Source organism: Lissotriton vulgaris, chromosome 1_1 (assembly GCF_964263255.1).
Source record: "Lissotriton vulgaris chromosome 1_1, aLisVul1.2, whole genome shotgun sequence".
Lineage (NCBI taxonomy): Eukaryota > Metazoa > Chordata > Amphibia > Caudata > Salamandridae > Lissotriton > Lissotriton vulgaris.
The window spans coordinates 840,332,027-840,620,384 of NC_141685.1; the positions used below are offsets into that span (position 1 = coordinate 840,332,027).

At 45.9% G+C, this 288,358-nt stretch overlaps 2 protein-coding genes across 2 annotated transcripts; one reads left to right on the forward strand and one right to left on the reverse strand.

Moving 5' to 3' along the window:
- Positions 1 to 3,884: 3,884 nt before the first annotated feature.
- Positions 3,885 to 119,446, reverse strand: ITPA (inosine triphosphatase). The gene is made up of 8 exons (XM_086957630.1): positions 119,316 to 119,446; positions 90,576 to 90,633; positions 59,194 to 59,258; positions 42,989 to 43,062; positions 22,973 to 23,004; positions 16,687 to 16,802; positions 7,029 to 7,105; positions 3,885 to 4,646 (listed from the first exon to the last, which is right to left on the reverse strand). Exons 1-8 carry the CDS (start codon positions 119,376 to 119,378, stop codon positions 4,538 to 4,540), a joined length of 594 nt encoding a protein of 197 aa, XP_086813756.1. The 5' UTR covers positions 119,379 to 119,446; the 3' UTR covers positions 3,885 to 4,537.
- A 348-nt stretch (positions 119,447 to 119,794) lies between these two features.
- On the forward strand, positions 119,795 to 224,540 carry METTL13 (methyltransferase 13, eEF1A N-terminus and K55). Its single transcript, XM_086957641.1, has 8 exons — positions 119,795 to 120,027; positions 127,031 to 127,790; positions 143,394 to 143,593; positions 145,533 to 145,728; positions 194,453 to 194,620; positions 195,828 to 196,040; positions 197,961 to 198,092; positions 224,169 to 224,540. Exons 1-8 carry the CDS (start codon positions 119,875 to 119,877, stop codon positions 224,441 to 224,443), a joined length of 2,097 nt encoding a protein of 698 aa, XP_086813767.1. The 5' UTR covers positions 119,795 to 119,874; the 3' UTR covers positions 224,444 to 224,540.
- The last annotated feature ends 63,818 nt before the right edge of the window (positions 224,541 to 288,358 follow it).

Below are 288,358 nucleotides of genomic sequence, written 5' to 3' on the forward strand. Positions count from 1 at the left end.
TATATTTCTAATACCGGTGGGAAAGCGAAGTCTGTGCATGAAAGCCTAAATGACACAATAATCACTGCCACAGAATGACATGGTCTACAGCAATGAGTGGAAGCAGAGTCATTCAATGTAAGCCCAAGAGGACCTAATCAATGACACCTCTTCAGGCTACTCAAATACCATCCATGTGCATAGTATTAATATAAATGGAACCTAATTACATATTCTGCGATTATCCTGAAAATATGGCATGGATCTATTCTGTGTGGACAGATTGGACACTCCTGGTATATGCTACTGTGCAGTATAATAGTCATAGATGACAGTTAATCTTGAGCCACAACTCTTCAAAGCTCCTCTATGATGTTGTTAGGGGTGGTATAGCTGTTGTGGACAGATTAACTATTGCTGGACAGTCATGCAAGAAGGTAACTTCATACAGTGGAATCAGTCAGTACCATACCTAGTCAACCATTCTTTTTTAGGAGTTTGTGACAGGTAGGAGAGTTTGAGGAGTTGTTAATATCTCTCTTTGTTTGCTTCAGTAGTGGAATGGATCAGGCCTTGGTTAAAGCATTAGCTGTAGTATAGTGTGATATTAGAGTTGGGGCCTCGTTATCTATTCTTTGATGCCCCTGGTTGGCCCTTTCAATTACAGTGTACAATTTCTTGATGTCCTTAGTGTGAATTATGTGAAATAGGCCACCTTGATCAAACTCTGATTTCCACCACATATTTTTCTTTCACCAGTTTGTTATCTCTTTACTGAACTATTATTCTTGACTTTATAGTTCTGTCTCTTTAGTGAATACAGGGCCACTGGCTAGGGATTTGCAGATTTGGCTTGGACTGTGTGCAAGGGAGGGAGGTTGACTGCCACATGTCAAGTACATGAAAAAGTCAGACTACATCTGTCATAATGTCTTTGTGGTGGCCACAGTCATGATACTATGTGCAACAAAAGATCCATTAGCCTGATTGGTCAAGTGGGAGGTTACCATGAAGGAGCGGTCACAAAAGGAGAGGGACTTTTGTTAAGTTTATAGATGGTGGCCATGAATGTAGATTGCAGCACAGACACACAACTAAATCACCTCCTAGTCCTCAGCTCAGGAATGGGCGCCAAAGCCATGTTTCTCCTGTGGCAATAAATGCGTCAAACTGCCAGAGATTTGATTTCCAAGTCTTACGCGTGTATTTTCCAGACTGGGGCAAAGCCAAGCAGATTACTTTTGATGGAGCAAGGATTCAAGAAAACAAAACTTGCTCGGATCAAAACCTTCATTAACTTTTACTAACCGCTAAAAGCTGTAAATAAGACTAAACTAATACACACCAAACACGGACACGTTGGAAAGAAGCTTTAAGCATGCTTAATTAACGTGGAATAAAGTGCAACGCAACTAAAACCGCTTTTATTTGTAAAAAAGCTTTAAGCATGTGCAAGCTAGAATTACGTCTAGAGATAACGTGACTAACTTGTTTTTGGAGGGAAATCTTTGCGCATGCGCAAAAAGGACTAACATGTGGTCTTGCGGAACCGCATGCCCGCCGTCTGCTTGCCTGAACTAAAAAAAGAAAGCTGCTTACATTAATGCTTTTGCCCAGAAAAACAATAATAACATGGGATAGAGTAGAAGTGGGTGAACAGCGAGAAGTATATATATTTGAGAAAATAACATCTGTTTATGATTCTTTTATCAAGTGCACATTTGGGCCTGTTTCGCATATGACATGGAGAGAAATGGAGTTGAATGACGATGAGATTGCGCATGCTCAGTAGACTCGGAATATGACCCAATGACCGAAGAAATGAACGGCTGCCAAATATCAAGGACAGAAGACGTGGGAAAGTTAAGACGTGTATGCCTCGTCTATGGAGACTGCATCGAAATTGTTATTTAAATTTGCAACAATATAGGACTGTGAAAGAAAGCATGAATGAGGTAAAGGGGAAGGGTTTGCAAAACAATGATACCTTAATAAAAATGAATATGTCCGCATAGTGTGATGAAAACTCCCCTAGCCATGTCCAATCGCATTCCGTATTTTATTAATAATTGCAACTATTGAGGGTGGGACATGCAAAAATGAAGACTATAACTAGAGTGACTTTAGAATGTTAGAGAGAGGATGGAGAGAGATTGGTGATGCGATTTCCAAATCAAGAGAGGCTTGCTGCTGCTGGGCCGAGAGAGGAGAGAGCAGTTTAGGAAGATTCAGGTCCGAATGATAGCCTGATTAGATTTGAAGATTCCGAAAAAACATCGAAGAGGGAGAGAGTGTAAGAGAGGGATGCGCTGTGATACGTCGGGTTTATAGATAAGTCTAGTAGTTTCTGTGATGTCCTGATGCTGTCCTATAGTCTTTGTCTCCTGATTCTAACTCAGGGGACCCCTACCATTCCTCTGGCCAAAGGGGTGGTTTTCAATATTTCAAATAAGTAAATATTACTCTGACTCATATTTCGCATATTTCGGTGCAAAATTTAATTTTGCCTCTGAACTCTTTTGTCTCTTCATCTATCCACTCCTTTTGCATGGATTTGTTGAATGAGTTTGTGTCATTGGCTGTATCTGCTTAATGATTTGGCTCTCCCATGTGAACATGATGACGTTTGCATTGTGAATTTGAATTTGAGAGAGTTCACCTTTATGTTTGAAATTTAGATAAAACTTATGAATCTTACTGTGAGTCTGTGATTATTTCACTAAGATATATGAATTAGTTAGAAAACTGTTAAAATCATCATCAACTAACTTAACTAATGGTCCATCGACCAGAGGAAACAGTGTTGATCCGTGAAAGATTAGTTAGCCTATATATTTTGTTTCGAAAATTTAAGAGTACAAGAAACTAACTAATCAACATCTGAGTTAATTACAAAACTTGACCCCCAGCGGGTACCGGGAAAAGTGACGAAAGATTGGGTAAATGTGTATGTGCCTTGTTGATATTTTGTGGAGTATTTATACCTGGTGCACCCGCTGGATCATTTTCACAACTTGATATGCAGCTTCTATAACCCTAATCATCCAGACTCACAAGGCAGCCTTTCCTGCCTCCCAGTGCTTTACCTTCAAGAAGTCATTCATGAGTTATGTTATTGACTCTGCCAAAGGTGAGGGTAATAAATGGAAGAGAGCCGACACTAGTGAAGCACATGAGTGCTAGCAAATGTCCATCTGTCAAAGTACGCACTTAACAACAGAAGGAGGCAAGAACAAAACCAGTCTCTTTGTAAAAGAGCCATTTTACTCTAATATGGTAGGTGTGTGGATTTTACTTTCCCATGTATTGAATTGAATACGTTTATGAGCTTAGTAAATGTATAATTGTGAGGATGTAACGCTGGGTGCAGAGGCAAATGCTACTACACTTCTGCCACCTATGATGAGCAAGCATGACTAACTGCAGGCCCTAATACAGCGGTCTCCAAATGGTTCCCTTGGGCGTGATATGGTGAATTGCATTGGGCACAGTCACATAAGAACACCCAGTGCAAGTCCCACACAGAAGACCTGCTGCAAGAAAGGCATAGGCAGAAGCAATGCCTGGCCACACTCCCAGCTACCATGCAAACATTCTGTTGTAGATACCATCATGGGAAAAGTGCAGTCTTAGTCCAATCACTTAATGTAATTCATAGCAAGGGCTAAATTGGCGATATGCACGCAGCCTCATTTGAGTGGATGCATCGCTTCTTAGGAGGGACTGATGAGAGAGCTACTGCCCCTACTTGGCACAGTGGTTGGCTGTGCACATCAACCTTCCCTGCCATGCTTCACTTAATTTAGGATTCATTTAGGATTTCTCTTGTGCTGCACAAAAAGTGATGACTATTTTTTTTCTATTGTACACAATTATAATAATTGCACATAGGCAGATTTAAGGAACCTGTTAATAAGGACATGATTTTATTGTCAACACAAAGAAAAAAAGTCTCCCGCCCCTCCCCCTTCCCTCTCCAATATGATTTTGTGGACTGACCGTTCTTCTCGAAGGTTCTGGATGAACTGCGCTAGAGGGAGGTCTCCCATTTGTCCACAGAGCAGAGCCTAATGCAGCCTTGGTTCTGACCCAAGGCATTGCTCCTTATTGATTTGAGGTGATAAAAGGCAGCCAATTATAACAGAAGATGTTGGTGATTGTGACCACAAATGAGAACTGAGCCCAGGCCAAAGCATTTTGCAGAGGATAATGATTCATTCATCCCTAACTTGAGTTTGGTTTCACTGGGTCGGCTTCAGAACTGAAAAGGCTCTATCCCATACCATTTGTTCAGCCATCCTCTGCCGCTACAGACAATTAATGTCTCAAAGGCGGATTTTGTCTTAATTCTCTAAAGAATCTATTCACCATGACCGCTACCAAGTGGCAAATTTAAATCTTGACATGAAAGTGCTGGTGGACACCACCTGCTTGGGATGCTATCTGTACTCAACAGTACTGTGGCAAATGGCTGTAAGGTAATGTTTCCATTGAAATAATGCCCGAACCACAGTGATCCCTTGTTATTCTGCTGGTGTCAACGCTTCCTCCGGTCCTATTATGACTGGGTTGGTCCATTCTGTAGAGTGAAGTAGTCAGACATCTCCTTCAGTGCTCGGTATCGGTGAGAGATTGTGTTCTTCACTGCTTTCGGCAGTTCTGCATACCTGAGGGTAAAGAGCAAAGACACAACAGTGTGAAACTGCAAGATTCAGGCAGCCAGTGTGGATGTGCATAATTCCTGCATAAAGCATCCACCGATAGCCATCATGCATGGGCACAGGGTCAGCTAGCAAAGTTGCTGACAAGTATACGCCACCTAAAGTTTCGTGCAGAATCTGCAAAAGAGGAGACCAAAAGAGAAACACCATACCCTGACACAAACACTTCCACAAAATGTCCTCAAAACTACCACACTACCGAGAAAGAGAATTTGCAAAAATAAAAAGAACTGAATGATTTTCGCCATAGAAGAAAACAATGTGGTGGAAAAGACACCAGTAGGACATTCCCTTGACCTCATGTTGTTCCCACCTAGTCCTTTACTTTGCTGGGAGATCACGAAGAAGCAGAGACTTGCTACTGTCATCAGAAAGGCTTTCCCTCGCTCTTCGTGTGGAATTGCTTGGCAAGTCTGGTGTTCTATCACCACAAAAACAGGAGAAATGCCAGCCAAATCCCAAATTCAGCACAGACTCCAACCGCTTCAATCCTGAAGCCTGGGATTAATCTTCCAGATAAAACAGCGGACACACTAAGCAACACTGCATGAAGAGCGAAGGAGAAACTTCCTGACAACGGTTTGGAATATGTATCCTGTAAGGGCCAATTATTTCACACCGTCTTTTCAATTAACTATCCTCATGAAAATGCAAGACATTTGACGCTAAAATATTGCAAAAGCGAGTCGACTACTCAACTGGAGTAATTCAATGGACAGATATGTCTGTGTAGTGCCCTAATTCATGGTTTTTCCTTGCCTTCTCATACACGTTTAATGAACTTGGTTTGTCCAGAAATGGATGACATCTATAAACAAATGTGTGATTATACAAGTATTTTGTAATTATTTTTCGACATACTGTAGATTTTTCCACACTTTTGTTTGGACTCTGTGTAAGATGGCGGAACCCCCAGACCCATAGCATGCCACCAACAAGAAGGGAGTTAGATAAACAACAGTGCTATGACAAAGAGGGAGATTTAAATCTTTGGGCAACGCCATAGGGGCCTCAAACCTGTGCCCATAGGCTAGGCCCCATTTTATCTTAAAGTTGTGATATGCATCTTCGTCAACTCCAGATGGATACTCAATTATTCTTGACTAAGATCTTTTCTTTTTCTCCGATTATGGGGTTTTAAATGCATGATAATAATAGGTGAATGGATGGTGGTAATAAAAGTTATATTACACCATTTAAAATCTTAAAATATGAAGGTGTTCTACTTGCTACCGGCTTTTTTGGTATTGATTGTAATGGTTGGAGAGTGGAAGTAGTGAGAATTCACCTCCATCCCTTCAGTTTGAAGAAAAGTACTAGAGATCCCCGCTTCAGAGCTCTACCCAGTGGGGTCACCCTGCTTTATCGGATATATACAATGAACAATATACTGAAAACCTGCTACAGAATTTAAGGTTGTACTATAAAATAATATGAACCATAAGCTTAACACATATGTATGCAAGGACAGAGCTATGCCCTCTGGGATTCCCTTTCTACTATTCAAACCTTTCATAGATTTCATAACATTTCAGCGAGGCCTCCGGACTTACCTCTTCTAAATGGCCCTTTATCTGTAACAATTCTGCTCCACTTGGTCCTCGCTTGAAGCCACCTGCTATGTGGATTTAATTCCGGCTACTCATCCTGCGATGTTGATATTCTGTCTTTTGCAGATTCCCAGCCTCGAATGCTCTGCATCCTCTGGTGAACATGTGAATGGACTGCGCTGGCATGCCCATATTCTCACTCTCCCGATAAGTGGAGGAAAGGAGTTCGAATAGTACGTTATTTTGTCCTCCCATATTGGCCGTTTTTCTGTCCCCTTTGGGAAGCCTATAAATACGGCTACTTCTATGTGGATAATGGAGAAGGGGAGACATACACGGTGCATCAGCTTTTTGACCACTGACTACCACCACCAGCAAAACCAACATCAAGCCCCACCTTCAAGCCCCCCTCACCTCCTGCCCCCTCAAAAAACACTGCCTTAATTCCTTAAACTTTCTTCATTATTAAAGCATTCAAAGGAATCTAATTACAACAATTGAATCACCCGGAGGCAGGGCCTCCCCACCAAAGATCTCCCAAATTCACCTACGCTTCAGTGCATACCACTGCTTAATTGAATCCCCTCTCCACCACATATTATGCTATGAGGCAGTGAGAACGTGGTGTCCTATGCTTTAAAATAACCAAAATACACCTAAATGAAAAAAACAAAGGTGCTCCCACCACATGGAAAACTATTGTGTGTCAAGTAAATTATTATTTTGGCGCACGCCTTTTGATCTCCCAAGAAGCAGAAGGCCAAAAACACAGACTTACGTCTCGTCAAAACCATCGGGCTGGAAGCAGGGATCCCAGCCGAAGTCCCGTGGGCCACGCGGCTCCACAATCTGCCCCTACAAATATGGCCAATGGGTGTGGAGGTAATGGAAAGAGAAAAAGGAATGCATGAGCAGCTGTCGTTGTGCTGTCACACCACTAAGTGGTGGAAATAGAGTTTATGCTTTTCACATTTCACAAAAGAGGCATTACGAAGTCTACAAAAAATGTTCATTATGCTGGCATGATCTTGTGTAATACATCATTTTCATGTTGCGCAAAATGTGCAACATTTTCAACATTTTGCACAAAATGAATCTTAGCGTGATATTTGCTCACAGGAGACTGGTTTGAGCAGAAAATCTGTTATAAAAGAAACATTTCAACCTTGAATCAGGCATTTTCTCCTCAAACTAATCAGAAGTTCAAACCTGGTACCCTACATAGCTTTGCTGTGTTAGGTATAACCTTGTAAAGAAAAGTTACCTAAGATACTGTTAAAAAGTATTTTAGATAACATGCATAATGTTAAAATATAATGGTATAATTAGGCACCTTCTCAAGTATACGCCTCAAACATGAAATGTAATTTAACACCAAATTCAAAATAAAGGGGGAAGACAGGAAAGAAAAGAAATACTGGATAACATGGACACAAAACTGAATAGTGAAAGCGATGAATTATAGAAGCAAACATTATGCAATTTTCAAACAAAAAATATTGTTGAGGGATCCCTTGCTGTTCTCAATTGTCATAATGGGTCGTATCACCAGGTAGGCGAACAGAGAAAGCACAACCCTCAGTAAAATTTTAAACAAGTTTAAGTATACAGGAAACTGAATATAGTGGTCTTACGTACCACCAGCATGCACCAATAAAGTATTCAGGATGCCAAAGAAATGAAGGACAACGTTTGAGCCATGGTGGGGCAGATAAAATAAGTGGTGTTGAGGACAAGAAGCAGGTAAACAGGGAAAGAAAGAATGGACAGGGGAGGGAGGGGGAAGAGAAGGAAAACAGAGGGAGAAAGAAATTGGAGAAAGTCGCAGGAGACCAAGAAGCGAAATGCGGAACGAAAATGGGAGAGGGAAAGTGGGCACAGTGGTTAAAAGGGAAGAAGAGAAATGGCCAAGAAAGGAAACTGAACATTTGAGATGGAAGGGGAATTGGGAAAAAGGGGGCAGAAGAAGCATCTTTATGAGAATTTGAAGCCTGCTACTATCTGAGCAGTACACGCTGGGAGGCGGGGCGGGTTAGTGCTTACTGTGATAAAACATGCTCACAAGCATGCTGTTGAGCTGTTCACATATAAGTAAATGTAAGACAATCTTTGAGGATTAGTCCAGTGTTTGTGAACGCTCCTACAGACCCTAATGTTGACCGAAAATGCAATTCTCTGCACGTAGTCGCTATTATAACATTTAGGGTCAGATCTGTGGCTAGGAAGGCCCTACAGCATTCTGGTTTCCTTCGTTCTTCCTTATTGCAGATGCAGTAGTTTATTTCATGTGAGCTACAGTACTTTTCTTTTGACAAAGTAAAGCACCCAAGGGGTAACCTTACTTAAATTTACTAGAGTCTTTTAGTCTTTTATTGTTCTCTTAAGTGTATGAGACTCATCCTCTTCTTAAACAAGCCTTGAACTGCTTTTGCTCACTATGGTAAGAGAATCAAGTTTCAAAGTAGGGTTCCCTGGTAGTCAGGGTTGGGTACTCGTACTGTGGCCCCAGGACAACAGTGGTCAACAGCTCCCCTCACAAATCCAGTACTATAATCTGATTGACTGCGGCCACAGGAACCAGGTTTCACAGTGGTAGAAAAGAGGAGTACAACAATCACTGCAAGAAGCACAATATGAAAGCCGCTCACTTGCAACCCTACAGTCCTTGCACAAGTAGGATTAACACTTGTGTCTTTTACCTGCGTTAACTGGGGAGGGCAGTCTTAGTCACTGTTAATCTTTGAGAGATAGCTCTTCGTGTATTGGTTTATTGTGAATTGATGATTAGAGAAACTTGGGGCCTTATCGGAATCTACTCCAAAGGAACAGACCCTTTAATTTAAATAGATTCATGGACTGTGGTAGAAATATTCAGAGTAACAAACTGGAACGAGGTGGATAAGAGAAGGTTTCCAAGGTACCATACGTCTTGGTTCAGTTTCACACACACAATATTTTTTATCTTGACTTCGGTGTCCCTGTTACTTGACTTCCATTGGTTAAGGAAAGCCTGCAGTGGAAGTGACGTACGCGTTGCCCATGTTCTTCCATCTAAGATTTTGTGGTTCCCTATGGCCATGGACCAGCCCCTACCCAAGCAAATTGACAGGATGTCAATTCATATTGCCTGTTTAGCTCCTCCAGCAAGGTCAATGCTGCCAGCTTGGAATCAGATCTTTGTGCAGGCTTTCAAGCTTCCGGAAGGCTTCATATCCTTCTTACCACTTTATTTAGACGTTATCTTGGGCTGCTGCCAAGCCCCATTAATCCCTACTGGTTCCGCTTGATGGGGCACTTCCCTCGCCGTGATTTGCTGTATTTACTCTTCTGGCCGGGGGACTACACATTCCTAGCCACTCTGCAGGAGTCATTTGCTTTGTGTAATATTTTGTCAGTGCCGATCCTGCGGCCATCTGTTTTACATTCTGAAAAACTAAAGGAATTCAAATGCACAGTTTATAAAGTTTGATTTACTGCCTTTTTTATCAGTGTATCTATTTTCATCAGTTTGAGCACAGTCCTAAAATAATGAGTCTTCAGGGAGGAATAGGGGTTGCGGTGGATTGAGGCAGACTTAAATAGAAACTGATCTGTAGGATAGCTGGGCAGCCTTCGCATCATGTGTGAGATACACTGACAAAGCTGTGTGCAACAAAGAGGTCAGCTGGCCATTAAGAAGTGTCTGGTCTCAGTACCATGAAGCATGTACCTCAGTATTATAGAAGGAAGGGGTTCTATATTTGGTTAGTGTTTCCAGGCTGCAGACCAGGATGAACCATTGGAGAAGTATGGGGCGGGCGCTGCTGCAGGGTTAGGACCTGGGACCCACATAGATAAATCTATTATCAGGTAAACAAGTATCTGCCCCACAGGACGTCTAGTGTGTTCAAATATAGTGAAAAAATATTTTATCTGTGTACATCATACAATCGAAACATTGATACAACGGTTAGCAAACACAACTTTATTCCTGGTACGAGCTTATAAAGCAGTTTTCCCTTTCTTTCCCCTCAGTGGCCCTCCATGGTTAAAGATGACGGCCACCATCTTACACATAAAATGTTTGGATATGGCCTTAAGAATCCTGCAATAGCAGCTGTCCCAAAAGTCCCTTCTTCCCGAGTCAGGCCAAACCTGCTCAGAACACTATCCATATCCCAACAGAGAACGGGGTTCTAGGACTGGGCGGCAGTGACCTGTGATGTCAGAAAACATCCTCCACAATTGCTAGACAAGATGATCCAAAACAACTATGGTTCACCCGCAATTGCAGCAGAAGGGGTCACTTTAGTGGATTCAGCACATAGCGGAGGACAGGCGCAAGGGACTTGTGAGAGGTTTTCTCAAGCCAAACCTAAACAAATTGACTCCATCTGGCGTAGCTATTGTTCGATCATGGACACGCTGCAATAAGAAACCAAATCCCAACTTTAAGGAGCCAACTGCTACCTCCACAATAAGCTAATTTGCTCTCCAATTTGCTCTTTTCAACACATTGCTTGAACAGTACAGATTCCCCTTTTCTGATCAACCTGCGTCCGTGGAGATGAGTAGCCCAAAGATGTGTCTTTTTAAATAAAACCTGTAGTTTTGATTTAGGAGTGAGTTTTTATTATTAATCTGCCCTCTTGGACAGTGCTCGCCTGGAAGGTCAGATATTTACCTCCAGTTTTCGCTGTGTTGTAATCGGCTCTGAAGAGATCACATTTCTCTTTCTCCCTAATCCCTTTCTACAGGCTATTCCCTCCTCCATATCTCCTTTACTCACCCAGACCTCAACTTACTACTATGATCTCTCAATTAACATTGCTGGTTTTCTTCCCTCTTCTATCCTTACATTACTCTATCCAATTCAACTAACAAACTCACATGTCCTCCACTTAAATTAACTTGTACCTCCCTCTATAAATATTATACTCATATTTCCCTATACTAATCCACCACTAATCCTTTTGGGTTCCAGAGTAGCACGCTACTCGCTGAAAAGCGCTTTGACGCCTCGTCAGGGGTAGTAAGCGCTATATAAGGAATATGCTACTTACCAGTATGCATCTGTTCTTGGCATGTAGGGCTGCTGACATTCATATCTGTGCATCGATCGCCGCCTAGTGTTGGGTCCGGATGATTGCACATTGTTGTCCTGGAAGAGTCTTCGAAGTATCACAAGATAGGTGGCTCCTCCCCTGGACTACAATGCGCATGGGCATCCTCTCCATCCGCAGATTGTTTTTCGCCATTGTGGCAGAGATGGAGTAGGGTACGGTAAGAGATGTCCATGCAAGAAAGTAAGAATGAATGCTACAGCTGCGACAGGCACCGGGGAGGAGGGTGGGCGATATGAATGTCAGCAGCCCTACATGCCAAGAACAGATGCATACTGGTAAGTAGCATATTCCATTCGAGGCATGTGGGCTGCTGAATTCATATCTGTGCATAGAATGTATAGCAGTCTCTCCCCTAGAGGTGGCTACCTGTGCCAGCTGCAGCAGTCTGAAACAGAGTTTTTAGAACAGCCTGTCCTACAGCAGCTTGCTGTTTGGAATGTACATCAACACAATAGTGTTTTGTGAAAGTATGTATGGTAGACCATGTGGCTGCTCTACATATTTCCTCTAGAGGAATGTTTCCTAGGAAAGCCATGGATGCCCCTAGTTTGTGTGTAGAATGCGCTCTTGGGGGAACTGTTAAAGTGCGTTTTGCTTTTAGATAACATATTTGAATGCACTTAACTATCCATTAAGTATGAGCGCAAAATCCGTACCGCTCGCGGATTTTGCGAATTTTCGGTAAATTTGCGAACTCCCGCGAATTTACCGCGAATTCGCAAATCCGCGAGCGGCGGATTCCGGGGGCAAAAGTTGAAGCCTGGCTGGCCTGTCAACTTGTAACTATTTTAGGATGGCGCCGGCAAGCTGCCAGCGCCATCCTAAAATAGTTACTAAGTTAGCTTCAACAGGAAGCTCTAATAGATAAAATAAAGCAGGTGCTCGCACCTGCTTTATTTTATCTATTAGAGCTTCCTGTTGAAGCTAATTTAGTAAGTATTTTAGGATGGCGCTGGCAGCTTGCCGGCGCCATCCTAAAATAGTTACAACATGCCCTTCCTGTGAGCCCAAAAACAATCGTGAGCGTCGTTGAGGCAGGTGTGCCTTCTTCACAAATCTACCGTGGAAAATCAGCTGTGATGCTGGATAGAGGCTTTTGCATCCTTGACTTTCACGAGCGCAATACCCGTGCTGTTTCTGTGACCAGGAGCTTATTTCTCTTCATCTGCTGAACTGATCTTTCTCTGACCTTTTATACACACTAGAAGCATGTGTGAACTCGCATGGTAGCCCTGCCCGTTTGGCCCCGCCCACACACTCGCGGTTTGCACCGTCTGCCCGCCATTCACCCACTATGATGGACAGCTCACTCAAGGGACCCCTGCGCCCGTCGGGGCGATTGCATAGTAACACACACATGGTCGCTCGAACTAGTTGATGCTCAAATTCAGTGACTCATTCATTAGCCCAAAAACAATCGTGAGCGTCGTCGAGGCTGGACAGGTGTGCCTTCTTCCCAACTCTACCGTGGAAAATCAGCTGTGATGCTGGATAGAGGCTTTTGCATCCTTGACTTTCACGAGCGCAGTACCCGTGCTGTTTCTGTGACCAGGAGCTTATTTCTCTTCATCTGCTGAACTGATCTTTCTCTGACCTTTTATACACGCTAGAAGCATGTGTGAACTCGCATGGTAGCCCTGCCCGTTTGGCCCCGCCCACACACTCGCGGTTTGCACCGTCTGCCCGCCATTCACCCACTATGATGGACAGCTCACTCAAGGGACCCCTGCGCCCGTCGGGGCGATTGCATAGTAACACACACATGGTCGCTCAAACTAGTTGATGCTCAAATTCAGTGACTGCACTCGCATGGAAGCCCCGCCCCAAATTCGCGGATCCGCAAATCCGCGGATTTTGCGGATCCACGATCCGCAAATCCGCAAAATCCGCGGATCGTGGATCCGCAAAATTCGCCCATGCTTACTATCCATCTGGCTAACCCAGATTTAGAAATGGGGTTACCTTTGTGTTGTGGTGAAAAGGCAACAAACAACTGTTTAGTCTTCCTAAAATCCTTAGTTCTATCAATGTAGTATAGAAGAGCTCTTTTGACATCTAGTGTGTGTAGAGCCCTTTCAGGTACTGACTGTGGATTTGGAAAGAACACTGGCAGTTCTATTGTCTGATTGATATGAAAATGGGATACCACTTTTGGCATAAATTTAGGGTTCGTTCTAAGAACTACCCTATTTGCATGTATTTGGATGAATGGCTCTTGAATAGTTAGGGCTTGCAGCTCGCTAACTCTTTTAAGCGAAGTAATCGCTACAAGAAAAGCAACCCTCCATGTTAGAAATTGTAATTCACAGGAATGCAACGGTTCAAATGGTGGTCCCATTAGTCTGGTTAAAACGATGTTTAGGTTCCAGACAGGTGAAGGTGGGTGTTTGGGGGGGATTATTTGTTTGAGTCCCTCCATGAATGCTTTAATTGCAGGCACTCTAAACAGCGAAAGATGCTGCCTGTTCTGAAGATAAGCTGCAATGGCAGCTAAGTGTATTCTTATAGATGAATAAGCTAGATTGCAACGATGTAGGTGAAAAAGATACAAATGATATTTTGCATTGAAGCATCTAGTGGGTTTATGTCATTGTTATTACAGTAAATGACAAAACGCTTCCACTTTGCAGCGTAACATGCTCTGGTAGTAGGTCTTCTTGCCTCCTTGATAATGTTCATACAGTCAGGAGGTAAGTTTAGGTACCCAAACTCTAAGACTTCAGGAGCCAGATTGCAAGGTTCAGTTGTTGCGGATCTGGGTGCTGTATGTCTCCATTGCTCTGAGTGAGAAGAGTGGGTGTTAGCCACAGTCTTTGATGAGGCACCACGGAAAGTTCTAGAAAAGTTGTGTACCATGGTTGCCTCGCCCATGTTGGAGCAAGCTGGATTAGTGTCAGTGAATGCTGCCGTAGTTTGCGTGCCACTAGCGGTATTAACGGTGCTGGGGGAAAAGCGTGTTAGGCATAGTTGGTTTTATAGGCTCAAATAGAATAGGTTAAGTAGAACAGTCCCTTTTCTTTTTGAGTGGGATGATATAAGTCTCTTTATCAGTTTCTGGTCTGATTTTTCTCTTGTAGAGAGTGACTTTGCCAGAGTTAGGGTCAATGTAAAGTTTTGACTGTTCTTCTGATGAGGGGTCTGGATATAAGATCTCCTGCTCAGTAGTCCTTGGCTTTTTTCCCAATGTCTTTGGCTTTGTTTGTTTTGGTTCGATCCCGGTCTTTTGGTCGACCGCCTTTGTTTTAAAGGAAGTTGGTAGGCCAAATTTGATTGGTCCGAAAGCCCTCAGTGTTAAAACAGTCTTTGTAGGTTGTGCCTGTTTTTTTTGGAGCCGATGTTTTTATCGTTTCGACGTTCTTTGTCGGGTCGATAGTACCCTTATGACCTTGTGGCGTCTTCGGAACCTGTGGTTTTGGACCGATGCTTTGCGGTCTCGGCTCGATGGCCTTCTTCGGGTCGATTTTCTTCGGCTCGATCGTCTTCGGTTGCACAGCCATTGCTTTTTCGACTCTTTTTGGAGTGGATATAGGTGCGTTGGCCCTCGGCTCGACGACCCTTGTGTTCGACTCCGATGGATCGACATAGTTTGGTCCGAAGACCGTATTGTCGACGATCTTCTTTGGGATCGACTCCGATGGATCGACGTAGTTTGGTCCGAAGACTGTGTAGTCGATCAGTTTCGGTTTTGTTTTTGGTTCCATAACTTTCCGTTTCGATATCAACAATTTCGGGTAATGTGGATACGATGGCTCTTTTCTAATATTCTTCGCCGAGCAGTATCGCGGGGCTATAGAATGGATTTCGAGATCTTGGCTAAGGCCTTCCGGCGATGCCTCGACCTGAGCCTGTGGAACCATAGAAGTGTATGTTTGGGGCGTCGTACTTCCGGTTGGCCCCGTTTCATCACTGGAGTCGTCTTCGATGGCTCCGATCCCTTGTTTGTCATCTCCTACCTCGACAATGTCTTCTCCTTCGTCGACATAGTAGTTGGAGTCATGCTCTGAATCTTGATCCGACTGTTGATCTGATTCTTCGGCTTCGACGAGATCTTCTTCATCGTCAAAGATATTTTTCGGCTCTGGTGCTGGTTTCTGCATGATTAGCCTAGCGGCCCGTCGAATCCGAAGTGTCTTTTTGGATCGAAATTGGGCACAGGCTAGGCAGTCGGCTTCATTATGTTCCGGAGATAAACACTTGTTACATACAGGGTGTTTATCTATATGTGGGTATTTAGAGTTACAAGAAGGGCATCTTTTAAATGGACTTCGTTCCATCGACGACTGGTCCCTTTGGCGTCGAGAAGGCCCGCGGCCCAATTCGACGTCCTGAGTTGAATAAACTGTAAATAAAGCTGTCGGCACCGATCGAAAACAATACCGACGAGTCCGAAGGCCTTTTAGAAAAGTTTTTTTAGATTCCGAACTTCGAGTAAAGGAAAGTACATCCGAACCCAATGGCGGAAAAAAAACAATCTGAGGATGGAGAGGATGCCCATGCGCACTGTAGTCCAGGGGAGGAGCCACCTATCTTGTGATACTTCGAAGACTCTTCCAGGACAACAATGTGCAATCATCCGGACCCAACACTAGGCGGCGATCTATGCACAGATATGAATTCAGCAGCCCACATGCCTCGAACATAAAATTACAAAACAAATCACATAAGTCCCTAATTGTATTACCCAAAAAGAACCTTGAAGAATAACTACATTTGAGACAACTTATATATGTTTTGGGGTTGCTGGATGTGTGCAGTTCGCCATGACCATATGAGCCTGCTCAGTGGATTGCAAAGCTGAGACTGACATTCTAACACAGGCGACATGTCTCAAATAGGATGTCTTGCTATATAAAGATGCTCAATCGTGCAGCCTGATCAGTCTTATGGTAACTGGGAGGGATGCAAAAGGGGTTTAGAGCTGGAATGCACTGCAGATCAAGGCTGGCAAGTGACCAAAGTACAGTGTGTGGAGGAGAGGAGGGTCGCAGTACTGACATGGAAAGGCCTGCAGGTTTTGACAGGTGATAGTTGGCCAGTGTGGGAGCCTGAGTCGGAGATCAAAAGGGGGGGATTGCTTTCTAGGGACCAGGTGAGCTAGAGATATTATACAGAGCTTTAATGCTGAAAAGAAAGGTAGGGACCATTGCCTGTGGTCTTTAAGGGAGGTTGGGTTTGAGACATGAACAATAAAGTGGACTGAAATAGTATTTAGAGCCAACCGGCTTCCTAAAGCTCTACGTACTATTAAAACATATACATGGTGCAATACATGGTGTATTAATGGTAGACAAAACTAAGTTTTAATGAAAAGGACAGGCTGTTTATACATACCAGAGTTTTACCTCTGAACAGCTGCACAGGGTCCTCCATCTGTCCGCTGCTGTATGCAAAAGTGCATAGTGCATATGCTGATTTATCTTCAAATCCCGCTAGCAGCTTGTGCAGACCTGATAAGAGGGCAAGGTTTAGGAATTTATGCTTGAAAAGAAAGCCTATCCAAACACGCAGCATTAGTGGCACAGTAAAACAGAACCCACCCCAACTTGATAAAGCAGAGACCTGAGGCTCACCAGTGCCTATAAGCACACACTGTTCCACCAGCCGTGAGCTCTCATGTGCCAACAGGCCAGGCCTTGCTCCATCTGCGCAGATGGACAACGGCTAATTTCATCTCTACAGACTGCCTAAGCTCCACCAGTGAAAGTACGCTACTTTTTCTTTCACTTAATAGAATGGCCAGCCAGTGACCTCCAACTATTTCCAAGGGAAGTCTATAAGTGTAGATCTAGAGTGGGATAGACATTGGTTCAACTTCTGCAGACACCATGGTCACCTGAGAACCAGAATGATTCCAATTGCAACATGCGTAGAAAGTGCCAATAACTCAACATCAATGATCAACCTAACTCATGTGCATAATGTGTGCTATTTCTCACCACCTGTACTCATACACCACACTCATCACTTAGTATTTGTCCTCTTCACTCATCTCTGGTCTTGCACCTTACTCGTCCTCCTCGCTGATCACCTGTCTTCAGTGGTCGTCTGGTCATTGGCTCTCACTCATTAGTCCAGAACTTCGTATGTCCTCATAACTTATCACCGATTCTCCTCATTCATAGATTTTTGTTTTCCTAACTCTGTCTTATGTGCTCTTCCAACCCATCCTTTCCACTTGTACTTCTCATTCTCCATACCTGGAACCCAATTGCACGCTGCACACAGTTGTGGTGTGTGGAAGGATTCATGATTGTGTAAGTATCACTGGGGTTGCTGGGAACATAAAGTCCTCTACATAGTTCAGTTGCTGGTAGCAGGGGAAGGTAGGAGGTTCTTTAGCAATGACAAATGAGATGCTCCTTGAAGAGACAAGTTGTTATCCGCTTTAAAAAATGTATGAACAAGCATGATCAGTGTAGGTTATTCTGGATCATGGATGCTGACCTCAACTGAACTAGCCTTCAATAATTTCTTTTTGAGGTCTCACCTACCAGAGATTTTAGCGGTCTGTAGACGAAACCCTCTTGTGGATAAAACTAGCCCCTTACAGTAGTATTAGATCCCAGCCCTTGCTTACTATTGGCAGGCATTATTGTCAATCAAATCCTTGTTCCTTAATCAATGGCTTGACTTGATCTTCTTATAGTTTGTCTCTCCCACTGAGCATTGCTTCTTTGCCAACCTTTTATAAGACAACTTGTATTCTTCCACTGCTCACATTTAGGAAACTGCTTTTTTCAGCACTGTATGAGTGCACGTTTTCTAGCTCACTCTCTCATGCCTGCTGTGTCACCCCCTACATCCACACACCACAATCTGGGTTGCTCTTTCTTCCCAGCCTCCCATGGTTGTCCATTGCTTTCCACCCACTTCTCCCCACCAACCAGAGTTTTCGTTATAAGATTTTTAAAATTCCTTCCCGTAGGAGCCCAGCCCCAAGGCCCTCCATTGCTCCCCGCATTTTATATGGTGTGGTGTAAGGACTTAGCTTTAAGATGAACATTTTTGTACAATGCCCCGATGTGAATTTATACTATAATTAGTTTGTGATTATGAATAAAACCAGATTTATTTCCAATACCTATCTGTGATAATGCTACACACTGAACTATAAATGTACGGTGAATTGATGACTACAGATTATATACACAGGAGTTATTCCTTGGTAGTTGCAATTAATAAGCTGTTCTTTTATTCCTTGAGGTAATTTCTTTATCCCTATTAGAGGTTTCTTTGTTTCACATAGCGTCATTTCATAGGCGCTTGCATACATCATCATGCATGCACACATGCATGAAATGAAAGCAACCACCAGCAGTAGCTGCATCATAGTGCCATTTCTTTTCCTTTTTTGTCTTTCTTTTGGGCGATGTACAGCATTGACAAAAAGCGGCATTGGCAAACAGCCTTGGCAAAGCCAATGGGTCCAAATGGCGAGTACTGATGACTTAGCCATTACATGTTCCAACCTGTGATTTCTCTTACAGCAATGTCTTTGCTTTTAGTGCTATGCTAGCCTCATGGAATGGAGAGGTTTTCTTGTCACACAGGGTGGTGCCTAGTTTGTTACTGCCTGTGGATAACACATACATTCTTGAATATGATGCAGACCTTCAGAGACAGCCAGGACAGGCTGTGAATGGTGTTTCCATTTATGAGTCGAGCGGAAGCGCACAAGATGCTCTTTAGTAAGGATCAAGAATGTGGATGAGTGAACCGTTATCATCTAAGAAAGAGAGACTCGAAGCCTGGATTCTGTTTCTGAAGACTTCGGCAGTGGATGGTTTTACTTTAACACGAAGTCTCTTTCTGGCAATGTTTTCTCCTAATTTATCCTCATTACTGATTGGTCCTCTTCACTCGCCATTTGTCGTCACTAATCGCATATTGCTCTAGCTCATCACTGAACACTAGTCCTGCCCCCTTTCCACTCGTACCCCTCTGGCACAGACCGGACATGGGACAAAAAAGGAAACACCATTCCCAGCCACGCCCATATGAATGAACTTAGCAACACCATCTCAGAAGTCCTATTACCATTCTGCTGGATCCTTTACACTAGAAGACCCTGGTGATATGCTCTGCAGGTGCTCCTCACTGGACAAAAAGAAAAAGAAAAAACTACCTTTGGCGAAAGAGCCATTTTTAAGTGATGTGATAAGCATTTGAATAGTATAATTTTTTCCCCTTGGTATGGCCTCAAAGCAAGTTTACCAGTCTGATGACTTTTCACATGGTTACTAGGGCACCATCACCGTCCCGGATTTAGCAGGTAATGATGTATTACAGGTAAGTACTGTGTATTGGTCACATTCTCATTAGATCTCAATGTCTTATTCATTTGATTTTGGGTGCATGACTGTGTTCCATCAGTATTATGTGTGGGGGAGAGGTGTGTGTGTTTTGCTGGATAGCAATTACTGTTAGATACTGTGATAGCCGTGGTGTTTGGGTCCTGTTAGATGTACGTTTTGAGCTCCATCCAATGTGTTCTATTAGAGGCCGAGTGCGGCATATCATGGTGGGAAGCCAGCTATATGGCAAGTGCACTGTGATGGATGTATCCAAGGTGTTCTGTCTAACATGTTCAGTTGAATGTTTGAATGCGTATGCGGTCTCACACCACTGAGTACTATTGTTACATCTGCAATAGCTGGCTAAAGAAGGTCATCTTGGCTGTATCGGATTATGTGACATGATCCATCTAATATGTGCTGTTTGTATCTTATGGGACCCATGCAGATAGTACAAAATAGAAAAGATGGCTATTAATGCCTTATGAACAGCACTGAATACATACAATTATGTACAATACCAAGCCTCAGTAATAAGCACATATGATATTGCTATCTCCTAGTGCACCTACCCAGTGATGAGGTGGGTCGCTGTTTGATATTTTTAATCATTTGACACACATAGTTCTTCATAATTAGGTCACTACAGTACCAACAAATATCTAAATTGGCATAGCCCTACTCGCTCACTCTAATTTCCCCGTGTTAGTATCAAGTCCATAAATTACGTTTGAAACGGTTAATTTTTAGTCCTGCCAGTTGGGGGGTTATTCCCAAAATGTTTTTTTTAAATATGGGTTTTAAATTTCACTGATCCCAGAGAATAAGACGTTGTCAGCATCTAGGAGTGTACTTTGTTCTGATCTCCAAGAACAAGAACTACAGAATGCCAAAAATGCTGCAGCCGGATTGGTCCTCGACATCCCCCGCTGCAGCAACATAACACAACACCTCCGACAAGTCTACTGGCTCCCACTGAACAAGAGAATCACCTACAAGCTCCTCACACATGCCTACAAAGCTTTCCATGAAGTAGGACTAGCATATCTGAACCACTGCCTTGCGATCCACGTACCCGCCAGACACCTTCCAAGACCAGAACCAGAGGAAGATCCTTCTCCTACCTCACTATCAAGACCTGGAACACCCTACCCCTCCACCTCAGGCAATCCCGATGACCCAATTCAGGAAGGACCTCAAGACCTGGCTCTTCAACTGAACTCCCACGCCCAGACGAATCAGCAGCCCCCCTGAGCCGTGAGACCCTCACGGGTAAGTATTTGCGTTATATAAACTCCTGATTGATTTATTGACAACAACAACAGAAATGTGGTGGGGGACTGCTTGAAATAATCTCACCACTGGTAATCCCTCTTGGTCACATTCAAATCCATCCTTGACTTCCGTCAGAGGGTTCCCCTCCCAAAATTGCTCCTCTTATGGCAGTGGAGAAATGTCTGCTGCAGTGACAGTAAACTCACATTGCAACATAATTTCTTTCACCACAGTGACAGACACAAATTATGCCCAACTTTATAGATCACCCTTTCAGTCACGAAAGTACATTGGAAAGTTTCGATTTTATAATTGCCCACTGACAGTGACTTAAGCAACAATCTTCTGTTTTTTTCCCCTCCAAAAATGTCTTTATTTGTATAGGATGGAGGATTACAAAGATTTGGATTTATTTTTGACATTAGTTACCAACAACGTATCGCAAAACTGTTACTCAGAAAGATCTAGAGTCTATCATCAAGGCTCTAGAGACTGCACAATTTGGGACTGGAAAGAGGACTGCTTTGGGGCTCACCTCCGTTAACCCTCAACACTGTCATATGATTGACAGTTAGCACCACTTAAGACCTGCAAGGTGGGAGATCAGAGACAGACGTGCAAGGAGGCTCTTCTCCAGGTAGAGAAACATTACAGGATGACTTAATGCCAAATTTGCATTTCTGTCATTGAAGATATCGCTCGTGAGCAAGAAGGAATTTGACTTAACTGTTATGGACATGCCCATTTTGGCTGATTCCAAGTGTACTTGTGGCAAGGCTTCTTTAAGTTGTGCAGGATTATATACAACCTCAGTTATTCAAGAGTGAGTTTAATGCTCTGACCCCATAGTCACTAGTGCTAGGTTACTTCCAAGAATAATCACTTTTTTTAAAACTATGTGACGAGACATGGGGTCCAGGAAGCTAGCAAAGGAGGGCCGAGAATAGCGTTCTGGCAACCTACAAGACAAAAGTCTCCCCGGGAATCCGATGTCAATTAACTGCAAAGAGGCATTGCACCATTTATGAGATTGTAATCCATACTGCTAAACTATAAAATGCTCCCCATGCTTGAACACATGGCCTTCATTACAGATGGATTCACTGCCAATGCAGCTTTGAGAGAAAGCTGGTGTACGTTATACAATGATTACTGACCACCACTGTAGGAAAGTGCTCCAGGTATTGGACGGTATGTGGTGTTTCATTCGTAAAATAAGTAGTTGTGTATATTTTAGGAATGAAGCCAAATGTTTAATCTTGTGGAACCACAATGATTGGAAATTCTCTGCTGCAATGAGCCACATTATATAGGGAATTCTTTTGGGTTCTAGTTCCCCAGACGCATCGTTTGTCCTCAACCTCTCCAGGCCCATTTCCAAAAACTCACCACCTCAGTGCCACTTTGATCTAGTCTCATGGCCCAGAGGGCAGATCTGGCATTGGGCTGTTGGTCCCTGTCCATCTCTGGCCTCGAAATATGAACAGCATACTAGATCTGCAACAAACTTTGGTTTACAAATGTGTCTGTGCCACAACCTCTGGATGGAAAATGCAGTCTTGTCCCTAGTTTCAGGTTCTAATCTAGACCATAACTCTGCTCCGTGGTCTGGGTTCCAGATCACAAATTTGTCATCTCTGGATAGCAAACGAACAATGTAATATTTGGCCTACTGCAACCTAGACAATACTTGAATCTCATGGTTCTAGAGGCTCTTCTATGCCATTCTCTCAGATGCAAACTTCTCTCTTCTATATTTTGCATTTGTAATTATGGTCTCATTTTGCTCAATTTTAGGGATCCATCCTCCATTTTGACATCAGGTTCTGGGTTCCCAGTGCCTTTTTATCCCCGTTAGGTCTTCTGCATTGAAAGCGGAGTTCTAAATTCTACCTGTGCTAGCCACTTGGTTATGGATCACTGCCCCCTCTCTCCACTCCTAATTGATCAGAGTGTGGGGGATTTACAGGAAGAGAGTAATCGTTTTAAACAAACTAAAGACGAGGAACATTAATGTAAAAAATAATGTGTTGAAAAGCAGGGCTTACCTTCTGGCTTCAGCTTTTCTAGGAACCATTTTCTGAAAAAAACGAACAGGATATTTTGTTAGCATACAACACAACTTGAATAATTACTTTTGAATTTATTTTACCAATAGGAAGAATATTTATTTTTCTATAATGCTCACAACAAATATTCTTTTTTACAACCTGAAACTGATGCTGGACAATACTGCAGAAACAGACCAAGACAATTGTATTTCCACCATCAAAGAGGATTAAATAGATTAGCAAATCCACTCTCGCCACCAAGCACATTTAAAACCTCACTAAGCTCCTAAATTTGAACAGCAGAGCATAAGCGCATGCACCTAACGTACTGCTTTGTTTATGAAACACTTTTTTGGTAGAGTTCCTATAAAGATTAGATTTTTTTACGTCATTTATTATAACATTTTATTGAACGCTGTTAGCATTAGACTGAGCATAGTTCACCTATATATTCTACTCGACCATAGGAGCTGATGGTGTTCTTTAAAGTTCATCTAAGGCAGATATCCCTACCACCAACTCTATAAACGCTCTTCATACTAGCGGATTGCAAGATGCGAGGGCCCAGAGTAGTCAGATCTGTCAAAGTAACAATTTGCTCAAGGCCACATAGATACTCCTGCATCATTAGAAGTATGGCAGTATCTGCAAAAATGTCCAGTAACTTGGAGACTTTACTAAGGTATCCAACTAAATAGCCAAATGTGACTAATTTAATACCTTTGTGACGGAGGACAGCTGTATTTTGTTAGTAGCCCTACACTGCAGCTATGTGTTTAATTATACATGAAAACAGCACGTTTCTTGTCCCAGACACTAAAGTCAACCTGCTCTAGTACTCACCTGTGGGGCCGTACACATTGGCCGAACCTTTTTTAAAACAGTTTAACTGTGTGCATGCATTGCAATGAAACTCAGAAAAAAAAAAAAACACCCCAACTGGCAGCAATGTTGGCACCTCAATCAAGCCATAATCCAGGGAAGATTGTAAGAAGTTGGCATTCGCGGACTGGCTTTTTGATGGGTGGGATCATTCAGTCTCATGGGCCTCAAACAAACAGTCTTCCACCATTTACTTCACATCCCAAATTCCAACATTGGCACCTCACTGTTGGCCCATCAGCTAGATATCTACTTTGAGCCGTGGCTCTTCTGTTTTGAAGGCTTCTTTTTTTTATTAAATGCATGTGGCCAATACCCACATAATGCTTCGTTTGGATCAGACAGATGTTCTGGGAACTCGCCTGCAGCAATCCATGAGAGATGTCAGGGAGTTGCTGAGGGTTCCATGGTAGACGCTCAATTTATACAAGACAGAGGCGATTAATGGTGGACAGAGCCACTTCTGACCTAATGAGCAGATATGGGTTCATGCCCGGTTTAGACAGAGATCATAATGAACTCTACCAGTGAAATTTGATTTTGACCTCAATGAGGGTCTACTTTAACGCAATGACAGCATCAATCTGCTTAATATAGAGAGCTGATCATGGCCGTCTTAGCCATTACTACTTCACACCGGATTACAGTAATGCTGTGAACGTGGCCCTGCCCAAGGTTCTCATTACAAACATCTAATATATTCAGAAGAATTGCCTTAGAGGCCTCCACGTCCTGTCATATAGCTGCTGCATACTATGCACAGGCTGCCTATTGATACCAGCATTTAATTTAAAACCTTTTTTGGTGCAACGGTGTGCTCCTGAGCAGGCGCCTTTATTTCTGAAAAAGCAGATCAGAAGATATGTGGTGGTATGAGGATAGTGTCCATCGGAACTTTAATTGCTGGTACTACTGAGGTTTCTAAGACTAAAGCTGGGAGGGCATTTTTTTCTGTATTCACGTCAACTCTTTGAAACTCTCTCCGGCAGAATTTAAGAGCACAGATGCCCCCATATACTATCACATTTTCCCATAGACACATAATAGATACAACTATTTGTTACATCAGACCCTTTCTTTCTTTGCACAAAGCTATAAAAACTTGATTATTCAATTATAGTCTCACTGGGTAGATGAGATGACCAGACTCCTTTGCATCAGCTCATCGACATGAAACCTCCAGAGGTGGGTGAGCACTTAAGAAAGAATGCTGGAGCACACAACTTTAAGCTCAGTTCCATAAAGCCATCGGCTACATGACTAAGAGCACAAGGTTACCAATGCCATATATAAATTGTGGAACCTTCAACACGAAGTTAATTTTGAATTGAGGAAAGAATGCAGGCTGTGGAGAGTAAATATTACGGTCAGACGTTACACATCTATAACAGACGTATTAGCACTCTCAAGTCAGTTTCAGGAAGACCGCATTGTAAAATCAAATTTTCGTCCCTTATAGGTTTTAGAGGATTCAAATTCTGATTTTATTTCTTAGGAACGTGCTAGATACAAACCACTTTTTAAAATATTAATTTAGGTAGATTTGTACAAATCCCTTTCTCAAAAAAGGGGTCCTGGTGTTGACAAAAAGAAGCTGCTGGAACAAACCATTTCAAATGAACTGTTTGGGGGTACTTTCTATCTAACAAAAGATTAGAATTCACCACAGTGCACAAGGAAGCTGCTCTAACAGGAGGGAGGTAACGCAGAGAAGGCTATTTTTTGCAGGAGATGAACCCTCAAAGTACACTATTTTTGAGAGCAAAGACTTTTCGCAGATGGACAGTTTTTTAAAGAAATATTTCATTGCTTTATTATTAACAACAATTCAGGCTGACAGTAAACTGGCTTTAAAGAAGCATTTGCAATGCAATAGGTCTCGCATTTCTGAGAGTTAAAGCTATTGGCATTGTAAATGGCAATGCCTTTTATCTGTTTTGAAAATGAACACATAAATAAAAGCCATTGTCATTTTAAATGCCAATAACTCAAACTCTCGTTAATGCGAGACTGATTGCATTGCAAAGAAGCAACCGCTATTGTCCCGGGCTGCTTGGAAAGTGAAAAAGCGCATTGCGCGCTGAATGTTGCAGGACAGCATGTCATGTATGCAGTAGGACAAAACTCATTAAAGAAAATAGTGCTTACAGACTAAAGACTTCCTGAGCCGCACGGCCACTGAGAAGAGACCCTGTTTTTTGATTAAGTCTTTGCTTCTGGTGATTAATTACCCCGCAAGCAACCACTGCTGCAGAATTTTCAGGAGCTTCTGGAGAGCCCTTGGGATCGAATGATGTCTGTCCTTCCCTTCACAAGTGCTCTACCTAACCCTGTCCTGACGAAGACCCCGTCGTGAGGAACTAATTATCCTCCTGTACATAAGGGTCGAAACGTAGACAATCTACCACATGTCCGCAAGCTCATAGAATGGAATAACTTATTAAATATGTATCTATGAGCTATGTATATATGGGAACAACTGACCTATAATAGGCTGGAACGGTCGTCTTTTATGTAACAATAAATGTGTTCATGTCACCATACCTTTACCCTGTCCCTCACTCACCGACTAACTACCATTTACCCTACCCTTCCTTCTCTTCACAATAAGAGCACTGTAAATACTGAATGCACTACCAATGTTTGGAGAAACTGTGTTGCAAACTATTAATGCTTTGATTTAATATTGCATTTAATGCCTGCATAATTCATGGAATTAAATTCCAGTTTTTTTAAAATCAGATTCAAGCTCTAAGTGGTGAATGTTTTTTCACTATATGTGATTTAAGAGAAGCAGTACCACGACTACTCCTGTAGCATACTACAGACTAACTAAAGCATCTTGTGTAACAACGGAAGTAAAAGGGCCCGTCCTCATGGTAGGTTACAAATGAAGACAAGGCGGTACTAAGGAGAGACTAACAAGCCTACTAACGAATCCAAAGTCAGCATTTACAAAGGACAATGACACAAGTCAATGAAAAATATAGCCAGGGAGTGGGCAGAGCTGCAAATCCATATTAATACAGCATGCCCCGCAGAGCATGCACTGCTCAGGCTCAACCTAAAAAAAGACACCTGGGTCATTTTGTAGGTGTGCATGTGTATTGATGAATGTGCACGACGTAATGACGCATGCTCTGATCTTCAAATTGACACAGTAGCGGTGGTCGCATCATCAGACCTATTTTACACCTCAAGGTTAAGATCAATCATCACAATATCTTTCAGGCTTATTCCATTTTATATTGCACTCCACAGGACTGCCAACCTCCGTGAGGCATTCCAACATGAGACAGCACTACAACCCAATGCCCCCACACTTTTCCCCATACTGCCACACTGCCAGCCCACCATCATCATACGATCATCCCAACACTACTGCCCATGGCCTCCTCTCTTCACCCCTCTCAACAGCACACCACCATCCCATCACTGCACTGCTAGCTGCCACTACTAGAGGAACACCTCACAGTAAGACTCTACCACCCCTCGCACTGCCACATACCACTGCTATATTGCCTTTCCCATTCTTACAGGACCGGTTGAAATAATCTCAACACCATCACACCTAGCACATACACTGCCACCTGCAACCACTCTACTCCACCCTTCTGCACTACCACCCTCTACCACTGAACTACCACTGCAACGTGATGTCCGTACCACCCACATCAACCAATAACATTCCAGCTAAAATACCGCCATGAACCCCTCCTCCCCCGCACACAACACCACATGATCAAGCCACCAACGCACGTCACAGAACCGCAAGTTCATCCACCACACCGGGCAGTGAGGTCTCACTACTAAGAGACCCAAGGTCCCACCCACACCGCTGTGCTACCACCTCCTACCACTACATTTGTGTTTAAAACCTTTTTTTTTTTACAGAGTTTTATATAGTGCAAACTTCACCTGAAGGTATTGGGTATCAGAGCGTTTTACAAAGCACCAGTTGGGTTACATGAGCACACATTAATTTTTGTTAGGCACAGGGAGATTAAGTCATTTGGCCAGAATCACAGGATGTTCAGCATCATTGCTGAGACTCAAACCCGGTTCCCCAGATTCGAGGTCAACCTCCCTAGCCGTTAGGCCAACTCCTCTCCCCACATTACATTACCACCACAAAGGCACTATCATCTAACAGCAGCACACGATCAGCCCCCACCACCACCGTGCTACCCCCCTTACCACTGAATGACCAAGTCATAGCAGCAAATGACCCCCACCGCTGCTCTACCACCCCTGTCAGTATTCTGTGGCCCCCATACTGTACTTCAACCCCACAACACAGGCAGATTGAGCTTGAGGTATGTCAAAAAACCAATCACAGCATTCCTATATTACATTACCACAACAACAATAAAACAGTCCAAAACATAACACCAATATCACAACCACTCCAATACAACCACAATGCCATTACAAAACATCAAATATAAGAACAGAAAATAAAAACAAAATACAATGAAATAAGGACAGAGCAATACGTCACAGAAGTAACACAATAATAACAACAGAAAACACACAACCTGTTGAAAAAAACAACACAGCACAAACATACAAAACAATAATAGACAGCACATGTCAACAACACAAAATGACAGAATACAATAGCAGCAACGCAGTATACCAACAAAACCCATTACCACAACACACGGCTACAAACACAAAAGTGAAGCAATAACAGCACAAGAGCCACACAAGAACACAACAAAACAGGCAATATAAAACAGCAACACAAAAATGCAGTTGTGTTACATTGCGATGCTGTGTTAGGATGTTTTATTCTGTGGTGCGTTTTTCTGTATTGTTGCGTGCGTTCATGTTGTTGTTGTGCCGATTTTGTTGCTGTATTTTTGTATCAATTTGATGTATTATTGTATTGTGTTGAGGCTGCAACTATAATTCTTGTGAATGTTTTTGAAGGATGATGAATCAGTCGCTGTGTTGGAAGGGAGGGCATTGAGTCTAACATGCCTTGTGTGTTTAGCAAGGCAGTGGGACTGAGTATGCAGGCGTTTGCTGCAGACACATAATGTTGCGGTTGTTTATTTATTTATAAAGTTTTATGCGCTTGGTGTGTGCTTATAGTGCTCAACGCACCATTGTTTGCATGCATGTGGAGGTATATATATATATATATAATATGGGTGTCTGGTGCATGAGGGTGACTCCCCCATAAATAATGCAGGCCCTGGCATCATAATGGCAGTTTTTCGCACAGTGGTGGTAATTCTTGGCAGAATGTGGCATCCATTTCAGGTGTGTGCTCACCATGAGCACGGTGCTGGCTTGCGCACACTGGCAGCAATTCTTGGCATAATGTTGACTCTGGTGGCGTGAGAATGGCCACTTCTGCATAATGCCCACACTGGCATAACAGTAGTGGTAATTCTGTATAGATTGTGAGCAGTTTGACACGACGGTAGCCAGCCACGTTGAAAGAGTCCCACTGGCCTTATGTTAGTGATTTGTTCTGTTTTATTGACATTGTCATTTCTTCCAGTAAGGTTGGTGTAACCTATCTGCATCCATGCATGTAGTCGCTCATTCGCCCACATTAGCATTCTTCGAGGCACTCACTCATCCGTTCATCTATGGACTCACTTAGTCAACCATCTGCGGACTCACCCACAGATTCAACGATCCATCCATGCGCTCTCTCCGTCAGGCATAAATGCATCAAGTCACCCATCCAAGTTTGTACACATTCTCCCATTCATCCACTCGCACTCTTTCCAATCCGTGACGAAGCGAGTACAGTCAGTTGATAGTGACGCCAATTAGGTGCACCTGTCGCAGCTCCTGGAGTCCCTCGGTTGAAGCAGGTTTGTACTTTATTGGATGCACTGTAAATGAAGTCGGAAACAGAAGGTTTGGGTGTATTTTACCCACTTAACGTTTACCCTAGGGTGGTCACTGGTCACAATTCCTCCCTGGGCCTCGGGGGTGAGTCGCGGCTCACCACAGCGTCTCCCCGTATGTCCCTGTGACCTTGGCCGGATCACCATTAGCACTCCGATGGCAAATATCCAGTGTCGCCCTGGAGAATGCGACCACATCATTGGGCCTTCATGGTGGCACTGTGCCAATCAAAGCTTCTACCCGGTCTCTGAGTGTGATCCTGAGCTGACCATACAACCCACTTGGTTTAATCACCCCCTCCTTCCCCGGCGAGGCTGCGCGCCCTACACAGCACCTTGCTGCGGGCTTTGGTCTGACACTTAAGACAGTCACTCCGACTTCCTGGTCTCGGTGGGGACGGTGAATAATTAAAGACTCACTATGACCATTGGTCGGACGCTTGTAGCATCCCTGACCTCAATCTTCCTTGACACAGCGCATACTCTGTATTCCCATGGTGATCCTGGGCTAATCCCAGCGTCACTGGGGTTTTACGGTGTGATCGTGGGCTAATCAGCCTTTTTGCTGTAGCTGTGTGAAGGAGTTAATCACTTGTTTCGCGATGTGATCAGATGCAGTCGTGACACTTATCCCGATTTGTCTATGGGCAACTCACAGCGCCGCATTGTACTTCGTGTACAATGATTACTCCCCTCCGTCTCATGGATGCAGCGCTACATTGACTATGTCCAGTTTTAGAAGCATCTTTCTTAACAAGCATTTACAATGCAATGGTCTCTGCATTATTAAAGGTAGAGCTATTGGCATTGCTCATGACATTTTTTTTTTAAATCATAAATAAATGGCATTGTCATTTACAATGCCAATAGCTTAATCGCTCGCAAATGCATGACCTATTGCATTTACACCCACACAGAGCCACACACACAAAGCCACCCACACACAGATACAGAGCCACCCACACAAAGCCACCCACACAGTCATTCACATAGAGCCACCTACACAGAGCCACCCTCACACAGACAGAGCCAACCACACACAGAGCCACCTACAAAAAAAGGTATCCACACAGAGCCACACACACACACAGAGCCACACACACACAAAGCCACACACACAGAGCCACACACACACAAACAGAGCCACACACACACACACACACACACACAGAGCCACACACACACAGAGCCACCATTCCCCAGTACTTGGTGGCTCCCCATCCCCCACGGTAATCCCTCTGACTTCTTGCCAATAGGCCCAAATCTTAGTGTGTTCATTATGGCAGCTTTTGGACTTATAGATCAGTAGTTGGATAACTATGCAATGACCAATCCCTTCCTTAGGCCACTTCAGGAACCAACATCCAGAGTAATATGTCTACTTCTGAAGAGTGGCTCTGGTGGTATGATGACCAGATTTGGATATCACCTGTGACGTTTTGTGTTCAGTTCTGGGGGCCACCTCTGGCATTTTGCATCCAGTTTTGAGGGCTACCCTGAAGTACTGCCTTCAGTTCTATGGGCTACTTCTAGAATATTATCTCAAGATTCTGGGGGCCTTTTTGGCATATCACCACAACTTCTGGAGTCCACATTTTAAGTTCTTTCTTTAACTGTTAGTTTGGTTATTGATTGGTGAATGTGGGCGAGGTTGTGAGGATGTGTTAATTGGTGGATGCACAGGGAAATAGGTGGATGGAAGAGTATGGATGGATGAGTGGGTAGCTGAATATGTAAGAGTCAACCGTAATTAAGGACATGGTCAACAAGTGCAGTGATGAGTGAGTGCATTGCTCTGCTAGTTGATAGACAGATGTGTATGTGAATAAGCGGATGAATTTGTGAGTGAGTGTGTGTGTGAGTGAATGAGTGAGTGAAAGAATGAATGAGGGATATACTGTAGGGCAAGAAGGTGAGCATGTGGATAGCAGATCTAGTAGCGTGTGAAGTGATGTGCCTGGCCCAAGTGTTGTGTTAACGTGCTTGTTTACTGATGCTGAAATTACATATGTGTCTGTTTGTGAAGATTGGTAAATGAGTGGCTGAGTAGGTGGGTAAATAGATGGCAAAATAGATGAGTCAGTTATTTGAAGGTAATTCACTATCCCAGGACAGTCCCGCAAATTGCACTTCCAGCCATGCCAAGTGTCTTGCAGCGAATTGTGATGGGAATTTTAAACTTTAGGCCAAAGTAGCCGAGTTGGAAAAACTCCCCAATGTAGTTGAATGGGAACATTTTTCCAACTCAGCTACTTTGGCCTTAAGTTTGAGATTCCCATCTCAATTCCCAGCAATTCTCTCTTGAGGAGACCTTATAATCTGCTCTATGATAAAAAAAGCAGATTTTAATTATGCTAATTATGTGGGTTGGGTAGGGTGGGCGGAGCTTAGGGGCAGTGGGTGTGGTACATCTTTAATTAAGTCTGTGCTGCAAAATGTCCCTGCAAAACGTTTTTTAAAGTTGGCAACTATGCAACATACACCAAGTCCCTTAGAAAAATACTTAGCCTCTCTGTCATACCCCCCTCCCACCCCATCAAAATAAGGAATCTGTGAACCTACCTCTGACCGCGGAGACCCAGCTTTTTGACCGATGCCCGGTGGAGCTATTTGATAGCTAAAGAGGAGATAGGCTGTGGCTACCCCTTCCGCCGTCACCTACCCAGCCGGTCTTTGGACAGAATTTACTTGTCTCTCTGTTGTATTCTCCCTCCTACCCCTTTACTCCACCCCTGTTCTTCCTTACGCTCCATTTATCCCTCCTCTTTGCTCTTTAATTGTTTTTCCGTTGAGACCTAGCTGTTTGGCGGATACCCGGTGGAGCTACTTAATAGCTAAAGAGGAGGTGGGCTTGTGGACTTCCCCCTCGGCCGTCACCTACCCATCCGGACTTTGGGCAGACCTCCTTTCGTCTCTCCATTTTATCTACCTCCAACCCCTTTACCCCACCCCCTTATCCTTCTCCGCTCCATTTATTTTTCATCTTCTACACTCTTTAAATGATTTTCTAGTAACTGATGTAATGTGTAACTGATGTAATTTTGTAATTTCTGTGGAACCTTATGTAAAGCGCTCTGATATCTCCGGGTCTAGCCAGCGCTATATAAAGCTCTAAAAAATAAATGCATTTCCAGACAGAAAATGCACTAAAGCCTACGGGGAGCAACAGCCTCTTCCTCGTTCCTCCAAAACGAAAAAATGGCGGCCTCAAGCTTCCGAAATTTTTCGCATTCGGGGGCGTGTTTTGCTGCCCTGAGTGACGGACGACATCACGAGCTAAAGAACAGCAAAACTTACGCCCCCGAATCCGAAAGAGACGGGGCTTGTTTGGAGTGACTCCCTTCTCTTCCAATGGCTGGCCTCCGATTAGGAAGCCAGCCAATGGAAGCGAACGGAGCAGAGATGCGGGTTTAAACTGCCCTACTCCAAAACATAAGATCTGCGGACCGGAAGCTGCGCTTTGCGCAGCTTATAGGTCCCTCGACCTAAAAATAACAAGCATTGGCCGTGCAACATCGCAAAGTCAGGCAGCCTTTGTTGGGACGTGGGCGGGGCCTGCACAAGAAACAGGAAGGAACCGCCGGGAGAAAGTCCGGAACCCTGCAGCCTGAATGCTGAAGTCTCGGCCCCATCAGAGGAGCTCCCATGAGTGAGGGAAGCCCCGCGTGTGTGCCAGGTGATACGGCTGAGATACCAGGGGAGTCGCGACAAAGGAGCCCGGTGAGTGGGTGGGAGGGTGGCTGTGTGCGTGCATGCGTGTGTGTGTGTGTGCACGTGTGTGTATGCAGTGTATGTATGCAGTGTGTGTGCATGCGTGTGTGTGCCTGCGTGTGTGTGTTTGTGTGTGAATGGTGAGTGTGGCAGTGTGTGTGCGCGCCCGATTGAGAGAGGCGAGAGGCTGACTTGCGGTGAATGTTGAACAGGAGATGTGCACGGCGCCGGGCTGGGCGTGCGCGCCCACGACATGAAATCGCCGAGGGAAATCGCGTACCCTTCCCCTGTCCAACATTCCCGGCAAGTGCACAACATAAGGTCTTTCGCTTGAGGCAACGCTTCGCGCTGCTAACACCAGCGAGATTTAAAAAAGAGTGCGCTTATACCAAAGATAGCTCGATCAGAAATTCACAGCATGTGATTGAAAGCCAGTACAAGTTTATCACTGCGGGCGCAGGACCAAATTTGCCAGTGCCAGTGGCTAAATTGACTTAGACATTCTGATCAATCTGCAGCCTATTTGTAACATATCTGGGACCCAGCAGTCAGAGTTAACTGCCATAGTCCATCCTGGAGGCAACTATCTAAGACACAGGGGGTATTTTTTTTTAAATATTTAGCGGGTATGAACCAATACTATGGATAAAAAGATGAAAGCTGTATTGGGCTAGGATCATGTACCACTGAGTGGAATGTGAACTTGTCTCATATGAACTGTATCTACTTCAAGGAAAGTAGCAAATTGTGGAAATTGAGTAGGTGTGAGATTGCGGCTGAGTCTCTTGGGCGCAGGGTAATTGCAAAACAATTTAGCCTAACTCCAAAGGAAGGAATTGAAATAGAGGCAAAGCTTTGCATTGTGCAGAGAGCACTTTCTAATCTAGAATCACAGCGAACAATGCTGAGGAGAGGTGTAACGGCCGAAAGTGAAATATCAACTCTTCTTTCACTCGTATTGTATTGCAGCATCTGCTTAGCTGCCCTTTCACTAGCCATCGTCTCACGCTTCCACAGGACCACAACAGGTGGAAAGTCCTCCTCCTACCTCGCAGCCACGACCTGGAACAACCTCCCCCTTCACCTCTGGCGAAGCCCGACACTGCACCAATGCAGCCACGACCTGGAACAACCTCCCCCTTCACCTCTGGTGAAGCCCGACACTGCACCAATTCAGGAAAGACCTCAAGACCTGGCTCTTCGAATGACCCCAACGGCGTTGCTCACACCCACCCTCAGCGCCTTGGGACCCTAACGGGGACTAGAGCACTCTACAAAACCCTGATTGATTGATTGATTGATTGATATAGCGCTTACTACCTCTAAGAGGGACCCTGAAGGGCTTCAGTTGTGCGTGTATAAAAAAGATGCCCAAAGTAAAAAAAAAACTGTTTAGAAAAAGTTTTTCCGGGAGCATACAGTTATACACCGCTCCACTCGTGTCCACTAACTGGCAGGTTTTTTTTCCGTCCATGGTAAAGGAACGTGTTTTGATGCCTAAATAAACTTTTCCTTCACTTCAAACCTCGCAACAAACTACAGTACCAGAAAACTTTACAAACAAGCATGCACAAGAGAACACTGCCATCTGCTGGTGAAAAAGAGCTAAAATTGAGTGAATGTGTATGATGCACGCCTCTCCGGAAAAGCACTGTGCTGTTTGATCCACAATTCTTGGGAGTTCGTTTTAAAGTAAGAACAATACGGCAAAGAGCGAGGAAGCAAAATAACGCATAGGCAGGGCTTTAAGTGGGATGAAAAAAACTGCACTAAAAATCTGTGTTTAGCATAGTGTGCCGCCCCACTTGTATTTTGCTGTTTCTGTCATTGCATCCTGATATGTGATACAACAAGTAACATCATACCTACAAAAAGTAAGGACTATTGGCCTTGTCAATGGTTATTAGTTGCATACGATAAATAAGCTGCAACTATGGCTTGTTACATATAATATTGAAAAAGCTTCCAATTAAAGCCCTGGTGACCCTACAACAATGTCGCTGCTCTAGCCTTTCTCTAAAGAGAAGGGAAATCTTTTGACTCTTTAAAAGATTTCCCTTCCCCCACAACGCTGACCTGGCATGACATCATGCCGTAACTTTTCCACTAGTGAGAAGTGAGCAGTGTGCGCAGCACACATCGATGTGCCTGCCGTCTCGAAACGGGCCTCTATCGGCCTGTTTTGCGCCCTGGAGATTTTTTCCGGACTGCAGTGACAGCAGACTGCTTTCACAAGGGCCGGACTGGGAACCAAAATCGGCCCTGGCAAAGTGCTCGGCCGCCCGCCGAGCTCTTTGCCAGGGCCGGTTTTCGGACGATTTTGTTACAGGGACGATTTTTCAACTATGCTGCAAAAAAAGTCCCTGTAACAAAATCGGCCCCTAGGGGCCCAAAACCGGCCCCCACCCGTGCGGCGCACCGGGGGATTGCCCGGTGCCCGCTGTTATGTTCCCGGAGGTCCGCCCCTGACACCCCGGGCGTGGGGCGCGCTAGTCATGTGACTCCTGATAATAAAAAGAGGTCTTGCACGCACGCAGGCATTCAGAGGCGCGCAGACCGAGCAACAAAGTTATTCCCAGTGTCCGACTGAGTTTATTATAAGGCCACGTGTCAGGCCTAGTTAGGGTTAGATGCCCCGGAGTGTAGGTCCCAGATTGATACCCCTAGGGCGATCACTTCCCCACTACAGGGCATAACAATTGGCGACGAGGGTGGTTGCCGACCCCTCGCTTGGGGTGTGTGTGTGCCCGCTTTCGGGTGAGAGCGCTGCCACTCGCTCGTGGTGCTCGTGCCTTGCTGTCCCACACGCCCCGCACAGCGCGCCTGGAGAGACGACGACTTCCACCCCTGGCACTTTGGAGGTGAGCGGCGCTGCCCAACGCTACCCTGCTGCGCATCAAAGCACGATTGGTCGTGTGCGGCCTGTCCCCCGCAGGAGCTCCCCATCCGGTGCCGCACCGTGCTCGGTGGCACGTGCGTGAAGCGCACCTCGGCCCGCCTGGCGAGACAAGCTGGGCGGCGTCCGGTCCTGCCTGGCTGCTCGAGGGGACGCAGTGTCTGCCTGCCCCAAGGCGCTACTTTGCCATCCGAATCCGGAGTGCCGGTCGCACGCGCTCCGCTGCGTTTGCTGAGGGACACACCGCGGTCATTGTCCGCACTGCCGGTGGGCATCGACACGTCCGTGCAAGACCCCAGTCGTCAACGACCTCCTCGGAGTGCCACTTCGGACTTCACCTCGGCCGGCCACGGGCCTGATCAAGCGCGTCCTGGGCGATGGCTACCATTCCGCCCATTGAACCGTTTGTGGTGGAGGGTGCGCCCTCCACTCTCGCTCCGAAATGGAAGGAGTGGGTGGACAGGCTCCTAATATTTTTTGCGGCCACAAAGGTCCACAAGGAACAGAAGCGTGCCATGGTTCTCCACCTTGGCGGAAAAGACATTCATTCCATTGCTCGGACCCTCACTGAGGCGACCCCCAAGACTCATCATACCCTGATTAACGCTCTCAATGCGCACTTTGAGCCCATGGCGAACCAGGACTACGAACGGTTTATCTTCCGACAAGCACGGCAACTGCCGGATGAGTCACTGGATGCATACCACACCAGACTTAAGAAACTGGCACTTACTTGTGGGTTCCAGGATGTAACGGAGGAGATCAGGGGACAAATAATACAGGGGTGCGCTTCTGCAAAGTTACGGGAGAGAATCCTGGAAGAATCGGGGAAGCCTCTGCCCGACATCCTCACCCTTGGCCGCACGAAGGAGCTGTCCAAGGCCAGGGCGGCACACATGGAGGCTGCACTACAAGCCAATGTGAAGGTGGAACCGATCAATAAGATACAGGTCCAAACACCGTCCAAATGGCCCAAAAGAACGACAAACCCCCAAGGCGGGGCACCAGGACAGTCATGCGGTTACTGTGGAGGCCCGAGACACCCGGCACCAGAATGTCCAGCACGGGGCAAGAGATGCTCAGGATGTGGCAAAATGAACCACTTCGAAAAAGTGTGCCGGTCCAAGAGGTTCCGCAAGCCACGTCAGACGGTGCACACGGTCGTGGAAGGTGAGCCCAGCAACAGCGACATGGATGACGATGACGAAGAGGAGCGATCCGTACACAAGGTGCACATGATCGGCACCGCCACCAGACGCACCAGGACACTGCCCCAATGCTCCATCCAAGTGGCGGATCAGGAAATCATGGCGGTAGTGGACACCGGTGCATCTATAAACCTTATGAGTGCGTCTCTCTACAGAACCATGCCTACACCTCCGAGCCTCAGCCCCACCCCCATCACTGTGTTTGCCTATGGTCAAGACATTCCGCTCCGGATCCGTGGGAAGTTCAGGGCGGCAGTCCGCCATGGGGACAAAGTCACAAGAGCCAACGTCTTCGTATCGGAAGAGGGTCAAGGCATGCTCCTGAGCTGCAGAACAGCCGAGGACCTGGGGGTGGTCACATTCGCCTTTGGAGTACATGAAGAGTCGGTGCAACAACTGATCATGGACTTTCCAGATCTATTTGAGGGAATTGGGTGTCTCAAAGGTCGTGAAATACATCTGCACGTGGACTCCACAGTGCAACCTGTGGCCCTGCGACACCGTCGCATTGCATTCCACCTTCGGCCACTAGTGGAAGAAGAACTGCATAAGCTGGAAGCAGCCGGAATAATCGAGAAGGTATCAGGCCCCACCCCCTGGGTTTCGCCCATCGTGGTCACGCGGAAACCAAAGCAGCCGGGAGCAGTCCGGATCTGCGTAGACATGCGCCTCCCAAATGCTGCCATCAAAAGGGAGCGCCATATCACCCCCACGATAGACGACTTAATCGGGGAAATGGCTGGAGCCTGCTGGTTTTCCAAACTTGACCTGCGTGCGGGGTATCACCAACTGGTGCTAGACAAAGAGTCAAGAAATATCACAACCTTCTCCACCCACATTGGACTTCGCAGATACACTAGACTTAGTTTTGGGATATCCAGTGCGGCTGAAGTCTTCCAAAATGTCATTCAGGAGCTGATTGCTGACATACCTGGAGTGATAAATGTCAGCGACGACATCATGGTGCATGCCCGAACAATCACAGAACACAATCACCGGTTGGCGCAAGTATTCCGCAGGCTCCGCAGTGCGGGGCTCACGCTACACCGAGACAAGTGTGAATTCTTGCGGACCAAAATAGGGTTTTTTGGATATGTTTTCTCAGCTGACGGCGTCAACCCCGATCCTGACAAGGTCAAAGACATTAAGGATGCGCCACCACCCACGACGGTCACGGAAGTCAGGAGTTTTCTTGGCATGGTAAACTACTGTGGTCGTTTCATCAAGGACTTGGCCAACCTAACCCTCCCGCTGCGTGAGCTCACTAAGGACTCCACTCCGTGGAGCTGGGGACCGGAGCAGGAGAAGGCGTTCCAAGACATCAAGAGCTCCCTCTCCAGCAACACCACGCTGGCATTCTTTGACCCGCGAAACTCCACACTAATCGCGGTAGATGCCGGACCGGCGGGGTTGGGGGCCGTGCTGATGCAAAGGCCAAGAGATGAAATAGACTGGACCCCAGTTGCCTTCGCCAGTAGGACCCTCACGGACACTGAACAGAGGTACTCACAGATTGAAAAAGAAGCAATCGCAATTCATTGGGGATGTCGACACTTCCACCTGTATGTCTATGGTAAGCCATTTACGGTGGTGACCGACCACAAGCCGCTGGTGGCTCTGTTCTCAGGGACTTCATCGAAACCACCCCCAAGAATTGAAAAATGGCTATTGCAACTGCAGGAATACAACTGCAACATTGAGTATCAACCAGGAGCTAAGAACCCGGCAGATTATTTATCGCGACATCCCAGGCCCGCGACTCCGGAAGAGATGGATGAGGCGGAAGAAACAGAAGCGTATGTGAAGTGGGTAGTGGCCAGGTCATGCCCGCGGCCCATATCCCTGGAAGACGTTGTGAGCGCCACGGCCCAAGACGCCTGCATACAGCGGGCCAAGGACCTCCTTTGGACTGCCAACTGGCACAAAGCCAAGGAGAGCTGGAAAGTGCTCACCCCGGAGGCTCAAAAAATTATGGAGAGTTTGTACCATGTTAGGGCTGAACTTAATGAAGATGCGGCAGGATGCCTGCTGCGAGGACATCGCCTAGTAATACCCACGGCTCTCACGGGACAAGTGATACAACTAGCCCATATCGGTCACCAGAGGATGGTCAAGACCAAGGCCCGGCTGCGAACCAAAGTATGGTTCCCCCTCATGGACGACATGGTGGAAAGCGTGGTGAGGTCGTGCACTGCCTGCCAAGTCACGGGAGAAGCCTCCCGGGAAGCCCCCATCATTGTGGAGCCTCGACCACAAGGACCCTGGGAGCGGGTCAGTATGGATTTTGGCAGTCTCCCGGACGGAAGACACACGCTGGTGATGATAGATGACCATTCAAAGTACCCCGAAGTGGAAATCGTGACAAGTACCAGTGCAGACTGTGTCATCCCCAAGATGGAAAAGATTGTCGCCACTCATGGTGCCATGAAGGAACTTCGAACGGACAATGGACCACCATTTCAAGGGCAGGATTTGGCTACCTATCTGGCATCTCTTGGGACACGCCACAGGCGCATAACACCTCGGTGGCCTCAAGCCAATGGGGAAGCCGAGAGGTTTATGAGGACACTGAACAAAGTTATCCGCATTGCTCACGATAAGGGACAGTCCGTGGAAATGGCCATTTTCACGTTTCTTCGAAGCTATCGCCAGACACCTCACTCCACAACGGGGGTTGCCCCGGCACATCTTCTCCTAGGGAGAGTGATGACGGACTCCATTCCACATCATCCACAGTGGTCACCTGAAGTGGTAAATGAAGAGGTGGTCGCGAGGAGAAGAAAAACCACGTTTGCCAAGATCAGCCAAAGACGATGGGCAGTGCCATCCCAATTCAGACGAGGAGATGTGGTGCTTCTTCGCAATCGCGTAACCAGTGGCAAGTTCAGACTCAATTATGAGAAAAGACCGTGGCGAGTGGTTGGGGTGAAAGGCACCCGTCTCACAGTGATCCGAGGACGAGAGAGGGTGACTCGCAATGTGTCTCACTTCAAACTGTTTCACTCTGCAGCCCCAGAGTCAGAGCATCGGCAGGGTGTTGAACAAACTGAAACTGCAACTAATTCACCAAAGGTTGAATCAACACCCAGTCACACGGTCAGACAAAGTAACCATCCACAAGCTGCCAGTGAAGAAGTGGGAGGTGACGCGGAGGCATCTGAGGAGGCCCCAGATCCGGAGGGGGCCGACAGAGAGGCGCCAAGTCACGAGTCAGAGGCTGGAACGGAAATGCTGAGTCACAGGGGGTCGCAACGTCAATTAAGAGACAATCCCACCCCCTCCGGCTGGCTACGAGACTACTTCACGTAAGACTGTTCCCATTTGAATATGCATATAGCCGGGCAGGCCAGCAAGTACAGTGGTGCTGCAATTAAAGGACGCTGAAAGTATCGGTCCTAATGTTCACTGAGACTGGGTGAAAATGTTTAAGTGTTGGTTTTGTTGTGTTTTGATTTTTCCTTATTTTAGGAGGAATGTTATGTTCCCGGAGGTCCGCCCCTGACGCCCCGGGCGTGGGGCGCGCTAGTCATGTGACTCCTGATAATAAAAAGAGGTCTTGCACGCACGCAGGCATTCAGAGGCGCGCAGACCGAGCAACAAAGTTATTCCCAGTGTCCGACTGAGTTTATTATAAGGCCACGTGTCAGGCCTAGTTAGGGTTAGATGCCCCGGAGTGTAGGTCCCAGATTGATACCCCTAGGGCGATCACTTCCCCACTACAGGACACAACACCCGCTACGGCCAGTCCGGCCCTGGATTTCACTGCAGTACGGGGAAAAACGGACCGCCTGTGCCAGGGCGCAAAACAGAGCCCGATAGAGACCCGTTTTGAGTCCCCCTTTAAAAAACTGCTGGTGCTCAGACCCCTTGAGACCCAGCCCACTTAAAGCCCTACGCATAGGGATAAAAATAAACAACAACAGGCTTTAAAGGACACCATCTATTGCTTGCTTTGAAACAAATACCATGTTTCAAGAGAGACGGGTCCTATCTATTGTAGGGCCTGTTTTAAGCCCCTCAACAAGTATTGTTAACGCCAATGTGACTAGCGTTGCCTGCCCAGAATTCTGCAAACGTTTCTTGTTTCTGTTCACATTAAAGGGTGATCATTTTCTGCCCCAAAAGAGGCCATATACTATGTACCCACCCAGGCTCTAAGATCAGGACTTCTGGTTTACCCTAAAGAGTGGAAATACCTTGTCGAACTACACAGCGCCATTGACACACAGTTCTTTCCCTCATGTTGAACGCAGCCGGAAGGTTTCCTTATTTGGTAATCGTAGAAATGTATACTGCGGATGTTAGTTCTAAACATGGCATCAATTGTGCCTTATATTTCTGTCCTGCATGTTTGTTGGTTTTGACACTGCCATTAGCAGATGCATATCTGATTGTGGACTCCCACGCATTTGACAGCATTCCCTTATTTTCCATATGTCCCATTTATGATGTTTAACTGGCGTTTTAGTCAATGTTTAAAAAAAAATTAAAAATCTAGTTTTTTTAAATAAATAAAAAAATCTTTGAATGGTTTAGAAGCCCATTTACAAAGATGGCTGCCCATACATGCACACGTGCATACAAGGGTGGCCTTCTTTGAAAGGGACGGAAGCCAACTGCCAAAGATGGCCACTGCAAGCAGTGTGCACCCAGAATGTGGGCTGTCCAAATGCTCCATGTTGCATTGTGTGGTGGGCAGAAGCAAATTATGAATGGCACTAAAACAGACCAATAGATGGCGACGCCAGCCTGAAGCCGCTACAAATAGGTACATGTATCTTTTTTGTAAAATAAAGTTCTTGATTTACATCAGACCTACAAGTAATAAAAATTACACGGTGAGAGCTAAATTGTACGGCAAAAGGAATTGCAGTGATAATTTAAATTTAAAAAAAGGTATGCTGGTATGCTCTAAGCGCGATTGGACGACAAAAGATAGAGACAGGAACAGCAGAGGGCATTAATGGCAAATTGTTTAAGTGAGTGATCACCATGAAAAGTCCCGTATGTGCCTCTCAGAAGCTTTAGTGGAGTCAGGTTATGGACTTCATGTGGGCCCAGCTCTACTTTTCTAAAAAGGATCACCTCACTTTAAACCAAAAACATTTCTGAATAAACAATTACATTTTTTTTGGCAGCTCCAGCCTTTGGTGGTACTTCGGGGAGCACACTCCATGCTGCTACATCATCATCGAAGAGGCTAGGCCTGCTTTATATTCTCTCTATATATATAGTTTTTGCATGAACACATGTCCATGAAAAGTGCCAAGTCGGGGGAAAAGAGCCAGGCCTGGCCTTCCCTTGTGAAGGTCCGGGTCCCAGACATCCTGCACCTGGCTACAGACAGTATTACTGATGCTTAACGTTTCACCTACACCCAGAAAACAAGACACAAAAGGCTGATGCTCTCTCAGTTTTCACTGTGGTAGGGGTGCGTACTTACATGTAGGGTCCAGGAAGTCCCCCTAGGGCGTTAAAGCAGAGACAGGTGTCCTCCACAATTACTGGTCCTTGAATCTGAAACCACAGGGACAGCAGACAAGGAGATAGCATAGTTTAGTGTTTATTTAAGCAGTCCATGAGGCTTCTGGATTAAAACAAAAAGGACTGTGAGAGCTCATAAAACTAACAGAATGGGTCAATGCACAGAACAGGTGCCACAGGACAGTCTCAGTAGGTGCAGGCTCATTCCTGTTTTGAATGCTTGTAGAACTGTTTAGTGCCAAGCTCTGTCGTCTGCTGACTATTTAATACATTAGTCAACATTTTAGTCCCAGCTTAAAGAGAGATATGTATTGCTGAGAGCACAGATCACTCCAGCAACTCATTTGTTTGATTATACACCACAGGCATCCACAGAATCCAGTATTCCTACCAGTCCTCCTGCCCCAATGTCCTAATTACACCCCAGATCATTATTCCTCAAACCCTGGTGTTGCTGAAGAACAAAAAACAAACTCCAAGTTATCGCCCCCTGCCTGTAGAATGCAGACAGTAAACAACAAAACAGTATTGATCTCCGATCACTTTGACATTCACTCCCATCTTCTGCACTTCACTGATACAGAATAATGACTCGACCACAAGAGCATCTCGCGTCTGCCGGCAACGCCTGCAGAGAGGCGGTATCACTTCAAGAGTAGCATGTCTTCAGCACTTTCCCAGTTACGCAAGAACGCCATGTCCATGGCATACAGATGTCTGCCACTTAATACTCCCCTCTTTCAAGGACTCCCTCCCCAGCCTAACAGTCACATAATTTGAAGAACTCAAAAATGTTCTATGTTCCATGCCCAATATTAGCATTGTTTTCACCAAATACTCACAACACTCTACTTCTTCAGCTTATTTAAGGTCATATCGTCAAAAACAATCACTTTGTGCCCACCTACCCACTCCCACAGCAGGCCAATTGACTGCATCCTACTCTCCAATGCCCTCTGTCATTAACCCATATATTTCCCTGAGCTCTCCACTGGGGCCAAGCTTCCTCCTCCTTCACATCTCTTCTTTCTCAGTTTCAATAAAGAGATACACATTTTACCTGACTTATCCTCCCTACATGAACCTGGCTAGAAAGAATTGCTCTTTCATCCCCGTCATGCCAATTCCTTCAACCGTGGGGCAAAAAATCCTACGTTTTCTTTTTAATTCCTCCAGGCACCTTCAACTGCAATATGAATGAAAAGCCTAAACCCAAAACACCTTGCAAGCTCCAAAGTACCACTTGCTCCTTCATCTTTGCTTTAGAACAGTAAGTATATATGTACTTCTAGACATTCATCTGTTTTCTGGACTTTAGACTAGCACCACTAAAATACCTTACTTCCCTCCAATCTTCACTTGCCTCACTCAGTCCATACTCGCAGTTAACTTTATTGGACTCTTTCTGACATCAGAAATCACTGATAACCAATAAACACTGAACATCCTCCAAATTGTCCACTAAAACTGCCTTCCCTTCCCCCAAATCCCTCCCACTTTGTAGTGATCAACATAATGGCACCCTCCAGCCAATCAATACTTGCTGCCCTTCAAGTGTTTAAAGACAGCCATGGTCATCTTCCTGCACCAATACCCGTCACAACCCAATATCTCTCTCAAATTAGTGCCCTATCGCTCTTTTTTTCGAGACACTCCGCCACTTACTTTTGAACAGATCCTGCCTCCATTTTCGTACACATAACTTCTTTACTACCCTCCTTTCAAGGGACACATGATAATACTTAACTGAACCCATACCCAACAATGTACTAAACACCTGCCCCATACTCATTCTCATTATTGCTTTACAGCCTTTGACATCTCGAGCTGCAGCGTTTACATGGTATGTATTGAAATAAACAGGTTTTTAGTGGTGTGCCAGTCAACATTAATGTGGGCAATACATTCTTAATTGATGTCTCAGTATGGTAAAATACTTCAATCCTTTAGGCCGAGAATTAGTTTGAGGATGAACAACCATCAAGATCCTCTGCTCGCCAGGGTTGAAAAAAAGTATAGAAATATACCTTATTCTTATGGCAAGAAGGTCCATTCTTGCATATCCATTAATTCAGTAAAAAGCTTAGGAGTCATTAGTAAGAACCTCTCTATGAAGCCTCAAATTAGTGCTGTGGTATCCTCCTGTTTTTTTTATCTTCGGAAAATCCGGAAGATCTCTCGATTCCTAACTTCGGAGGCCTTGACCTTGGCTTTGCTGGCCCTGGTAGTTTCTAGGATTGATTATACCAACTCCCTCTATGTTGGCATCCCGGCATACCAGCTGAATCGTCTTCAGCTGGTGCAAAATCAGTTCGTGAGACTAGTCTTCCATCAGCCCAGACACTGCCATGTTCGTCCCTTACTCAAATCCCTTCACTGGCTCCCAGTGGCCAAACGCAGCAAATTCAAACTTGGCTGCATTATTTTTAAAGCCCTGGCCGGCCTTGGTCCTGTTTTTATATCCTCTCTTCTCCACTGTTACTCTCCTCTGCGTCTTCTCCGCTCTTCTCACTTGGCCCTTCTCACCACCCCCACATTTAACCGTAAAAAACATGGTGGTCTCAGATTTTCATTTCTCGCCCTATCTCGGTGGAATGCACTGCCCCTGGAGCTGAGACTCACTCCTTCTTATCCCCACTTTAGATCCCTTCTGAAAACTTTACTGTTCTGTCAAGCTTATACATAAAAAAAAATTCTTTCTGATCTTTCCTAAATCCACTACACTGTCTTAATGTTTTGCTCACCCTGTGCTCACAGCGCCATGAAACCGTTCGGTGTAAGTGCGCTATAAAAATATTTTTAACATAACATAACATAACATAACATAACATAACATAACATAACATAACATAACATTGGCTGTGGAAGATATTTTGAACAGGATACTGCTGGTAATCGGGGTGCCAGGGAGAGCCTGAATGCTCTTGCACAGATGGTGTCATTGGTTTAGTGCAGTTGTCTGAACTACAAGGCCATTGGGGTTCCTGGGTGGATCACTTTATCAAGATTATCTCCATGCGGACTTCAATTAGTCAAATGTTTCTATTTATCCTCCTGGCCTGTTCTCAACTAGTATCCACACACAAGGCAATACTGCTTCCTCTATTTGCAAGAAGGTCACAGGAGTGGGGCACCATGCAGAGTTCTAGACATGTCCCTAGATTTATCGAAAACAGCAAATTTCAGACTTGGGCTACTGGTCATATGTCCACCTGTGCTAAAGCAAGATCGCTTTGCCTGAAATCAAGACAAATACAACCTTTTTCTCTTGCCAGGGGGTGTTTTTTGCATCAAACAGGGGTACCACGGGAAAAAAGTCATAACCTCAGTCAGTGAAAGAGGAAAGCATCTTTAGAGAAGGAATATGCTACTTACCAGTATGCATCTGTTCTTGGCATGAAGGGGTGCTGACATTCATATCTGTGCATATCTGTGCATAGATCGCCGCCTAGTGTTGGGTCCGGATGATTGCACATTGTTGTCCTGGAAGAGTCTTCGAAGTATCACAAGATAGGTGGCTCCTCCCCTGGACTACAGTGGGCATGGGCATCCTCTCCATCCCCAGATTGTTTTTCGCCATTGTGGCAGAGATGGAGTGTAATACTGAAAGTGATGACCATGCCTGAAAATGCTTCTGAGAGCTGCAGCTGCGACAGGCACCGGGGAGGAGGGCAGGCGATATGAATGTCAGCAGCCCTTCATGCCAAGAACAGATGCATACTGGTAAGTAGCATATTCCGTTCGAGGCATGAGGGCTGCTGAATTCATATCTGTGCATAGAATAAATAGCAGTTACCTCCTTACCGGCGGGTGCCCGTGCCAGCTGCAGCAGTCTGAAAGAGAGTTCTGAGAACAGCTTGTCCTACAGCAGCTTGCTGTTTGGAGTGTACATCTACGCAGTAGTGTTTGGTAAATGTATGTATGGTGGTCCATGTGGCTGCTTTACAAATGTCCTCTAGAGAAATATTACCCAGGAAAGCCATGGAAGCCCCTAACTTGCCTGTGGAATGCGCTCTAGGGGGAACTGTTAATGTGCGCTTAGCTTTTTGATAACAGATCTGGATACATTTAACAATCCACCTGGCAATACCCGACTTGGAGATAGGGTCGCCTTTATGTTGTGGAGAGAATGCAACTAACAGTTGTTTAGTCTTTCGAAAGTCTTTTGTCCTGTCGATGTAATACAGGAGAGCTCTTTTGACATCTAAGGTGTGCAGTGCTCTATCTGCCACCGAGTCTGGGTTAGGAAAGAAAACTGGCAGTTCTATATTTTGGTTAAGGTGGAACTGCGAAACCACCTTTGGCATGAATTTAGGGTTGGTGCGAAGCACTACCCTATTCGCATGAATTTGCAGGTAGGGTTCCTGAATTGTGAGAGCTTGCAGTTCACTGACCCTCCGCAGCGATGTAATAGCTATTAGGAAGGCCACCTTCCAGGTGAGGAACTGTATTTCACAGGAATGGAGTGTCTCAAAGGGCGGCCGCATGAGTCTGGTGAGAAAGATATTCAAGTTCCAGACTGGTGAAGGGGGGTGTCTGGGAGGGATTACTCTCTTAAGTCCTTCTTAAAAGGCTTTAATGGCTGGTACCCTGAAAACGGAAAGGTGTTGCCTGTTTTGAAGGTAAGCGGCTATGGCCGCCAGATGGATCCTGATGGAGCTGTACGCAAGGTTGCATTGGGACAGATGCAACAAGTATGTTATGTTATGTTATGTTAAATTAAATTTATTAAGCGCACGTACGCCCGTAGGCTTCATGGCGCTGTAGGAAGACTGGCAAAAACATAACATGTAACAGAAAGAAACGGAGTTAACTAAGGGTAAGCTTGCTTAAAGAGCCAAGTTTTAAAAGCCTATCTAAAGGCTAACAGGTCTTCATGAAGCCTTAACGTCAGTGGCAGAGAGTTCCACAGGGAGGAGGCCAAGAAGTGAAAAGATCCGCCTCCCTGGCGTTGTTTCCTGATCCGAGGCACCACTAACAAGTTCTTTTGACCTGAGCGGAGAGCACGAGAGGGGGTGTAACTGACAAGCAGGCTGCTAAAAAATCCAGGGCCCTTACCTTGTAGAGCCCTGAAGATAATGCATCCCGCTTTAAATGCTGCTCTCTGCGCTACTGGCAGCCAGTGGAGACTGGCCAGTCCCGGCCTGATGGACTGCCACTTGGGAATCTTACAAATCAACCTGGCCGCTTGGTTCTGAACCAGTTGAAGTCTCTTGAGCTGCCCCGCTGGAAGACCCAAATACAAGCTATTGGAATAGTCCAGGCGGGACAGCACAAGAGCAATGATGACCTGAATCAGAGCAGGGTGGGTTAATAGGTGGGCGATCTTCTTGATCTTACGAAGTTGGAAGAAACTTGCAGATACCACGGTCCCTACCTGACTTTTAAGCGAAAGATCTTCATTAAAAGTGATTCCTAGGCTTTTTACTGTTTGGGACTTAGCTGGAGGGTTTCCCATTTCTGGAGGCCAGAAATGTGGCCCCCAGTACAGTTCACTCTTCCCAGGCAAAATCAATTCAGTTTTGCCTGGGTTGAGTTTCAGGTGATTTAGGCCCATCCATCTTTGAATGTGGACCATGGCCTCCCGAAATTCGGTGGCCGCACCAGGGGAGTCCAGACGGAAGATCAGTTGCAGATCATCTGCGTAGTTAAAAATTAAGGCTCTAAACTTTTTTAATGAAAACAGCAGGGGTCGTAAGTACAAATTAAATAAAAGTGGGGACAAGGACGAGCCCTGAGGGACTCCGCATTCGTTTTTAATTTTGGGGGCTGTAAAGGTTCCTAATCTCACTGCCTGGGTACGTTCAGAGATAAATGACTTCAGCCATCTCAGTGCCGAGCCTCTCAGGCCTGCCTGTTCGACACGGTCGACCAAGATGGTATGGTCGACCGTGTCGAATGCGGCCGACAAGTCAAGAAGTACCAGTGCTTGGTGAATGTCCTTGTCTGCATTGCATCTTAGTACATTCTGGACCGCCAGTGTCACCATCTCAGTAGAGTGCCCCGGTCGAAACCCTGCTTGATTGGGCTCTAGGTATCCAGTGGTTTCAACGAAGCTAGAGAGACAGCTAGCAACGTGTGCCTCCAGGATCTTTGAAAGGAATGGCAACAAGGATATCGGGCGATAGTTTGAAGGATCATGAGGATCAAGACTGGGTTTTTTAATCAAGGAAATAAGTAGAGCATGTTTAAACCCTGCAGGTACCTTTCCCTGATCGAGTGAGTCATTAAGCAGAGGAAGGATCCCATGAGGGATAGAGTGCCCTATCTCTGTGAAAATGTAGGGTGGGCAGATGTCGTCGGGTGAGCCAGACTTGACCCGTGCCAAGAGAGTAGAAAAAGTTTTAGAGTCTATGGCCGGAAGGGCATCTAATGTAGTAGGGTTATTAAAAATATCATCCAAAGGAGAAGATTTAGGAGAACTAGCAATGTTGCGTTTTATGGTTACAATTTTCTCTCTGAAGTATTCATTCAGAGAGTTACACAACTTCTGGGTGGGAGCTATTGAGGGAGCTGTCCTATCATCGTCACAGAGCTCATTGACTATGTTAAAAACATCTTTAGTTTTGTTGGAAGAAGTTAAAAAATGTTGGGAAAAGTAGTTGGTTTTATGTTGGAGCAAGATTTTTTGGAACTCCTTTCTTGCGGCACAGTACACTTTCCTGGCTTGAGGGGAGTAACTTTGTCTCCATTTCCGTTCCTTTTGTCGTAGCCCCAGTTTAAGCTCTTTCAGTTCTCGGGAAAACCATTTGTGGGCTTCATTCCCTCTAATACTAGGGACCAGTACCAGGGGGGCTGAGAGATCAGCTGCGTGGCGTAGCCAATTAGACAGCGCTCTCTCGCCAGTGTCCAGGTCATCGTGCGGCAAAGGTACAGTTTTACTTAAAACATCAATGAATCCCGGAAGGCCCATAGATTTCCATTTGCGGAATTCTTTGCTCTTGCATGGTCTGGACTTGACATTCCCTCGTATTTCTAATGTGAAGTAAATAATAAAATGATCCGACCATATACATGGACTGATAACAGGGTTGGGTAGTGATAAGTTGTGCGTCCAGATTTGGTCAAGGCTATGGCCTTTCTGGTGGGTAGGTGAATAAATGTGCTGGTTTAAATTAAGATCTGTAAGCAGGTCTTTTAGTTCAGCAGCTTGAGTATCTGTGTCTGTGCTGTCGAACCAATAGTTTAGGTCCCCAATAAGGATGATTTTAGAGTAGCTGACTACGTATGAAGCCAGCTGCTCCGCCAAAAGAGATGGATACTTGGCCATGTATTGGGGAGGCCGGTATATCAGTACCAGGATGAGGGACCCACTTTCAGTGTCAAGATTAATCACCAGGTTCTCGGTATCCGGAAGGATCAGAGAAGGTAGTTCCCTAACATGAAGGGATTTTAAGATTATAGCTGCTACACCACCTCCCACCTTCCCGGATGTACGGTTGGCTGTCAAAATATAATATTCTGCGGGAAGTGCTACAAGTATATCGGGGAGGGAGTGAGGGGTTAGCCAAGTTTCAGCCAGTAAGAGGATGTCGGGTTTTGCCTCCTTCAGGAAAAGAAAAATGTCTATCTGGTTTTTAACCAAGGACCGAGTGTTGAGGTAATAACAGCGCAAGCTGTGCATTACAGAGGGGACAGTTTGAAGCTCAGAGATAGATGGTAGGAGAGGCTGAGCATGAGGCGCAGGGATGAGGAGGGGAGAAAGTCCTAGTCGTTGGATGCAAGTCAATGTGCACGGAGCTAATGAGTGCTTGCAGGGACCATGGGGAGTGTGAGGACGTAGGTTTGAAAGTTCCAGAGACGAGTACTTGAAAAAATGACCAGGGGGGGGTAGGCCCGGGTCCCGGTCGGCCGCGGGCGCAGACGGGCTTAACTCAGGCGCAACTCCAGCGTGCCTCCGTCGCGCCCGCTGCGCTCGTAACATATACATACGATGTTTTGCGTAGACGCGTCCAACGGATTAATGTTATTGTTGGAGCAGTAAATAACAAACCGCTTCCATTTGGCTGCATAGCAGGCCCTGGTAGTCGGTCGCCTTGCCTCCTTGATGATGTTCATGCACTCAGGAGGCAAGTTTAGGTACCCAAACTCTATGACCTCAGGAGCCAAATCGCAAGGTTCAACTGCTGGGGATCTGGGTGCTGAATGTCTCCACGGCTCTGAGTGAGGAGGCTGGGAGTGAGACGCAGCCGTTGGTGAGGCACCACTGAAAGTTCCAGGAACGTGGTGTACCAAGCCTGCCGTGCCCACGTTGGAGCAACTAGGATGAGCGTCATGGAGTGTTGTCGCAGTTTGCGCGCCACCAGAGGTATGAGGGGGGCTGGCGGAAAAGCGTACGCAAATCTGTCTGACCAGTTCATCCATATCGCATTGCCCTGAGACTGCGGGTGTGGGAACCTGGCTGCGAAGTTTGGGCATTTTGCGTTCTCGCTTGTGGCGAAGAGGTCGATGTCCGGATGACCCCACTGTTGGAAGAACGGATGGAGAACTGACGGGTGGATCTCCCACTCGTGCATCTGATGACTGTGCCTGCTGAGCAGGTCCGCCATCTGGTTGTCGACACCCGGGAAATGCTCCGCCATGAGGAAGATGTTCCTTTGAATGGCCCACTTCCACATGATCTGGGCTAGGTGAGACAGCTGCGGGAAGTGCGTGCCTCCCTGCTTCTGGATGTAATACATGGCGGTCATGTTGTCCGTCCGGACTAACATGACCTTGTTGCAGAGGTGCAACTTGAATGCCTTCAGTACCATGAAGATCGCCATCAGTTCCAACACATTGATATGCATCCTCTGCTGTTGTGCTGTCCACAGTCCCTGCACTGTGTAGTGGAGGACATGCGCTCCCCAACCCAGGAGAAATGCGTCCGTCGTTAGCACTATTTGTGGGACAGGCTCTTGGAACGGTCGTCCCCTGCAAAGGTTTTGTGGGTTCCACCAATGCAGAGAGCTGTAAGCACGACTGGTCACCAACAAAAGGTCTTTTAGATGGCCATGAGCCTGGTTCCACTGACGGGCTAAGCATTCCTGAAGGGGTCGCATGTGCAGCCTCGCGTGCGGGACAATGAATATGCAGGATGCCATCATACTGATCAGTTGCATGAAAACTTGCGCTGGGAGGGATCGCTGAGATTGGAACCTCCGGATGAGCGTTTGCATGCTGTAGACCCTGGCTGGGTTCGGCTGCGCCGTAGCCAACTGGGTGTTAAGTGTCGCCCCCAGGTACTGTTGCACATGGGCCGGCTGCAGGTGAGACTTTGCGTAGTTTAGAGAGAACCCCAGACGGTGAAGGAGGGGAATTGTACGTGACATGTCGCGACCGCACTGCTCGGCAGATTTGGCCTGCACGAGCCAGTCGTCCAGGTAGGGGTACACGTGAACACCTTCTCTGCGAAGGTGTGCTGCCAAAGTTGCTAAGCATTTGGTGAAAACTCTTGGAGCAGTCGTGACCCCGAATGGCAGAACCTTGAACTGGTAATGCTGACCGTTGATAGTGAACCTGAGATATTTATTGTGACTGGGGTGAATGGGAATGTGGAAATACGCATCCTTGAGGTCCAGGGTGGCCAGGAAGTCGCCCTGACGGAGCAGCGGCAGGACTTGTTGTAAAGTTAGCATGTGAAAGTGCTCCGAAAGGATGTATTGGTTGAGGGGTCTGAGGTCTAGAATGGGCCGCAGGGACCCGTACTTTTTTGGAATCAAGAAGTACAGGGAGTAAACCCCTGCACCCCTTTTCTCGGCAGGCACGAGTTCTATGGCTCCTTTTTGCAGCATGGAGAGTACTTCTTGCTGCAATAAGAGCAAGTGCTCTGCGGACATAGGACGGTTTCTTGGGGGTATGTTGAGGGGGGGGGGTGGAGGTTAGCTCTAGACAATAGCCGTAACGGTTAAGTTGTCTCACCCACCTGTCTGTTGTGATGTTTTCCCAGAGTGGCAGGAACTGCTGGAGTCTCCCCCCGACAGGTGTTAGATGGTCGGGGGGCAGTGACATGAAGTCACTGTTCGTTGGGAGTGGAGGACCTGGCGCCGTTATTGCCGCGGCCTCTCCCCTTGGTGTTGTTCCCCCGGTATCCACCTCTGGTGTTTTTAGTGTAGGCAGATTGCGTGTTGCCTTTGCCGTACTGTGAATGCTGTTGAGCCTGTCCTCTTGTTGCTCCCCTGTTACCGGAGCGACGAAAGGAACTGCCCCGAAACTGCTGTGACTGAAGAGCCCCCATGGATTTCGCCGTCTCAGTGTCTTTTTTCATTTTCTCAAGTGTTGTGTCCACTTCGGGTCCAAACAGGAAGTCCGGATTAACCGGCTGATTGAGAAGAGTAGTTTGGATCTCGGATTTAAACCCTGAGATGCGCAGCCAGGCATGGCGCCGCAGCATCATGCTAGTATTGACTGCCCTTGCTGCAGTGTCAGCTGCATCCAGTGCGCATTTGATGGACGCATTGGAGACTAGTTTGCCCTGTCGTACCTAGCCAACAGGGCTTGTGTATTGGCTATTCTCCAAATGTTAGCGGCTTGGGCCGCCACACGCTTCCCAGCCGCTTCAAAGATTTTTGACTCTTTGTCGGGAGGGGGAGCGTCACCAGTTGATTGAGAGTTAGCTCTTTTGCGTGCATTAGCCACCACGAGGGAGTCCAAAGGGAGCTGGCCTTTGATATAGGTTGGGTCCACTGGGGCAGGCCTATATTTTTTGTCCATCCGGGGATTTATAACCCTGGCTTTGGTCGGCTCCTTGAAAATGGCTGTGTCATGCTTGAGGACCCCCTTAAGCATGGGCAGAGTTTTGGTGTTGCGTTCAGACGTGGAGAAGGTATCAAACAAGAAATCCTCATCCACTGGCTCAGCATGCATCTCGACGTCATGGTTGAGGGCTGCCCGCTCAATTAAAGCGTTGAATGCAACAGTGTCCTCAGTTGGTGATGGTTTCACAATGTAGGACTGAGAGTCTGGTGCGGTTTGGGGGTCATCAGGGTCATCACCTTGATCTCCTGCTCCTGACCATTGATTTGAGACATCTTGATCAGTGTCAGTATTGTAAGAGAAGCCCATTTGGCTATAGTCCGCATTTAAGTCCTCCTCACTGTGTGTTGGAGATTGACAGCATGGTGCGAGTAGTCCTGAATAGGTTCAACAATAACCGGAGAGGTGGTGGAGACAGTCTTCCTTTTGAGGGGAATCGTGTAACCTTCCAAGGGATGTTCAGGCGCGATCTTCAGCTTGTGGACGGTAAGCCTGCCCGACTCCGAATCAATAAACAGTTTTGCCTGGTTGTCGTAAGAAGGCTCATGATAGACGACCTGTGCATGGGAGGACACCTTCGCCATCTTTGAAACCTCGAGCTGTTTTGGACGGGCCGTGGGCGGAAGGCCAAACTTAAGTGGCGCCGAGTCCGCATGCTTCGAACCGGAAGCGCTCGTTTCGGCTTTCTTCGACGCCTGTGTAGGCCGCTCGCTCGACCGCGTCGAATCGAGCTCCCGGCGTGGTGCGCCTCCATCCTTGGGCGTCGACGACAAAGTCGAGGCGTCCTTGCCCGTGGCTTCGACCCTTTTAGCCAGCCCAGTCTTGAGCCCCGAGAGGGGTGGCTGTAGACCTTTTCCAAACGGAAGTCCTTTGCCCTTCTCGCCATGTGTGGTAGTCGACGCGGGCACCGACGTCGAGGCCTTCGAGGCGCCCGTCTTGGCGGCCGAACCCTGCTTCGAAGCCCCAGTCTTGGCGCCGACAGGTATCTTCGGCGTCGAAGGGTCGTCGACAGCCTTCGAGGAGGACGTCGATGTCGAACCGACCACCATCTTGAGCAGTTTTGGTTTCGATTTCGCGGAATCGACCGATGGCTCCTTCGAAAGGGTCTTAGCCTGGCTATGTCGCGGGGCTGTAGACCGAGAGGATGGATCTTGGCTAAGGCCTTTCGGCGATGCCTCGACCGGAGCCGGAGAGGGCTGAATGTTAATGATAGGCCCCGGAACTGCGGGCGGACTCGGTTCTCCACCGGAGTCGTCATCAACGGCCGCAAGGGCCTGATCGTCGTCCCCTACCTCGACGACGCCTTGGTCATGGGCGAACTCCTCATCTGGCTCGTCCATTTCGAAATTGGAGTCCTGCTCGGACGCCGGCTCCGACAGTTCTTCGGGAACGTCGTCTTCCGCCTCTTCCTCATCCTGGAAGAGTTCCTCGTCCCCGGCATCGAAGAGGTCTGCAGGCGCTGGTGCCGACCGCTGGGCCGACTGCCGTGCTGCGCGTCGAAGTTTGATGGTCTTTTTTGAGCGGAACCGTGAGCAGGCGAAACATTTCGACTCGTCGTGGTCGGGGGACAAACAGGTATTGCACACTGGGTGCACATCCAAGTTCGAATACTTTGAATGACAAACGGGGCACCGCTTGAACGGGGTCCATTCCATCGTCGACGTAGTGTGGGCCTGTGTAGTCGAGAGAATCTTCTTTGGACGCCGATCGAAGAACCGAAAGGGCTAGGCACCGAACGATACAATACCGACGATAAGAAGGCCTTTTGGCCTTAGGAATAGAAAGAGTACAAGTTATTTAACTGGAGTTAAGATTAGACATCCGAACCCAATGGCGGAAAAAAACAATCTGGGGATGGAGAGGATGCCCATGCGCACTGTAGTCCAGGGGAGGAGCCACCTATCTCGTGATACTTCGAAGACTCTTCCAGGACAACAATGTGCAATCATCCGGACCCAACACTAGGCGGCAATCTATGCACGGATATGAATTCAGCAGCCCTCATGCCTCGAACTGTCTTCTTCGGCTTTCACAGTGGAGATCTAGAGCAGCCACCGAGTGGTCAAGAAATTGTGGATTTCTAAGGAGCCGGAATAGACTCCCAAAGTGGGGTCTCTCTGAATGATTGTCCCTGGATGAGCATAAAGTTTGGAGGGAGGTGGCAGACAGCAAAAGGATGTGGATTAACCCTTTCTTAATTCACAAACTGTGATAGCATATCTCCAGGCAAATCTGGAAGAAGAATTGTGGAGGAAGTCAAACTAGTCTAGGTCAGTCTCTTCTTTGCAGACAGTTCTCCGTGTTTAATGTATAGTACACCTACTAACCACTTAGAACTGAAAGTGCTATGAGGTTTCTCAGGTGCAATCTCAGGGGTGTTGCTCCAAAGACTAGAATTCCTAAATGGTCTGAGCTTTGTGCAGAGAACCACCATCTCGTACTGCATGCAATATGCACAAGCAGAGGACACCAACTCCACGAATACCACACATAAAACCAACACACTAGAACATATCTAAGAAGCAGATGTGAATGAATGGTTTCTCTTATGGTTCACTTAGCAAATGTCACAGAAATAGGGTCCGAAGACTCCTCTCCACCGAGCACAGGCAATATTGCCTGTATCACTCACTAGTATTTCAGCTGCCTCAATCGTCAGTTTCTGCTGCTTTGACCAGGCCTTGGAGTACATTTTTAGGCTCACCTCATGGCAAGGAGAATCTATCAGTCTGCTGGTGGGCCGTCATAAAACATGGATTATAGGTTAAACACAATGAGGGAAATACAAGGGGAGGCCAATTAATGTCAAGATGGCAGCGCTTGCAAATACATATTTTCATAACTACTGAAAACTACCCAGGGCTACTGCACCTTTCTTAAAGAATGCTACGATTTCACCTCTGCAAATCATCTTGTGTTGTTTAAGACATCTTTTGAGTGTTACTCTTTATGCTGCTCACCAGTGCCTATCCTTTTACTTCATGTCAGTGCCTGCTCTTCCCACTTCTTACCAATGAGAGGTTCCTCACAGCCCAACACTGCCAGGTCTCCACAATTCCCAGCGTAGGAGTAACTGGACATCACTTCCTGAACCTCCTTGCACAATTGGGACTACTTTTTGCACTCCCAGCCAGGGCCAGGAGCTCCTTATTTGGGCAACCAGCATTCATTTCTCAAATTGCCCAGTAATGCTTCTTCCTTATTCTGCCCACCACTTTCCGCTTCCCCCAGTACACACCACCGCAGGTCACTTACACTGCCCACCTTAACCTTCCTCATATTGTTGTCACATGTTCCTACTGCTGTCCTACTTATTTAACCAACTATTATGAACTCTTCATGCTGCCAAACACTACCAGTTCATTCTCCTGCCCACTAGTGGGCTGCTCCTCTCTCCGTCCACCATTTCTCACACTGGCCATCACTGCCTGCTTTGCACATTGCCAACTAGTGCCAGCTACCCCTACTGTCCACAGGTGCACGCACCACACCCTGTCCATCACTGCAAGCTCTGCCAGCTAATCAAGGCTCTGCATGATACACACCAGTGCCTGCTTCTTAGGCGGCCTACCAACACAAGCGCCACACACTGCCTACAAACAAAGGTCCTGCATGTTAAATACCAGTGGCAGGTGCTCACACATCTATTGAGTGGGCATGAACCCTACTATGGAGTTTGAAGGCGAATTTAGACTTCATGACTATCCAGTTGTTATCCGTCTGCTGCTGTGGAAGCCACTATTGAGTTACATGTATTCCTACACTCTCTTTTCTCTAACATTATTATTACTTCCCTCACTTCAAAGTATTTTTGGTTAAATACTCACTCTAAGAAATCAGACATGATTAATTTCATTATTTTCTCTTATTACTTCCCTGTTTTTTTTGGGTGGGGGGAATGTACAAGGTAATTTAGGGATTATCCTTTGTGGTTTTTAAACAATTTTAGTCTTCCTTCACCTTTTTCACTTTAACTATTTCCCACTCTCCAATTTTTTTCAAAACCATTACACTTAACTTAATAATCTTTGACTTAACTGTAATTCCACATATTTTTCTCCATCATTTTTTGTCTTTCAAATTTTTCCCCAAGATTTTTCTACCCCAAGTTTACTTGTCCAGAAAATAGGACTTCATCACCTGCTTTTCCTCCCTCTGCTGCTCTCTCGATATTTCATCTTCATTTCCCTATGCAGCTCATCTTTTAGTCATCCATATCATTTAGTCTCTTCGTCAGTCTTCCCTTATTTATCTGCCTTTCATTCTCTTGCTGTTTTCCTCTGTAGTTTTTTTTCTCATCATTTTCTTTCATTTCTCCTGCTCTTCTTTTATCTCCTCCCTAGTCTTCTCTTCCGTTCAACAGCTCTTCGTCCTGATCCTCGTTACCACTGTCTAACATTCTCAAGGCTGCCTCTGCTGTCGGTTACCCGTCATAACAGCAGCCAGGGTCCTGGTGTCACATGGTCGTGGAACAGGCAACTGCACCTTTTGTACAGATGACTGCAGGAGAGACTCTTAAGAGTGAACCAGGGAATACATATGCTACCCTCTGTTGACAGCTTTCAGAAATCATCAGTGAGGGTGCACCTCATTTAACCTCAACCGTACTTCAAAAAGAAGCACCTCCTTACTAATTGTTTACACAGACAGGCCAATGCATCAATGCATTTTAGGAGTAGGACCAGCATTTAGTCATAAAATGTTCCCCAGTTTCCCACTGCTGAGAGCCAATGTAAAGTGCCTAAGGATTCTGACTAAAACATCAATAGCTCAATCTTAAAAAGCTTTAAATAAATAAATATAAATATATATATATATATATAGATATATATTTGACACACAATGGAATGGCGTGCTCGAGCCTCTTCAACGGCGGGCTCACAACGGGGTTCGCCAGCCCCTATGATTCAACATACTCCAGGTTCGAATTCTTTTGAAAAAACCCAGAGTCGGAGCCCAAGTGCAGAACGGTGTTGTCAGAGTTTTATTGACAGACAAAAACACCCAACGCGTTTCGAGATCAGCCGATCTCTTGCTCACTGGACCCGTGAGCAAGAGATCGGCTGATCTCGAAACGCGTTGGGTGTTTTTGTCTGTCAATAAAACTCTGACAACACCGTTCTGCACTTGGGCTCCGACTCTGGGTTTTTTCAAAAGAATTCGAACCTGGAGTGTGTTGAATATATATATATATATATATATATATATATATATATATATACACACGGTTGACTTTCTTAGGCCTACTTTCCTTAAGTCAAATGCACAATTAAGCAGACAGAGGGAGAGTGACAGAGCAGCTGTACTTGTGTTTACCATAGTGTATAGTACCCTTTTTACCCTTACTTGCACTCCTTGTAATACACCCCATCATTATTCTCCTACGAAAGTTGATCAGTGCCTCACTGCACTTCAGAGAGAAGGTCTTACCAGCCTGGCCGCCTCTTGACATTTCTGGATGGAAATCTCATCTGGTTCACCCTGGTATTCAGGCACTGAAGAGGGAGAGAAAAATGTTATTCGTTGACCGCAAAATGCTCAATTTGGCTTCTCTTTTCTAAATTTAACATACACATTACACAAGGCATTTTAGCAATAAACCTACACTGTATAAGGTAGGGTGCTTTCCAGTGAAGGATTCACGTGGTTGATTTCCTAAGATATGTACCATATTTTTACATTGAGCATCCCAACATTATTTTATAAATGATGAGGATGACACCCAGATCCACGGTCAACCATAGGCCTAGACCTGTATCAGAATGCCACGGCCACACCTACCACTGGATGTAGGAAAGCTGCTTCAGTGTTTAAGGATCTAAATAAAAAGCATTGCAGGTGCTGCAGAAAATAAAACATAGAATTATTAATTTGTCCTTGCTTACTTAGGAGCTATCCTAGGCCCCATCTACAAGGACCCTTACAAAGTTTTAGACTTGGACCAAAGGCTTATGTTTAGGACTGCTTGCTGACACTCTCTGTACAACCGAGATCCCTCAGAGCGTAGAAATCGGGCACCATAGGTTGAACGCTCATCCATCTCAAGAGAACTGCATTTTCACCATTCTAAGCAAGACACATTTTTTAATTCAATGGATCACCTCCTACCACCGTACCCCGGGCAAGAGTATTCCTCACTATCAGCACGTGATTCTTGAACATGCCACGTAATCGTGTTTTGCCCTAGAATCACCCGGCCCTCTTCAAGGCCTCTGAACAACTGCTTTCTTCCAGGAAACGGCCAAAAAGCAGCCTCATCAAGTATTAGTTAAAATTTAGCATGTTTCCGGAGAGGCTGAATTAGGTCTTCACCACCTACTATAGGTTTTAAAACTCAAGATAGTTTGGCCACCTTTAGACTCCCGTAGACTTGCTCCAATATATTGTATTAGCAACCTAGCCTTCGAGGATTGCACAGGACCTTTTGCTACTTGATCCCCAAGGGGTATGGAGGACATCCTAGTTCATTATGTGATGTGGCCTGGTAGGTTACAGTCTGGCAGAGAAGCCAGTGCTGATTCAGCAGGAATCCGACACACAATTTATTATACCCCTCACTTCCCTTCGGCATCTTAAAGATTACAACACACATCTGTTGAGATAACTACCATTTACTGCAATTTCTGGTGTCTAAGGGAATTACAAAAAGTAACGCCGAGTCACACTGAACACATTATGAGACAAAAGTGACAATTTCCAGTGTTGAACCAACAAAGAAATCTCTGGGAGAGTGCCAAAGTGGGAAATAAAAATTATCTGCCGTTGAATGTTTCTCTCCGCGAATGCTTTCATAAAATAGCCTACATTCTGTGCCTAAATGTTTTGTATTGCACATGAAGTTTTATAGTAATAACTGCTTGAAATATTTGCGTGTTGTTTAAAATGTATTCATAGATGGTTCCCCTTTATCAATTCATTAAATAGCCAAACAATTAATTTGTTATGTATGACCCTCACAGACAGCTATTAGCTTGAATACCGGTTTCTGAATCCTGGTATTTACCACCATGACAAAATGGAAGAACAAAAAATGCTTTAGATCGGTGGTTAGGTCACCGACAGAAGCCCTCGCTTCCCTGGCTTTCCCCACTTTGGCGTTCTCCCGAGACATGAGTGAAGTAGTAGAACGGCAATTGATGGTCTTCTGCCCCTCCAGCTCACTCGGATCTCGCAGGCCCATGGGAGGAAGAAGAACAGCTGTGGCAGTTAGCTGCTGCTGATCACCATCTCTGGGCCACATACACCGCGGGCTAATGGTCCGATTGCAGTCCATGCTAAAATAGCACTCACAGAGCCCACTATCGAGATGATGCCTACTGTACAACACAGCTTCAAGTTGGGAAAGGCATAAATGGTGGTGAGATAGACTGGCAGGATGCCAGGTACTTTTTAGGTTTCACCTGCACATCGCTTCTGCTGTGCTTGTGAAATCTATAGTATTTTATCTGTCTTAAAAGGGGCTTACATCCTGCCCTTGCTTTTCATTAGTTCCTGTGCTTGCCACTTTTGATTCCTCTGTTTCTAAAGGCTGGAGCTTACCTTTTCGTGTTGCTTCCCTGTGTGTTTCTCTTATAAGTGTCCCAAAGTCAAAGTACTGTTTTCATACGCTTTTGTGGAACTTTTTTCATGTTTTGCCTACACAGCGTTTGCCGTTTAACCCCAAGGCTCCCAGCACAGAATGATGCTCTCATAAGCAGATCCAGTAAGGAATGACACAATTTTATGGCAAGACCGGAGGTTCCTATTATGCTTTTCTTATATTGCTTTATTACCAACAGCAGCCAAGATAAGTGAAATACTACAGTTCCCAGGGGCCCATGCAACAGGCTGGCCAATGGGAACAGAGAAAAAACGACATAACGGACCAATGATAGCCAAGTACAGTAATGAGGGTCACCACTGACCGCGCAGCTTCCTCTTTTCTTGCTGCTCGCAGTCAGATAAGTGCCCTTCTCTTTTGTGCTTCAATATTGCTTGTGGCCGGAATTCCACTCCTGTGCGGCACATTCCGATCGCGGGCGTGGTCGTGACGGCACCCGGCCGTCATCAGCACACGAGCACTGTGTGCCATGACGGACGTGAGGCGTCACCAGCACGCAAGGTGTTAATTGCTTATTGATCGTTTTGATTATTGTTGCCCCCCGCGCTCCTACGACGCTTTCTCACAGTGTTTATTGCCAGTTTTCGGCGCTCGGCACCACTCGCATTTCGACGCCCCCCCTCCCCCCTCCCGGGCTGTGCTCCGGTGGTTTCTGCCGCCTGCGTGCGACGCGCGCTCTTTCGCCTCGGCGCTCACCTGAGGCAGTTTCGGTGGCGCGAGCGTTTTCCTTCAATTTGAGCTAGTTTCTTGTTAGTTTTTCTGCCTCACACACTCCCGGGCTTGCTTTCTCCTTTGCTCTGTTGCCCGGAGCCTCGCCTCTTCTCCAGAGCTTCTCCCTTCTAAGCACGCCCTGCCCTGGTTGTGCTTGCAGGACAGCTGGCCACTCCCCTAGCCTTTTCAGTTAACCCTTGCCTACGTCCTGCTACACTTTTGAGATTATGGAACTAGATAGCTCTCCTGAGCCTGTGCAGCATAATGAAGAAATGGCGAAGCCTTCAAGAAAGACCTTAACCAGTTTATTATTAATTCTGTTGAGACTGCGGTTGAAGTCTCTATGAGACGTATGTCAAAAAATATGAAGAATACTATGATAAACCTTGTGTCCAAGGCTCTGGCCCAATCTGCGGGGGAAAGCAGAAAAAGAAAGGTGGTCTCCTCTGCTTCTGTTCGTGCTTCTTAAATGCGTCTGGGTTGTCTAGCGAGGTTCCCTCGCATCTGATTGAGGACAGAGTTCCTCCCAGGCCTCCTGCAAGGGAGGGGTTTGTTGGTACCGAGGGCAAACGCAAACAAAAGGTAAAGCACGCAGAGTCACCCAAAAAGAAGTTGGTTATATCCACCATCTTGGACACCGATGATGATGACGACATTCCCGACGCAGATGATTTACTATTTTTGATTACTCTGACCCCCTCTCCCTCCCTCCAAAAAAGCAAAAACTGATTCTTTAATTTTGAGCCTGTTTTTGACGCTGAAGGGCTTCCTATGTTTGACCCTTCGTCCATTCGCCACCCAAATTCTACCGAATGGCTGCCCGCTTCACATGTGGGGCAATATATTTCTGCCAGGCTTCGCCTTCCCCTAGAGTTCACGGGTAGGTCCAGACTAAAATCTGAATGCCCTAAACCTTCTCTCCCTGAAAAGATTACCCTTGTCCCTGCCATCGACCAGCCGCTGCTTACTTTCTTTTCCAAATGCGGCAAGGACCCCCGCAGGGGGGGTAGATAAGGCCTGGTCCACTTGCCAGGACAAACTTTTGGACATGGTAGGTCCACTAGCACGTATTTTCGATATGGCCCGCCTGGATGGTTCTGACCTGTTGGCGGAGGATGTGTCCATGTGGGCGCAACGTGCCTTCTGCTTGTTGGGTAATGCTAATGCTGCCATCTCTCACGAACGGCGCAAAGGCCTTCTCATTAAATTAGACCCCAAATTGGCCAATCTTGCTCCATTGGACCCAGGTTCCAAGGCGAATGGACTCCTTTTCGGAGATAACCTTATCCGCGACCTCAGAAGGTTCGTTTCTACTTTTGCTTCCTTGGACAAGACGCCACAGTCGATTAAAAAAGGCTTCGCCCCTCGGGCCGGCAGAGGCAGGGGTCGCTCTTCCGGCCGTCCCTACAACAACCAAGGCTCCAGAGGTTCCTATAACAATTCCCAGGAATACAAACCCCAGTTCTACCCTCAGCGGGGTAGAGGTTTTCGAGGTAGGGGACAGAAGAACTATCGGAACGAACAACTCCAATCAGCAAGGTGAGCCCGCTTTCCCCTCCTCCCGTAGGGGGTCGGTTGAGATTATTCCTTCCCAAATGGAAAACAATTTCCACAGACCCATGGGTTCTCAACACAGTACAAGGTTATCTTATAGAGCTCTATTCTCGGCCATTCCAGTCTTCTCTTCCCCCTCCTCTTGTTTTCTCCTCAGACATGGCCCTTCTGATCTCAAGCGAGATTCAGTCTCTTCTCCAAAAACAAGCCATCCAGCTTTCTCCCTTCGACTCCTCAGGCTTTCTCAGCTCCATTTTTCTGGTCCAAAATAAAAATAAAAAACTGCGCCCAGTGATAAGCTTAAAATGGTTTAACCAATTTGTAGTGTATCGCCACTTCAAAATGGAGACTATTCTCCATCTTCGGGACACTCTTCGTCCCAACGATTGGATGGTCCGGCTGGACTTACAGGACGCCTACCTTACTGTTCCCATTCATCCCTCCCACTCGAAGTTTTTGCAATTCCAGTGGTCGGGAGTGATGTACAGATTTACTTCTTTTCCCTTCGGTCTTTCTTCAGCACCCTGGTGCTTTACAAAACTCCTCAAACCTGCTGTAGCCTTTCTTTGATCCCTCGGCATCAGGCTCATCATATATCTGGATGACATTCTCCTCATGAACACAGACAAGCAGCTCCTCTTATCCGACCTTCACGTAACCCAATCTCTTCTGCTGGATATCGGTTTTCTCATCAACATCGAGAAATCGTCTCTTACCAAGTCCCAGAACATGGGGTTCATGGTAGACTCCCTCGCAGCCTCTCTCCGCCTCCCTCAGGCGGAAGTCTCGACGATCAAGGCGGAGATCGCCAAGGTCCTCATGAAGAACTGGGTTTTCTTAGAACCCAGCGGCGCCAGGGACACGCCCAAAGGCTTCGGGTTCTCCTGTCTTGGCAAACATAGACACGGAATACTTCTAGGTGGCGTCAGAGATCAAATTTATTAGCTGCAGCTAGTAGCAGTAATGACAAAGGTAAATACCCAGGCAAAAACAACGTAAATATCTGGCAAAAATTCAATACAATAAAATAAACACAAGAAGGGAGGTAAAACAACGTCGTGCTTTGATGACATAAAAAATTTAATTAGGTTGATAAAAAATGATAGACATGTTCAATCATACAGAAGAAATATATTTAAAATACAATAAAAGAAGGTTAAATGTTCAATCGTAATAGTATATAGTGTTCAGGGAAAGGTTAGGACTTTGATAATTCCCAGAACTGATTGTAGAAGCTGATGTCTGTCAACGCGTTTCGACACATGCAATGTGTCTTCATCAGGACAATTTCAGCATAATTCTAAAATTCAGAAAATACTGTTTTAGATCACTTATTCTTGGGTTTAAAAAAATACAATTGGTATAGACTATAATAATTGTACTATAACATTTTGCCAGATAATTCATACAACAACATGATATACCGCTAGATAAGGACACATAAATGCTAGCTCAGAAACTATTTACATTAATTTTAAGACATATAAGAACATTGTGCAGACCAGAATCAACATACAAGGTAAAAACCTCATACAGATATAAATAGAATCAAGAATACAGACAGTGGAGATAGGATATTAGCACCAGGAACCTTCTAACTAATTTTAAATTTAAGGGAAGAATCCCAATTCATGTAATGGATTCTCTATTACCTAACTTGTGAAGGTCCCTCATAAACCACATTTTTTTTGTGGGGGGTTCCATATTCTAGTTATTTTAGATTATATTCAAAACTTTTTGTTTAACTATATATGAAGTTATAGTTAGCCTGGACTACTGTCACTACCGATCTTATATACACCTTTAACAGAGAGAGAGGCAAAACCATCTGTGGAGCACCGGTTGGCTGAACAACAGCAGGAAGTTAAACAACAAAGGGTGGAACAACCGGGGGTAATGGAGGCGCAGTAGCACCCTGCACATAGGGAGGTGGCAATCTCAGTAAATGAGAGATCAAAGGATCTTTTTCAGGGTATTCATTCACTTTTGGAAGGGAAGGCGGCAAGGCCGGATAACATTTATCGATAGCCATGCAACGCTGTCTATCTAAGACTTCACTCACACGTTCTTCTCCATCTTCCTTAAACTGCCTAGCAGCTTGTAATACTGACATATTTTTCACTTTCCTATCTCTTTTTGCTTGTTTAATTTCTCTCTGTTTGGCTTCCTTTCGCCAAAGGCAGAAAGAGTCAAACATTGCCGGCCGGGCTTTCTTCCTAAATAGCGCAACTTCTAGGTTATCTAAAACCTCTGATTCGAAACTACCATGTTGGGGCCATCGTAAGACACCATCTTTCCTAGTATAGTGGATCCATACCTCATTATAGGTGATAGGACGCACTCCGTGTTTTGAATAGAGCTCATAAGTTGGAGTTCCAACCGGAGGTATCGGACACGAGTCCTCCAATCGGGAATCCTTGTTGCAACCCCAACTAAACCATTTACTAATTTTGCTAAGACCAGGCATCTTTATAGCTCACTAATCTAGCTTCAAACTTCAAGGGGTTATCAACTATCAATACTCTCGCAAATATAAGTGCCCCTCGGCTTCGATTACTGCAGTAGCCGAATCAAACCAAACCAAGAACCAAACCAAGAACCAAACCAAGAACAAAACCAAGAACAAAACAAAGTCGTGGGAGCGACCCACTTATACTTAACCAAAATATCTGTCACGCCACCAGAAAACCTCTATCGTCTCGCTCTAGAAAGCATCTATTGAGGGTCCAAGACAGGGCGACAGTCAGGGCAGCAGTCCTTCGTAGCAGTCGGAAAGCGGGAAGCCTCTCAGAAAATACCTTCGGTCCACGTCGACATGCAGGGGTCTATGAAGTGGCGGCCTTCCTCCAGAATATCCTCAGGTGGCTCCTCACGATCCTCAGGCTTGGACCGGTACCGCTGAAGTCGCCCTACGTTGGGCGCCAACTGAAGAACCGGGTTTTCTTAGAACCCAGTGGCGCCAGGGACACGCCAAAAGTCTTCGGGTTCTCCTGTCTTGGCAAACAGAGACACAGAATACTTCTAGGTGGCGTCAGAGATCAAATTTATTAGCTGCAGCTAGTAGCAGTAATCCCAGCAACACAACACGGTGTACAACTCAAGAAACTGCTCAATTTTGTAGAGCAAGACACCAGTATTTATACACAATATTCACATTACAAATGGACACCCACTGCAGCAAATTCTGACCAATAGAAACACATTTCTATACATTATCACATTCCAAAAGGCTCACTTTACATTGTACCAACCCCACAAGTTAATTATTAGGATGTCCCAAATTCAATCTCCACAAGCCGGACAAACCCATAATTGAAAGCACAATGCATATAATGAAGAACCATAGAAAGGAAACAATGACAGCTAACGAGCAAGATAAGGCATGTGTAGAAAAGCTAAAAGTTAACAATGTCCTGAACTTTGACTCGCAATCTCAGACAAGGATCAACTAAGGAAATTGGCCTCACAAAGGGTCGGTTTCAGATAAAGAATTCAGTTCCTTACAATGCACCTTAGAGTCACGAAAAGGTTTAGTTAATAAGTGCATGAACAACAAAGCCCATGCAACTTCGTTCGTCTAGTTACCTCCATGGGCCTAAGTGATGGCAACACCAAAATGGAGGCACGAACAAAATGGAACCCATATTCGAGACAAAGTCTCTGAATACGTAATTAACTCGCTAGTTAACATGACGAATTCACTTCATATTAGCCGTACTTGCTAAATACGGTACGACTTCACCAAAATCGTGACGAAACCATAATAGAACAGGACAAGGCAGATTTTACAGAACCTCACTCACGACATCTCTTATTTCCCTCCGCACCTTAGCAAGGATTGTCGGTCTGCTTTCTTCTTGCATCCAGGCCATCTTCCCAGGCCCTCTACATTATCGAGCTCTTCAACGTTTGAAAATCAAGCACCTGCGCCAAGGTCTGGCTTACACCGATCTTATCGTTCTGAATCCAGAATCCAGCTACGAACTTCAGTGGTGGACAGACCATTTAGATGCGTGGAACGGCCGCACTATCTTTGCTTCGGCCCCAGATCTTGTGTTGAAATGAAATTAAATGAATTTGTACTTGTAAAGCGCACTTATACCCCAACCGGGGTTTCCTGGCGCTGTACGCATACCGCTGTGGAACCCTTCCTGGCTTTTCCCTGTGAAATGTCCACTCCTGGGCACCCCCAAGGCGAAGCCAGGCATCCCAGCGCTGTTGGGGCCGATGTGGAGATTAAGCAAGCTATTGCCCAGAGTTGCAGAGTGGGACCCATGATTAGAATAGGCACCAAGGCGAGAATTATCAGGTTCGAGGAAATTGAGCCCAAGACCCGCCGAGGAGGGGAATTGAACCCTGGTCCCGGGCTAGACCTCTGCATCAGGGTCTGCCGCTCTAACCATTGACGATTCAGGAAAGGGGGTGGTGATGAACAGAGTGTCTGAATTAAGCAGACCACTCTTAGCCAGTCCAAAGATCAGGGCTTGATCCATCACCGTTATTTAGCTCACTGCACCATCCCAGCTCAGAACCTGGCTATATGCAAATCAGTCTGTCCCTGGCCCAGTGCATCATGGGAACAGGGCAGACTAAACTACCAAGCCAATTCTTCACCAGAAAGGAGACAAGCTTCCGGGGACCGGTTTCTGGCATTTCAGCCGTCGTCGGCCCGGCTTGCTTGAATCCTGAATGATGGATCAAGCCCTGATCTGTTGACTGGGTAGGAGTATTCTGCTTAATTCAGAAACTCTGTCCATTACCACCCCCTTTTCTGAATCGTTTTGTCCACCATAATCGTAGGAGGGTATACTCAGATGTGAGTCCCTTGCTCGTTGCACCATCAGGATTCAAGCAAGCCGGGCCGATGACGGCTGTAATGCCAGAAACCGGTCCCCGGAAGCTTGTTTCCTTCCCAGTAAAATAATTGGCTTTGTAGTTTGGTTTGCCCTGTTCCCATGATGCACTGGGACAGGGACAGACTAATTTGCATGTAGCCAGGTTCTGAGCTGGGATGGTGCAGTGAGCTAAAAAACGGTGACGGATCAAGCCCTGATCTGTTGACTGGGTAGGAGTATTCTGCTTAATTCAGAAACTTGTCCATTACCACCCCCTGCTCTAACCATTGAGCCACATTCCACCAGAGGAGCCATGGCCTCTAAGGCTTTTTGGGCAGGCTCCCGTCTGGAGGACATTCGGAGATCAGCAGACTGGTCAAATGACAATATTTTTCGTATGTTTTATTGCAAACCAAAATAATACTGTGGCTGCTGTTGTAATTGACATGCTTTAAACAAGCATAATCAGAGCCTCCGTCCTTGCCATAAAATGTAGATTTTCCTAGTTATTATGACAGAAAGTCTTAATTTTATTAAAGACACTGAGGCGAGTATTATCCCGCCGCAACACTGCTAATTTTGTGTTCTCCCTCCCTTTAGCGAATCCAGCCCTGCCACCGGCATCATCGTAAGAAGACCTCTCTCAACCACCTTCGAGCTTCTCCTCAACGGATCTTTTTTCCTGTCAGTCCGGATCCATCGTCTAGGATTCCAGTTGGACGTTCCTCATGGTTTCTTCTGATGCAAGGAGTTTATTCTTGGACTTTGGCGTTCTCTCTTCTTTTTGCAATTGTTCCTTTGTTTTCTGACGTTATCTGCTCGCCAGCGAAAAGAGGAAGCTGCGCAGTCAGTGGTGACCCTTATTACTGTACTTGACTATCATTGGTCAGTTATGCCGTTTTTTCTCTGTTCCCATTGGCCAGCCTGTTGCATGGGCCCCAGGGAACTGTAGTATTTCACTTATCTTGGCTGCTGTTGGTAATAAAGCAAGATAAGAAAAGCATAATACTCGCCTCCGTGTCTTTAATAAAATTAAGACTTTCAATCATAATAACTAGGAAAATCTACATTTCAGTTTCCAAAGACATTCCTTTCTTTAAAACCTTTCAGAAAATGTCTGTGTGCATAGATGAGAGCTGGCAGTAATGCCACGCCCGTCCCAGAGGCCTTTCGGACGTGTGCTAGCCCTTGAGCTGCCCACATTATCCAAATTCCAAAGAAACTGCAGATCTGTGCAGCAAGCCGGGCAGACTCACTCATGCAAGGCTTGGTGACTGCCCTGCAGGGACTAATACCGCCTACCTGCCCCAGGGGGCCAACTCGGAGGTGCTTTGCCGTATGAAGCTGGAAACCTCCCTCAGCGCGACCTGCCCCTTCTTCTGCAATCGTGGCTGGGTCACTTTGCCACAACACCTTGCGACCCCCCTCACATCAGAGGAGGTAGAGCCAGAGGAGCAGGACCTGGGAGCCGTGTTGTGGGGCACTGGTCATTGTAATGGTTAATGTGCGCATGGGCTTCTGTTTCATCTCCATGAATACTCGCCAAGGTAATGTCATCTGTTGAAGTCTGTATCCATGCATGTAGGAGGTCAGTGATAATACCTTATCTTCCACATGAAATTCTAGAAATAATGCTCTTGTCACATGTGATATCTAAGTAAGTGCCCCTGCAACGCAGTCTTACTCTATTTCTCATGGAGTCTTCAGAGATTAGTGATTGCTCTATATCCCTTAGGAGTAACGTCTCCTCGATGCACTCTGAAGGAATATTTTCTGCGTATACGTGGGCAAGACTGCCAGAAAGATAAAAACTCGAATAGTGGAGCACAAAAGTAACATCAGATTAAAAACATCGAACTCGACAGTGGCCACTCATTTCAACAAGTTGAACCACAATCTCAGCCAGTTACGATTTTGTATTTTGGAAATGGTACCTGTTTTACCCGGGCGCGATAATTCCCAATATCTACTAAAACGAGAACTATTTTGGATACATCGTCTATCATCGGTACAGCCAAAAGGATTAAATGAACGTTTGGAATTCAGTTGTCATCTTTAATCATTGTATTTAATGTTTGGATGTTACCATTGATCATACAGTTCACTTGTAATCTGCCTCACTGTTGCATTCCTCCTATCATTTCCCCTTTTCACCAGGTTTTCACTTTTCATTTTTTTGCATACATTTATTTTTTATTTACTTGGTTAATACCATCTCCGGTATCAATCAGTTTCCACGTTAGGTATGTTTATACACACTCGATTGATAAAGTTTCACATACAAAGTTTGCATTCGTGTTCAACCCGTTCGCACCGTACCACATGACATTTATTCACCTATCCGCATGCGTCGTACACACAACTGAGTCACGACACCTACTCCCCAATCGGAAAAGGTGGTCTTTAAAATACTGGCGTTTGAAAGTTGGCGCCTCACACTCGGTGATGACCACTCCCAACACGCCGTGAGGGCCGGAGACTAAGATCTCTTACACTAGCACCCCAGTAAGCGTATGCGCCACTGTCAGGCTCAGATAATTTTTTGAGCAAGGCAGTCCTGTGTACTTAATTAACATCACCTCCACATGTATTTTTACAGATGGTCGCGTTGGAATCGTAATTCCCATATGTGAATCATCACTTTCATATTACAAGTCAGGCTTGGAATTACCTTGTTGACGGAAATGTATTTTTTAGTAATGCATGCTCACACGATTGAAGTATCACCATTCCTTTCTTTTGGGCACCCTCATAAACTACGGTTCACCCCGAATATATTCAGACGATGCACGTACTCATCTGTTGATCGGAGTTTCGACAAACCTTTGTTCACTCGGGCACACGTACCAAGTTTTAATCGTCTCTTTCACTATAAAACTCTAGTTAGAACCTCTGCCACAAGTTCGCCCTTTTCATGAGCTAACATGTTCATTTGATACCACTTGATCTAAACAAGAGATGTAAATACATGTAATTATTGTTTGAGAATGATTAGCTAAACATGTGCCATACTTGGTTGCTTTCAGAAATACGTCTCCTGATGAAGGGCAGGCGCCCGAAATGCATTGGGCAGATATGAAGAAAATGTTTAAACATATTATGAAAACAATAATATGAAGTATGGATACTACATATAAGAAATAAAGATAAGTATCTTCTAATCAAACATATTGACTTTTATTGAAAAACGCAGCAAATTTTCCTTCAGAGTGCATCGAGGAGACATTACTCCTAAGGGATATAGCGCTATCACAGATTTACACACCCTCAGCACAGGAGGGTTTACTTCGATGGCACCGCCTACCTCACAAATCAACATCTAGATCACCTTATAATTAAAGCTGAGTGCGAGTTCCACACTCTGTTTACTGGACATCAAATATCAGTCTTCAGAGATTAGACATTCTATGTTTTAATTGCAATTTAAGACCAGTATCACATAGACGATATGCCTTGTATCTGTCTCACTTGTAATATCTCAGTAATCATTTCCTCCTTTACAGTCAGTACCCATCTCACATGTGATATCTGTGATAATGCACGCTTTCAGCCTGCGTCTCCATCAGACGTCAAATGTTGGCGATATTACATTGCTCTGTTACAGTTTCTTATCTTTTCACATGTGATTTTTCAGTGAAATGCACTACATTTCTGCCTGTCTCTATCAGAGATCTATCTCAGTGATAATGCCCTTTGTTACAGTCTGTATCCGTGCCACGAGAGATCTGTGATAATGTTGTGTTACGGACTTTAGAGTGATATACACATTGTATTGTATTGTAATTGCACTTATCGCTTGTTGACGTACGCTATTCAGGAAGCCTATAAAGGATTAGTGGTGAATTAAAATGGATGAAATATGAGGTCATTTCAGTGGTGGATATTAGTCTGTTACTTTGAGTGAGAAGGATAGCGGAGGGATAAAAGGGGAAGAAAGATTAGCATTCATATAGCACTTGTTACCCCTGATGGGTGTTGAAGCGCTTTTCTGGCGAGTAGCACGCCACTCCGGAACCCATAAAGGATTATTGTTGAAAATTAGTATAGTATAAATATGAAGTAATTTGAGTAGTAGATATGTTATTCAGCTTTTTGGGCAGTATACTAGTATAGTTGAATATGGAATTTGAGAAGTGAACATGTTAGTCTGTTAATTTTTTTAAATTTTTTTTAAAATTTTTGAAAACCTTTATTTCACAAGAGCACACAGCTATTCAGCCTAACATCCCGGAGGCAAGGCAGCATAGTAGGCAGAGCATAGTAGTGCAAGTCAGGTACGGCAGGAAATTATAGGTTTATTTTATAATTTTATAACAATAGGAAGAAGACGCCAAATGGCGCCGAAGAGTGGCAATGGGAGAAGAATACAGCAAGGAATAGAAGGCCGGGAGGAGAAGAGACCATCAGCTCAGAAGTACAGAAGAGTGGAGGATGATAGGAGGGGGGGGGGGGAACAGGATCAATCAGGTATTGTGCACAGTCGGTGTCATAGGTCACAGTGACAGGTGCTCATCCAATGAAACAGGCTCGGGCGGCAGACACACATCACCCCGGTAAGAGTTCCAAGCACCCCACACCCTGTTCCATTTGTTAGGTTTACCCCTGGCAACATAGACAGTCTTCTCCCGGAACATACACCAATCCATGTTGGCCTTCCATTGTACCACCAGGGGTGCCGTATTGGCCCCCCACCTCTGAGCTATGTCTCTCTTGGCCACCATATTGCCTAGGGTCACCCACTGAGTTTGGGCTGTGTTGTGATCTGTTGGCTCCCAAATGTTGAGGAGGCACCTATGAGCTTTCGCCGCAATCCCCACTCCCGACACTTTGCTCATGACCCTGTGAATCCTCCTCCAGTAGGACGCTATGGCCGGACATTCCCACAAGATGTGTAAGAAGGTAGCGAGGGCACCACAGCCTCGACGACAGAGGCCGTCGGGCGAGTAACCCATGTGTATAAGGCGGGGGCCAGTGACGTATACCCTGTGCAGGATTTTAAATTGGACCAGACGAAGCCGAGATGAGATGGCAACCTCCTTAGGGGAGGACACTGCACTCTGCCAGTCCTCCTCGTCGATTTCCAGGCCATCCGCCACCCACTGGTCTCGCAACCCATGGAGAAGGTCAGTACGAACATTAATTAGTTTTTTGTAGGACAGTGAGATTCCGCTATCGGGCATATGGCCGTCCAGCACTCTGTCCTCCAGCGGTGAACTTTCCGGGATATCCTCCCCAGGGGTCATGGCAGAAAGCAAGGCATGCCTCAGCTGGGCATATCGGAAGAACTCTGAGGCACCCAGCCGGTACTCAGTCTGTAGCTGGGGGAAGGTCTTGATAGTCCCTTTGGAAATCACATCCTCCACCCTAGTGATGCCAATGAGGTCCCATTTGTCAAAGCCCTTGGTGTGCCATAGTCTGCCCAACATATCAGATTCATACAGAGGAGTGAAACCGGTCAGTCTGCCCTGCCATCCCTGCACCTTGGTGATCGTACGCCAAATAGAGACTGCCGTCCTCGTGGGACCGGACATACGGCGATCCAAGGATCTGGAGTAAAGAGCTCGGTAATAATTACCACCACTCATAAGCCACCTGTCCATAGCGTAGCCGGGGCTATTCACCGGCCCATAAAACCCGTGATTGAGGGCTGCAAGCTGGGAGGTCCAATAGTACCTACGAACATCCGGTAGTGCTATGCCCCCGTCGTACCACGGGAGCGTGAGCTTCGTGATCGCCACCCGAGGGCGGCCATCCCAAAGTAGGGCCCGCTGAAGACTCTCAACCTCCCGGAAGTATCGGGCCGGTACCGGGTCTTGGGTGTTTTGTAGGGCATATAGAAATCTGGGCAAGGACATCATTTTAAAACAGGGCCGCTCGGCCAAGCAGGGAGAGCGGGAGCTTACGCCAACCCTCCACGTCGCGTCGAAGGCGCTGCAGTGGGGGGAGCAAGTTCTGGTCGTATCGAACCTTCGGGTTCCCAGAGATGAAGATCCCTAGGTACTTGAAGCCCTGTGTGGCCACCTGAATGTTGCAGCCTCTGGGGAGGCGCGGCGTGTCCCCTTTCAATACGTATAGGGAGGACTTGGCCCAATTGATAATCAGGCCAGAGTACCTCCCAAAGTGTCTGAGCACGTCACAGGCAACAATGAGAGACTTGTACGGGGACGTCAGATATAGGAGGATGTCGTCCGCGTACAGGGAGATACGGTCCTCGAAGTCAGGTGCCCAGGTGATACCATGGAGGTCAGGGTGGAAGCGCAGAGTGGCCGCCAAGGGCTCAAGAGCCAGGGCAAAAAGGAGAGGCGACAGGGGGCAGCCCTGCCTGGTACCCCTGTGAAGGACAAAAGACGTCGACAGGCGACCATTCACGGATACATTAGCCATTGGGCTGGCATAAAGGAGTTTCACCCAGCTGAGGAAGACCGGGCCAAAACCGAACTTAGCTAACACTGCCCAGAGGTAATTCCACTCGATGGAGTCAAACGCCATGGTGGCATCGAGGGATGCCAGCACAGCTGGCTCCGTAAGAGTGTGCGCCCTAGCCAGGGCGCCGTGAAGCCGTCTCAAATTGAGGGCAGTGTTGCGGTGCGGAATAAAGCCCGACTGGTCCGGGTCACCAAGTCGCCAATAACCCCAACCAGTCGGTTGGCAAGCAATTTGGCGAGGACCTTGGGTTCGGTGTTCAGGAGGGAGATAAGCCGATATGAACGACACACATCCCTTGGTTTACCGTCTTTGTGGATGACCACAATAGTGGCCACCCTCTGGTAAAGGGGGAGAACGCCGGCGTCTCGCGCCTCCAGGAACATAGTACGGAGATGCGGGGAGACCACATCAGGCCGTATCTTGTAAAGCTCAGCTGGGATTCCGTTGGGACCCGGCGCCTTGCCAGATCTCAAGGAGCGGATCGCAAGAGCAATCTCGTCAGAAGATATGTCCCTGTCCAGATCATCGCGATCCGCCTCAGAGAGACAGGGAAGATCCACGGTCGAAGGAAGTTCTGCCGAGTCGGCCTCTGAGCAGTCAGAAGTGGAGGTGTAAACACCCCTGAAATAGTCGGCAAAAGACTCGGCAATGGCGGAGGGGTCAGTGACAGGGGTTCCATCTGCCCCCAGGATCTCAGGTACAACCCGACTGGCCAACTCTCTCCTGTCCAACCAGGCCAACAGCTTGCCAGCCTTGTCACCCACGTCATAGATACGGCCCTGCTGTTCCCTAGCCAGGGTCTGGGCGGCATTCGTAGCGAGATCTCGGTACTCCAATTGCTTTAGGGAAAGCGCATGGAGGAGGTCTGGGTTAGGTGGAGGATCTAGTTGGGCTTCGAGGTTCAAGATCTCTTCCTCGATACAAAGGAGATCGGCATCTCTATTCCGACGGGCCTCCGCTATTAGAGCGAATGCCGCGCCTCTCAGGACGGTCTTGAACGCCTCCCACAGGGTCGCGGCCGACCCAACCGAACCCTCATTATCGGAGAAGTAAAGGTCTATAGCCTTGGCCAGTAGGGCACGGGTCTTTGGGTTACGAAAGTACCAAGGATTGACCGTTGCCGGTCGCACCGACAGGGCGATATCGAAGTCAAAGGAGACCAGGAGCGGCGAGTGATCAGAAACTCCTCGCGCCAGAAAACGAGCCTCAGACACGGCCGTAGCGTGAGCTGCCGAGGTAAGGATGTAGTCTATACGGGACAAGCTGCCATGTGCGCTGGACAGGAAGGAGTACTGACGAAGCGTGGGGTGTAAGAGTCTCCAACTATCTACCAGGCCCATGGAATCTATAAACGAGAGCAACCACAGTTGAGAGTGGCGAAGGTCTCTAGACGGTTGCCGGTCCAGAGAGCCAGAGCAGACCGAATTGAAGTCACCCCCAACAATAAGTAAGCCGTCAGGCAGAGCTAAAATGGCGCCACCAAGGTCCTGGAACGTGCTGGTCTGTAAGCCAGGCGGGACGTAAACCGAAAGTAGGATGAGGGCCCTCCCCTCCCACCGCCCAGCCACCGCTGCGTAGCGTCCCCTATCATCTATCGTAGTGACGTCAATCTCCAGCGGAAGGGAAGCTCGGACAAGAACGCCCGCCCCCCGAGAGCCTGAAGTGAACCCTGAGTGTGCCACCATCTTGTACCCTTTGCGATTGAGCGCCTTACATGAGTTCCCAATCAAATGTGTTTCCTGTAGAAAAACCACATCAGGCATGTGACGCTTGAGCATTTGAAGCACAATTCCCCGTTTGATTCGGTCACCCAACCCATTGACATTCCAACTGATAACTTTTAGTTTCCTACCCCCCATCATCGTGGCACCCTCCCCTACCCGGCCCGAGAGACCCTTGCAGAATCAAAAGTGCAACAATATACATCACCCATTGCCGAAAGAAAGAAAACAAAATCACACTAAGAGACATTCGAACTTGTCCCAAAACACCCCCCCACCCTGCACCCCTGCAGCAGACTAAAAAGCCCCCCCAACCAGCAGTGTGCCTGTCGCCCCATTAACTAGTCTACAAAAAGCCCCAAGAGGAGTAAGGATTCCCCGCAGACACCTCCCGCCGACCCCCATGAACGACAGGAGCTCAAATTGCTATTACACTGAAAAAGGGACGAATGTCACATATAGCAGGACCACCAACCACCAGTGTCCTCGTAGTAGAGCCAGTTCTCACAAATCAGCGCCACCAGCAGCGCCCCCTTCGCTGTTCTCCCGGTCGTCGCTACGCTGTGGTAGGGTGTCGAGCCATTCGCTTACATTGTCCGGAAAGTCAAAGAACAATACACGGCCTTCGTGCTCGACCCGCAGCTTGGCCGGGAACATCATCGAATACTTGAGTCCCATGTCCCTCAGTCGCCGTTTCACTCCCCCGTAGCTCTGGCGTTGTCTCTGTACCGCCCTGGTAAAGTCAGGGTAAAAGTGCACCTCAGAGTTCTGGTACTGTAACGGTCCGTGCCTCCTGGACGCCTGTAAAATTGCGTCCCGATCCCTGAAGTTGAGGAACCTAGCAATGATGGGTCGAGGTGCCGCGCCCAACTTTGGCGGGCCACCTGGTACCCGATGTGCTCGCTCCACCGAGAAGAATTTGCTCAACCCGGGGGGAGTAAGATGGTTCTGTATCAGGTCCTCAACGAACAGGTCTGCCGATGCCTCTTCCGACCCTTCCGGAACGCCAATGATGCGGACATTCTGTCGCCTGGCACGACCTTCATAGTCGTCCAGTCTCCTGGAGAATTGGTCAGAGGCAAGCCGTAGGGTCCGGACCTCGGTTTGCAGGTCCGAGACGTCGGTGGTAAGGCTCGAGGTTTTCAGGTCCAGCGATTTCACCCGATCGTTGGTTTTACCCAGGTCGGCTCTGATGAGGGTGAGATCCACCGCCAATGTGTCCACTTTGTGGGTCAAGACCTCGTGCTGTTTCTGTATTTCGGCTCGGATGCCCGAGATGGCCCCCATAATGTCACTGAGGGTGGGCTCGGACCCGTCTGGCGAGCCCGATGAGGAGATGTCCTTAGTGGAGGCCCCCGGTGCAGGCGAAGTGCGTAGTTGAGCATATCTATCAATCCTGTTCTGCTGCACTTGGGACTTGCCACGAACTCCTTTGTTCGATGTCTTGTCCGGGTCGCCCTTGCCCGCCATGTTGGGTCCGATGAGACCGTGGGGCCACCACACACAGCTCCGAGCCTATGGTGCGCCGAGCCGAGGTTGTAGAACAGATGTGGAGCACAGTCCAGTGGTAGGAGACACAGCAGTATCGGAAATTCCGCCAGTGGGGATCACCACCCAGCACTACGCATCCCAAGCATGCGGAGTGACGGAGAGCGAGGAGACAATGGCGCTTCCTTGGCAAGGGACATCACACGACGTAGCTCAGCGTAGGAACCTCCGATTCGAAAGCGGGAGGCAGGCTCCGCATCAGTGACCCGTCAGCAGTCGGAATCCACCTACGTGGAACAGGATTTCGAGCAGGATTATTGCGGAGGGTCGGAGGGTCTGCGGAGCTCCGAGCTTACGCGGCCATCTTGCTTGCCCGCGAAGCTCCTCCCTAGTCTGTTAATTTTGATTGAAAAGGATAGTGGAGAGATAAAAGTGAAGGATTTTATTTTTTTTTTTTTTTTAGGACTTAGCAGTAGGAAGAGGCTTTTGGATAAGTAAAAAGGAGTTTTGGAGGGGAGGAGTCAGAGGGGAGAGTTTAGAAAGGTTTGTTTTAGGGGATCGGTTTAGTAAAAAGAGGTGTCAGATGATGCAAGGAGGGGTAGAGCAGGAGAGAGTCTAGAAAGGGTTATTTTGGTGATCATAGTAGTGGTTTGGGATAAATGAGAGAGTGGATGTAGAGGATATATTAATAGATGTATAGGATGAGAGATAGGGTAGTGCATTGGAAGGAGTAGTAGAAAGAAGTTTGAGATGAGTCCGAAGGTTGGGCTAGAAGATATATTGAGCGAAGTATAGGCTGAGAAATAGGCTAGTGCATTGGAAATGCTAAATTAGAAGAAAGTGATAAATATATAGATCCATAAGTACATTGAAAGTATATAGATACATAAAGGAAGTAAGTATATTTAGATTAGATTAAATATATTGATAGAGGCACAGGATGAGAAATAGGGTAGTGCACTGGATATGCTTTTTCAGGAGAAAAGTAACAGACACACAGATCCAAGTACATGGAAGGTACATAGATGCACAATGGAAGTATGTACATATAGACCAAAGATGATTTTTATTTATTGATTAATATTATTATTATTTTTCTCTTAACAACATAATTATTTTACATGTTTTATAAAGTAATACACAAAGATAGGTACACATCTATAGTGAAAACAAATGCTTATATACAGAAGGATAGGCTGTAAATTTCTGTTTCCATATGGTGCTTATGTGGGGAAGAGCCAAATCTGGAGTAGTTTTCTGAAGATAAGGTGGTTGTCGGTGGATCTTATGTTGGGGGGTAAAGAGTTCCATAGTTTGGCTGCTTGAACAGAAGGATGTGCCACCCATGTTTTTTTCTTGTATGGGGGGATTTTGAGGCGAGATGTTCCTTTAGAGCGGAGGTTCCGTTGTTGAATGTGTTTGGTGATTTTATTCCTGATGAAGAGTGGTCCTATTCCATGTATTGCTTTGTGGGTAATACAAAGCAGTTTGACCGTGGATCTTCTGGCAACCGGTGGAAGTGTGATAGCCTAGAGGAATGGCTTCATGCAGGACTGGAGCCATATCCTCTCCCAACCATGATTCGGTTATGATTAGTATGTCTGGTTTTGCATCTGTGAGAAGGTCGTAGATGTGATGCTTGTTTTTAGAGAGGGATCAAGCATTTATTAGTAGATAGTGTAGAGAGTGGCCTATGGTGATAGTGGGACTTTGTTTTGTAGAAGAGTGATCAGTATTGTGTGGGTGTGTAGCAGGTGTGTTTTTAGTGCTGGTATTAACTGTATTAGGATAGCAATCGTGTAGCTGTTCTGTATTGTGTTGCTCATCCAACACGCTAAGAAGGCATTTTGATGGGTCTGCGTGTGTATGTGTTGGAGATGGTGTTTGAGAGTGAGTTGGAGTGCTGTGTTGCAACATTGTTGTGAGGTAGACTTGGGGAAGCAAAGTTGTGAGGTGTGGCATGTTGTTTATATTTTTTGCGTGTGTTCAAGGCGGAAGGTGTATGAATCAGGGGAGGTGGTGCAGCATGTGGGTCATGTTGTAATGTTCTAAATTGTCTAATGGATGAGAGGCGGTTAGAAGAGAGGTGCTGTATCTGTGTTAGGTGTGGTGGAAGAGTGAAAGCTTGTCATTGGAGTTTGTTCCTTTGTGTGGTTTGAAAGGTGGGTATATGGATGTATTTTGTGATGGTAAGTATTATGAGGTGTTGTTCTGTGAATGTCTTGTTGTGCTGGTGTGTGTGATATATTTTGCTTTTGAGGTGTAGTAAAAAGGGGTGCTGAAGTACACGTTTCGTGCACCTGATTTGTTTGTGTAGTATTGTTTGTGAGAGGAGGTTGTGACGTAGAGGGGGTGGTGATGTGTTTATGAGTAGAGTGTATGTTGTGTGTAGGAGGGAATGAAGTAGAGGTGAGAGTGTTTATCTTAGACTGGTTTGTTTCAAGAGTTACAAAGTGTTGTAACTATGCCTATGTGCAAAATATCAGTGATAATGGCCTTAGGTAATATGCCACCATCTCGGACAGGATTGCTCAGTGAAAATGCTGTGCTTTCCCTGTATTTATCGTTTTATCGATATCTCAGTAATTATGTCCTGTTACTGCCTATAAATATTGCACAAGATAGCTCAGTGATCTTTCCCTCCATTACGGAGTGTATGCCCTCACTTAAAATCTCACAGAGATAATGGCAACAATTTCAGTCAGTATTCTTTGCACTTGATATTTCAGTGATAATCCGATCGGTTACAGCCTATGTCCTTCTCACACGTGATATGTCGGTGGTAAAACACTCTTTTATAGTCTGGATACCCCTCGCGTAATGCCAGTGCCACCCATGACTGCCCTCCTCTGGTACAGTTTCCATTTGTCTCATATATGATGTGTCCTCCATTATTGCAGGTGTCCATTAAACTTTGATTGGCAAATGGCAGTCACACTCGGAAAGGGCTGCCCCTTTATTAGGGTGGATAGACTGGCGGCGGAACAGAGAGGGGAGATCAATGCCCAAACCACTTTTCTTGTGGACTTGTAGCCATACCTCTAGAGTGGGCTACCAAGCACCTAAAATTCAATGAAGGGTTCAGGCATTCCACACATCACAGGGTATAACAAGTCGTCACAGGGTGGGAGGAATCCTGGTAGCCCATTTGCTAGTGACTGCATCATTCCCCCCGCCCCCCTCGCCAAGCCCCTTTCTGGGTATTATAGGGCACCCTGAACATCAAATCATGATGGAACTGGAGAACGGACTGAAAAAGGACTAGCCTGCTGACCTCCTGGATCAGGCAAGAGAAGCTGCAAAGTCTGCTGGACTGCATTTGCTGCACCTTGGGCTAGCAGAGAGAAGATTGTGTCTGGCCTGTGGCTCCTGGCTCATGGAAAAGTTGCTCTGGAGCCCCAGACCAAAGAAGTGACTCCAAGGCTCAGTCGGTTGACCCATGGAACCAGAGCAAGCGTCATTAAAGCGGATAAGCCCGCTCCAGCAAGTCAGTAGTTCCATTCTTCGAAACACCGCTGACAGCTAGTGGGAAGCCCAATCGACCGATCCTCGATGGCCAAAAGTTGCACCAGAGTCTGCTGGACCCAAGAGTGTCAACTAAGTCTACATCTGTCACCTAAGACAGACGTCAGCCTTCACCAAAGCGTACCGCTGGACCTGCTGTGTACGGAGATCGGTAGCCCAGCCGCAGTTGTCCTTCTACTGACTCAAAGAGGACTTCGAGGGACATCAACCCCTGTGATTTAAGGTGCCCCACCTTACCTGTGGACCAAGGAATAAATCGCAAGGACACCATTGTCTACCCCACAGCGCCCAGAGCATCTTTCAGCACCCTTAGCATCCTGCATCCCCAGCATCAAGACAACTCCATTGAAGTCTATAGCGGTCTTCATGTAAAGTGTGGAACTGGACTTGAGACTTCTTTAGGGACCAGGTAATCGTCCAAACCCTTCTTAACCCCCCCCCCCCCCCCCCCCTCCCCACCCACCCTCCCCCCTACCATAATGAAATATACAAGAAGGCAGCCTTGCTAAAACCTCAGGATCAGAAGCATGGGACCCGTTTCTTATGAATTTATCTCCAATTTGTTATTGTCATCAAGAATTTTATGGTCTTTACCACTAAAATCTGGTTAAATGTTGTAGGCAACATCTATTTCTTGTCAGTGAATTTCAATATAGTTTTTAAATTCCAGTTTCTCTAAAATTAAGGTATGGTGCGGATCTGTGAGAACTGAGATTCTTCTTTATACTCAGCTTCAAACGGGTAATGGGTCGTGGCAAAACCTTCAATTAAGAAGCAACAACTGTAACAATTAACCAGAGGCTTAATTATATACTAATATCTGTGAATATGTACATATATACTTATGGTAGTTCTCGAAATCGAAATCTCTGGTTCACAATATTTTAGCATACACGTACATTTAGGATTACCACCTAACTTTAGGTCACGAAGACACCATGTAACCAGTCACAGCTGGTTCAATAGACACAGGTCAAAATTACACTTTAAGTAACATTTAATCCACTTTCCTCATTATTTTATTTTTGTGTAGTATTTTTTCTTTATATAAAAATGATCTGCAAGAGATGCACAGGTTATGGCAAGTCAAGAGCTGAAATCAGAGGAACATGAAGTTTGACATTTCAAAGAAATTCAGTAACTTTTCTCAAAAACAAACACATTCTCAAGAGTTTATTTCATCAGTAGCTCATATACCCCTGCACGTACATATCTACCATTTCCTTTCATCCAGCACCACTAGTAATTAAACAGGTGTCTCCATTTTTTTAACAGGAGACCCATAGTCATGCCATCTTTTGAACATATTACTGTGAGACCAATTTACATACAATTAATCTAACTGGGGCTATTTTACATAGTCACTGGTTTTCTTGGCATGGTTAGGTCACTGTCACACAAAATGTAATAATTCTGAATTAGAGATCTATCTATCCATTACTCCCACCCTGCCAGCCTAACCATTTGGTGTTTTTAGACACCTGCTTTTAAACATGACATATATCTGGGAAAAGTACATTTGGAGCTCGAAGGATTTGAAAACTATTACTCAGTCTATGACTGGTAAAGTAGCCTTGTGGATAGGGATTCTTACTTTTAAGTGGGGAAATTGTCCCAATTGTGGTGAAACTTTCATGGTCTAATGTCAACTGTTAATCTGTCATTTGTCTACTGTAGATATTACATTATGCATTACTATATCGGTGTCATTTGTCCTTGGTGAGGGTCACTAGAAGTTGGGAGAAATACCAGAGAAACACTGACGCTTAGGAGCAACCGACAATTTGGCAGATTGTGAATACCTACTTATCTTCTTTAGCATTGGGTTGAAGATTAGTCATGGAAAGGATGCTGGACACCGTGTGTGCTTTGGACTTATAAAAATGGTCTCACTTGAAAATAAATATGGTGCGCTTCATCTGCTTTGAGGCTATAAGATTTTGATCAGAAAGAAAGTAGCAAGAAGTAGATATGAGGAGGTTGTGACTTGATGGTCGGTTATGGGACAAGTTATCGCACATTCTGTGTTCAGATGTGCCTTACATTCATTTAACATGTTGATATAGCACACAGAGCCACAAGAATACAATTCACTCTGAACCCATTGGTTTACAGCAATGCAGAAGTGATCAATAAAGAACTGCTCTACCATACAATATGTACTATTCACAGTTGTTGGAAGAGCTAGTTAAACACTGGGTCGCAGAACTATTCAGATATTGAAGATTAGTTCAAAAGCAGGGAGTTTTTACATGACTCAAACATGCTTGCAAGTAGGGACAAGAAGAACTATACTTATGGTCGGGCTGTATTACGGTGCCATTAAAATCGTGAAACACTCAGTAGCAAGCTCGAGAAATGAACTTGTAAGCAAAGGTGTAGTACTGCATGTGTCCAACAGAATGCCCCTGCCTGGTAAAGAGGCTCATAAGGACTTTTCCAACTACATATATACATATATATATATATATATATATATATCATACGAGTTGTCCTGTCGCAGCGGGAGCGCTTGTCAGTCGGTGCCAGCGATGGGACCAGGGCAGTGTCCCAAGTTATGAATTACAAAGGACTCGCTGCACACACCTTGATATTAGTTGCAGTTTCTTTATTTCAAAAACGTGACAAACACCTACGCGTTTCGAACCGTAGTTCCTGTTCACGGTAGCTTGTATGTGTGGTCCCTTCATTATTTCTATACATTTTAGCCTCTAAGCACGCCCCTGATTAGTTGAGTTGATTGCAATGCGTAACTATGATGGACTTAGTCCACATAGTTACGCATTGCAATCAACTCTCAGGTAAATAGAGAGCTGATTATATACGCACGTGTAATCACGAGCGTCACAAAGCGCTACAAGTCCTAGTAAACTGGGGACACGCTTTTCATGCAGTAACGTTAAACATCGCCCCAATGCTGCAACCCGCGACATCAATAACAAATGCAATGGCACAAATATTAGTTAAAACTACATGTCCAAGCATGCCTCAACTAATCAGGGGCGTGCTTAGAGGCTAAAATGTATAGAAATAATGAAGGGACCACACATACAAGCTACCGTGAACAGGAACTACGGTTCGAAACGCGTAGGTGTTTGTCACGTTTTTGAAATAAAGAAACTGCAACTAATATCAAGGTGTGTGCAGCGAGTCCTTGGTAATTCATATATATATATATATATATATATATATATATATATATATATATATATATATATATATATATATATATTTTTTTTTTTTTGGGGTGGGCGAAATGAAAGATGGAATGAACACATATTGATGTGGACCAGGTACATTGATGACCTGTTTGTCATCTGGAGGGGAGACAGGGCCTCGGCTGAGGAGTATGTCTCGGCTCTAAATGACAATGAACTTAATCTCAAGTTCACCAGCACGATAAGCAACGAGTCTGTATGCTATCTGGACCTAGAGGTCTTTGTGGTTAACGACCAGCTCCACACTAGACTTTATAGAAAACAAACGGCTGGCAATGCAGTACTACACGCTGCCAGCCACCATCCTAGAAGTCTAGTAAAAAATGTACCGTATGGTGAGTACCTGAGACTCAAACGCAATTGCTCTGGATCTGAGGATTTTAAGAAAGCTCAGGAAGACGCGAGTGACAGAGTCCAAGCAAGAGGCTATTCTAGAAACACCTTAGAACAAGCCCAAGTAAAGGCAGATACTGTCGACAGAAGGGACCTTCTGATTGTGAAAGAGTCGAAAAAGGATAACGAGCAGGTCAGAATGATTACAACATTCAATAATCAATCTGGAGAACTGGTCCAAGCATTTAAAAGAAATTGGCACATTTTAAGAACTGACACCATCTTGAAGAAAACATTATCAGATAGACCTATGATAACGTATAGGAGGTGCCAGTCTCTGTCGGACCACTTGGTTCATAGCCACTACTCCCCTAATAAGGCCAATCAAACGAAGAACAAGATAGTTGGCTTTTTCCCTTGCCTACAGTGCAAAGCTTGTAAATTCAGCAAAAAAGTTAAAGAGTACCCTTGCAGAACAGGTGAAGGAGGATCAAGCAGAAAAATCACTAAACATCTTAACTGTAATTCAGACTTTACAGTCTACTGCCTGGTCTGCCCTTGTAACAAACGTTACATAGGGAGCACCATAAAACCGGCAAAAATGAGAATTTTAGAGCATATGAGGGCTATCGTGAATAGGGACAAGACCTATCCGATAGCCCGTCACTTTGCCGAACACCACAACAGCAACAGGGATTTACTATCATACTATTGCATAGACCAGGTCCCAAAGAAAGAACGAGGGGGGGACAGAGAAAAATCCCTAAGGATACTGGAATCCCGTTATATTTTAGACCTTAAAACTATGACACCATGGGGTCTGAATAATGATGCTGAAATGTGGGTGCATTTATAAAACAACCTGGGATCTGTAAGAGGAGGATATATCTGCAATAAGAACACAGAAGTACTCTTTGTAAATATGTGAACACTATGCTGTTTGGCTTGTAAATACAATTTCCCTTCATATTGATCAATGAGAGCAGTGTGAGTAATGCAATGCAGACACAAGAACATCAGGTCAGGTTAAACTGTGGCACAATTGCAAGTCAATATGATACCAAATAAGAACCCAGAAGTTCAGCGGAAAAATATATTCTTCTAGAAAATATGTAAATATGATGTATATATGTATATTGTGCTGACATGGGCCCACAACATTGGTACACTGCATACTTGTAAATTGTGTAGATAATAGGTACACATCTTAATCATGTTTGAATTCGGGGATACACCCCTGCACAACCGTAAAGATGTTCAATAACCATACATTGTGGGTTTAACAACACACCACATGGGAAATCACAATCTGCATAATGCTATTAGAACACCTTAGGGGATACACCCCCTTATGACCTGCTAAGATAGAGTTGCTGAAACGCTGCTCTCAGCACTAAATTGTTAAATGTATGTATATAGGTGACAGTCTCAGAAAACATATACTTTTGTCAAATGTCAAACTTCACTTTAATTCACTTGCACTGAGCACTTTTTTATTAACCGCCAAGCGTAAACCATGTAAATAACTATGTATATATGTACATACTATAAGATGGCCGCCACGAATATGTGTGTAACACCATTGTTGATGTCTATGACTGTCAAAAGGGCGGATGGTTTAAATATGGTGAGTAGGTTTGAACACAGATGACACTGACGAAGCCCTGTGCGAAACGCGTCTGTCGAGGGTGCTGGGGGGTTTGGAAATAAAATAAACTAAGAACACCGACACTGGAGTGCTGGCCGTTTTTATCCTGGAGCCGATTTCTAGGAGTGTGTTGTAAATATTTTTATATATATATCTATCTATATATATATATATATTCAGATTTATAATGTCAAAGGGGACTCGTGGGAACTGCATGAATCTTTTACGATTCACAGCATGGACATTTAATTTCATCACCAGTGACATCAGGAACATCACACCCTTAGCTACTTGGGATGAAATATGACAGATTCACCTTCTTCACGTGAGCAAAATATATTTGTGGGTCCAGACACAGCTGTGAGGGATTAAAAAGCGTATTTAATTATTAATACTGTACGAGTACCATTTATTAGGTCTCGCCTGTCGATGCGCATGCGCATCGAGCAAGCGAGACTATGGTGGCTTATCCACTCTTGAACCAACTTGCAAGGAATCGTGGCGATTCCTTGCAGTGCCCGTGACTTTTAAGCTCAATGCGCATGCGCATTGAGCTTAAAAGCGCGTGCACATGCCCCCAGCCGCCTGCCTTGCCTACTCTCCCAGCTGGTGCCGCTCCACCCCCTGCGGCATCAAAGGCTTTCACGGCCGGCCGGCCATGCTTTCAGTTTCACGACCGGCCGGATGTGTGAAGTGCATTTCAAAGCCCGCTCTCCCTGCTCCGCCCCCTGCTCCGGCCGAGACGCATTTCTCCTCCCTCCTCCCCCCTCCCCATGCACCCTCATGTAATGTCTTTCGAATATTTGCATACTATGGAAAATATAGGGCACCCAGCCGCAACATTTTCAATACCGTTTTGTTTACATGAAGTGCTGAGCTAATTTCCCTACTTTAGTCATTCAGCTGCTTTGCACCTTAGCTTTTAATAGTTCCTAAGTCAAGAATTGGCAATGAATAGTATCACCACTTTCTGCAGCTGTCCATACAATTCCTATATTTTTGAATGTTACAATTTGTAACCACTGTGCCTCGCTGTTGCAGCCTCTCATAATTAGTTCTAGTTTGCCACCTTGTGCTCCAGACATCGTACACACCCCATCGTACTTCGTCATCTTCCTTTCCCCCTCGTGACTACCTTCCCATCAATCGTGCTTTTCATCATCCCTGGCTGCTCCCCAGCTCTCATCCGTGCTTGCCCAGCCCTTTAGTCATAAGCTGGTATCATTATTGCCCATCCTCCGATTTTCCACTCTTCTCACTGACTGATGCCATCCATTACCCTGCTCCTCCAACTTCTATGACTTTCTATAATTTAAGAATGAATCTTCGAATCTGCCTTTTCCGTTAGCAATTTTTTGACATTTGTCACCACGAACCTATTTTATTAGCTTGATAATCACTTGCAGATTTCCATTCATGAAAATAAAAAAGTCGTTCAGTATATCTACTTCTTACCGTAAAACATGTTCACCATCGCAATATTTACATTTGCAATGAGTAATAACTGTTGTTACTCAATAAGAGTAAACCTGTTGCCATCGTGTCCAAAATTGATATTTAACAAATGAATGTCCTAGAAATTAATATTTGTTGTACCTTTACATAACCATTTGCGACCACATGAACCTCGAATTTGCGGTCTTCATGTAATGTCTTTCGAATATTTGCATACTATGGAAAATATAGGGCTCACCCTCACTCACCCTCAACCCCTCAGCCTCACCCTCACCCTCACTCACCCTCAACACCTCACCCTCACTCACCCTCAACCACACTCACCCTCACTCACCCTCAACCCCTCACCCTCACTCACCCTCAAACCCTCACCCTCCCTCACCCTCACCCTCAACTATTGGCATTGTAAATAACAAAGCTATTACCCTCGACCCCTCCCCCTCAACCTCACTCAGCGTCACTCAGCGTCACTCACCCTCAACACCTCACCCTCACTCACCCTCAACACCTCACCCTCACCCTCAACTATTGGCATTGTAAATAACAAAGCTATTAATTCGCTATTTTCAAAACAAGCACATAAATAAAAAATGTGTCCTTTACAATACCAATAGCTCAAACTTTCCTAATGCAAGACCTATTGCATTGCTGTGCTTCCCTCCCCTGCTGCACTCTCCTGCTCTCTAGAGATGTGGCCTAACGACAAGAGCTGCCATCTAAGTCACGTAAATACAAAACATGTTGCATTCCAAATGCTATAGGTGTCACATTCGCAAAAGTTATAACTATTGGCATTGTAAATGACAAAGCCATCAATTTAGCAATTTTAAAAACCAACAAATAAATAACATATGTCATTTACAATACCAATAACTCCAACTTTTCTAATGCGAGACCTATTGCATTTCCAATGCTTGTTATAAGAGTGCATATACCTAATATTGAAAATCTGCAGGTTTGTGATTCTGACCTCTGGTACACATTTCAACCTCCAACCTCGCACTGGCCGAAACGGCACGCATCCACAGAGCCAGAGCAGGCGGAAGATCCTTCGCTCACATTGCAGCTAAGACCTGGAACGAGCTACCGGCAGACATCAGACGTGCCCCCTCCCTGAACACCTTCAGGAAGACCCTCAAGACCTGGCTCTTCGGCCAAACAGATCTGCAGACCCCCCCCCCCCCCCCTGCCCCCAGAGACCCTTACGGGCGAGTAGCGTGCTTACAATTCCCTCATTGATTGATTACACTGCAGCTTAGAAATATGAACGGCGTGTGAAAGAATGTATCCGCTGTGGAAAGTGAGTTAAACCTAAATCAGAAGGACAGCCTATTTCTTCTTACTTTTTTCAACTAGAAGAGTGGCCTACTTACAGACCATATCCATGTCATTGGCAAGAGGTCCTGGAGTTTGTTGATAAGCCAATTCCTTTTCAATACGTATTGACCCCCCTCAAGCACCTTAAGAGAATCCTATGCTCCTTTTGGCTCACTGGTCCTACTAAGGTCACATTTCAGTTGCAATGTCTCCTACCAATGTCTATCCCTGGTAACCAGATGCAATCAGAGTACCTCCCAATTTTATATTGTTATCCATTTCTTTATTCTAATTTAAATAGGTTGTCAGATTTTGTTTTAAATGTTACTAGAACAGAAACATATTTGTTTGATATGTGTTGCCGGAGACAATATCAGGTAAGTTATCGGTTACTTTATGCCATTGTTCATTACCAAGTTAAAGATTATTTGAAAGACTATGCAGGCAGGTTTCCTTCCAGAAAAATCACCCCCCACATGAATCATCTGCTTTTTTGTTCGTGTTACCTGGTGATTTTGAAAATCTTTTATAGTTAGATTTTGCATATTAGAATCGAAGGACAGTGTTGAAAACCAAACGATAGTGCAGACCCCCGAATGCACACAGGTGTGAAGATTTGTTGCACTTTATTTCCCCATAAAAGGAAAAAAGACAAGGAATAGTGCATACATAAATGTTTAAATCAAGCAAACAAAGCCGAAGTCAAACTGTTCAGTAAATAGGAATGTATTGCTCCTTTGGGAATAATGGCGAAATATCAGAGTTACTGTTACTTCTTTGATTTACACTGGTAAGATGTATACACTATGATTAGCAGGGTCTCCGCTCAACAAAACAAAACGAGCATGCATGGATCCGCATTTTTAACAATATTTCCATAATTTAAAAGCATTACATTGTCACAGTTGCAAAGTAAGCAACTTTTTTTTTTTTACTATTGAAGCAAAGTGTGTCTGACTGTCCAGTTACAAGCATACTTACAGTCAATTTTTTGGGCAACCAACTGTAATGGAAACGTCTCTCCTAAAATTTGGACAACCTGTTTAAAAAAAAAGACAAAAGTCAGAGGCAATGTTTTATTTTTAATAGGAAGCAGAGCATTAGAGTAGTGTCAGACGGTATAGTATACAGAATTAGAAGTCATTTACTTTGTCACTTGAAGGTAGAAGGTCTCCGACAGTGACAAGCATGGATAGAAGCTTAGTTCCTGAGAAATGGTAGTTATAGTTTAAATGTGCAGGACCCCAGTGTGGAAGCAATGTTATCAACCTGAGCATAATGCAGGCAGGATAGGAAGCAAGAAGAAAACAAAACACTGGGTACAGAAGACAACGTAGTTGAGGTTCTACACTTCATCTGCATGATTAACAGAGAAACATGCTGTTTTTTGGGTTATGACACTCCCAGATGTGGTTCGCTGAAGGATAGCTTGCAACGTTTTCTATACATGGTTACTAGATATCTGTGCAGTATCTGGTTAGGATGCTATGAGAAAATTAGTCTTTTTGCGTGGTCAACCCCATTTTTTGCCGACTGGTATTGCTTGTTTTTTAACTCTGCACACGTGTGCACCACTGTCCAGGCCCTACTATATGTATTTTGACCCTTAAAACATAGCACAACAGGCTAACACCTTGGTGGCCTAAATAACTTTCCAGTAAGGCCATAGAATATGGTGTAGGGAAATACACCAATGCCATTTAACAGTTAAAGATCAGCTGTGGACTGCAGCTCATGTTGTCCCATCCATTAGGCTGAAAAACAAACTTGGCTTCAGGTCTTCCTGTGTTGCTGGCCTCCTGCAGCTTTTAAGTCTGCAGGCCAACCAGTCAAAATAACCCTTCTAGACAGGAGAACACCCTACCTTTAAATACAAAATATGTCACCCTTACGTAAAGTTGTACACCGCAAGGTAGGGGTGCCTAGTATTTAAAAGGGGTACATCCAATAATTGATTAGTATGTATGTATGTATGTAAGCTATTTTCACTGCGAAGGGCTGTAGCTGTCCCATTAGAAAAAACTAAGTCCAGAATAAAAATCATAAGCATGCTAACTTAAGAGAAGGATAAACTACAGAGGCAATTAAACTGCTATTTTTAATATTCATTAAAATTTCATTTCAGTTGTGGTCAGATTTCTAATAAATATTTAGTACAAGTGACAATTAAAAAGTTACTGTATGCCTGAACCTCCAGTGGGCTAATTGGCAATAACCTTCTAGAAGATGACCCTGCCAGTGCTTTCCCTTAATGAGTTGTGGAAACTGCTCCCAGAGCAGAAATAGACATTAGACATTTTGGCAGGAAACCTGGATGTGAGGTAAGTGACACATATCAGCTCAGAAAGGGCAGCTGGGAAGAGTTTAGGAACTTCTTTAATTTGAAAGGGACCAGGGTGAGGCCTCCCAATTCATAGGTATAAATAGAGACCTGGGGAAAAGAAGTAATTTGTCCCCTGGGCTCTATGTACCCAGTTTGAGACCAGCTCAGTGGGAGGGGAAGCTGATCCCAGAACCACTTTGGTGTAGTTGAGGAGGGGGCGGGTCATTTACCTAAACACACCCCTGGATAGCATGTAAGCCAACTCTAAGGGAAGAAAGGCTATGCCATCTTGAATTTTACTAAGAATAGAGAACTGCAGGATAGTTTGGAGTAAGGCAAACAGGACTTGCTGCTAAAAATGTTAACTATTTTGTTACTGCTCAACACTTTCTAAATTAAGCCAGTCTTCTCTGTGCAGTAACTACCAAGGGCTTGAGCGCTGATTTAAATTACTGAAATTAAGTTTTATCCTGACCTGTTTGTGGTCTTATTCCTTGTAGTGGACTCACTTCCACCACAATTACTAACCCACTTTCCTACAGACGCAATTTGTAATTATAGTGTAGGGGCTAGAAATGGCAGGCCTCTAAAAATCCACTCACTCAGGCGTGCCAGATTTAATCAGGACTAGATATTTTTTGGGCCCACATTCCCGTTCTGGTGAGCTGACATCAGGTTATCTGCTTGCTCACATAGTGAAAGAGCAATTAAGATGCCTTTAAATCTTGTTATCTTGTCATATTTGCTCAGCTTTCAGAGACGGAGGTCAAAAATCAGTTTTTCTTCCTACATTTACTTTTCTTTCTGTGACTGAAGTTAGAGGATTTTGTAAAGTGAACTGTGTGACAACTGCACGGAGCAAAGCATGTGAAATGAAAGGCTGCAAGATTTCAGGCTTTTTTTCTCTAACAAAACTGAAATAGCTAATAAGTGAACTGTTCAAACCTTTCATATATATATTTTACTAGTTATGAAAACATTTTTGTAATTCTGTGGTGAAATTTCTTTTTTATAGGTTCATAACTAATCCCAACACTTTCCTGATGATGTGCACATTTTAAATATCTTTGCTGAGAGCCAATTTCCAAACATTGTTTATGCACTATATAGTTTTATCAGTAAAACTATATGTTAGTGGGAAAGTTTTGTGGCCATTTAATGGAAAATGTGCTATCTGTACATGACAGTGAACTACCACATCATGCTTTAGTAATACATTTATGAAAAGTGAGTTTTTAAACACGAACTGTGGAATAACAGACCGGCAGGTCATTCAAACCTTGAATAGGTATTTCAAAGGAAGACAGAGAAGTTAAGGTTTTAATGAAAAAAATCTTAATGGGGGCTCTTGTCTATCTGATATGTGCCGAAGTATCATCTCAAACTAAAGAAACTGGTTCTAGACATAGCTACGTGAGTGCAATAACATTTAAGTACTCAGGGGAAGCAGAAAATGTCAGATTAGCAAGAATGCGCCCGTTGGAAGGTGATTAGATTACAGAAGTCTGCGATCTCTATTCAGTTAACATGGGGTGCGCAAACAGGTGCATGAGTGAGACAGATAGCAACTATTCTTGACCTCTTAACTGCTGGACATCATACCCATCCCCCAGTGCTGAGCCCTTTTTTGGCTATTAGGGTTAGATTGCGCTTTCGGCTCAACAACATTTTATTCCGCATACGTTTTCCACACTAAATTTGCGTCCTTTTTTCCCAATCATCCTATGGATTCTAAAGGTACCCACGGTATGTGGATGTCCATGGAGGGAACCGACAAAATAGGCAAAAAATAGCTATATTTTGAGTTTTGGGGGACAAAATGGATAAAAGTGTTGGTGTGCCCCACCTACCCGTCCTCCCCCCGGCATGAACAAACGGTTTGCTGTGCTAAAGACACCATCTTCTCAGCTTTCAGGAACATGTAGAGCTGAACACAAAAAACTAATTTATTTTAACCATAGCTTTGGCATTTTTCAAAGAGGCAGCCCATTATTCCCATTTTTTGTGCTATTAACCCATTTCCAGTTTGTGGTGGAACCCACTGTGAAACCCATGGATGATCAAGGAAAGATTCCGATTTCTGAAAAGAAGACAAAATTCCAAATTTAGCAAGCGATTATATGTGAGATCCCTTAAGGTTTAACCGAAGAAATTAGGGAAGTTTAGGAGCAGTGGTTATTTGTACGTTTCTATATTATATGCTAATAAGGGTACCTACAAATTCAGAGGGTATTTTTCAAAATGTCTTCTTTCCTACACACTGGCTTACATTTGGCAGTCACACATGCAGCAAAATCCAATTAGTAGTAACAAATGTTCTACTCTATGCTCCCACATGTCTTCCATAGCGCCAGGATGCCTGACAGGTGACAGTTCGCTTTAGAAATGTAATAAATAAAAATAAGTAAATAAAATAAAATGGCACCTCACTTGTGTGGGTAGGCCTAATGCCCACAACAGATAACGGCCCATAATACAACATGGACACATCACATTTTTCCACTCAAAACTGACCCTGTGTTTACAAAGTGGGTACCCGTGAATTTTGGGCCCTAGCTCAGCCAGCACCTAGGGAAACCTAGCAAACCTGTTCATGGTTAGACAAGTAGGGAAATGCAGGGTGGGGTGACTTGCATGTCTCTTTTTTTGGTTTAAATCTTTTTATTGAAAATTCAACACAGAAGACACAGGTTACATCAACATCTCGGGCGAGCATGCGGTCGCCTTATCAGGAATCATTACCCCACCCCTCACCTCGGCAGGGTCTCAGGTGTTTGCAGGGTGCATGTCCAGTCGCCCCGAGTAGGCTTTGCACGTAGAAGTGATTGACGGTCCTGTCTTCCAAACATCCAACACCCACCCCACCCTCCCCGCTTTCCCCTAACCCACCCCCCAATTCCCCTCCCCGGCGTGGTAAATTCGATGGTAGCAGTGTGTCATAGGAGGCGTGGTCTTGGCGCCTAGGTAGGTGAGCAGGGTTCCCCCTGGAAATCTCTCGGAAGCCTAAGTACCCTGAGATACTTCGGGCAAGTAATTTCGTGGAACTCCACCGACAGGTGGGAGACGAAGGGCTACCAGATGTCCAGAAAGGTGTCCCTTGTTTGGGTGAGGGAGGCTTGTATTTTCTCCATTCCCATAACATACCATAAGCCGTGGAGCCATCTCGTGTGTGTGGGTTTCCTGGGGGTGCCCCATAGTGACAAGATATGTTGAGTGGCTGCTCCCATCGCCAGCCCCATCTGCCTGCCCCTGACCGATTTCAGGGGGAACGTGATGGCGTTGGGAAGGCCGAGGAGTGTGTAGGCCGGGAATCGGGGGATTTCAGTGTCAAAGTGCTTGTCAAAGCTGTGGAGCACCTCCTCCCAGTACGCCCGAACTTCAGGGCAGTCCCATAAGATGTGAGTTAGTGTCCCTCTGTGCCCGCACCCCCTCCAGCACCCGGGGTCCCTGCGTGGGTTGCCTTGGTGTAAACGGGCCGGCGTGAGGTGCCAATAATACGAAATTTTCACCGCTGCCTCTTTACTGGCGACATTGCGGGCGGTGTGGTGAGCTCTGAAGTAGATGTCCTGCCATTCCCTGTCTGTGAAGGCACGCCCTAGCTCTAGTTCCCATCTGTTCTGTCCCGCTGATCGAGCCGCGGGGGGAGGGGGGCCGAGCATCGCGTACAAATCTGTGATTGCATGTCTGTCGTTCTTTTTCGTGTGAAGCCAGCGTTCATAGGCTGTCAGGGGCCTGCCCACCTGAGGAAGCACGTCTTTCTCCAAAAGCCAGTGTCTAATCTGGAAGTACTGAAAGCGTTGTATGTGCGGGAGTGTGTAATAGTCCTGCAGAGTGCTGATAGTCATAAAGCCCTCAGGGTTGAAGAGATCGCCCGCCGCCTTGCATTCTGAGTCGCGCCACTGCGGGAATGACCGAGGGGCCATACCCGGGGGGAACTCCGGGTTCTCAAAAAGGGGGGACATCGGAGACGGGAATGTGGTGAGACCCCTTGGCACCGCCACCTTGTCCCAGACCTGCATCACAGTTCTCGTGATGGGGGACTTCTTGAGGTATGAGGGCCTGTCCCGGCGGCGCAGGAACGGGACCTTCCATAAGGACATCTGGCCCATGGCGCGATCTTGGAACAGCCATCGTTTTTCAGATTTGGGTCTGTTCCACTCCAAGAGGTAGCGGAGCTGTGTCGCCTGGAAATAGCGCAGGAGGTCCGGCACCCCAAGGCCGCCTTCCGCCGTGGTGCGTGTGTTGAGGTCCCTACGGAGTCGGGGACGTTTACCGGCCCACACAAATTGCGTAATGGCGTCCTGCAGTTGCTTAAGCACTCCGATCGGAGGCGTGACCGGGATGGTCTGAAAGAGATATAAAATTTTGGGGAGCAGGGTCATTTTCACCGCCGCCACTCGCCCCAGCCAGGAGAGCGGTTGACGACGCCATCTCGCAAGGTCGCCCTTGAGAACTAGGACCAGTGACGCGTAATTCTCCTCGACCGTCTGAGCCGTGCTCGGGGTTAGAGAGATGCCTAGGTAGGGTATGGACATTTGCACAGACAGGTCCCCAAAAGCACAATGTTGGCGTCGCGCTGCTTTTGCGTTCCGCCCCAAGGGGAGGACTAAGGATTTCTCCAGGTTCATCTTGAACCCCGACACCTCCCCGAAGAGCTCCACCTCTGAAAGGAAAGACGGTACTGATGTCGAGGGGTCCTCTAAGGCCACCAAGATATCATCCACATATAAGCTTACAGTTTGTGGTTCCCCGCCAAAATGAACGCCTGAAATGGACCGGTTGTCTCGGATTCGCTGGGCCAAGGGCTCGATGTACAGAGCAAAGAGAAGGGGTGAGAGAGGGCACCCCTGCCTGGTGCCCCTTCTGATGTCTAGGGGGTCCGAGCGTATCCCGTTGACCGAGATCCTGGCCTGCGGGGTAGCGTAGCAGCTGGCCACCCACGTGCGGAACCGGTCGCCAAACCCATAGCGCTGCAGGACAGCGTCCAGGTAGCTCCAGTCCACTCTGTCAAACGCCTTCTCGGCATCCACGGACAGAAGGACCGCGTCGGAGCTATTGTAATGAGCTTTATCAATGACGTGGAGCAGTCTCTTAGTGTTATCCGCGCATTGTCGGGTGGGAACAAATCCCGACTGGTCCGGTTCAATGATCCCCGGTAGACACGGGCCCAATCGAGCAGCCAGCACGCTCGTGAACAGTTTGAGGTCAATATTGAGAAGGGAGATGGGTCTGTATGCCTTGCACTGGGACGGGTCCTTCCCCGGTTTAGGGATAACCACAATGTCCGCGTCCAGCATGTCCTGGGGGATGGAACCTCTACCCTGGAATGAGTTGAATAACCTGGTTAACAGTGGGGCGATTTGGGGACAGAAGGTTTTATAAAAAGGTGGCCGAGAAGCCGTCCGGGCCAGGGGCCTTCAGAGGCTTAAGACGCGCGATCGCGGAGATAACCTCCTCCGTCCTGATAGGAGCATAAAGGGAGGCCTTGGCGTGGTCGTTCAGGGGTGTTATGGCCGCGTCGCGGAGGTAGGTGTCAGTGAGTGTCTGTTCGGGCGGCGGATCTGCGGTGTACAATGAGGCATAGAACCCTCGAAAAGCTTCAGCGATGTGGGCATCATCCCGGGCGATCGTTCCGTCCAGGGCATGGACCGGGGGCACTCTCGCCTTCAGGGTTTTAGCCTTGAGACAGCTCGCCAGTAGGCGTCCAGTTTTGTTCCCCCCCACGTAATACGTGTGGCTCAGTCGTAGAGCTGCGTATTCCACTCTGTGCAGGTCTAAACTGGTCAGTTGAGCCCTGGCCGCTTTAAGTTGACGCCATATCCTGGGTGCACCTGTTCGGCTGTGTGCTTGTTCGAGTTCCAGCACCCACGCCGATAGTGAGAGCCTTTTATCTTTTCGAATCTTCGCCTCCGCTGCGGCCACCGAGATCAGCTCGCCCCTCACCACCGCCTTAAGCGCTCCCCATAACGCCGTCAGGGAGACCTCCGGGGTGTCGTTAGACTGTAGATAGTCCGAAATGCGGTCCTGGAGGTTCTGCGTGACCCCCTCATGTTGCAGGAGGGCGTCATTGAGACGCCATCTGCCTTTGCGTGTGTGAAGCGCTGGGGTTCGCAGGTGCAGCAGGAGCGCGTCATGATCTGACAGTGCCGCCGGAAGCACCTCTACGTCCTCCATCAAGGCGGTCACCTCAGCGCTGCCGAAAAAATGATCAATGCGTGCGTATGTGTGATGTACGTGGGAGTAGAACGTGTATCCCGGAGAAGTCGGATGTTGCGCGCGCCACAGGTCCGCGAACCCCTCCTCCGACAGCCAGCGGCTCCCTTCTCGTGTGATTGCCCCCGCGAACCCTTGTCGGTGGCCTGACCTGTCCAGGTCCGGATTCATCACTAGGTTTGCATCTCCTCCCACCAGGACAGCCTTCACATTGGGTGGCAGCGCCTCTGCTAGTGCCCCCTTGAGAAATGACTCCTGTTTGGAATTTGGAGCGTATAAGGACCCGACCACCATGTCCAGCCCCCCTATGTGTAGTGTGTAGGCTAGGAACCTCCCTTAAATGTCAGCTACCTTATCTCCTACAATCCCTTTGATGTGACGTGCGACCAAGAGAGCCACCCCTGCTTTCTTCTCTAGGGTCGAGGAGTAGTGTTGTGTCGGGAATGCCCTGGAGCGCATCCTGTGCCAATCTTTAGAGAGTAAGTGTGCTTCCTGCAGCAGACAAACATCAGCCCCCGAGTGCTCTAGAGAGGACAGGACGGCTCTGCGCTTTATGGGGTTGTTAAGCCCTTTCACATTTAGAGTGAGGATTCTCAGCGGAGGGTTAGCCATACATAGGGGAAATGAGGACTTGGCCTTGCATGCAGTGTGCCCTATGTGCGCCCGGCCTCCATGTCAGTGTACGTCGAGTCAGACGAACCACGCCGGGAGGGGACCAGAAACACCCACCCCACCCCACCCAGACCTTGACCTCCCGCTCCCCGAGTCCCTTCCCTCCCCAGTGCCCCTGAATCCCTTAGCCCAACACCCGGTCCCCCCTCTACCCGCCCTAACCCCAACAAGGAACTCCCAACCCCCAGTCTTAGTAGGTAAAGTGGATGAAGAGGAGTGTGGCAGTGGCAGCCCCAGCCGCCCCTCACCCCCTCCCCCCCCCCCCCCCCATTACAGAGTAGCAGTGTAAAGATGGCCCCCCCACCAATGCATAAATCAGGGTACAACAGTGGTGTCTTTAACCACCTCCTCGATGGCTGCAGCCTTGTCTCTCTCAATTGTTCCCGGGTCCGGGCGATGGGAGCGCCTGGAGCCCCGGCGTCTCCTCACTTGCTGCCAGGCGCCCCCGGTCGAGCGGGGGCCTGCTGTTTGCGACTGCCCCTGAGAGGAGGTTTGGTCTGGGCCGTCGTCTGGGAGGTCGATACCTAGTAAGGTGCAAGTGTCTTGAAGTGAGCGGAGCTGGTGCAGGGAACCCTCCCATTTGAAAATCAACCGGAACGGGTGACCCCAGGAGTAGGGCACCCCCTTGTCCCTCAGGAACGTGGTGACCACTCGGAAATCCTTGCGTTTCTGGAGGGTAATCGCCGAGAGGTCCTGGTATAGTTCGACGGGGTGGTCCCGGAAACGGATGGGTTGTGCCCTGCGCGCTTCTCGCAGGATCCTCTCTTTCAGGGGGAAGTCCGGGAGGAACGCCAATATGTCCGGAGGGGGGGCAGGGGCCCGGCGGGGCAACCCTACCCGATGAGCACGGTCAATGCGGATGGGGAAGTCGGCCGCTTCACTGAGAACTTCCCGAAAGAGGTCCTGGAGATATTCCGTAACGCTGTTCCCCTCCGCTTTCAAAGGCACGCCCCGGACCCTTATGTTGTTCCTCCGAGAGCGGTTTTCGAGGTCCTCCGCGTGGGCCTGGAGGCCTACCTGCTGTTCCTGAAGGCGGATGACTTCCTGCTGGAGGAGCACCAGATCATCCCCCCGGGTTTGATTCGATTCTTCCACCGCCATGACTTTGTCCCCTAGGCCCTACAGGTCTCGGCGCAGCTCCCGTTGCTCGCTCATCATGTCCTGCTTCTGAGTCTGGAAGTCTTCGCGCAGCGCGTTGAACAGGGACTCCAGGAATGATTTTGTGATGGGGGCCTCCGCAGGTTCCCTGGTCGGGGTGGCAGTTTGAGTTGCCGGCATCGTAGGAGAGTGGGTTTTCCCCGATTTGGAGGAGGATTTCTGGAAGAGTTCGCTTATTGGGCGGCCCCCTCTGCGCGTGGAGCTCGACATAGGTGGGTCGGGATCCGGCCGACCACGTCTTAGAGCAGTGAAGGAGCCCTGTCGGGGGGTCCACCAGCGCCGGTACCAACGTAGCTCCGGGTGCTGGGAAGAAAGGAGCGGGGCCTCGTATCGAGAGGATAGCCGCCGCCGTGAGCTCCTACCCGGAGGCCAGGGTGCAGTGTAAGTCTCGGGGTGCAGCGTGTGTACAATCGTGTGGCTCAAGGTCTCCCACCGGGAGGGTCCCGGCCTCCAAACTCCCCTCCTCCCGCCGGGGGCACGACCACCGGCCCCCCGAGTGTCCAGCCCCCCACCTGAGTCGGCGGTGGGTCGTGCGCGGCCCCTGCAGCAGTCCGTGGGGCCTTGTGATGCAGCTCGGTCGGGCCTCTTCTGCAACGCTCAAGCCAGGGTTCGGCGCGAGGCGCCCCACGGGCACAGGCCGCCCCAGTCGCGGGGTTCGCGTCGGCTCAGGGGTCTCCCAGGCCCCGCTGTCCGCCCTTTCGCTGGGGGGCCGGCCGCACACAGCGCTGTCAGCGGGCCCGGGGCTCGTGTAGGCCCAAGCCGGGGGGGCAGAGCAGCAGGAAACCCGGGAGCAGTTTGCGTGCAAGATGAGTCCCAAGGTCGACCACCGGGGGGGGGTCTCTGGTGTCACACTCCCCTCCCCTCGCCGGGGGCACGATCACAGGCCCCCCGAGTGCCCAGCTCCTCACCTCTGTCTTCGTTGGGGCGTGTGCGGCCCCCTCAGTCGTTTGCAGGGCCCCGTTGTACAGCTCGGCCGGGTCTCAGCCCACCCGCAGGGTCTGGAGCAGGGGGGCCGGGCCGGGCACCAGGTCCGCCGTTTGTCCTCCTCCGTAAGGTCTGAGCCGGGGCTCAGCGTAAGATGTACCACTGGCACAGGGCGCCCCCCAACGTTGGGCGCCCAGGGATCTTTGAGGCAATGTGTGAGGGTCCCCCCAGGTCCGCTGTCTGCCCGGTTGCTGGAGGAGGCCGGCCGCACACAGTGCCGCCGGGAGGTCCGGGGCCTGCGCAGGCCCAAGCCGGGGGGTAAAGTAGCAGCCCTCTGACAGTCCGGGGGATCTCCGCTCACCGGAGGTAGGAGACGGCGCGTGTGCTCACCGGAGGGGGTTTCACCCTCAATCGTCAGTCTCCGACTCCCCACCGGTCTTCCGCCACCACTCCTGGTCCCCTGAGAGCGGGGGAAAAGCCGTTGAGCGCCGGGCCCAGTGCTCGGTGTCTTCCCGCCTTGCCGAGCGGCGGCGTTGAGGTCCGCTGCAGTCGCCCTCCGCGGCGGATACCAGGGTCCTCGGGAGCTCCCCACAATGTGTCGTGGTGATAGCGACGTGTGGGGGGCCAGATGCGCCAGAATCTAGGGCTACAGGGGGGTTCTCAGGGGATCGGGGCGAGGAGCTCCGCGACTACCCGTCTGCTTCGGCCGCCATCTTGGCCACGCCCCCACATGTCTCTTTTTTAACCCAGAATCCATTCCAAACCTCAAACTGAGACCAAAAAAAACATTTACTCATATTTCTGAAACAGAAAGTACTGGAATCTGTGGGGGGCCACAAACGTCCTTCCACCCAGCCTTCCCTTAAGTCTCCAGATAAAAATGGTACCTCAGTTGTGTGGGTGGGCCAAGTGCCCACAACAGGAAACAACCCAAAACTTATCATTGATGCATCACATCTTCCCATTCAAAACTGAACTGTTTTTTGCAAAGTGTGTAGCTGTGGAATTTGGACTGCAGCTCAGCCGGCACCTAGGAAATCTGTACATTTTTTAAAAATAGACACCTAGAAGAGTACAGGATGGGGTGCCTTATGTGGATCCTACAGGGTTTTCTTACCCACAATGCCAGGCAAATCTCAAACTTTGCCTTAAACCACACATTTTTTCTTACATTTCTGCGATGGAAATGTCTGAAATCTGCAGGATTCCACAAAATTCCAACCACCCAGCGTTACCCCACTTGTGCTGATACAAATGCTGCACCATTTGTGTGGCTGGGTCTTGTGCCCGTGACAGGCACAGATTAAACCAAGGTCAACAGGATCTCTTGCGAAAGGACTCTCATTGGCCTTGGTTTGATCAGTTCCTGTCGCAGGCACTAGGCCCAACCACACAAGTGGTGCAGCGTTTTTATCAGCTCAAGTGGGGCAATGCTGGGTGGTAGGAAATTTGTGGATTCCTCCGGGTTCTGGAAATTCTAAAATATTTGTTATCCATTCTCAAAGGGGAAGGGGCCCTCTGGGGACTACTTCCCATTTGCAAATAGGTTACCACCGCCTTCATGGAGTCGGTAAAATGTGAACAGAATACGGTTGCAAAACATTCATACATCCCATTCAGATTCGGTATTTGAAGGGAACACCCTAAACACGCCCCTTCCAAATACCAAAAACCCAATCGTAAACAAAAACTGCGATTTGTTAACGTGTTACTGAATCACAATTTGTATTTTGTACACATGCAAAAGCATTTTTGGGGTCGGAAATGGGCAGGTTGACCGTTTCCGACCGCAAAAATGCTTTGTACATGTGGCCCTAAGTAGTTTGTTTCAGTTTCATCACTTTATCGGCACTGGAGACCTGTGTAACAAAACCTATACATTTGTATCTTACCCTTGTGATGCCTACTATTATTTGGGGTGCTTAGGGGTCCCCTTGTTGCCAGTTTCAGTGACACAGATTCCACAATACTGGAATAACTACCCTCATTAAGTACAGTGACCAATCAACACAGCCCATAACATATGGTAGTCACCTAACCATTGGGTACATACATTTTGTGAACCACAATTACTTAAGTTTAATACAGCCACCTGAATCTAACAGATACTTAATGTTGCTGTCACCTTCAGTAGGCACAGTCTTCAGATCCCCATTTAGGACATCAACATTTTCTCAAATTCAACTGGTATCCGGGGATGTAGTGGGACCGAAGACCAAATTAGGAGATCCAGATTAGGGGTGGGGAATTTCACAGACCTATTTCAGGAAATATGGGGCAGTAGGACCAATCTATGGATCAGGTTACCTAAACTACAGCATAAAAGCAAGGCCCTCTGTAGCGGATGCCCATCAGGCAGATTAACAATCTGGGTAAAATCCAACACCTAGATATAAGGCCACCTGACATCTTTGACCAACTTATTTCCTCCTCTTCCTGATCTTTTATCAAATTATTCAATGCGAACAACCCGAGTCCCAAGCGGAACAAAGAATCAGCCATAATACATACTCTGGATGATTATCTCGACCAAAGCAATGCAAGCCCTCTTGACTGAGAAGGGAAAGGATTGGTCTTTGAGGCTGTACTGTTCACTCTATATCAGAACGGGAAGCCGCACACACATTTAAAAGGGCAAAGTTTACAAGTAAAATTGATTATATATTACTAGACCTACTTATGCACATGGCCCAATATGAACAATATGGCTGTAAAAAATAGAAGTAATAGTGACCATTACACTCGTCCTTACATAGAGGAACAGTTCCCATATTGACCATTCTGCATCAAACATCACACACCTTTAGCCATATTCTACTCTAACAACAAAATGTATCAAGTTGCCCTTTATTATGGCAACCCCTGATGTTTTTGCCAATACTTACTGTACAGTTGCAGCAGTCCTTGAATCCTACGCGAATATTCCTGAGAATGAGATCCCAATAATATATATCTATGATACCCTATATGATTACCTCAGGGAATACCTTTATAGAAGTCTGAATACTCAACCTCTTCAATCAACATTCTGGTATGATGTAACTTAAACCCCGCAAAACCAAAGGGGATGATGGAGGGAGTGCTGAACATTGCAAGCACTCACCCCCAGTCATCTGATCTGGGTTTATTCCATCATCATTCTTTAGCTCACTCCGCCACCCTAGTTGAGACATGGCCATATGCAAATCAGTCTGACCCTGTGCCTGGGCTGTTGGAGCTCCTGTCACTTACCAAAAGGGGGAATAAAATAAGATACAGATTTGTGCGATTTGGCTTAGTCTTAGCACGGCGACGTATTGCCATACACTGGGCCAGTCCCAGACCACCGACTATGTAAATGGAGGGCAGACTTTATGGAATGGGTGGCTGTGGAGGAGTGCAGACTCCGAAAGGTACGAACGGACGAGCATTCTGACAGGGATTTGGAGTACTAGGCTAACATGCTGGTTGCACTGGGTGGACAGGATACAACACTGGGGAAGGATCTGGGCTCAACCACGGATGGGAGTAGGAACATAGTCTCTGAAATGACCAGCTCTGGGACTGGGTCACCTTTTCCGCAAGCACATTCGCCTGTCTCATCGGACACAAATGCGGGGACTTCTGAAAAGTGACCCGATTGGACATTTGTGGGCCACCCACAAGAGATGTGTTTTGGAGTGAGTAGTGATTGTTTCCCCACTCCCCTCTGTTTGCCTGCACCTACCTGAAATGTCCCACTCGCCGACCTACGGTGCCCACAGAATGTATTTAATTGATAATGCTTTGCTGCACTAAATGTTGCTGTGTTGTTTTTGAGAAACTGAATGAACAACTATAGCTTAAAAAAATCTGGTATGATAACTGCTGTATACAAACTTAAACCATTAACGGCAATCAAAATTAGCAATACATAAGCTGTAGCATGTAGAAAAGTGTATATGTTTTTCCAGGAAATAATTAGAAAGAGTTGGAAGGAAGCACTGTGGCACGACTTAGTTAATGCTGCAAAATGAAGGATAGGAGCTTCTTTTGGCACATGCTTACACCTGGTATCCATAAAACACCTAATGACAAAGCATTTTATAGCCAACCCCAGATGTAGCCACAATATTTTGAGGATTTATATTCATCTCAAGAAGGGCAATGGCTCAACTGAGGCTCAAGCACAGTTGAACACCCTGGTTAACCTAAAATGTAATACCCCAGTCCATTTATCTACGGGGGAGACAGTGAAAGCTCTTGATACCCTGAAAGCCAGACAAGCTCCAGGACTGGACAGGATCCCGGGGATCTCCATCGATCCGAGCCTGTCGTATGGGGACACTCACACTGGTATCTCGGCACCAACGCAATTGCAGTTGGTGCCGAGATATCAGAGTCCTGGAGAGGGGCAGAAATGATCTCGATCCATAAAAGAGGGGACAGGGACAACCCTGTGAACAATAAACCAATCTGCCTAATTTATAATGTTCACAAGATTTTCAACATGCAATTATTGGCCAAACCTTGAGACTGGATGGAGGAAACACAAGTTCTATCCCACCTCCAGGCAGTGTTCAGACCCTATATAAGCACTGTAGCCCAGGTTTTTAGGTTTCGACCTGGCGAGGGCACGCAGTGCCCCGCCCAGATCGAAAACTTTTGTTTACACTATGGGGGACTTGAACACTCCCCTTCTTCCATTGGCTAGCTCCATAAATGGAGGCTAGCCATTGGAAGAGATTAGCCGTCAATCACGCTTTCCAGAGAAAACGCGATTCGGGGGCGTGTCTGGGTCTTTTTTAAGCCCCGCCCCTTGTTGCCGTGTGTCCCGGGCCGCGCTGTGATTGGCTGCCGGCCCGGGACACCCCAGTGACGTCATTTCCCGGGCCGCGCTGTGATTGGCTGCCGGCCCGGGACACCCCCGTGACGTCAGCCAATCACAGCACGGCCCGGGACCTGACTTGTTTTTTAGAAATCAACTCACGGACTCGGCAAAGGTGCCCGTGGCTTCTGCTTGATGCTCTGCGCAGCGCCCTCCTGGCAGCCACATGCCCCCAAGGCCCATCACATACAGTAAAACCCTGTTCAGCTGGCTGTAATGTTATTTAATTTAAAGACTCGTTTTGTCCATTTTGGAAGGATGATAGGCTGAGCCAGGTGGGGTCGGCTTCATCATTCTCATAACATTTTCATAGCGCCTAATTAGCATAAAGAGTTGTGAACCTAAGAGCCTCCAATTCTACTGTGATCGGTGTAGCAGGCGCACCAACCCACTGATCTATCTTCGGCCGTTCTTTTACATGAACCCCCACGCTGCGCCTTTGTCAGGCTTCGTATGTTTTTAGCCCACATGGAGAGACTGCAGTTCCCGGATATGTAATTGATGTTTCTGCACAATCTGTGCTTGAAACAATGAGCCCTGTTCTCTTGGGCGGAATCCTCCCGGGATGAAGGGGGGGGGGGGGGGCTCTCTCCAGGAGGTGTCATGGCCAGCATCTCCCCTGGACTCCCGCCGTCTCTTGGGGCTTTGGGGGGTGGGGGTAACTGTGTGTGGGGCGGGAGGTGGGGTGCAGCACAGCCGGCTCCTGTGCTATGCCTCTTGCACCGGGTGAGTGAGCGCCGCTAATGACAGAGGAGGCGCTTAATTGGATAATTACGCGCGCACAGGAGCCGCTCTGGTTAAGACTGGCCCGGAATGCGAGACTTCGCAGATTTAAGGGGAGACTGTTCTGTCTGGATAATCAGATAAGACAGAGACAAGCCAGTGACGAGGGGGTCGAATCAATAAACGTGACAAGGCAGGCGATAAAGCGAATATTACAGGCAGCGACGAAGAGAGCAGGCACGCTCGGTGATGCGAGTGGGGTTGGTTTTTGCCTTCTCGGTTTCTTTTGCTCTTACCACGTTCGACCCTATAAAGAAACCCAAATGCAGGATTAGGATCTGCTTAAACTGCGCTCTGTTGGACCGGGGGTGTTTCACTGCACTGCATGCCGCCCCCTACTGGGGAAACTCTTGATTTTTGTCTTGGCTAAGGTTGGGGGGTGGATGTGATTTGTGTCAGACGGGGTTCTCAGAGAAGCTCTTCTATTGCTGAATTCCACTATAGGACGAAGGAGTTCGCCCAGGATCACACACTGAAGGCCTGGTTCTCAAAGGTAAACTTACACTTTCGTATAAGTTTACCATTGTGTGGTATTCAAAAGGGATTTACTTTAGTCTCCGCACATAAAAATACCTATACTTTTATATGCCGGGCCTCGGCTCTCGTATAGATACTGCTCATAACCCCCTTTGTGAATAGCAAACAATCGTAAATGTACACCAAAGTGTAATTTTACCTTTGTTAATGAGGCCCTCGATGAAGCGAGGGATCCGGATATCCTGTTCCACGACCACTCGCCCCTCCATGTTTCTACCATCGGCAGCGCCTGTATAGAATTATATTTATTGTAGCTAGAGCATTTCCAACCTGATGTTTCATCAAAATGAGTGTCAGGTGTTGGCGTGGGAAACTATGAAATAAGATACTTGAACATTTTAAACATATTTACAGTCTGAGGGAAGGCCCAGGGTCGCACGGTTCCTCGGTGAAACACCGACGCCGTGATTTGAGCCCAAGTCGTTAAACTCGGCAGTGCGTAAACTGAGGTCCCCTCCACTGCCATGCCTGTATACCCGTCTGACGTCACACGCACTGCCGTCGACCCCGGAGTATATCTGTTGCGAGGGGCTCTAACTGGATACAGACGGGTGTGCACAATCTCAACGGGTTTGACTCAGTCTGTGACTGGCTGGTCTATAGTCATTCTCGCATCCTCTCTGCCAGGAGCTTTTTTTGTTGAGTGCCATCCGTTGTGCTGCTGGACTGAGACCCCTTGACAGGGTAGCGCCCTGGGCAGAAAGACTTTTGGCGCCCTTGCTGATGTGGGCTTCTTGACGCAATAGTCATGGTTTAGAGCGCTCGCCTGGCAACCACTACCTCCTGTGCTGGCATAGATCCCTGGGCCCAAAGAAAGTTGGGGTCCTGCCTGCTGTTGATGACTAAAGTGAAGCGGTAGGGAGCCCCTTTTGCATTTACAGGTCAGCTTCTGTCTGATGACATCACAGCAGTGACTCGCCTGAATCACTCACAGCTCAGGTCCATGACAGTGGTTTTGTCTGGGTGGTGTTGGTGGTGTGTGGTGAGAGGGAATGACAAAGCAGGCAGCTCTGTGCTCCTCTCTTAAGATTCGCGCCCTGGGCCTGGGCCCAGCTCGCCCATGCCAAAGCCGGCCTTGCCCCAGTACTGTGTGTTCAAACAGCATGGTAGAATACATGCGTGCAATGAATGTGGGCGCTCGCGCAAAGCGAGGGCAGTTCTTTGTTATGGCATCAACATTTGTATAGCGCCTTCTGTAACTAGTTTGGCACCTTAGCGCTCCTTAACCCAGGCGCTCATTTTGGTAGGGGTCTGTGGTGCCTGGTATGTTGTGTATGGTTTTAGGTAGCTAGTAATGCTTAAACAAGAAAATATGATGCAGTAGGCTGAGCGTGCCGACTCCAAGCGCTATGGATGGCGAGCACGTCACACGTCCCCACTCCCTCCCACCAGCCGGCAGTCACGAGCCTGGCCATGCACGTCCATTACTTTTCCTTTTCTCGAGCCATCTGCGCTGATTCTGAGGGTGGCTGGCGCTCCTTGCCCGAGATGCACAGACCTTTCTTTTTATACCCCTCTTCCCCGTATTCGTTTTGCTGCTTGTTTTCTGCCCCACACACACACACTCATCAGCCCCTTGAGTCCTAATGGGACGACCTTTCACCCGCTGAGCTATCTATCCAGCTCATACATAACACCCTGCTTCTGGGGCGCTGTTCCTCAAAGTGCACCCCGTCTTCCCCGCACAGAGAAATTCTTCGTCACACCCGAGAGGTGCCTGGAGAGCAGCTGTCATTGGTGCAGCAGGCGCAGTGGCACCGGGATACAAAGCCCCGAGGGGGGTACTGGACCTCCATAGTTGCTGTTTTCTTTAACCCAACAACAGCCAATGGGTCAATTTTCATTGCTTGCACCGGGGCCCATGGCATCCTCGCTCCGCGACTGTCCAGGGCGCTACACCCAACATGGCGGCCCAGGGCAAGGCATGGCTGCTGATTCTGGTGTCCCCCGGTCAAGAGTCTTTTAGTCAGGGCTGCTCTTTAGGTACAAAATGGTTATCTTTTTCAGTGTAGCTGACTGTTTACCCTTCCCATTGATTCCTATGGGCCAAAAGGCCCATAGGAATGAATGGGAAGGCATTAACATTTTGCGAATTTCAAATTACGAATTCGCAATTAAAAAATGATCATGCATTGCATTTAAGAAATCTGAAATTGCGATTTCTTAAATGCAATCGCAATTTTAGAAATCGCAACATGGTTGCGATTCCTAAAATTGCGAAATGCATGATGAATTCCAAAGTAGTCAATTGCATTCGCAAACGGCCGAAAATTGCGATTCGCACCGTTTGCGAATGCAATTGACTTTGATGCATGTGGGCATTAGCCTTTAGCAGCCTACACCATTTCACCTTTCTGATGCCATGTATAGAAAAGTATATCTTCCAAATGGCCCCATGCGTGACGTTTCTGCCAATCCTAGTTTTTTTTAGCCAAGAGCATACTGCAATGTCAGAGCTGTAATATAAACTTCAACAGTGGGTAAGTCTGGAATCAGCAAAACTTGCACATAAAGTAGGGTCACTTCTCCTAAGGCGAAACCGTTGCATTGTAAATGCTTCTTTATTTTATTTTAATTCTCTGGAAATATGTCACTCTGAACAAGTGCCTTTTGTAAGTAGTATGTTCATTTAAAGGCAACATTCAAACAGGTCCCCAGAGCCAACAAATCTACTTGATTTAATAATACATTGATATAGTAACAACTATGACCAAGTAGATGGAGCAAGAAGAGCGAGCTAACGGACCGAACCAAAATCGAGGTGTCCGATAGAGCTGTGTGTTCACCCCACCCTAATTAGTCTACAAATCAATGAAATGATTAATACACTTCCTTATCTCCTCTTTGAGGATGTAAGAAAATAACCTAAAAGCATCCACAGGTATATGTCCTTACATTAGTGCAGATCAGAGACATTTCATGAATTCACAAAAGATTATAGAACTAGGCCTAGAAACGGTAGACCTAGCAAACTTTTGTGATCCATGTTCTTATGAGCAAATATGCACATATAGATTTGCTCATGCGAAAATCTGCTGAGCAAGGGCAGTTTCACCTTCCCTAAACCCCCCTTTTTGGACCATGAAAAATGTTTTACACCGGTCTATGTCCGGACTAAATTATCAACCTTTACCAAAGTGGAAAGATATTGGGGACGAATTGGCAAATACCCGTAAGCATGTAAGACTGTGGGAGCGCACAGACTCACAGGGCATTCCAGGCTGTGGCAGAGCCTGAGGCCCGCTTGAGGTCTGCTGCAGGGGGAAATATTCTGAGAGCTGTGCCCTGAAGCCTTTATTAATTACGCCGCTTGGCGATATTGTTAACAAAAATCTTTTAAAATTGCATTTCTGTGTTTCTGATGCATTAACCCCATTTTCGTTGTGCAGGATCCCGGCGCTCCCACACTCCTTCACGGTCTTCCCTCGTCGATCCTCACCGGCCCCGGTGCCGAGAGAGTAGAGGGTGGCCGCCATCTTGGGAAGGGTAGTACCACGAGCCTGGCCGGAGTTAGCGGTCCAGTGCTCGGGTGGGACAGGATACAAAAGGCAATGTGCTTCCGGGAGCGCAGCGGACGGGCGCAGCGGGCGCGAAGGCGGCGCGCCAAAGGAAAGCCCGTCTGTGCCCGTCCGTGACCGCAAGGGACCCGGGTCCTGTCACCATGCCCGATTTGCCCTGGAATACTCACCCAGGCATTTACTATCCTTATGCAAGAGCTACCCCGTAGACCCAGCAACCGCCTCCCACATCTTGGCCCTAGGCATTGCCCGACTCCCACCCACACTGGAGGCTATCAACCCCCTGTCCACACCCTCCAGCAGCCCCCCGCACCCGGGCACTTCCATCGCCTTATTAAATACCAGGTCGGCAGTCGCGCATCAGCAGGAGATCTTCTATCTCCTTGACAGCGACAGCCCCGACATACTGTGCTTAACCGAGACATGGTACCGCCTTGACTCCCAACCCAGTGTCTTGGCGGCCCTTCCTTCCTCTTATTCCATTCTTCGGGCGGACCGACCTGATGGCAAAACTGGTGGTGGGGTTGCCTTAATCTTCTGTGACAACCTCCGGTTTCAAATATTGGCATCCCCCTCTTTGCCTGCAGCGGACTGCTTGGTTGTGCGCTCTGTCTTACCCAAATCCCCCGTAACCTCTGTGTTGGTTTACCGCCCCCCCCCCCCCCAACCCTCTCCCCAGTTTATCCTTGCTTTTCAGGAGCTGCTGGCCCCTTTAGTGGTTAACAACGCTACTGTACTTGTGCTTGGCGATTTTAACTTTTGGCCCAGTGATCCCGCAGAAGACCTCACTTCCAAGGATTTTACCTCACTGTTATCAAGTTTAAATTTTATTCAACACGTCCGTGCCCCTACACACCCGGGGCCACATCTTAGACCAAATATGGACCCTTAACCTACCCACCACCAACCTGTCCATTATTCCTTGCGTATGGTCCGACCATCATTTACTGTCCTTTTCTTTGGACCTTCGCTTGCGAAATGCCCCTCTTAGTTCCAAAACCCTTTGGGCTAGGAGCTGGAATCGTGTTGATATCCCTGCGTTCTGCGAATCCTTAACTGCCACCTGCACTGACCTCACTGATGTGCCTCCTCAATTTCAGCTGGCCACTCTGGATAGTTAGCTAACCCATCTCCGTGATCAAAAGGCCCCTTTGAAGAAAGTTACCATCAACCACCATCACCATGCTAACAAGTGGTTTACCCCTGCTCTGAAAGCAATTAAATTAACGGTCCGTCAAGCAGAACGGGCTTGGAGGTCGAAATACTGCCCTGTTAGTAAAACTAACTACACTACCTTGCTTTCAGAGTATAAAAAGGCCATCCAAGAAAGATTATTTCTCGCAACCCATATTGGCAGCAGAATGCCATCCTCGTGAAATTTTTACAACTGTTCACGAGTTAGCTTTATCAGACAGTGCCCTCTCAGTCACTGTGTAACTCACTGAACGAGTTCTTTATTGACAAAGTTGCACAAATAAAAGCACACATCCCTCTCCCATCAAACCCTTCATTAGACTGCTCTTCACCACAGAACACCCAGTGCCTTATTCATATCCCGGAGCTAACTAGTGAGTCCCTCTTTCCGCTCCTCAAGCGTGTAAAATCAGGGTCTCCATCTGACACTTGACCGGCCCGCATTCTGGCCCAGGTGTTCTTGGCTTGTCCTGCTCCCGCCCTCACTGTCTTAAATGACACTTTCTCTAATGGCCTAGTCCCCACTGCATTCAAATCTGCCACCATCATCCCCATTTTAAAGAAGCCCGGGGCTGACCCTTCTTCCTTAGTCAACTACCGTCCCATATCCCTGCTCCCCTATTTGGGAAAGGTGGCTGAGGCGCATGTTTCTCAGGTGCTGAGCTCCTTTATAGAGGACAGCAATTACCTGGCCCCGTGTCAAGCTGGTTTCCGTCCACGACACTCAACCGAGAAGGTGGTGATTTCGGTCATGGACCAACTTAGGGAGGGACTCGACGCCAACACCCCCAAGATTCTGGTCCTATTGGACTTATCCGCCGCCTTTGACACTGTGGATCATGACATTCTTTTGTCACGTGTCAGGGCGGCGGCGTGTCAGGGACCGGCATTAGCTTGGGTCGAGTCCTTCCTGATGGACCGCACTCAGACAGTCCACCTAGGCACCTTCTCGGCTCCTCTGTGTAATGTCAACTGTGGTGTTCCCCAGGGGTCTGCTCTTTCCCCTTTCTTATTTAATCTTTATATTCTTCCACTGGTGTTTGCTTTACAGAACATGGAGGTCAGTGTATACAACTATGCAGATGACCTACAACTCATTTTTGACCTATCCTCCCCTTCAGGAGTTGGCAGTTTCCAGTCCGTCATGCTATTTATCCGAGACTGGATGAACATCAATCAGTTAAAAATTAATCCGGATAAAACAGAACTAGTGGCGACGGACGGCGCTGCCAACCCCTGGTCCCCCTCTTTTTGGCCCCTCTCACTTGGGTCCCCTCCTCTCCCTTCTTTTTCAGTTAAAACACTTGGGATCACGCTCAACAATCAATTAACTCTTCATTCACATATCAACTCGGTGGTTTCCTCCTGTTTTTTTTACACTACGAGTCATTCGGAAAGTTGCCAGGTTTTTTACCACCTCTGCATTAAAGCTGATCCTAATGGCCATGGTCTTGTCAAAGATCGACTATGGCAATATCATCTATAATGGAGCTCCTGCCTATGCCCTGCAACGTCTGCAGTTGGTACAGAATCAGGCGGCCCGCCTGGTTTTTGGTTTATCCAGGTCCCCTCATTCGACCCCTCTGCTCAAAAGCCTACACTGGCTGCCTATAAAACAACGGGCCAGGTTTAAGTTGGGGTGTTTGACTTTTCAAGCAAGAGCGGGCACAGCCCCTGCTTTTATCAACTCGGCAATCTCTTCCCATGTTCCCTTCAGGGCCCTTCGCTCCTCTAGCCCGGCCTTGTTAACTACGCCTCGCTTTAAAAAGAAACGGTCAGGAGGGCAGAAGTTTGCTGTCCTTGCACCCACCCACTGGAATGACCTCCCTCTATCTTTAAGACTCTCCTCTTCCTATATGGAGTTTCGGAGGTCACTAAAAACGTTCCTATTCCAGCAGGCTTTCGGCTCCTAGCTCTCTTCTTGCTCTCACTCAGTGACCTCGCCAGCGCCATGAAACTGATTCAGTGTACGTGCGCTTTATAAGTCTTTTTAAATTCAAATTCCAATGCTGGCACTACCACTCCCCCCATCCTTCCTGTTACCGTATGGCCCAGATGACTTCTTGTACTGTACTGGTGGGGTGGCAAATGCACACCTGTAAAAAAATGGTACAGTGCGGTAACATCCCATCAGTTTCAAGAAATCTCAAATATATTTCCATGGAATCTGGAACATTGATGTGGTCCTGGTTTTACCAGGCAGAATTACGTAAGGTGTTTTCTTTTCTGTGGGTATTGTCGCTCACATTTACCACCTGCTCTGGGCAGGTCATTAATGTGAGAGGGGGCCAGCTGTGTGGTCAAGAAGGATGGTGGGGACTGTGGAAGAGGGCAGGGGAGACTGTAGTCAGGCAGGGCAAAGCATTATATGATCCCTGTGTGCCATGACTGGAGGTGGGGTGGTGGCAGGAAAAATGGTCCAGGCTGCAATGCAGCTGTCCGGAATCCATTTTACTGGCCAGATATTCCAGCCAGTAAAATCAGTTCCATTGTTCTCTCTTACCATAAATTTGAGTGCAGGAACAATGGCCCACTCATGATTGAGTGGAATCCTGAATGAAAATTTTGCTTTGCTCAACACAAAATCAGATTTACAGAAAGGTGGCAAAATTCGAACCATGTTACAGTCCAGACCCTTCTATAACATGAGCCCTGGCATAGTAAGAAATTGTATTATTAGAACTTGTATAGTATACAAACAGAAAAAAAATCTACTTCAGGAGGTAGGATCGGCTTTTTTTGCTAATCCTTTACTGTTACTTCACACTTCTCTCAGCTTAACCCCACAACATTCTAATGTTATTTTATAACTCAGGCTTCAAACGGCTGACAGAAAAACACAACAATTATGTTGCAACACCATACCAGGCAATACCCCCTTATATTAATTCAGAATATCCTGCTGCTTGCATGTGTATACTTAGAGAGTCATTTAGACCAAGTGAATAGCCCATTGATTTGTGGGGTAGAGAAGGTTCCGCCTCTGCCATCCGAAGATGAATTACCTGATGCACCTATGGAGTCCAATTATCTTGCAGGGAATCTTTTCGCTAAAAGTGCTACCTCACCTCGGCACAGTAGGAGCAGTTTCAGCAAAAATATCAAGCGGCACAAATTTCCTTATTTTGGAGATTTGTAAATAAATTCACAAAACGGGGGTTATTTAATAAAACAGTAATATCAAGAAAACATGACACTAAAACTGCGTTTTATCCAAGGGGTTGGGGGACCATGATTTGCATTCTCTGTGACTGCCCTGGTTTACTTGGGGGCACCTTGAGGTTGGCAGCCCTGTGGATAATGTGCCGTCACCTTCAGGGAGGTTTACACCAGATGTCCCACATTTGCCAACAGTCAAGTAACTCTCATAGCATCAGCTGCAGAGTTTCAGCAATGAGGACAATGCCGGTTCTGGGCTAGGTCCATGTCGCACATCCATATCAGGAAAGTAACTCAAGTATACCATTGTGAAGACCTCCATGGAGATTAAGCTAGAGCTGAGGCTGTGGTTTCAAACATTTGAACTGCTTGTTGATATTCATGGATACCCTTTTATCAACAAGTTCAGGACATCCAGACAGTCAATATTCATCCTGCATTTTGGGTGGGAATTGCTACTTTTTGCCCAGACATGGGCCATCAAGGCCTCTTATTTCCCCTTTGTTACTGCTTTGAGCATATACCAATGCTTCACCATCAGGCAAAGAACCTATGTCAATGAGATTTCTCGAACCACTCTATATTGTGCAGAGTCAAATTTGTGCATGGTAGAGTTTGCGGTGGTGGTTTAGCTTACCACATTCTGAGAATTTACTATGCTTCTATGGAAATTCACAATCATGTAGAATGCATCAACTAACGGTTTCACAGTCTTACTAAGCCTTCATGCTAACCCTGGGCCAGCCACCTCAGTGGTCAAAGACAACGGCCTCTCAGATATTTAAAACAATTATTTATTGACCTTGGCCTCGGAGACGATGAGTTCCACAGGTTTTGGTCTGACCTGTAACAGTTTATACCATTTCTAGAACCCAGACATACATGCCAACATACCTGGGTCAGGCAGGAGACTCCTGATTTTGTAAGCCCAAAACGGCTATCTCGCACCTATAAGGGTGGGTGGTGGTGGTGGTAAATTATGCCCCCTCCCTCCCATATCTTTTCAAAATGTCCCTCTTTGGAGCTTTTCAATGTTAACATGTATGCCCAGGCAGGGTACATTTGATTGATATACCTGGTTCCTACAGGACCCAACAAAGGTTCCTGCACAGCTGTAGGTGGCGCCCAGCCAGTTTAATTTGCAGCCAAGTGTGTCTTCAGCCGCCCCCCCCCCCTAAAATTCACTTCTAGAAACACCACTGAACTTGAGGACTCAATTACCAACATGCAGAAAGAAGCATTTGCAATGCAATAGGTCTCGCCTTTGTGAAAGTTAGAGTATTGGCATTGTAAATGATAATGTTTGTTACTTTTTTTTTGTTTGTAGTCGGGTAAATATTTGGCTCGTTTTATTTGTATAGATTTCTTACTAGATAAAATGTGACAGAATGAGTTGAATATAATTTAGTTTGTTGACTGTATTATAAGTAGGGCTCCCAGTTTTATGCTTTTTTTGTCATTTCTGTCTGTATTTATCCATATTTATTTTTTTCTAATTTTATCTGTATTTATCCATATTTCTTTTGGGTTTTGTGAAAAAATTAAGCTGAAATTAGAATATTTCCACATTCATTTAACTGATAAATATGCACTCTTGCTTGAACGTGTGCAGGTTACAGTGCTGTGAACACCCGCAAGAAGATAAATCAGTGCACTTATTTGAAAATTTCAGTATGAACCATGTGCATATCTACTTCTGTTAAAGCCTCTTTACTAAAATTCCTTTTTTTTACCCCTTATCTAGCAATCCAAAACATCTATTGGCCTGGCAGACAGTATTTAGAATTACTCAAAAAGCAACCCAATTCCCGTTTTTATCCACATTTAAAAATAAATACAGACAAGAAAATTAATGTTTTCGATCTGCATTTATCAATAAAAATGGAAAACAGGGAGCCTTAATTATAAGAGTGCTGGCCTGGTGCTGTGAAGGATGTAAAGGTGTCTATGAGTGACTCACCCTGCTAGAAATCCCTGACCTACCTCTGTAGGATACCAAAAAATCATTTGAAAATGGCTTTTTTTCTATACAAACGTTTCTATCTAATGTTTGAATGCATAGATTCCTAAGCTTATTTTTATGGTAATTAATGGCCAGCCGTTAGGGTGTTTGCAAGCGTTCTCAACATTGACAGATATGGGTAGTGTGGAACAAGGTGAAATGCTCATTTGCCCAGGATTACTCAGATAAGCCACCTGAAGAAACTAGAATTAGAACCCGGTCACTTGTTTTCACAACCAATAATATACTCAATCGGCTATATGAAGTAGCCCATTCAACAGATTCCTCTTTCGGTCACTGTTATCTAACAAAATTCTTGCCGCTTTGCAGAATGCCACGTGTGTGCAGATCGCCTAATGTAGACGCGCTTCACTTCCCTTCTATTCCTGCAACTTTTAATTAGAATTTCTCTGTTTCTTGCAACAATGCAGGAGCTCTGATGTGAAAACAACAAGGTGATAGTGAGGCATAGATTCTACAGGGTAAGGGGGTGCTCCTTATCCTTTAGCTAACAGAGATTAGTTGAATCACTTGTGCAGCCAAGCCATTACTTCAAGGAAAACAATATGCATAGGAGAGAGGATGGAAACGAAGAGCTTCCATCTCTTCTAATTAAAGTCTTGGTCACAGGGAAATGAGGCAGATAAGGTTACAGTCAATGATCGCTGCTCACCGAGGAAGCCAGTGAATCTGACCTCTGATCTGAAGCATTCTTCTGTGCAGCAGTTGACTGAGGGTGCGGGTCGGTCCTCTGCGAGGCTTGTAGGGCTGGTGCACAGTTAGTCACGTCTCGGGCTAGTGGTCTGTCAGAAAGGCAAGGCTAAAATCAGCCTTATAAACTGTGAGTCTTGTTTGTAGTACTGGGGCTGAAAGGAGAAACCCACAGATCGGCGACAGAATGTCTAGAGAAGACGAACACATGTGACTACGACAGCCAGGTTCCTTTTAGGACAAAGACGACAGCCTACTGGAACATACATTATTGGGAGTGCAACCTCAAGTTATATACAGACTTCTGCAGGGGTCCGCGCTTTTGTGCTATCTGTAGTAGAGGACTATGCAAATGTTTTCACCACCTGCAACCCGGACCAGGCAGTGTTTGTAAAAAAAGGACCTCTAATTAAATGAAGGCAAGAAATAGCACAAGTATGCTTAAGCAAACAAAGGAAGTTATAAATCCTAATCACAGAATGCGGGCAAGGACAGCAGTCTCTGCCACCAGCTCTTTAGCCTTATGGCGAGGGCATAGTACATTAGCAGCATGGCCCTCTATCTCCACCCACCTGCCTCTGCTGTGAGGCAGGGGCAAGCTGGAGCCTTTTTAATGATTGGAGGGGGAGGGAGAGCAGAGAGAATGGGATGGAGGAGCAGGGGGAAAAGCCACAACAAGGAGAGCAAAACCAGCGCAGTGCTAAAAAAAAAAAAAAAAAAGCTGCGCTGATAGAAAGTACTCAAAGCACCGGAGCAAGAGAGTTGTGCTGGGAGGAGTAGGGCAGGCACAGACAGCAGTGCCCCTGCTCTGAAGCAGGCTCCAGCACAAACCTACCTCTTGTTGGCCTGAATACGCTGTTCTGCTGTGAGGCAGGTCAGGCTGGAGCCTGCTGACTAATTGGGAGTGGGAGTGAGAGCAGAGAAAGTGGAACAAGGAGCCAGTAAAATACACAACAATGAAAGCGAAACCAGCACAGCGCTCATGAAACGGGTTAGGCGCTCAAATAATTTCACAATTATAAAAAACAAGCAGGGTGGGGGGCAGGAGGGAAGCTCACGGAACAGAACAGGTGCCCTCCAAGCACCTCGGATGATGAGGAGGAAAGAAATGCTGTATGTGTCAGATGGGTAGCAAATAGTGGGTCTGCAATAGCAGGTACGAGAAAGTCATTTAAGAAAATAGTGCTCGCAGACTGTAAATAAAGCATACTGAGTAACAACACAAATAAAAGGGCCAGTCCTCATGGTAGATTACAAAAGCAGAAAAGGTTATACTAAGGAGGGACTACTGAACCTATTCACAATCGAAAGCAGCCATTCAGAATGAACAGTAACAGGAGCCAATTGAAAAGATGGGCGGAGCTTCAAGTCCATCCCTGAATTCAGCATGTCTCAAAGAGACAGCACAAGGGCTGCCTGTGCGAGACCTAACAAAAAACACAGAAAGGAATGAGCTACTCAGACATGGAGCTGGTAACCGGAGAGCTTTGTATTTCATGCTTTTGGAAATGAAAATCATGTGACTAATAATGTTTAAAGCTCGTGTAGTACATCTAGCAGAATGCCTTTCACTGGACATTCGCTTTACATCGATGGAGCACACAATGAAGATACTGAGCATGCCAAATGAGGATCCTATGCCTGATGAATTAACAGCCCTACTCAATAACCGCCTGCTCACCTCTTCCAGTTTCTTGGCATTGCCGGTAACGAATACAATGCTTCTCTTGACAGAGGCGGCCATGCTTCTTGTGGGGTATAGTTTCCCGGGAAATACGTCCTCATCTTCTCTGTACAGCCAATAGACGTAGATCTGATCTGCGGCTCAAGTCTCGTTTTGAACCTTATCCCGCCCACTTCGAACAAGGAAGAGGCTATAAAACGGTTCCAACCTGGCAGCCATCATGGAAATAAACATTGAATTACATTTAACACTAGTTCATATAAGAAATGCAAAATCGCTCTATTTAAAACAGCTACAGTTGTGAAAAAAAGTTTCAATAATAAGTGCATCGCTATTTGCAGGCATAAATCCACCATTTCGACAAATTCATACATGCATATCCATGCGAAATGGCTACATCCGAAAGGAATTCACAGCAGAACTGCGGCTGTCACTAAGAATCGAGTAGTCTTTCGTTTGTTTCCTTGCCTGTGTAGTCCATGTGCTGTCAGTGAGTTCCGTGCTTTTGATTAAATGTACTCGCTTGCCTCTCTTGCCCATTTCTGTGTTTCCCGCTATGGAGTTGCTGCCACGGAGCTCGCAGGAGTTCGCCTCGGCCCAATACTGGGAGCGATTTTTCCGTCGCCGGGGAACACGCGCCTTCGAGTGGTATGGAGGCTACACTGAGCTTTGCGGGGTGCTGCACAAGTACATCAACACGAGGGACAAGGTGTGTTCTGCTCTAACCCCAGGGACATTTGCTTGTCTTTTGTCACCGTGTGCTGCCATTTCTGTTAAACACCAGCTAATACTATGAAAGCGCTACTCACTTTTCCTTCCACGACATGGTGCTGTTGACACATTTTTTTTCCTCAGTTGTTTGTACGATCCCCCTCAAACCCAACAGTTCCTGGCTCAATATTTAGTGCTATGCGCTGCCTCAAGGTTTCCTTCAGTGCGCTGTACAATCAACAAGCATTGGCATTTAGTTATGCATCACAATATCCTTGGTGCAATAACATCAACTGTTGCATGGCTAAAAATGTGTAAGGTCCCAAAGGCGAGACCTATTGGCTATGCCAATGCTTGTTGTCCTGTGTAATGGAAGGTTGCACTGCTGTCTTCCCTGTGTTAGGTAAGCTTGCACTGCTGGCTGGCCTGTGTAATGGAAACTTGCACTTCAGCCTGTCCTACGTAATGGAAACTTGGATCTGCAGTCTGCCCTCTGTTAGGTAAGCCTGCAATGCAGTCTTTCCTGTGTAAGGGAAGCTTGCACTCCTGTATGCAGGGCCGGCGCTAGGCATGGGCAGCATGGGCAGCCGCCCAGGGCCTCGCGCTCAGGTGAGAGGCAGGGGGCCCCCCTGCTCCACCAGGGCCCCCTCCCCACACATTACAATACACATCGGAGATGTCTGGTGTCCAACCACGTGGTGGCATTCCTGGGGGTGCAGGGGTGGGGGGGAGGGACAAACAGAGTGGGGAAGTCACAGCGGCAGGGCCATCAATTAGGGCTCAGAGTGTCAGGGGCGAGGCAACACCTCTCTTAAGTACCAGCCATTCCTGTCTGCATTTTGTTGCTAGGTGACAGAAGGCCCCTTTGTTTCCAGGACCAGCCGGAAACAGGTAAGGAGCAGTGGGTGAGGGGAGGAGGGAGCAGCTGGAGAAACTGGTGCTGGGGCAGTGTTTTAAGAAAGGCTTTGTTACTGCTTCAGGCCCGGGGGAGGGGGCCCCCTTTCCCTGGGCCTCGAAGCACTAGAGCAAGCTGCAAGGTCCCGGTGTGGGGCCCCCTTTCCCTGGGCCTCTAAGCACTATAGAAATCTGCAAGGTCAGGGTGTGGGGGCCCCCTTCCCAGCGCCTTGTAGCTACTACTCCCTCTTTCTTTTCCTTTCCTTTATTTGTTCCCCTGTGAAATGAATCCAAAAAAGGAAAACGTTTTTGCTGGAAAGGTCATCTTTTGTGTGACATTTCTCACTTCCAAAGTGCAGCCTTGAGAAAGAGAGAAATAAAAAATTCAAACGTAAAAAACAACTAAAGCAAGACAGAGTGGGTCGAAAAGGGGCCAGATTGATTTTATTCACACCTAAATCACATTAGTGCCACTACACCGAGTTTACCAGTGAAGCGCTACTTTTGTTTTCTTGTCTTTCTCTAAACAGCATTGTTTTTCCCAGGTGGGGAAGAGCACCATTTCTGGATGTACTGCAATACCTCCTTGATGGGCGGACTGGAAAATAAAGTGCATACCACTGCTCTGTATTCACAAATGTGGTCTTTTTAAACCATATTGCTTTTGTTTTGTAAGGATATATTCAATGGGCATTGAAGCAGGTCCGTTCCGGCCCTGTAGTCATGGCCTTAACTTTTCATGCAAAGGCACTCATTCATTTCTGAATAAGTGCTAAAGCGTCAAGGTAACCATGTTGTTCCTGTTTATATTTCACATGCTTTAATTAATCTTACATTCCTTATGAGTGTTTGCTTTTTCCAGAATGTTGTCACTTTTTTTTTTTAGGCAGCATATTGCTCTTGTCTAGTGCGTAATTTGAAATGAGTCGCCTCTAGGTGTTAGTAGCGGGGCACAATTGGGTTGTAGTTGAAGGCAGTGCGAGTTTCTCTCAGTGCGGTAGTATGGTGTTCAGTGGAGAGAGGATGTGGCACTATGGTCAGAGCTGCCGAATTTGGAAATGGGGAGACAGGTTCAGCCTTCATGACCAGTCCACCAGACCAATCTCCCTGAGGGAGCACATTTCCATGCTAGACCTTGCAAGGACCCACACGACCTTAGAAGCCCTGGTGTTTTAGCACCAGCAGGTGAACCCTAGCAGTGGCAAGTGTGGGTTAACCTTGAAGGCCTGTCTACCACAATCCCTATTGAAGCCCACTGCAAGTCTTTTGGGGAGGCCTACGAAGCAGCACACCCTAGAGCAACAGTGACTCTGTCATTGAGGTCACAGGACCCTTGAGCAGGGAGGCTCTAGGGTGGTGCAAACGGTGAGATCGCATTGAGCGCTGACTTTGGGTCATGTTTGCGGATATATTATCTTTCTAAAAGCACTTGCTGCCTCCTTCCTGGTCTCCAGGAATTTTCGGCAACAACAAAAATGTCATGAAACTCCGGTGATCAATAATGTACATCTTTGTGAGACCTGCACCTAGCTTTTCCATCTAATGAGACAAATGTAATCCATTTAACAGTTTTAAAATATATGGACTTATTTCATTTGTATATTTATCTTTTTGTCCATGTTACTGATATCCATGTTAGGTCTCTTCAGGGATGCCAAATAAGATCAATAGTCCTGCGATGTCACTTTCTATGATGTCACTTCTTGTGATGTTACCAAGGGCGGCTCCTTCACTAGGGCAGATGAGCGACACCCCACTACTTTCTCGCAAAAGCAGAAACGCAAAATACTAAAATGTACATTTTATGTTTCTGCTTCTAGCACCGCGAGAAAGCAGAAGTGTTTCGTTGGGGGCGGGCGGGTCTGTTTTAGGGCAGGAGAGGATTGCCTTGCCAACTGCTAAGGGCGCTGACTGTTCGGCCAATCCAGTCATGCGCACTCTGGCCTTCCTCTATGTAGGCTGCAATGCAGCCTACATGGGGAAAATGGCCTCCCCATAGGCGCCTGGCTGGTCGGCCTCCTGATCAATCACAACGCTGCCATTGCAGCTATATGATTGGCTTAGGGGAGGGGAGGGAGGCTGCCTGCTTCTTGTTCTACACCCCCCCTTCCGAACTCCTGCGAGATCCTCCACCCGCGAGCCATGCCGGCTGCGACTGGAAGATATATGCAAATTAGAGGGGCCTCACATCTTCTCTTTCGCCCGGGGCCCCAGGAGTTCTAGGACCGGCCCTGCCTGTATGTCCTATAGAAGTAAAGCATGTACAGCTGTCTGACATGTGTAAACAGCGATTGCACAGCTGTCTGCCCTGCCTATGGGAAGCTTGCCCTGCTGTCTGCCCTGTGCTAGGTAAGCTTGCCCTGCTGTCTGCACTGTGTTAGGTAAGCTTGCCCTGTGTTAGGTAAGCTTGCCCTGCTGTCTGCCCTGTGTTAGGTAAGCTTGCCCTGCTGTCTGCCCTGTGTTAGGTAAGCTTGTCCTGCTGTCTGCCCTGTGTTAGGTGAGCTTGTCCTGCTGTCTGCCCGGTGTTGTTTGTCCTGTGTTACGAAAGCTTGCACAGCTGTTTGTCCTATTGAAGTTAAGCATGTACAGCTGTCTGGCCTTTGGAGGAGGAGATTTTACTGTTGTCTGCCCTGTATAAGGGAAGCTTGCACTGCTGTCTACTCTGCCTAAGGGAAGCGTGCACTGCTGTCTGCTCTGCCTAAGGGAAGCTTGCACTGCTGTCTGTCCTGTGTAAGGATAGGGTATGCTGTTGGCTGCCCTATGCAAGGCAAGCTTATACAGTTGTGTGACCTGTGGTAACAAATAAATGTACTGCCGTCTTTCCTGCGTAAGGAAAACTTGCATTGCTGTCTGTCCTTCAGAGGGAAAGTTTCCATCGCTGCCTGTCCTGTATAATGGAAGCTTGCACGGGTACCTGCCCTGCTTAATTAAAACTAGCACTGCTGTGTGTCCTCATGAGTCCTTGAATGTCATCACTCCAGCGCGAATCAAGCTTGCGCTCTCGTCTGTGCAAGGAAAGCGTGCACTGCGGTCTGTAACACAGGCCCCTGCAGCCCCTGCGCGCAGGTGGTACCCACCCTTCAAGGGGGCCCCATTCAGCCCAAGGCCTAGGAATATGGAAGACTCTGTGGCCCCTCAACACATTTTACAGGAGGGAGGGGCATGATTTTGCGTTGCACCACTAGGCCGCGCCTGTCCTGAGCAAGGGAATCGTCTACTGCCGTCCGTCCCGTGTATGGGAAGTTTCGACTCCCACCCGCTGTGCGTAAGAAATGCCGACACTGCTGTTATCCTGGGCAAGGGGAGCTTGCACTGCGGCCTCGGGCTGTCCTAAGTAACTGAAGGGGAGGGGCGTGGTGTCACGACTGCCGGATTTGTGGGGTTGTGAGAGGGCTCATAATGAGGAAAATACAAAACTGCAAGCAGAGAGGCCGCGAGTTTTCAGCCAGGCAGTGTTTGCCCATCCTCGCCCGCATGGCGCAGCAAAGTACAGAAATGCAGCGGGTCCATGATCGGCTCAGAGCAGCACATTCCGCAACCTCAGCTGCTTTACGAGCACAGTTTGTGTTCCTAAGTGTTTAAAATTTAGTTTGTTCCACCATTAATAGGTGGTTTTATATGTGTTGCTTTGTGGTGTTTTATGCTAGAAATCAAACACATGGTGGTCTGACCATGTGACTTGAGTCCTCGTTTGAAAGGTAACCAGTTCTGTATTTGCAAAAATTACATCTATGATGTGTCTAGCTATATGTGTGGGTTTCTGGACAATCTGATGTAGGTTCAGTGCATCTAGGCCAGTGATTATTGTTTTCGGATGGGACATTTTGGGTTTGTCAAACCAAATGTTTAGGTCACCAATAATGCATAGGTTGGAGGGTAGTCTCATCAGGATTGAAACTGTGTCTAGAAGTGTGTCTGGGAATGTTGCATTGCTAGCTGGAGGTCTGTAAAAGAGTAGGAAGTTACAGTAGGAAGATGGTGTAGGGTTGTATTTGGTGAAGAGGGTTTCACAAACTTGTATGGAGACGTTGTGTGCTCTAGTGATATTTAATGTTTGCTTGAATACAATAGCTAGGCCACCTCCTCTTGTGCCTATATGACTTTATGTGAAAGTTTGATAACCTAGAGGAACAGCTTCATGCAACACTGGAGCCATGTCGTCTTCCAACTATGATTCAGTTACAAGGAATAAGCCAGGTTGTGTGTCAGTGAGGAGGTCATAGATGTAATGCTTGTTTCTAGAGAGTGATTGAGCATTTATTAGTAGGCAGTTTACAGAATGTGTTTTGGTGATGGCGTGGCTTTGTTTTGTAGAAGAATGTGCAGTTTTTTGTGTACTTGTAGGAGGTGCTCCCTTAGTTTGGTATTAGCTGTATGAGGATAGCAACAGTGTAGCCTTTTCTGTATTTTATTCCTCGACTAGCATGCTAAGAAGGCGTTCTGTCGGGTCTGCATGTGTAGGTGGTGGAAATGGTGGGTGAGAGTGAGTTGGTAAGCTGTGTTTTTTTTGTGCAGTAGCCTTGTTATGCAGTAGATATGGAAATGTAAAGTTGTGAAGAGTGGCATGTTGTTGTTTATTTTGTTTGCGTCTGTTTAGGGTGGAAGGTGTATGTTGGGGTGATACTGGTGCAACATGTGGGTCATATTGCAAGGTTCTAAATTGTCCAGTGGAAGAGAGGCGGTTGAAAGATATTTGCTGCATTGCTAGTAAAATGTTAGGTGTGGGGGAAGAGAGAAAGATTGCCAATACAGTTGGTTGAGGGTTTGTATTATTTGTGTAGCCAGGATGGTGGGCGTTGGTGTATTATTGTAGTTTCTGGTGGAAAGTATTATGAGGTTGTGTGTGTGTGAGAGAGATTTTGTTGTGCTGGTGTGTGTTATGTTTTGATTTATTTTGATGAGTAGTGAGAGGAGATAATGTAGTTCTTTCCTGAGAAGTATTTTTATGTAAATTATGAGTGGAAGCTGTATGGTAAAGGCAGAGGTGATGTGTTTTAGAAAGGAGGGTATGTGGTGTGTGAGAGGGGATGGACAGGAGCTAAGAGTTTGTGTTTAGATATGATCGTTGTAAGAGGTAAGATGTGTGGTAGAATGGAATGTAAGGGTTGTGTGATTGTGTTTGGTTGGTAAAAAGAGGAAGAGGGTGTTGGTGGATGAAATTATGGAAGGTTGAGTATAGGCTTAGTGGTGACAGATCGGGGTCAGTCAGGAGTAAGTAGAGTGTAGAGATGGTGCTTTGCATGAGCAGGGAGTGTGCATCTGGATGGAATGTAGTTATGTATAGTGTGGGTTTGGGTTGAGTTTGCGATGTGTGGTTTTTTAGTGGTATAGGATAGAGACATGTTTTGAACCGGTGAGTACCGACCTATTTAACGCACTGTTGCTGCCCTTTAAACATAACCCTGTAACGAGGAGAAATGTAGCAGTGGAGGGAAACCAAATGGGCACTTGTCTGGCATGATACACCCAGCAGCTAGGATTCACATAAAAAAAAATCCAAGTTGGCTTCATTACTTGATAAACTCTAAACCGTGGGTGTGTCCAAAGAGCACAAGGCCTTCAGACTCTCAGCCTACATTGTGAGGCCCGTTCTGGTAGACACAAAATATGATTTAAATCTAGCTTCTAGATGGGCTCAAGGCTAGCCCATAGAAACCTGTCCTCTCCATAGAACACTCGAGCATAGCAAGAAATATAAATCAAAAGAAGAGATACAAGACAGGTTACTGAAGCAGGTCAGAGAAAGTGCCTTCTTGGCGAGAGCTACATTATTCTAATAAGGCCAGGGGGTTTCAAACTAGTTTATCTTGGTAGTGGCTACATATCTCTACGAATTATTTATATTTACTGCTCATCTCTTTTGACCCAGATTTCCCAGTTATTGATGCCATACTATTGAAGAATCAGGTGCCTTCTTGTGAGAAACTGTGAGCACGCAATGCAATTACCATGGAACTTGGGTTGACCTTTTGTTTGGTTTGTGATAATAGATGGTTGGTGTGAACTTTTCTTTTTTGCAAACCAGTTGTTGAAAATACCCTTATGTCTGCAGATAAAGATGTTGCCAACTCCTCCTTTCTCTCTCTCATGTATGATTATTTTTTTAGGTCCTTGTCATTGGCTGCGGAAACTCTGAGCTGAGTGAACAGATGTATGATGTGGGGTATGAGGACTTGGTCAACATTGACATCAGCGAGGTCGTTATCCGACAGATGACTGAGCGTAATGCAGCTCGACGGCCTAAGATGACCTTCCAGCATATGGATATGTTGGACATGAACTTCTCAGACTCGCACTTTCAAGTGGTGCTGGATAAGGGTACCTTGGACGCTGTTCTCACAGATGAGGAGCAGATGACTCTGGAAAGGGTGAACCAGATGTTTGCCGAGGTCAGCCGAGTGCTACAGGTTGGCGGCCGCTACCTATGTGTTTCCTTGGCACAGGATCACATTCTGAGAAAGGTTGTGGGCCACTTTACCAAGGAAGGTTGGATGGTGCGTGTTCACCAGATCGAGAACGGGGCTATTGAATCTTCATCCCCAGACACTCAGTTTGCTATGCCAGTTTTTGTCTTCGTCATGACCAAGTTCAAGAAACTGCCAGGCTCAACATTAAGGATTTTGGAGATGTGTGCCAATGAACAGGACAAACCGGTGCGGATGGAGAGTGAAGAACATTTGACTGAGGCAGTGAGGGAGAGACAGCGTTATGCACTGCTAAGACACCAGTTGAGTTGCAGTGGTGGTGCTGGGGATGTCTCTCTGGACCTGTGTGACAAAGACACAGGCAAAACTCGTTACACATTGCATATAGTTGACAGCCCTGCCGTGCGAATAGCCCACGGCAATCATTTTGCAGCCTTCATTAGTAAGTACATCTATCTCATGGTGGGGGCGAGGGATGGGCTTGTGCTAAGCAATAGTATTTTTTTTACCCAAATCCTGTCTTTATGTTGCATGGTTTTTATCTTACAATGGATACGTTACACTATTAGTCTCTGTTCCCAACAATTGCAGATTCTAATGGTTTGTCTATTAGGTTAAAGTTAGTTTCACCTTTTCATGTTTCATATGAAATCCAACATGTGATCCTCCTATGACCATCACTTCATGGCCAATGTGAAGTCAGCTGGTGCTACTGGCCTGGATTGTAGTAAGTGCGGATCCAGGTGTATGTAGAGGTAATTGTTACACGCGTTCAAGGCTACTTTTGACCAGAAAGTGGTAGCTGATGAGAGTAGAGTCCCGTAGTCTGAATTATGATGTTTACTCATTTATCGAGAAACTTAAAGTGGGCGTTATGCTCTGCGTCTGACTCTGGAAAAAAGATCAGGGAAATAATGGACATATTCATAAAATTCTACTATGAATGTACCTGGGGTCACAGATGGGTAATTGTATTAAAGCTCATACAAAATTAATCAACAAAACACACCTGTAGCACAGAGGGACAGGTGAGCAAAGCTCTAGTAGTGTCAGCACTGGCATGTAGCTTTACTCTGACATGCATTGAAGAACGAGTCCAGTTGAGTTGATTTGTCAGACATTTCACTGTTTTTAGAATTGTAAAAATCACAAAATGTTTGGAATTCAGTATTGTTTTCAGCTTCATAAAATACAAAATAATTTTTCTCACCTTGTCTCTCATCGTTCAACATCAAGGCCACAAGGTGTTTCCATGATTGCAGAGCCTAGTACAAAAGGCGTTGTAGGGTAACATGGAAGTGTCTCGGTCTTATGGAAATTACGTAGACATTGTTTTATAGGTATACTGTACCAACCCCATATAAAGTTCCAGAATTTGTGCGAAATTCTTTTGAGAATGTAAGCACTTCTATTGGGCAGTCTAACTCCTATGCTTGTCTCCATACCACTCGGTTTGAGTTTTCAAATCTGGATCAACTGTAGAATTCTATATTAGTGTGATTATCAGTTAGGAATTTGTCATATGCTGACTCCATGATTCATTCCCTCCTTAATTTACATAATTTTATAATAAATAATAATTTGTAAAGTCTGTACTAGGCTGAGCACACCCCACCTGTGGCCATTGGCAGTACATTTGAATTTTTCAACCAAGCCTGCACCCAGTGCTAACTTGGCATAGTTCTCGTTAATTTTTTTTTGTGTTTTCTCTAATAAACGCCTAAAGGAATTCCAATAGACCAAAGGTATTTCCTACTTAAACACAAACTCACCCAGTACTGTAGAAGCCCTTACACGATGTCATAAAGTACAGAATTGCATCGCAAGGCGGTCACATGTGTGGAGAATCTATTTTGCAATCACTTGATCATTGATATTTATCATAACGGCATAAAATAATGTTGTTACTAGGTTAACCATTCAAAAGCAGTCAACTTGTCTACACTATATACAATTTTGTAACCGAATCAAACAAATTAACTTCTTTTTAATTGTGTTTAATTCAATAACCATAAAATATATATAAATTGTAAAAAGACAGCCAACGTGTGGTTCGCGGCGAGGAGTCCTCTGCTTTTCCAGGGAAGTGTAGCAGTGATAAATCTACTAAAGAGAAACGCGCACATTTAAAAAAAAATTTAGCACAGTATGTATCAATCAATTATATTTTATTATATATAATTTATTAAAAATGCTATTATTGATGCATATTTTAAAAAACAAATTCTGTGCATTTCCTTGTAAGGGATCTCAAACATTATTTAAAAAAAAAAATCGGTAGGAGGCAATGGCAATAATAACCTCCTAGACCTAAAAATAGTAACCTCACTTGTATTCCACATTTTCCTTAAAAGAAGCAGCACTAGAGTCCTTCATTTTATTACGTAGATCTTAAAAATTTAAAAACTATTAAAGTCTATATTGGCCCTTCTTAACAGTTGGTAACTAAAACATGGTCTCAAAAGTGCTCTAGTTCTTCTGTTGCTAACCACATTATGAAAAATAGTGCATAAGGTCAGTTAGTGGCTGAATTTTGAGATTGAATACAAATAGTTTATAATGTGAAGTTCTGAATCCAATATCACAGGTAATCGTTTATGGTTTCATACATCATTACGAAATCTATTTAAAATCAGACTTGTGTTATCCCATTTTACAAATGCAAAAAGAACAATTGATGGACAGAATGCAGAAAAATTTCATACATTCACCCTAGTACAGAGATCTGGGCCTAAATCCATCGTTTTTTCCGTCCATCAAATACTGAAATAAATGTATATCATTTTTTTCATGCTCATAGCTATAATAATGAAACAATAAATGAAAGTAACGTTGTTCAACTCATTACCCCTGTATCCATTTTAAGATTAAATTGCTAATTTGGCAATTTTAACTGTCACTATCCACTATAAACACTACCTCAACTGTGTACGGGCTATCAAATTTCAATCCCAAGAACAGTCACTACTGAAGTTCACCATGTTTCCCTGATTGGTTTCACATTTCTCACACTAAAACTCTTTTATGTCTCCATATGCAACAGATATGCAATACAGAATGTATCAGCTATGACACACTAGGGCAGCTAACTATAATGTCACTGAAATAAAAATTAATTTAAAATGTAATTGTTTGTATTCATACATCTTCATTCACTGGTTAACTTTCGCAGTAATCAGGAGAATCTCTTGCTGTCCCCAAAGTACATTCAATAAATACCCATGATAAGGCAGACTGTATAGTTGTACTGTAGTGACCAGAAAAGAGAAAAAACAGTTATTGGCACATGTAAGGCTACAAGTGCTTATTACTTCTAAACCCATAGCTAGTAGTGATCACTGTTTAGGCCTTCAGCAAAATTTGCAACATCTAGGGACCCACCTCTTCATAAGGTACCATTGGGTTCCCTTCAAAATGCATGCCAAATAACTTTCTTTTGTTACCTGAACATGTTACCAGCTTCAGACATCATAATAATCAGTAGTGACCTATTCCAAAATTTGAAAAACTGTTGCCCAACGGTTTATATATTGTAGTTCAAATGAAGGAGACACAGGGACCTATTACGATCTCGGTCGGAAAGCCTCCGACCTGAGGTCGGAGGCTTCTTGCCTGAGATCGTCCATTTCAGTTCTGACTGCCTAATTACAGTCTAGGCGGTCAGAATTGAAACTGGCTGGTTATTCGAGCTGGATTCTGACCGGCTCAAGTAGCCAGTCGGCCAGTTGGAGACTGGCCCGTAATCCCAATGGACGGCGTTTCCGCCATTGGATTACGATGCTCGGTTTCCCACAGGCTTTCCATGCCGGGCTTTCTGACCTGGAAAGCATTTGGAAAAGTGAGTTTGGGGGCCCCTTACAAGGCCCCCTTCTCTCTTTGCAGCCTCCAGTTGTGGGCCAAGGGTGCACCTATGGTCTCTCCCTGTTCATCCCTGCAGCGTGTGTTCTACGGCCAGTATGTGCGGTTGCATTGGACTTCTGCAGTCTGGAACGCTGATCAGAGGTCGGTCGGTCCCGATTCTACAACGATGTCGGTCGGAGGCAAAATGTCACAGATTTTCCATGTGACTGAAAAATCTATTCATTGACATGATGTACTGCACTAACATCTTCTACATAGACTAGATGTCGATGTAATTCTGCGGTCGGGACCGCCGACCAGAGGTCGGTCGGTCCCAATTCTGTGATGATTTTGGTCGGAGGTAACTCCGACTGACATCATAGTCTGCCCCAGAATGTCAGATTTTCCATGTGACTGAAAAAATTATTCATTGACAGGATATACTGCACTAACATCTTCTAAATAGACTAGATATCATTATAATGTGCAACAACAAAGTTCAACTTTTTCACTTATTCCAACAAAATATTATCTAGAAAGCCCAGAAATAACATCAGTTGCATAGAATATCTAATAGGTGTCTCAAACTTAATTCTTTCACATACGGAGCTACTCTTGACCCTAAGCGCCACGTGGCATTGTGTTCTTTTTAAGCTAATAGACCTCAGACAATCTCAAGGAATTTTTCCTTTTGGCTAAAAAGTCTTCAAACAAACGCACAACTTTGGTGACTTTTTCCCCCTAGTGTGCCAGATCTTACAATATTAATTAATCAATAGGGGGGGATTAGGGATTTGAATGTCTGTTTCATTCCCCAGGGTAAGTAGAGTTTATCAAAGAAGAAACAGACACTTGTAACACCTTAGGCCATTGGTAACAAAAATTTTAGAGAAACCTCAAAAACCCTATGCCAATATGGTTGTTGCGGTATATTTGGTTCATCCGCCCCGCATATGGGTTGTTGGCCGTTATCATTGGTTGCTCCAAATTTGTGGTGTTGCCAGCCTCAACCCGAGGCACCTCTGGCTTGTAGTGCAGTGTCCAGAGAAAGGAATGAAGTGTGTAGAAATTAGAATCTCAAAAAAAGGAAAAAAGGTTTAAAAACTGAAAATCACCCTGGATCATTTTAATTATCGGTGTGATTTTCAGATTAATTAAAAATGGATCGGTACTACCCAATTGATCGAGTTACCAGATCATGGTAGTTAGGTACAGTTATCACACAAACGTCGACATGTTTCTGCTCCGTCGGCCCACAGGGGTCTATAGAGCATTCGTCAGGACTAACAATAAAACAAACAAGGTACGTATTACTCACACCATTTGTGTTGTATTTTGATAAGAACCTGTATACATTTCCAGGGATATTGCCTCCTCCAGTTTCTGAAAGATAATAAGGGGAGTACATAGAGAAATACACACTTATTGGGAGCATCCTGATTTAGGCTTATGCATTAAGTGGAATAAAATTGTTATTCATTATTTCCAGAATTTTATCTCGTTTAGGAGGGGAGGGTTTTAGTGGAGAGGGTCGAGTATTTTACGCTGCAGACATAGTATTTTTTATACTTTCGAAATTCATTAGTTATTGCCCTGTATTCGAAAGAGCTGTTTATATAAGTTTATAATGAACCATTACGTGGTGGAAGAGTGTTTTAAATTCTTACGTACAGGCCTCTCGGGGCGCAATGCTATAAAGCCCTAAAGGTATGGGAACCGCGTTAAGTTGCAAGCACGGCGCGTTATCTCGGAGGAAATAAGTTCTTAGCTTCTTACGCGCTGGCCTCTAGGGGTCCAAAGAAAAGAGGAAAAAGGCCCATTAGGTTAAGGCAATCGTGTTGGATTACATGCCCGTTAGGTTAAGGCAAACGTGTTGGATTACATGCGCAGCGCGTTGGCATACCTTGTAACTGAGGTGTACTCGCTTGCGTCGGGGGAACCCTCTGGGCTCAGAGCTGTATTTAAAAAAGTATTGCATTAATATCTATTGCACGTAGTCACCTTACCGGGATTCAGTAGTTTCAGAAACAGCGCTCCGCCATTACCCGCGTTAGATTGCAACCTCGTCTTGTGCTGACTCTGCCCCCGGAAGTAACTGACTCCGGCTGGATGGACCATTTTTAAAGGGGCAGGAGCTTCTAGTTACGTAGTCAGAGCACGTAATGGGTTCAAGTTTTTTTGTTAGCAAACTTTATCGATACAGGGGATAAGTATAGCTCTTTTGTAATTGTTACAGGGAGTAAGCAAATATTTCATGATGAAATGGGATCATTTCGAAAACTGGTGCCAAGGAATACAATCATTAAGTCCATTTTCATGGGTTTTGAGGCGTTCCACCCACCTCTGTTCTTTCTCGAACAAAGTTCTTTCGCATCTTTGGGACTTATCTGTTAGCATTCCGGGGGCAGAGTCAGCACAAGACGAGGTTGCAATCTAACGCGGGTAATGGCGGAGCGCTGTTTCTGAAACTACTGAATCCCGGTAAGGTGACTACGTGCAATAGATATTAATGCAATACTTTTTTAAATACAGCTCTGAGCCCAGAGGGTTCCCCCGACGCAAGCGAGTACACCTCAGTTACAAGGTATGCCAACGCGCTGCGCATGTAATCCAACACGTTTGCCTTAACCTAACGGGCATGTAATCCAACACGATTGCCTTAACCTAATGGGCCTTTTTCCTCTTTTCTTTGGACCCCTAGAGGCCAGCGCGTAAGAAGCTAAGAACTTATTTCCTCCGTGATAACGCGCCGTGCTTGCAACTTAACGCGGTTCCCATACCTTAAGGGCTTTATAGCATTGCGCCCCGAGAGGCCTGTACGTAAGAATTTAAAACACTCTTCCACCACGTAATGGTTCATTATAAACTTATATAAACAGCTCTTTCGAATACAGGGCAATAACTAATGAATTTCGAAAGTATAAAAAATACTATGTCTGCAGCGTAAAATACTCGACCCTCTCCACTAAAACCCTCCCCTCCTAAACGAGATAAAATTCTGGAAATAATGAATAACAATTTTATTCCACTTAATGCATAAGCCTAAATCAGGATGCTCCCAATAAGTGTGTATTTCTCTATGTACTCCCCTTATTATCTTTCAGAAACTGGAGGAGGCAATATCCCTGGAAATGTATACAGGTTCTTATCAAAATACAACACAAATGGTGTGAGTAATACGTACCTTGTTTGTTTTATTGTTAGTCCTGACGAATGCTCTATAGACCCCTGTGGGCCGACGGAGCAGAAACATGTCGACGTTTGTGTGATAACTGTACCTAACTACCATGATCTGGTAACTCGATCAATTGGGTAGTACCGATCCATTTTTAATTAATCTGAAAATCACACCGATAATTAAAATGATCCAGGGTGATTTTCAGTTTTTAAACCTTTTTTCCTTTTTTTGAGATTCTAATTTCTACACACTTCATTCCTTTCTCTGGACACTGCACTACAAGCCAGAGGTGCCTCGGGTTGAGGCTGGCAACACCACAAATTTGGAGCAACCAATGATAACGGCCAACAACCCATATGCGGGGCGGATGAACCAAATATACCGCAACAACCATATTGGCATAGGGTTTTTGAGGTTTCTCTAAAATGTTTGTTACCAATGGCCTAAGGTGTTACAAGTGTCTGTTTCTTCTTTGATAAACTCAGATCTTACAATATGCCTATTTTCCTGTTAGTTCACTTGTTTTAAAAGATTGTCTGGAGAATTATAGTGATGGAGATAATTCTATCAACCGTGAAATAGAGTTCTTAAAGACAAGATTCCCTCACTTATGCTGATGCATTTTACCCTACACACCACTCAATGATCAGAGCTTTTTTTTGGTTCATATGCCTCATGGATGTTGGAACCACAACCAAGCAGGCAATTATAATAACCTCTTTCAAATAGTCAAGTCCATCTGATAAGATGTGCATTCTCCAGCTACACATTTGTCAAATTGCATTTATTTTTAAAGATCTATATATAACTTTTCAACACTAGAGGTATATTTGTCATCCATCAAGTAGAGGTCTTAAACTTCTACGTATTCACTTACACCGATATGCTTAACCTGCCTAACGAACAAGTTGAAATACGGATTTAAAATCCTATGTCTTAGTATTAGAATCCACTAAAGCTCAGTTTCCAAATGGATTACATTTAGATATTTTCTGGGCCTAACATACATTAAAGGTAGAACAGAAGGGTGATTTAACTTTATGGACCGAAGTCTACTTTTATATTATATACCATAGTTCATTTTCGGAATTTAAAGCACATTTCATACCATGTAATTTCTCTATCCTCTAGGCTCCTCGCTGTCTTGAAGGGTTTTCTTCAATTCTCTATTTCTTGATGGCTCTTAGGTATTCATGCCAATTTAGTTTTTTAATAATCCTTAATCCAATATAGTATTTGAACTAATACATTTGATTATTTATGTGTAGTTAGCTGTTTTACCATTATTAAAGAGGAAATTTTGGTATACATGTGTAGAAGTCATACTCAGAGTGGTATAGAGGATAAAGGGCATCTGTATAAGTGAGGAAATCTTGGGTTCAAGACCTCTATTTGACGACTGATACAAGTATATATCGGTTATTGTAATTCTGTGTCCTGACCGGTAGCGAGGACTATGCTCAAAAGTTTCTTCCTTTTATTAATTCCAGCAGCTCAGCTTTAAACTACCTTTCCCATCCAACACAGAGAAAGGACTAATATATGAAGTTCATCCAATTAGAACAGAGGTCCAGTCCGTATAACAAATTGCTTCTTGGTCAACGTCCTCTGTCTTTCCTGCTTTCAGCAGAGAAGTCTTATCTTTTACTCCTGATATTAACCTAGGTGAATGCTTAACATGTATTGTTTTTCCTAATTAGAGCCCTGCCGCAGGAGTTCATGTCAGCGCTCCATTTGTGGCCTGTGATACGTTTCTTTATATAGGGCCGCATGAATGTGGTGAGGCATTCTGCCCACTAGAGTGCACCAGTCTGCTTTGGAGATGTGTGCCTTGTTGCTCATTCTGTCAGCGAAACCAATGAGACGGAGCCCTCTGACTTCTCTGTAACCACCTGGAAGCCCTTGACGCCCCGCTGGGGTTCATATCCTCGCTCACTGAGCAAACAACTGATAGCGGCTGATGCCTGGTCAATCCGGGTCTGTATTTAGTAGGAGTTAATTTTCCCTGAAACAGCAAGTTCGCACTCAGTGACTCTTGTGGGGCTGGGCTCAGGCAGCAAGTATCTTTTGCCCTGCTTGAGATTAAGGGAGTTACAGCCCTGGGGCTAATACCCCTCCAGTGCTTAGTGCACAACAAATATTTACTGGCATTGCTTCTGGCACCCTAAGTCGGGACCTACAGTCATTACCGTGCTCTGCGCGCTCAAATCTGTCTGGTCACCCCAGATATGCTCTTTTCCTTGTTTGAGTCCTTGCCTCTATTGCCTGGTATTGTGTAACATACAATTCATAATGCAAGAATACCAAGAGGATGAGTCCATTACAGTCCTTCCCTTAGATGATAACTTCTACCAGGCGGTTGCCTCTGCCATGGGGCCTTTTGAGAGGCGCCTTCTGCAGCTGGCGCATTCATAGGTAGGTCCCTTAGACTTGCCCATGGTGAGTCCAGCACCCTAGGTGCTTTTCAAGAACCTAAGCAGTCTCCTCTGCAACCCCCACAAACTTAACCCAGACCCTACCATGGACCTCTGTGCATTTGATAAACTAAAGGCTTTCCTCATGTGCACTGTTAGGACGCTGTAGGCGCGCCGCCCAAGCTCCCCCCCGCCCCCGTTTCCCTGTCACCGGAGGAGGATGATGATTCCCTCTGGAATACCAACGATGAAGTGGGTCCCTCTAAGCCCTGGTGCCCTTCCCCTGTCGCATCTTCAGAGGTCCAGGCCGAAGACGCCACCGACTGCTGGACCCTGGTGATTTGGTGCATCCACGATCTGCAGAGTGTTTCCCATCGACAAAAGTAAGAAACTATGTGGCAGGCCGATTGCGGAAACCCCCCCCCCCCCCTAGCCGGCAAAATAGCCCTTATGCCAGAAATAGATGTTAGATGTTAAGATGGCCACTTTCCTCCAGAAGTATATTCGGGACCCCAAAAAGGGTAATGACAGATCTTGAAACTCCTATCCGGACAAGTTATTGGCTATTGTGTCCCCTTGTGAAAATTCTAGAGCTGGCCGAGGAAATCAATGCTTCCGCTGCAGCGATCGCCCCAGAGTCACGAACTGGCTGGGTGCAACATGCAGTAATTCTCCTGGGGAATGCCAATTGTGCATTGTCAGCGAAGAGACACCAGTCCCTATTAATAAAGGTGGATCCCAAATTAGGAGATTTGGCGATGCGGGTGCAGTGGCGCAAGGAGGGCTTTTCGGGGAACCTTTCATTAAAGAGTTAGGCAAAGTTGTGGCCACCTTTACATCTCTCGACAAGTTGCAAGCCTCAGTTAAAAAGATCTTCCACCCGGCAGAGGGTGCTCTGCCTGCTGTTTTTACAGACAAGGCCCACCCCTGGGCTCTCCCTGTGCCCAAGGCTTCTGCAAAGGGGTTAAACAAATTACATATCCTCATCAACTGCAATACCAATAATGTAAGTACCACCCCTTGTTTAGCGACACACTGGATTGAAAATCATCATTCAATAGCACAAATTAAATTCCAAATTATTGAAATGGTGAAGATGAGGCCAGGTTTGGACATTAATAAGTGCTTATTACAAAGAGAAACATTCTGGATGAAACGTTTAGGCACATTGAAACCGCGAGAACTTAATGACAGATTAGAAATGAGTTGTTTCCTTTAACATAATCAATCACATTGATGATGCTTAGACTTCTTTTTACAAAGATGAAGCAGTAGACCCATGTTTGGAAGGTACGTCTTACACATTATTCAGTCTATGGACACTTTCCTAAACAATCACTTTTTTCTTTCGTCACTATGGTGGTTTCTTTCTTTCTTATTTTTATTTTTTATTCCTTATTGATTTTTTTCATTAAAGACCGGTGCCTGACAGGTAATTTCCTTAAGAGCATTGCCGAGTTATTGACATGTTTTGACACAGAGTATTGATGCGGTGTACAGTACCTATGTTTCCTCAGTATTTCATATACAAGATTGTATAATTTTTGTAGTACTGGAGAGGATTGATTTCCTAGGAGGTATAATGATATATTATAGACTCAAGCTGTGATGTATCTTTGTTGTTTATAGGTTAGTATTTAAGCGTAGACCGTTTTAAGATGGCCGCCATGGTACTAAAGAATATGCTTCCAATTACATTGCTGTTCCATTTGGACTAAATGCGTATTGTGTGGAAGCAGTAATGGTAGAATAAAACTGCTAGATACAGTTATCACCAATGCATTTTGTGTTTCAGTCGACGGTAATATATCTTTTGAATTACGAGGACTACTTGTTTAGAATGATGTAGGAACGCTCCCCCGTCACGTGATCGGGTCTCGGTAGTCATTTGGAGTACAGCGGAGATTCTAATCGGAAAGCGCTGAATTTGGGAAGTGTATGGAGAGAAGAAGACTGGTAAGCTTGGTTCTCAGTATTTATTGACGCAGGAAGTAGGAGCTTAACTTTATTGTTAGTAGTAAAGAGTAGCGTGTTACTCACAGTCGCTCTTTTTGTTTTATGGGTGCCGTATTGTTAAAAGGACGAGAAATTAGTGTAAGAGATCTAATTGATGGCTGTTTTTGTCTACACTTCGAGGTATTGACAAAGGGGCATTGGCTCATAGTTTGATCATTTATAGAGCAGATCATTCTGAACTGCCAGTGACATCTCCGTTTATTTACGTTTAAATTCAAAGGTATGGACTATTTAGATTGCACTGGGCATTGTTTGTTGGTTTATTGGCAAAAATTGATAATGAATATGTTTCAATTCTTTTTTTACAGCACAATAGCGACATTTAGGATTCCATATGTTGAATCTGCTTATGAGTATTCCACTGAGTGAGTATAGTTTATCTGACGTTGGTTTTAATTTTTTCTCTTTATCTGTTTCGACTCATTCTTGTTGCACTCTCTTTATCTTCACGCAACAGATATTATTATTGTATCTTCATCATTGGAGATATGTAGTTTTTTTAACCCATACTACATTTCGTACATGGGGTTTGTTGATGACTGATTCATATCAGTGTACTTTTGTATAATTATGCTTTGTTAATCTTATGTTTTACAATGATGCTTCTGGTGAAGGGACATATTGAGTCCCGAAATTCATTGGGCTCAAGTCATCTGTGAAGTATAAAATATTGTGATGATCAGAGTTTATCGAGGAATGTATTTGTATATATTGTTTAGTAACATTTATTTCTATGGCTGAAATTGTATGGATTACAAATTGAATACAAACAAGATGAAAGTTGTTTTTGTATGATTATATTGTTGAAGTGCTTTCGTTAAGATTAGGAAAGGTTGTATATCGCATAAAGTTGTGCTTGCCTGAGTCCAGCATGCATGTCTGGATACTGCCCCCCCTACCCCCCATTCATTTATGTTTCATGGTGTGAATGGGTACACACCGTCAGGCCCAGCACACTGATCCATCGAGCAGTTAAACATTGGAATTATCAGTAGGAACAGGTGCGCATATCTCACACTCAGCATATTAGTACGATATATCAACCATCTGTGTGGCACCAGATCAAAACTCCTGGCCGATCTAGCCAAAGATTTTTGTGCTTTTTGCCTATCCCACAATGTGTCGGCAGAATATCTCCAAGGGCACTCTAACAAGGAGGTGGGCGGTTGTTTGAGGTAATGGCCGGACACGAGACTGTGGCAACTAGACCTGAAGGTCTTCAGAAAATGGGAGGAACGCTAGGGGCCCATTCATGGCAGACATTTTTGCTCTTGGCTGGACCATCAAGTGGGCAGATATTTCAGTTGCAAGCTGAACCCACTGGTGGCGGTGACGGACCCCTTTCTTCAGAATTGGTTGGCAGAGAAGGCGTACACGTTTCTCTCATTTACTATGATCATGCTACTCTCAACCCATTTATAAGGTGTCAACAGGCAACTATGGTCCTGATCATTCCGTTTTAGAGCGCTTAAGTTTGGTTTAGTTTCTTCTGGAACTTTACTGGGATTCTTCAATCCCACGCGCAAGATCTGTGCAACTTAACTGTTAATTCTATAAGAGAGAATGCCTCTCATGGTGTGGCAGATTACAGGGAATACTGGTGGATCCCAGGGCTTTCACAAGAGGCTGAAAGTATGATGGCCTTGTCTGATGGAACCACCAAAGAAAACAAGTCTGCTGTTCCAGATGGGTTCATTGTTGGCTTCAACTCAGTGAGGATCCCTTTGGGTGTGAGGGTATCCCTGTCATGTATTTCTTGGCCTCTGGCTTCGCAAGGCCTGGCATATCGAAGGATTAATTCATATTGATCGGCCATTTCAGCTGGCCATTTGCCAATCCAGGGAGTGCACATGGGGAGCACCCGCTTGTGTGCAAATTAATGAGAGCGATTCGTTTGGGGCAGCCCCCGGAGCCAAGGTATTCATCCCTGTGGGATGTCAACAAGGTGCTTCAAATCTTCAAATCCAGGCAGCGCAATGATTTTTTTTTGTCCCAGAAAGATTTGTCTGTTAAATTGGCAATGATGTTATGCCTAATTTCTTGTCGTAGTCTTTCTGATGTGAGGGCACTTGACATTACTGGTCGGGTTTTTACCCCACAGGGGCTTACTTTCCATATTTCCCAAAGAAAAAAATTCAATGCAAGTGTTATATCTTATCCGCCCTTTGAGAAATCCCTCATGTTATGTGTGGAAAAGAATCTGACAGAGGACGTCTGCTCCCCAGTGGTGCGGTAATTGTTGATAGCATAAAATAAACTTTTCAAAGTGGACTCTTCTCCCACCATTGCTTGATGGATCCTTTGGGTCATGCATGAGGTGGGTATTGATGTGTCGCATTTCGGAGCTCACTCTTTAAGAGGGACTATGGCCTCCAAAGCCTTCACTCTAGGGGCTTGACTAGATGATTTTCTTAATGCGTCAGATTAGTCTTCGGACCGGTGATTGATATGGCATCTTTGGTGGTGGACAAGCTTTTAACTAGTATAATCCTTGCCTCTCGACCTGACGTAGAATAAAAATGTCATAACTATCGTAACAGAAAGTTTCAATTCTATTGAGGACACTGAGACAAGGATTATTCCTGCCCAGGTTTCTCTGAACTTCCCTCCCTGTTTGGCTTCAGGAAAGATGTGGTGGAAAAGACTTCGGTCCTGGTTTTGAGATATTCGTAAGTTTTAAGTATAGGATTGATGACTTGAAGTTTGAGGAAAATGTATTCTAGGACGTGAATATTACTTGCATTGTGTATTGTAGTTTGAATGTCATTTTTATATAGGACAGCAGAGTGACAAGATGTTGTTTTTCCTGAGTTCTGACTCGACCAAAGGAGATTAAAGAATGATACTGGAAGGTTTTGGTTGCACTCAAGAAAGAGAACGCTGACCAGGACGCAGTTTGTTATAGGGAGTTGACCTCTGTTCTGATAGAATGAACTTTATTACTTTTGTAGTCCTTTCCCGGTGTTGGATGAGAAAGGTAGTTTAAAGGTGAACTGCTGGAATGAATTAAAGAAGAAAGTTTTGTGCATTAGCCTCACCTCTGTGTCCTTAATAGAATTTAAACTTTCTTTTATGATAGCTCAGACATTTCTTATTCTGTACGCAAGCCTTTTTAAAACAAGTGAAACTAACTAGAGCACTAGAATTGCAATTTGAGAAATGTGTTGCAGAAGAATGTACATATGATCAGAAGAAGTGATTTGTTTTGAAAATGTTTTTGTAGTTGCCTGTTTGGTTGAGGTTTCAACATGGACGAGGCTAATATATTGAAATAAAAAGTATGTCTTTGAAAGGCACCAGTAGCTGGTACAGGTAAAAAGTTATAGATGAAAATGTATATAAAAGAAAAGTTGCGGGGATGCGGGCGTGCTTCCTAACCGCTGGTGGTGCACATTGCTTAGTGCCACCGCTGCCACTATAATATTAAAGTATATCCCTCTGCTCCTTTGTGAAAATAGAGAACGGAACTCGAAGTCACGGAAGAATGATAGCCTGTTAAATGGATCAGATCTCCCCAGGCACGAGGACACATCAGAGTAGCGGTTCGGCATTTGCAACTGCCTTTTTCAATCTGACCCACGCCATATTGATGCTCCATTTAAATAAAAAATTAGTAGACATAAAAAAATGTACTACCCCCTCGCAGCAGTATAAATGAATTACGGAACGTGTACCACATAGGGAGATGTAAAGTATAAAACATATAAAATATAGATTGATGGTTCCTCAGTAGTATGTATTTCCACACCATATACTATGCCTTTTAGGAAAATTGTTTCTGCCAATCAACGTTATGCAATTTTAACCCTGTTCAAAGAAGGGAATTTAGACACTTTATTCCTGGTTAACAGGGGTGATGTGCACAGAGTTTTAAAGACCGCAAAAATAAGGTCCTTGAAATGGGAATATTTTTTCGGAGCGGGAGGGCATGCAGAAATGGCAGATTTCCTACATCGTGTTGTTGCAAAATAAATATACTGCACACATAGTAGCATCCTTATGATCCAACTCTGTATGTAATGTGAGATGTTAAGCTGGTTATCGGGATGGCCAATAGAGTTTCTTTGAGCTTCTGCAGGGTCACTGGTTACTCGTAATAGTCTACCCTTTGGTCTACATTATATAATTGAAATTCGCTATTACAGTTTTATAAAGTGTTTATCTGTTTAATGTTTCAGTTTCTAGATACAACAAATGTATGTGTTTGAACTTTACTGTGACATTTACACTTTACACTTATGTACAGTTTTTACGTTAACATTATTTAAAAATATCTTGCTATGCAGTATATTTTATCAGGTCTCTGCAGCATGTTTATTAGGGATTCAAGCATTCTTATCATTGCAGGCATTTTGTTGTGACAGCAAGGGACCGTTCCATCTGCATACCACTTAGGAACCGTGGCGTGTACACTGTTGACTATGCTTGTAAACTAGTGTAGGAGTAATCAACTGATAGGTTGAGGTGTTTTACGTTTCTGAGAGAGCGTGATGATTATCCCAAGTAAGGAGGGACACTAGTGTGAGCATATCTGATAACTTGAAAACTTTCTGTATATATGCTTGAATTCATGTTTCTTGTATTCTAACCTATCTAGTACCTCAGGGCAGAGAGACGGAGTGGCTTTTCGGGACAGAAGCGGGTCGGAAGCAGCTGGCAAGTAGTGCTAGTTTCAGGCGCCTCATCGTTGTGGCTTTGCATAGAGATCAGCTGTATCAGGGAATGGAAGGCATCCAGGCGGAGCTATCAGCCAAGGTCCTGGAGTTGGCCCCGCGAGGCCTGCCTGACAATCATCAGGTAACTGCAGGCCTCTTTCTGAATGTGTGTCATTGGGAAACTTCTCATTCCTACCAGATAATGAACCTTCAAAACATGTAATATTAGACTTGCCTGAGTCTGGCAACCACTAATGGGATTGTGGATTCCATAGGGGCTCCTCAGTCTATGGACAGGTCCACTTAGGAGCTATTGGGACATACTGTATGCTCGTCTGTTATGTTTATGTGGTACATGTATCCCTTTCTCTCATCTAGTACCTCTAATGTCATTAAGTGCCTCCTCTTGATAGGACTCGTGGTTCAGTGGACTACTGCAACCACTGCAAGGATCTGTGTTTGACTTGGGGTCACCGGTAAGAATCCTGTTGAGTTCACTCAGTGTTTTACAATTTTGCTGTTGGTGACAATATAGATCTGCTAATTATCAATTGCAACAAGGCACCCCACATGTGTATGTGCACTATACAAATATGCCAGGAATAGCATGCTTTGCCTAACTTCTTGTACAACCTTTCTGTGTTCTCATTGGTTGTGGAAGGTGCCGGTGTTGAAGGAAAGTGAGATCTTCCCAGCTTTCGGCATTGTGTCTGAAATACTCAAACATAACACAATTTGAATAGATACATTTTTTCACCCTAATAGACACAAATATTTTATTTTTGACTCTGTATGTGTCTAGTGGAATATAATTCAAATATTCTTCTAGTGTGTAGATGAAACTAAGGATTTTGCTAGTTCTTGTTTTATGGAACTATACCAGTCAATTAGTAATATGCTTGCTTAGAGCAATCTTTTTGTTATACAGTAGTGCAAATTATAATCAATACATGCACCACAAAACACAAAAGCAAGAAAAACAGGTAAAAACAGCACAAATAATTGTAAACCACCAAACCAGTGTATCCATGTCTACGTTCCACCATTTGTCTAACTGTTCCCTGCAAATAAGAAGTGTTGCATTCAAATATAATTTCGTAAAACTATTACTGGCACATGTTTCAAAAGTACTCCATGTACTAGTTTTCATGTGAATACGTCAGCTCAATCTCAATCAAATATAATCCTAATATTGTTCTTCATCCAGATCATAGTTTTAAAAAATATATATTTTCAGCTCGGCAACAAAATTGATCAATTCCTCCCCCAAATAAAAAAAAACTGCTCTCTGTGATTGTTATAGTTTAACAATAACAGGTACCTGAACTCTTTTGCCAATCTCTGGACGAGGGTAATCCACTTTTTTTTTCTCCGTTCATCATGAAATATCTAGAAAGCAGAACATTTTTGAGTGTTTCAAGTGACCGTTAATTGCAATATCTGTATCTAAGCATTTTCTCTACCTTTTCTTCAGAATGTTTAACATATATATTACAATGTTGCATATCCACATTGTCTACAATAAACATGCTTTTGATTTTAGGTTTCTCAAGGAGTTTGATTAAGTGTTTGATATAGTTTTATGCTCAGGGACCTTCGATTAATTAAGCACTCTATTTGAAGATATTCAGAGCAAATAACCCTTTTCAGAAGTTAGTTAATCACAGGGACTACCAGTGGAAATGCTGTTAGAGTACTTTTTACATGAACACTGTGTAGCCCTACCTGGAGGCCATTGTATTTCCTAGACTTAGCCTGGAAACCTGACTAGTACGTACTTCCACGTATAAGAGAAAGCCAGATTATGCCCATGGAAGTCTATTGTGAATATATAATAATTTGGTATCCAAAGTAAAGCTCCGAGTTTATGAAAACTAAAAAGGATACCTAGCTTTGGAAAGAGGTTTATGATTTTAAATGAATGAACAGCAAATCACCATTTCCCAAAAATATGAGGGAAGCTAAAGAGATTAGGCTAAGACACATAAATGAAAGAACTAGCTAGGTTGTGGTCACACCAGAGTACTCCTACTTGTTTAATAGCAATGTGAAATGTATATTTTTATTATGTCTCCATGCAGGTTCCATTTCTCTCTGCTAGCAATGATCTTGGCATGCGGACCGTGCACCACCGTGGTATCAGCCCCCAGAGTGGGGAGTATGTGATTGAGGATGTCAAAGGTGAAGGGCCTAGCTTCTTTCGACGCTTGATATTCCTCAGCAACCGGAATGTGGTACAGTCAGAGGCTCGACTGGTACCAGAATCTCCCTGTAAAGGTGAGCCATAAGCACCTAGTGACACCACCATTTACGCTCTTGTTGCTTGAACATGAAATACCTTGAAAAACAAGAAGTGTGTAGCAAAACAGGAACAGTTTGTTTAATTAGACAGAGCGGCTGGGAGAACAGTTACAGGGGCAGGGTCTGAGGACTGTCAATTTACAATCAGTCTGCAGCCTTCTTTTATACACTTTATTGTAGGTAATAAAGAATTTCCAGTGATCCATGTCTGGTGAGGAATGTAAGTTGCTGCCTTTGGAATCATAAATGAATAGTGTAATGGAAAGTATGTTGATGGGCCTCTACCTTGCATGGACCTAATGTGGCCAATGGGTAACCTGTCCAGATCACCGGCATAAGGAACGCGTGATCGCTGTGTCCTGATTGCCTATATGTTCCTAACTCATGTGGGATCTGAATTTATGGTGTTTTAGGAGCGCACATACCCCTCTGGCCATGTGTGCTTTATCAGGGTCAATCTCACTTGAACATTGTAGCATCGCTGCACATATCTATGGGATTGATCAAAAGGTTTCCTGTTTGTGTGTTTGTCTACTGGCTACGTGCCACTCCAGCTATGACCTACCTATCTATCAATCAGTGACCTTAGGCCTAGGTCTCGGAGCTTGCCTGACTACTTATTTGCAGGTCAGGTTGAGTTGGAGTACACAACGGGTGAATTCGTTAATAAAGACGCAATTTCGTTCTCATAAGTGGATGTATTGTTTTTCATAGCATCAGCATTTTCCATATTAACACTCTGCAGGTCTTGAATCATGTAGCCTGGGCAGGGGCTCGAGCTACTTGCTGATAACATCTTTTTTTAACTTTATTTCGGTTTTAAAGGCACAGGTAGTAGAAATGAGGCCCATAATAATTCAACTATAGATGGCACAGTGTGTGATGTTTGCAATTATATACTTTGTTGTGAACTTTAGCCAATATCTTTTCATTTCCATAATTTCCTCCACCACTGGGTAATCATAGGAGTTAATGGTTGCTTCCACATATGAGCTAAGGCTAGTCATCTGCTAACAGGAAATGTGACATCAGTTTCTCCTTTGGGGTGATTAAGGGGTATATGTTGATTTCTCTTGGGTCTCCCATTAATCGTAGCAGTTGAAGCGGCCACAAAATTGCGATCACAGATTTATTTTATTTATTTATTTTATTTTATACATTTGTAAGGCGCACAGCTACCCAAAAAGGGTTTCCCGGCGCCGAGACACAAGACAGGATAGGTGTAATCAAATGAAAGAAGCAGGATTTATTTCTCAAACAACCAGGTCTTTATGCTTCTCCTGAACATGGCGTAATTCTCCTCCTTGCGGATGTGGGGAGGGAGTGTATTCCAGAGGGTGGGTCCCAGGTGTGAGAAGGACCTCCCACCCATTCTTGCTAGTTTAAACCTGGGCACACAGAAAGTAGCTTTTAGATTGGGAGCGTAAATTTCGATTAGGAAAGTAAGGGCGGGCCAATGCTTGAAGATATTTTGGCGCCGTACCAGCTTTAATCCTGAACATATAGCTCAGAGCCTTGAACCTGATCCCGTTCTCAACCCTGAGCCAATGCAGGTCCCTCAGGTGTTTGGATACCCTGGAGGATTTAGGGATATTGCATAGTAGTCTGGCGGCTGAATTTTATACCAGTTGCAGTCGCCTGATTACTGCCTGATTTGAACCAAGGTACAGGATGTTGCCGTAGTCAAGTTGAGAAGTTATAAGGGCGTTGACTACGGTCTTTTGGGTAGCGGAAGGCAACATCCACAGGATTTTTCTTAGCCACTTTATGATGGTGAAACAGAGGCCAGCAACCTTGTTGGCCTGTTGTCTCATGGAGAGGGCATTGTCAACAACTACCCCCAAATTGCGTACATGAGTGGTAGGTTGGGGAAGTTGTCCTAAGCTTGTAGGCCAATGTGTGGAGTTCCATAAGTGTTGGTTCTTTCCCAGGAGGAGGACCTCAGTTTTTTCTCCATTCAACTTCAGCTGGTTGTTGGATATCCAGCTGGAAATATTGTGGAGACCTTGTCTAAGGGAAAAAATAATCTGCGACTCATCCGCATAGGTCATGAGGGTGAGTCCTGATTTGTCCGCAACGTCTGCCAACGGACGGAGGTATAAGTTAAAAAGTAGAGGGCTCAAAATTGAGCCCTGGGGTACTCCATGGGGGGCGCTGAACGAATCAGAGCAGGCCAGGGGGGAGGTTATTTGAAATGTCCGATCTGTCAAAAAAGACCTAATCCAGTCAAGTGCAGTCCCACAGATGCCATTTCGTTTTAACGTTGTGAGTAGCTTTTTATGTGAGATGGTGTCAAAGGCCGCACTCAAATCAAGAAGAACGAGTGCGACCGTTTGACCCTCATCCAGGAGTTTCCGGATGTTTTCGGTTACCCCAAGCAGAGCAGTCTCTGTGGAGAAACTGCCCTGAAGCCAGACTGTGACGGGTGAAGGAGAACATTTTCTTCAGTGAAATGAGTTGGGACAGAATGAATATGTCTTTCCAGAAGTTTCGAGAAGACTGGTTAGAGTGAAATGGGTCGGTAGTTGGCTAGTATCTCGGGGTCGGCTGTGGGTTTCTTCAAAAGTGGACTGACCATAGCGTGCTTCCAGATTGAGGGAACTGTAGAGAGGCTGAGAGAGGAATTTAAAGTGTCCATGATAATATACAAGGAGGGAATATCTAGTTGTTTCAAGACACTGACGGGGATAGGGTCGCGGGGGGAGCCAGATTTTAAGGTTTTGAGTGTGGACATCAGAGATTCAGTAGTAATCCTAGGCCAGTGGTCAAGGAGGTTGGTGGCACAGGATGTGGACTCAGTGTCGACATTCGAGGCTGTTGTACATGTGTTGTTTTTGATGTCGCTGATTATTTTATCAATTTTTTCGGTAAAGAAAATGGCGAGGTCTTGGCATTGTGCTTTGTTAAGCGGGCGAACGGTAGCAGTAGTATGTGCACCTGCTAATTCCTTCACCTTGTTGAAAAGCATTTTTGCTTTGTTTGTGGCAGTATTTATGATGTTAGCAACGTGAAGGGCTCGGGCCTTTGTGCAGGCCGTATGATATTTATTTCGTGCTTTTTGGTATATCTCTTTTTTTTCAGGTGCGTAGTCTTTCCGCCACTGTCTCTCGAGTGCTTTACAATTTGATTTCACTAATTTTAAGTGATCATTGAACCAAGGGGCTGGGGGACGGTGGTAGGTACCCTTGATGTGACAAGGAGGAAGACCGGCGTCAGCGGCGTCACTGAGCCATTTATGATTCGCATTGGCAATGCTTTCCATATCCTGTCCTGGAGTTGGAGGGTTTATGGCTAGCATGTGATTAAGTCGGTCGATGTCAAGTGTTTTTCAGTTTTTCATAGTGGTGGCCGGCTGGACGGGCTGCAGCTGGGTGGAGATTGGTAGTTTTATACTGAACTGGATTAAGTAGTGATATGACCAGCAGACAGGGGTTGTTTTGAGCCATTTCAGGTCATTAATATTAGTGAAAATTGGGTCAAGCAGATGACCTGCTTTGTGTGACAAGATCTTACACCAAAGGGTTTGCATGTGGACATTGGACCACCATACAAGTAGTAGTGTACCCCTTTCCCAACACCCTTTCCAACATTTGTCGGGCCCTGCAAACATTGCATTTAGCCTCTTAGTAGAAAGATACCATCTAGTCAAAAGTTTATAGGCATTCTATTTATGCTGTGTGCATATAGAACATTTGGACCCTCTTTTCCAGCTTGCAAACCAGGTGTCTTCTGGTATCTCTATCAATAACGCTCTCTCCCATTTAACGCCTTAACCACAGCGGCAATTCCGCAGCGGTGCGGGCATTCTAAAGGGTCGGCGGGGCTGCGATGGCCAACGGTCGTTCGCAGCACCAGGGAGGGAGTGCTCCTGTCGGCCGTTGGACGACGGGAGCACGGAAGGGGTTAAGGTATATTTGTGTCCAGATTGTTTTCTAAGATCTAGAATGTGGTGATAAAGCCATGTGATGTCCTTCTGTTGCTCAACATGACTTCCAAATGTGACTTGTCTGATTGCTGATTTTCAAATTTCTTGTTTGTTGACCCAGTGTAGCTTTTGGGGAAATGGAAATGCACATTTGCGAGCCAGACATAGCTATTTCTTTAATTGCCCCTCTAGAAAGGAGGATGGCACCTTAAAAAATATATATATATATTATAATTTTTTTTTGCATGGCTCAGGCGTGATTGTGGCTTTTAGATCGGGTGTTGGAAACATTTATACTGCAAGCTGGTTTCTTTTGTTTTTGAAGGAGTGCTTGGTTGTACTGGCAAAATACCGCACACAAACGAAACCCCCCACGAACAGTGCTCACTATCCACTGACGAACGAGGAAGTTTGTGACCGCATATGAGGCCAAAATAAACTGTTACTATGGTTCTGAAAGGAATAAACATGGAAAAAAGAGAAGCAAAACGGCATGAACAGAAGGATTCATTCTTTGATCAGGACACAATATCACAAACATCACAATCACAAAAAACAAACCAAATTAAGAAATCGGACATGAGGAGCAAATTAAAACTTTGGGAGAAATTAAGCAAAAAAGAAATTAATAAATGGTGGGAATTAACCACTCTCAGGAAATACTTGGAAGTACAAAGGGTCCCGAGGGGCTTAAGAATATCATTGATGCCAAGCCATCAGGATGCTACTAATGACCTGCTAAAAGAGTGGGGTGAATATGTACTACAGTCCTCTTTGGGATTAATATCAATCCTGATTAAACACATAGAGGTAGCCTTAAACAAAGTCAAGGAAGAACTATGCGAATTGGAAAAAGAACTAGCCACCGAAACAATGAACCCGGAAATGACCAAATTAAAAGAGGATTTGGAAAAATATGTTGAGAAACATGAGTAAACACTAAAAGCAAGGAAACAGTTGAAATTCCTAAGAGATAAGGAAGATTATGCGCATGGGCGCATATTTACATACGCAAAACAATTTGACATCTTCAAAAATCAAAGTAGTCAAGCAAGTGAGAGACAAAGCTCTACCAGTGCCACATCTTTGACATCTACTGGAGCAAGTGAGAATGAGGGAGAACCAATTGAAGAACAATCAACACAGAATTATTTAGGAGACATAAGATTGGTGTTGCAGCAAAGGCACTGGGAGCAGAATCAGAACCATAACCAATCGGCAAAAGGAAGAGGACGAAGATGGACACCCAGAACTCCTGCCGCATCATCAAAAAGCCAACAAGAAGGAGCAAGAGGCGGAAGTGGCCAAGAAGAGATTGGCACCAAAACAAGAAGCATGCGTCAAAAAACTGTGAAGTAAAATGGAATGATATCCCAGATGACACAGAAGAACTAATAGTCATGAATTTATCCAAACGCACAATCACGGATAATGAAAACTCACTATTAAAACGTGGAATTAGCTACTGCCCAACACAATCGATGGATGTGGCTCAAACAAGAATCGACATCTATAAATATATAAGGAAAATTAAACTTGCGAAGATTTTTAAAGAAAACCAGGAAATGGCGAAATTCACGAAAAAGGCAAAAAAAAAGATGAAATAAAACCCAGTGAACAACAGTTTTAACAACTGGGGATATGCCTTGTTGGACAGGCCTCGTGCACGGGCCGCTCCCTTCCCGCATGATAGGGTCCGAGCAACGGCTCTCCCGGTGTCACCAGAAGAACCACCCCGGCAACCCCCAGAAGCAACCCACAACCCGTCCCCCACGGGATGCCTGCTCCCGAACATCCCAGCATCGGCTGATCCGGGCCTCCGTCAGCAGCCTTGCCCCGGTCCAGCCGCCATCTTGGACACTGCACCACAATGCCGCATGGCCTCCGCTCGACCCCAACCCTGGGCCTGGCCAGGCCCCGACATCGAGGCACCACCATCCACCCAGCAGGTGAAGAGACCACTTGGCAGGTCAATGGAAGAGAGGAGTGTCGATGGCTCTCCCCCGCCAGGTGTCGATCGCCCCCAGCCTCCCTGGGCGCTGGCTCCACCCCCCTGCTGGGTGTCTGGACTCCCTCATCCCGGACCTCCCGACCTCCAAGAACGAGGGTCCGGACATCAAAGGAGGCCAGACCTATAACTGGGGCAGCTCCAGAGCAGGAAGGCAGTTGTATCCTGGAGTCGAGAGACACCTTGAAGAACTCATCCTTGACGGACTGCTGGCGCTGCCACAGCCCTGCCTTGTGAACCATCGTCCTGCCTGCTGGCGCTGCCGCGGCCCTCTGCAACCTACATCCTCGTCGGGACCTGCTGGCGCTGCCGCGGCCCTCTGCAACCTACATCCTCGTCGGGACCTGCTGGCGCTGCCGCGGCCCTCTGCAACCTACAGCTTCGACGGGACCTGCTGGCGCTGCTGCGGCCCTCTGCAACCTACCTCCTCGTCGGGACCTGCTGGCACTGCCGCGGCCCTCTGCAACCTACATCTTCGTCGGGACCTGCTGTAGCTGCCGCGGCCCATCCTTGTGTGAACCATCGCCCTTGCCGGTTGGCGCTGCCGCGGCCCTTCCCAAGTGAGACTTCTCATCCTAGCCTGCTGGCGCTGCCGCGGCCCAACCTTCCAGAACTCCGAGCTCGAGGATTGTGAGCTATTCAACGTACCACCTCAGTACCAGACCGGTACCAAGACTGTCCCGCTCCCCCTCTCCCTACCAGAGACTAGAATTGAGAGGACCCTCGTGTCCCGATCTCACTGTATCGCTGATATCCTTGCTGCAAGAATCATCTATAAAGAGTGTTGACCTTATCCTTGTGTGGTGTCCATCTGTGGGGGGGGAAGTTACTTGTCTGTACGATCGCTGGAGACGGCCCTCTCCGGAGGCCTCTCCCCTTGTCCTCGGCCGACCCTCCAGGTCCCCGTCTAACATGCCTGCTTTCCTAAACCTCATTAATCTGGATATAACAGAGGAGACAGAATTTATCATGGAAACAATGGCTTGCCCCCCTTTGGGAGCAGGCCTAAGTGGCAAAAAACCTACTTCACGCTTCTACCCCCAACTTCCACAGGGGAATAAAATTGACCTCTTTCAGGAAGATGTAGTACAAGACATTTATAAAATCAAAGGCAACAAATATGGTGACAACTTAAAAGAGGAAGAAAGACTGGCTCTAAGAGATCTAATGGAAGACAAATCTATAGCTATAAAAATGGCCGATAAAGGTGGAAACATCGTCATTTTGAACATGACCGATTATGTTCAGGAAGCACATGCACAAAAGAAGAACAGGGAATATTACAGACGATTGGAAAGGAATCCTACGCAGCTTTATAAAGAAAATCTGGATTGCAAAATCTTACAGTGGAAACAACAGAACCTAATTAATGACGAAGAAAGGAAATTCCTAACTACAGAACATCCCATCACAGCAACGATGTACTTTTTACCAAAAGTACATAAGAACCCTGTAAAACCACCTGGACGACCGATTGTATTGGCAAATGGGTCACTGATGGAACCGGTGGCCAATTATATTGATGTCTTCCTAATGCCATTTGTATTAAATCTAAGTTCATATATCAAAGACCCCACCGATCTCCTCCGGCACCTCCAAAACTTAACATGGCAACCGTCATATCTGCTGATCACGATGGACGTAATCTCGCTCTATACAAATATTGACAATAACATCGGCCTCAATGCATGTGCCTTTTTTTTTTTAAAAAAGAATGGGAAATTCATTACAATCAACACAATACACACAATCAAATGATCATGGATATGATCGAAATGTGCCTAACGCAGAATGTCTTCCTTTTCGGAGATGAAATCTACAACCGGTTAAAGGATGCGCAATGGGTTTTCCTTTAGCCCTGGATACGCATGCATCACCATGGGATGGTGGGAACAACAAGTAGTATGGCACCCCAACAATGATGTATATGTCAACAAAACCACAAAGTGGATACGATTCATTGATGATCTCCTAATTGTATGGGACGGAACAACGCAGGAATTCGAGGAATATTTTAAGATCCTAAATTCAACGGATGCCAACCTGAGATTTACATATCATATAAGCAATGAAAGGGCAATATTCCTTGATACGGAAATCTACATTGCGAATAACAAAGTAGGAACTACTCTACACAGGAAGGATACATCTACTAATGCCACACCACATGCTGGGAGTTTGCACAAGAAATCAGTAAAGGATAACATCCCATACGGGGAATTCTTGAGATTGCGGCACATTTGCTCTGAACCCCATGAATGGCACAAAACTAGTGAGAAGATGGCACAAAGATTCAAACATCGAGGCTATAAAAAAGGTATGATCAAAAATTGTTGGAGTAGAGCAAATGAAAAGAAAAGAGAAGACACCCTGAAATTAAAGCAAATATTACCAACAGATCCGAATCCACAACCAACGACAGATAACACACTAAGACTAATTTTGGATTACACAAGAGAATCGAAACAAATTGTGGAAACTTTGAGAAAAAATTTGAAACTCCTACGATTAGACACTACAGTGGGAGAAATAATGGGGGATCACCCAAACGTCAGTTTTCCGCAGAGCAAAAAAGTCTAAAGGACAAGTTGGTACATAGTCACTACCAGAATCCGGATATCAAGAAAGGGACTCAATAGCTGAAAACTAACGGATTCCTAAAATGCCATTCATGCAAAGTATGCCAAATTTTCAAAAATACAACTGAAGTACTACAACCAAACAATAAAATGTGGCAGATAAGGGATTTGATTACGTGTAAAAGCCAATTTGTGGTTTACGTCATTGAATGCCCATGCTCCTTGAAGTACATTAGAAGCACTACATGTGAACTTAAAAAAAGAATTTTGGAGCATGTGAGAGCAACAATTAACAAGGATCGCAGCAAACATATGGAAAGCAACCATGAAGGAGACTGGAAAAGACTACGGTTTTATGCCTTGGAGACTACCCCCCCCCCCCCAACATGTGAGAGGAGGTGACCGGGAAAAAACTTTAAGAAGGAGAGAATCCCGCCAGATATGCAATTTCAGGACTTTTATGCCATGGGGCCTTAACCAAAGCGAAGAATTGTATGTCCACCTATAGGAAATGGAAAATGTTTATGATAAATGTAAATACGTTTTGTGATGTTCTAGACTGATCAAAGAATTGCCTCGGGTGACCTATACATAAATATTTTGAGCAGACCGGATAGTACACACATATAGGTTTCTTTACTTAAATATATATTATATTGGATAATTGCCCACTGGAGGGCACAAACATGATGGCCAATAAAAAAGGAATGGAATAGCAGGCGTACATCTTTTAGATGGACCGAACATTAAAGTAGTTAAACTTTCAGATTAATTATTAAGAGAGAGAGAAAAACTCTGTTTAAAGACTAAGGTCTAAATAAACAATCAAGTAAAATTCAAAGCCCTGTACAAAGTCAGCTAAAAACCAGGAATATAAACCTTATTAAGATCTAACCATTCCTTCTATACACTCCGCCTTGTTACTTCTATTCGACATTTGAATTCATTACTGAGAGTCATTCAAATCTTTAAAAGTTTAAAAACTTATGAACATTCTAAAACATAAAATGAAATCTTTATCCATTTGCGGTACAGTATTGAATCTATTTGAATTTGCCTCACCACTGATTTATCCTTCCGGTATTGCTAAATATAGATTACAGGGGGAGTTTACTATCCTTACTTGAGCTTATCCCTAGCCAGTGCATTCACTCCTTTCAAATAATACCCAAGAGCAATTGCTATATCTAGATGTTCCATTCTTAATAATAAATCGATTGCTTGTGCTCTTGCTCTAATGTCATACTTTATAAATAAGGGTCGCAGAAACTGTTTCCTCGTTTCTAAACTCATGAAACAATCCAGTAATATGTGCACTGTTCCGCACTTGGTTCCTAGCCCACATTTACATATACCATCAGGGTACATCATTTCATTCATCACTCTCCCCTCCAATCGCCAGGGGATAGTTCCAATTCTAATTTTTAAGATGTCCCACCTAAATCCATGGTTCGGCAAGGCTTCCAGGTATGGATAACCCACGTCGGCCTCCCATACCTCTAACATGTTATGGACAGATTTTAAATTTCTTACATATATTAGGTCTTGTGTTCTAGAGAGTTCCCTTCCCTGTGCTCTTAAAGCGCTTTTCGTCAAATTAAACCCTACGGAGTTTTGGGTTACCCCCACCTTTAGGCAACACATTATCTCCTTTATTTTCTTTTTTGCCTCGGTTGCCCATCTTAGGCTGCTCTGTCGGATCTCCTCACTACACCAATGTGAGACCTTTTGGTCTTCCCCCTGGGATTGGCGTTTCCAGAATCTGGCCAATTGCATTTTGGCCTGGGGATTAATTATTAAACAGGACGGATCTCTGCCACTAGAGGGCAATAGCCACATAGGAAAACAATATTGTTTCAATAAATAAACGGATGGTTTAAATAGGAAATCGGAGCTCCGAATAAATAAATAGTCCTGGATATATTATTATTAAAGGAACTGCCTAACATCATGTGTCCCCACTACTCTCTAACGGGGGAAGAGACTAAAATAATGTGCGCAATTTAAAGGTGACCAGATGGTCGGCATAATTCAATGAAAACCGGGAACGAAAAAGACTGGGTTTCCACCTTGGCCAGAGGATATAGCCCAAATTCAAACTATAAATTTAAAATGCCAAACTAAAAGAAACCAAATATTAAACCTATTGCGCCGGACATACACACACAGAGCCGGACACACACACACACACACACACACACACACAGAGCCGGACGCCCACACACAGAGCCGGACGCCCACACACAGAGCCGGACGCCCACACACAGAGCCGGACGCCCACACACAGAGCCGGACGCCCACACACAGAGCCGGACGCCCACACACAGAGCCGGACGCCCACACACAGAGCCAGACGCCCACACAGAGCCAGACGCCCACACAGAGCCAGACACCCATTCAATCAGTCACTGAATCACCATTTTATTGTGAATCATTTTTTGTCTAACCCCCATAAATCCAGTGGTTTATATCAGCTAGAAAGCAAACGTGCATGTGAAGCTGGACACTGCCTAAACATTCCATATGTAATACAGACACCCTCTTAAGTTTGCAGTGTAAGTATTCCAGAAGCTGAGGAGAGCGAATAAAAAAATTAAACCCCAATCTGTCATTCGTGAAGACAGATGACGAGCTGCAAAGCTTGCCATGAGGCTCTTGTGAAAAGGACATCTCGATTTACATAAACAGTTAGGTTTGCTGACTGACAGCACACACCCATCTGAGAAGACATGAACAGCCAGTGCTGGGTTGAGTGATGTGCGTTAATGAGTGTGTGTGCTCTGTTGACTGTGTGAGTTTCTCTAGTGTTATCCCTTCAGCATGTGTCTGCTGTCTTCGTCTGTGTCGGTGTCGGTGTGTGCAGGCAAGGAGTTTGTCTGCTGGCTGAGCGCAAAGGAGTTTTCCTTCCGGGAGGAGGTTGATTGCTTAGACACCTCTCCCATCCTACGGAAGGCTATGACGTCAGTGGCTGCTCTGCTCTGGCAGCCATGTGGATTCATTGCACTGATAAAGAGGGTGCACAGACGCTGGTTCGCTGCCTGCAGGAACCCTTTATTAATAGACCTGGAGACAGAACACGTTGTGCAAAAACCGAGGGGCAACATTTGAAAGCTGGCAGAGTACCAGCTTCATGCCAACAGTGTGAAAAACAGCTTCTGATGAACAACTACCAGAAAGCATTATAGTGGCCTTATAATCCATCCTGGATTGGAGCACACCCCCACCACCTCCTAATCCAATGTAGAACGAATAACTATTTTATGTTCCATCTTTATGCCGTATTTCTGAATAATTTTTAACAGTGAACAATTCAACTTGTTAATATTCGTGTTTGTTGGAGGTGCCTGCTACCATAGCACTACAAAACCTAATAGAGGAGCTGCTGGTTTACACAGAAAACAAGATATTGGTAGTTCATCCGTGCGTCTCTTTGTGTCAGGCATATAAGGTAGGTCACTGTGACATTATTGGGTCTTGCAATGCTTGTCTGGTCTGCTAACACTTGCGAACTATTCGTAGTTGTGCTTGCTCATGATGTAGAATGAAATGCTTCAGGGTGCTACACGACTGTTATAAGCTGAAGAGTAGGAAACTTAAAAGCGTGATCTTGTGACTACCGCAAGTCGAGAATCATGAAACAGAATCTTCTCCCAGAACGTCAATTAACGAAGCGTGATGGAGAGCAAAGAGGAAATGCTCATGCATAAATACTCGGGTGCGTAACACGAATACTACAAATGCTGAAACAAACCTGTACTGTTACTAATGATAATCGCAGGCAACACGAAGTGGTGATGAATCTTCAAGGTAGCTAGTTTATTTTCTAAAAACAAGGTACAAAGAGACATAGTTTTTCGATTCTCTTCTGAAATGTCTAACGGTATGCTCAAGTCACAAAATGGTGAAGTACTTTAGTGTGCGGAGATGGACTGCTTGGTGGAAGGGGCAATCTGAATTTGAGCATTAGTAAATGATGTCTTATTGAACAAGAGAGGCTCCGAAGCAATCCTCGCACCCGTGTCCCACTCGATGAGCACGGACTTCTTCTTTCGACGCAGTGGCGGGATCGGAGCTTGCTTTTTCGCCGGGGGGCGGGAAAGGCACGGACAGCGGGAGGGGGGCGGGAAAAGCACGGACAGCGGGAGGGGGGGCGGGAACGGGAAGAAAAAGCACTCACCTGGACTTCTACACTGTGGAAATTAAGAAAACATGGCGAGACGAAAAAAAAAACATTGCACACGCCCACCGCCGCAATGACGATCGGAAAGGGGTGGAGAGGGGAGAAATCGCGGGAACGCCCACGAATCTGGTGCGGCCATGACGGACAGATCTCTGTTCCAATGGCTAGCCTCCAATTATGGAGCTAGCCAATGGAACAGAGGGGCGGATTCCCAACCAACATATTATCTCATTAGGTTTTCACCTTCGTGAAAAGCTGCTTGCGCAGCTTTCACTTAGGCGAAACCTAAAAAGGGCACCATTTCTGGCCGTAGGCGGGACAGGCCCAAAAAGGCAACTGACCTTTGTTAGACGGGGACCTGGAGGGTCGGCCGAGGACAAGGGGAGAGGCCTCCGGTGAGGGCCGTCTCCAGCGATCGTACAGACAAGTAACTTCCCCCCCACAGATGGACACCACACGAAGATAAGGTTAACGCTCTTTATATGCAGTTCTTGAAGTAAGGTAGTACGGTACAATGAGATCAGGACACGAGGGTCCTCTCAATTCTGGTCTCTGGAAGGGAAAGGGGGTAGCGGGACAGTCTTGTTACCAATCTGGTATCGAGATGAGACGATGGGTAGCTCACAATCCTCGAGCTCGGCGTTCGGGAAGGTCGGGCCGCGGCAGCGCCAGCAGGTCCCGAGGAGGTCGTAGGTAGCAACGGGCCACGGCAGCGCCAGCAGGTCCCGACGAAGATGGTGGTTGCAAGAGGCCGCGGCAGCGCCAGCAGGTCCCCACGAGGATGAAGGTTGCAACGGGCCGCGGCAGCGCCAGCAGGTCCCACGAGGATGAAGGTTGCAGAAGGCCGCGGCAGCGCCAGCAGGCAGGACGACAGTTCACAAGGCAGGGCTGCGGCAGCGCCAGCAGTCCGTCAAGGATGAGTTCTTCACGGTGTCTCTCGACTCCAGGATACAACTGCCTTCCTGCTCTGGAGCTGCCTCAGTTATAGGTCTGGCGCCCTTTGATGTCCGGACCCTCGCACTTGGAGGTCGGGAGGTCCGGGATGAGGGAGTCCAGACACCCAGCAGGGGGGTGGAGCCAGTGCCCGGGGAGGCTGGGGGCGATCGGCACCTGGCGGGGGATAGCCATCGACACTTCTTTCTCCCATTGACCTGCAAAGTGGTCCGTTCACCTCCTGGTTGGATGGTGGTGCCGGGATGTCGGGGCCTGGCCAGGCCCAGGGTTGGGGTCGAGCTGAGGCCACGCGGCCTCGTGGTGCAGTGTCCAAGATGGCGGCTGGGCCGGGCAATGGTGCTGACGGTGGCCCGGGCCAGTGATACAGAGATATCCGGGAGCAGGCGTCCCGTAGGGGACGGGTTGCGGGTTGCTTCTGTGGGTAGCACCTGGAGAGCCGGTGTCTGGGCCCTGTCATGCGGGTAGGGAGCGAGCCCTTCATGGGGCCTGTCCAACATGCGTCCCCCCCAGCTGAAGGCGGGGAGAGTCACCCATCCTCTTGGGGACTCTCCTCGTCGAGGCGGAAAAAGCGGGACAGGCCATCCGCGTTGGCGTGGTCTTGGCCCGGGCGATGCTCCACAGTGAAGTCCATCCCCTGCAGGGAGATGGACCATCGCAATAGTTTGGGATTCTCCCCCCGCATCTGCATTAACCATTGCAGGGGGCGATGATCTGTTTGCACCCGAAAGTGGGTACCGAAGAGGTAGGGCCGGAGCTTCTTAAGGGCCCATACTACTGCAAAGGCCTCCCGCTCGATGGTGCTCCAGCGCTGTTCTCGGGCCAGCAGGCGTCTGCTGATGAAGGCCACTGGTTGGTCGACTCCCTCGGGGTTCAGTTGGGAGAGGACGGCCCGAATGCCATGGTCTGAGGCATCAGTCTGGACGATGAACTCGCCGCTGTAGTCGGGGGGCCTGGAGCACAGGGGCGGTGCACATGGCGGCCTTCAGCTTCTCGAAGGCCGCTTGACAGTCGGGAGTCCAGTTGACTGTTTTTGGGTGGTTCTTGGATGTGAGTTCCGTGAGGGGCCCCACAATGCTGCCATAGTCCTTCACAAACCGCCGGTAGTATCCGGTGAGCCCCAAGAAGGCTCGGACCTCGGTTTGGGTTACGGGGGGCTGCCAGGACTGGATGGCAGCGATCTTGAGCTGGAGGGGGGCAACCAGACCGCTTCCCACTTGGTGTCCGAGGTAGGTCACGGACCCCTGGCCAATTTGGCGCTTGCTGGCCTTGATTGTGAGGCCGGCCTGTTGGAGGGCCTGCAGGACCTCTCGGAGGTGGCGGAGGTGGTCTGACCAGTGGCGGCTGTATACCGCGATATCGTCCAGGTAGGCGGCGCTGAACTCTTCGAGGCCCGCCAATACCTGGTTCACAAGTCGTTGAAAAGTGGCTGGAGCGTTTTTCATGCCGAATGGCATCACTTTGAAATGGTAGTGTCCATCCGGGGTGGAGAAAGCGGATCGTTCTTGGGCCCTGGGGGTGAGGCCGATCTGCCAGTAGCCTGCTGTCAGGTCGAAGATGCTTAGGTAGCGGGCAGCCCCCATGCGGTCGACCAGTTCATCTGCTCGGGGGATGGGGTGAGCGTCGGTTCGGGTGACAGCGTTCAGACCCCAATAGTCGACGCAGAATCGGAGCTCGGGTGTGGTGCCCGGGACAGCAGCTTTGGGGACCAGTACGACTGGGCTGGCCCAGGGGCTGTCCGAGGGTTCGATGACTCCGAGTGCGAGCATCTTGGAGACTTCTTCTTGGATGCAGGCGCGCACCCGATCTGGTACTCGGTATGCCCGGTGTCGGATATGGGGACTGTCCCCAGTGTCCACGTCGTGCAGGCACCAGGGGGTGACCCCGGGGGTGAGGGAAAATAGGTTTGCAAATTGCAGCTGGAGGGCCCGACAGTCTTGGCGCTGCTCCGGGGTCAGGGCATCGGAGAGTTGGACCCCGTCCACCGAACCATCTTTTTCACGGTTCCTCAGTAGGTCAGGGAGGGGCTCGGAGTCCTCTTCCGCTCCACTGTCTGTAGCCATCAGCAGGCTGAGCTCCGAGCGCACGAAGTGTGGTTTGAGTCTGTTGGCGTGGAGGACCCGGAGGGGGTTCCGGGGGGATTCCATGTCGATGAGATAGGTGACGGGGCTCTTGCGCTCGACCACCTTGAAGGGCCCCGTCCATTTGTCCTGCAAGGCACAAGGTTCGATGGGGGACATCACCCATACCTGCTGACCAGGCTCGAACTCGATGGAGGAGGCATGTTGATCGTACCATTTCTTCATGTCCTCCTGACTGGCCTCAAGATTGGCTTTGGCGATCTCTCTGAATCGCCTGGTCTGATTGCGGAGGGTCAGGAGGTACTTGTAGACGTCTGGAGGGGTCTTCAGGGGGGCCATTTCCCATTCTTCTTTAACTAGGCTGAGGGGCCCTCGAACGGGGTGTCCGTACAGGAGTTCAAAGGGGCTGAAGCCGAGGGACTTCTGGGGGACTTCTCGGTAGGCGAAGAGGAGGCACGGGAGTAGCTCGTCCCACTGGCGGCGTAGGGGTTCTTCCAGCCCCATGATCATCCCCTTGAGAGTGCGGTTGAACCGCTCGACCAGTCCGTTTCCTTGCGGGTGATAGGGGGTTGTGAATCGGTAGGTGACTCCGCACTGCTGCCAGAGGGATTTCATATACTTTGAAATAAAGTTTGTGCCCCTGTCGCTGACGACCTCCCGGGGGAAGCCCACTCGAGAGAAGATCCCCATTAAGGCTCGGCCTACCACTGGTGCTGTTACAGTTCGAAGGGGAACGGCCTCGGGATAGCGGGTGGCGTGGTCCACCAGGACCAGGATGAATCGATGCCCTTGTGCTGTTCGGGGGTCCAGGGGCCCCACAATGTCTATTCCCACCCTTTCGAACGGGGTGGTAACAACGGGGAATGGTTGCAGGGGTGCCTTGAGTTTGCGGCCGTTCTTCCCGCTGGCCTGGCAGGTGGGGCAGGACCGGCAGTGGTTGGAGACGTCGTTTCTCATTTTTGGCCAGTAAAAGTGGGTTACCAGGCGGTTGTATGTTTTGTCTTGCCCCAAGTGTCCAGCCAGGGGGACATCATGTGCCAAGTTCAAAAGGAAGTCTCTGAAGCGGAGGGGCACCACCAGCACTCGACTGGCCCCCAACTCCGCGATTCTTTGTTCGCTGTACAGTAGGTCATTGTCCCAATAGATCCAGTGGGCCCCTGCGGTGTCTCCCGCGCTCTGGGCGAGTGCTTGCTGTCGCAGTCCCTCAAGGGAGGGACAGGTCTTTTGCTCTTGCCGGAATTGCTCCTGGGTGGGTCCCCCTTCTTGACGCCACTGAGCCAGGTCTGGAAGGTCTTGGGGCTGAGTGGGCCCTTCTTGGGTTTGTTCCGGGGGGTCGGTATGGATGGTGTCTTCCTCTGGAGCGATCGGGGGAGGAGGTGCTGGCCATTCGGGTTCTTCAGGTCTGGGGATGGTGCGGGCTGCCATGGACCGGGTTGTTACGCACGCCCAGTCCGGGAGGCCCAACATCCCCAGGTGCTCTCTTCTTTCAACGGCCGCCCACGGGGAACTCTCGAGATCGTTTCCCAGGAGGCAGTCCACGGGGGCTTCATCGCGGACAGTCACTTTTAGCATACCGGACACTCCTCCCCATTCGAAGGGGACGCAGGCCATCCGACACAGGCTCTCAGAATTGTCGGCCGATCGGACGGGGCAAAGAACGTTTGGCAGGATTTGTTCTGGGGTCACCAGGTGACAGCGGACGGCCGTCACACTGGCCCCCGTGTCACGCAGGGCTTCGGCCTTGCGCCCATTTATGTTCACCCACTGGCTGTATTTTCTGGTGTTGGCGGGTAGGGGAGCCCGCGGGATCATGTCTCTTCCCCCTAGGCAAGCCAGGACCATGGCGGCAGGTTCCCACTCGGGCTGCTCCTGCTCGTACTCTTCATGCTCTTCGGAGATTTGCTCTTCTCCTAGGGCGGCGGCAGCTACCTGGCGGGGCCCGGGAGTCTGGTTCTTTGGGCAGTTCGGGTCACTGGCATAGTGGCCGACTCGCTGGCATCGGTGACAAGTAACATTGGCTCGGAACCCCGGGCGCATCGGGGGGTTGCCCCGGCCGGCCGGGGGCGGGGTGTTGTTAGCGGGAGCGGCCGGGACGGCGTCTCTGCCCCGGCCCTGGCCTCCTCCTCCTCCTCGGGGACGATGATGACCTTGGTTGGTTCTGTTCTGCTCGTTTGGCCCACTCCGGGCCACTCGGGTGCTTTCCCATCGGTCAGCCTCAGCGGCGAGCTGCCGTGGTTCAGTCAATTTACTGTCGAGGAGGTGCTGCCTGAGCTCGACGAAGCAGTTGTTGGAGAGGTGCTCCCACACAATGAGGTTGAACAGCTGCTCGTAGGTTGTTACCTGGCTACCCTTGATCCATCCCTCGAAGGCTCGGCTGAAATAGTTCACATATTCTACCCAAGTTGTACCCGGGATCCGGGTGCAGTCGCGGAACCTCTGGCGGTACATCTCGGGCGTAAGCCCATATCGAGTGAGGAGGGCGGCCTTCATGTGGTCATAGGACGTCATTTGATGGTCCGGGAGCTGTAGCAGGGCATTGCGGCCTTCATTGACGAACGTCCCCCATAGACCGGCTCCCCAGTCACTTCGATCGATCCGGTGGGAGGTCATGGCGATCTCATAGGCCTTGAACCACTGCTGTATGTCGTCGTTCCGATAATATTCACGGACCACATCTTTGGGGATGTGGACCTTTTGTTCGGTAGCGCCTGGGGTGCGCGGTTGCTCGGGCACCCCTAGGTCTTTGTTCTGTTTCCGCATTTCTATCTCTGCTAGCTTGCGCTCGTGTTCGTATGCCAGTCTTTTTTCTTCGAGTTCTCTCTGTCTTTGCTTTTCTTCCCGCTCTTCTCGGAGCCGTAAGTGTTCTAAGTTTATCTTTTGTTCCGCCAGTTTCAGCTCTCCGTCCAACTTGAGCCGTGCCAACTCTAATTCGTGTTATCTGCTTTTTTCTCGTTCTTGGATCTCTTCCCGGGAGAGACCCGTTCTCCTTTCTTCCGTCAGAGTGGTGTTTGTCTCTGGTGCTTCGATGTTTTGGTCCCGGGGTCCGGCGGCATTTGTTTCTGCCCAGGATTCTAGGGCGTGTTTGAAGTCATTTTTCGTGCTCAGACCGGTGGTAGCAATGCCTAGTTCTATACAAAATTGTTTTAGCTCTCGGTGGCTGTACTCTTCTAGTTTTTCCATCTGGAATTTCTCTGTAGATCCGCTCTCTTTGGTCGTCCTTGTGGTTTAGTCGTAGGGTGAGTTACTCTCTGTACGATTACGCGTTGGTTCGGATCGCGCCGCTGGCCACCAATGTTAGACGGGGACCTGGAGGGTCGGCCGAGGACAAGGGGAGAGGCCTCCGGTGAGGGCCGTCTCCAGCGATCGTACAGACAAGTAACTTCCCCCCCACAGATGGACACCACACAAAGATAAGGTTAACGCTCTTTATATGCAGTTCTTGAAGTAAGGTAGTACGGTACAATGAGATCAGGACACGAGGGTCCTCTCAATTCTAGTCTCTGAAAGGGAAAGGGGGTAGCGGGACAGTCTTGTTACCAATCTGGTATTGAGATGAGACGATGGGTAGCTCACAATCCTCGAGCTCGGCGTCCGTCAAGGATGAGTTCTTCACGGTGTCTCTCGACTCCAGGATACAACTGCCTTCCTGCTCTGGAGCTGCCTCAGTTATAGGTCTGGCGCCCTTTGATGTCCGGACCCTCGCACTTGGAGGTTGGGAGGTCCGGGATGAGGGAGTCCAGACACCCAGCAGGGGGGTGGAGCCAGCGCCCGGGGAGGCTGGGGGCGATCGGCACCTGGCGGGGGAGAGCCATTGACACTTCTTTCTCCCATTGACCTGCCAAGTGGTCCGTTCACCTCCTGGGTGGATGGTGGTGCCGGGATGTCGGGGCCTGGCCAGGCCCAGGGTTGGGGTCGAGCTGAGGCCACGCGGCCTCGTGGTGCAGTGTCCAAGATGGCGGCTGGGCCGGGCAATGGTGCTGACGGTGGCCCGGGCCAGTGATACAGAGATATCCGGGAGCAGGCGTCCTGTAGGGGACGGGTTGCGGGTTGCTTCTGTGGGTAGCACCTGGAGAGCCGGTGTCTGGGCCCTGTCATGCGGGGAGGGAGCGAGCCCTTCATGGGGCCTGTCCAACAACCTTGTCTTCTCCGCCCGGGCTGAGACGCCCTGAGCCTTTAGGTTAAATTGCCCTAAGGCAGATGACCTTTAGCCACTGGGAACCTAAGCCCTAGGACCAATGGGAGACATGACCCTTTTAACCAATCAGAAACCCAGACCTATCAGCCGATCAGAGCTCTAACCCGAAGTCCAATAGAAACCCTAGACCTAGGAACCACTCGGAGCACAGATGCAACAAGCAGTAAGAAACTTTATATAAAGGGCATGTGACCTTAAGCACAGGCTGGTGTGCCAGAGGCAGGGAGGTGCTCCTGAAGTCTGAATCTCCTTGGATACAGACCAGCTCATTTTACACTTTGTAGTTCCTGTTCAACCCTGCAGGTAAAGCCTAAGTCTAAAGCCACTAAAAAACTGCTTTTCGTGCACTTAAAACACCTTCTCTATCCAAAAGCGAGTGCTACAGGCACTTTCAAACAAAACCTAAACCACAAAGCAGATTAAGCAGTCTCTTACAAACACTAGTTGGGCTCTGGGGTGTATTGGCCTTTTTTAGCTTGTAAAAGAGGGGGGTTGCCTTCTAGAGGCCTTATCACGGTACAGGGGTTACCCAGAAGAGAAATGTAAACAGTCATGGAAAGAAGAAAACAGCAGTTTTAAAAATACTAAGTGCACAGAAACCAAGAGATAAATGTAAACGGTCACAGGTAGAGGAAAAGAGCAGTTTTAATGATTCAAATACACAGCACAAAGTCTGTATATTTTTTCCAGCTTCTTTGCTCACTTGGCAGTGCAGCCTCATTTTTTTTGTTTTGGCAGATGGAGGAGTAAACCTGAACAGCGAGAGGAGAGAGCGAGGGAGCAAGCAATAACACAGACAGCGGTTGGGGCAAACAAGAATATGGGCAGCAGTTTGGGACAAGCAACAACATGGACAGCAGTAAGAGGATGGGAGGGTGCAAGTAATAGCACAGATAGTGGGATGTAGCAAGCAGCAATACAGTCCGCTCGAGGGAAGAGGTCAAGCTACAACACGTAAAACAGAAGGAGGGTGCAAGCACCAACACAGACCGCAGGAGGGGGAGAAGAAAATGAGGGAACCATATGAAAAAGACACACTCTGGTAGAGTTCTTAAACCTATAGATAAAAATAGCCCCTAATAAAAATAGCATTGGAAGAATACAAGCAATTCATCAATACTCCAGGAGAAGGACAAACGAAGGAAATTTACGACAGCTGACCAAAAAAATGCAAGCACATGTGAGTGGCGAGCCAACCAATGGTAAGTGATACGTGACCTCCAAGCCCACTGTATATGAAACAAAAAATATTGCATGATCTGTCTTAGGCACGACCTAAAAAAGGTCAACATTTTCCGATGCTCATATAAAGCTCTCCAAACCCCTTGGACCAGGGTTGTGCTACATAAAATTGGGAAAGAAATTTGTTTCAAGGTGTGTTAGCTCAAATGGATGAACCCCAATAAACCAAGACCACAGCTCCTAGACAGCAGATGATTGTTTTAATGAAAATCCAACTTTGAGCATATTAATGTGATCTACAGGAATTGAAAGCGGTAGCCATTGTGGCAAGAAAGGGCTTACAAAAACGAGGGACAGATATGCAATGTCATTTTGTGTTCACAGAAAACCTGATGTGTAATATCGGGCTGCTTACGACCTTAAAAAATTGCATTGGGTATGTAACAAACCCAAATTGCAATAGAGTAACAGGTTATTGAATCACGATTTGGGCTTGGGACTTAATACCGAATTGGTATTTGCAAGTGGTATGTTTAAGGCTTCCCGTCTAAATACCAATTAGAAATGGGATTCAATAATGTTTTGCCACCGAAATCTGGTTGCAAAACAATAATATTTTACTGACTACACAAATGTCACGGTAACCACTTAACCTTTGTGAATGTTGACAAAAAAGTTTTTTAGAGTACATGGTGGTCCCCTCCCCACTCATGAAAAAAATGTTACGTAAACTATTCTTTTATTATTACTTTTTTTAACCATCCCATTTTCCTTTAATGAAAATGAGCTGCATTTGAAAAAAATATGATTACTTAAAAGCAGTCAATCAAGGTGATCTCCTGACCCCAGCAGGCCACTATCCTTGTGATGGCTGCGAATCATAGTGAGTCGCATTTTATGACCTACTTTATTAGTATTTATGAGGGCGGTTGAATTGTGACCCACTATAATTTGGTATTTTGCAAACCGAACTGTTAGTACATAGGCTGGCTTGCAAAATACCACCCTGATTGCAAAAATACTTTGCACAAAGTGCAACCAGTATTTTGCGACCATTGCTTTGTAGATCTAGACCAGGCTATTTGGTAACAGTACTTTTTTAGTGTAATTTTACTGCCATCACTTGTGCCTAGTGCAATGCTTCCCAATTATTTTAGAACCACAACCCACTTTAGTATGACATACGATCGCGGCCCACCTAGCTTTAATGGACACGAGGCAGGCAATTTTTTTAATGCAGCTATTGCATGTGTTAGCTCATTGCCATTTACAGACAGCACATTTCCATTTAAATGGTCATCAAATTTACACAGATATATATTTTTTAACTATTTTACACACTTGATAATGTGGGGAACTCTGGTTTCAGTGAATATTTATTATTTGTGCATCACCGAATAGAGGCTTTTGCATTGTTCTGATTCTATTAAAATCTTTGTTTCAATCACACTTCAGAATTATATAGAAATGTTTATTTTTTGCTTTCCTAACTGTTGAACTTATACAGTTTTTATGCAGGCATTCCCATGTTGTTATGTTACGAAAAAATGACGTCCTACAGCCTTTCCTTTTATAACACTTCATGTACCTCTGCAAGATTGGCACATTATACACTTTTCTTTTCTTTCCCCACTGGAAAATGTGAGAGAAGTTAGTAAACCCCAATCCTGTGTTTAAAAAAACATAAGCTGCAGAAGACATAGCCTGACTTTTGACCTGTGAGTTTGAAGAGCGCAGCACACGTGGAGTCGTGTGGCTCACTGGTTAGAGGCTTTGAAACAAAGAAGGGTTTGGCTTAAGCGCAGTAAGGCTACGCCTACAAGAGTATGAAAACAAAACAACTGCCAGTACTGCTCGTGTTATTTTATCGAAGACACAAGGAGCTGAGTGTACCTTTCACAACTCCGTGGACCAAACATTCAGTCTACACCTAATATTTATATAAAGAAATTTATTATCTACTTCCAAAATTATTAATTTCAAAAAGCTTTTTCAATTTTTTGTATATATCAACAGAGAATAGGTTTTCAAGAATCAAACACAAAAATTGGGAAAGAAATTTTCAATATTTACAATCTCAAGTGAACCATGGGAAAGGAGTGTGAGTGATGCGGGGGTTAACAATACACTACAAAAAATGTCCAATACGATTCACTCAAATTCACAAGCTTGGCATTCATACTGCAGTCATTCTACATGAAAAAACTTGGACAAGTGAGGGAATGTGATTGGGTTATGTACAAGGGGAAAGGATTCTCATCTACTATGTACAATTTGAATAAGCAAAAGTCAAGACTCAGTTCTATACAAAAAACACAAAATACATTCAATAGAAAAATGTAAGCTTGGTCAGCTCGAATCAAATGCACTATATGCACAAACTAGCTAAATCTCAATCGACCAGATGACACAAAGTCACCATGGGGAGAAGTTTGATAATTATTCAATCTAGAGGGGTCGACGCGTTTCGAATCCCATTATTCCTTGGGATTCTCCTCAGGACCAGAAACAGACATAGATCTGTAAAACATAAAATCGACAAAAAAAAAAAACACTCAGTCAAATGTCTGCACACCGGCGGGAAACTCAACAATTCATTCAGCCTCACACACACACAAGTAGTACCTGTCAAGTTTTCTTGTTGAATTCTTTGAGGAAAGCTGTAAAAAGGAAGGGATGGTCCGTAAATGCTTTAATCAGTCGGGGACTCAAGGTTGAAAGGGGCGGGGGAGGTCGCTGAACAACTTACTGGAATGTGTTTTGTAATCCCTTTTGTGATCTACTCGTAAGTATGGACATAGTGTCATTGTACACACAGATTCCACAAGATCAAGCCCTAGAGATTCTAGAAATATACCTGGACCAGAGAGAGAGACCAATGAAAATTCCTACAAGCTTTATTTTGGAACTTGCCAAAATAGCTCTGACCAGAAATTATTTCAAGTTCAGAGATGATTTTTATTTCCAAACTAAGGGAGTAGCGATGGGCTGCCCCTTTGCCCCAGAGCTGGCCGTACTTTTTATGAGCCAGTATGAGGAGTGCTTCATATACAACAACAATCCGTACAAATTCCTCGAAGAATTCAACTAGAAAACTTGACAGGTACTACTTGTGTGTGTGTGAGGCTGAATGAATTGTTGAGTTTCCCGCTGGTGTGCAGACGTTTGACTGAGTTTTTTTTTTTTTTGTCGATTTTATGTTTTACAGATTTATGTCTGTTTCTGGAAACGCGTCGACCCCTCTAGATTGAATAATTATCAAACTTCTCCCCATGGTGACTTTGTGTCATCTGGTCGATTGAGATTTAGCTAGTTTGTGCATATAGTGCATTTGATTCGAGCTGACCAAGCTTACATTTTTCTATTGAATGTATTTTGTGTTTTTTGTATAGAACTGAGTCTTGACTTTTGCTTATTCAAATTGTACATAGTAGATGAGAATCCTTTCCCCTTGTACATAACCCAATCACATTCCCTCACTTGTCCAAGTTTTTTCATGTAGAATGACTGCAGTATGAATGCCAAGCTTGTGAATTTGAGTGAATCGTATTGGACATTTTTTGTAGTGTATTGTTAACCCCCGCATCACTCACACTCCTTTCCCATGGTTCACTTGAGATTGTAAATATTGAAAATTTCTTTCACAATTTTTGTGTTTGATTCTTGAAAACCTATTCTCTGTTGATATATACAAAAAAATGAAAAAGCTTTTTGAAATTAATAATTTTGGAAGTAGATAATAAATTTCTTTATATAAACATTAGGTGTAGACTGAATGTTTGGTCCACGGAGTTGTGAAAGGTACACTCAGCTCCTTGTGTCTTCGATAAAATAACACGAGCAGTACTGGCAGTTGTTTTGTTTTCATATTCACTGGTTAGAGGCGGCAGACCCGGAAGCAGAGGACGGCCCGGGACAAGGGTTTAATTCCAGCCGCGGCAGGGTCGTGAACCAGGGTCAGCGGACTCGATAATTCTCGCCTCGGTGCCTACTCTAACCAGGGATCACACTCGGCAACTCTGGGCATTAGCTAGCCACATCTCCACAACGGCCCCCCACAAACGCCGGGGATGCCTGGTTTCACCTTGGAGATACCCAGGAGGGAACATCTCACAGGGAAAGCCAGGACGGGTTCCCCAGCGGTCTATAGCGCCAGGACGCCTCCGGGTAGCAGTGCGCTTTACAAGACACACACATTTACATTTACATTTGCGTGATAAGATATATGGAGGGTTTAAAGGCATCTTTATTTATAGCTTGGACATATCACCATAAATCAAGGATGGGGAAAAATTGTTCTAGAGCTAAAGTTGAAGGAATGTCTGTAAACTGTAAAATGTAAAAAAAAAAAAAGGTAGAAATAGAATACAGACTATGTTAAACAAGCATTGGAAATGCAATAGGTCTCGGATTTATTTGAGTTAGAGCTAATTGCATTGTAAATGGCAATGTCTTTTAGCCATGTGTTATGGAGTGTATGCATGTGGTGTGTAGTGGAATTATGTGGGTTGGATTTTAATTGTAGCAATGGTGGCATGCTGCACGTCAGATGAATATGTTTAAAGGTAAAGTGCAAATAAACAAGAGAAGAGAGGTTAAATAGGTCTCAAGAAGCCACATAGACGGAGCGAAGCAACTGGGGGATCACACACCCACTTTGGGTGGAAAAGAAAGCCCTCACACACCGACCTAGTCAGTGTCATGCTTCATCATAGGGCCCCCCCCGAAGAGGCCGAATGCCTCTTTGGTGTGCTACGACACCAGAAGACTGCTGAGCTGGTTGTGTGAAAAGGGCGTGCTGTGAGGTATAAAATTAAAAGTGCCTAAAGGGTATCTACAAAAATGTTTAATGGTTGATCCCTAGGACACGAATAATAGGGTTATGTGTCTGAATTTACTGCCAAAGGTAATGGATTGGTTAATTCAGAATATACGTTAGTCAGTCAACATGTTTCAGCCTTAACAGTGGTTTAAATTTACCTAGGCATTCATCAGGACCGAATTATACCCCGGCGGTATGGACTCTCTAATCGTCCACCCTGACCTAGGGGCGTGAAAGTGAAAAAAATAAAGTGCATAAAAAAAGGGGGAAGAGCAGGTTGCTCATTCCAAAAATACTCCTAATTGCGGAGTGTTTCTGCACTTTAGAATATGGCGCTAACTGCACCATGGGTCTCGGGAGGGGGGTTGGAGCGTACCTGGCACATCGCCCTCAACGCTCTCAGCCCGCTTTTGCATAGCCTCAGAACCGGACCCCGATGATCCTCACCCACTGCTAACCCTACAAACTCACACACTACTAACCCTACACACTGCTCACCCTACACACTGCTCACCCTGCACACTCACACACTGCTCACCCTGCACACTCACACACTGCCCCTACACACTCTCACACTGCTCACCCTACACACTCTCACACTGCTCACCCTGCACACTCTCACACTGCTCACCCTGCACACTCTCACACTGCTCACTCTGCACACTCTCACACTGCTCACTCTGCACACTCACACACTGCTCACCCTACACACTCACACAATGTTCACCCTGCACACTCACATACTGCTCACCCTACACGCACACACATCTTCGGCAGCCTGGGTGGGAGGAGAGGCTCTTCGCAGACAAAGCACTCTGATCCCAGCTCAGAAGGTGACTCGGCCCGCAGCACTTTCGCTTTCAGAGTCTGAGCCTGGCTGAGTCTAGAGCAGGGGGCGGAGTGGAAGCAAGTGGTGCTGGGGCTTGTAGTCTTTCGGCTCCACAGTGAGATTTGAGGGGACAGACGTCATTTACCAAATCTGGACCCAGCTGCCGAATGGACTCGATGTGAACTTTATTTTTTATTTAGCGTGTTTAAAAAAAAAAAACATCTTTTTAGAATTGTTTCTGACTTTTCGCTAAAGGGGCCACCTCTCTTTAAAACCAGCATCAAAGCACTCCACACCCTGCACACTTACACACTGCTAGCCCTGGACACCCACACACTGCTCACCCTGCACACTTACACACTGCTAGCCCTTCACACTCACACACTGCTCACCCTACACACTCTGCTAACCCTACACACTCACACACTGCTAACCCTACACGCTCACAGAATGTTCACCCTGCACACTCACACACTGCTAGTCCTACACACTCGCACACTGCTAACCCAACACGCTCACACAATGTTCACCCTGCACACTCACACAGTGCTCACCCTGCACACTCACACACTGCTCACCCTACACACTCACCAGCATCAAAGAACTCCACAAAAAAAAGCAGCCACAACATACATCAGTAATGATGTAACTAACTACTGCTCCTCTTACCCTTTAAGATACCGGTCTCGGTTCCTACCCACACGTGGTTCCATCGCGCCGGGTCCGCCATCCTATTTCGCTTGCGGTACGACTGGAATCCGGTCAGAAACGCTTCCGGGTTGCATAGGTCATTTCCGCAACGGAGTCAGGCTTTGTAGAACGCATGTGCAGCTGCTCTTGTACTATGTACTACTGTCAGTTCAAGGTAACTTACTTCCTTAATCGCTCAGTTCGGGTTCCGTTATCGTACGTATTCATCGCTACTGCTGTAGACCACGATGACTGCAATGCGACTCCAGCGCCACCTCTTCCCTTACAGAATTATTTCCCACAAAATTGAACACTTTAAAAAATACGCCAGGGGGGCGTGGCTTTGAGGGCGAAGATGGCGGACGCGGCTCTGTAGAGTTGCCGGCCCGATCCTTATCCGCTAATTTATCCTTGCCCTAAACCCTCTTCCCTCGTCTGTACTGGTGCAGGAGGTTGCTGGAGCCCGGTGGAGTGTAGTGGTGTGGTCGTTGGAGCCCCGGACCTCCGCCGGCGCGGCTGTTGGGGTCCGAGCCCTCTGGGCCTACCTGCCGCGTGGCGAGCAGGGACCTCGATTTCTGTCCCGCCCGCCGGACGACCCCGGGCGCCGGCCGGGCATCCTACATCTTGGCCCGCGGTGCTGCAGCGGTGTGTGAAAGTTGAAGAAATTGATGTACATAGACAGCATTCATTCCCCTTCTTCTCCCACTCCTCTCCCTGTGAGCACCATGAATACCGTAAACTATTGACCGTATCACTCTGCCCGTAAAAGCCCCTACCCCTGTGCATATGTACAGCCAGTTTAGGCACCATGGCCTTTTTACCCATTAGGATCACTGGCTTCCCTCCTGCGTGCATTTGAGCACCCCCCCTCCCACTCTCACATGCATAGACCATGAAACCCAGCACTCTGCACGACCCTGCTATGAAAGGCAACCCTCCTGCTTGACCCAGGCACCCCCCCCCATTTCCCTCTTGAAGAAGCATCCTTCGCCTCAGCTGACATAGCCACCCAGCTGTATCTGACTGCCCCTGTTCTCTCATGTACGGGTCATAGGACCTCTCTCTCTCTCTGTGCGACTCTGACCCTGCGCGCACCCTGACCCCCTCCTTCTCCCTCACATGGACAAGTCATAAACCTTCTCCTTCTGCAAGACCCTGTCCTTGGGAGTCACGGCCGCGCCTGACCAACACCTCCTTTCCTTCCATGAATGCCCCTCTGTTGACAAGCCTTCCCTCCGCGCTCGATTGTCCACGCGGCATGAATGCCACTCCTTTGATGACCCCTTCCCCCGAGTCCGACTGACCACACATGTCCGAGGCCATCGCCTAAGCCAGAGGATACCATTTACTGCACTTTATTGTATGAAGTCACTCCTCTTCAAAAGGACCCACTATTGATCCTGGTCTCCCCACCCCCTGGGCTACGATCAGGCGCACACATCCTAATAATCAGCGGAACATTCAGCTGCGTCATTGCCCCCTCTCTTATCAGCAGGTCAAGGGTCCCTATTGTGAACACATGTGGGGTAGGATTGACACGAGGATTATGGGGTTATCTTTTCTTTGTTTTACAATGCTGTGACTGTAATGCCAAGTATTTTGTAAGGTATAAAAGGCTGAGTCTCAGCTCACTTGTTAGAGCACCTCGAGACGATACCTTGTTGTCTGATCTGATGTGTTCTGCTCCGTCGGAATAAACTTCTGTTTCCTGCCTTCTGGTCTCCGGCGCCTGCCTCATTGCTTGGTAAATTTGAATGGTACAAGGGCGGTTAGCGCCGGGCAAAACTTGAGAAAGGTCCTAGCCCTACCTTTTTCTACAAATTGGCGTCCCAAAGCGTGGGGCCCATCAGCGACACGTGGATCCAGTGGGAGAGGTCCCGACGACAGAGTGAACGACTGCAACGATCGGGAGAGCTCGTGTCCGATAGACCCTCGTCTGACAGCCGATCATCCGACCTTCACTAGTTCTGAACAGACCTCTCTCGAGTGATCTACGGTCCTGACTGAGAACCATCAGGAGTGCCACGGGCATCACGAAGGAGAGAGGACGATCAGGCGCTGGATCCAGGAGACAGGAAACCGTCCATGCGGTCCGGGTAAGGTCGTGTAAACACGACAAATTGAGAAAAGATTGTTTTGTTTGGATAATACTAGTATTACGCTTTGTTGAAACCTCTGGAGATTCACTGTCTGCAAACGGGGAAAAACAAACAGGCTCTCTCTTTGCAAGCAGTGAAGGATAGGTAACGCAGACTTTTGTCCCCATTGTAATCCGTCGTACCTATCTTCCTCCCCCACTGTTTCCCGAACTGTCGTTCGTGGATTATTGTCTGGAGATTCTTTGTCTGCAAACAGGGAAGAACAAGGTCTCTCTTTGCAGGTAGAGAAAGAGTGGGTAGCGATAACTTTTCGTGCCCACTTATTCTCCCCACTGAATTGTTTGATTGGCCGATTATTCGGTATTGGTTCGTTTGAGGTATTCACCGCCGGCAAACAACGGAGAATAGAAATATTCTGTCTAGTCTTTGCCCGCCGTGATAAGATAGGTAGTGCAGACTTTTGTCCCCGGTGTAAACCGTCATGCCTATCTTCTCCCCACTGGTTGGTAGCCTGTTTAGCCCGGACCGCTTATTAGAGATGAACCATCCAGCTCCACTGGAGGGCACCCCTAATAAGGACATGTTCACTAAGCATGGACTAGTCGCTATAGCTTATAATAGGTTATGGCATAAAAATACAAGAAAAGGAGTTGAGCGAAATCAGTAGGCCACTGAGGAGTTATCAACTTCGCTAAAAATAAAATAAGAAACGCTAGAAACAACCCGTAATAAGAAACATACAAATGGCGAGGGAAGACAAGTTTGACAGCAGGCAAGCCACGAGGTAGCTAGGCTCTACTGCCTGTTCCTGCTCCCAACATGTCTGCCTCATTGCCCGCCACCCCCAAATAACGGTCACATGAAATAGAAACAATCCAATAGGTACCTACCCCCATTCCGGAAGCTCCCGAAGTGCAACAGGTCCGCGGTTACGCCCATCCGGAAGGCGAGGCCTCGAGGCACGAGGGGCTCGCCTGACCACGGTCGGGAGGAGATGATGTTGGGCAGGCGGTCCAAAGAATGGCAGAGTCCTCTCCTTCTCTCCACTTCTGCTGCCCTGCAGGCCACGGGGGGGGGGGGCTGTCTTGCCTCAGCCACCGACCACCCCCCCCTTCTGTCTCTCGCCTGGTCCGATCCACGAAGAAGGCCGAAGCCGGGGGCGAGAATGGCGGCAAATCAAGTAGTCCCGCCACATGTCAAATTCCTGGATAGTTACAGGTAGTGCCGCCACATGTCGACGCCTGGACAGTTCCAGATAGTCCCGCCACATGTCAAGAGAAGAGGGGGGGCTGTCTTGCCTCAGCCGCCGACCACCCCCCCCCCCATCTTCAAAAGCCAGCACGGCCAATATCGAAGCGACGGAGCCGAGTAACGGCGCGGGGTCGCTGGAAGGGGGAGGTGACGCGAACGAGCCTCCCCCACCTCCCTCCAGGTGGAGGCTTCCAGCGACACCCCAATGCTCTTACTTAAAGAGGGTCAACATCATAAAGCGGTCTTCTGCCCAGGACGGGCACACGCTCCATGCCTTCTCCCCTCAACCTTGAAGATTCTATAAGAGCCGGGGGGCGCCCCGATCCCTCCGCATGGGTGCCCCCGCCCCCTTCACTGGGAACCACGACGCCGGTGCAACTCCTGCCGGCACCAGCCTCGGATTGGAAATGGCTAAAATGAAGCCACGGCACGGACTTGTTCAGTTCCGGAGGAACACCAGGATGACCCGGTAGGAAAAAAAATTGTTGCCGCCCTTCCCAATCTTTGACTCATGGTCCATATTTGATTAACTATTGACCACATAGCACAAAACTTTTTGAACTACCAACGGAAAGTTCTGGGCCAACCACGCGAGACTAGAGACTTTCTGACTGTGCTGGAACTTGCCTGACCCCACCTAAAATGGCGCCGCCACAAAATGAAACTTATTTGAATAAACTTTGTTGCACCCTGATTGCGCAGCTTGTTGCCCCGAGATCTATGTGCAGTTTTTGGATAATGAAAGTAGATATGAAGGGCGTTGAGTATGTGCTTGGATAATGAATTGACTTAGGGTGGGTACTGATTATGATTTGGAAAATGAATTGGTGTAACTTAGATAACGAATGAGTATTGGATAATGAATTTATGAATTAATTAAAAATGAATTCTTGACATGCATCATGCTTGCTCTGTAAGGAAATTTTAATACGATTTTATTGCACTGCTGCACCTTATGCAATGAACTGCCACCAATTTCGTTTATTAAAAGTATTTTGAAGAAGAAAGCATGGTCGTAGCAGTTGTATTAATGAGTTTTGGATGCCTTACTACTGTGAGCGAAGAGTAAGTATGATGAAGGATGTAGATCACAAGGGATCAGATATTTAGCAGCTACATTATGTGCCACAAGCAGCCGGAAAAGTGTTTTAGACCCTTAAAATGACACCACAGAAATGCCACCTGACTGACACCCTTGCACCCGATAAAGAGGGTTACGACCAAGTAGCTCATGTAGATACGCAGATCGTCAATGATTATCTATCTGACACCACTGGTCCCTCTGGGCTTAAAACGCCGAGATGGCAAGGGAATGCAGTACGAGGTGATAGGGCGAGTATGTGGTAGGTAAAAACATTTTCGAACTACTGCATGATGATGTGCTTTGAATGCTGCCCCCCCCCCCCCCCCACCCCTTCTTTTCCTCCCTTCTGCAGGTCACGTCAGAACGTCGGCTGAAGTGTGGAAGAGCGACGGTTGGACCACCGACGAAAAGGGGAAAGAGGGAATATGTGTTTAGTCGTTATAACGATAAGTTTTTAGAGACATAGACTTAAATATGACTGTTCCTCCATTAGAGCATAGCGACTGAGAAAATGGACTGACATAAAAACTCGACGGGTACTGTATGACGGAAATTGACTGGAAATTAGCACGTTAGACCGGCTGGGAGGATGGACTGACATAGAGACTTGACGGGTACTGTATGACGAAAATTGACTTGAGATAACACGTTAAAGAATGTAACTAGACGTTTGACTAGGTAGGGAAAGGACAGAAGAAAAATGCAAGAGTTAGGGTTACCAAGGCTGCTGCCGTCTGGGAAGTTAGAAATGTTGCTGATGTTCAAAAATACTGCTCCCCCCCCCCCCCTTCTCACATTATAGATCTAGCCAAGCTGTCCGACTGATCTCCCGATCAATACTTGCCGTTGCCTCAGCCTGGAGAACTTCCCACCAAAGGAAGGAACTGAAAAATGGTTTAAGATCCAACCATGGGTAAATAGCGCGACCAGGTTAATTTCAGATCGACTGACCATGGTGTAAGTATTAGCGACTGAGAACACTCACGAAGATAGTAAATGAGAGAAAAAGGAGGAAAAAGGTAAAAAGAGCTAAGCACATAGATAAATAGGATACTAAAGATGCGCAGCATGCAGAAGTTCTCTTTGGCCAATAACTGTTTTATGTTTTGTCATGAACCCTTTTTGTATGTAACACATGTACTGCCTTCCCCTGTCTGAGTTTGTGTGTATGTAATGTACGAGTTTTATGTCCTCCCTCTGTCTTGTGTTTCCGTGTTACCTGACCCCTACCGTTCTGTGTTATGAATGCACTAAACCACCTGTTGCCGTACACGTCTCTTTCTCTCTCTCCCCTCGATCTCCCTCTCTCCCTCTATCTGTCTCTCTCTCTCTCTCTCTCTCTCTCTCTCTCTCTCTCTCTCTCTACATGTCATATGTGTACTGAATAGCTCGTTTAGGTTGCGGACGACTCTCACTCTCTACGAGAGTCCCCCTGTTCCATCTTCCTTTTTTGTATATATTTTGTGCCCCGCTGGCACCAGTCTGATTGGATACTCTGTGAACACAAAGGTGTTCGGTGAAATTGACAGATAATAAAATGATTGTGATTTGCCATATTACTACCTCTCCTTTCTACAAAATGAATGAACTCGAATTGGCTAAGAAAGAAAGGACAGGTGAGACGACTAAGGTCCCCTAATCTGGCCCTTTTATAAGGGGGACTATATGTCAATGGCATCCTAATTTTTATTGTTAGAGACAAGTGCCAAGGTCCAGATTGACCCCCAATGCCCAGATTGCCCCACCCCCTTTGCCCCAAGCGCGAATGCCCGAAGCGTCCCCGCCCCACTTGATTGACCCCAGCTACTGTCCCCGATATATATATCTGATGACCATGAGTAACTGCCGCCCCTCGAAAAAAAACCTGTTTGACCCTGTCTTTCAATGATTGCACCCCCGCTCTGTTTGAAAGAGTTAGCCAGCTCTAAAGGGAAATGTAAGACTGTTAAGGCTCGGGTTAGAAGGACGAGTCTCCCCTGAATGTTGTCAATCTTGGGGTTTTTGTTGAAATACGCAGGTGATAAGAGTCTGACCTCTGTCCATATATGTCATGAACGAACGCCGATTAGACTTGGTGCGAACGCAGTAGAAATACCCACCTACTTACTTCATGCTAATAGACTTCTGACTATGACCAATGAGCATAACGCCAGGTGCTAGGATTGCGAGTGGAATTCAAATGTAAAGATCTCTTCTCCTGCCAGGTCTCTAAAACTTGTTTTTACCCATTTAAAGATACTCAATCACCGGAGGAGAAGGGCCGGACGTGACGCACAGCGTGGCTGCAGATCATGAGACACATGCGACCTCGACCAAAGGTGGAGCCGCAGCACAACAAGAAACGGGACGAGGCAGCATTCTCAAAGGCGGTAAAAGAAAGGATGAAGGGCTGTCCTGAAGCTCTCTGTCCGCCAACCCACGTGTGCCTGAAGCCTCCGTCCCTCTTTTCAAGCCCGATTGATGGGCCCGCTTGCTTGTTATCCATTGCTCCCTTGGTCCCTTTGGTGTGTCCCAGGAAATCTGCCCCCACTCCGCCCTCTCACTCCCATCAACTATCGAAACAACACACCCTCTTTTCCATGCGACTTTCTGCTGAAAGGAAGAACAGCATCTAGGTGGAAATGGGGTTACGCCACGGAAACATAGGTGCCAAACTTAAGGCGCCACTAAAAGGATTGGTTAGGGAACAGGACTGTGGTCTAACAGCAGAGGACTGACCGCACCCTGCAACGCGTAAGGATAAGAACAGAGCTGGACCTATAGCTCCACCGCCGGTGCTCAACAGCGCCAATGAAAGCCCAAGGAGAGAGCCACACATGCCCTCCGACCTCTGTTTCCGGCGCGTGTACTTAATCTAAAGGTAACTTCATTCCACTCCTAGACGGAGGTTCTATGCTTGCACTCTCAGTCCCCCGCCATAATCCCTGAACAATCTCTTGGTTTTCAGTACGGCCACCTGATCCATGCACAGAGAAACGTGCAAACCACCATACCAAGTAAATCGGTGAACTCCACTTATTACCACGTGGATGCGCTACCGCTGGGTATGTTTTTATACGCTGTATGAGTGTATCAACTAGTGCTGTAGCAAAGGGAGGAAATGGGTTGGAATTTCAAATACCAGGCTCTGTCTGCCTCATGAGCCTGACACTACCACCACCCCCATTCAGAAGTACAAGGAGACCTCCACTGCAAGGTTCCTTGGGGATACTTTCAGCCCCCCCATAGAATGTGTTCCCTCGCCGGTTTAAATACTCTAAACATTAGAGGAGTAAAAACCTTGCATTTTCACTGCACTGTAATTTATAACCACTCTCACCACAAAGTTCAATAGATGAATGAACCTCACGCATGCCACTGCGATTCCGGATATTGTGTAACTAAGCTTTGTGAAACCTTTTATTGATTAATTTTTAAACTTTTTACTGGACACAAAACATCGCGCACTGGTTCAAGCACTGCGATTTCGAATGTTTTACAACGTGGGCATCTAGCTTCTATACTGTTCCTTGTTGGCAAACGGATCTTTAAAGAAATTCTTTCTTCTTTGTTTTTTTCTCCTCAACAGGCTTGTCTTATTCAGGCATGTTTTGTTATTATGTAAGTCCTGATGATGATCCCATGCATTTATTAGAGCTATAGGGATGGAAACGTCGACACCCAAGAGTGGGTTGACACTCATATCATTGTTTAAATATTTGTGTAAATTCCACTCCAGGCGACACTGCTAGCAACCTCTGAATTTTACGCAGTGCCCTGTCTTTGCTCTCTTTTTCCTTGCCTGAGAAACACCCTCTTTTTCACCCTATATCTATTTTTCCTTTCTTTGTCAGTACGGCACAGGCTTGTGTCGTGTGATTATTGTAATGTATACTTGACATTGTGTTTTGAAAATAAACTCCTTTCCCGGCTGGGTCAGGATATCTTGATTTGTATAGTCTCCATTGTGTTGCTATACCACATTGTGTATATGTTAAATAAGCTAAGTTCCACTGTTTCCTATAACGAGGCTATGGAGCCACTGGCCGCCAGGGTACGCCATGACGCGCTCTACCGGGGCTTTGTGTGGGGTACGGATCATTCGGACCGCATAGCTCTATATGCGGACGATGTTCTGTTCTTTATGACCGACCTACAGCGTACGGGCCCCCGTGTTCTGGAGCTAATGCAGGCGTTTGGTCGGGTGTCGGGGCTCTACCTCAACCCACGCAAGTCGACCCTGTGGGTGCTGGGGGGTGGCGAAGTGGCCTGTCCTTGGGCGGCGTCCCTTCAGGTGGCGGTGGAGGGCGTGAAGTACCTGGGTGTTTTCCTCTCAGCTTCGCCTGCTGTGGCGTGGGACCGGAATGTCCAGCCTGTGTGGGATCGGGTCCAGATGGACGTCAAGACATGGACACGTATGCCCCTTAACATCTACGGCCGGTCGCCCATCTTTAAGATGGTGGCCTTGCCTCGTCTCCTCTACCAACTACAGAATCATCCCTTCCAGATCGACCCGCAGTGGTTCCGTACTGTTAATTCTGTGCTAGGCCGGTTTCTGTGGGCTGGGGGTGCCTCCAGGGTGGCGTTGCGCACGTGCTTCCTCTCTACATATTGTGGCGGCTTGGCGACCGCGGACATCTTGTCTTACTATCAGGCCTCCCATCTCCTTGTGCTTAACGAGTGGTGGTATGGGGACCGTAGCGATCCAGCCTATGCCCTGGAGCACTCTCTGATGGGGGGAGCCTCCCTTCACACGTTGCTGTACTCGGCCAGGCGGAGGCGACTGCTTCCTCGGGTTACTCAGGTGGTTTTCGCGGTCTGGCGGCGGGCCCTGCACCGTATGGGTTGGTGGGGTAGGCTGACGGCCGAAACTCCGCTGTGGCGTAATGGTCTGCTACTGGCGTTGGCCTCCTTGTCTGGGTTCGACGGCTGGGACGCGATCAGGATCTCATCCCTCGGCCATGTCCTCTCTGGTGCTACCCTTAAGTCCTTCCAGGACCTTAGCTCTGAATTTAACATGCCTCGGACCCAGTTCTTTCGTTATCTCCAATTTCGCCATGCTCTTACTCCTAGCCTGGTGGGCCTGGAGCAGCTCCCAGACTTTAGCCCCATAGAGGCGAAACTTTTCATGGGTGACCTGGGAGACAAGAAGGTCTCTCAGATATATCGCTCCCTGGTCACACACTGCTCCCCCTCACTCTCGACGCTCAAGGCTTCTTGGGAAGGTGATGTTGGTCCACTGGATGACGACGATTGGCGCGAGGCCCTTGAATCTCCCCGTGGTGCTGCTATAGCCATCCGCCTCCACTTCATCCAGTTCAAATACCTCCACCGTGCTTATTATACTAGAGACCGTCTTTGGCGGGCGGGCCTTATTGCCGCTCCGGAGTGCCTGAGGTGTGGTTCTGAAAGGGGCACCCTTTTTCATACTGTGTGGACCTGTGCGAGACTGTCCCGGTTTTGGGCCGGGGTTTGGGACTGCTTGTCTGGGGTGTTGGGGTGGGACCTGCCCCGTACCCCTAGGCTGGGCCTTCTTCATGTTTTGGAGAACGTTGAGGGCAACATTTACAAGCGCCATTTATTGTTGTTGGGGCTTGTGGTGGCGAAAAGAGATCTGGCACAGGCCTGGAAGAGCGAACGCGCCCCCCCTCTTGGGGCCTGGAAGGCGGGCCTGGACTTCCTCATGGGCCTGGAGAAGCCTGTTTTCGAAGCTCGCGGGTGTCCCCGCAAACACTATAAAATATGGAAACGTTGGGCAGACTACAGGGGCCTGTCCCTTGAACCCCCCCTGGACATCAACGATGCACTACCGCCGGATGCGGATCCCGCACCCTAGGCTGCTGGCCGGCTCCGCCTTGTATGTCATCTTATGCTGCTGAACTGTAATCACGTGCACTGGGTTAGGGTGGGATAAGGGGTGGGTAGCGATAGGCGGGGTAGGTGGGTGTTCTTGGGGCTGGGTGGGCGGGGGTTGTTCGATAGTTCTCATTCTATAACACTGGGTTCAATGCTATGTCACTGCTGTGTTTACTCTTGTCTGTCGTTGACAGTCTCCTCCTGATTGTGGAGGACTGTGCTGAAACTTGCTTGAACTCATAATAAAATGGTTTTGAAAAAAAAATAAAATAAATACGCCAGACCCACACGATACATTTAACCAACAATACCTAAAGAATAATAAATTAAATGGGGCACAGTTATAAATGTTATACTGGAGATTCGATCGTTTTTGTAAAAAAAAAAAAAACCTGCGAGTGGTGCGCACGTGCGCGCCACTGCGAGCATATGTCTTCAATTATCGCGGTCGCGTCTGCCTGCGATAATTGAAGACCTATGGCCTTTGGTGCACGTAACAGACACCAATAGGCCATGGGCGGAGCTACATGACCGCCCATGGCCTATTGCGTGTTCTGTTTTAAAAGTACACACACGCAAAGGCAAATGAAAATAGACCTAGGAAACAACACGCACGAGCTTCGAGGAATTCCTAGGTCCATTTTCAGAACCCGGAGAAAAGGACTCTGGCTGCGCGACACTGCTGCGCAGTGTACGCTAGGCCCTAGACCTAAAAAAAAAAAACGAGATCACAACAGACTAATGCCACAACCGTAGCAGCTCACAGTAATCTGCCTCCAGAGGGCTCAAGTGTTGTCCATTTTGCTGTGCATTAACTTAAGCAAGCCAGTTACGCTTGCCCTGTGTTTAGGTCGAGCTTTCGAGACCGCTTGTATATACTTTAGTATATACTTACAATTATATACTTATATTTGTATGTACTTTGGGGGCACTGGAGATCAGCCCTAGCACTTGTCTGCTTCCGCCTAGGGCCTTTTTTTCTGTTAAACTGCCTCTATTTAACTGTCTTTGTGGAAAGCGGCCAGCAGAGGTCCGTAAAATACCAGAATTGCTTCCTGCTGAGGAACTACTTTTTAAAAAATTTCTGCCAACTGCCTCGATTTAACTTTCTTGCTAGAAAACGACCAGCAGAGGTCAGTAAAATACCAGAATCACTTTAGCCTTCTCTAGAATCCAGTCCATAGAAATTGTCTTCCTCTAGCACCCGTAGACAATAATATTCTTGTCAAATCTTGTATTTTCAGTGATATGACCACAGAAGGCCCTGATTTTTTGTTAAAAACAGCTTTGGACTATACCATTTCCTTCTAAAAGGCAATATTTCTCTCCATGTGATCCCATACCTGGCGTGTCACGCAGTTTGCTGCTTACTTTCCCTCCATGTTAAAGAGCAGTAGATGTTTCAGCACCCAGGCTAATGTGCTGCATATCTAAATACATATAAGATCCCCAAGGCGTGACCGATTGCATTGCAAATGCTTGTTTTATTGCTGGCACGGTGTCTTTGTTGATTATCAGATGCCCATATAAAGCCCTCCTGCTGATCAGCAGAAAGACCCTTTGTAATGCAAGCTCTGGAGGCACCCCTGTGCGGCGATAAATGACAATGTGCGGCCACCCACGCTTTCACTCTAAGGGGAACAGGGGTTGTAAATTGTAAATTGATACTTGTATAGCGCACTACTCACCCGCAAGGGTCTCAAGGCGCTTGTACGAATACCGCTGTGGAACCCATCCTGGCTTTTCCCTGTGAGGCATCCACTCCTGGGCACCCCCAAGGTGAAGGCCAGGCATCCTTAGCGTTGTGGGGGCCGTTGTGGAGATTAAGCAAGCTGTTGCCCAGAGTTGCAGAGTGGGACTCCATGATTGGAATAGGCACCGAGGCGAGACTTATCAGGTCCGTGGAATTTTGAGACCAAGACCCGCCAAGGCGGGGAATTGAACCCTGGTCCCGGGCTAGATCTCTGCATCAGGGTCTGCCGCTCTAATCATTGAGCCACACTTCTCCACTGTTGTGTTGTGGGTCTGCAAATCCCAGTCCCTGTAACTTAAAGTAATTAATTTTCTTCTGCAGACTGGTCCAGCTCATTTTGTAGGGTGCTTCGGAATGATTCAGGTTGGTTATAAAACAAAGGACCTTTTTCTCAAACAGCTGCAATTTATATTCAGTGTCTCCTAACCTAATCCTACTAATGTATGGAATATAAGAAATGTGTTGTAACAGAGGTTCCATTTATAGTGCAAACATTAAGGGTGTGTGGGGGCTTCCTTGTCTTATTTCCCTCATTATTGAGCTTCTAGTTGATCTTAGTAAAGGGCTATTTGTGGTGGGATTGGAGGACGGTTTTCATTATTGGGTCTATTTTAATTTTATGAAGCACTTTGTCAACCCTGATGAACGTCTACTCTTCATCAAGCGAGAGAAGCTTATTTCATTTGGCTGTTTATCCTAGGGTCACTGCTAGTCTTGGGTTGTCTCCTGCTCTTTTTTTTATTTCAAACTAAGCCAGATTGTTGTGTGGAAATCAATTTGGACCATATAGTGTGAAGCTTTGTTACTAGAACAGAAGCAAATAGTTTACCCCACAGTTTAAAGCCACAGGACAGTGGAATTTTGTTAGGTTTGAGCAGGAGTGAAAGATGAGAGGTAGGGACGGTTTCTCATACAATCCTGGATGTCAGAATATAGATTAATATTTTGAAAGTGGTCCAGCTAAAAGAGATGCATAGACTTTGTAGAATGAGACTTAAGTCATCTGGCCCAAGGGATTTTAAACTAGGAATGCATTTTATTACTTCTCTAACTTTCTCAGCTATAATTTCCTCCTCTAATGCTGCCAGGTCTGCATAGAAATCTGGGGGAGTGTAATTACGGACATAATCATCTTGTTTGATTGGATGCACCAGCAGGCCTTTAAAAAGAGAGGGCTAGAACGAGACAAATGCATCTAAAGTCTCTGGTGTGGACATGAGTTTAGTGCCCTGGTTATAAATTCTTTCCTCTTATAAGGTTTTGTGAATTCATCGGCCTTCGTTTATATGCCAAGCGTCTCTCTGCTCTGTCCCCTTTTTTGCAGTGTGTTTGCTTAATATACCAAAAAATGTGGTTGCATCCTTCATAAAAAGCTGATCTAATTTGCGCCATTTTATTTGCAACTCTCTGAGCACGTGTGGTGAAACCTCTGTTTGATTAATGTGAATATAACACCCAGGCAAATCTCTAATAACCACTAGCACATGAATACTGGCATTTGCCAAACAAAATAACGGTGATCAACAACTGTTTTTGCACATAAGATACATTTTAATTCCTTTTATAGGACATGATTAAATGATAAAAATTGATATGCATAAATTCAGACACTCATCAAATACAATATAAAAAAACTAAAAGATGGTTTCCTGTCTACGCGTTTCGATGTTGTAATTATGTAAATAGAGTTGTGTAAATTTGATGGAGATGTGTATATATATGTATAAATGAGGTCTTTTATGTAAATCTGTACATCATCATATATGTTTATGAGCGGTATTATCAATAATATGAAAACCACAAGCTTTTGACACATGATATTGTAATCCAAAATACAAACAGTTTTTTGCACGTTAAATATAAATTTGTAAATATATCTTTTTAAACATGTCTTACAGAAATACGATGGTACAGTCCTGAGGAAGACACACCTGTGTCGAAACGCGTAGACAGGAAACCATCTTTTAGTTTTTTTTTATATTGTATTTGATGAGTGTCTGAATTTATGCATATGCAACAATGCTGAAATATTTTATCATTTATGTATAAACATTACCAAGTTTGCAAACTGGGGGGGTGAGGGGGCAAAATCTGCACAGCAGCATAAATTAAAATTATTGCTATTGTTGTGTCCCCTAATTTGCCCTTCATTCCTATTGATTTCCCATCTTTGGTAGAAAATGTGGATTCGAAGGTGAAATCTAGACATTTACGGACAAGAACGGCCACCCATTTTGTATTACTTTGGTTATTAACATGAAATTGTGAGGGAAGCATGTGGATTCGAAGGTGAAATCTAGACATTTACGGACAAGAACGGCCACCCATTTTGTAAGTACTTTTGTTATTAACATGAAATTGTGAGGGAAGCAGAAGGACCTTTATCAGGTACATATTCGAGGTACATTTTCTGAAGGAAGGCTATGTCCACCTCTTTGTTTCAGCCACTGGAGGATCGCTCTGCACTTGTCATGAGAATTAAGGCCCTTTGCGTTTATAGAGATGATGGATAGCAGTCCACTAATCTAATATTAAGTGAACACCCATCTTGACCCCTTTATGTACATACAGCGTTGATTCCTCATTCCTCGTAACTATAGGCAGGTCAATGCATTTCATCCTTGTAGGAAAGTGCCCTTTTTGGATTGTCACATAAGCCCCCCCCCCCACCCCTCCCAACCCCACACACACACTTTTTACTCCAAATGCTGATGGTTATGGCTCTGATAGTGCGCTGGAGTCTGCTGTTGAGATCAAAGTGCCTGTGCTATCTCAAAAACTGTTATGTTCGACTTGGTAATACCAAATTGGCAAAGACTTTACCCCCAGTTTTGTGCTATCCTGGGTGAACCAAGCAAACTACTGACAGCAGGCCTGCCATTGCAGAGTGCAGGAGGACTGCCTACTGCTTGAAGTCGACTGTGCCTTTGCCATGTGTGGTGCAGTCAAATACACTGTCTTTTATATATGTTGGGCACTCCGAAGATAGGCCTTCTCAGCCCAGAAGGCACGGTGCTGTGTATAAAAAGAGAGGACATATAAGTGCAAGCCTATATGTCTCTATATTGAGTCATCCATTGTAAACTACTATGTGTCAGCAGTCGATATGACACCGTAGGCTGCCACCCGGGCATTCTCGAGGTTAGCAGCTCTGTCATGGTAACGCTATAATATGTCATGTTTGTTATCAAACAATGTAGCATGCACTCAGCGGGCTACATTAGAGTTTGGCCACCTGGTTGCTCCAGCTTCTTTGTGCTTTAGCTGGCAAGCACGTTTTTTCCGCACCTGCTGCCACTAAGACTGGATTCTGTCCTCCTGCCTGCAGTGTGATCACTCGCAGGAGTCTGTAACAACGGTTTGGGCAGGAAGGAGATTACGCCTTCCTCCTACCAAACAGGCTGGTGAAGTGGCACAGCAAGACGGTGAGCCTCAAACGCTACACTGCCTCTGATATACATCATGACTTACTCCCAGTGGAGGAAACAGCCCTCTTCCTGCCACCTGCAAATTTTCCCAGGGCAGGTGGGAAATTAGCTAAGCAAGGAGAAGCGCACCCTCAGAAGGCTAGCCACATCTCTAGGGTGACCAGTCTGGTCTGCACACCATAATTTGATTTCTACCATCTTTCGGAATGACAGAATAGAGGGTTATGGGTAGAAAAGATGACCTACAACACGGAGGTGGTCACCTCGGGGGCAACTACCTCCCACATACCTAAATCTAGAATTTAAGGAACCCCTTCCCTCCCCCGAAACCAGAACCTCCAATTCGAACAACTTGAATCGAGGAAGGGCAAGATCAGACCTATGTTACCAATAATGGGACTTTACCCACACGACCAAAGCAAAAGAGGGATTCTTTGTCCTTGTGGCAACAAACTTGGAACAGAGTGAACAAGCCTCGTTCTTGGCTAAAACTCTTCAGTCCTTGAGAGAGAGAGAGAGAGAGAGAGAGAGAGAGAGAGAGAGAGAGACCTCTGTCGATGCCAGAACCACCATCAGTCTCCCCTGGACTAGTGACCCGATTCCCCTGCAAACTGCAGGCAAAAACGCTCACCGGATCTAAAGAATCACTGGCCATCGGGCCCTTCGAGGGTTTGCCCAAATCCAGGTGGTCCAGTGCCTTGTGGGAGTTGAAGTCTCATCTGCCACAAAGTTTCAGGCTGCTACCGCATTCCCCAGGACCAAATGAAGTGGCAGTACCTTGTCAATGTGTTTACTGCTGCCAGTGCTTGTTGGTCACCAATCCAGTTACTAACCCCCACACTTGACGCTGCATCTATAGGTAACACCGTGCAATGTTCATCCGATATCAGCAGCTGTACATTTGTTGTTTTTGCATTCTGTTTCTCGAAGCACGTGTAAGCAGTAAAATCAGCCCCCCGTGGCTTCCGTTCAGCACCAGGGACAACCAGGACGACTCTGCACCCCTACTCCACAGTTATCCAAGGGGGGGTTTACACAATATAGTCACTGGGACCTGGGTGCAGTATGACTCCACAGGCCAGGTAAAATTGATTTGACAGTCGTGGCCTGGTCCAGGGACCTGCATGAGATTTACTTTGTAAGGGTTCCACGTAACTCAACCTGCAGTGACAGATTGTCATTAGTGGTTTTTGCCATTGACCGCACGGTTATATTTTTTATGAATTTTGCACTGATTTAATATTGGTTCTAAAATCCATAACTTCGGTTATGTGTATGCTATTTCGTTCATTCTGATGTGTACATTAAGCTAAAATTACACTCTATTTTTATAAATTGGTGTTGTAGTCCTCAAGTCGTAACAATTACTTATCATCCATGTTGGTACTCTCAACTTATGTTCCTCCATAAAAGCCTAACTGCTCTTTGCCACTCTACCAGGACAGAGCTAAGGTTTTATTAGTCTGAATCCAAGGACCATCTTTGGGGTATTGTGATAGTATTACATGGTGAGGTCTAACTCCGACACCACATAATAGTCCACTTTCCTACAATCCCTCTTTGCAATTGGGTTTCTGCCTTATGATTCTGACCACCTTTGCCTGTTAGACATCATTTCTCTTCCCAACTCCATGCATATAACTGGATAAACAATGTTCCTGAAACAAAAACCTAAACTAGCAATGTAAATGAATGAGACCCAAACAATGTAATCAGTTGCTTTTGAGTCACCATTGGCCAAGGAGTCCTTGTGGCCAGCTCATGTTAACGGTAAAGTAGGGTACTAGCTCCACAGGGCCTTCGCCCCATGACTTCCCGTTAGCTTATCCAGTCTTGCATTTTCAAAATGATATTGGTTGATATGGTATGTTTTAAACTGCAAAACCTCTGAAGTTTTTTTGTACTGTTCAATCTACTTTTTCTGAAGGCCGGATCCTGGTCTCTTCTTCTAGTAGTCAACTAAGTCAGCGGCTCCCATTGTGCTCTTTATTCGATTTCACGGTGTGACATTCGCCTCTTGTTTCTCTGGGACGGATATGATCCAACTGTGGAGGTGAGTGCGTTGTGGCCTGCCTGCCTGGTGCTGACTTTGCTTTGTGCACCCACTTTACTGCTTGGCGTTTTCCATTAAAGGGGAAGTGCAGGGGAAAAGAGTAACCCCAGCAACAAGGCATCCTCTTTCTGGAGGTAAGAAGTGATTTCTTTAACGTTTCTTCAGCTTGCCAGCGTTTTAACATGAAACGTCTTGGTAGAATTGTATTGTATCACCTCTGAAAAGTACTGGTTCTAGTTTTATGACTTCTGAGATGATCTTTTCTTTGTCTTGGATGAAGTAGGCGTGTGTCGGGTCAACTGGTGAAAGGTTGTTCTCTTACTGGAACAAAGTGTATGCTCTGTGCCCCCAGACTAGTTGGATGTTTATATCTTCTGGCATGTGAAGCAACGGGAGAAGAGTATGGAATTGGGCCTCTTAAGTATTTATCACCTACTTCCTTGCTGATTTCTTTGAAGCATATAGTATGCTGTCTGGAGCAATCTTCAGTGTCATCCAGTTTATGTAGCACATGGTCGGTGGTGTTGCTGCAGGGAGATCTTTCAGAGAGCCTGCTCATCTCTTTCATGTAACTGTTCTGCCAGATTGTACGCCTTTTGGTTGAGGTGAAAGTGATCCAATTCTAAGGGAGACTCATAAATCTGGTCAAAGCAAGGTGATCTCATTCCTAAATTCAGTAAAAACATCTGTATGTCTTATTTAGTGGCAGGGACCTGAAGATCAACACCCTCTGACACTTTAAATTGGGAGGTGCTGAGGGGTCTGTGCCTGGTTAGGATTGTGGACGCCTAATTTTTGATCCGGCAGCATGTCCTTTATTTTTGCTGGTTTTCTGGTTTTTGTCTTATTTGCAACAATTGTTGGATGCCGCTTTGTGATTTTCTGGACACTGCAGTTTGTGTTGTTTTCGGACAATCGAGTATCTTTGCCAGGCTGTTCCCAGCTTGCACTGTTCTTTCTTTTGACCTAGCTTAGTGAGCCATGTAATGTGTAAGCTGTTGCCTTTCATCACAGGAGTTGGGGCCGGGACACCAGCCAGCGAATTCATTCCAGTTCACGGTCAGTTCCCTATTGCCATGGATTTTGTATTCAAAAGCTTGGTGAAGTTTTGCATATTACTGGTTTCCTCCAAATTGCACCCTAGCACTCTCATTTCTTCTAAATGTATGTATCGATACACGTATTAATACACATTTCTCTTGGAATTGCTGCTGATACAACCTATGCATTATTTAAAAAGCACCAAGTGATAAATCTAAATACAGTGATATTTGGTTTTGAAGAAAAGAAAGATGTGGGTAATACTGGGGGGGAATGTTTGACCCCAGCAATAGGTGATTAATAATCAGTGACCTTTTTTGCCCATGCCTGACAATAGTCTGGGATGACACTGCTGCTTTGTAAGGGTCAATTGTGCTGTGAAGACATTGAAATAGTGGAAGAAGTGTCTCTTGAGGTTCCTCTTGAGGGTTTGAAAGATGACCTATTCTCTGAAACTGAATCTAAAACATTCTCAATGGTTTTAGAAGCTGAACCCGTCGTCTCATCAATTTCAGCAGGTTCTAAGACTTAACCCCTTCGCTGCTGGCCCGTTTCCGCCGCTGTGCGGTAAACAAACGAACAGGGGAGGGCCATGACGAACCCCAGCCGTCATCAGCACACGAGCACCGTAGTGCATGACGGCTGGGGTTCGTCACCAGCATACAAGGGGTTAAAGGTGAGAATTAGGATGTGTTGCAGGTTTAGAGCCATCCAGCCCCTTCCTGGTGGACCAAGGTTCCTGTGGCCCGTGGCATGGTGGGCAGGTGGATGGTATTGAAGCTAGGGGTCCATAACCAGGGGCTGGACACAGTAAAGGGGCTCAAAGCAGTTATAGTAGTCCTGTTATATAAATATTTAGTGTTTGGGTATGAAGTTGCTGAGGGTTAAGGCGGGCTGGGAGGAAAGGTGAGGACAACCAATTTACTTCTGTAGACCCACCTAAGAGTCATCACTTATGACTATGTGATCACAGACCGGTCACTAGTTGTGGCATTTGGTCAGGAAACTAAAGTTATTGTAACCTGGGGGGCAGTGCCATAGCACAACTCAAAGATATACACATGAACCTCACCTACTACAAATTAACGACTTTAAGTAAAATATATTTGCTCATGACTCACTGAATACGATATGGGTGAACTCCATAAATTCATTTAAAAGATCCACAAAAAAACATAACTTTGAAGATGTAGAACAAAATTGCTTAATTTTTTGTTTTTGTTTCAACCAAACTAAATTGGTATATTGTCATAGTACATTTTTTTTCAAAGAAGAGCAAACGTAGCTTGATTTATTGTACTTGAGCATATAAAATTTAAGACAACATTTATGAAGTGTTTAAAAGGGCTTCCAGGCTCTTGGGTATTGTAGAGATTTCATGAATGAGCACGAACACTGCACGGTTGTGTGCGTTAAGTGCATATTTAGAAACTAAATGAGTACAAGCAGTTTCATTTGTCAATATTACAAATTTGTATTCAAGTATGCTTCTTTCCAAAATAAGTCTGTTCACTCGATTATGAACAAATATTCAATTTCTGTCAGTATTTTGAGAACTGGTGCTCCCAGGCGTATGTTGTTGATCAAGCCTGGATTCTGGTTTCACACTAAGCCCAAGAAGTATATTAAGTGAAGAATACCATTTTGCCATTCCAGAAAAAGCGAATTTCCACCTGTTGTTCACATTCACAGGAACTGAAGGTGCTTAACTAACCATGGCCAGCCTTCCTCTGTTTACATAAATATTTAACAAGTTCTGTCACTTTTGATGGGTCATGATTACAAGTGACGGAGAAAATTACAGTACACCTTTATGAGCATGGATCAGATCTCGGAGATTTATGTTAAATCTGCTGCACCCCTGGAATTATCCCACTGATAATCTGGCCATAGTGTGCATGTGTTCACCCCGACTGGATAGCGGGAGTTGAATGCAACTGATGTGCCCAGGTGTAAAAAAATCTGTTTATTAAGGTTTCGTTTTACATTATGTGGATTGCCAAATGTTAAGGTCGCCTCCACAACATTCATTGGGTCCTGACCAAAACCTGGTCATCCCCCTTGAAGATATTCTGCAAGGGGGATGGGGAAGGAAGAACGAGGTTGGCTCATTCGGCAAAAACTCAACTTTAATCACAATAACTTACTTTTCGAGCAGGATAATTTTCTGACATCAGTTTTGGTCCGTAACACAAACAAAATTTAACAACATGCTATCCTAACGTTAATGTAAGAAGAACATACAAAACTGCTTTAAGTGTATATAAAAGTAAGTAAGAAATACGAGAGTTTGAGACTCGTATAAACCGAAAATGGCTATTTGACATCATTTTATTGAAGCTTTTGCTCCACCTAGAACATGCACTGGTGATGGTACATTGACAGCATTGGCAGGTAGTGTTCTTACAGCCCCGTGGGTGGGCATGTCTCTGAATCTAGCAGCAGAGCCTGGCCTGACAATTTGATGAGCAAGGCTATAGGTTGAGTATAGGTTGATAGTGATGTATACCTTTGCCCTTCTTCTCAATTGTATTTCTTCACAAGAAATGTGTTTCATCGTAGGGTGCCAGACGCTTTGAATTTGGGATGATTCGTCAGTGCGCTATACTTTGTTCCCTGCTCTATGTCGTGTGCTGTTGTTTCATTCACAGAAATAAATGCAATAACAACTGCCCTTAAATAACAGTATCTTTATTTCTCCAAAATGTGTGCAGCCCAAAAGAAGAAGAAGAAAGACCGGCGAAAAGCCACAGAGGGAACAGCTCCTGGGGACACCATGGCTCCTAAGATCGGGGCTGTAGACAAGAGCCACCTCTGCTGTGAGCATCACAAGGCCATGCTGGCAGGGCTGGTGATTTTAAAGAACCCAGAGCAGCTACCAGGTATGAGGGCAGGAACCCGGGAGAAGGAACGTCCACATACACATTCTCTCAACCTCTACTTGTCATATGGAAGGTGCAGTCACACTGAGCTATGCTTGAGCATTACTCTAAACTGTCCTCATTAGACCATGTCGGGAAATATTGTTGCCAAAAGCATGGACTTTCAAAGACCTCTTAAAGATGAATCGTCTTTATTGTTGTGATGCCCCCACAGCCCGTGCTATAGAAGCATACTCCCTTATACGTAGAAAACTACTGATTTGGCCCCTCATCCATCAGTCTAGAGGTTCTATTCACCATTTTCAGGGCTGAGTGTTAACAATCCACTGTGTGGTATTATTTTCCCAGAAAGGTATGGTGCACTGAAATTGTCAATTACATTTATAGCATATCACGGTTTGCCTGATAATTTGTGCCACATTAATCGTAGTAAACAACTGCTTCACCCTCTGTTTCTTATAGGGTACCACATCACTCACTGTAAATAGTCACTTTAACATTGTCGAAGGTCAAACCGTAATATTCCAAGAGAGATTTTCTGTAACCTCTTGCCCACATTGGAGACACCACAGTGCTCCGGTAGGATACCTAGCCAAATTCTCACTTGCAGGAGACACTCTTGCTTGCAAAGGGCACGGATCTTACCTCTTGTTAGCTGTGGCACCACATGGCTTCTGCAGGGCACAGAGTACAATGGTGACCTGCAGGGTTTTATAGAGTTTGTAGGGTTCAACCGTCCCCCCTTCTCCACTACATGGGATGCTATGTTGCTCGTAAAGGACCATCTGCCGCTCCACACCTCTGCAGAGACCCACATTGCTCATGGAAGCAGCCTCTACACATCTCATCCATAAGGTGACGCTCGAACCCCTGGAGGAGAAAACACTTCCCATGCACCTCTGTTCAGAGAAGACGACCCCACAATCCTGCCCTCTAGAATAACTACACATTGCTGAATAGGGGTGCACCAAGAAGATTACCTACACTGTCTATTCACTGAAAGATGCACACGTGTCTCTACCTTAAGCTTAGATTTTGTGTACAGCGAGGAGTTAATGCCAAATTCAGTAAAGATTGATATGAAGAAACATGGTGAGCAGGGAAAAGGGATAAGAAAAAGAAGTTGTAAATAAATCTTAATGACTTTATAAATGTTTGTTCAAACAATGTATCTATCCATGCCTGTTGACACTTGTTGTTCCTTCAGGCAGCAAGTTTACAGCACTAGTGATTGGTCTTGGTGGAGGGAGCCTGCCTCTTTTCATCCACGACTACTTCACGCAGTCCCGGGTAGACGTGGTGGAAATCGACCCCTCCATGCTGGAAGTGGCCTGCAGGTGGTTTGGTTTTTGCCAGGGTGACCGGATGAAAGTGCACATTGCGGATGGTCTAGAATACCTCAACAGCTTGGCAACGAAAGGTAAGAACTGGCTGCCAGTTTAATGGAACCAGTAGGGTGGTCTAGCAGTCTTGAAAGGGATTATTGAAAGAGGCCTTGTTCCAAAGTCATGAAAATTCCAGAATGGGTTGTTAGAGTTCCGATCAATTTAGAGACAAACGTGTTCAAAAATGGGGTTATTCCTAATCTAGAGAGCTAAACAAACATTTTAGGGATAAGTGTGTCATTTGAGGTGCAGCCCGAGTTCAAGAGTGTTTTTTCAAATCAATACAAATTTTCTTATACATGGTTACTGCAACATATTCTGATTGCATCTCTTTATGATCAACCTAGGTAAGAATGCAGAATTAGATTTAGATTCTCACCCATTTCTTTGACTTGTAGTACTAGATTTGACTGATGGGTGCAAAATTCTCTGGCTCAAGTTCTCCCTTTAGACAGTTTGTTACAACAGAGAAGGGTATCTTCCACTAAATTACAGGAGTAGTTTACAAAAACGAATGCCCCATTACAAAATCGGGTTGCGGTCGGCAGGGATGCCTGCCAAAAGAAATCCCTGGCAGGTAAAACTCTTGTCTGTCTTCTGTGGCAAGCAGCCCCACATCCCTGACTCCCTGTAGCCAACTGGAGCTGTGAAGGCGTACACTACTCCCATTTAGACCAACTTTTTACAGTTTCCCTGAGTCCATGCATAAGACACCTGGCAAGTTCAGAGTTTTTCTTAATATTATGGCACTTGTCGCCCTGAATTTATATCAAAATAGGACTGCAATTATAATAATGCAAAGAAAAACCTGGATTAGATTAACTACTCCTGCCTGGAGTAACCATGAGGACCCGTTTTTGAGTGGCTTAATGCGGTTTGTGTGTACAAGTGGCACCTGCTCTCACAAGGAGCCATCACTGTGTGGGGTGTCTCTACTGACCGAGTGTAAAGGGCCAAAATAAGCCCTTCCTGTATGTGGGAAAGGATATCGCACTACTCCAGTGCAGGGATTACTGGCTGAGTCACTCTCAACGCTGTCTTATTTTGCCCACTCGTCCTACTAGAAATACATTACTTTGTCTTAACATCATCTTTTTCCGACCATGCTTTTCCACCTGAGGGAAGAACATTACGAGGTGCTCAGTCGAGCAGTGCTTTTCTGTAAGTTCTCCACTCGAACTCGAGCCCATGTGTACTAATGCAATTTTGAAACAGGCAGAATGGGGAAAACCCTTGATAAATCAGTCTCTAGATTCCTAGCAAAAAAAGCCCTCCGTGTTCTGAACTTTTGCCAAATCATTCTCTTTTCATGTTCCTTTGCCATGTTTCTCCCATAGCTCTATAAAACTATTTCTCACAATAAGAACGAAATTGCATTACCTGGAGAATATCAGCAAATATGATGTTTTAAAGAAGCTGCTTTTTCTAATACAAGTAATGCTTGTTGTAAGGAAGGCTATATTGTCTGCTTCTAGATTAGTACAGTGGAAATAGAGATTGTTTTAAGTAGCCAGCTGTATTTCATTGTCAGTTTTCTACCTTTGGTTCATTGTTAAGTTTTCCCTTTGGATATTTGTTCCGTCTAGTCACCTGTGAGTTTGTTATAGAATTAAAAAAAATATGTGTATTGCATACAGGATGCATTGACCTAAATAAATTATTTACATATTGAAACACACCACATATAGTGAATTGAACGTTACTGGGTAAGTTGTCGGTGCAGTGGTTGTTGAGGTCCGGTTCAGGAACACTGCAGTTTCCATGTGTCCGTCTTTGTCATGGAAGCAGTAAGATATGAAAGGCACTGGTAATGAAACAGCAAATCTCTGAAACGTGCAATGGCAAACAAAGAAAATTACTAGAAGAGAGAGAAATCCTAAAAGCTGAATCCTTTTGCTTGAATGTTTTCAGATCCCTAAGAAGATGCGACTACAAATCTGGTTTTGTATTCCCAGGTGACCGTTGCTTTGATGTTATTATGTTCGATGTGGACAGCAAGGACCCAAGCCTTGGGATCAGCTGCCCCCCACCCGCCTTTGTGGAGGAAGCCTTCCTGCGGAGAGTATGCCAAGTCCTGGCTCCTGAAGGTATGTAATCAGTCAGTAGATGTAGAGCACTACTTGTCACCTGTGAAGGTATCCAGGCGATGGCAAGATCCAGATGATAAGCCGCCCAAATAGCAAGGACTTCCGGGACTTTTCGAACTCTGGAAGAGATGGGGAGGTCTGTAGGTGAAAGGGTAGCTTGTACTATGTCTTTGCTGCTAGGTTGTTCGAAGGAGCGAACTCTGCATCTGCTAGGTCAGATGTGGGAGGGTGAGGGTTAGAGAAAGATACACAGAGCAGAGATGTCTGGTGGGCTGATGGAAGCTCAGGCGGTGGTTCAAGTAGGCAGGTTCACAGTTGTCTAGGGCCTTGTATCCATGGGTCCAGAGCTTGAACTGGCATATTTTCTGTACAGGGAGCCAGTGGAGTTCCCTGAGGTAGGAGGTAATGTGGGTTCGTCAAGGGAGATCCAGGACAATTCTGGCTGTGGCGTTCTGTATGGTCTGTAGTTGTCAGAGGAGGTAAGATGCAATCCCTGCATAGAGGGTGTTGCCATGGGCCAGTCAGCTGGAGATGAGGGCCTGGGTGATAATGTGTCTTGAGCTTTGGGGTAGCCCCATGTAAGAGGAACTGTTGGTGAAAAAATGTGTGTCCCGTCTTACATTGTTTACCTACCTCCTAAACACTGGTTTCTTACCAGTGACCTTTTCTTAATCTGATTACACATAACGTCAGTCTTTCTGTAAAGCACACTCTCACCACCAAAAAGCAATTGACACAGATAGCATGTTTATTGTTACTCAACTCATTTGATTAGTCATGGAAAGATAAAAGGGTAAGTAGAGCCACAAGAATGTATTTGAACCTATGATTACCTGGTGAAACACAGAACCCAGCACTGGATGTATTAGTCCTCTGAACTACAAGACACATTGTCACAAAAGCAACATGCTGGAAGCTTTTAGTAATTAAGTTTGGGACTTGATCATTTAAGGTTTATGCCCTTTTCTTACCTTCTCAATCAGCAGTGATTACAACTTTTCAAGTTATTACCCTATGATCACGCTGCAGAAACACAACTGTGCCCAAACAAAGCAAGGGAATAGGAGGGCCACACAAGGAGTAAATGACTTGCTACAATTAGCAGCATACAACTGAGATACTACATTTGACATTGTTTTGTTGAGTGTGGCAAGAGAAGCGGATTATGTGCAATTGATGATGTTGGTCTTTAACTCTGAGATTGCTTTACAGATCAGGAATCTGAATCTTAAAACAGTGCCATTGTTATGAAGGTTAATTTTCACTGTAAAAGTGCTATGGATTCAACTCTCCTTAAAGATGCCTCAGATTAGGCATCTCCATAGAGCAGACAACACAGCACACCCTGGGGCGATAGTGCGAGGAGAGCTTGGACCTGCTAATAGCATCAGGCATCTTTATTTGCAGCCTGTCTCCCAAAATGTGTCCATAAATTTTCAGCCATTCACTTGTATGTTGCAGCTTATTATATGTCGACCAAGATAGAACAATATTCGAGCTAGATTTATTCTGTGGAAAATATTTTCCCAACTCCTTAATGATTTTTTTTTGCTCCATATAGAAATCCACATTCTGAAGGTTAAGGATCATCTCATTGACATAATCTGCTATCCCTTTAAGTACTCACTCATTCATTAACTCTTCATACATTTAGTAACTCATTACCATTCATCCATTTGTTAGTTCATCAATCCAAGCTTTTACCCATTCTCCCGTTCAGCCTCTTATTCAACGTAACTACACAAACGTGCTAATGAAGAAGCACTTTTACTTACAAAATAACCATAGTAGTTGGTTGTGCCCAGATTATTATATTACACTATATGCAATGTTTAATGTTTTTGATTCAAAATGTTTAATGCAAACATATGTCCACCACACTTAGAAGAAAATGTTTTTTTTTCTTTTTCTTTTTGTAACATATGCTTGCAAACATGAAAATTTTAACTATTGCACCAGGTTGCAAATAGAGGTCGACGAGCCAACAAATTAACCGGGAGAGCAGAGCAGAGACAAAGGTCGGTTCTGGCTCTAAAATCCATTTCACGAGCTGAGCCCTGAAAATATTTGCCATATACATAATACAACAAACATCATGTTAGAATATTGCAAGGTGTCTTCAAAACTCCCCAAAACATATTTGTTTAAAACACAAAAGCGTTTCACCTTACTACATCAGATTGTATATCTGCAGTGAGAAGTATTTAATAAAAGTGAAATGCTCCTGCCCCTGCCATGGTTTTATTTTAAACCATTTTATTGGGTTTTCCACAATACAAAATTGTTATACATTGTTGTTAATCAAGGTTATATGCATATTACAGAATTATATGTCATGAAATTGGAGGCATAGTTACAGGTGAACAAGAATAGAAGCTGAAGGTAAGATGAGGTCTATGAATGCTGAAGTGGCACTTGCTTTTCCTCGGAGGGGGTTGTCCTCCCTGTAGTGTGTTTGAAATGTGGAAAAGTAGGTATAGCTAACTGCTTACTTACTTGGGGTCGAACTGGGGGTAGGTGGTTGGCAGTGGGGGTATAGGTAGGCAGGTAAATACTCGTTACTTGTGGGGCGTGCGGGCTCAGGCATGATGCATGACTAATCTGTCCCTGTGGGGGCTGACAAGTGTGCACCTGTGTACATGTGTGGTGTGGGAGGGACTCCACGATGCTGGGAGCCCAATGGGGGCTTTGGTAGGGGGCTCCCAGTCTGGCGCCCCTGCAGAGGTTGGCGACGCCGTGAGTGGTTTCTCTTTCTCTGTAAATGTAAATTGATACTTGTATAGCACACTACTCACCCGCAAGGGTCTCAAGGCGCTTGTACAAATACTGCTGTGGAACCCATCCTGGCTTTCCCTGTGAGGCGTCCACTCCTGGGCACCCCCAAGGTGGAGGCCAGGCATCCTTAGCATTGTGGGGGCCGTTGTGGAGATTAGGCAAGCTATTGCCCAGAGTTGCAGAGTGGGACTCCATGATTGGAATAGGCACCGAGGCGAGAATTATCAGGTCAGTGGAATTTTTGAGCCCAAGACCCGCCGAGGCGGGGAATTGAACCCTGGTCCCGGGCTAGACCTCTGCATCAGGGTCTGCCACTCTAACCATTGAGCCACACTTCTCCACCAGAAGCACTGAAGGAGTGTGGCGCCGTATGTGGAAATGCAACGGCAGCGCATTCCTCGCACCTCTTTGTACCGGATTGCATCGTCCTCCACTGTACCCCATTTGCTGACCACTCTCCTCCAGGCCCCCAACAGGGGCCCTGCTGGAGCTCACCAGTGCATTGTGATTCCTCGCTTTGCCAGTAGGAGGGCCAGCGACGCAAACCCCATCTGGACTTTGGATTATTTCCCGTGCCGGAACACACCTAGTGCGCTATCCTCTCCCATGCAGCAATGTCAGTGGGCCCTGTGATCTCCCGTAGTGTGCTGTGAAGTGTGTTCCAATAGGGTTGCAAGGTGGGGCAGTTCCAGAACATATGCTGAAATGTTGCACTGCGGGGTCTGGCAATGGGGGCAGAGAAACTGTGTCCCTGGGTAGAAGCGCTGGAGTCGTGCCGGCGTTAGGTATGCGCTGTGTAGAATGAAATATTTTAGGTTTTTAAACCGCGAGTTTCGGGATTCTTTCTGTGGGTACTCCAGGGCGTGTTCCCACTCCTTGTCTTGTAGTGGCCACTCAAATTCCTCTTCCTGCTTGTCTCTTAGTTGGGTAAGTGGTTTGGCTGTGAGCTCTCGAATGGCCTTGTATAACCAGGTAATTAATGACGTCTGGGGCCCATGAGTTGACGACCGTCCGAGACGATTTGTCAGTGAAGAAGGAATTGTCCACATGGGAGACCACTTTCCTTTGCTAATTGGTCAAATGAGAGAAGTTGACCGTCTTCAAACAAGGACTCCATTTCGAGGAGCGAGTGGTCTGTCCAGGTCAGCATGTCTTGGGCATTATAGTAACCTCTGCCCCGGGGAAGGCCGGTCAATGGTAGTTGGGAGATGTACAGCTGAGTTTCTTGGGACAGGCGGTGGATCCGTAGCATGCAGGACCTAGCTACTGCTACTGCTACTGCTACTTGCAGTGGGTGCGTGAAGACAGGTCGGGCTCCTGGAAGGAGTAGGCTGCGAACTACCGATATGAGCAGGGGTACCGCTTCCCAGTTGGACTCACCTAGATAGCGCCCTACTGTCCAGCGTGATAGCCACTGGAGCTGTGCTGCCAGGAAATACGCCTCAGTGGAGGGGGACCCTTGTCCTCCTTGGTCAATTTGTAGTTGCATCTTGATAAGGACAACTCTTAGACGACCGTTTCCCCAGATGAGGGAACTAAGCCGAGAGTCGAGTTCCTAAAAAAACAAGCAGAGGTGAATGACCGGCAGATTTGCAAAGTGGTAGAGGAGACTGGGTGCTATGATCATCTTAACTAGGGCTATTCGCAAGGCGGGGGCCAAAGATAGGCTCTTTCAGAAACCCACTGGTACCCATATGCCTGCTAGTGCCTTGCAATGGTGCCTTTTTAAAGGTAATTGGGGGAGTGATAGAGTCTAATTCCTAAGTAACGATGTGCTCGCTCTCGCCAGGGGAGCATAGCATCTCTGACTTGCATCTCTTGTGGGGTAAGGTCAGGGCTCAGGGGATGAATAGTGGATTTTTCCCAATTGACTCTTAACCCAGCTGCGGCCGCAAAATCTGCAAGTGTGGCTCAGAGAGGTTCAAGGTTCATTGTGATGTCCTGTACATATAGAAATAGGTTATCTGCATACAGGGACACACTGTGAATAGTGCCCGCTAATGGGATACCCCAGTTCCTGCCCTCCCCTCGGAGGCGAGCCACAAGGGGCTCCATTGCCATTGCCAAGGCAAAGAGTAGGGGGGAGAGCAGGCAACCCTGATGTGTGCCACGCACCACTTGGAAGGGGACTGAGATATAGCAGCATTCAGGATGTGAGCTTCGTATACAGCAGTCTTGTGTATACCAGAAATGTGGAACGTACTCCCATGCGCTGAAGCACCGCAAAAAGGTATGGCCAGGTCAGGGTATCAAAGGCTTTCTCCAGGTCCAGGACCAGGCAAGCGGCAAGGGGATAGCGGCGCTGTACCTGATTCTGATCCTGGACATGGAACAGTCAACTGATATTTTGGGAGGTATTTCTGCCCTGGAAAATCCCACACTGGTCTGGGTGTACCAATGCTGGGAGTACCTGGGTGAATCAGTCGAACAGGATCTTACCGATTATCTTGCAGTCTGCCGACAACAATGCCATTGGTCGATAAGAGGTCAGTAGTGTAGGGTCTCGATCAGGCTTTAAGAATAACAGAAAAGATTTACGCAGTGAGCCCGGGAGTACCCCACCCTTCAGCGCCGCCCTGTACAAGTCTTCCAACTGAGGCACCAGCAGTGTGGAGAACGTACTATATTATTCTAATGGTGGGCTGTCCAGACCCGGGGCCTTGTTACATGCAAGGGCTTGAATTGTGTGTTTCACATCTGTTTTTGTGATTGTTGTGTCGAGGGAGGTCTTGTCAGATGGAGTAATTTGGGGTATGACTAAGCTGGCTAAAAATCGGTCTGCGAGGTCCAGACAATCCTGCCCTGGGGTCCTGTATACCCCTGCATATTAATCATAGAGGATCTGCAGGATATCCGCCTGGGAGTTATCTTAGCAGATCTGCTAGTGATTCTGCATACAAAGTCTTTGCCTCTGTGACCTGAGTTGGAGACGCCGTGGAGGCATCCGCGGCCTTTGTCAGGATTGCTAGCTTGCTCTCCGTCATTTGTAAATTGTGTTCTAGTGTGACGCAAACCCCTACTATCTGTTGGATACATGCCCCTCTGGTGTCTACTTTGAAATTGTAGGAGAAAGCACACAAGGTCCCTTCGGGTAACCACAAAGGTGGTCTTGCCTAAATAAAGGCAAGACCACCCTTGTGGTTACCCCCCATAGGAGCCATGGCAATATTTTTTAACTGTGCTAGTACGCCTGATAGGGCGTCCCAACATTTTCCCTGTTCAGTATTCAGTGCCTAGATGCTGCCTTTTAATATCGGTTGGCCATCTAGGAGCCCCTCTAGCAGTGCATTCCTTCCATCTGTGTCTACCACCGTACAGGTTTCCAGAAATGAGAACCCGGGTTTGAGCCAGATCATCTCCCCTCATGCATATGTGGTGTATGTGGTGGTGCAGAAGGTGCCTTGCCAGCACCTACGTAGGAGTAAATGGCATAGCGCTTGCGTGCTGTGTGCATTCCCTGAACATTTAGAGTATTGAAACTAGTATCTGCTGTGCGGATCATAATGGGATATTGATGGTGAACACTCTTGAAGCAAGCAAGTAACTGAAACTGCATTTACCACAATGCTAGGGGCGAACCTTGCTGGAAGGTGAAGCGGTGTGCTCCCACCCCTGTTCCTGTTTAATAGTACTCCTGTGAGTCATTGAGCTGACAAGCTCGTGGATGAAGCACCCCATGCCTGTGAGAGGTACCTGACCTGAGAAAGATGTTGGCAGCCTACTCCGCAAACCCCAAATTTGAAAGACTGTAATCTCTACTGATGACGGTTAAAGAACCAGAAACACGTGTCTGGAGATCAGCAATATCTGTGCCAACTGTGGCGAAACACTTGAACCCTCTTGATGCAAGCAAGTAACTGAAACTGCATTTACCACAATGCCAGGGGCGAACTTTGCTGGAAGGTGAAGCGGTATGCTCCCACCCCTGTTCCTCCTTCACATACGCAATCTTGGCAGGCTCGGCCAAGCATCCCTGCTTGCCGTTATGACAATGATTGAACTAAGAGGCAAGTCAGTTGTCATGTGCACCCTATGTGTTGCCTAGATTCTTATACACAGAGCAACCGTATAGTTTATTAAATGAAACAGAAGAGGTTTTTATACAGTGTGCGTTCTGAACATGCATATATAAAGGTGTTTCTAATGGTGAACAAAAAGCATGCTCAGTGAAAAGGTTTTCGCCTATGTTCACACAATTTGGTCAAGGTGGGAAGCCGGGATTGATCAAGATTTTCCAGTTTAATTGTGGGCAATTCAGCCACTAGATGGGTATCTCTTTCTGCTTTTAAAATAAAACTATGTCCAATTTCACTTTGGAATTAAAGGTACTTCCAAAGTCTTTTACTGCCCTATTTCTATATTTAGGGCACCCTTAAGGCCTACTCTAGGTGCCACAAGGGTAGGGTGCCATGTTAAAGTAAGCAGGGAGTATATTTTAAAAGTCCTGAAGAGCGTAAAACGGGCAATTTCGTTTTTAGGTCTTTTCAGCGAGACCTATTGTTGTTTTCCCTCCCAAGTGGCAAAGACCGGTGCACAAGCCGATTAGGGTCTGTGGGGGCGGGGGCAGAGAGACACACACTCACACACACACCCCCCCCGCACCCACACACACACACACCCGCGCACACACACACACACCCGCGCACACACACACACCCGCGCGCACACACACCACCCCCCCGCGCACACACACCTACACATGCACACGCACATACACACCCCCGTGCACACACATACACACACCCCCCGTGCACACACATACACACCCCCCCGCGCATACACATACACACACACACACCCACCACGCATACACACACACACCCCCGCAAACACACATACACCCCCGCGCACACACACACACACCCCGCGCACACACACATACACATACACACAGACACACACCCCCGCGCGCACACACACACACCCGCGCACACACATACACCCCCCCCGTGCACACACATACACACACACACACACCCCCGCGCACACATACACACACACCCCCCGCGCACATACATACACACACACACACACACACATACACACCCCCCACGCACACACACCCCCCGCGCACACACCCCGCGCACACACCCCGCGCACACACACACACACACACACCCCCGCGTGCACACACACCCCCACGCCCACACACACACACCACCCCCCCGCGCACACACACACCACACCACCCCCCGCGCACACACACACATAAACACACACACACCCCCGCGCACGCGCACACACCCACGCGCACACACACACACACACCCCGCGTGCACACACCACCCCACCCGCGCCCACACACACACACACCACCCCCCCCGCGCACACACACACACCACACCACCCCCCGCGCACACACACACACATATACACACACACCCCCGTGCACACACACACCCCCGCGCACACACACACACCCCCCGCGCGCACACACACACACACAGACAAACACCCCCCCCGCGCGCACACACGCGCACACACATACACACACCCCCGTGCACACACATACACACACCCCCGTGCACACACACACACACACCACCCTCCCCCGCGCACACACACACACACACACCACCCTCCCCCGCGCACACACACACACACACCACCCTCCCCCGCGCACACACACATACATACACACACATACACACACACACACATACACACACACACATACACACACCCACGCCCCCGTGCACACACATACATACACACACACACAGTCATACACACACGTACACATACGTATACACACACACACACACATACACATACACATACATATACATACACACAATCACACATACACACACACATACACGCACACACATATACACATACACACATACACACACACACACAAACACACACCGCCCACGCCCCTCCCCCCACAACTAAGCCCCACTTACCGCATCAGCCGCCACTCCTGACTTCTGCTGTCACCGCGGGCTCTCCCTCAGGCATGGGAGCCCCGCATCATCACTGCTCCTGTTGGCCATCCACTCCGTGGGCGCGGGCTTCTTGCAGAAGACGGAAGTCCCGCCCCACGACAGGCGTGACGCTCCCGAACTTCCGGTTTCGGGATGTGCACGCTCACGGCTTGTAATTTCTAGGGTGCGATGCTTTGGCATGACGTGCTTTTTATTTTTACACTAACTTTGTTTGAAAAAGGTATAACTGGTTTCTTTTTGCGTGCTCCTTGAAGGACTTTTTAGCTGTTTAACTAATGGTTGAGTGATATGCATATATAAGAACGGATTTACTGGAGTTCATTATTTTATTATACTATGCAATCCTGCCTGCTTCCAGGGTCCTAATGTACATGTTATGCAAATACATCGTACTTAAATCGGCACCGCTGCGACATTCCACGCTGTAACTGTTGTGCTTTTGCAATCTTCTTAGATGCTTTGGGTCAACCAGGACTGTTTTGATCACTTGATTGCCCAACAACCTAATATTCTGAAGTGTGTTGTGTGTTTAACCTACTTGGCAGAGAATAGCTGCGGCTGCCTCAAGCCGTCATTTAAAAACCTAGAGCTTTTGTTGACACGTTCTGAATTATGTAATTAGACATAAGAGGCATAATGCAGTCCTTGTTATAAAGAATGCTGGTTTTGGTGGGACGGGGGGGAATGGGGAGTTCTGATGAATGCAGCAGTGATTTACATCGCAGGCTGAATCTGGTTTTATCTTTTTATTTAAACGTCTGCCTGGTTTCTCTTGGCTTCGAATGTTCTACTTGCAGGTTTTCGCAAACCATTTAACCCCTTCCGTGCTCATGACGAGCTCAGCTCGTCATGAGGCACGGTGGGCGTGTGCTCATAACGAGTTGAGCTCGTCATGACACGTGCGGCGCTCACACGCGGGGCTGATTTCCCCGCTGTGCTGAGCGTTCCATTAAACGGGCGTGGTCATGACGAGCTCAGCTCTTCATGAGCACAGCGCCATCGTGCAGCATGACGTACTGAGCTCATCAGGAGCACCGTGGCGCTGCGCGCGACCCCCCTTGTCCCTGCGGCGAAGGTGTTAAACTGCTAAAGTTAGGCCAGACTGCATATGGAGTGACGTATATTGGTCCTTAAGAACTGTGCTATAGTTTTGTAAATTAAAAATGCTTCAGCGAACGTGCCGTTGGTGTATTGCTACACTGGGTACATTTTCGAGGTGATTCGCTGTGTAAAGTTTGCAGCCTGCAAGCGCTGTGATTAAATGACTATTTCATACGCCTCTTCTGACCGAAGAGGAGGTCACCTCCTTGTAGTAGAATCTATTTGCCTGTCGGGGATCATGGCTGTACACAGGCCTCTGAACGGATCCTGGGTCTGGCCTGGTAGGAATGCTCCTTGACCTGTTGATACGAGAAAGTACATCGGTCTCCTACCGAGAGTCTCTTCCTTCTGCAGTCTCATGTGCAATGAAATAATTTTCTGCAGTGAAGGCAGAAACCACTCTTGCTTGGACATACACCGTCTGGGTCATTGCAATAACGGTATCCAGCGTGACACCGGAGCAGGTACTGTGGAGTCACTTTGTATCTTGCTTTATGGCGCCATGTTGCAATGGGCTCTAGTAACTAATTTCATGGCATGATGAACAATCCGTCTTTCTACACATCACTTGTTCACCAGTGTGGAAGAAGGGACATTTCACGTCTACCATCGGCAGATGGGAGAGTTTCCTCTAACCAGTGCTTGTTGTATTTTGCACTCTCTGTTCCTAACGTTATCATTTTCCCCTTCTATCCGTGCCCCGTCTATGTTTTACTTTCATTTTCAGCTGTTTTCTTTCCCCTTCATTAGACTATATCAAGGGCACGTATAGTCCATTTCTCAGCAGAGAAGGGTGCGATAAAAATAGAGAAGTAACAATATGCAGCAGACCTGCTGCAGCCTGCTGCAGCAGAGAGGCCATAGATTGTATGGGCATGGAGCCTGGGTTATGTCCCCTGCACGGAAATCTGGTATATGGTTGTCAATAGTTGAGCAACAAGCGAAGACGTGTGGGCGGTATTCTAGGTTAAAGGTTGCTCTGATAGTGCTTGGGGATGGTGTGTGTGTGTGTGTGTGTGTGTGTGTGGGTGGATAGCTGGCATTTTCAAGCGCCAAGTATACATCTCTCACAGATACACATTTCACGAGGCCCGGCCGTCGGCGCGCACTTCCTGCAACCTGACGGGCTGTCGCTCCAGCTCACATTCATCTTGGCTGTACAGCGCCCTGAAACACGACGAGGTGCTGCTCTTCGTGAAGCAGCTATTCACTGTAGTTCACCCCCTCTGACAGGCAGTTAATGTTGCATTCCAAGGGCTGGGAGATGAAAGGTGTCCGCAGATGCTGGAAAGGTAGGGAGCTCTAGGGTACTCAGAAGAGGAGGGCAGCGTGGTCCATGTAGGGAGAGAATGGCCACTCACCTTTCTTTTAAGAACAGGATTTCTATTGCCTCCACTCCCTTCCACATATCCCTCGCCTTCCCGCCCATTGACTCCCTGTTTCTCCCCCCCCCCACACTCATGTATCTTCTTATTTCCGTCTCCCTTGCTCTCTCTCTCTCGTGATCTCCTTCCACAACATTTTCTTTCCTCCGTTATCCCCATGTCCCTTTTGCGCCTTTCTTCTGTCGTCGCCTTTCCCCATGACTATGCTCCTCTCTTTCCGAGTGGTTACTCCTTGTCCCTTCCCCTTTTCCTCTGCTTTTCTCTACTTTTCCTAGGTTTTGTGGCTCCTTTTTGTAAACGGAATGTTTGAGCTATTGGTGTTGCATTATTATTAGCAATGCCAATAGCTCAAACTTTAATAATGAGAGACCTATTGCATTGCAAATGCTTGTTTCCTATTGTAGTGCATTAGCTTCACAAGTTAACATGGAAGGCTTTATTAAACTTTAATGAAGTCTAACTATTGATAGGAGTGAGCTAAAAGAATACTTCAAAGTATGAAAGTGATAGTTGCTATAACTTCAACAACTTGCTGAGATTGAATTTATTTTAACTATCACAGAAAAGAGGTTATATAACTTGCTTTTCTGATGTGCCTGAATTCAGCCCGGTAGCAGCCTCTTCTGGTTGGTCAGCCTTTAACAGGCTGAGCCAAGTACTCTTGATTAGGTGTTAAGTGGCCTGGGCTGAGACAAAGGAGCAGGGTGTTTCGCCAGTGGGCCTCCAAGGTGGGGGGCCGGTTTAGGACCCCTGCGGGCCTGTTTTTGTTACCGGGAGCAGTTTTACAGCATAGCTGCAGTATCGGACCCCTGTAACAAAAGCGGCAAACAGATTGGATGCTTCAGGAGAAGAAGGACTTTGCCTCACTCTAAAAGTTTGAGGTCTGAAAGCATCAGGTTAAAAGAGCTCTACCTGCATCATCTCCACCAAGAAGAACCCAGCTGGACAGCTTTCAGTGAACCTTTAAGGATTTGCCCAGGTGCATTATGGGTCTTGTAGTTTTAAGTTCCCAAGGAGCAAATGAAAGATTCTGGAACCTGGGGGTTCAAGAGCCCAAAAGTACTTTCTAGAAGATGATCTAGAAGTTTGGAATCAATTGGAGAACTTTTGTCAAAAAGCTCCACAAGTTGACTGGCCCGTTGTCTAAAGCCAAGCCACTGACTGACGTTGAACCGCGACCCGCCCTGAAATTCAGGTTTCTCCGGCTGAAAGCTCCAGAGCTCCACGCCCCCCAGGATTTCACCAAGGCCTTGGGCTGAAGAAAGTTGCTGTTGTCCATTCGCAAACTGGCCTGATGAGGAGCCTTGCTCGGCGTCGAGAGAAAAGGCTCCAAAAAAGTGACTGAGTCAGAAGGTAAAACTTGACCTGACCCTATCGCTCACTGTATCCGATCACAGTTTACCCGAAACATTGACTTTGTCCTGGTCAAGCGCGATCAGGTGTCCCAAATTGGCGCTTTTGGCTTTTAGGCATTAGAAAGTATTTGTTCTCTACAAATTCATATCTCCAGTTCTCTACTTTGGAATTTTTGATGTGTTGGTGTCATTTTAATCATCAAAATATTACCTGTTTTTATAAGTTGATGTTGGATTTTCATTGTGTGTTGTGTTGTACTTATTTACTGTATTGGTGTTTTTAAATGCTTTACACACCTGTGTCCTAAATTAAGCCTGTCTGCTGGCAGCCAAGCTACCAAGGATTGAGCAAGGATTAGTTTATTGAGAACTTGACTGGACCGTAGTTGTGATTGTGGTGGTGTTACCAGCTGTAGGTAACTACCTGCACCTACTAATAAGCCACCTTCCTACACTGTAGGTCTGGTTTTAACGTGGTAAAGCATGCAGCATGACCACATTAAATCCAAATAATATACGCAAGGGCATAGGAGACACTAAATTTCTGGGGATGTGGACACGGCCAGCCCTGATGGAGAGCTGAGCCAGGGGTCTGGCTTAGCTCTAATAGTCAAATCACCAGCCAACAAATTAGGCAACAAATTCCGTGAGAAAATGATAGGCTCTTAATTTTTTAGAATGTTTTTTCATCAGTATCTCAGGTAAGTCCATGCAATTTTATCGCTGAATTGAGTAGCATTCGTTGAAAATAATATTTTGTATTTTTTTTTTAACTCTTTTTTTATTGGTTGACCGCACACAAACGCAGCACTCCGTACCCCGGAGGAACTACAGTATATATAACCTAGTATAGTCAGCGATCCAAACAATATTTTACGACAAATACCCGAACTCCCCACTCACCACCCCCCTTTTGTGGCCCCCGATATTTTGTATATTTAAAACATCCAAGTATAAGCTCTTGCCCAGATAGCGTAGCCCCAAATTACTCAAAACTGCTTGTCTTCTCTCTGTTTGTATTCATAGATACATATATATATGCAGCTCACATTGTTATTAATTGTTAAGCAACATTATGCTATATAAACTATATAAGTGATGTTTTTTGGAGTGCGCAATTCCTGAACTGAATTACTGTTATGTAATCTCAAGCTGGAAAAATGATACATAGCAAAGTAACGCAATAGGCCATGGACTGCGTAGTTTCAAATGAGGAGGCCGGGCTTTGAATGAAAGTTTCCTGGTTGCACATTGTACAGTTCAGCCACTGTAGGGTTGTTTCCTGCTATGTTATGTTTAACACCAAAGTTCAGTGCTTTGTGCTCACACAGAGTTCGGTAAATCACTTATCACACCATCCAACTGGCACTCTAAACATGTGTATGTGCATAGTCCTAAAATTCAAAGGTGTGTTTTTTTTTCTCTTTGAACTGTTTCAACAGACAGTGAAGATCAAACCTATTGACAGGACCGGTTTATCTGAAGCCATATTGAGTCAACTAGGATAGCAATAACATACAATAGCATCACCTGCCTTTCATAACCCTGCTGGCTCCACCTGGCTTGACACATAGAATGATTTTTAGTAGAGGCTCAACACCTAATGACTGCAATTAATTAACAAAATAAAAATGTGTTGGGGCCGCCATATAGTTTGCTTCTTCGGTTACAGCACTTTAAGGAGACGAATGTCATGTACAGCAAGGCTTCAGACAGACCTTCATCTGCCACTGTAGGATCTTCACCTTCCATTCTACTCTAAAATCTGAAAGGGTGGTTATTCCCTGGAACTGCCCCACTCTAATACCTGGGGTTGGGGATTCATCCCCCTTGTCTCCTAGCTCCCGATTCCTACACCCATAAATAAACGGAAGGTGGATTGTTTTGAACTTTCCATTTGTTTAATATGGTCCTGTGTTTAGGTTTAGATTGACTGCGCAGGTGCCGTTGGACCTTATGTGAGCATCAAAAAACCATCAGAAAAAGAGCTTTCAGTAGAACTACTTAGAGCGGGGCTTAGGCTGGCCCACATGTTGTCTTCCCTCAGTGCAGCATTTATTTGGGCGGAAGTTATGGGCTTCCAACAGAAAACATAGCTCTTGTATTGCATTTTTTCCTGTAGTGGGAAGTTTCTGGTCCATTCTGCCTGATCGCATTGGTTATAGTGGCTAAGCAATGATCATGGCTTGATCTATTTGTGTGGTCATATGTGCACATACATCTGAAAATGAGTGAGCTTCATAGCCAGGATTAGTTGGCCAGTCCTTTTAGTTTTCCACTTTCTCCTTTCATATGGTCCCATTCTTCACATTTGATGGGATGTCCATTTGCGACCCCATTGGAGGGACTCTGGCTGGGTGAGGGAAGACGTGTTGGACAGACGGTAGACTCAGCATCACTGAAGCATCCAGCCTATTGGTACTCTGTGACAGAACCAACTGAGTCTTACTTGGTCCCCATCTCTGTGCACTCACACGCTGCTTGTTCACACAGTCTTTCTTGCTCATCCTGCCTCTGTCATAGGTAGGCTATCCTGTTTCAAGTTTGAACATACAATAATAGATAAAAATCCCAACCAAAAGGGAAACCACCCTTACAGGTGGAAACATATACGCACTTACAAATACCTGCACAACCACAAACTAAAATGCTGTTCAAAGGAAGGAGAGTGAGAAAGAATGAGTCATTTGCATTTCTTTATGAAGGGGGCAAGACCGTGTGACTTTGTTATACAAGGTAGCAGCAAGAAACACTGTTTGGGTTTTGTTTAGTTTTGTTGTTTAGGGATGTCACTAATATATTTTTTCTTCTTCCTTTTGTTTCCTCCAGCTTTGTGTGCTTGGATTAAAGGTGCAGTTGTTAGAAGCATGTTTTAGATTTGATCTAATTATGTTACACAGTAGTGACCCTGGGAATATTAAAATCATGATTCTTTGACAGTGTTTAATTTGTTCTACTGGCTGCCTCATAAGAATCTTGGCCAATATGTAGTACCACATTTACCCACAGACACAGAATGGGTAAACCACTTTCAAACTCCCCCCCCCCCCCAACCCCCACCCCATTAACAAGTTAGTATTTGTAGAAGATTTCCCACCAAATACCCCAGGCTTTAAACATTCATAGCAAGATGTAGTGATAGGTACCTTTGAATAGAGTGCTGTCATCATGCACATAATAGTGATGAAAACATGCCCAAGAGTTTCCACATACCCACACAATTCATAGTTGCAAGGTGTCTTATAGTTATGTGTGACCCCTTCGCTAATCCTGGCTTTCTACCCAACTGCACTTTACTTCTGGAATTTTTGAGCCCATAATTACAATGTTAACCGAAAAATTAAAAGTCCCAGAGAGCATAATCTTGTTTAAAGTGTCAGGACCGACGTACAGTGAGGCATTTGTCATGGAGACAATTGGCAGCTATACATCCCCACACAAAAACAGAACCACCTTAATGTAGTCGAGCAAAGAGCGCAGAAAGGCAGGGGTGAGCAGGCCTAAAGCATGAAGTTTCAAGTGCATTGCAATGCAGGGCGACAAATTATTCTTGTGTGATTCAACTTTTTAAAGGTTTCGCAAGGTACTGTGCTCTTGGCAGGGTTGACCACCCTATATTTGGATGATATTAATTGAGGAGTAGTTAAATGACCCATGCCCCACATGAATATGTAACTTACTTTTTATTCCACTAATAGTCCTGTAAACCAGACAGAGTCCTGACAAAGCAAGTGTGAGAGTAATGAGATGTGAGAGATGGTAATGAGATGTGAATGAGAGTACAATACACAGACTTTCTAGGCTTAAAATAGTTTGGCACTGCCAATGGGAAGACCCCACGTACCCTACATTACTTTCCTTTAAATTAAATGTGTTTTATAACCATTAGTGCAATAAAACCTGTTTTGTAAACACTGGAAAAACACAGCTTTTGTCTATTTTATGGTTTTGGCAGCTGAATAAACACTGATAAGCACACATTTTAAAACATTTGAAAAACACTAAGAAGACGCCTCTGAAATTCACTAAAAAATAAGCACTGAATACAATCCAGCCTAGGCATAGGCCTCTAGCGTAAGACTACTTATCAGCACTACTTTCGTATCACTTTCCAAATATTGCGTTGAACCCCAGAAACTTGTCTGGAGCACTTTGCTTGTTCTAATGCACACACCCAACTCTTCCCTATAGGCCTCTAAAAGCAACCCCCTTCCCATCCCATAAAGAAACAAGTCTTCATGGTTTCTGAAGGCATTGTGGCACCTTTTCGGGGTTACCCTTAAGACAGCTACATGATATAAGCAATCAACAATGTCTCCTCCTTTGAATGTGAGCTGGTTTAAACATTTTTTAGGTCTCGCCTGTCGATGCGCATGCGCATCGAGCAAGCGAGACTATGGGGGCTTATCCACTCTTTGTCCAACTTGCAAGGAATCGTGGGATTCCTTGCAGTGCCCGTGACTTTTAAGCTCAATGCGCATGCGCATTGAGCTTAAAAGCGCGTGCACATGCCCCCAGCCGCCTGCCTTGCCTACTCTCCCGCCCCCTCACTTCTTGATTGCACGGCCGCTAGGCCATGCCTCCCCTACTCTCCTCCTCCTACTCTCCTCCCCTCGCTGTCTGTTCCCGCACTCCTCCCACACCCCCGCTCCGCCACCTCCCCTGCCTGCCATGTCGCGTCGCATTTCTCCTCCCCCCTCCCCCCGCCGTCTTTATAATCCTTTATAGAATATGCCCTGCGACATGAATTTTCACCATCAACATCTACTCCATGTTCACGGTGCAATCCGAACTAGAAACTGCTGCAATCGGTACTGCTTAACGTGCGTGCGAGAAACTGGATGCCGTACTGGCCACATAAAACGGAGGTGTCCCAGCAGACGATGCCCACTCTGTTCTCAACACCCACCTGTGAACTGACAGCACCCGTAGGGCGCATAGCCTGCAACACTAAACAGCTGTGAGGGGCACCATCGCAGCTGGCGTCGGCGGTAATCAGTAGCGCAGCAACATGAATGCAGACAAGGGCTAGCTACCCCGCCTTCCATCCGTCCTAGGTCGGTAAATTGAGTATCATTGAACAAAGGTTATATCAAGATCTATTAACAGCCTTAGAAGCGGTACGGATTTCTTTTTTACATATCTTCATACTATTCTATTGCAACATAGAAGTGTGCCCACGAAACATTTAAAACGCGTTACATAGCTCCACTATGGCAAGCTTGCTGCATTGAAGCCTCATTGGCCGAACGTGTTTTAATCGGTGTTGCTGCCAAGTGCACATTTTCTTGTCATCCCCCACTGCAGGAAGTATTGCTTTTTAAATTTGCGAAAAACGTAGTTGCAAAATAAATGTTACATTTCAGTTCTATACTGACATACATTTCCTACTAAAATCACTACTAACAGACTTAACCACCTTTCTCCTATTCACTTGCACACTGGGCCATCTCAAAATGCCTTCTAGACTTTTCTGTACATCTGCAATAAGTATGTACATCTTTTTACGTTAGCCCGGATTGTTTTAACACAAACCGGTAACTGAACATTGCAAGCTCCGAATCTGTCACTCGTGACCTGATATAAGAGAAAACGGCATACTGATTGGTAACCTGCGGAACAGCTCTTAAGTATACTGATAAATGCAGTCTCCGTTGCTTCGAAAATCGTAGTTTAACGCTTCAAACACAAACATTTTATAACGTAATACTTCTGTGTTCTCCTACCTGATGCGGTGTATGAGGGGGGTCAACGAAACAATGGATTACTTCCGGTACACGTTCTAAAACTTCCGCCCGAAGCGAAACAAAGGAGGAATCACCAAGGTAGACATAAAGAACGGACTACAATCTTCTCGGTGTCCACTTCGGAATTAGCTAATTTGGATATCTAACCAGTAGCCGTCCTGTTGTTAGTTTTTCGTCGTATTTTTACAGCAGGTCATGCTTGTTTATTGCTGGTAAAACTGTCGAATACGCACGTGCAAGTCTGACTGTCCGCCCTCCAACATTTATCGGGATTTCACTTGCGCGAGTAACTGTAAGTTCCTTATCTTCATAGTGTTAGTCGGCATGTGATTGAAGTGCCGAATTATTGTGAGGATGCTCAACAGTAGGAGATGTACGTAGGACTTTTCAAACCCACCCTCACTCACCCTCACCCTCACTCACCCTCACCCACCCTCAACCCCTCACCCTCAATCCCTCACCCTCACCCTCCCTCAACCCCTCACCCTCACTCACCCTCAACCCCTCACCCTCACCCACCCTCACTCACCCTCAACCCCTCACTCACCCTCACCCTCACTCACCCTCAACACCTCACAATGACTCACACTCACCCACCCTCACCCACCGTCACACACCCTCTGCATAACAACACCTCTCACACCCTCACTCACCCTCACACACACTCACGCAACGTCACACACCCGAAGCCTCACACCCCCTCACTCACACTCACCCTCACACCCCCTAACCCGCACACCGCCTAACGCTCACACCCCCTAACGCTCACACCCCCTAACGCTCACACCCCCTAACAATCACCCCCTAACCCTCACCCCCTCACTCTCACCCCACACCCTCACCCCCTCACCCTCACCCCCTCACCCTCACCCTCACCCCCTCACCCCCCCACCCTCACCCCCTCACCCTCCACCCTCACTCACCCTCAACCCCTCACCCTCACACCCTCAACCCTTCACCCTCAACCTCTCACTCAACCTCACTCACCCTCACTCACCCTCAACTCCTCACCCTCACTCACCCTCACTCACCCTCACCCTCACTCACCCTCACTCACCCTCCCTCAACCCCTCACCCTCACCCTCAAACATTCACCCTCAACCCCTCACTCACCCTCACTCTCACTCACCCTCACTCAGCCTCAACTACTCTCACTCACCCTCAACTACTCTCACTCACCCTCAACCCCTCACCCTCACTCACCCTCACCCTCACTCACCCTCAACACCTCACCCTCAACCCCTCAGCCTCACCCTCACTCACCCTCAACCCCTCACCCTCACTCACCCTCACTCACCCTCAACCCCTCACCCTCACTCACCCTCTCCCACCCTCACCCTCACTCACCCTCAACCCCTCACCCTCACACAGTGCAATAGGTCTCAGACCATTTCAGTTAGAGCTTTAAGAAATGTTTATGGCTTTTTTTATTTGTAATTCTTTAGCATTGGCTACAGGAAACAAAAATGCTAAACATTTACAAAAAAAAACCCATAAACAATTCTAAAAGCACTAACTCTAATGGTGCGAGACCTATTGCATTTCCAATGCTTGTTTCCTGTAATTTAGCATTTTACCAAAACTTCAGTTCCAGTAGCCATTATTCATTTTAAAATGCCAATTAAATGTTTTTCCTTTTTATTTATATTTCTGGTTAAGTAGTTATTTTCAAAATGTCTATATGGTAAAGTATTTTATATGTAATTGAATAGTTGGGGGGAAAAAAGTGAGAATTTCTTGGGAAATGCATATCGATGGTGCTAGGACACATCAGGATCTTACTAAGCCACAAGGCATTCAGTTCCAGACATCGAACTCAAATGACTATTCTGACACTCAAAGCAACAAATCACTCTGCAAGGCGAGATGCCCAGCAGTACCTCTTGGACACACCTGCACCACATTTTCTCTCTACACAACAGTGCCAAAATTCAGACAGATGGCAACAAGTTTCTCTCAAACAATGAAACTAAACTTAATCGACATATGGGCCGGGCCCTATGGTCTGGGACCAGGCAATGAGCAAACTAGCACCTCTACTCTGACACCCAATGGCTAAACCACTCTGTACTAACTTGTATCAGTGCTTTATTTGTGCCGGTGGTTTCCGGTGCTCAGCACCAGCACTTAATTGGTTTCTGGTGCTCGGCACTGGCACTTAATTGTCAACATCACACTTATGACAGTCTTCTACAAGGTGGCGATGCTCATCAAATTTAGAGAGGAGCGGAGCAACGTTTGTTTAGGAATACAATATACATAAAAAATTACTAATAGCTGCCTCCCCAGTCATCCTCAACTTTTTGGGGACCTACAATAATCTTAACTGTTGTATTTGCAGGCGGTAGAGATGGTTAGACGTTGTTTTGGTACCATCATCGGCAGCGATGGCAGGGCAATGGGTGGTGCAAGTTGCAGTGACCTCCTGGTCAGGACCCTGGCACTTATTATTTTACTAATTAAGCACTGCCCTGTACAATACATTGAGTAATGTCCATTTTATTGTAACCCAAGAGCATATGGGAAAACATGGATGAACCAACCCAAAGCACTATAAGGAGGCCTGATCAATCACAGGTGCTAAGTATACTAGATCCGGCTAACAGAGTGTGTGTTTTTTACCCATTTGCATTATACACATTTGCAGTTTTTCTATATGGAGGTGAAGTTATTTCCCCAGCTCCCCAAAATGTCTGTACACATTATAATTTAAGTTCAAGTGGATAAGTTCACTCATCGGTTCACTTGAGTGTACAGACCGAATGTAATTCTACTGCTCTTAACTGTGTCTATTGCCTATAGGTTTTGTAATTAATCTTGAGATGATAATGCACTGTTCTTGGCTATTTTTCACTTTTTCACGAATTGTGACCAGCTTTAGTGTCATGCCAATTAGGCTTGGCATTGAGGTTGAAAAGCTTGTTCTTCTACGCAACTGCTTGTCATTATGCCTGATGACCGGTTTAACATTGTGCCATACCGGCCTGCCAGTTGCTAAAGGAAGGATTCACCTGCAAGGAGAAAATACATTTAATGTAGTGTTTGGTCAAACAAGTGAGTTCTCTAATAACTTGTATCTGTATTTTTGGGTACTTATCCTTTTACTGCTAGCCTACTCCTACCTCCCCCCCCCGCCCCACACACACACACACACACACACACACACACCCCTTCCCCTGCTAAGATTTGTTTGGGAGTAGTTTGTGCTTAGGTCTTCATTGCATCCTTTTTTCCAGCATCCTTGGAATATAACGGTACCCAGAGTTTACAAATTTGCCTGGAGAGGACTGAGGAAATGGCCAAAATATAGCTACATTTTGAGTTTTTGGGGGAAAAAGTGCTCTGGATGAAAGTGTCAATTTTTTAATTTTTTTTTTAATATAAAAATGGTATCAACGAACCGTTTGATGAGCTAAAGTACCATCTTCCCAACTTTCAGGACCATGCAGAACTGAATAAAAATAAACACTTTTACCACTGTTTTGGCATTTTTCAAAGAGGTAGTCCGTTTTTCCTATTTTTGTGTGTTTTGAACCTACTTCCAGTTTGTGGTGTAATGAAACCTATGGGGGATCCAGAAAGGCATTACATTTCTAAAAAGTAGATAGAATTCTGAATTCAGCAAGGGGTCATATGTGTAGATCCCTCAAGGATCTACACATACACAGATCTACAGCCACGCGCTGTGCACATCTCCTGTCCCGCTTCCGAGGCAAGTCAGCCTCCTGCAATAGCATTTTTTTTTAATGCTCGCTCCACGCGTACAGCATGCCTCACTTACCGGCTCTTGTGGGGACTCTGCGCTGCTCCCCGGCTGGTCTCCTCGTGTCAGGGGGGCCTCTTCACCCGGTCACTGGTGCAGAAACACGCGGGGCTCCCTCAGCTCACAGGAGCCCCGGACACTGCTTCGCGCTCCATGTCCCAGGCAAGGTTGCCAGCACGCATGCTCAGTACGTAGGAAATGCATGTGCAAGAGTAGCTGTTTGTGCCGCCTGCTTTCTGTGAATACGCACTCCTGGGACAGGATAGTAGTCAGTCTGGGGACAAAAGAATCACTAGCCTCCGGAGTGGTGCCTCCCCCGCCAGACTCTGGGAGAGACATTCTGCAAACTTTAGAACGTTTCAGAACCCGGAGAGCAGGCGGGGAGTTGTGTTTTTGCCTTCAAATATCCTTCAGCAGCACGACATGCATCTGTGTAATGGGCACATAACCGGGTCAGGAGACCGATATACACAATAAGATATGCCAAAACCAACCTCACCGCTTTTGCATCGGCATCCACGGTGCCCAGTCGCCAGAGGACGCCGGTATCCAGGGCAAGGCATTTCTTGCTTTAGAAACGTAGAACTAAGTGCTGGCAGTGGGCGCCCCGCTGCTCCATTCGGGACCCTTGAATGGAGCATAGCACTCTCATATCTATATATCAATGTGCATAGTACAAAAAATGTTGGCTTCACCATTGATTTATTTTTATTCTATCCTTTCGCATGTAGCCTTCCCTATGTCCTTATCTGATGCTGCTGTGAAGGATTCCATCGAAAATAGTTTTGGGCTCCTGGTCAAAAGTTGTCCTGTTGTTCATTTCCCCCATTATCTTTATTTTATTGATGTGACATAGTTACAGCTCACAGTGTCCTTACAACTTTGAAACTAGCATTTGCAATGCTGTAGGTCTTGCAGTTGCGAGAGTTTGAGCTGTTAGCATTGTAAATGACAGTTCATTTTATTTGTTTTAAAAAACAAAACTTAAATAAAAGGCATTGTCATTTACAATGCCATTTTGTATAAATGCGAGACCTATTGCATTGCAAATGCTTGTTCATTGTGTAGCGTATAAACCAATTCATATGGTGACATATGTAGAGTGAAAAATAGGTATGAAGGTAACCAATGTACTTCTGAAATGGGCACATGATTTGGAGGTTAGGAATACTGGTTATTTTTACATCTCTTAGTTTGTGGGTATCTATGCGAGCATATTATTTAGGGGGTATTTTTAAAATGTTTGGAAGTCACAAATGCAGCAAAATCCAGTTGGTAATAATAAATATCCAACTTTTCCTATGCTCCCACATGTCTTCTGATAAAAAGGGTGCCTCACTTGTGCGGAATGGACTAGTGACTCCGCCTGGGAACAACCAAGAACACAACATGGATACATCACATTTTTACACTCAAAACTGACCTTTTTTTTTAATGGGTAGCTGTGGATTTTGGGCCATAGCTCAGCCAGCACCTGCAAAACCTAGAAAACCTGTATATTTTTTAAAACTAGACACATAGGGAAATCCAGGGTGGGGGGACTTGTGTGGCTCTCACCAGGTTGTTTTACCCAGAATCTCTTGCAAACCTCAAACTTTGACTTAAAATACATATTTTTAAATTCTGGAATCTATGGGTAGACATTAATGTCCTTCCATCCAGCATGCCACTAAGTCTTCGGATACAAATGGTACCTCATTTGTTTGAGTAGGCCTAGTGCCTGCAACAGGAAACGTCTCGAAATGCAATGTGGCGACATAAATCTTTCCGGTCACAAATATGATCTGATTTGGCAATGTGGGTAGCTGTGGTTTTTTTGGCCAGGGATCAGCGGCCACCCAAAGAAACCTTGCAAACCCAGACATTTCTGAAAAATAGATGCCGAGGGGAGTCCGGGGTGGTATGCCTCGGGTGGATCCACACATTTTTCTTATCCACAATGCCCTGTAAACCTCAAATTTTGCCTAACATATCACATTTTCCATGCATTTCTGTGACGTAAACTTCCGGAATGAGCAGGAATCCACAAAATTCCTACCACGCAGCTTTGTCCCACTTGACTTGACAAAAATGTTACCTCACTTGTGTGGCCTAGTGCATGCGACAAACCAAGGTCAATGGGAGCAACTCCCGTTGACATTGGTTTGATTTGGGCCTGTTTTCCTGCACCTCACCCTTCAAGGGCAGGTTGAAGGTAACAACCACCAGCATGCCCCCAAGGGTCAGAAAGGCATTTAGGCCTAGGGGTAGGGGAGAGCCGCTCCCCCTTGAAATATAATCTCTAGTAGTCTAGTGGGCTTTCTGCTCACTGCTGGGGCAGATTGGAAGAAACACCTGCAATCTGCCCCTGATGAGGGGGGGGGGGTTAGGGGGGCAGAAAGACTGCTGGGGGTTATTTGGGAGTGGTGAGGAGCAGGCCCCTATGCCTGCGTGGGCCACACACCCATGTTCCCCATATAAAAACACCTGGCTGGCTTTCTGCTCCGTGCAGATCTGAGGTGGCAACATGACTTTTGGGCCTGGAGAGAACACTAGTCTATTGCGAGCCCCCCCTACACCCCCCCCCCCAAAACAAAAAATCTCAACTCATTGGTGGTTTATTGGACTTTCTGTCCCCCTCTGGGGGCAGATTCGAGGAAAACAAGTCCAATCTACAACTGATGGGCTTCAAACAGACTGCTGGTATATTTGGGAGTGGCGGGCTAGGCCTAATGTCTGGATAGGCTGCCCCCATCCATTTACTCCCCTGTGGGCTTTATGTCCCTCCACCCCATCTGGGGGGGCAGATTAGAGGTAGCAACCCCCAATATGCCCCTGGAGGTCAGAAAGCATTGGGGCCTGGTGGTAGGGGTGTACAGTAGCCCATTGCCGGGGGGGGGGGGGGGGGGGGGGGGAACCCCTCCAAATATCATCTCTGGTGGTCTAGTGGACTTTCTGTCCACGGCCAGGGGCAAGTTGTAAGAAACCCCCCTAATCTGCCCCCGACGGGGAGCAGCAAGATTGCTGGGGTTTATTTGGGAGGGGTGGGGGCTAGGCCGAATGCCTGGGTGGGTAGGTGGGCAGCCATTTATTCTCCTATACAAAACGTGTGTTGTCTAGTGGGCATTCCGCCCCGCGTGCAGATTGGAGGTAGCAACCTTCAGTTTGCCCCCCGGGAGAAGGTGGGGGGGCAGAAAGACGTTCAGGGGGAGGGGGAGCATTAGGCCATTGTGAGGGCACCGCTTCCCCCTCAAAAAATAGAACCTGGGGTCTAGTGGGTGGAACCCTGCTTTGGGATTTCCCTTCTACGGCAATCCCCAAGCAGCGATCTACTAGGGAGAGGTACCATTGGAAATGGGAGAGAGATTCTCCCCTTTCCAGTGACACTTCTCGTCCAAATCGGTGCTTATGGGGGCTGCGATATGCCCCCGAGCACCAATCTAAGGGAAAGTACATTTTATTTTCACTTTCTGTGTAAGGACATAGGCGCACCATACGCACCAATCGTCATTTCACTCGAGAAAAAAACTGCTTTGGGTGCTGGGGAGGCTTTTCATCAGCTCCCGAAGCTTAACTTAGTGAAAGGAATTCAATCTGGTGTTCGCATGAGAGTGATTTCCTACCTTGAGTGTGAGGTTGGCCTAGAGCTGCCCTCAGTACATGAGCACTGGTGGATAGGATGGCCTGGAGCCGTCCACTCCACCAAACCAGTATAAAATGCAACCTGCTAGGGTTGTCGGCAAGAAAAATAGCACCACTTAAGAAAATGCTGCCTATGTCCAGAAGGATTAAGAGGACAATTCCAAAATTGTTTAGTCCTGAAGGGCTTTGTATATGAGGTGAATAAACATTTATGCATGCATTATCGCATTTTATGGAATTATTGAAAAGTGTTTGGTTATGCAGCTAGTCAAAACAATAATTTGTGAGCACGTAAATACTGCAATTAGATAATAGACTATTATTAACGGTTCCCCATCTCTCTGCCACGTCCCTTTTCTTCTCCCTCCACTGATGCAGGCATCTTCATCCTGAACCTGGTGTGCCGCAACACCCAACTGAAGCAGCAGGTTGTGAATGTCCTTCGTGAGGTTTTTCCCCTGATCTACACGCGGCGGATTGAGGAGGAGGTGAATGAAATCCTGTTTTGTAGGCGGCAGGGGGAACAAAGACTAACTGCTGCTGAACTGCAGGAGAAAGCTGCAGCTTTGGAAAGGCAGCTTAAGAGGCCTGGCGTGACCTGGGACAGCACATATGTCCTGGCTGACATGTTAAAAAATGTGAAAATTGTGTGAGGATCTTTGGGGACCTACGGACACAGGTTTAAATCTTGGATGAGTCCTACTTGGCCTTTCATTCTTTCGAACTCAATAAAATGAGTAACAAATGACATTGATTGATTACCATTGAATGTGGCCTCTTAGGAAGGTCAGTTTAGCTATTATTTTTTTAACCCCTTCGATGCTGATGATGAGCTCAGCTCGTCATCAGCTACGGCGCTCGTATGCTGATGACGAGCTGAGCTAGTCATGTAACGCTGTATTTTCAAAAAAGCCGCACACAGTGGGAAAAGCTGCCGCAGCGATGCGGTTAAGAGGGGGATCCTAAGGTATTAGGGCTGGCATGAGGGTCGGATGAGGAGCTCATGACATCTCCATACTGGTCACACAGCGGCCACTTTGGTTATCGTCTACCGTTAAAACCTAGCACTATGGATGTGTGCCTACTGCTGTTTGCACAGGTATCTTAACTTGTATTTGTGGCATATTCTGTTTTTGAGATTTTGTTCAGCAGAAATGGATTTTCATTTAAAGTTTCACCCTTTTCATTTTGAGTTTGGCCTGAGCAGAAGCATGCTTGGAAATATGAGGGTGCAAGTTGACTACCAAGATTGGTCCATGATTTTGTATCCTGATATTTGTTATGTTAGGTGGGTTTGTAAAGTGCACCTATCACAAAAGGAGTATCCAGGAGCTGTAGTAGTTGAGTAGGCCGATCGGGCTCCTAGTCGAACTGCCATGTCTTTAGTTTCTTGCTGAACTGGTGTAGGAGTGAGGAGGTCCTGATGCAATGTGATAGGTTTGTCCATAATTTGGCAGCGATGTAGAAAAAAGAGCACACTCCTGATTTGCTTGTGTGGATGCAGGGTATCTGTGCGAGGCAGAGTGTGGCTGAGCACAGTTGCCTTGTGGAAGTTGAGGGGGTACATTAGTTAGGTATGTCCGGTGCTGTGTAGGGCTTTGTATGCGTGGGTGAGCTTTTTGAATAGGCAGTGCTGCTGAATTCTTTGGCAGGACCGGAGGCTTCGGATTATGCCTTCTTCTTTTGCTCTTTATTTTTTACAGCAGCAAGAAAACAAACACCAAACTACATTTCACATGAACAGTTGGGGAAAAACAACAATCTGCTCATAGTCCTTTGTCTGTCTCCGCACTCTTGCTGGCTCCCATCATGCTCCACAGCCGCTTCCTCTTCCTCTTTCTTTGCTGCTCGGCAGCAAGTTAAGTGTATTTTCTCCTTTCTCCTGAGTTTGGGGGCTTGTGGGTCAGCTTTTGTGGCATTTGTTAAGCGCTGCCTGTTTTTGACTTCCAGATTCCCCCTAGCAATCGCGGGACGCGTTTTGCGCTCCTCACGCGATTTTCGGCCCCCGCGAAGTGCAGTGACGTCCTCTCACCACTAGGGGGCGCACGCTCACTCTGTGTTTGGCGCGAGCGAGGAGCGCTTTTTGAAAGCGTTTTTTCTGTGCGTTTGGCGCAGACAGCCACCCGGCTTGACACCCTGTGGGGTCGCAAATTTCCCGTGTTTCACTGTTGAACGCCCTTTGGGGTCTGTAGTAGGCTTGCTAAAGGAACACCCTGCGGGGTCGTAATTGGCACTGGTTTGGTGCTGTGGGACGCTTGTGCCGGGCGATGCCCAGTGATTGAGTGGGCTGCAGCGTCCCCAGGGCTTGCGCCTTGAATTTGTGCGCCTTGTGCCCCCATATCTGCCTGGGCTCCCTCCCAGCTGTAATTTTGTACCCATGAGGGTCCAGTTGTGGTGCTGGTGCTGTTGCACTTCTCGTGCAGAGCCTAATTTAACTCGCAATGCAGGGCGGGCGGGACCAGTACGCGGAGGAGGATCCTCCGAGTTACGCCACCTGGGATGAGGACTTCTACCAGGCGGTCGATGACTCGATCTATGGTCCCCTTAGAACAACACCTTACAGCTAGGCTGGACGAGGCGTATGCCAAATTGGCGTCCCTGATTCCCACCCCGGACCCCGCACCTTCCCCTTGTTGCGCTTGCGAGCACCCCAAAGGTTTCCTCAGCAATCTCTTTTTTGGTCGACAAGGTCGACGTTGGCCGGCGTCCAGTCATCAACTTGAAGTAGTTCAATGAGTGGCTGGTGTACCGACATTTCAAGATGGAGAGGATCCACCTCCTGAGGGATGTGTTACGCACATCCGATTGGATGGTCAGGCTCGACTTAAAAGACGCTTATCTCACAGTACCAGTTTTTCCCCCTCATCGACGTTTCCTCCAGCTCAGGTGGGAAGGTCGAGTTTATGAATTCACCACTCTTCCTTTCGGGCTCTCCTCGGCTCCGTGGTGCTTCACAAAGGTGCTTCGCCCGACGGTGGAGGCTTTGAGAGCCCAGGGCATGCCTATGATCGTTTACCTCGACAACATGTTGTTCATGGACCTGTGTCCGAGGCGGCTTTCCTCCCAGTTACAGGTGGCCGTCGACCTCCTTCAAGGGCTGGGATTTGTCATCAACGAGCAAAAATCCCTTTTGGTTCCCGTCCAGTGTGCCACCTTTTTGGGGTTCAGCATAGACTCGGTGGCTTCAACTCTGAGCCTTCCAGCCAGGAAAATGGCGAAGATCCGGCACGATTTGCGCCAAACTTTGGCGAGGTGGCAGATATCCCTCCGCCAATTGGCCCGGCTGGTGGGTCTTCTGTCATCGTCCATCCAGGCCATTTTCCCCGATCCCTTACATTATCGGGCCATGCAACGTCTGAAGGATTTCCACCTCAGGAAGGGTCTGACGTACTCTCAGCTGATTCCGTTGTCGGAGGAGGTGAGGGACGAGATGCAGTGGTGGCTGACGCACATGGAGGCTTGGAATGGCCGTGCAATTTTGGCTCCGCACCGGACATCATTATCAAGTCGGATGCCAGGTGCGGGGAGTTTTCCACAGGTGGAGCCTGGTCCACGCTCGAGCAGTCATTGCACATCAACTGCTTGGAGTTGCTAGCGGGGTCCTTTGTGGTCCAATGCTGGACGAAAGACAGAGTGCAGTCCTGTGTCCTCCTTTGGATGGACAACGTTTCGGCGGTCCGGTACATCAATCTTCTGGGAGGTACCAGATCCAAGATGCTATCAGATCTTGCGCGGGAGTTCTGGCACTTTTGCCTGGATCATCAAGTGTCGGTCACGGCAGAGTATTTGCCGGGTCGGCAGAACGAGGTGGCCGATTGGCACTCCCGGCACCTCCTGGATGCCTGCGTGTGAAAGTTAGACCCTCAGGTGTTCTCCTTGCTGTCGGAGAAGTGGGGTCCATTCACGGTGGACCTGTTTGCGTCACGCCTAGACCACCAGCTTCCACGGTTCTTCAGTTGGTCCCCGGATCCGCTCGCAGAGGCGATTGATGCATTCCTGCAGGATTGGTCGGGCGAACATGGGTATGCGTTTCCTCCGTTCTCAATGATAACGCAGGTGTCAGCGCTGCTGCTCCGCCAGTTGACGGAGGTGGGGATGATCACGCCGTGGTGGAGGTCTCAAGTTTGGTTTCCGGTTCTTCTGGAACTTTCTTGGGATTCTCCAATCCTACTCCCCCCATTATCCTCACGTTCTGCTCAATCCAGACAAGGTTCCCCACCGCTTGGTCCTAGACAGACCCCCCAGGATATAGCGGCATGGATTAGCAAATTTAGCGGCACAAAAATGTAAATTTAGCTGCACAAATATGGAAATTTAGCGGCAATTTTGCGGCATTTTATGTGGCCATTTTTCCTACAACAAACACAGATATCTTAGTTTTTTTAGTTATTTAACAACATGAAGCTATGTATATTTGGTTTCTTTACAATGTAGACACTTTGGGGCAGATTTACAAGCCCCTTCTTTTACGCCGCCGTTGCGTCACTTTTGTGACGCAGCGGTGGCGCAAAGATGCACCATGGTGCAGGGTATTTACACCGTGACGCATCTCCCAGATGCATCACGTTGCAAAACCCTGCACCAGAAGCGGCGTACCATCGCAGGGGGGGGGCGTTCCTGCACAGGAACGCCTCCCAAAAGTGGCTGAGTGAAATCTACAAGATTTCACTCAGTCACTTTTGGGCCCAGGCTGCGTCAAACCACAGCGCCTGTTTGAAGCAGGCGTAAGGATTGACGCAGCATTGTGCACATAGGGCCCCCCTGATCATTGCTGGAGCTGCGTCGCGCTTGCGACGCAACTCCAGCAATGCGCCGCTTTAAAGGCACAGATGCGTGACGCATCTGTGCCGTTTTTGCCCCTTGGCAACTTAGGGCTAGAATTGGCAAGGTGGGAGTTTATTACCCGGTTTATGCAGGTAAACTCATGTCAGGTCAGTTTGTTTCTTGCAATAGCCTTAGAGCTTGGTGCCACTGTACCTGCTGCACTAATGATGGCTATACCTATCGCCCCTTTTATTAGTAAGCGCGTTAAATAATATAGTGTATTTTGAACACGACCTGATATCCCACCGGATAACCGTTCGACAGACCTAAACACTAGAGAAAGAGCAGTCAAAACCGCCAAGTGGTTGTTGGTTCTGTGTGAAGCCTACGGCCACCTGTTAAACAGTAGCAAACTGCATGTTGGTACTTGTAGTTTCGTTGCAAAATGTCAGCCTGCAAACCGTCGCCGATTTAAAAGCGGGGACTGGTTGAAGTGTTCACCCATGACATGGGGCCACTTGACGCCCGTGTTAAATTTCTCGCCTCTAGGATTTTGCCCATGGCTCACTCCCAGGGGTAAACAGTCTGCACTAGGTGAGCTCAACCCTCGGACTTCATCCCTTGTCCAGCGCGCCTCTGCAGATACCCCGTCCCATGTGCGCCTCAGCTCTCTCGGCTGAGCGGTTCTGTCTGTTTATCTTGAGGGACAGACATCTCTGCACGGCGCTCCGTCTCCAAGCCCGCGAAGCATTCCATCAGGGTGACACACAGGCAGCTCGCGCTAGCATGCTTCGAAGGCAAACACTTAAACACTTCCTTGTTCGAATGCTCCATGAATGGTGTGGGCAGACAGGCGTGGCAGTGAAGGCTGGGCGTGGCGTGGAAAACTCAGCACTGGATGTCTTTGGCTGTTAGCCCAATGCACAGGTGATAGCCACATAAAGCAGACCCCCCAGGATATAGCGGCTTTTATAAAAATGCTGCGATTTCTACAAAAGTGCCGATTTCGCAGGCACTTTTGTAAAAATCGCGGCATTTTTACAAAAGTGCCGATTTCGCGGCAAATCGCGAAATCGCGATATCCTGGAGGGTCTGCCTAGAGGGGTCACTGCACTTGATGGCATGGAGGGTCTCCGGCGCTGCTGGGCGCTGCTGAGCCTTTCGGGAAAAGCTGAGGACTTGCTAACCAGAGCATGGGCTGAGAGCACAACCAAGAGGTATTGGTCGGCCTGGCATCGATGGCGCTGTTGGTGTGTGCGACGGGGTGTGGATCCCGTGGGGACAGATGTAGTCCATGTGCTCAATTTTCTGGCAGGCTTGGCGCAAGATGGACTAGCTTATCGTTCCATTAATACCTTTCGGTCTGCGATATCAGCTGGTCATGCGCTGGTGCAAGGTTCCCCAGTTGGGGAGCATCCTTTGGTGTGTAGGCTTCTGAGGGGGATTTGTCTCTCGCTGCCTCCAGAGCCACGCTACTCTGTTCTTTGGGACGTAAACAGGGTTTTGAATTTGTTTCTGTCGTGGCAGCCGAATAGATTTCTATCTCGGAAGGAACTAACGGCTAAATTAGCCATGCTGCTATGCCTGGTCTCTTGCAGGTGAGTCTCAGACGTACGAGCATTGGACATCTCGGCTAGAGTTTTTCCTCAGAAGGGGTGTCTTTCACGCTGAGTAGGCGGACTAAGTCCAACACGAGAGTTATCTCATACCCGGCTTTCCCGGATTCCCCTAAACTGTGTGTCGTACAGTGCCTCCGTGCATATGAAGATTTGACTGATGATACCCGCCCTCCGTGCGAAAGACAACTTCTCATTGCCCTACGTAAACCGTACAAGGCTGTTTCATCCCCAACTATTGCTCGATGGGTGCGTTGGGTGATGCAGGAGGCGGGGATTGATACTGAGCAATTTGGTGCTCATTCAGCGAGAGGTGCTATGGCCTCTAAAGCTTTCACCCTTGGGGCCCGATTGGAGGATCGGATGCGGGCGGCAGATTGGTCTTCAGATTCCACTTTTAAACGGTTTTATTTCAAACCGGTGCTGGATGTGGCACGTTTAGTTGTCGACAAGCTTTGAACCAACATAATCCGAAGCCTCCGGTCCTGCCATAGAATGAAAATTTGCCTAGCCATCGGTGCTAGTAAGTTTCAATTTTATTAAGGACTCTGAGGCGAGGATTATCCCTCCCAATGACTTCCAAGAAGTGGACCCTTCCCTGTACTGGCTGTAAGTAAACCTTTCATGCATTGGCTTATGCTTGTTTGGGCTGTGGATGTATTGCACTGTTGCCTATATGCAATTGTCTAGTGCTGGCAGTAGTTCTGTTCTGACACTACGACGTTTTGCAGGGATTGACGGTGCCAAACCGGATGCTTGATTGTACTGGATTAGATGCTTCACGCGAAGAAAGAGTAAGAGTAAGAGTAAGAGTAAGAGTAAGAGTAAGAGTAAGAGGCTGTGAAGCATGATGGGAGCCAGCAAGAGTGCTGAGACCGACAAAGTACTATGAGCAGATTGGTGTTTTTTCCCAACTGTTCATGGGAAATGTAGTTTGGTGTTTGTTTTCTTGCTGCTGTAAAAATAAAGAGCGAAGGAAGAGAGTCCTTAATAGAATTAAAACTTACTAGCACCGATGGCTAGGCAAATTTTCATTGTTAGCCAGTGTAGCTCTGTGAGGTGGGGCACGATGTGTGCACTGCGTGGGATGTGGATGATGAGTCTGACGCTGGCATTCTGGGTGATAAGGAGTCTTTGTATGAGTTGATTTGTGATACTGGTGTAGAGTGCGTTGCCATAGTCTAGTCTGCTCCCGATGATGGCCTGGGTGACTCTGCGTCTGGTGCCTGTGGGGAGCCTTTTGAATAGCTTGCGGCACATACGTTAGAAGAAGAAACAGGATGAGGTGACAGCGTACACCTGCTTGACCATTGTGATTCTGTTGTCCAAGATGATGCCGAGGTTTTTCTCGTGATCAGTGGAGCGGGGAGTGGGTTCCAGGTCGGTTGACCACCAGGAGGATTCCTATGGAGAGTTCTTGTTCCTGAATAACAGGACTTCTGTTTTATCGGAGTTAAGTTTTAGGTAGTTCTGTCTCATCCAGTTTGCTACGTTTGAAGTGAAGTTGGTCCTGGTGGTATGCCCTTTGTGACAGAGAGGATCAGCTGAGTGACGTCTGCATAGGAGACAATGTTGATTACGTGGGATCTGATGATGATGATGATGATGATGATGAGCTAGAGGTGCCATATAAATGTTGATGAGGGTGGGGCTTAGCGATGATCCGTGAAGGACTCTTCAGATGAGATTCTTGGGTTTGGAAGAGCAGGGCAGGAGGCTGACTTGCTGGGTCCTGTCGGAGAAAAAAGAGGCCAGCCAAACGGGGAAGGTCCTTGTACTCTGGATTTGTGTAGTCTTGTGATGAGGGTACTGTGGGAGACAATATTGAAGGCCGCTGAGAGGATGAGTTGTATGAGCACTTTAGTTTCCCCTTTGTCCATGATGATCTGGATGCCATCAGTTGCTGTGATGAGGGCAATTTCCTTATTGTGGTTGCTGTAGAATCCAGTCACGAGGTGTCTAGGAGGTGGTGTTCAAGATGATTGCAGAGTTGTTTGTTGATAACTTTCAACTTGGACGGACACACTAATGAATCCACATACCAGGATAACTCGGTGTTATACACTGGAATATAGAGAAACGAACAGTTTTGTAAGAAGAGCCCTCTCCCACCCCCTCCGAGATCCACAACAGCTACTTAATACACGTAGCTGGAGTAAGACATCTCTCTACCTCTTGCCATTTTTCTGCTTGCGATATGTAGTGTGCATTTATCACGCATGCACACGTACCAAGACTAAACTCTTTCTCGACCAGTAATTCTAGGTCTTGTTTACCGCTTGATGCCATTACATCATTCAGAGTTAAGATGGTAATAGACAGCAATCTATGACTTCAGCTTCAGCCGCAAGTCCTGGGTCGAAGCCAGCACGTGCTTAACTGTTCACTATGAGACATGTATGCCTGCACTAATCACTATTATGATATAATGGGGTAACCCAATAATGTCCACGGGTATCGATCGGTATAGGAAAACAATGGTCCCAGACTAATTGTTTGTTATACTTTAGTATAGGAAAAAACCTTTACGATTCAAACCAATACATATGTATATGATTAATATAAGAGCATTGGTGCAAACCGAATTCTTCAATTTGCAAATCTGTACATCCTCAAATGACACAAAATGGCATCCGATATAGCAACAGTGTTGACAAATTATTATTTTCAATTGTTTGTGGTTAAGAAGACCATCACCTTCCTGGACCTAGATATTACAGCTGAGAGAGGTCATTTAGGAACTTAAACCCACTTGAAACCAACAGCAGGAATTCCGTTCTCCGTTTCGATAGTTTCCACCTAAGGCCGTTACGAGAAAATCTACCATTTGGCCAATATCTCATACTACGTAGGAATTGCAGCAACATCACGGATTATAAAAAACAAGCTTCTTCACTCACCACAAAACCAATGAAACGTGGGTATCCCGATTAAAGTCATTTGCACTGCAAAAAAAAGGATGAGAAACCAAAACAGAAGGATTTTTAGAAGATGCACAATGTATGTCTACATTGAGAACACTCGCATGCGTGACCACTTACAACTCCATCTCAAATAAAGTATCAAGGATTATACAGAAACACTGGAGGATACTTAGGACAGTCCAATTCAACTGGGAAACCCCATGTTTTGCTACAAAAGAGCATGCAGCCTTAAGAATAGCCTGGTGGCCACACGCCTAAAAACACAGGAAAATCCCACCAACACTGTCCTCAATGCTTGGGGCCTTCCTAGTGTGACTGGCAATTTTCCTTGAGGGAACTGCAGCATGTGCCACCTTACCAAACCAGTTAAATTCTTTAATCTTGAGCCAAGAAAAACATGGCAGATCACAAGGCACACAAACTGCACCTCCTGCAATGTTGTCTACTTTATCACTTGTCCTTGTGGTCTACGGTATGTTGGCACGACCAGCCGGAAAATCAAAGTCCGCATCTGTGAACACCGCAGCAATATTAGATGCAAACGGAACACTACACGGATGACCGATCACTTCCTGGAGGTGGGACACACAACAAACAATATAAGCTGGGTAATCATTGAAAAATGGACCCAATGACAATATCCCATGGAACTCACTGAATAGACCATGACATTAGGCAATCTTTGCTCCTGGACTAATTCCAGAACTCACAGAGACAGCTGGTCATAGTGTGCTGAAGAAAATTTGCCTCTTTAATCAACTATGCTCACATCCTATAATTTTTTCCACTTAGAAGTGCGAGCAGGAACATATGGGATTCAAAGACGCAGTCTCATTGGTGCAATATCAGGGTGCCCATATTTATGTTTTCAGCATATTCTTAATATGCACTAAATTTGGCCCAAACAAGCTGTCCGCTTTATGAACATGCCCTTGATATCTCCTCCTGGTTGCCTTAAATTGATGCTCGAATCCTGAACCTATTTCTATGAGCTTAAACAAAGTGTGCTTCAAACGGTTGTCTGCAACCTGACACTCCGAACAAGAGCTTTTCATGTCGCACAACAATTTATGCTGTTACATCACACCAAGTATGGTTCTCCCTAAAATATTTGCAAAAAATATTTGTAAAGGTTTTAACCGATCCTGAACGGAACAAAACACCATGAAAAAGGCTTCACGCCATCCTAAGTGCCCTGTTAACTGTTTCACAAAAACAAATATACAGGAAGGTTAGACCAAATATCCCTTCCACTTTTCGAACTGGAGAAGTAAGTCAACGGTCTAGTGTCATGTTGTATTTACACTTTATCCTGGTTGTGTTTATCTCTTTAATTGCTATGTTCTATTTAGATCCTTTGTTGTGATGGTGCTCCATGTCTGTGGATCCTGATGTCAGTTCCCTGCTAGTCTTTATGGGAACACCATCTGTTCTCTGTTGCTTACAATAAATACTAATTATTTTATATCAAACCAATTGCTGGCAGATTTCTTCCCCTACAACAGATGGCGACGATTGGCTAGCGGGGAAAAGAGGCAGAGTGAGTGAGGAACTCGGTTGGTGGAAAAGGACCTTGTGTGAAAAACGGAAATTTTAAGGAGAAAAGTGGACTTTTAAAGGAAAAGTAAAGATTAAATTGACTTTTTTTCAATTTGGATTGCAGGAGAGTTGCACGATAAAAGAGAGGAAGAATAATCTGTGTGCTCATTTTCAAACAAGAAGAAAGTACGGAAATGTTCATTAGAACTGGTGGGAGAAAAACCTGTAGCGTTTGAGAGTTTCGAGTACTGGTTGGAAGCAGATCGTAGTCTGCATGCGAACGGTTGTTTCTGATTAAAAGAAACAGTTTGACAGTCATGTTGATCAGGAGCGTTAAAGCAAGATAAGTTTGAAAAATGCAAACCTCGTAATACAGTTGAGGAGAAGACGTTCTTCTGCGCACGTTGCCATTTGAAGCATGCTGACGTGTCTGCAAGGAGCGGAGGCGTGTCAACTGTGACATAAGCACTCGAAGGAACGTGTGGTGTACAGCGTAGCATTCACGGTGATGAGGCACGTTGCGTGGTGTACGCTGTGACGGAGTACAGAGCGGTCATTTTGGGGTACGAAAAAGGTTGCCAGGCGACGGTAAGAAGCACGACGGAAAGGACATTGAGGAGGAGTGATCGGAAAGTGGAAAACGCGCCATTAGAAGGAAAAGAGGTGACGTATAAAAGAATGACGGCGCAACCCAGGAAATAACGTAAAAGGAAAGTTGTCCACTGGAAAGGGACTAAAGCTGGAAAAGATTGGGTTTTGTAAAAGATACTTTTGAAGGGAAGATACACATGGTACTTTGACTCTTATCTTTGTATTTTTGAGAAAACGTTCTACAGAAGATCATTTTGTGTTTGCTTTCTACAGGGTGTGCACTTATAATTAGTGTTATTAGCAGTATGGCGAATCAGAGCGTCATAATGCCTCCTTTATTCTTACAAAACAGCTGGGATCCACCTATAGAGTGGGATGAGTGGATCGAAATTTTTGAGAACTATATTGAGGCATTGGATGGAAAAGACTTCAGTGCCGCGAGGAAGAAAGCGTTACTGTTGAGCACATTGGGTAAAGAGAGTCAGCATGCCTTCAAATTTATACCAACAGGGACTAATGCGGAAGGCAGAGCAATTTCGAATGTGTATCTTGAGGCAAAGGCAAGGTTGAAAAAGCAATATTCAAAAGAAGTGAATATTGTAGACAGACATAAATTGTATACGCAGCCGCAAAGACGATGAGACAGTTGATCAGTTTGTTACACGTTTGCGAGAGTTGTCGATAAAGTGTAATTTTGGGACAATCAGAGACGAGATGATAAGGGATCAACTTATCGTTCAGTGCAAGAATAAGAAAATGCAGGAGAAGTTGTGGGCGGCGAAGAATCCTCTTCAAAACGCTATAGATATAGCGAAGGTTGTTGAGTCGAATGCATGCATGAGAGAAATGGAAAAGAAAGAGTTTAAAAGAGAATGTATCTGTGTAGAATAGGAGATGAGGTAGTTGCGGTAAATAGTAGGAAAGGATGTGAAAAAAGTGAAAGGGGCTTTAAGAAGTATAATGGGAATGTTTCTAACAACTTAGATCAGTATAGGAATCAGGAGAAAATGTGCACAAGGTGTAGAAGCACATATCACACTGCAGAATATAAAAAGTGTTTTGCATTGGATAAGGAGTGTAAAAAAATGTGGGAAGAAAGGACACTTCTGTAAGATGTGTAAGTCTAGTAATAGAGTGAAGGTAGCTGTTGTACAAAAAGAGAGCGTGTGCGTTACTTCGGGGTGTGAGGTTGAGGGTGCGAATAAGATTTTGTGCATGAGTGATGAGGAATCGCAAATGAAGCCTGGGAACAAGGATGCGACCAAAGGCGATGTTTGTTATAGAGGGGAAGGAAACAGAATTGAAGGTGGACTGGTTCGTTTTGGACCATTATTCCGGAGTACCTGTTTAAGGAAAATTGTCCAGATGTTGTTTTGAAACCTAAGGATATAAATCCGAGTGGGTACCAGGGTGAAAGGATTGATATAATTGGGTACATGTTGACCGATATTATTTTTTAAAGTAGAGCTGTAAAAGGTAAAGTATATATAGCTCAGTCTGGACCGCCAATTTTGGGGTGGGGACACCAGTATGACCTACATATTATAATAAATCTAAGAGCATGACATCAGGTCATGGTTGTGAATGAAATTACGAGTGAATCAATTGTGGAAGGGATGTCTAACTTATTTAAAGAAGAGATTGGTCAGCTGAAGGGGTATGTGCATAGGATCATGCTTAAGCCTAATGCTGTTCCTATGCAGCACAAAGTCAGGAAAGTACCTATTATAGCTAGGGATGCGGTGAAGAAAATGTTGTGTGAGATGCTGGAGAAAGGTGTAATTGAGCAAATAGAAACGTCAAGTTGGATTTCGCCAGTGGTCATTTTGACCAAATGGGATGGAAAATACAGATTCTGTGTTGATTTATGCACAGTAAACCAGAACATTATTGTGAATAATTTTCCATTACCGAATATCAATGAGCTAATTTTGTTGTTGAAGGGGGGAAAATTTTTCACTAAATTAGATTTGCATAGTGCGTATCACCAGATCAAATTACACGATGAATCGGAGTCCTTAACAGCTTTTATTACTTCTGAGGGTGTCTTCCAATGTACGCGTATGCCATTTGAGTTGGCGTCTGCCGCTGGGGTTTTTCAGCGTATGATGGGTTCAGTTCTGGAAGGGATAAAAAAATGTGTCTATTTTCAGGACGATGTTTTGTTATTTGGTATGACCATGGAACAGCACAATATGATCCTGAATGAGGTGTTAAACAAAATGGAGAGTGTAGGTTTGACTTTGAAGAAGGAAAAGTGCAGGCTTGCTGTTGAGGAGGTTGAGTATTTGGGTTATACTCTGTCTGCCGAAGGTGTGAAACCGAAACGTGACCTACTAGAATCAATAAGAAAGGCGCCTGCACCTGTTGATAAGGATCAGTTACGATCATTTTTAGGACTTATAGAGTATTACGCGAAGTTTGTACGCAACTCTGCAGATAAAACTGAAAAAATAAGAGTTACTTAGGAAAGGCTGTATGTTTGTGTGGGCTGATGAACAGGAGAAGGCTTTCATTAATATAAAAAAGGAAATTTGTGAGGCAAAAATCCTTACACCTTTCGACACCACATTGAAGTCTGTTTTAACGGTTGATGCCAGTGCTGTCGGTATAGGTGCAGTTTTAGCACACAAACATTTGTCTGGTATTAAAATAGTGGCATTTGCTTCAAGATCCCTTACTAGTTCTGAGAGGAATTATTCAATTATTGAGAGGGAAGCATTGGCTGCTGCATGGGGCTGTGAATATTTAGAATGTACTTGTGGGGATTTCAATTTAGGTTGCAAACAGACCACAAACCTTTGATAAGGATTTTGTCACCTGGTGGTGCAGGGAAGGGTTCGGCCAGGTTGGCAAGATTAGCAGCACGAATGCAGGAGTTTTTGTATAAGGTTGATTATATTCCTGGATGGAATCCGAACATTCAGGCGGATGGACTATCGAGGCTTCCCTTGCCATGGCAGGATGTAGATGAATCTGGTGTGGAATCATTTCAGTGTGAAGGTTCGGTGGCAGCTATTGATGAAGTGGTGGGGATGTGCACTGGTGCGGTTGGGAGAGCACAGTGGAATGAAAGCATGGCTAAGGATGAGGTGATGCGCAGTGTAAAAGATTTAATTGTTAAGGGCACAAGACGTGAGAGTACACTTGCAGTTGCTGTTAGACCATATTTGAAAGTTTTAGATGAATTGTCTGTTTTTGATAAAGAAGGAAACCTAGTGATGAAGGATGATAAGTTCATTCCACCACATGAACTGAGATTTGTGTTGTTCAAGTTGGCGCATGAAGGACACCTTGGTCAGTCTCTCACAAAGAAGAGACTGAGAGAATATTTTTGGTGGCCTGCAATGGATCAACACATTTCTGAATGGGTTGAGAGGTGTGAGGAATATTTCGAGAGTGAGAAGAGATTGAAGGTGGGCAGTCAAGTGTCCCATGGTAAAATTGATGATCTGGAATTACCTTGGCATACGGTGTGTATGGATTTTATTGGGCCTTTTAATTGTTTTGGGTTGGATTTGAAATTTGCTTTGGTGATGATTGATGTCACATCAAAATGGTTGGTTGTGAAGTTTTGTAGGGAGATAACCACAAAGTGCACTGTTAGGTTAATGTCGGAAGTTTTCAGAGAAGAAGGATTTCCCGTAAAATTAATGACTGATAATGGGACTCAATTGACTTCGGACGAAATGGTGAAGTTTTTTAATTCTTGTGGGATTATTCATAGTAGGACATCTTTATATAATCCACAAAGGAATGGTATCGTGGAGAGAGCGAATCGCATGGTGAAGGGTGCCATTCAAATGGCTGTATCAACTGGTGGTATTGTCAAAGATATGTTTGATAATCTGGTGTGGGTGTATCGTACCACTGAGAATAATGTATCGGGGAAGGTTCCTTTCAATAAGATGCGGGGCGCTCTGCGGGTTCAAAACTTATCCCGGCGTGGATGAAGGATTGTATTGGTTTGGCTAATTTCAGTAATGGGAAATCGAATGGTGATGATGTGCTTGTTGAGAATCGTCCTATATCAGTGAATGATTTAGTGAAGGTTAAACCTGGACGTATTGGTTGTGGTTTAACAAACTTCAGAGGTCCATTCAAAGTAAAATCTGTACATAAAAGGTTTGTAACGTTGTATAATGGTGAACATTTGAACCTAAGAAGAGTGGCGTGTACAAGAAAAGAAATAGAAATGAGGGCGGTGAAACATGTGTGAGGGGTGAGGAAAATGTAGGTTTTGATCTTGAAGATGGTTTGAGTGACAATACTATGGTGTCTCTAGAAAACAGACAGGATGGTGTAAAGGACAGAGTTTCTAATCAGAGATACAGATCTCCTAGTTATTTACAACATTGTTATTGTGATGCATGAAATTTATGGTTATTATTTGCATTATGTTGTTTTATTTTTTTGCTTTTATTTGTAAAGTTTAATATTGGTTAATTGTATGTTACTTTGTAGCTTGGAGTTTATTTCATTTTAACTGAAGTTTCTTTGCAGCTAATGTGTGAAGAGAATAGTATATGTTGTATTTACACTTTATCCTGGTTGTGTCTATCTATTTAATTGCTATGTTCTATTTAGATCCTTTGTTGTGATGGTGTTCCATGTCTGTGTATCCTGATGTCAGTTACCTGCTAGTCTTTATGGGAACACCAACTATTCTCTGTTGCTTACAATAAATACTAATTATTTTATATCAAACCAATTGCTGGCAGATTTCTTCCCCTACAACATGTCACATGAAAGTAGATGACGTCCTCAGATGTAACTCGTCACACGTTACGCGGCCACTTCATCACACGCTGGCCGGGTCTAGCCACACACGGCCCCATTTACTTTTCCTTTCAGGCTCTCTGTCCAAACTCGGGCCCCATTACGATGATGGGCGGACTTTGTCTGCCCGCCACCGTAACGGAAAATGGGACCTACCGCCAGATGTGCTGCGTGAATGACTGTTTAAAATGAATCCTGAGTCCGACTCACTGATTGCACTGGAATATAGTCGCAAGCATATCACCATGAACCGGACAAGGTAACTACTAAGCAACAGTCACTGTTTCTATAAATGTTTTATATGTCCTTTATGTTGTGCTTTGTCACACCACATTTCACCTCTCTATGGTCCTGAAGAAAGCCTAATTATTTCAGTAGAGTCTGAAACATGTCCACCAGCTAATGGGGATAACAGAGACCAATTTTCATCTTTACATTATCCCAGTTCTGTTTTGAACTGTGTCCTTGGACCACAGGAATAAACACTATTAGTGGGGGATCCCTGAGACATTTTTAGGTCACCACTTCAAGCACCCTAGGCACCCAAAAACCAAACCCGCTCCACTGTAATTCAGTCATTGAAGCACAGCTGGGTTGCACTCTGCAGCCCTGCTGGGAACCCACTGATGAAGCATGCCTCCAACTATTTTGGTGGGTGAGGGTTCTTCTTACAAACCTATTGGTTTAGCTGTATTCCAGTGTACAACACGGAGTCATCCTGGTATGTAGATTCATTAGTGGGTCCGTCCACGTTGTTCTTTACTAGTGAAATCCACGGGAAAAGGATGTACCTCCTATTTTTCTTCCTAGCTCTCTCCTTGTTGCCCTAATGTTGATAAGTTTCTCCATGACTGGATGGAAAGGGCAGCAGTGTGATGGGTCAGTAGTTGCTGAGCCCTTGGGTCTGCCGTAGGTTTTTTCAGTATAGCTGTATTTTCTGCATATTTCAAGCTGTGCAGGAAGATTCTGCTTATGGTGGAGGCATTTATGATGGTGGTGAGGTAGGATCTGATCAGAGTTCCTCCTAGGTTGTAGATATGGTGGGGGCAGGGGATTGTTCTCATGATTTCGGCAGTTTCTTCTGGGGTGAGAGGATTCCAGTTTGTAATCTGGTGGTCAGAAATAGGTGACTGTGGGCAGCTGGTTGATGAGCTGCAGCAGGTTGTTGTTTTTACCTTTTCAGAAACGTAAATTACACGCTAAGCTCTTGTGTAGCCCTCTATAATGCCAAGCAAGATTTTCCCCTTTCACTGCAGAGTTATGGTTCTGAGAAATTGAAAAGGGGCCAAAATTGATAGATGATTGATTCTGACATTTAATCTGTATTCGCCTCATTCCGTCATTTTATAGCTCCCCTCTGACATCGAATAGAAGCCACTGTGAGAAAACAAATTCTGCTGTGCATATACGTTCAGATTTTCTGGGGTAGAGCACCCATGTGCTATTAGATGTTCCTTGTTCAGCAATGCGGGGATACAACAACACAGAGGCCTGAGAGGCTGGTATGTTCGAAATCTGCTTACAAAATGCACATCAGAAATGGGATTGACAGATGGCAGATGTTACATACAAATATAGGTAAAAAGAAGGTGGTGTTCAGAACAACAAGAGGTCGTAGAGGTGATGGAAATTCCTCTCGATGCAGATAGAAGGAAGGAATCCAAACAAGGCAGTGAGGGGGTCTACCTGTGGAACTACCACCTCTTTCTTCTCAACTCCCAATTACAAGCTGACTTGATATTTATAAAATTGAGGTGTTGCTAAAGGCCTGAAACTCAGTGGGGAGGCTTGTGGCCCAGTTTTACAACTCACCTAATACAGGTATTAACTACCTTGTCCACGATTATTGTGTATGTATATGTAATTGACCCAAAATGGGCAGGAGCTTGAATTTTAAATTGAAATGGGAAAAAATGTTTATTGCAACTGTCATCGTTCCTTTCCAGGCTAAATATACACACATCTTTGAGAAGGACATGTATTTGACCTGCCCAGCCCCACAGCAGAGTGTTTCTATTCTTTACTTTTTGCTAACAGAAAAAACTTCCACTTTTGTTTCTGCTTCTCAGCATTAAAAGGGTATTTCATTTCTTCTTAGTTTTTTGGGCCATTCTACCCTCTGTCACACATCTTGAATAAAGGGGGCAATGTATTGCTTGATAACACAAAAACATTGACAATGCATTGTGTCTAGTCGTACTGTGAATGTATGCCTTTAATACACAGGGTGGCATCATCAACCCATGCATGTGAAATTGTAGGATCCACTCTATAACCATCAGTGATACCCTGTGCCCTCAATGAATGGCATTAATGTTCGCTAAAGCTGCCTGCGGCCAAACGCTACAAAAAAAGACAAAAATTGTGGCCTATGAATACATTATCTCCACATAATCCAGATCTATTTATTGATTAAATCCTATAAAAAAGGCTACATTCAGCGGAGAGACAAAGTACCAGATGTTGTTGAAATAAACTTTACAAAGTGATGAAGGAAAGGGTCGGATGGTAAAGAGAAGAGCATGCTGAAATATTGCCGGAAACAATCTAGAAGAGGCACATATAGCACACTACCACTATTAGACAGAGATAAGTGCAGTAAAGGGCTGGTAGTGCAGAAAGATGAAATAAAATGGCCCAAAGGTAAAAATAAAGACTTATAAGTTGGAGACTGACGGTACTAGATTGTGTAAACTTTAGGAAAGGCAAGGTAAGATGTGAGAAAGTCGAAACAGACTGAAGAACAAAATGGACAACAGATTGATGTTTTGTAGAATATATTGTGAGAAGATGACCGGTTTTGTTCTTAACGTACAACTGAGTATAAAACGTGTGCCTAGGAATAACGTTGTTACTGAAAATTGGAAATTTCAGTACAGCCCAAAGGCAAAATAACAGTGAAGAAGAAGAAGAAAATGTATTGATTAAATTAATAATAATTATTACAAAAAGGCTGTGCGCAGAGTGTCCTTCCCAAGATCTTCCATCATTTTGTGTCATTTCATTTAGTACAGTTCAAGTAGTTACAAAAGACATAAAATAGAGGTCCATAAATACTTAGGGGCATATGTATCAAATGATTTTATATGTGAAAACGCCACGATTCGCAAAAAACAGCGTTTGCAAATAAAAAATCCCAAGACGCGATGTATGAGCCATTTTCGCATCGCATTATTAAGGAATTGCTAATTTTGCGATTCCTTAATTTTGCTTAAGTATCTAAGGAGTTTCAAATTGCGATTTCTTAAATGCTATGTAAGAAGCAACCGAGTTGTGCGATTTTTCCTTAAGAAATCGCAAATTACCACCAATTTCTTTAAAAAATTCACTTTTTGGCATTTTTCAAAGTGCCATGTGGCGCACATACATGCCCTTAGGGCATGTGGAGCCCCATATGCGCACACATGCTCATTTCAGGGGTGCATCAGGGTGTCCTTATGACACCCTTGCACCCTTGATGATATTCTCAATTTGCGATTATCTAATTGCGAATCGCAAACTGAGATTGACTTCCCATTCATTCTAGCCCATAAGAATGAATGGGAAGGTATTCCTTAATTGCCATTTCGCAATTTGCTAATCGCAATTAAGGAATAAAAAGAAATCGCAAAATATTTGCGCATTTTTAAATACATCCCGTTTTGCGATTCTCGAAAAATCACGATTTGAGAATCGCAATAACGAATTTTGATACATATGCCCCATAATATTTGCTCACTGATTTGGGACCAAAGTCTTACTTTAGACCAAGGCTCGACCTTTGTTTATAAGTTCTATAAGTTGCCATGCAGATATCGGTCGTCTAGCCAGTTCCATGGGGATCTCTAAGTTAAAAACAAACTTTATTGCATCTAAGCAGGTAAGGGTGCCGTATTTTAAAAACAAGGGATTTACAAAGTGCAGCGTGCATGTCTCAGTTCTGGGCAGATACTAACTAGATGAACCAGGGACACCTCGAACTGATGACAAAGTCTGCAGGAGGCTACCCCCTCTAGGGATTTCCAACGAGTGTTTGTCTTTTATTGGCATAACCATGAGTCTGGCCGATAGGATTTGTTTTAATATCAATTTATTCAGACCTGAGTAAAGGTAAGGCTACCTCTGTTTGACTTGTAAGAACTGGCTAGGATCCAAATGTTGCTGCTAGAAGACTCTATAGACCCCATGTCATCATGCTTTGATAATATTCTTACTTGTTTCCTTAGAATTGTTTTGAGAAGAGCTAGTTGATGAATAAAGTGATCCCAGTCTGACAATTCAAGGTGCAGCTCAGTGAGGGCAGTGGATAAAGAGTTTGCCCAGGGATTTTTCCCTTTCGTGAAAATCTCTTTCAGGGTTGCTTTCATTGTATGTTGAGGGGCAGAGCGTGTCCCTTGATAGTAGCGGATGACTAAAGCCCAATGCTCATAGGATTGTTTGCTTAGTCCGAATTCCTGCCGTACTAGAGCATTCCTGGCGTAGGCTGGTATCTGGAAAATCTGTTTGAATGCTCGGCAGTTGGCGGATCCATGCTGTTGATTAGGGCCCCAGGAAATACTAGTTGCTCGTAGGCGACTGAAGGAATAAGCTTGGCTTTTATAACCTTTCGAAAAGACTCGGTTGTTGGACTACATAATTTTTAATTGAGTTTGCAGAGGGTGTAGGTCACTGCCTTGGCTTTGGATTCTATGTATGCAATGTATGCTGTCGACTTGCAGTTGCTCATGATCCATACTCCCAAGTAGTTATAATTGGTTGTTGTAGATATTTTCAGGTTGCCCATTTTCCATAGATGTTTAAGTTTATTAATACGTTTTCCAAAGATAACTACTTTTGTTTTACTAGTGTTTGCTGTCAATTCGTTTTCTTCATTGTAAATGCTTAATGCATCCAATGCTCTTTGCAGGCCCGTCTTCGGATGGTCCTTTAAGACCATTTCATCAGCCTATTGCATTAAGAACAATCTGGATGTCCCAATTTTGGGTGGCAACAGGTTGGCTTTTGAGATTGATTTGCCAAGATCTACAGCATATAAATTAAAGAGTAATGGTGCCAATACGCAGCCTTGTTTCAACCCTCTCTCTGTGTATATCTTCTTTGTGGCTCTATAACGGGTGAGTTTGACACATACCCAGGTTCTAATGTAGAGGGCAATAATCTCATTCCGCAGCGTCGTTGTGATCTCCCAGTTATGTAGTTTTTGCCAGAGTAAGTTTCTGTTGACACTGTCAAATGCCGCAGTGTAGTGAATAAAGCATGCAAAGAGGGGGTGCTGTTTTTCATGGGTGGACTGTTCTACCAGATAGGCTAGGGCTAGGATGTTATCCAGTGTGAATGCTCGGTCCTAAATTCAGATCGATAGACTGGTAGTATTCCATCCTCATTAGCCCAGTTTGGTAGATCTTGTAGGAGCATACTTGCATATGCCTTTGCCTCGATATCCTGGAATGCTAACATCCTGTAATTGGTTGGATCTCTGATGTCGCCCTTTTTATGAATTGATTGCATTAGAAATCCTTTCCAGGCTGCAGGATCTGTTGAATTACTCCTACAAAACAGGTATAAGGGTGTTGGACTACTATTGTTTCCCAGAATCTGAAGTCACCTTTCAAAATAACAATGATGCAATGAGAAAAACACTTTCAGGGGCAAGATGTACAAGTGCTTTTGGGGTTTGGTCTAAGATTGTTCTTCTGACTTCTTTCCTTGGCTGAAGAGTTCCTGCACCTTTTAGACATAAAGGGTGGTGCGTTCTTTTATCTGGACCAATGGTGACATTTTGGAGTCTGCAATGCTGACCGATGGGCTTCTAAGTCCATCACTGACAATTGGATAAGGTCTTGCATCACCCATTGCTAGATTTGTCCATATTCCATCTGGTGCCAGAGCACACATTATGAGGTTGAGATGGCAGTGAAATTCCCCAAGCATATGCCCGTTAGAGGTATCATTTAGAGTGTTGCTTGGGCTTCCCTACAAATATTCTGCCTACATTACACTCATGAATTTTCCACCTGGAGTGATGGCACATTTGGAGAGGATGCTCTTTGAAACCTCTTAACCAAGTCTTAAGGTGCCCGATGTCTTCTCATTTTCACACTCAAAATTGCAGGAGAACCTAACCACTCATATAAAGGCTTTAAATAGATTCAGGAAATTCTGAAACCTTTTCCAACCATCCGGTTGCGAGTTTGGAAAGTACAAGCATTTTCGTTTATAATACACTCTAAATTTTCATATACATATATTAATTCAACCAAGAAAAAGTTTCTAATTTGGTTGCCTGGGCAGCACATAAGAGAACTACTTACATGTAGGCAAAGATCTACCAGTTTCTCATGAGCTGTTCATTGGAAAAGCCTGTGTTAAAGATACTTGAGCGAGTGATTGAAAAGACCACCTGAACTTTAGTACCAATTAACAACTGCAGCATAAGCTTTGGTGCAAAAACTTGTTGTCAAAATGGTATGATGGAGTAGTGTTTAATTTGAACCTGTGTTTCCGTTGCTCAGCAACAGCACTTAAGTGTCAGCCCTGGCACTTATTGTTGTGTAGTGTCTACCTCCCTGTAGGAACTGTGCATTTGTGGACAGCATAAACATTGGGATGGTTTCAGACTGATTCTATGCACCCCCTCAGAATATGTTGTCCTAAAGACCAGCTAGCTCACAGTGCCACCATATGCGCCCCGAAACCTAGTGGGCAGCAAATAGTTTCTGGCAACCACTGAACATGGCAACCCTGGTCTCCCAGGAAGCATGGTAACAGGCCTAGAACCCTTTTGCTCAGTCACTTGTGCTCTAGTTCTGTTATGTTATGTTAAACTTTATTTGTAGAGCACACGTACACCAGGTTGGTTTCTTGGCGCTGCTCTAAGGGAATTGTACTAAGGTGTACTAGTATGCCAGTTTGAATAGCCAAGTTTTCAGGAGTTTGCGGAAACTCATGAGGTCAGTTTGGATCTGATCTCCAAAGGCAGGGAGTTCCAGAATTTGGGGCCTATGGTGGCGAACCTTGTCCCCCGGCACGTTTTAACCTGAAAGGGGGTGTGAGCAGGAGATGCAGGTGGGCAGATAGCAGGTTACGGGCAGCGATGTATCTAGTGATCAGGCTGTTGATGAATTTTGGGTTTTTACTATTCAGGGATTTAAAGATGATACATCCTACCTTAAAGGCGCATCTCTGGGTTATTGGGAGCAAGTGCAGTTTTTTCAGCAGAGGGGTGATGTGTTGGCGCCTGTTACCTTGGAGGATCAACCTTGCCGCCTGGTTTTGAACCATTTGAAGGCGGTTGGTGAGGTAGGCCAGAATGCCAAGGTAGAGGGAGTTGGCATAGTCAATGTGGGATATTACCATCGCGAGGACTGCCTGTATTTTTGCTTCCTGATTAAGGAACCTGCTGATTTTCCTTATTTTCCTTAACTGGAAACAGCAAGTTGAGATCACAGATCTGATTTGATTTTTCATGGTCCGTTCGTTGTTGATTATGACCCCCAGGTTTTTGGCAGATGTAGAGGGGACGGGTGATTGTCCCAGTTCTTTAGGCCAGAAGTGGGAGCTCCAAGGGTTCGATGGGCCACCTGTGAGGATGACTTCCGTTTTGTCCGGATTGAGTTTGAGGTGGTTGCTGTTCATCCAGTCTCGGATGAACAGCATTGTCATCTGGAATTCGCGAGCAGTGGTAGGGGAATTGTTAATTGGAAAAATTAGTTGGAAGTCGTCTGCATAGTTGAAAGTTTGGACTTTCCTTTCTTTTAGTGCGTGGATCAGTGGGAGAAGGTATAGGTTGAATAAGTGGGGGGAGAGTGAGGAGCCCTGGGGGACCCAGCAGGTGTTTTTAATTTCGGGGGTTGTGAAGTTTCCCAGGCGAACCGCTTGGTAAAGTTTTTTTAGGCAAGAACTTATCCATTTGAGTGCTGGTCCTTGGATTCCTGCGTCCATGACACGGTTGATCAGGGTGTTATGGTCGACCGTGTCAAAGGCGGCGGAGAGATCCAGTAGCACTAGTGCGTGGGGTGATTTTTCGTCCGCTTTCTCCCGCAGGGAATCCAGGACTGCTAGTACCACTGATTCTGTGGAGTGAGCTGGGCGGAAGTTCTCTCAAAGAAACATACAAGAAATACTCAGAAGGACATATTTCCATTATTATTTAAGCAATGTGATTCTTGTATAAAATATATGTGCTACAATGATCAATAGACAAAAGCAAATTAAAGTTGCTAAGAGCACCAGAACGGTGAACAGAATAAAAAGCTCCACCATGGTGGTAAAACAATGTATATATGCACGCATGGAATACAATATAGACAGTTGGTTGTACTCCTATTATGCAATCCCTAACCTAAGTGTCTAGGGCGATTGTGGGGTATGTCGAGCCAAGAAAACCCTTACTGGATGATCCAACCTTGGTTACCTTCATCATTAGCTGGACACCCTTGCAGGGAGAAGTCAGCCAGCTGCTGGGCCAAAGCATCCGCGTGTGGAAACCTTGCGAATATCAGCAAAGTGCTCCTCTGCCTGAACCCGGAAATGACATGTGCCCTGACCAATTACAGATTATTAAGCAAGGAGACACTCCGCAACTAAAAATCTGCTCCTGGAATATAAATGGACTAGAGTCAAAAATCATGCTTACAGAACTACTAATGTACCTTCAACAGTATGACCTAATCCTACTTCAAGAAACTTGTGTGGCAGAACCTCTCCACCTTCAAGGCTACAAATCATATCACCTACCAGCTAGTAGAAGCTCGAAGTATGGACGTCTGAAAGGTGGTTTAACTACGTATGCCTCAATAAAAACAGTAAGCTCAGCCAAAGGACTGACGATGAAATACACATCTAATAATGGGATTAACGCAATTCAGATGCAGAAAGCAGGACCCAAGAAAATTAAACAAGTAGTATTGGTAAATACTTATATTCACCCCAGAGAGAAAAAAATAGGTGCAAAATCCCTAGTGTCAGAATTGACGAGGATCATGACAGTAGCAATGACACCACATTATATCATCTCAGGAGACTTCAACATGTCCCTCTCCAGGAAAAGCGGTAGTGAGAACTCAGCGGAAGAACAACTACTAGAATGGGGGTTCTCACTGCTGGACGAAAGTAAGTGGGGTAGACAAACTAAGGTATCTAAATCCCTACTGATGGAACAAACTAGTCTGGGGCTGATAGCTTTAAACGGCAGACATCCGGCTGATTGCCCACAAGCAGCAACTTACCACAACACAGTGGCAAGTTCAGCAATAGACTGTACCTTCATATCTCTCTCAATTCTGAACCCAGTAAGTGGGTTTAAAATTGGAATAATGGGGGGGGGGGGGGGCGTGGCTTGCAGCCGAGAGAAATGGCTGCAGCCTGAAACAGCTCCTTCTCTTCCGCGGCATTTTCACGACCTTAAGCCGTCCAATATAGAGAGCGGAGCTAAAGATGCTGGGGGCTTGACAATTGGCGCCCCCCCCGTTTGGCGTGTGGCCTTCTGGACCCCATGGTGTGGCACCCGCCTGCTGTCGCCGCCCGGGATCGGAGACGCCCTGATGTAAAATGGCGGTCTCGAGCCGCGATCATTAAAGGACGTCGGCCCGGGGGTGTGTCTCCGCTCCCTCCAAGCAAGATCTGAGCCCTGCGACATGTTGGGGTGCTGAGCAGTGGCTGCAGGGGACCCGCGACGATGGATTTGTGATGTCCCTGGCACAACGGTGAGGGCAAGTGAGCGGCGCTGGCGGCTTCCCAAAAATCGAGGCCCCGGCTTTGCGGCCTGTGCGATGAGGAGAGCTGGGCGGCGATCATTAGGAGTTGCTGTGGACCTGCGGAGGCCTGGGGGGCATCGTGAGGAGTGGAAGTGCTGCAGACAGGAGATACTGCCGGCTGCCTTGCATTGATTGTTTTGTACACTGGGAGCTGAGACACCTAGAAGGAGGGGCGCGGCGGCGCTCTGAAAACCTGCTGATAGGCTGCTCGGCCGGCGCTCTGCCTGGACTGTATGGTGGGTCCTCGGCCGCTGACTGGATTAGACTCCATGCAGAGAAGCTATGTCAGGTTGATGTCTGGAGCAGCACAAAAGGGGGTGGTGATGGACGGAGCATCTGAATCAATCAAACACTCACACCCAGTCAAAAGATCTGGGCTTAATCCATCACCGTTCTTTAGCCCACTCTGCCACCCCAGTTCAGACATGGCTATATGGAAATCAGTCTGACCCTGTGCCTCATGGGAACAGTCCAGCCCGAACTGCCAAGCCATGTCTTCCCTGGACCAGAAACAAGCTTCCGAGGACCGGTTTCTGGCATTCCAGCCGTCTTGAGCCCGACTTGCTTGAATCCAGTGGCAAAGTGAGCAAGGGACTCACGTCTGAGCATACCCTGCCACACTTATGGCAGCCAAAAGCGGTACATAAGGGGGTGGTGATGGACGGAGCATCTGAATCAATCAAACACTCACACCCAGTCAAAAGATCTGGGTTTAATCCATCACCGTTCTTTAGCCCACTCTGCCACCCCAGTTCAGACATGGCTATATGCAAATCTGTCTGACCCTGTGCCTCATGAGAACAGTCCAGCCCGAACTGCCAAGCCATGTCTTCCCTGGACCGGAAACAAGCTTCCGAGGACCGGTTTCTGGCATTCCAGCCCTCTTCAGCCCGGCTTGCTTGAATCCAGTGGCAAAGTGAGCAAGAACTCACAGAATGGGCATCAACAAGAGGATTAATTTGAATTAACCAAACAGGCTTTCAAAGAAGTACAGGGACAACAACTAACATTCTTGCTCTCTCTTTATTAATTGACGCCTCAGTAAAAATCAAGAGGCCACTATATGTTTGTTTTATTGACTATACATCTGATTATGACAGTATCAAAACTTTAGTACAAGCAATCTGACTGGCAAATCGCCCTGCAACTTTTGAACCAACTAATTGCACTTCATTCCGACACATGGATCCAAATAAAACTAGGAACTGGTAACATCCTGTCGAGGAAAATAACAACCACCATGGGGCTGAAGCAGGGATGTGTTCTTGCCCCGATTCTGTTCAACCTCTTCCGGTCTGATTTGTCAGCAGAGCTTGACAACTGCATCCACCATGCCCCTAATCTAGGAGGCTTAACAATATCAAACCTGCTGTATGTAGACAATTTAATATTGATCAGTCGAACTCCAGTTGGCCTTCAGCACCTTATAAATATCACAAGCAACTTTTCAGATAGAAATGGGCTAATGATAAACTTGGCGAAGTCAAAAGTGATGATCATAAATCGAATGAAACAAGGGCATAGTGGCTGGGAACTTCAGGGCAAACTGTTGGAGGTGGTTGATGAGTACTAGTATTTGGGTATCACTTTTGACAGAAAGGGTTCTTTTGGACAGCACAAATCGACTATTAGAAATAGAGGGACTGCATTGGCAGTAGCACTAAAAAGAATAAAGCACAAAATAACAGGCCCTGATCTATCGCCCCTTCTAGAAGTTTTTCGAGCAAAATTGCTTCCTATCATCACCTTCAGAAGTGAATGCATGAGAGGAAGAGACAAAACAGTTCTGGATACTGCAGTGTCGAAATCAATTCAACTCATTTTTAACCTCCCCCAATACATTTCTCCAGCCCATCTAAGACTAGAATTTGGCCTCCAAAAACAGCAAGTAGCACGGAAGGGGGCATATGCAAAGTGCTGATACAAAATAAAGAGAGCAGAGAACGGTTCTATGAACTCCTACTTATGGAAAGAGATGAACCAAAATAAAGACAATCCAGATGCGGTGTACCTACACTCTGCAATACACTATTTAGTCCTACAGGAGCTCTGGGAAATCAATGGCCCACAGAAAACTTTTAAATAATTAGTAAACAAAACAGTAAAGTTATTGTCTTTGGAAGAAGACAAATGTACCCTATCCAAAAGAGCACACGGGTGGTTTTTCATTCAGAGTTACACAAGAGCCGCGCCGCAAACCTACCTGGTAACAGGATTCTCAAAGATTGCAAAGGAATCATATCTGAAATTGAGGATGGGTGTTTTACCGATCAACCAGCACCTTCCCCCTTGGCAAAGGTCAGACACAACCACAAACTGCAAAATCTGCGGCGAATTTAAAAACGATATCCTCTACTTGTTGTGCAGCTGCAGAGCCTTAGACAAAGAGCGCAAACTGCTACTAAAACCAGCCTGGAACATGAGAGGGATCCGAACCCGCAGGCAAGCACTAAAAGCATGCTTTGATGGAAGCGATATCCAACTAGCATGCAGATTGGTGAAATTTGTTAATATTGCAAAAGCTATGTCAAATTTAACTGTAATATAACAGATTATGCACAGAGTTCTAGTTTCAAATGACAGAAGCGCCTACTGTCAAACTGCGGTTCTAACTGGAAATCATAATCAGATACTAATGGAGCACAATGCATGGCACTGCATTACGGGCTTTGACAATAATTATAACAATGAAATCAGGAGTTTTTTTACTGATCTGTTTTTACCTTAGTCAATTTGATATACTTATAGCTAACTGTTCTTACTGTAACGTATATTGAAACTCTTTTAACAAATATATTGTTATATGTGACCTAATTTTTAATGTATGATTTTGCAAAGATTTTAATGAATCAAGCAATAAAGACTAACTTACTAGTAGGGCAGCAAATAGTTTCTGGCAACCACTGAACATGACATCCCTGGTCTCCCAGGAGGCATGGTAACAGGCCTAGAACCCTTTTGCTCAGTCACTCGTGCTCTAGTTCTCTCAGAAAAATATACAAGACATACTCAGAAGGAAGTTTTTCCATTATTATTTAAGCAATGTGATTCTTGTATAAAATATATGTGCTGCAATGATCAATAGACAAAAGCAAAAGAAAGTTTATAAGAGGGGGGCGCTAGGTGGCGCACTTGCGGATGGTAGCCTTCCTGTGAGGCTCTCGCCGCCCAGTGATCAATATCCTTAATTTATCCTAAAATTGGCAGTTGTCGGGGATTTTGGAGGCATTAAAGGGTAGCTCTGCCCCTCCGACATGTACTGGCCGAGTTTCAGCGCGATCGGCAAAGGATTTACGTTGTGAGGCGCTGTAGATTGCGCGCCGAGAAGGGACAGTGGAAGTGACCCTGCCTGGAGGTCGGCCACGTCAGCTACGCAAGCCCGCGAGGCTCTGGGCCGCAATCAAAGGCGGACCGAGGACCCGTGCGGCCGAGGACTGCTGCGGAGCACGCCGAGGCACCAGAGGCGACTTCGCTGACCCTCCTCTCCGCCCCTGTGCCCGGACTGTGGGGGGAACCAGCCATACAAGGTGATTGGAGGTGAGACACACCGCCCCCCCGCCCCCAATCCACGATCTGGAGACTCGTTTGCCCTGCTGCGCTGCGAGGGGCATCTGTGAACACTCCCGCTGTGTTCTGCAGTCAGTGGGACAGGAGGCCCTGGGCACTGGCGTGGGAGGCTAAGAACACTGGCCTGAGAAGCGGGATCACCAGGTGTGCAGGGACTTGGCCATCCTACACCAGTCCAGACCCCTTGCACCGTTTAACCAAGCGCTGCAGTAGAGGATGAGGGTGGACTGTAGGACACGCCCGGGGTACTGAGGACCGGTTTGCCCCGTGGTCAAATGTGCCGCCATTGCTCCTCGCCCTTGTGAACGATTGGAGCCGATTGCTAACGCCTGGTCGCATTCGAGATACAATGCGTTGGGTACTGCATAGGCGGAAGGCGCCAGAAGACCCCAGTGCCCTGGTGTGAGAAAGACACAATGGAGGTTGGGCCTCGATACAGTACCGGGCCCTATTGTTGGTGGCTCAGCTGCTCCTGCCAGCCTACAGTCCTAGTTGTGGGCATTAGTGTGTGGACCGCCCACGAGGTGCTGCTGCACCGCCAAGGACACAGCGGTCATGGGCAGGCCTGACGCGAAACAACCAAAACTCACATTTGACGCTGCCAAGAGATCGTCTCGTACAGGGCAGGACCAGCAGGCCAAGTAGGAGCCAGTGGGTCATGGGAGACTTCCTCCGAGTCGGCTGCAGACCTGCAAGATGATTTCCGGGAAGTTCGCCAGGGGTTTGCCACGATTGCAGACAAATTCGACAGGATGTCCTCACGTATGGAGGCTATGGTCCATAAGCTAGATGTCCACGAGGAACGGTTAACGGAAGCGGAGCGGCGCATCTCGGACTCGGACGATGCCACGGCTAGACACACTTCGCAGCTCTCCAGGATGGACAACCTGGTGCGAATAATTGCGGCTAAAAATGAGTATTTGGAGGCGAGAAGTAGACGCAATAATATTCGCATTTTAGGCATTCCGGAATCGACCAACACAGGCAGAATGGAGGAATATGTTGAGAAATTATTGATGGCGGCGATTGGATCAGAGGCCTTCTCTCCTCACTTAATAGTTGAACGGGCACACCGCTCGTTAGGGCCCCGGCCCAAGCCTGGCACCGCTCCGAGACCCATAATTGCTCGGCTCCTAAATTATAGGGACAGGGATGTAGCCTTGACATCTGCACGCAACCAACGATCTCTCTCCTTTGATGGTAACTCCTTTACCATTTATCCTGATTTTACGCCTATGGTTCAGGACGAGCGGCGAAAGTTCCTGGATGTCAAGGCAAAACTGCGCAAAGTACAAATTGACTACGCTCTTCTCTATCCGGCGCGCTTGAGGGTAACTCATCAAGGCCGGCAGAAGTTCTTCACAAAGCCGCAACAAGTGGAAGACTTCCTCAAACAACTCAAACAATCGAACAGACCTGGTGGTGCGGAGGAAGGGCCTCCAGACTCTCCATTGGCGGCAGCAAATGAGGAAGAAGAATGAACATTCCCAGCAATGTTGACATTGTTGATCTGTGGTTTCTCTTGTGAGTATTGTTGTATATGATAGAGGGGCACTGAACATTCCTTAACAATGAATATACTTTGCCCCCCCCCCCCCCGAAGTGCTTAATACTTGATCGCTGGGCACCCCTCTTCCACACTCATAGAGACTACTGCCTTGGCTGTGGTTGCTCTGGGTGTGAGGGGTTGATGTGTAACCACCTGGGCATGGCCCCCAGCGGGAAATACCCTATGGCTCTTTGCCATTTCCTCAGGACTGGGGCTGTAGCAAGTCCCTGGTTGGGAAACAGTTCAGGGTGGGCGGGGTGGGAGTATAATACTGGCAGGTTGGGGTTGCTTCAGTGGGAGGGGGATGGAAGATGCAGGAATGTTTGGGGATTGATTGTTTTGACCTTGGTCAACACACACAGCCCTGTATTAAGAACAGGTAGATTGCAAGTAAGAGTTGAAAATGCATTGGATACACAGCGACTCATGGTGAACAGTTATTGTGATATGATGCTATGGCACGGGACGCCTTATCTGGAATTTCTTACTTGGCAACTGTATGGCTCATGATAGTAAGACACAACTGAACATTATTACGTGGAATGTTAGAGCTCTAGGGGATCCTCGGACGAGGCGCAAGATATTGGCGTATTTGGACAGACATAACACACATATAGCTATGTTACAAGAAACCCATTTTGTGTCCCAAAAACCTAATGTATTTGCTTCTAAATAAGCCACGCACAGAGTTTTCTCCTCTTATTCCAGCTATGCCAGTGCCTTTTTCCCTGGTGGGCTCGCTAAGTGATGATAAGGGCAGGTATTGCATAGCATGGGGACGCATGGGCATAGACTCAGTCACACTGGTATGTTGTTATGGACCTAATGCGGACGATCCAGACTTCTACTTCACCCTATGGGAGGCGGTGAGAACTATTGGGTCGAATCACATTGTTTGGGGCGGGGATTTCAACGTCACCTAGGCTCTGTCTATAGATAGATCACACCCTGCACCACACCATCGCACCAAATCGGGCACACTGCTCCATGATATTATTACAGAACATCAGCTTATAGACGCGTGGCGGCACATACACCCCTCGAAACGGGAAGGCACACATTTTACGGCGCATGCAGCTACCTGGGCGAGGCTAGATTACTGGTTTGTCTCTCGAGGGCTTGGGCCTGCCATCTGCACAGTACAACACTTGGCTCGAACATACTCTGATCATGCACCTGTCAGATTAGCACTTTCTTCAGCGGATTTTAGCACACCGCACAGCGCGTGGCGAATGAACCCCAAAATATTAATGGACACAGTCTTCCAGGAGGAACTGCGCGAAGAGATATTGTTTTTTTTTTTTTTGCGCAACAAGGGGACGGTGCAAAACGTAGAGACCATTTGGGAGGCCTTTAAAGTCACAGTGAGGGGTTATTGCATCTAAAAAGGGGTCAGGGGTGCTTAGGGCTATTACTGATACACTTCGCAGAATAGAGCGAGAACTTAAGACTCTGGAAGAGGCACTGCAGCATGCTCCAGATCGGGATGTGCAGGAGAACTTTAGGGCCAAACTCACAGAATACACAGAAGAAGCGCAGAGGGAGGTGCACTTTAGGGGCAAGCATTGGCAGGCTCGCAGATATGGGGAGGGGGAGCGGCCGGGCAAGACATTGCCGGATATCATCCGTATGCCTCGATATTCTAACTATGTAGTGGAACTGAAAAAGGCTGACAGGACACGCTGCTGTGATACGGCAGGCATATTGATAGAATTTACCAATCACTACGAAGGGTTATATACCACCTCAGGGACCCCCAGTGTTAAGCTAGATGACTACTTAAATGACGTAACCCTTGGCTGGCTAAGCGATGCTCAGCGTAGATGTCTGTGTGCACCGTTTGAACTAGATGAAGTTCGTGAAGCCATAATGGAGTTACAATCTGGTACGGCCACAGGAATGGATGGTATCCCCATCGAATTCTATAAAACTTATGTTGATATCATGACCCCTGTACTGCAGGAGGTTTATGCAGAATCCTTGGAGGTGGGATCTCTCCCCCCGTCAATGAGGGAGGCTCTCATCATATCCCTGCTGAAACCAGATAAACCGGACCAGCTATGCGGATCATACCGGCCGCTCTCTTTGCTCAATTGTGACGCCAACATTTTGGCAAAACGTATTGCTAAACGTCTGACTCTGCTGCTCGAACATCTTATCCTCCCGGACCAGTCTGGGTTTGTCCCTGAGAGACCCACTTCCCATAATTTGAGGACCCTCTTCACGGTGATGAATAATGTTGCCTCTGAAATACCATTAGCAGCGGTTTTCCTACACGCCACGAAAGCCTTCGGCTCTATCGAGTGGCATTATATATTTGCGATCATGAGCCGAATGGGGTTCCCACCATTCTTTCTGTCTTGGATCCACCTTTTGTATCATCAACTGGGGGCCAAAGTGCTTATCAACGGCCAGATGTCACCGAGATTCTCTATTACTAGAGGTACGCGCCAGGGGTGCCCTCTATCCCCACTCTTATTTGCCTTGGCCACAGAACCCCTAACAGCACGTCTGCGTCAACATCACAACGCAATGGCCTTACAATGTAACATGCGGCAAATCCTTGTTTCCATGTATGCGGATGACATCACACTATATGTGAAAGACCCGCAGAATAACTTGAATACACTCTTGCGAGAGTTTGTTTTTGGGCATCTATCTGGATTTCAGATCAACTGGGCGAAATCCTGCATCTTTCCCTTAACTGACTCAGTGGACCACTTTCCGATGGACTTCCTGTTAGAGTGGTGTGCAGATGAGCTCCGATATTTGGGAATCGGCATCACCAGGAATAAGGAAGAGCTCATGAGGCTCAACTACGGAGTCGCACTCACTCGCATTCCTGACAAGGCAAATTGATGGATTAGGCTTCCGCTGTCTCTGGCAGGTAGGGCATCACTGATTAAGATGGTGATCTTACCCCAGCTATTATATCTGTTCCTGAATATCCCCTTTTTTCGGGGACGATATTTTTTCAAGGCCCTTCGCTCTGAAATGATTCGCTTAGTGTGGGGGGGGCAAGCAGGCTAGACTGAAATGGGCTGTGTTAATAAGACCATACTCGGCAGGTGGCTTTGACATACCTGATTTTGAAAAATATTATATCAGCGCTCAGGCACACTATTTATATTTTTGGATACATCAACCTAAATATATGCCGCAGCTGACAGCAGAGCATTGGCTTGTTCATCCACTACCGATAGAGGGCGCTATATACATGACTCTTCATGTCCAGCAACGCACTCAGACCACTGTAAATGCCACGATCACGGCGTGGCAGCGTATCGCACGCCAATTTGAGACCCCCATACCATATTCGCCGCTGCTACCTCTAGTATATCACCCAGACATGCCCCTCTTGCAGGAAGCGCTCTTTCATAAATGGCAGGACCGCACGTCCATCAAACAATGGGGGAACCTGTATGAAAATGGAACATTCCGTACTTCTGACAGCATGTTTCGCGGTGCGCACTGCACACCACTAGATGTATTCTTATACATCCGCCTTAAACAAGGTATTAGATCCTTGCATGTAGACTTTCCGGATGAACCCCTGTTACTTGCACCACTGCAGACACTCTTACAGCAACCGTCGCCGAGACGGCTAGTATCTCTGCTCTATCGCACCGTACGCACTCAACAACATACTGAGGCTACACCATCCCGCTCAAAATGGGAGACAGAGCTAGACACTCCCATAACGGACGAACAATGGGAATACTGCTGCTCGCAAACAAAGAATATCGGCCAGCAGCAGGTTGAGGATTATACACTATAAATATCTCCACAGACTTTACCACACTCCGGTCAGTATGCACAAGTACCGTCTTTGTGATAATGATAGGTGTGACAGGTGCCAGGCTCCACAGGCCGATTTCTTACACTTGTCCTGGAGCTGCCCGGCAGTACACGATTTCTGGGAACATGTTTTTACAGCACTGAACCAAATGACCAATATATGCATAGAAGTCACACCACTGATTGATTTATTGAGCCATGTTAAACATATCCCACTAGCATACCGCCGATACACGGCACTGGCATTGTTAATGGCTAAAAGACGGGTAGCCTGTAGATGGAGCAGGGGAAGAGCGCCTAAGTTTAAGGACTGGCTCAACGATCTGATACACTGCCAAGAACAGTCTGCCCTGTATGCTGAGCTATTACCTATCACATCTAGACCTAGGGACATATGGTCCCCACTAGTAGCTTACTTGCATCTGAGGACCCAGGGTGGAGACAGCTAATACATCCATAGGTGCAATACTGAGCATACTCCCTTGCATGTCAACACCTAAGGGGCCGGTGTACCGCATACAGGGGCTACATGGCGGAGTCCTCAGTTGGGGTGTAATTGATAGTGGAGTTAGGAGATCCGGGAGGAGAATCTGCCTACATGCATGAGTACCAGCTATACATGAGGGGAGGTTAGTGTATGTGATGCTGTTGGTGTGGAGGTTATTTCAAGAGACAAAGGTCCTAGGCAATTTAAGGAATGTAAACAAATATAATATAGAACACAATAGTTACTATATAGTTCTCCTGTCCAGCCGGACCAGGGATTTATTTGAATAGAATAACAGGATAAAATTGAATTTAAAGGCAACAATTACTGAAAGTATGGCACAGTCCTGTAACATACTTGTGAAAAGGACAGAGTAGTAGAGAGAATTGAAAGAGAGAGTTTCACAGGCAAGGAAACTGAGCTACCTGGACACTTTTTAAATCAGTCTAGGTAGTGTTCTCCAGAGTAGACCATACACAATAATAAACAATGGTTACATGTATGTCCACTTAAAAAAGTCGATGACGTTTCGATCCATTGCTCTAATTAAAAGGGATCATCATCAGGACTACAGATAAGATTATTTTGCCCGTTTTGAATAATTGAATAATACGCCTCGGGTGGGAGGGAACGTATTGCTACAGGTAGCAACCGCAGTTTCGAACCGTTGGTCGGGTTAGGAGTTGCAAGTTTGTTTGTTTCCAACTTGCGCAAGAAGGTACTCGGTCCGCAGCAAATTGAGATAACAGCTGCGGTGTAAGATTACATGTCCTTCCGGGTGGTCTTAAATGAGAAGATCCGCTAGTTACTAAACAATGTCAGGTTGTGCGGGCAAGGACAGCGAGATGCTCTTGCCGTTCGGATCGGATTCAATTTTATCCTGTTATTCTATTCAAATAAATCCCTGGTCCGGCTGGACAGGAGAACTATATAGTAACTATTGTGTTCTATATTATATTTGTTTACATTCCTTAAATTGCCTAGGACCTTTTACTCTTGAAATAACCTACACCCTTGGTCCTTAGCTACCTTTTGGGTCCCCCTTGTTTTCTTTAATAGCTGTTGGTGTGGAGAGCACAGCCGCGTGCCAACCTAGAGTGGCAAGCGATATGTCTATGACACACCCACGACCTCTATTACTTTCCATTCTTTCGGATGTTGTGTTCTATTGCTCCTCCTAGGTAAACGCCAAAGTGCTTTTTAGTCCAAAGCGGCCGGCCTGAAGAGGTTGTAGGTGACTTACTGTGTTATCATGATTATGTTCTGTACTTTTACTTTGTTTACTTGACTGAGCCATTATGATGCTGCCAGCCAATATTTCTTGTAGGCACAAAGCTGTGTACCCTTGTAACCTACCAATAAAGGTCTTTGAAACTTTAAAAAAAAAAAAAGTTACTAAGAGCACCAGAACGGTGAACAGAATAAAAAGCTCCACCATGGTGGTAAAACAATGTATATATGCACGGATAGAATACAATATAGGAAGTTGGTTGTACTCCTATTATGCAGTCCCTAACCTAAGTGTCTAGGGCGAGTGTGGGGTGTGTCTAGCCAAGAAAACCCTTACTGGATGATCCAACCTTGGTTACCTGACAGGAGAGAATATAAATCCCTGCCTTTGTCTTGAGCTGGACACCCTTGCAGGGAGAAGTCAGCCAGCTGCTGGGCCAAAGCGTCAGCGTGTGGAAACCTTGCAAATATCAGCAAAGCGCTCCTCTGCCTGAACCCAGAAATTAATGTTTATTTATAAAGAAAAGTATCCTTGAAAGTCCTGTCAAGCAAGCAATGTTTTGGTCTATAGATAGCCATGTCACCCTGTGGATGAAAAATAGAGCGACATTTGCACAATGACTTGGACACACTCACAAATGAGTACAGGAGCCTTATGAGCAGAAAGAGGTAGGTAGAGTAAAGATCTTGAGAAGAAGTAAAGAATAGCAATGGTTCTAGCACATTGTGTTGTGCGAGTATCAAGGGAAATTTGTTTATAAACTAGCCTAGGGGCTACAAAGTGGGTGGGCTGCTTCACTCGATTGTACGCTCAGGAGAGCTGTGAGGAGCACCAGAAAACCTCGTCTATGAGGAACCTTAGGACAGCAGAACATTTAAAGACATTTATATTACTATTATAAAGATTAAAAAACAATTGATTGCCAAAAATCCTTCAAGGCCACTGGGACTGTTAAGGTGCATACTAAAACTTGAGGCCCGTTCTTAAAATTAATATTAAAGACTGTCGCTAAAAGTGTTTCTGCGTATTTGCAATGACCACTATTTTTGTCACCTCACTCCCTGGCACACAGCCTGGGGGAGGTGTGGGGAAGGCGGAGACACAAGGACAGTTTCCTGTGCAGTTCCATCAGAACTTATCCTGCAGTTTCCATTATCCTCTTCACCTCACCCCTTCCCATGGCCCTTGTGCCTCTCTCCTGCAGCTACATCTGTCCACTATACTTTGCAGCACTCTGGTGCAGCTCTCCTGTGTGCATATACTTTGCATTTATTTCCTCCCTGTGTCTCTTATACCTGCCCTGTGCCTCCCCCACTCCACCCCTTTGTCAGTGTCCCTCCTCATCTACCTTGCACCGCCCCTTGTACCTTTCACATGCACTTTGTTCTCCCCTGTATCTTTCAAGTGCACATTACTTAAAGTGCCTTCCCCGTACATTTCACAAGCACACTTGCTTTAAAAGCGCTTCTCCCTTGTATCCTTCATATGCATACTTACTTCAAGTGCCTACACCTGTACTTTTAATGTGCACACTTGCTTCAAGCACCTCTCCCATTTATCTCTACGGTACATTTACTTCAAGAACCTCTCCTCTGTACCTTTCATGTACACATTTACTTCAAGCATTTCAGAACCCTTTTCAGAGGGTCATGGGGCTATCAAGAGCTACTGGGTCCAACCATGGGGATTGAGGCTCCTTAAAAGTCAATGCAGCGATTTTAGTAGGAGCAAGTTCTCCCAGAAGCTCGGCAGTCTAGCAATCAGTCTTACCCGCTCGCTCTGTTGAGCTGCTATTCGGAGGTCCTGGGCATTTGTTAACGGGCCGGCGGTGAGCAGAAGTCTGCATGCTGCGGGCGAGGTGGGAGGTATTAATGATACATGTTCAATCGTGCTGTAAATCTTCTTGATGTTATGGATGATTGGGTTAGACCCATGTAGTCAGTGGGACCTGGGTAAATAATCGATATACATATATAGGGGTCCCAGACCAGACACAGAATCAATTATTAAATTCTACAATATTTGTTAAATTGATCCAAACAATGAGAGTGCACAGTGTTTTTATTTTCACTGCACAGTTATAACCATTCAATGATTAGTAGATATGTATCAAGCATTAGTATGTACAAGTTTCAATACGCCCACAAGGGGAAGGGGAAAGGGTGCAGGGAAAAACATTTTTGATAGTTATACATCACTATTCAAATTTCTCTTATGCATAAATTCACGAGTGTAGGTAATGAATGCTAATTCATCCCCATACGAGAGGCCAAATGAAATAAGCATAAATCAAAGCATTTTCATAACAAGAAAACTCCTAATCTGCTGTGTACATCATGCATTTGTTAGGAGTTCGTGGTGTAGATAAAAGTCTACGTTTCGACCCTGAAGATGTAGGACAGTAGATCCTTACTGCACGGGTCTTCGTCAGGACGTGAAGAGGGGGGTAGGAGGGGTGGGGCTGATTCCTAAATGTGATAGAATAGAGACTAATTACTCAAACTGGTCTCAAGAGAGTCCCGAAAAAATATTAATAACGGATAACCGTTACATCAAAATTAAATAAATAAGGAACAAAGGTTATAAATTGGTTATTATACTGAGGATAAGCCACATGTTGCACGCGAAATATTACTAAGGTTACCTGGTAGAGAGGCAAGGCGGGTGTTGTCTGAGGCGGCCAGAAAGAATCTGTAGCTTTTTGGGATCGGTAGGTACTTGGAAACGCTATCCGTATCTAAAGGATCGAGAGGAAATGATGGGGCCAGTCATTCATGTAAACCTGATGAAAAACGCTTCTAACATACAGTTATCAGTATTTTTCGAGGCTTACCTCGTCATTCAGGATAGCGGGATAAAAGAAACAATCTTGTTCGTGCTCCTCCGTTAAATGGGAAGGGAGTTTATTTCCTTTCAAGTCTTAAAAAACGGAATGATCCATCGTTATTATCTGTAATGTTAAAGGGTAAAACCCGATCAGTTATAGGGGCATACACGAGCGGTTAGGTCAAAAACGCCCGCACACACCGCCTGTAAGAAAAACTCACCCGAAGGGATTGCGATTGTTTCGGAGGGTTCGAGCCAGCGTCTCTACGCGTCTCCTGAAACCAGGAAGTGCTGCCACGGGTAACACGAGGAGTTTACAAACCTCGGTGGCTATGAGTGAAGAAAGACTACCGTTTAGGCATGAGCGGATTTTGCGGATTGGCAATCCGCGAATTTGCGGATTTGCGAATCCAAAATCCGCAAAATCCGCGAATCCGCGTGGATTTTTTTTTTTTATGTTCGCACGGGTTTCTGCAAGTTCGCGAGGGTTTTGTACAATTTCGCAAATTGCGAAATTGTACAAAACGCGTGCGAACTTGCAGCAACCCGTGCGAACACAATTATAAGAGAAAGAAGCTCCTGGTCACAGGAACAGCACGGGGATTGCGCTCATGAAAGTCAAGGATGCAAAGGCCTCTACCCAGCATCACAGCTGATTTTCCACAGTAGATTTGGGAAGAGGCACACGTGTCCAGCCTCGAAGACGCTCATGATTGTTTTTGGGCTAATGAATGAGTCACAGATTTTGAGCATCAACTAGTTCGAGCGACCATGCAAAGGCCGCCCTCTACCCAGCATCACAGCTGATTTTCCACGGTAGATTTGGGAAGAGGCACACCTGTCCAGCCTCGAAGACGCTCATGATTGTTTTTGGGCTAATGAATGAGTCACTGAATTTGAGCATCAACTAGTTCGAGTGACCATGTGTGTGTTACTATGCAATCGCCCTGAAGGGCGCAGGGGTCCCATGAGTGACCTGTGTAAGGCTGTAACTATTTTATAATGGCCGTCCATATGACTCACAACAAGAACTCTTGGCAACATGTGACATTGTGTCACTTTATACCAGCATACCCTAAGAGGAGGCCCTGGTGGCAATGACAATCGCGCTTGATAAGCGGGAGGCACCCTCTCGGGTCCCCACATCATTCATCATCCTACTACTTAAAATTGCCATGATGAGAAATTTTTTCATTTTCCAGAATTGTTTTTACCTCCAGACCAAGGGGGTCGCGATGGGGGCGGCTTTTGCCCCAGATTTGGCCATAATTTTTATGTCCATGTACGAAGACATGTTCGTACTCAATGATGTCAACCCTTTTAGATCCCAGATACACATGTGGATGAGGTACATTGATGACATCATTTTAATCTGGGCCGGAACTGAAGATGAAATCACCAACTTTTTCGTCTGGCTTAATGGTAGGTCTCCAGATATTCAATTCGCCATCCACTTTGATAAAAAATCTATTGATTTTTTGGACCTGACTATTTTCGTGGAGAATGAGACCCTTCACACTACTCTTTTCAGGAAGCCAGCGGAGAGAAATTCCCTACTCCTATATTCCAGTCATCACCCGAGAGGGCTTCGGGAGAACTTGCCTTTCGGCCAATTTTTACGAATTCGCCGCAATTGTAGCAAAAAAGAGGACTATATGGAGCAATCGGCAATACTCGTGGACCGATTACTGGAACGCGGATACCCGAGACGTTTGATCAAGAGAGCCAAAAAGAGAGCGTGGTTTAATCCAAGAGAAGTCTTACTACAACCTGGTGAGCAACACAGCAGCAATGACCAACGCCTCATCTGCGTAACCACTTTTTCAACCAAAAGTAATGTGATAAAGAAAACTATCAATAAATATTGGAACTTGATCTCTGAGGATCTTGATACCAGCTGCCTACCCCTTCACGCCTTTAAGAAGGCGAAGAACATCCGGGATCATGTGGTGTGCTCATTCCTTAAGACCCGAAATGAACCATCTATCACGTCCATGTGGAATCTACCTCCCATTGTGGGACACTACCGATGTGGTTCCTGCAAGGCATGTCCAGCGACGATTCAAACTAAAGAATTTTCACACAAACAACAACGTGTTCCACTTAAATCACACACTAACTGCAATTCCACCAATGTGGTGTACTGTATAACATGTCCCTGTGATCTGATATATGTGGGACAGACACAACAACGCGCTAAGCTGCGTTTTCTGCAACACTGCAGCCGTGTAAGGTGTAAGGTCGAAGGAGCTCCCCTGGTTGATCATTGTAATGATAAGAATCACCCTCCTGAAAGCCTTAGGTGGATTGTAGTGGAACAGGTCAAACCGGGTCCAAGGGGTGGCAATATAGAACTCATCCTTAATGTCAGGGAGATCAAATGGATCCGATTTTTTGATTCGGTACGCATGGGCTTGAATGAGTCTGAGAGCAGTTTCGCTCAATTGGCAACCCTTTGAATTTTCAAGAGTTTATGTTTACTGTGCGTTTAACCACCATGTGTGTAGGTTCACGCAAACTCAGCCGACATGATCATTTACTGCCATTGTTATATCCCTCAAAATTTCTGTGTTGTTTCTCAGGAAAATGAATCAGTATGATGTATCATGCGCCCGACCGCCATGTCCGGCAGGTTCGCGCTTTGCAATGATTGCTTACTCTACCTTGGCATTTGCTTAGGAACAATGTATATATTGTAAATAGACACGCCAAAAAATCCACATTATTTAGATGGTTCAATTCCCCTGTGTCAAGAAATTGGGCTTTCTTACACTTGTGTCAGCCTATTGTGATGTATCTCAAGAGTAAAATGATTGTTATGAGTCATCATGCGCTTTGACCGCTCTGTTTGGCAGGTTCGCGCTACACGATGAACTACGGTTTTGTGGCTTTGGCTGGTAACACAATGTAACATATTGTAAATAGACACGCTATATATTTTACAACATGTAGAGGGTTCATGCCCCTCTGTTATTCATTTTACGTAAATTCCCAAATATAACTCTACCCCTCGTGCCATAACGCTTTCACGTTACCATAGCAACGGTAGTCTTTCTTCACTCATAGCCACCGAGGTTTGTAAACTCCTCGTGTTACCCGTGGCAGCACTTACTGGTTTCAGGAGACGCGTAGAGACGCTGTCTCGAACCCTCCGAAACAATCGCAATCCCTTCGGGTGAGTTTTTCTTACAGGCGGTGTGTGCGGGCGTTTTTGACCTAACCGCTCGTTTATGCCCCTATAACTGATCGGGTTTTACCCTTTAACATTACAGATAATAACGATGGATCGTTCCCTTTTTTAAGACTTGAAAGGAAATAAACTCCCTTCCCATTTAACGGAGGAGCACGAACAAGATAGTTTCTTTTATCCCGCTATCCTGAATGACGAGGTAAGCCTCGAAAAATACTGATAACTGTATGTTAGAAGCGTTTTTCATCAGGTTTACATGAATGACTGGCCCCATCATTTCCTCTCGGTCCTTTAGATACGGATAGCGTTTCCAAGTACCTAGCGATCCCAAAAAGCTACAGATTCTTTCTGGCCGCCTCAGACAACACCCGCCTTGCCTCTCTACCAGGTAACCTTAGTAATATTTTGCGTGCAACATGTGGCTTATCCTCAGTATAATCACCAATTTATAACCTTTGTTCCTTATTTATTTAATTTTGATGTAACGGTTACTTTTTCGGGACTCTCTTGAGACCATTTTGAGTAATTAGTCTCTATTCTATCACATTTAGGAATCAGCCCCACCCCTCCTACCCCCCTCTTCACGTCCTGACGAAGACCCGTGCAGTAAGGATCTACTGTCCTACATCTTCAGGGTCGAAACGTAGACTTTTATCTACACCACAAACTCCTAACAAATGCATGATGTGCACAGCAGATTAGGAGTTTTCTTGTTATGAAAATGCTTTGATTTATGCTTATTTCATTTGGCCTCTCGTATGGGGATCAATTAGCATTCATTACCTACACTCGTGAATTTATGCATAAGAGAAATTTGAATAGTGATGTATAACTATCAAAAATGTTTTTCCCTGCACCCTTTCCCCTTCCCCTTGTGGGCGCATTGAAACTTGTATATACTAATGCTTGATACATATCTACTAATCATTGAATGGTTATAACTGTGCAGTGAAAATAAAAACACTGTGCACTCTCATTGTTTGGATTAATTTAACAAATATTGTAGAATTTAATAATTGATTCTGTGTCTGGTCTGGGACCCCTATATATGTATATCGTAAATCTTCTTGAGGCCGGTATCAGGTGCTTCTGGTTTCAGTGGTTGAATCAATGCTTTGTTTTATAAGTCGCAAACTGCTACCCTCCACTATCGCAAGATGGTCCAGGGAGACGGCCAAGGCTAGACGGGCCATACCAGGCATCAGGCATTTCCCCTGGAGGCTAGAAAGGAGGACGGGGAGGTACTTTTGTTACTGGTGGCCGGTTTTGTAGCAGTGCAGCAGTTTTAAAAGCACATCAGAGTTCTTTGTATATCCAACAGTTTCCAGGCAACAACAAAAGTTCCAAGATGACTCTGGAGATGAATGTACTTGCTGGAGAGAGATCGGAGTATTGTTTACTGGTAGTTTTGACTCATCTATGGTAGTGCAGAGGGTTAATATGCCTCCTGCAAAGAGTGTGTACTATGAACATCACAGACAGTATATTATGTGCATAGCTCAGCGGCTTACCTTTTTTGTCACAGAGATCCTTTTGTTACCGTGCAGTTCAAGTGTAACAAATGGAATGTAGGTTAGAAAGTCGTTTTTTTCCCCAGTCTTTTATTATCCTAATTTTGCTAGAAAGGGTTAATTTGTTTCGGTGGAAATAAATTCTTATTAGTAAAGTCAACCCTAACCACTGTGTTATGTTCTGAATCCAGAGTTTGTGCTTCCCCGGACAAAGCACTCCCATAAAATGCCTACCAGTATGGATGACATGTGAATTCTTCACCTTGTAGTCCCCTGTGTCTTAAGTAACATATTCTATACACTGGTTTACACATGTATAATTTATTGTCTCTGTAAGTGTGTGTGCTGTAAAATGCTTTAACACCCTACACTGGTGTGAGAGGCACTATACAATAAATGGGGTACATGTGAGAGATGCCTTTGGGAGATGAGAAGCCCTATTGGAGGGTGATAGTGAGTGAATCATTGAAGAGCCCCAATAAAGATTGCTGTATTCTGGTGCACTGTAAAGTCATAATTAACTGTGCTTCAAAAACGAATACAATTGAATATAGAATGAAAAATGTCTTGTGGAATGCACCATTTTCCCCCAAATTCTCCTAGGAGAAGAACCCCGCTGAGCCCCCTTGTAGTGGTTGGGCTCGTTTGACGCGCTCGCTTACTCACTGTGCATTGTATGGGGGATGGTTTGACAAACTTTGCCTAGGCTGCTTTGGGTTCCCAGTCTGGCCCTGCCGACGGCCCTCTATCTTCAACATGGCCCCCACCGCATACACAGGTTGCGAACAGCGAACACAGGGTGATGACCCCTCTGAGTCACAGCACTGGAAAGGATGATGGCCTGCTTCTTGTTACAGCGATGGACTAGAGCGATGGCCCTTAATCTTCAATGCGGTCCCCGTCTGGCATACAGATGTTGCGAACAGCAGCACTTGGGTGAATGGCCCGATAGGTGCTATGATCCTCAAATCTCACTCTCTGCTTCAGAGATCTACTCGACAGGATATCCACTGGACCCTTCTGTCTCCAGGCATACTCTTCCTCCTCACAGAGTCCTCCATTCTCAACAGTCAGGCAGAAGCTGGTGCTCTAGGTTCCAGGAGGGAGTGTGTGTCTCCCTGCTGGATGAGGGGCCAGACCTCAAGACCAGAGTTCAGTCCCCAGTTATGGTCACAAAAGGTGAACGTCATACTGAACTTCTCCACACTGATGCACAGCTTCAGTTTTTGGAAACTAGCTCTCCTTTTTAGATCTCCCCTAGTTAGCACTTATTCTGTATCTTCGAGACATAATGTATCTAGGCTATGGGGTTGAAAGAAATGTCCATCTTTTTATTGGTTCCTCTTGCTGTCCTTCCTAAATGCCTACTTTTCATTGGTCAATATGCTTAGTAGTCCCTCCTTTTCTACTTTGTAACATTTTTCTTTTGCTTGGTAAGCTCTCCATTTGTAATATCAGTTGTGTGCAGCAGGTTGTGATGTTGTATTACTTATATTTCTTGTCACGGCAAAGCAGCCATACGTTCTAAAAGGCTGTCCCAGCCTTCAGACTGGAGCCTCTTTAAGTACTATTAATAGTTCCTGCGTTATCAGCAAGCACTGTTATGTTAGGTGGTTACAGGAAAATAACCTGCACCTTGTTATTTTCAGGAGACTCATGATTGGACATTCAGGAAAATATGCCTATCTGCCTAGCACCGTCTTACCGGTTGATGCATATTGTTTAATCAGTTATGAATACTTAGCCATTTAATGGAAAATGCAGTATAGAGGGGATACATCTTAGTTATTTAAGTGGTGTATTATCTGTCCACAAACACCTCATATGCAAAACACCGATTTAATAACCAGGCCCCCTTTTCTTCCAAGGACACTTTCTAAACAGAAAAACTGAAAGTAAAATTAAGTGTACTCTTCAAAATACTCACTTTACTCATTGTTACTCTAGAAAAGCATTAGGGAAGCATGATTGAAAGAAATTGATGCATTAAGCATTAGAAGCACTTGTGTGGCATGTTGTGCCACACACCAAGGGCTGCAAGACAAGTCTTGCAGGTATCCACCTTTTACCATCTCTTGCAGGTGACGGAAGCTAATTACCTTTTTACTCCATCTTGTCTACCGCTCATTGACACTGGATACCTCTTGGATCAAAAGAAATGGATTACTGACCCAATTTATTCCCTAAACTGGCTCCAGACAAAAAACGGGGACCCTTAGTTACACTGCAGTAACACTACACTTCAGCTAGCCCCCAAGTCATCGGGGCCAATTTTAGCCAGTCATAACTTTCTACACCACAGCACTAAAGATTGTGGGAGTTGAAATTTCACATTTTTCGAGTAGGTTTTACAAAAGACTGCAGCAGTAGTGGTGCACTGGCAAATACTTGTTAGGGCTACTGCATTAAAGTTTGCAGGGCAGCTCTCCTGCTAATTCAGGTCTGTATTTAGCAACCCAACAGTAGAAGTTAATAAACAACCATGATCTTCTGCACAAAATCGTTATGAGCATGTCTACAGACAATAGTGTTGCTGAATAGTAGATGTGTCGAATAGTGTGCCAAGTTCAGAGTATACAGTGTCAGCTGGCCTGTGAATGATCGCTCATGTTTTTAGTCTTCCGGGTTCCGCTGTTTGTTTTATGTTTTGTGTATGCACACAGCATGTTGGCATCTGTTTCTTTGCAAGTTGAGCATCTGAGCTGGCTGTCCAAGAACATGTTAGTCAGGTGATCACTCTACTGATAGCGCACAATGGGCATTTTGAATAGCTATGCGGTGTACCAATGTTTGGTGACATGCTTTCATTTAGCCATCAAAACAATATTCAACAGGGTTCGCTCCGCTCATGAGAAGTGAGAATCCCTAATGCAAGTAATTATACACTATATTTATACAAGTCCCTTGTCACATAAAATTAAGCTTCAGCTTTTGAAAATTAGTAAATGTGAATAGAGACTTATTCATTTTTATATGATCTCTTTCACCTTCTCTTTTTCCACTCTCTTTAGTATAGTGCAGGTATAATGTTGCAAACGCATTATAAATCAAATACTAATCTCTTTTTGTTTTTTTTTCAACCTCTACCCCCCTCTCTTGACATTTATGCATAGCTATTATTTATCCCTCACATCCTCCCTTGACTAAACCATAAAGCAAAAACACTAATCATAAAGCTAAAAATCTCAAGCCCGGATTAATTTTACAAAGGTAAAGAGACAATCAACAACTTTATACCCCATGACATAAAAGACAAAGCAGGCACGGCTTGTCCAAATCCACACCACATGATTCTACCACACGCAGCACAATTAAACATCTCGTGATTCCATGCCACATAATTCAACTACACATAATTCCACTCCACACCATTCCATGCCATATAATTACAATCCTACAAAATTAAAAACCAAATATTACCACTTCACTCCACACCTCATAATTCCACAACACATAATAGCACTCCATGCAACTTAATACATCTTCAAACCACATAATTCCACTCCACACAACACAATTCAACTCCAACCAATTCAACTACACATATTTACACTTCACGCCACATAGTTACACTCAACTCCAAAACGTATTCCACTTCACAAAAGACAACTCAGCAATATGCCACATAATTCCACTCCACACAATTATACACCATGCCACATAATTGCCACACAACGCCACACAATTCCACAATTCAGCTCCACCCAATTCACCACACAACATAATTACACTGCACATAACAGCACTCAACACCACATAATTCAACTTCACATAATTGCATTCTGCTCCATACCTCATAAATAACCTCCACATAAATACAATCTATGCCACATAGCAACATTCCACATAAATACACTTCTCACCATACCACATATGGCTACTCAACATAATTTTCACTCAGCGCCACACACTTCCATTCCACACAATTTGCTTCTACACATTTCCATTCCACACCACATAATTCAGCAAACCACATAATTCAACTCAACACAATTACACAACATACCACATACTTCCAATCCACATACCACAAAATGCTACATCATGCCACAAAATTCAACAGCACACCACACAAGTAAACTCCACTACATACCACTCCATAACACAAAATACCATTTCACTTAATTCCACTGCATGACACACAATCCCACTCCAAATTATTGAAGTACACTATTTACTACATAATTACTATCCGCATCATTCCACTGCACACCCTTCCACATTATTCCACTGCACAAATCCACTCCACACAATTCTATAACTAACAATTCCAATCCAACCCACATAATTCCACTCCACACCACATATATCCACTCCACTCCAAACAAGAAACGCATAGGTAAAAAACATTGTCTTTTATGATGTCAATATCTCTAACTCTGGCAAATGCGAGACCTTTTCCATGGCAAATGCTTGTTATAATATGTTTGCAGACACACATGTGATTCACTCTATTAGTCTTTGATATTCGTGTGCCCACTCCTCTGTCCTGTCCTTTGCCCAGGAAGCAGTCTGTCACAGCAGAAGCGGCTCCCAACTTGATAGCCCCACAATACAGGTCATGGGAGTGACTAGAGGATCACACCCAGATGTCAGCCTCACTGATAATATGCTTACCAAACGCTTACCAAGACCTCCAGCCCTACTTTTTAGGATTCACTTATCAACCCCATTTTCTTCTTGAGATGTGCCTAGGTCCCACTAACCTTTTCAGAATCAAAGACCCCTTTTGAAGTACAAAATGTAAGTCCCAATTTAATTCTGTAACCACACTGGTGTTGGTGCCTGGTGTGAGCTATTCTCCCAGAGGTGTACCATGAAGGGCGTTGGGTCTTGCGTCCTTCCTTCCTAACTGGTGTAAATGTTGTCTGTCACTATCTTGAACTGTACTCTTGTTCTAGGTGCAACTTCTCTATGTTGTTGTGTCTGATGTTTCCCCAGACCAATGCGACACCTTTCTGAAATTCTCACTGTCCCTGTGTGGCCCTGTCCTCTTGTTATCGCTGTTCCACATCAGTTGTTTGAGGTAATCTTCTACAAACCAAGGTTTGCCCGAGGGTGTCGCAGCCACAGTCCTGTTTCCTTGGGTTGCAGCAGAGTTCTTGTACTTGAGAATCCTTGTTGCACGCTCTCTTGGATTGAAGGATGGAAGTGGACAGATTGACAGACACAGAAGATGGGTACGCACCTATACAGGGATAGCTCCTTGTAGCAAGCAAGACATAGGTCTGATGTCTGTAACTGAGGCAGGATAGGTTTGCTGTCTGTGAAATGTGAGGGGTACAACAGAAGTCAGAGGCAGTCAAGGGGTAGCTATGCTGTGTGTACTAAAAGGCATATCAACCAGCTGATGTGCGACATATGAGGTATAGCTCTGCTCTCTGTGGCAAGTGAGGGATAGCTGTGCAGTCGTATGTGATGGATAGTTCTGCTGTACGTGACAGGTAAGAGACATCTTTGCAAGATATCAGCCAGCTAAGCAGTCGGGTATCTGGCAAAGGCGAAGGATAACCCCGCTGTGTGTCTTAAGTGAGAGATAGTTAGGCTGACTGGCATGTAAGGGGTAGTTCTGCTGTCTATGACAGATGAGATGGCTGTGCCATCTACACTGTTTAAAATATTGGCCAGGTGCGCAAGGCATTCATTTGTCAAGGGTGATGGAGGGATCACATTGCTATCTTTACCGAGAGAGTAGTTTTCGTATCTGTGATACTAGACTGAAAAAACACATTGTCTATATCTGTTAAACCAAATTCTAATGTTTAAACCAGACATCCCAGAAACAATGTGACCTGAAGCATGCATGATGGCTGTAGGCTAGATAAGGCTTTAAAATTGGCATTTTGTATTGCCCACCTTTAAAAAATGGAATAAAATGTGCTTTCTACTCGAGTAACATTTATTTTAATATCAAACATGAATGCAATGTTCAAAGATGAGATTTCTTGTTTGAATGTAGATGTCGCTAGAATTAGTCTTGGACATAAATAGGCAGGTTTACCAGAACTCGTTCCATAGGATCAGGTCGCAGTGGCAGCAGGTGCTGCCTGATTCCAATAGAACGAAGAAGCAGCAATGGTGACAGAAGCAAAGAATTAACGAAGGATTAGTTACGCTACATTTTTATTGGTTTAGACAAAATTCCATATCAATTACAGTACGTCACGTCAATTCAACATTTGCTTTGCTTGAGAGCAGCTGTGCGCGGTGGGAGCCCGGTGCACGAAGGCACAGAGACTCACTGAGAAGGAAAATGGTCGTAGACGGACACATAACAACCCCTCCACAGCCACGTTAACCACAGACTTCCCAGCCCAGAGTTCCTTTCCTGGGTAATATTGTTTTTTGTAACTATCGATCATAATGAGATTTGTTCACTCTAAAAAAAGAAAGACATCGTCGGCTCGCTTCTTGGCGCTAGAGGCTCCTGGACGGTCCTCCTTCTTGCTGCCTGATTGAAATGCTCCCAGGAACCCACCACTCTTGGGGTCGGGGGCAGGGGCGCCTCTCAAAGAGTCGCTCCTCTGTCGCTTGTCCTCCCTCTGGGCCCCGCCACGGCCATCATCTCTGCCCACCAGTGATGAGAAGTACCAGGCCCCTGGTATTCTCGAGGTCAGCGGGTTTGGTGAATGCGAGAGGGCTTTGGAGCTGGTACTCGCCTCGTCACACGACTCCTCGCCGCGCCGGTCTCTGGGATGTGATTTTGGGATGAAGCCAAGGCGCTGGAGTGCCCACACCACAGCCCAGAAGTGCACGATCATCCCTCGAGTGCATGAGCAGAGGCGCGGAGAGACGGAAGTCCAAGGCTGAGGCACCGAGCTAGACTCTCGGGGAAGGCCACTCTGTGCTAGAACAGCCCCTCCATGCCGGGAGGGTCTGTAAAGGTGTGGCGCGCGCCTCGAAGACTGCACAGGTCACGACAGGAGGCCAGGCCTGCCTCCTTTCAGGTTTCCCAGGCGAGTTGGGAAATGACGTCACTCGCTGTGTCACAAACGGGGTTCCGAGCTCACGTGAGATGCTGTTGCTATAGTTACCAAAACCCATTTGTTTCATGGAACGCCTTACACTGCAGTGGCATTCAAACTTTTTAATGCCACGCCCTCCCGTAGGATTTTTTCCACCCACAGTTATTCTATTCAATTGCAATGTTTGAATACGTCTAGACATATTTAAACATTGCAGTTAAGTTCTTTTACCATTTTAAAAATGCAATCCAATACATGATTGCCAAGCTTATTATTCTGGTCAGGCAGGCTTTACTAACATGTAAACATATCCCCAGTGTGATTATTAGAACTGGGGGTGGGGATTTTGAAGAATATTTGGAGTCCCTTCCTTTTTGACTCATCCTCCCAGCTAGGATATACATGACAAAAGATGTTAGTGATGGCTCATTACCTGGAGCGTAACATAGGGCCCCGCATCCCCTGCGGAATTGGGGGCCCCACAGCACCGTACTGAGGCCAGAGCACTCCGGATTAAATCTGGAGCGGGTACATTGCGGGGTGGGGGGCGTTAAACTTTCGTTACGCCACTGCCCATTACAGAGTGGCTTATTGGTACTCAATTTTTTCTGCTTAAAGCAAATCACTGTTATCAGCATAATGCTTCTTTTGACTAGAGCCTGGAGCTCCTATTCCCCCCACCCCCTCCTTAGTTGAAGCCCCCTGCCTTAAAGTGCTTTGCTGGTTTGCTGGGCAATGTTCATTTTAGACGATGCTTGGTGGATGAGTGTCCACACATACTTTGTTTAATTGTGTGCATTTTTCAGCTGCCATCAATTTTGTATTGCTATTGAAGCATTTGTACTTCACGGAAATGGAGAGAGAGAGTGTGATGGTCTCTTGGAGACTGACTTGTGGTATCGCAGGGATGTCATGTGTGGCATCAGCGGGGAAAACCACATGCCATGTCCCTTGTCAGTGTCTGTGTGAAATGTGATGTAGAATGCTGTGATGAGGGTGGACACTTTGCTCCACATCTTCAAGACACCACGTATCAAGCTCTGGTCTTTATTTACAAACAACATAACATATTTTGGGAGTTGTAGTCTTCATAGCTGCCAAGGTTTCAGATTGCCTATTTGTGACCTTTTCATACTTTCAGTGGAATTATGAGTGACATTCAATGACTATGAGTGACACTTTATCGCAAACAGTTAAATATCACCCACAATTAGTAGTAGCAGAGCACTGCTTACAGCCCAGGTCGAACACCTGTTACCGGGCTAAGCGGCAGAGAAACAGTAAATTAAACAGAGATTCCTTGCCTTAGCCAATGTGTTCCTCCCTGCCTGGCAACCAATCAAATAATGGCATGATCAGTGTAGGAGAGTAGGGTCTGCTATCCTATGGTCACCCCAATTTTTGCTTTTTGCTTCACTGGTTTTCGACTTACTGAGGCTGTGGGCCTGCTAATCAGACCCCCAGCCTGCTGTTCTCTCTCTAAATTTATAATACATGTGCTATAGGTACATACCACAATTGGAAATGGACTCCTTGTCAGCCCCTGTACCATGCACTATAAGTGCTCAGGGCATAGGTGCCACCAAGGCCTACCAGGGGCTGAAGCATAGCTTTTGCCACCCCTGGCTGGTTCTTAAATTGACACAACTGGCTGATCACTCAGCTGGGGCAAGTGGGTGTAATCACCCCTTGCTTAGATATAGTATACCTATATCTAAACCTATATCTGGACACATATATAGCCTGTAAGCCACTCCTATGGAAGGCCTCATCAATCCTGGAGGCAGAGTGCGTGGTTTTATGTGAGATGGTGCTCTGGCGTGAGCTTACGTGGGACAGATCGTGACCTGCTCCTGGACGTCGCAGATGCCCCAGAGCCCACGTGACAGCGGAGAGAAGCCTATCGACAACCGCCAGATTCCACCTCAGTACCCAGGGTCAACCCTACTAAACCCTTTGGCTGTGTACCACCACTGCTGACTGTACTAGGGGGTGCAGTTGCTTTAGGAGCTGCAGTGGTGGGGACTGGATTTTTCTTAGTGCATTCACTGCCCCAGTGTGAAACTGATTTGCAGGTATTACACCAAGGTTTCTTTGGGCCATCATTCTTCTTTTTCTTGTTTCCATTTTGGGAACCCCCCTCCTTATTGCTAGTTTGGGGGCCTGAAGACTTCTGGTCCTTTTCTTTATCTTTCTGATTCCCACCCTTCTGGTCTGTTTTCTTCTGGTCACCTTGGTTCTGGTTTTTCTGCTTAATCCTTGTTCTGACCCATTTGTCTGCCTTCTTTCCCAATTCTTGGGGAGAGGTCAAATCAGAGTCAACAAGGTATTGATGCAACAGCTGGTTCTGACAGTTATTAAGGATCTGTTCTCTCATCATAAGATTGTACAATCCTGTATAGTCTGAAACTTTACTTCCCTGCAGCCAACCCTCCAGAGCCTTAGTGGCACAATCTACAAAATCAGTCCAGTCCTGAGTCTGTGCTTTTTGGGTGTCTCTGAACAACAACCTGTATTGCTCAGTGGTTAGGCCAAACCCTTCAATAAGAGCACTCTTCAGAACAGAGTAGTTTTTGGCATCCTCAGGTCTAACAGTGAGGAGCCTGTCCCTCCCTTTCTCAGAAAAGGAGTACCATAAAATTGCTGCCCACTGATCCTCAGGGACCTGCTGTACCATGCAGGCCCTCTCAAGAGCAGTCATCCATTTGTGGATATCATCCCCTTCCTTGTAGGGGGGCACAATTTTTGTCAGGTTTCTATTGTCATAGGCCCTGTCTTTTTCTTTAGGAACTTTGCTGCCACCAGTGGCATCTAAGCCACACAATTTTCTCTCTCTTGCTAAAGCAAGTTTAGCTTGAGCCAAGGCTACCTCTTCCCTTTCTATTTGGAGTTGGACAGCCCTCATCCTGGCCCTATGCTCTTTTCTCTGGGAGGAAGTCATTCCTCTTTGAGATTCTCTTGAGGCACTAGAAAGGTGAGAGTCCCTTGACAGAGATCTCTCCCTTCTATTACTTGGGAGAATTTGGTTATGAGATCTGGAGTGGTGCTGGCCCCCTCCATTCCCATGTAGGTCCAAGTTGGCCTGGTTAAGCCTGGCAACCTGTACCTGGTTTCCCCCCTGATCCTGATCTTCAGGCTCATCTACATCAGAGCCTTCTTCTTCTTCTTCCTCCTCCACTACATCATCTTGAAGATCCTCATTCTCAGGGGAGTTTATCCCTTCCTCTGTTTCTAAGGGAGTCTGACTCACCTTGTCTAGGTCATCCTTTTCTAGGAGAGCTACTAGGGAAGGAATGGTAGGGCCTCTGCCCTTTTTTAGCCCCCTGGCTGTGCACAAGGCACTCAGGTCTTTGTGGCTAAGGTTGTCATATCTGGATGTTGTTCCTATAGGATCAACTATTACAGGAGCAGAGCCTGAAGCTCTACCTGTATCAGACATGACTGCTAGTGAGGTGTAAGTGGTGCACTTACCTACACTAAGTGGTTTCCTACTGTACCTTGCTAGTGAGTTGTAGTCAGGGTGTGCTAATCCCTTTAATCTACAACTACTAAGTTCAGTAGAACTTAATATGCTAAGCTTTTGATTTATATGTACCTAGAGGTACTTGATGTGATCTTTCAATTTGATAAAGATTGCAATGGTAAAACAAACAGCAAGCTCAAATCCCACCGCTGCCACCAATGTGAGAAGTTGGCCTGATATGTAGTGTTTCCAATTCTGGAACCACTGGGTATCAGTCCAAACAAACCCCAAAGATGTCAGGTTGTAAGTCAACCTTGTAGACAAGCTATCCTAGTGGTAGCATGGACTAAGCAGCCTTAAAGGCTTAACTTAAGAGGTCGTGTTAAGCGAGCTGTTTTACCACATACAATCCTGTAATCAAATGAAAGGACACCACACAAGTATATATTATAAAAATATATGTATTTATTTCTAAATTACTCCCCAGTACTCTTTATGAGGAAAGGGGCACAAGCGTTAAATCAAAAGCACTGTTACACATATAAAGTTGCACGTTTATGGATGAGGGCGGGTGGCCACTCAGACCATATATCAAAAAAGTGGTATAAGTAACACTTTACGAACAATGGTTAGGCCTAGGGCCTAGAGATTCGCTGGGAGCAGTCAGGACAAGCAATGAAGAAGTCGGGAGTAGCCCACAGGAGACGGGTGCAGCACGGAAAGTGCGGCGCGCACCAATGCACTGGCAATGGTGCGTAAAAGTCAATTAAAGTGAATAAAAAGATAGTTCCGCTGAACCTAGGAACATAAAACTTTAGACACAGACCCTAGAGGTGTGTACCAGTGTAAAGACACCGGCGTTGCAAAGTTACCTCACCCACAGGCCGTGGGTGCACAGGGTCGAAGTGGCGTCGGGTTCTGTCACACAGGTTCTGGGTGCTTGGAGCTGTTGCAGCTGCAGGCGCTGTGAAGCAGAAGTGTCCGGTGCGATCCAAGGGTGGATCGATGTAGAAAAGTACCTGAAAGCAGAGGGGACAGAGTCTGGGAATAAATACATATATTTTTATAATATATACTTGTGTGGTGTCCTTTCATTTGATTACAGGATTGTATGTGGTAAAACAGCTCGCTTAACACGACCTCTTAAGTTAAGCCTTTAAGGCTGCTTAGTCCATGCTACCACTAGGATAGCTTGTCTACAAGGTTGACTTACAACCTGACATCTTTGGGGTTTGTTTGGACTGATACCCAGTGGTTCCAGAATTGGAAACACTACATATCAGGCCAACTTCTCACAATCAGATCCTGATCAATTGGCAGAGTCTGTCCAGGCTATCTACCACGTGGGACCTGAGGCCGACTACAGGATGTGAGAGTGGCCCCAGCCGAGATCTTCACCCTGTACAGTTCTCTAATTAAGCCCCTCTTTTACTTCAGTTTAGACTGACCCAGGGTTTGGTATGTATTTAGAAGCTTAGTTTTGCGGCTGGACATCTACATCTGTTTGATACTATTTGAGCAGGGGGTGATTTTTTTTTTACATTAATTGGGGGGTGAGGGGTGTCTATGTGTTTCGGTCTTCAAATCCCTGTAGTTCCTTTGGCTTGCATATGAGTTTCTGTGATAACAGGATATTTCCACGTCATAATAAATTGAGATTCCTATACCTCTCGTTGTACACTATCGCCATCTTGTGGCCTTTGAAAAACGAGCTCAGCTTTTATGCATTTGTCACAGAAAAGCGAGAAACTGGAGCTACACAGTTTTATCGCACTTCAGAGCACGGATCTTTTGTGTGACAATCTCAGGCATTGTACTAATGGAGGAAAATTACTGTAAATGCATTATTTTACTGTTAGATGTGTGGCACTTGGCAAGGCTGAGCTTTGGTGCTTTATTTAGCCACTATACAGATGAACTAATTAATTGCTTGTCCAAGTGCTGAATTTGAGCCAGTGGTTGCTGGTGGTGGCCACCAGCACTCATTTGTGGGTACCTGCGCTTATTTTTCAGCATCAGACGTTCACCAAGAGCAAAATAGGGAAAAACAAACAGCAGAAAGGCAGAAAAACTGTCAAAAAGGGAGAAAACAGGTACCTACAAGACCGAATTAAAGGGACAAGGGGTCTATATGTAGCCTTGGTATCTGATGCACCAACATTTAATTGCACTGGCTAAGGGCTTCTAAGCACAGTTTTGTGCACTGGCGCTCATTCTTTAACAAACTAAGCACTGCTTGTAGCCAGTGCGTTTAATGAGCAAGTACTGACTACCTGCACATCTTTCATTTGGGTTGAGAGTACCTGTACTTATCAGTGGTTCAGTACTGGTAACAGGAGGGTACCAGCACTTCTCAATAGCACAGTTGTAAGAAACTGGTTGATTAGGTCGAGCCTGTCAATGCGCTTGCGCATTGAGCTTGCGAGAGATATTGGGGCTTAACCATCGGGCGATTTGATGCTGTGCCCGTGAAAAGCAAGCTCAATGCGCAAGCGCATTGACCTAAAAAGCGCGTGCACATCAAAGCCACCAGCCTCCCTCCCACAGGCATCCCCCAGCGTGGGCTGTGCCTCAGGCATTTCTCCTCCCCTAATTTATTCACTACCCATGGCTTTCACTTTGATGGCCGCCAGGCTGTCTCTCGCCTCACGCTTATCACATCCCCCCTTCTCTCTAGTGATAGCAGGGGCGCCAAAAACATTTACAGTGCAATAGGTCTTGCATTCGCTCTCGTAAATGCGAAACCTATTGCATTGCTAATGTTTGTAATCCTTAGCCTTCGTTCTGTCAGAGGGCAGCCGGATACTACGTCAATTAATTTGCAGAGAGGCAGGCTTCGGTGTGCAGCATTTAAATGAACAGTTGTCCTGCATGTGACGAGTACACGTTGAGAGTCTTATTTTGCTCAGAAGTTCGCCCACCACGTGGAAGAAAAGTGCATGGCATGTACAATTTCAGCAATTCTTAACTTAACGGAAGCAGCCACCATGACGGCAGAGCAAGCACAGAGAAATGGTGCAGGGCCATGGGATCGGGAACAATGCATGCGGTTCTAAAGCATTGTAACATCTTATATTAAAACAATATAGTCAGAGTAAGGATTCTGACAAAAGGCTGAAGACGGTGAATCCTGTGATGTCATTTCGTGCCATCTGTTCCCCTGCGTCCACCGCTCACGTTTGATGTTAATGTACATAGTTATCCGATGGGTATGATGTCAGTGCCAAAGAATCATGTAATAATTTCAGAATTATTTATGGTGCTTGGATGTATTGTAAAGTGTGCTCATCGTGTGCTTTAAATGCTGTTTCTCTCTTTTTTGCCCCAAACTCTTCACTGTGATTTAACTGAAGGTATAGATAGATTCTCCCTGGTAAGGACCGAAACAACAAAAATGTCAGTAATTTTTTACTTTTGCTGCCAGATCCAAAAGGCTTATTTACCCACTGATTTGTTTCGACTCAAATGATAAAGTAAGGAAACGCGTGGAAAAATGGACAGGGATGTGTGACAGCAATCAATCAGCATCGTCTTGCATATTTTTTTTATTTCTAAACGGCAACGATTTGACTTTTAGAGTGCCTTTAATTGTTTAAGATCTGAGTCGCTTTCACAACATATTTGCATTTCTTTATTTCACACGGGCAAATCAATTGATTTGCTTTTCCAAAGGTGTTGAACCAACAGCCAGTTCTCCCGAACCCATATAATGCCCCTCCCATTGTTCACTGTTAATCCAACTTGCTCTCCTGTCCCAGCCTCTCATCTCCCCACCCCAAACCACTTCCGTTGCCGCAGTCTCCTGAGCGCTGATAGCTTGATTTACAACCTCAATAGGTGTAACTCTAATTTCCTAGGAAGAAAAAATAAATATTTAAACCGCAAACAAAATATCATATGTAAAAACCTTACCATTTACAACACGAGTAGCTCTAACCTTCATAAATACAACACTGATTGCATTACACATTCTTGTTACTTGAGATATATACAAACCTTTCCTAAAGCTTTTGGATCCGCTCCCCCGCCCCCTGCTTCACACTTTACACGGCCGCTAGGCCGTGTCTCGCATTTCTCCTCCCCCCCCACTTCCCCACAGCAATACCAAGAGCTTGTTTTCCTTTTTATCATGTTTTATTTGACAAAAAATGCTACTTCGGCAATCACCGTCTTGGTTGAAAATCAGTGATATATCCTGTGTGTTTAACAAATGTAAGTAGAGGGTTCACCCTCTTTCTTACTCCTGCAGTCGCGTCAGATTTACTGCCTTGCGGCGGTATTTCGTGCCTTCCTTCCCCGAGGTCTTTTTACTGTGTTCTTCTGTCTCTGCCAATGTGCACACGGGAGAAGAGCCATTTTTAAACTTAGTTAATCCGACGCAATTTTTACATTTGGATGTTCATTTGAAATATAACGTGATGGAAGTTGTGGGGCAAGGGAATGGCAAAGATACATGACTTTTCTGTTTCTAGTATGCCCCGCCCCCACAATTGACTATTGTAGTTTATGCGCAGTCTCTAAATCTGGAGTAGGTGTTCACGCCCGATACGTATATGATTTCAAATGAGAAGTGATTTACACGGTAGGCAAGCTCGGTATTTCCCATCCCTTTGAGACTGATAAAGTAAATGGTACTAATTATTATGGTAATAAGGGTCATTATCCTTAACATAATGAATGGTTTGGCTTATGTCACATGCTCACGTCATTCGCTAGCAGTGTTTTTACTTGAGATATATACAAACCTTTCCTAAAGGTGTTGAGACGCATAGGATTATTCTTGGGAAGTTTTTTTTTGATTGGTCATGGATGGTTGGTTCGGATGTGTTTTTGAATGCATGTCCCACCAAATTTGTGTACATGTACTACGTCTTGATTTTAAAAGGGTCTACTAAACCCAGAGAGACAAGGAGTATTTATGTTTACTGATGCAGTATTATTTAGCAGCACTCGTTAAGGGACAGTTTAAGTGACATATACATTGTATGTCAAAGTTGCATACAGTCCCACCCCAGTGTTGCCTCCAAAATACCAGTCGTAGTTCCTGATTACGAGTTTAGGTGATATTTATCGCACATGATAAGTAACATTAACACAGTGCACGTTATTTATTGGGTGCCATAAAAAACAACTATTATGATAAATTCAAAAGTGGTAGTAGTAGTCCCTACTGGGAAAATTATCGCACTTCAAATACTGATTTGTTATTTTCTATCTTGTCATGTGTGAACACAACTCAAAAGCAAGTTATTGTAATACAGAGGTGCTGTCACGGTTCTAACACCTTACTACCTAAGGTGACCGTCCCCACCGGTGTGCACCTGTTTCAACGCATTTTTTACAACGCACTACTGTTACAACGCATCCATTACAACGCGGATACTGTTACAACTCATGTTTTTACAACGCATTTTTTTACAACGCAGGTACTTTTACAACGCATACCATTACAACATAAGTATTGGTAAGTATATAGTTATTTTTTAAATGTAATATGTTTGGGGTAAAGGGGTATTTTTAGGGGTTAGGGTCAGTTTATGGTTTTTGGGTAAAGGGGTATTTTTAGGGTTCAGGGTCAGTTTTCAGTTTTTGGGTAAAGGGGTATTTTTAGGGTTCAGGGTCAGTTTTCAGTTTTTGGGTAAAGGGGTATTTTTAGGGTTCAGGGTCAGTTTTTAGTTTTTGGGTAAAGGGGTATTTTTAGGGTTCAGGGTCAGTTTTTAGTTTTTGGGTAAAGGGGTATTTTTAGGGTTCAGGGTCAGTTTTCAGTTTTTGGGTAAAGGGGTATTTTTAGGGTTCAGGGTCAGTTTTTAGTTTTTGGGTAAAGGGGTATTTTTAGGGTTCAGGGTCAGTTTTTAGTTTTTGGGTAAAGGGGTATTTTTAGGGTTCAGGGTCAGTTTTTAGTTTTTGGGTGAAGGGGTATTTTTAGGGTTCAGGGTCAGTTTTCAGTTTTTGGGTAAAGGGGTATTTTTAGGGTTCAGGGTCAGTTTTTAGTTTTTGGGTAAAGGGGTATTTTTAGGGTTCAGGGTCAGTTTTTAGTTTTTGGGTAAAGGGGTATTTTTAGGGTTCAGGGTCAGTTTTCAGTTTTTGGGTAAAGGGGTATTTTTAGGGTTCAGGGTCAGTTTTTAGTTTTTGGGTAAAGGGGTATTTTTAGGGTTCAGGGTCAGTTTTCAGTTTTTGGGTAAAGGGGTATTTTTAGGGTTCAGGGTCAGTTTTCAGTTTTTGGGTAAAGGGGTATTTTTAGGGTTCAGGGTCAGTTTTCAGTTTTTGGGTAAAGGGGTATTTTTAGGGTTCAGGGTCAGTTTTCAGTTTTTGGGTAAAGGGGTATTTTTAGGGTTCAGGGTCAGTTTTTAGTTTTTGGGTAAAGGGGTATTTTTAGGGTTCAGGGTCAGTTTTCAGTTTTTGGGTAAAGGGGTATTTTTAGGGTTCAGGGTCAGTTTTCAGTTTTTGGGTAAAGGGGTTTTTTTTAGGGTTCAGGGTCAGTTTTTAGTTTTTGGGTAAAGGGGTATTTTTAGGGTTCAGGGTCAGTTTTCAGTTTTGGGGGTACAGGGTAAAAATAAATTACATTTAATTTTAAATTAAATTATTTAATAGTAAATAAATTAAATTAAATTACAATGCATTTTTTTGGGGGTTGAGGGTCAGTTTTGAGTTTTTGGGGTACAGGGGTACAGGGTAAAAATAATGTAATATTTTTTTTTAATTTTCAATAATTAATTTAAATTATATTTCATAAAATTACTTTAATTTATTTTTGGTGTTTAGGGTCAGTTTTCAGTTTCTGGGGTGCAGGGGTACATGGTAAAAATAAAGTAATATTAATTTAATTTTAAAATAATAAACGGAAATTAACTTATTTAAAATTACATTAAATTATATTTTTAAAATTAAGTTACTATTATATTATTAATATTAACATATACTTACCTATACTTACGTTGTAATGGTATGCGTTGTAAAGGTACCTGCGTTGTAAAAAAATGCGTTGTAAATACATGCGTTGTTACAGTATCCGCGTTGTAAAAACCGCATTGTAACGGTATGCGGAGTAAAAGTCCGCGTTGTAACATCATATATCCGTCCCCGCCGCCATATGTTCACCTCCTCTCTCACCTCTCCATCCTCCCTTCTCATCTCTTTCTGGCCTCACCCCGACCACACACCTTATTTTCTTCAGGACATTCTAAATGCTTCACAGCTCCTCTGGCCTCCCTGCCCCCTCCCCCCTGATCTCTTTCTTGCTCCTCTCCTCTCCAGCCTCCTTTTCCTCTAGTCTCTTTCCACTCCCATCTCTTTTGAATCTCTCTCTTCCACCTACATCCTCGCCCTTATCTCATCCACCCTCTTCTCTCCACCTTCCATCCTTTTCTCCTGGTCATTCTATCCCACTCTTTATCCTCTAACCCCATCTCTTTCCTGCACACTCCCCATGCTTCTCCATTTCTTCTATTTTCTTTTCTCTCTCCTTCCCCAGCTTCTGCTCTTTCTGTACTCTCCCCTCGTGATCCTGCCTCATCTTATCACCTTTTAGTTCTCCTCCTTCCATCTTCCACTTTTTCCATCGATGTTCACTCATCTCCCCGCACCCTTCTCTCATCTTTAGTTCCCATGTCATCTCCCACTCTCCTTCCCCCATCTAGTCTTGTGTTTCCTAGAACTCGCAGGTATTCAGAGGGTAGGAGGCTTCTGAGTTTCTAAAAGCACTTTGCACTTCAGGAGGTCTAGCCCACACAAGAACAGTCATCCCCCTTGAAAATCATCCTTCATGGGCTGAATCGCGACTCTCCAGTTCAGGCGGGTGTGCTCTCTAGGGCTCAAGCATGATTAATTGTTTATAAACTGGCCTGACCCCTACCTAGGCTAGTGACCTCTCTGTGACAAAGAGCCATGCCTTGTGAGCTACCAGATCCTGTACACTTGTGCTTGCATACATTCAGTTCATGGTGGGCACTTCACACACACACATGCACACTGTACCCTCACACACACTGTACACACTGCACCCCCACACATACTGCACACACTGCACCCTCACACACACTGCACCCTAACACACACTGCACACACTGCACCCTCACACACACTGCACACACTGCACCCTCACACACACTGCACCCACACACACTGCACCCTGACACACCCTCACACACACTGCACCATCACACACTGCACACACTGCACCCTCACATACACTGCACACACTGCACCCTCACACACACTGCACCCTCACACACTGCACCCTCACACACTGCACCCTCACACACACTGCACCCTCACACACACTGCACACACTGCACCATCACACACTGCACCCTCACACACTCTGCACCTTCACACACACTGCACCCTCACACACACTGCACCCCCACACGCTGCACACACTGCATCCTCACACACACACACACACTGCACACACTGCACCCTCACACACACTGCACACTCACACACACTGCACCCTCACACACACTGCATCGTCACACACACTGCACCCTCACACACTGCACACTCACACACTCTGCACCCTCACACACACTGCACACACTGCACCCATACACACTGCACCCACACACTGCACCCACACACACTGCAACCTCACACACACTGCCCACCCTGCACCCTCACACACTGCACCCTCACACACACTGCACCCTCACACACACTGCACCCTCACACACACTGCACCCTCACACACCACACGCTCACACACCGCACCCTCTCACACACTGCACCCTCGCACACACTGCACCCTCACACACACTGCACACACTGCACCCTCACACACACTGCACACACTGCACCCTCGCACACTCTGCGCACCGTCACACTCTGCGCACCCTCACACTCTGCGCACCCTCACACTCTGTGCACCCTCACACTCTGTGCACCCTCACACTCTGTGCACCCTCACACTCTGCGCACCCTCACACTCCGCGTACCCTCACACTCTGCAATGGAACATACACTCCAAATACCACTCAGTGCCAAATATTTACACTGCACTCAATGCAACATACACTCCAAATACCACTCAGTGCCACATAATTACACTCCACATAATTACACAGCAATCAATGCAACATACACTCCAAATACCACTCAGTGCCACATAATTACGCGCCACATAATTACACTGCACTCAATGCAACATACACTCCAAATACCACTCAGTGCCACATAATTACACTCCACATAATTACACTGCACTCAATGCAAAATACACTCCAAACCCCACTCAGTGCCACATAATTTCACACCACATAATTACACTGCACTCAATGCAACATACACTCCAAATCCCACTCAGTGCCACACAATTACACGGCACATAATTACACTGCACTCAATGCCACATACACTCCAAATACCACTCAGTGCCACATAATTACACGCCACATAATTACACTGCACTCAATGCAACATACATTCCAAATACCACTCAGTGCCACATAATTACATTCCACATAATTACACTGCACTCAATGCAACATACACTCCAAACCCCACTCAGTGCCACATAATTATATGCTACATAATTACACTGCACTCAATGCAACATACACTCCAAACAATACCACTCAGTGCCATATAATTATATACTACATAATTACACTGCACTCAATGCAACATACACTCCAAATACCACTCAGTACCACATAATTACATGCCACAAAATTACACTCTACTGAATACAACGTACATTCCCCATATTACCACTCAGTGCCACATAATTACACGCCACATAATTACACTCTTCGCAATGCAACGTAAATACACTCCACATACTTACACTCTACTCAATGCAACATAGATACACTTTATCTATCTGTCTATCTATCTATGGCCCTCCCTCTATCTATCGCCCTCACTATCTATCTATCGCACCACCATAGCATCACTCCGGAGCACCACAGCATCACTAAGGGGCACCACAACATCACTATGCGCTACCACAGCATCACTGTATGCCACAGCATCACTCGTTGCCACCACAACATCACTCAGCGCCACCACAGCATCAATCTGTGCAACCATTCAAC

Coding starts and splice junctions, on each gene's coding strand:
- ITPA (XM_086957630.1), bottom strand. CDS start 119,378: ATGGCCGCCTCTGTCAAGAGAAGCATTGTATTCGTTACCGGCAATGCC. Junction 43,063..59,193: donor GTCAAGAGGCGGCCAGGCTG/GTAAGACCTTCT, acceptor CTGTGGTTTCAG/ATTCAAGGACCAGTAATTGT. Junction 7,106..16,686: donor TGTTCAGAGGTAAAACTCTG/GTATGTATAAAC, acceptor CCATATTTGTAG/GGGCAGATTGTGGAGCCGCG.
- METTL13 (XM_086957641.1), top strand. CDS start 119,875: ATGGAGTTGCTGCCACGGAGCTCGCAGGAGTTCGCCTCGGCCCAATAC. Junction 127,791..143,393: donor TCATTTTGCAGCCTTCATTA/GTAAGTACATCT, acceptor TAACCTATCTAG/TACCTCAGGGCAGAGAGACG. Junction 145,729..194,452: donor ACCAGAATCTCCCTGTAAAG/GTGAGCCATAAG, acceptor AAATGTGTGCAG/CCCAAAAGAAGAAGAAGAAA.